At 50.8% G+C, this 252,500-nt stretch overlaps 3 protein-coding genes across 4 annotated transcripts; 2 read left to right on the forward strand and 1 right to left on the reverse strand.

The window, feature by feature from the left end:
• Positions 1 to 25,365: 25,365 nt before the first annotated feature.
• On the reverse strand, positions 25,366 to 100,249 carry TFAM (transcription factor A, mitochondrial). 2 transcript variants are annotated; one of them, XM_075348712.1, is made up of 7 exons: positions 100,116 to 100,249; positions 94,780 to 94,937; positions 93,888 to 93,958; positions 79,810 to 79,959; positions 46,543 to 46,638; positions 44,837 to 44,893; positions 25,366 to 25,953 (listed from the first exon to the last, which is right to left on the reverse strand). In XM_075348712.1, the coding sequence occupies exons 1-7, from the start codon at positions 100,190 to 100,192 to the stop codon at positions 25,705 to 25,707; spliced, it is 858 nt and encodes a 285-aa protein (XP_075204827.1). In that variant the 5' UTR covers positions 100,193 to 100,249; the 3' UTR covers positions 25,366 to 25,704. The 2 variants fall into 2 exon arrangements, with proteins under 2 accessions (XP_075204827.1, XP_075204828.1); XM_075348713.1 differs by lacking the exon at positions 46,543 to 46,638.
• A 98-nt stretch (positions 100,250 to 100,347) lies between these two features.
• DNTTIP2 (deoxynucleotidyltransferase terminal interacting protein 2) lies at positions 100,348 to 179,898 on the forward strand. Its single transcript, XM_075348711.1, has 7 exons — positions 100,348 to 100,612; positions 104,322 to 106,342; positions 119,029 to 119,167; positions 119,429 to 119,524; positions 122,866 to 123,030; positions 169,477 to 169,586; positions 177,058 to 179,898. Exons 1-7 carry the CDS (start codon positions 100,544 to 100,546, stop codon positions 177,149 to 177,151), a joined length of 2,694 nt encoding a protein of 897 aa, XP_075204826.1. The 5' UTR covers positions 100,348 to 100,543; the 3' UTR covers positions 177,152 to 179,898.
• A 16,745-nt stretch (positions 179,899 to 196,643) lies between these two features.
• UBE2D1 (ubiquitin conjugating enzyme E2 D1) lies at positions 196,644 to 244,987 on the forward strand. Its single transcript, XM_075348714.1, has 7 exons — positions 196,644 to 196,849; positions 219,591 to 219,654; positions 219,754 to 219,785; positions 221,634 to 221,711; positions 238,901 to 239,006; positions 240,918 to 241,011; positions 242,568 to 244,987. Exons 1-7 carry the CDS (start codon positions 196,826 to 196,828, stop codon positions 242,614 to 242,616), a joined length of 447 nt encoding a protein of 148 aa, XP_075204829.1. The 5' UTR covers positions 196,644 to 196,825; the 3' UTR covers positions 242,617 to 244,987.
• The last annotated feature ends 7,513 nt before the right edge of the window (positions 244,988 to 252,500 follow it).

Consider the following 252,500-nt stretch of genomic DNA (forward strand, 5'->3'; position numbering starts at 1 on the left):
TACTGCGCACTCCCCATCGTGCTGCATCCCCCATGCTGCGCACTCCCAAACGTGCTCCATCCGCCATGCTGCGCACTCCCCATCGTGCTCTATCCGCCATGCTGCACACTCCCAAACGTGCTCCATCCGCCATGCTGCGCACTCCCAAACGTGCTCCATCCGCCATACTGCGCACTCCCCATCGTGCTCTATCCGCCATGCTGCACACTCCCAAACGTGCTCCATCCGCCATGCTGCGCACTCCCCATCGTGCTCTATCCGCCATGCTGCACACTCCCAAAAGTGCTCCATCCGTCATGCTGCGCACTCCCAAACGTGCTCCATCCGCCATGCTGCGCACTCCCAAACGTGCTCCATCCGCCATGCTGCGCACCCCCCATCGTGCTCCGCATGCCGGATGGAGCACGTTTGGGAGTGCGCAGCATGGCGGATGGACCACGTTTGGGAGTGCGCAGCATGACGGATGGAGCACGTTTGGGAGTGCGCAGCATGACGGATGGAGCACGTTTGGGAGTGCGCAGCATGCCGGATGGTGCACGATGGGGAGTGCGCAGTATGGCGGATGGAGCACGTTTGGGAGTGCGCAGTATGGCGGATGGAGCACGTTTGGGAGTGCGCAGCATGGCGGATGGAGCACGTTTGGGAGTGCGCAGCATGGCGGATGGACCACGTTTGGGAGTGCGCAGCATGGCGGATGGAGCACGTTTGGGAGTGCGCAGCATGGCGGATGGAGCACGTTTGGGAGTGCGCAGCATGGCGGATGGAGCACGTTTGGGAGTGCGCAGCATGGCGGATGGAGCACGTTTGGGAGTGCGCAGCATGCCGGATGGAGCACGTTTGGGAGTGCGCAGCATGGCGGATGGACCACGTTTGGGAGTGCGCAGCATGGCGGATGGAGCACGTTTGGGAGTGCGCAGCATGGGGGATGCAGCACGATGGGGGGTGCGCAGCATGGGGGATGGAGCACGATGGGAGGTGCACACCTCCCCCCAACACAAACACACACGCGCACTGCACAACACACACACACTAGGAATCACAAACAACGCCCTACACAGACACCCACACACACAGACAACGCTGCACACACAAATATACGCACATGCTGCACAACACACACATTGCTCAAAACATACCTCCCCCCAAAACACACCACACACACACAAACCGCACAACACACACAGACACACAGCGCTCCACAAACAACGCAACACACGCAACACACATACAACACCGCTCTCACCCCCCGCGACACTCAGAACATGTACAGCGCCCTACACAAACACTTGGTAACTACACACAACAACATATATATATATATATATATATATATAACAAAAATCATACATGAACTACACAATACGTAAATTCTAGAATACCCGATGCGTAGAATCGGGCCACCTTCTAGTACACTATATAAGAGCCCAGGCCACTGTGTAGAACGTAAAAGTCACTTTATAAGGGTATGTGCGCACGTTGCTTTTTACCTGCTTTTTACCTGCTTTTTTGCTGCTTCTTCTTCTGCGCTGTTTAATGCCAAAATGGATGTGTTCTTCTATTCAAGCAAAGTCTATGGGAATTTGGGTTTCTTGTTCACACTATGTTGTTCAAAATGCTGCCTTTTTGTGGCAGAACTTTGGTCAAAAACTCAGCTTTTCAAAGAAGCAACATGTCAATTGTTTTTGCCATTTGGGTTTTGCACTGCAAAGCTGAGTTTTTGACCAAAGTTCTGCCACAAAAAGGCAGCATTTTGAACAACATAGTGTGAACAAGAAACCCAAATTCCCATAGACTTTGCTTGAATAGAAGAACACATCCATTTTGGCATTAAACAGCGCAGAAGAAAAAGCAGCAAAAAAGCAGGTAAAAAGCAGGTAAAAAGCAACGTGCGCACATACCCTAATACTTACCCATCCGACCAGTCTGCACTGCACCGTCTGTTTAGATGTCTCCGTTCTCTGGGTCCAGCGCCTCCTCTTTCGGCCATCTTTGTCCTTCTGAAGCCAGGGTGCATGAGGCGACCTACGTCATTCACACTAGCTGACATGGAGGTCATACGCAGGCGCACTACAATACTTTGATCCCCTGATGGAGATTTCTCAATGCAATTGGCTCTTATTCTAATATTTGGAGGTCATAAAGATTTTTCCGGGAAGCAATCTTCAATTATTTAACAAACTTTAATTAAGGTTCAAACCTCTGTAGCTTTTAGCAATGCAAAATTTAATAGGAGCGCACCAATAGTCTGAAATATAGGAGAACAATGAAAAGGGGGGGGGTGCTACCTGGTGCGGTAGAGTAGGTAAGCACAACAAGGAAGAAAAAAGCAACCGCACATGTATCAGATGCACACCAAAATATAGAATAAAAAATTGCCTTTATTGTATACCAATATTAAAAACATTTAAAAAAAAACAATTGAACAAGCCACCAGGGGTGGAGGCAAGAATACCCTGGGCAGAGATGATCACAGTAACAATAATAATCACATACATAAATGCAACAATCAAAGGAGAATTATTGCTGTGAGGGAAGTGTGCCAATATGTAGTGCTAAATGCCTAACGATATTGAATCAAAACCACCAGGGGTATAAAAGTAACCATTATATGCAGTATTCAAGGGGAGCAGGAATGAATATAATGATTCAAACAACAGGGTCACAGAGGCATGAATTACATAAATGATGAGAAGATGCAATAATCCAAGATATTCATCATAAATACATCAAAAAGGATATTAGCCTGAATGGAAAATTACCATGTCAAGTAACCAGGTTAAACTCCCTTGACCTGTATATAAGGGTACAGTGCATATAGCCTGTGTATGTACCAAAGGATAGTGCTGACAAGGGACTGCACCGAAGTCTAGTCAGAAGATACAATACCCCAAATGGTTAACAGACAAGGCACAGGATGGCAAAAAAGGATGCCCAGGGCAGGCAGGCCGACGCGTGTCGCCGCCAAAGCGGCTTCCTCTGGGCAAGTGCGGCGGTATACACAGAATCGGCGTGTTAAATGCATGTAATCATTAGTGAAAAATACACAAACCTGTGAGGTCCGGAGCTCAGGAGCTGTGTGAGCGAGCAGCGCCATATTGGCGCATGCGCGGTGAAGTGCTACGGTGGAGCAGAGGGGACAATTATGTTGGAACAGCAAACGCTGTGATCGCAGGCTAGTATCCATAGTAACGATGACAGAGCATGATTACACCGGCACCAGAGGGAGAGAGGACTAGGCAGTGCATCGCGATCTTATATAGAAAGAGATGATACATAAAAAGAGGTAAGGTGTATCAAATATCAATCTAGAATAAACGGCCACAAATAGAAGCAGTTTAAATATTGTATTATAAACACAGAATCCTATGCCAGAGTGAGTAGGAGCCAATTTTATACATAGACCTCAATAGTAACATAAAATGCATATATAACAATGCATATATGTAGATCCAAAGAACATGCGCGTGCGTGCATGTGTGCACCCATGCACGCAAACGCATGTATGGTCTGATCATTAGGCGCAATTATGTTCACAGCGGTCGAGTCCTCTCTCCCTCTGGTGCCGGTGTAATCATGCTCTGTCATCGTTACTATGGATACTAGCCTGCGATCACAGCGTTTGCTGTTCCAACATAATTGTCCCCTCTGCTCCACCGTAGCACTTCACCGCGCATGCGCCAATATGGCGCTGCTCGCTCACACAGCTCCTGAGCTCCGGACCTCACAGGTTTGTGTATTTTTCACTAATGATTACATGCATTTAACACGCCGATTCTGTGTATACTGCCGCACTTGCCCTGAGGAAGCCGCTTTGGCGGCGACACGCGTCGGCCTGCCTGCCCTGGGCATCCTTTTGTGCCATCCTGTGCCTTGTCTGTTAACCATTTGGGGTATTGTATCTTCTGACTAGACTTCGGTGCAGTCCCTTGTCAGCACTATCCTTTGGTACATACACAGGCTATATGCACTGTACCCTTATATACAGGTCTAGGGAGTTTAACCTGGTTACTTGACATGGTAATTTTCCATTCAGGCTAATATCCTTTTTGATGTATTTATGATGAATATCTTGGATTATTGCATCTTCTCATCATTTATGTAATTCATGCCTCTGTGACCCTGTTGTTTGAATCATTATATTCATTCCTGCTCCCCTTGAATACTGCATATAATGGTTACTTTTATACCCCTGGTGGTTTTGATTCAATATCGTTAGGCATTTAGCACTACATATTGGCACACTTCCCTCACAGCAATAATTCTCCTTTGATTGTTGCATTTATGTATGTGATTATTATTGTTACTGTGATCATCTCTGCCCAGGATATTCTTGCCTCCACCCCTGGTGGCTTGTTCAATTGGTTTTTTTAAATGTTTTTAATATTGGTATACAATAAAGGCAATTTTTTATTCTATATTTTGGTGTGCATCTGATACATGTGCGGTTGCTTTTTTCTTCCTTGTTGTACCTCTGTAGCTTTTACTCTCGTTTCTTAAGTTATATCTCAATCCATAACGATAGATGGGCACTGCTTAGATACTTACTTTCTACAGCTAGAAGATTTGTACCTAGATAATGGGAGCAATGGATCTCACCTATGTGTGGCACAACTAAATAATACCTTCAGGATGGAAGAACCTATGACCCAAGTTTGTAGTAACGTAGAAAAAGGCTTTCATACACGGGTGCCTTGCATTACGCACTGCGACTCTCAGGAGTTAGATACTTGGCTGATGTGTATTTCAGGCATCCTAAATCAAATATTTACCATTTGAGGGAATACTTTCCTTATTCATGTCTATTTCTTTCTTCTTCCTTTTTTCCATTTGTTATCTCTTCTTTAAAGGGAAGGTGTTGCGGTTTTTAATTCTTGTATTAATAATAGTGATTATGGAATCAATTATTTTTAATACAAAATTAAATTCACTGTTTATTTAGTTTTTTTTTTTTTATTCTATTTTTACTCGGGGCTGCCATCTTGCATTTGCAGTGTGTAACAGTTACTCACTTCAAATACGACAGTCCCTGTGCATGAGAGATAGGGTCGGAGGCTGACCCTATCTCTTACACTGTAGCTGCTCCCTGCTAGGACATGAACACGCCCCCTTGGCTGTCCAGATCGCAGCTCTGGGGGGAGACAGAGTCTAATGTGTGCTCTACTTCCCCCCCGAGCACACTGGTGGTGATCTGCGGCGGATAATGTTGCTGTGGAAGTTGGGCTGCGATCAACGCACCCCCACTTCCCCCGCGTGTCCTCATCTCGGGCTTTCGTTCCCCCCCCCCCCCCCGGATGTGCTCGCCTCGGGCCTCTGCTCCAGACAGTTCCTCATCACTGCTCTGTGCTCTGATCGCTGATAGGAGCAGCAGAGAAACCAGGCTGACAGGAGAGGCTGTCAGGGGCGGAGGTCTGATGTGAGTGTAGGCGGCTGGGAGCAGTAATCACAGCGTGACCCCTGTAGTGCAGTGCTGGGCTCAGGCTGCAGATCACCCCTCCTCACCACGCCATCTCAGACCTCTGCTCCTGGCAGCTTCTCTTGTCAGCCTGGTGTCTCGGCACTTCCTCCTTTCAGAGCACAGTATATGGGGGCACAAAAATATCAGGACATAGAAATATGGGGGTATAACAATATCAGGGTACAGTATACAGTGAAGGACTGTGCCAGCTGTCCTTGGTGACACTTTAAACATATTAGGATCACTTTGCAGTCACCAACAAAATGGCTCCGCACTGTGATCCTAAACTTCATCTTCCCTTATCCTTTTGGAAACACCCAGATTGGGAGGAGGAGGTGACATCACACACAGGAGAGCAGATTCTGCCCACTTTTACTGCAGTTGTAATCCAGGCTAGTTGTTTAGTCATGGCCAAAAGTTTTGAGAATGACACCAAAATTATATTTTCACATGATCTGTTGCCCTCTGGTTTTTAGTTGTGTTTGTTTGATATTTATTTTTTTTTTTAAATTCTTTATTTAACAATAAACATAGAATCGCACCAATCTGAGTCAATTACGATACAATTCACAACCAATGCATGACAATGTATAACAGAGTAGCTGTTCAACAATGAGACCTTTCCATGTTTACCAAAGGTTTTATATAACGGGAATACCAGTTTGAGAAGAGAAGAAAGTAGAAACAAAAAAGAGGAAAAGCAAGGCAAGAGAGAAAAAAGAAGCGAGTCAGACAAGAAAGGTTTAGCGAGAAATGGGAGGGAAAGGGGGAACATAGGGGGAACGAGGTAGGGAAGGGGAATACACTGGGACACGAACAAACACAAAGCAGGGATCCACCCTCTCAGAGCAACTTCTTCCCACGGCGTCCACGGGCCCCCCCTTCAATCTGGGGGGATCCATGTGCCGTATTCGTTAGAGTATTTAAACTCGATCCATGGGAACCAAGTCTTGTAAAAAGCCTCCTGTCTATCGTGGACAGACGCTGTCAGGTCCTCCATATACAGCAGTTCGTTTACCCTACTTGCCCACATCGATAATGTCGGCGGGGAGGGGGATCTCCATCTCAGAGGAATGCACGTCCTAGCAGCCATCACCAGAAAGCTTAACAGAGACCCTTTGTATGCATGGACAGAGGACTCAGATAGTTGGAGCAGGAAGAGTTCCGGGCCCAGGGTCTGCGTGTATCCAGTCATATGCCTGATCACTCCCCGTACCCCCTCCCAAAACTGCTGTAGCCCCGGGCATTCCCAGAAAGTGTGTAGGAAGTTTCCCTCCCCTGTGCCACATCTCCAACACCCCGGATCTACCGCGGGGAACATTCTGTGTAGTTTTGTTGGGACCCTATACCATCTGGAAATGCATTTATAATTGGCTTCTTGGAGTTTTGAACTGATGGAAGCTTTGTGAGTAATGGACAGAACCTTGTTCCTCTGCGTGGCCGAAAGTGTAAGGCCCAGGTCAGAGTCCCACTGCAGGAGGAATCTAGGAGGTGACAGATCCGCGGAGTTGACCAGCATGGAGTGTGAGATGGAGAGTGAGTGTCTAAGGGTCCCCCCCTCCATGCATAGCTTCTCGAAATCCGTAAGGGGTCAACCAAACTGACTGTAGTCCGGTAGAGAGCACAGAAAATGTCGAAGCTGCATGGAACGCCATGGGCCCAGCGGTCCGGGAACCCGGAAATTCCGGAGTTCCTCAGCCGTTGGCCAGTGCCCCTCGACCCCAATTTGGCAAGCTCGAAATCTATTTCTGGAGATCCATAGGCGAAACACCGGATCAGAAAGACCCGGGGAGAAATCTGGGTTGCCAACGATCGGAGAAAGGGGGGAGGGTAAAGGAATCAGAGATCTCCGGACCCCCTCCTGCGAGCAGCAGGAAAGCGTAGCACCAATCGTGGGGTGAGTCCTAAGTCCTGTACCAAGTGGGGAATTCACCCATGGGAGCGCCGCTAATGGAATATCAGTGAAGCTCTGCTCCACCGACACCCAGGGTTTGGCCTTGGAGTGCCTACACCAGTCCACCACTCTGGCTAAATGTGTGGCTACATAGTAAGATTTGAGATCCGGTAGGCCCAGCCCACCCTGGATTCTAGGTCTGCACAACAGCGACCGTGCCAACCTCGCCGGCTTGTTTGCCCACAGAAACTTCGTTTGCATAGACGAAACTTCTCTAAAGAAAGACTTGGGTATCCCGATTGGCAGGGTCTGAAGGAGGTACAGCAATCTTGGGAAGATATTCATTTTCAGAATCGCTGACCGTCCAAACCATGTGAACGTGCCCCTTGACCAGGTTTTACAATCTTCTTTTATGTTTTGGAGGAGAGGGGTAAAGTTCAACTTGAATAAGGAGCTCACATCTGCTGACAATTTGAGTCCCAGGTATCGCAGGTACTGCGGGGCCCATTGAAAGTCAAAGGCTCCCCGCAGCTGCGAGACTACTCCCATGGGGAGGTTAACGCTCAGTGCCTCCGATTTAGACAAGTTGATCTTGAAGTTCGAGAGTGTGGAGTATCGTTTAAATTCCTGCATTAGCGCTGGGAGCGATGTGGTTGGGTCTGTGATGAAAAATAATAGGTCGTCTGCAAAGGCCGCTATTTTATGGGTCACGCTACCTATCTTGGGGCCTTTGATGCTTGAGTTTGTCCGAATATGTCGCAGCAGGGGTTCTAGTGTAAGTATGAAGATTAATGGGGAGAGAGGACAGCCCTGCCGCGTGCCATTGGCTATTGGGAATCTGTCTGACAGCACCCCGTTAACCCGTATGCAGGCCGACGGTGAATTATAGAGAGATCCTATCCATCTGAGCATGTTGCGCCCCAGTCCCAGAGAGGCAAGGACCCCATTCAAAAACATCCAGCCGACCCGGTCAAACGCCTTTTCGGCATCTGTAGACAACAGCAAAAGCGATCCACCCCCCGACCTAGCCCTGTGGATCAAGTTGATGGCCCTCGTGGTGTTATCTCTAGCCTCCCTGCCCAACATGAAACCCGCCTGATCTGCATGGACTATACCCCCTAACATAGGGGACAGCCGGTCGGCTAGGATCTTAGCAAACAACTTTAAGTCCACGTTGAGCAGGGAGATCGGGCGATAATTGGCACAACAGGTGGGGTCCCTCCCCTCCTTGGGAATGACCACGATGTTAGCCGCAAGGGAGTCCCTGGGTAATGGAGAGGATGTGCACGCTGAGATGTTATTGAATGCTGCCAAAAAATGAGGAGATAGAATAGGACTTAACCTCTTATAGTAAGACAGCGGAAGTCCATCCGGACCCGGTGCCTTACCCGTGGGGGATGCTTTGAGGACCGAAGCGAATTCTGTTTCTGTAATCGGAGCCTCCAGTATCTCTATGTCGTCTGGTCTAAACCTCGGGAGGCCTGAGGATCTTATGTATTCCTGGATGCGATCCCTAGCTGTCTTCCTATCGTCCTCCGTCAGGGTGTCATCAATGGAGTACAGGGCAATGTAGTAGTCCCTAAATGCTGAGGCTATGTCACCCGGAAGTGAGACCCTCCCCCCCGATTGCTTCTGTATATGGGGGGACATATCCCCTCAGCCTCTGGGTCCGCAATGCCCTGGCCAAGGTCCTACTGTTTTTGTTACTGAATTCGTAAAAATGCCTCCGGCAGCGCGCTAGCGAGGCCTTGGCTTTATTAGAGAGTAACGATTCAGCTTTTCTCTTTTTTGAATGAGAAGGGTTTTGGCACCGTCGTCCAACCGGTCTTTGTGGATCCTCTCCAGGGCGTGAATGTCGACTAGTAAAGATTCCATCTCCGCATTCCTCTCCCGCTTCATACGGGCTCCATGTTTTATAAACAGTCCTCTGACTACGCATTTGTGAGCTTCCCACGTTACGGCGGGTGTGGTGTCACCCCCCGCGCAGAGGTCAAAATATTCTTTCACCGCAGTCTGTACCTCCTGCATAGTCATCTGGTCGGCCAGGAGCGAAGTATTCAATATCCACTGGACCTGTTTGATGATCGGGCACGTCAGGGAAACACTAAGGATTATCAAGGCGTGGTCAGCAAACACTATTTCGTCTATTTCAGCGTCCAGCATACAGTGTAGGTCTCTGTGTCTAACAAAGAAGTGGTCTAGCCTTGAGTAAGAGTCATGAACCGCAGAGTAAAATGAGTAGTCCCTGTCTGCCGGATGCAGCGACCTCCATTTATCTACTAACTGGTGTTCGTGTAAACCCCGCCTGATCCGACTGTGAACGGCCCTGGGCAAGCTAGAAATCTCCCTGGAAGTATCCACCTCTGGGTCCATAACAAAGTTAAAGTCCCCTCCCATTATCAATGTGCCCTCTGAAAACTCGTCCAGGGTGTTCAGGAATCTCAACAGGGCGCCACACTGTCCCGTGTTGGGTAGGTAGAGGGCCGCAAAAGTGAAGACCTGGGACTGGATCCGCCCCTTTATTAGGATCTGTCTCCCCTCTTTGTCCGTGCTGACCTCTATCAGCTCCCATGGCAGAGAGCTCGCAATTAAGATGCTGGTCCCCCTGGACCGCGAGTCAGGAGATGGGGAATGGTAGACCGTAGAATATCTCCGGTCTGGAAGCTTGTAAGGTTTGTCTAAACAGTAATGCGTTTCCTGTAGAAAGATTACCTGAAGTCGCCTTCTCCACAACAGATTCATGAGGATTGAACGTTTCTCTGGGCTGTGAAGGCCCTTGACGTTTAGGGATCCCACTCTTAGGTCAGGTCTGGATGACTGCTTCATGTCGGTGATGAGGGCCTACGAATAGACAAGGGAAAGACAGACACACACCACCAGGAAGGACTCTGAGGGAGGAGGGAAGAGGGGGAAGGAAGAAAGCTGGAGACTGTGAGAGGAAGCGGGAGTAGGGAGCGAGGAAAAGAGGGTAAGTTAGAAACGAAAGGAAAAAAGAAAAGGGGAGAACAAAGAAGCAAAAAGAAAGAGGAAAAAGAATAGACAGCTCACGAGGAGCTCGCAGACCTATGGACCAGCCCTAGGCCTACTAGGGTACTATCGGCGAGGTCGAGTAAGAACACTCATATGTTACCCCCCCCACCCACCACCCTTAAGTTATCTGACTACCGCCCCCCTGCAAATGCTAGAGGCGAAACAAATATTAAACTCTGACGGCCTCTCCTCCGTCACCCCCCAAACCATGCACCGCCCAAAGACCCCCCCACCAGCGAGGCGAAGAGGGGTGCAACAACACATGACCCTCCCAAAATGATAGGCCACAGGCCCTTTCCAACATAAATGGGCACCGTTTAACCTCTCCTGCAACTAGACACAGTGCCAGGTTGACTTTTCAGCCCTATCCCCCTGATGTCGACGGTGTTGAATCCTTTTCTCTCCTCCGTGTCGGGGGGCCCATGGACTCCCAGGATAGCCAATCAAGGATGTTAAAGACAGGCAGTTCCAAAAACTTGAACAGTCCCGGCAACTCCGCAGGGCGTCTCAGCAAGAATGTAGATGGGCCCTTCCGGACAATGAGGTGGAACGGGTGCCCCCAGCGATACGAGGCGTTCACCTCTTTGATTTTTGCCAGTAACGGATGAAGCTGACGCCTCATGTAGAGCGTGCGACTGGAAACGTCCGGGAAGAGTTTGATAGTCGCCCCCTCCATCTTCACCGGTCCGAACTCCCAGGCCTTCCTCAGGATCTGTTCTTTGTCCGTATAATAATGTAAGCGGCAAAGGACATCTCTTGCAATGGAGGGATTGGCTCCTTGGAAGGATCTAGCAACTCTGTGGACTCTGTCACATAGGTACGTAGCATCCGTTGGTCTGGCGGTGACTATATTAAATATTTCTTGCACTTTATGGCGGAGAGTCTCTGCCGGCCAGTCCTCTGGGACACCCTTTAATCTTATATTGTTTCGGCGACTTCTGTTCTCTTGGTCGTCTAACAGTAATGCCATATCCCTGCATCGGGTATTATATGTCTCACAGTCCTTTTCCAGGCGAGATACTCTGCTTTCCAAGGACTCCTGATCTTGCTTTGGGTCGCCTCACCTTCCTCCATGTGGAGCCGCACCTCCCCCATCAATGACCTAAGTGCCACGCTGCAGGCCTGCTCTCTGCCGCCTTCCTTATCTGTCTGCGAGGACCCAGACACCGCTCCGGCTCCTGGCTCCACTTCCTCCTGCCATCTCGCTCCTGTGGCTGCTGACTGCTCCCGGGCCGCTGCTCCTGGGGATTCCCCTCCTGGAGGACGCTTTGTGGGGGACGGCGCCATCTTGCTGCCGCTGCTCGCCGCTCGCTTCAGGGCAGGAGAGGGCCCGCTGAGGAACCGCTCCATCCTCCCTCCTGCTTTCTGGATCGCCGGATCGGGCCCCGCGGTGAGTACTGCCTGGGGCTTCCTTTTGGGAGGCATTAGTCGGCGGAGAGGCCAAGATATATCAGAATTTAGGCGGTGGGTGTAGGAGCTCTGCAAGGAAACGTCCTCACACCATCATGTCCAGGCCACGCCCCCCGTTTGTTTGATATTTACATCACATACAGAAATATAATTGCAATCATATTATGAGTACCAAAAGGTTATATTGACAGTTAGAATGAGTTAATGCAGCAAGTCAATATTTGCAGTGTTGACCCTTCTTCTTCAGGACCTCTGCAATTCTCCCTGGCAAGCTCTCAATCAACTTCTGGACCAAATCCTGACTGATAGCTGTCCATTCTTGCATAAGCAATGCTTGCATTTTGCCAGAATTTGTTGGTTTTTGTTTGTCCACTCGTCTCTTGATGATTGCCCACAAGTTCTCAATGGGATTAAGATCTGGGGAGTTTCCAGGCCATGGACCCAAAATCTCAATGTTTTGTTCCAGGAGCCATTTAGTGATCACCTTTGCTTTATGGCAAGGTGCTACATCATGCTGGAAAAGGCATTGTTGGGCGCCAAACTGCTCTTGGACAGTTGAGAGAAGTTGCTCTTGGGAGGACATTCTGGTACAATTCTTTATTCATGGCTGTGTTTTTAGGCAAGACTGTGAGTGAGCCGATTACCTTGGCTGAGAAGCAACCCCACACATGAATCGCTTCAGGATGCTTAACAGTTGGCATGAGACAAGACTGGTGGTAGCGCTCACCTCTTCTTCTCATAATAAGCTGTTTTCCAAATGTCCCAAACAATCGAAAAGGGGATTCATCTGAGAAGAAGGGAATTTTGTTTACTTACCGTAAATTCCTTTTCTTCTAGCTCCTATTGGGAGACCCAGACAATTGGGTGTATAGCTTCTGCCTCCGGAGGCCACACAAAGTATTACACTTTAAAAAGTGTAACCCCTCCCCTCTGCCTATACACCCTCCTGTGGATCACGGGCTCCTTAGTTTTGGTGCAAAAGCAGGAAGGAGTAAACTTATCAATTGGTCTAGGGTAAATTCAATCCGAAGGATGTTCGGAGAACTGAACCATGAACCAAAAGAACAATTCAACATGGACAACATGTGTACACAAAAGAACAACCAGCCCGAAGGGAACAGGGGCGGGTGCTGGGTCTCCCAATAGGAGCTAGAAGAAAAGGAATTTACGGTAAGTAAACAAAATTCCCTTCTTCTTTGTCGCTCCATTGGGAGACCCAGACAATTGGGACGTCCAAAAGCAGTCCCTGGGTGGGTAAAAGAATACCTCAATAAAAAGAGCCGAACGGCCCTCCTCTTACAGGTGGGCAACCGCCGCCTGAAGGACTCGCCTACCTAGACTGGCGTCTGCCGAAGCATAGGTATGCACTTGATAGTGCTTCGTGAAAGTGTGCAGACTAGACCAGGTCGCTGCCTGACACACCTGCTGAGCCGTAGCCCGGTGCCGCAATGCCCAGGACGCACCCACGGCTCTGGTAGAATGGGCTTTCAGCCCTGAAGGAAGCGGAAGCCCAGAAGAACGGTAGGCTTCAAGAATCGGTTCCTTGATCCACCGAGCCAAGGTTGACTTGGAAGCCTGCGAACCCTTACGCTGGCCAGCGACAAGGACAAACAGCGCATCTGAACGACGCAGAGGCGCCGTGCGAGACACGTAGAGCCGGAGTGCTCTCACCAGATCCAAAGAGTGCAAATCCTTTTCACATTGGTGAATTGGATTAGGGCAAAATGAAGGTAAGGAGATATCCTGATTGAGATGAAAAGTAGATACCACCTTAGGGAGAAATTCCGGAACCGGACGCAGAACCACCTTATCCTGGTGAAACACCAGGAAGGGGGCTTTGCATGACAGCGCTGCAAGCTCAGACACTCTCCGGAGTGATGTAATTGCCACTAGAAAGGCCACCTTTTGCGAAAGACGTGATAAAGAGACATCCCGCAGCGGCTCGAAAGGTGGTTTCTGAAGAGCCGTTAGCACCCTGTTAAGATCCCAGGGTTCCAGCGGACGCTTGTAAGGTGGGACTATGTGGCAAACTCCCTGCAGGAACGTGCGGAGCTGCGGAAGCCTGGCTAGACGCTTTAGAAAAAATACGGAGAGCTCCGATACTTGGCCCTTGAGAGAGCCGAGTGACAAACCCTTGTCCATTCCGGATTGGAGGAATGAAAGAAAAGTGGGTAAGGCAAACGACCATGGAGAGAAACCGTTATCAGAGCACCAGGATAAGAAGATTTGCCAAGACCTGTAATAGATCTTGGCGGACGTTGGCTTCCTGGCTTGTCTCATGGTGGCAATGACATCCTGAGATAACCCTGAAGACGCTAGGAGCCAGGACTCAATGGCCACACAGTCAGGTTGAGGGCCACAGAATTCAGATGGAAAAATGGCCCTTGTGACAGCAAGTCTGGGCGGTCTGGAAGCGCCCACGGCTGACCCACCATGAGATGCCACAGATCCGGATACCACGACCGCCTCGGCCAGTCTGGAGCGACGAGAATGGCGCGACGGCAGTCGGACCTGATCTTGCGTAACACTCTGGGCAGCATCGCCAGAGGAAGAAACACATAAGGCAGTCGGAACTGCGACCAGTCCTGAACTAACGTGTCCGCCGCCAGAGTTCTGTGATCCTGAGACCGTGCCATGAATGCCGGGACTTTGTTGTTGTGCCGTGACGCCATGAGATCGACGTCAGACGTTCCCCAGCGGCGACAGATCTCTCGAAACACTTCTGGGTGCAGAGACCATTCCCAATTGTTCTGAAGAAACGAGCCGCAGGACGGGAGCTGAACTCTATCCTGTAACCGTGAGACAGAATGTCTCTCACCCATCGGTCTTGAACATGTGGCCACCAGGCGTCGCCAAAGCGGGAGAGCCTGCCACCGACCGAGGATGCGGTTAGGGGATGCCGAGAGTCATGAGGAGGCCGCCTTGGAGGCAGTGCCTCCTGCGGCCTTTTGGGGGCGTGACTTGGACCTCCACACATAGGAGTTCCTCTGGCCTTTCTCCTGCCTGCTGGACGAAGAGGATTGGGGCTTGGCGGAGGGACGAAAGGACCGAAACCTCGATTGTATTTTCCGTTGTTGAGGTCTCTTAGGTCTGCACTGGGGTAAGGAGGAGTCCTTTCCCTTGGATTCCTTAATAATTTCATCCAATCGTTCGCCAAACAAGCGTTCGCCAGAAAACGGCAAACCGGTTAAGAACCTCTTGGAGGCCGAGTCTGCCTTCCATTCGCGCAGCCACATGGCCCTGCGGACTGCCACAGAGTTAGCGGATGCCACAGCTGTACGGCTAGCCAAGTCTAGGACTGCATTCATGGCGTAGGAAGAAAAAGCTGACGCTTGAGAAGTCAAAGACGCAACTTGCGGAGTAGAATTACGTGTGACAGCATTAATCTCAGTCAGACAAGCAGAGATAGCTTGGAGTGCCCACACGGCTGCAAAGGCCGGGGCAAAAGACGCGCCCGTGGCCTCAAAGATGGACTTCACCAGGAGCTCTATCTGCCTGTCAGTGGCATCCTTTAACGATGAGCCATCAGCCACCGATACCACAGATCTAGCCGCCAATCTAGAGATTGGAGGATCCACCTTGGGACATTGAGCCCACCCCTTAACGACTTCAGCGGGGAAGGGGTAACGCGTGTCAGTGAGGCGCTTAGTAAAGCGCTTGTCCGGAACCGCTCTGGGCTTCTGGACAGCGTCTCTGAAGTTAGAGTGATCGAAGAACGCACTACGTGTACGTTTGGGGAACCGAAACTGGTGTTTCTCCTGCTGAGACGCCGACTCCTCCACAGTAGGAGGCGGGGGAGAGAGATCCAACACCTGGTTGATGGACGAGATAAGATCATTCACTAATGCGTCCCCCTCAGGTGTATCAAGGTTAAGGGCGACGTCAGGGTCAGAACCCTGAGCGCCTCGTCCTCCAGAGAGTCCTCAAGCTGGGAACCCGAGCAGCGTGAAGAAGTCGGGGAAGATTCCCAGCGAGCCCGCTTAGCCTGTCTAGGACTGTGGTCCTGGCAGGAGTCCTCCGCGTGGGACCTAGGGCCCAACCTGGGAGCGCGCTGCGGCTCAGACCGAGAGGGGCCTGGAGGTGACGATCCAACAGGGGCCGGGGCCTGTGTAAGGACCGGTCTGGACTGCAAAGCTTCTAGCAGCTTGGCAGACCATTTGTCCATAGACTGAGCCATGGATTGTGAAAGTGACTCAGAGAGTTTCTCAGCAAAAGAGGAGAACTCTGTCCCTGCCGCCTGGACAGGGGGAGCAGGGGGGTCTACATGAGCCGAGGGGTGCACTAGTGACCGAGGCTCCGACTGAGCAAGTGAAACAGGGGTCGAGCATTGCTCACAGTGAGGGTAGGTGGAACCCGCAGGTAACATAGCCCCACAAGAGGTACAGGCCGCAAAAAACCTCTGTGCTTTAACAGCTTTGCTCCTTGTGGACGACATGCTGTTGTCTCCTAGGAGAATGATCACTGAGGGTATATGGGCAAAGAAGGGAATTTTGTTACTTACCGTAAATTCCTTTTCTTCTAGCTCTTATTGGGAGACCCAGCCGATTGGGGTATAGCTACTGCCCTCTGGAGGCCACACAAAGCACTACATTAAAAGTGCAAGGCCCCTCCCCCTCTGGCTATACCCCCCCCGTGGTATCACGGGTTCTCCAGTTTTAGTGCCAAAGCAAGAAGGAGGAAGCCAATAACTGGTTTAAACAAATTAACTCCGAATAACATCGGAGAACTGAAAAACCGTTCAACATGAACAACATGTGTACCCGCAAACAACAAAAAAACATCCCGAAGGACAACAGGGCGGGTGCTGGGTCTCCCAATAAGAGCTAGAAGAAAAGGAATTTACGGTAAGTAACAAAATTCCCTTCTTCTTCAGCGCTCTATTGGGAGACCCAGACGATTGGGACGTCCAAAAGCTGTCCCTGGGTGGGTAAAGAAATACCTCATGTTAGAGCTGCAAAACAGCCCTCCCCTACGGGGGTGTCACTGCCGCCTGCAGGACTCTTCTACCTAAGCTGGCATCCGCCGAAGCATAGGTATGCACCTGATAATGCTTGGTGAAAGTGTGCAGACTGGACCAGGTAGCTGCCTGGCACACCTGTTGAGCCGAAGCCTGGTGACGTAATGCCCAGGACGCACCCACGGCTCTGGTTGAGTGGGCTTTTAGCCCTGAAGGAACCGGAAGCCCCGCAGACCGGTAGGCCTCTAGAATTGGTTCTTTGATCCATCGAGCCAGGGTGGCTTTAGAAGCCTGCAACCCCTTGCGCGGACCAGCGACAAGGACAAAAAAGTGCATCGGCACGGCGCATGGGCGCCATGCGGGAAATGTAGATTCTGAGTGCTCTCACCAGATCTAGCAAACGTAAGTCCTTTTCATACCGGTGAACCGGATGAGGACAAAACGAAGGCAAGGATATATCCTGATTAAGATGAAAAGAGGATACGACCTTAGGGAGAAACTCCGGAATAGGGCGCAGCACTACCTTGTCCTGGTGGAACACCAGGAAGGGAGCCTTGGATGACAGAGCTGCCAGCTCAGACACTCGCCGAAGCGATGTGATCGCAACAAGAAACGCCACTTTCTGTGACAGCCGAGAAAAGGAAACTTCCTTCAGAGGCTCGAAGGGCGGCTTCTGGAGAGCAACTAGTACCCTGTTCAGATCCCATGGATCTAACGGCCGCTTGTACGGGGGCACAATATGACAGACCCCCTGCAGGAACGTGCGCACCTTAGAAAGACGTGCTAGACGCTTCTGAAAAAACACGGATAGTGCCGAAACTTGCCCTTTAAGGGAGCTGAGCGACAAGCCCTTTTCTAACCCCGATTGCAGGAAGGAAAGAAACTTGGGCAATGCAAATGGCCAGGGAGACACTCCCTGAGCAGAGCACCAGGATAAGAAAATCTTCCACGTCCTGTGGTAGATCTTAGCCGAATTCGACTTTCTAGCTTGTCTCATTGTGGCAACGACTCCTTGAGATAATCCTGCAGATGCTAGGATCCAGGACTCAATGGCCACACAGTCAGGTTCAGGGCCGCAGAATTCTGATGGAAAAACGGCCCTTGGGACAGTAAGTCTGGTCGGTCTGGCAGTGACCACGGTCGACCGATCGTGAGATGCCACAGATCCGGATACCACGACCTCCTCGGCCAGTCTGGAGCGACGAGTATGATGCGGCTGCACTCGGATCTGATCTTGCGTAGCACTCTGGGCAAGAGCGCCAGAGGCGGAAACACGTATGGGAGTGAAACTGCGACCAATCTTGAACCAAGGCGTCTGCCGCCAGAGCTCTTTGATCGCGCGACCTCGCCATGAATGCCGGGACCTTGTTGTTGTGCCGGGATGCCATTAGGTCGGCGTCCGGCACTCCCCAGCGGCGACAGATTTCCTGAAACACGTCCGGGTGAAGGGACCATTCCCCTGCGTCCATGCCCTGGCGACTGAGGAAGTCTGCTTCCCAGTTTTCTACGCCTGGGATGTGAACCGCGGATATGGTGGATGCTCTGTCCTCCACCCACATTAGAATGCGCCGGACTTCTTGGAAGGCTTGCCGACTGCGCGTCCCTCCTTGGTGGTTGATGTATGCCACCGCTGTGGAGTTGTCCGATTGGATTCGGATCTGCTTTCCTTCCAGCCACTGTTGGAAGGCCAGTAGAGCAAGATACACTGCTCTGATCTCCAGAACATTGATCTGAAGGGTGGACTCCTGCGGAGTCCACGTCCCCTGAGCCCTGTGGTGGAGAAATACTGCTCCCCACCCTGACAGACTCGCATCTGTCGTGACTACTGCCCAGGATGGGGGCAGGAAGGATCTTCCCTGAGACAATGAGGTGGGAAGGAGCCACCATTGTAGGGAGTCCTTGGCCGTCTGGGAAAGCGAGACTTTCCTGTCCAGGGACGTTGACTTCCCGTCCCATTGGCGGAGAATGTCCCATTGAAGTGGGCGCAGATGAAACTGCGCAAAGGGAACTGCTTCCATGGCTGCCACCAACTTCCCTAGGAAATGCATGAGGCGCCGCAAGGGATGCAACTGGCCCTGCAGAAGAGAGTGCACCCCTGTCTGTAGTGACCGCTGCTTGTTCAGCGGGAGCTTCACTATCGCTGCTAGAGTATGAAACTCCATGCCAAGATACGTTAGTGATTGAGTCGGTGATAGGATCGACTTTGGAAAGTTGATGATCCATCCGAAAGACTGTAGGGTCTCCAGCGTAGCATTCAGGCTGTGCTGACATGCCTCTTGAGAGGGAGCTTTGACCAATAAATCGTCTAGGTAAGGGATCACCGAGTGTCCCTGAGAGTGCAAGACTGCTACCACCGCCGCCATGACCTTGGTGAAGACCCGTGGGGCTGTTGCCAGACCAAATGGCAGAGCTACGAACTGAAAATGGTCGTCTCCTATCACAAAACGTAGAAAACGTTGATGTTCTGTAGCAATTGGCACGTGGAGATAAGCATCTTTGATGTCTATTGAGGCAAGGAAGTCTCCTCTGGACATTGAGGCAATGACAGAACGCAGGGTTTCCATCCGGAACTTCCTGGCGTGCACATGTTTGTTGAGCCGTTTTAGGTCCAGAACAGGACGGAACGAGCCGTCCTTTTTTGGAACCACAAAGAGATTGGAGTAAAACCCTTGCCCTTGTTCCTGAGGAGGGACTGGGATCACCACTCCTTCCGCTCTTAGGGAGCCCACCGCCTGCAGCAGAGCATCTGCTCGGTCTGGATGTGGGGAGGTTCTGAAGAACCGAGCTGGAGGACGAGAATTGAACTCGATTCTGTCCCCGCGAGACAAAATGTCCGTCACCCACCGGACTTTGACCTGTGACATCCAAATGCCGGAAAAGCGGGAGAGCCTGCCCCCGACCGGCGATGCGGAGGGAGGGGGCTGGAAGTCATGAGGTAGCCGCTTTGGAAGCGGTACCTCCATTTGCTTTCTTGGGGCGCGTGTGAGCCCGCCACGAATCTGAGTTTCTTTGCGTCCTCTGAGTCCCTTTGGACGAGGTAAATGGTGTCTTGCCCGAACCTCGAAAGGACTGAAACCTCTGCTGCCACTTTTTCTGCTGAGGTTTGGTTGTTCTGGGTTGTGGTAAAGAGGAGTCTTTACCCTTAGACTGCTTAATGATATCAGCCAATGGCTCGCCAAACAGTCTATCTCTAGATAAAGGCAAACTGGTTAAACATTTTTTGGAACCAGCATCTGCTTTCCAGTCCTTTAACCACAAGGCTCTGCGCAAAACTACCGAATTGGCGGACGCCATTGAGGTGCGACTGGTAGATTCTAGGACCGCATTGATAGCGTAAGACGCAAACGCCGACATCTGCGTGGTAAGGTGCGCCACTTGCGGCACTGCTGGATGTATGATAGCATCCACTTTTGCTAAGCCAGCTGAAATAGCCTGGAGTGCCCATACGGCTGCGAATGCCGGAGCAAACGACGCGCCGATAGCTTCATAGACAGATTTTAACCAAAGGTCCATCTGTCTGTCATTGGCATCTTTAAGTGAAGCGCCATCCTCCACTGCAACTATGGACCTAGCTGCGAGTTTGGAAATCGGGGGGTCTACCTTTGGACACTGTGTCCAGCGCTTGACCACCTCAGGGGGGAAAGGGAAACGCGTATCTTTAGATCGTTTAGAGAAACGCCTTTCTGGGTGAGCGTCGTGCTTCTGGATTGATTCTCTGAAATCAGCGTGATCCAACAAAGCACTCAATTTACGCTTGGGATAAAGGAAACGAAACTTCTCCTGCTCCGCAGCCGCCTCTTCTGCTGAAGGGGCTGGGGGAGAAATATCCAACAGCCTATTGATGGCTGAGATAAGGTCGTTTACCATGGCATCCCCATCAGGGTATCCAGGTTGAGATGGGTTCCAGGAATGGATTCCTGATCACTCTCATCAGACACATCACAGGGAGACTGATTGCGCTGAGACCCTGAGCAGTGTGATGACGTCGAGGGTCTTTCCCAGCGAGCTCGCTTAGGGTGGCTGGGGCTATCATCTGAGTCATAATCCTCGGCCTGTGAAGCCGGGGACCCCCCTGTGGGCTGGATTAATTCCAAGTGAGGGGGACCTGAGGACAGAGGCCTCGCCGTGCCCAAAGACTGAGCCCCATGCATAGATTGCAAGGTTTCAAGGATTTTTGCCATAGAGACAGACATATTATCAGCAAAAACTGCAAAGTCTGTCCCTGTCACCGGGGCAGGACTTACAGGCGTCTCAGCCTGGGTCACTCTCCCTCCTGACTCCGGCTGGCGAAGCAGCACCGGGTCGGAGCATTGCACACAATGGGGGTCATCGGAGCCTGCTGGTAGATTAGCCCCACATGCAGCACCCGCAGTATACACAGCCCTAGCCTTGGCAGCCTTGCGTTTTGAGGATGGCATGTTGTTGCTTCCACAGAGTGATCTGGGAGATGCAGCCAGAAGCGACCTCACAGTGCAAGAAATACAATATCTCTATATCCTACACAGTACACCGATACACCGTGAGGCACTAGAGGGACCAGCACAGAAAAATCGCTTACCGCCCGCTTAAAAAGCGGGTGTGTGGTCGCCAGATAGCCCCTAGTCCAGGTCTCCCAGAGCCTTGCGTCCTTCCTCCAGCCAGACTGCATGTAATGGCTGCCGGCGTCCTGAGAGAGAAGGGGGGCGGGCCCTGGGCGTTCCTGGCTAAGAGCGGGAAGCCTGCTTCCCTCTGTGCCTAGTGTGAGGGCTGGAGCATGTAAATCAGGCTCCAGCCCTCGTCGCTGCTAGCGAACAGCGTCTCTCCCCTACCCTGAATGACAGGGTGGGGGCGGGGAACGAATCGGAGCTGCCGGCGTCCTAGGCCCAAAAAGCCGGGGACTCAATTTATAACCGCCGCCGCCGTAAAAGCGCGGACGGCGGATCCCCGGCGCACCACAAGTCACAGCAGCGCCGCCCGGTCCAGAGGGGGTCGGCGCTGCGTTCCCATACACAAACAATCCCCCAGTAATCTGTAGGGACACTAACTCCAACGTTGCGGTCCCCGGCGCACTACAACACCCAGCCAGCCCGGAGTGTGTCTGTGCCTGCCGGGGACACAGAGTACCTGTATGATGCAGGGCCTGTCCCTGATCGTACTCCTGCTCCGTCTCCATCAGGTTCTAATGGGTCTGTGGATGGAGCCCGGCGTCAGAGCTGAGAGGCCGGCAGGATCCCACTTCCACAGAGCCCTACCAGGGGATGTGGAAGGAAAACAGCATGTCAGGCTCCAGCCCTGTACCAGCAATAGGTACCTCAACCTTACAACACCATCCAGGGGTGAGAAGGGAGCATGCTGGGGACACTATGTGTGTCCTCTTTTCTTCCATCCGAAATAGTCAGCAGCTACTGCTGACTAAAATCTGTGGAGCTATGCATGGAATGTCTGACCTCCTTCGCACACAAAGCTAAAACTGGAGAACCCGTGATACCACGGGGGGGGTATAGCCAGAGGGGGAGGGGCCTTGCACTTTTAATGTAGTGCTTTGTGTGGCCTCCAGAGGGCAGTAGCTATACCCCAATCGGCTGGGTCTCCCAATAGAGCGCTGAAGAAAACAGGGTATACAGCCCAACCGAACAGAAACATATATATATATATATATATATATATATATATATATATATATAAATACGTATCTATTCCGGCACCCTGGGGGGGACCAGCACCGGGTGACCGGTGTGGCTTACCGACCGCTAACAAGCTGAGTGTGTGCCTCCAGATTCCCAGCTTTAGGTCCCCTGGAGCTGCAGAGCTGTTCCTGAGAATCCTCCACCGGCAGAATGCCCAAAAAATGGCTGCCGGAGATCTCAGGGGAGGAGAGGAGCTGTGGGCGGCGCCAGGAAAGTGCGGGAATCTGGGGTCCCCACAGTGATCAGTGAGGGGGGAGGAAACATGCAGGATGCTCCAGCCCTCACATCCGACGTCAGGTCGGCAGTCCCGCCCTTACCCCTGACAGGCAGGCCCGGGGGCGGGATTTTTGCGACTAGGCCGCGATGAAGCCGGGGACTAAATTTGAGACCGCGCCCGACAAGCAGGCACGGTCGGCGCGGAAGTCCGCCGGTCTTCTCAATTCAGCAGCTGCCGCAGCGTCCGGGAGGAAGGTGCGCTCCTGCATATTCCCCAATGGGGACACAGGTTACCTTAGAGTTGCAGGGCCCGGTCCCTGAGGTTGAATAGACTCCGGTCCGGCAGATTCCCACAGGGGCTGCGGAGGGAGCACGGTCCCAGCAAATGGCTGACCGTTCAGGATCCCACTTCTCCCAGAGCCGCTAAGGGATGGTGAAGGAGACGGCATAAGGCTCCGGCCTTTGTACCCGCAATGGGTACCTCAACCTTAACAACACCGTCGACATAGTGGGGTGAGAAGGGAACATGCCGGGGGCCCCGTGGGGGCCCTCTTTTCTTCCAACCGACATAACTAATATGAGAATGCATGAGTGGATGTGTGCCTCCTTCCACACAAAGCATAAAACTGGGGAGCCCGTGATCCACGGGAGGGTGTATAGGCAGAGGGGAGGGGGTTACACTTTTTAAAGTGTAATACTTTGTGTGGCCTCCGGAGGCAGAAGCTATACACCCAATTGTCTGGGTCTCCCAATGGAGCGACAAAGAAAATAACTTTACTCCAGTCCTCAGCAGTCCACTCCCTGTACTTTTTGCAGAAACAGTCGGTCCCTGATGTTTTTTCTGGAGAGAAGTGGCTTCTTTGCAGCCCTCCCTGAAACCAGGCCTTGCTCAAGCAGTCTCCGCCTCACAGTGCGTGCAGAAGCACTCATACCAGCCTCCTGCCATTGCTGAGCTAGCTCGGCACTGCTGGTAGTCCGATCCCGCAGCTGAAAAAGTTTTAAGATACGGTCCTGGCGTTTGCTGGTCCTTCTTGGGCGCCCTGGAGCCTTTTTGGCAACAATGGAAGCTGTCTCCTTGAAGTTCTTGATGATGCGATAGATTGTTGACTGAGGTGCAATCTTTGTAACTGCGATACTCTTCCCTGTTAGGCCATTTTTGTGCAGAGCAATGATGGCTGCACATGTTTCTTTAGAGATAACCATGGTTAACTGAAGAGAAACAATAATACCAAGCACCAGCCTCCTTTTAAAGTGTCCAGTGGTGTCATTCTTACTTAATCATGACTGATTGATCGCCAGCCCTGTCCTGATCAACACCCACACCTGTGTTAATGGAACAATCACTAAAACAATGTTAGCTGCTCCTTTTAAGGCAGGAATGCAATGATGTTGAAATGTGTTTTGGGGGTTGAAGTTCATTTTCTTAGCCAATATTGACTTTGCAAGTAATTGCTGTTAAGCTGATCACTCTTTATGACATTCTGGAGTATATGCAAATTGCCATTAGAAAAACTTAAGCAGTAGACTTTGTAAAAAATAATATTTGTAGCATTCTCAAAACTTTTGGCCATGACTGTACACTAGGATTTCAGCAGCTGCTCCCTCTAGAGTTTAGGAGTGGAAAATATCAAACCTTTTTTTTTTTATAACTTTTCTCAATTAAAAAAATATGTAAAGCATTAATACCTTACATTTTTTCAGTTATTGAATTTTTTTTTACAACACCTTCCCTTTAATCGCACTTACCTTCCTTCCTACTATTTTCTCTTTTTTGATTGACTAATATGAAGTTTTATTTGGAGATATTTCAAGTTATGGAATACATATGTCTGTCCTCTCTGTCACCAGTAGACATGCATACAATGAATCTCCTAGTTTACTATTCTGCTCTGTTAACCCAATGTGAAAACTGAGTAAACTTTCTGATTTACTCTTAAGGCTAGGTGCCCACGGGAGAAAGTAACTGTGGATTTTGCTGCGGAAAACCCGCAGATTTTCCAGATAAATCCGCGGGATTACGCAAGTAGACACTCCCCATGCTATCCTATGGGATTTGGGGAGTGCTGCGGTATGTGCGGCTGCGGAAAATGCTGCGGGTTTCCCGCAACCGCAAAGAAATACATGTCAATTATTCATGCGGAATTATCTGTGGAATTCCTGCCTATGCACTATGGAGATACAAGGCAGGAATTCCACATGAAGTCCGCACGAAGTCTACACGGTTTCCACAGGTTTACCGCAACAATTCCACAGAAAAACCGCAGCAATGGATAGCTGCAGATTCCGGGGAGTTGCTGCATGAACCTGCAGAAATAACTGGAGAAAAGTCCGCAGTTACATTCTCCCCTGAGCACATAGCCTTAGACCTCAGTCACACATCAGTATTTGCTAAAACCAGGAGTGTCTCCAAAACCCAGAACAGATAATCTTTCATTCATAGTTTTTCTCTGTAAGTTCCACACCTGACTTTGGCGTACAAACACGGATACAAAAATACTGATGCAAAAATACTGATGTGTGAATGAGACTTCCACATTAGTAAGTCCAGGTTTGCATTTTTAGTTAGGAGGCGATCACACGTAGAAGAATAATTATTCTCCATTAATTGGAATGAATGATTCAGAAAGGCCATAGATCCTCATGTGATCCCCTCATTCTCATGAACAATTTGGGTTCAGCTATATTCCCACCAGTCGTACTTCTCTGAAGGGCTTAAAATGGAAAAAAAAATAATCTGTTCAAAGATTTATCATACATTTATTTTTCTCTCCATATAAAAAAATGAAATATATCCAGTGAAATATGTCAGATTAATAATAACAAGGAGAAGCAAAAATTTTACATTATTCAATAGGCTGACAAAGTTGTTGAAATGGATGGAGTCCAATATCCGTGGACAACTGGACAGTCCTGTGTGGTGTGGACTGAATCTGAAAATCCAAAATGTCCATAAAGATACTGGCCACTGCCTTGGTTGCTCGGAGAGGTCATGTCACTGCCATCATAAAGCAACCCCAGGGCATAGAACGATACTTTACTGCATGGCATGGATACAGCGCTGGCTGCGGCCCCAGCGCTACTCTTCATTCTTCCATTTGTCAGCTCTTTTCCCTTCTCTGGCAGGATTAATTAGATCCTTGACACTCTTTTTGCGCAGCTCCCTCCTAGATTTTGCTTTGTGCATCACTGCTGAATCTTTAACAAGCCACTTTCTAGACTTCTGTCGTATAAGATCTTCTCTCCCAATTTCCAGCATCTGCTCCTCCCAAGCCTTCATCTCATTTTCATACCTGATCTTGTCATCTTGAGCCAACTGTACGTACATCTGTAAGAACGCATGGGAAAGAATAATGTCACGCGACGCTGTGTATGTGAAAAGAAGGGAATTTTGTTTACTTACCGTAAATTCCTTTTCTTCTAGCTCCTATTGGGAGACCCAGACAATTGGGTGTATAGCTTATGCCTCCGGAGGCCACACAAAGTATTACACTTTAAAAAGTGTAACCCCTCCCCTCTGCCTATACACCCTCCCGTGGACCACGGGCTCCTCAGTTTTGGTGCAAAAGCAGGAAGGAGTAAACTTATCAATTGGTCTAGGGTAATTTCAATCCGAAGGATGTTCGGAGAACTGAAGACCATGAACCAAAAGAACAATTCAACATGAACATGTGTACACAAAAGAACAACTAGCCCAAAGGGCACAGGGGCGGGTGCTGGGTCTCCCAATAGGAGCTAGAAGAAAAGGAATTTACGGTAAGTAAACAAAATTCCCTTCTTCTTTGTCGCTCCATTGGGAGACCCAGACAATTGGGACGTCCAAGAGCAGTCCCTGGGTGGGTAAAAGAATACCTCAATAAAAAAAAACGAAAACGGCCCCCTCTTACAGGTGGGCAACCGCCGCCTGAAGGACTCGCCTACCTAGACTGGCGTCTGCCGAAGCATAGGTATGCACTTGATAGTGTTTCGTGAAAGTGTGCAGACTAGACCAGGTCGCTGCCTGACACACCTGCTGAGCCGTAGCCCGGTGCCGCAATGCCCAGGACGCACCTACGGCTCTGGTAGAGTGGGCTTTCAGCCCTGAAGGGAGCGGAAGCCCCGAAGAACGGTAGGCCTCGAGAATCGGTTCCTTGATCCACCTAGCCAAGGTTGACTTGGAGGCCTGAGAGCCCTTACGCTGGCCAGCGACAAGGACAAAGAGCGCATCTGAACGGCGCAGGGGCGCCGTGCGAGACACGTAGAGCCGGAGTGCTCTCACTAGATCCAAAGAGTGCAAATCCTTTTCACACTGGTGAATTGGATTAGGGCAAAAGGAAGGCAAGGAGATATCCTGATTTAGATGAAAAGGGGATACCCACCTTAGGGAGAAATTCCGGGACAGGACGCAGAACCACCTTATCCTGGTGGAAAACCAGGAAAGGAGCTTTGCATGACAGCGCTGCAAGCTCAGACACTCTCCGAAGTGACGTGACTGCCACCAGGAAGGCCACCTTCTGAGAAAGACGGGAGAGAGAGACATCCCGCAGCGGCTCAAAAGGCGGATTTTGAAGAGCCGTCAGGACCCTGTTAAGATCCCAGGGTTCCAACGGACGTTTGTAAGGTGGAACCATGTGGCAGACCCCCTGCAGGAACGTGCGGACCTGCGGAAGCCTGGCTAGACGCTTTTGAAAAAACACGGAGAGCGCAGATACTTGGCCCTTGAGAGAGCCGAGGGACAAACCCTTGTCCATTCCAGATTGAAGGAATGAAAGAAAAGTGGGTAAGGCAAACGGCCATGGAGAAAAACCGTTATCAGAGCACCAGGCTAGGAAGATTTGCCAAGACCTGTAATAGATCTTGGCGGACGTTGGCTTCCTGGCTTGTCTCATGGTGGCAATGACATCCTGAGATAACCCTGAAGACGCTAGGATCCAGGACTCAATGGCCACACAGTCAGGTTGAGGGCCACAGAATTCAGATGGAAAAACGGGCCTTGTGACAGCAAGTCTGGGCGGTCTGGAAGTGCCCACGGTTGACCCACCGTGAGATGCCACAGATCCGGATACCACGACCGCCTCGGCCAGTCTGGAGCGACGAGAATGGCGCGACGGCAGTCGGACCTGATCTTGCGTAGTACTCTGGGCAGCATCGCCAGAGGGGGAAACTGCGACCAATCCTGGACTAACGCGTCCGCCACCAGAGCTCTGTGATCCTGAGACCGTGCCATGAAGGCCGGGACCTTGTTGTTGTGCCGTGACGCCATGAGATCGACGTCCGGCGTTCCCCAGCGGCGACAGATCTCTCGAAACACGTCTGGGTGCAGAGACCATTCCCCCGCGTCCATGCCCTGACGACTGAGAAAATCTGCTTCCCAGTTTTCTACGCCCGGGATGTGAACTGCGGAGATGGTGGAGCCTGTGTCTTCCACCCACTGCAGAATCCGCCGGACTTCCTGGAAGGCTTGACGACTGCGAGTGCCGCCTTGGTGGTTGATGTAGGCGACGGCAGTGGCGTTGTCCGACTGGATACGGATCTGCCTGCCCTCCAGCCACCGATGGAAAGCCAATAGGGCTAGATATATTGCCCTTATCTCCAGGATATTGATCTGAAGGGACGATTCTATCGGAGTCCAGGTTCCTTGAGCCCTGTGGTGGAGAAAAACCGCTCCCCAACCTGACAGGCTCGCGTCCGTGGTGACCACAGCCCAGGTTGGGGGTAGGAAGGATTTTCCCCGCGACAGAGATGTGGGTAGGAGCCACCACTGAAGTGATGTTTTGGTTGCAAGAGAAAGAGAGATGTTCTTGTCGAGGGAAGCCACACTCTTGTCCCATTTGCGGAGAATGTCTCATTGGAGTGGCCGTAGATGAAATTGCGCGAACGGCACTGCCTCCATAGCTGCCACCATCTTCCCCAGGAAGTGCATGAGGCGCCTTAAGGGGTGTGATTGACTCCGAAGAAGTGATTGCACCCCTGCCTGCAGAGAAAGCGGTTTGTCCCGCGGTAGCTTGACTACCGCTGGCTGTGTATGAAACTCCATCCCGAGGTAAGTCAGTGATTGGGTCGGTGTCAACTTGGATTTCGGGAAGTTGATGATCCACCCGAACTGCTGGAGAGTCGCCAGAGCGACGGTAAGGCTTTGTTGACACGCCACCTGAGAAGGTGCCCTGACTAGGAGATCGTCCAAGTAAGGGATCACGGAGTGTCCCTGAGAGTGCAGGACCGCCACGACGGATGCCATGACTTTGGTGAAAACCCGTGGGGCTGTCGCCAGGCCGAAAGGCAATGCCACGAACTGAAGGTGTTCGTCCCCGATGGCGAAACGCAGGAAACGTTGATGTTCGGGTGTGATCGGCACATGGAGATAAGCATCCTTGATGTCGATCGATGCTAGGAAGTCTCCTTGTGACATCGAGGCGATGACCGAGCGGAGAGATTCCATCCGAAACCGTCTGGTTCTCACATGTCTGTTGAGTAGCCTGAGGTCCAGAACGGGACGGAATGACCCGTCCTTTTTTGGCACCACGAACAAGTTGGAGTAAAAGCCGCGACCACGTTCCTGAAGGGGAACGGGGATCACAACTCCGTCTTTAGAGCATCCACTGCCTGAAAAAGTGCGTCGGCCTGAGAGATTCTGAAGAAACGAGCCGCAGGACGAGAGCTGAACTCTATCCTGTAACCGTGAGACAGAATGTCTCTCACCCATCGGTCTTGAACATGTGGCCACCAGGCGTCGCCAAAGCGGGAGAGCCTGCCACCGACCGAGGATGCGGCTAGGGGAGGCAGAGAGTCATGAGGAGGCCGTCTTGGAGGCAGTGCCTCCTGCGGCCTTTTGGGGGCGTGACTTGGACCGCCACGCATAGGAGTTCCTCTGGCCTTTCTCCGGCCTGTTGGACGAAGAGGATTGGGGCTTGGCGGAGGGACGAAAGGACCGAAACCTCGATTGTATTTTTCGTTGCTGAGGTTTCTTAGGTTTGGACTGGGGTAAGGAGGATTCCTTTCCCTTGGATTCCTTAATAATCTCATCCAATCGTTCGCCAAATAAACGGTCGCCAGAAAAGGGCAAACCAGTTAAGAACCTTTTGGAAGCCGAGTCAGCTTTCCATTCGCGCAGCCACATGGCCCTGCGGACTGCCACGGAGTTAGCAGATGCTACAGCCGTACGGCTAGTGGAGTCCAGGACGGCGTTCATGGCGTAGGACGAAAAAGCTGATGCCTGAGAGGTCAAAGACGAAACATGCGGAGCAGAATTCCGTGTGACAGCATTAATCTCAGCCAGACAAGCCGAGATTGCTTGGAGAGCCCACACGGCTGCAAAGGCCGGGGCGAAAGACGCGCCCGTGGCCTCATAGATGGACTTCACCAAGAGCTCTGTCAGTGGCATCCTTCAGGGATGAACCATCTGCAACAGACACAACGGACCTAGCAGCAAATCTGGAGACTGGAGGATCCACCTTGGGAGAGTGAGCCCAACCCTTAACGACTTCAGATGGAAAGGGATAACGCGTGTCAGTATGCCGTTTAGCAAAGCGCTTGTCCGGGACCGCTCTGGGCTTCTGGACAGCATCCCTGAAGTGAGAGTGATCAAAAAACGTATTGCACGTACGTTTGGGGAACCGAAACTGGTGTTTCTCCTGCTGAGAAGCCGACTCCTCTACGGGAGGAGGCGGGGGAGAGAGATCCAACACCTGGTTGATGGACGAGATAAGATCATTTACTAAGGCGTCCCCCTCAGGTGTATCAAGGTTAAGGGCGAAGTCAGAGCCCTGAGCTCCCACGTCCGCCTCGTCTTCCTGGGAGTCCTCAAGCTGGGATCCCGAGAAATGTGAGGAAGTCGGGGAAGAGTCCCAGCGAGACCGCTTAGCCGGTCGGGGGCTGCGGTCCGGGCAGGAGTCCTCCGCCTGAGACCTAGGGGCCAACCTGGGAGTGCGCTGCGGCGCGGACCGAGAGGGGCCTGGAGGAGACAAGCTAACAGGGGCCGGGGCCTGTGAAAGGTCCGGTCTGGACTGCAATGCCTCAAGGAGCTTAGAAGACCATTTGTCCATAGACTGTGCAATGGATTGAGAAAGAGACAGAGAGTTTCTCAGCGAAAGAGGCCAACAGCGGTGACTCTGTCCCTGCAGCCTGCTCAGGGGGAGCAGGGGGGTCTACCTGAGCCGAAGGGCCCACCGAGGCTCCGGCTGAGCAAGCGTGGCAGGAATAGAGCATTGCTCACAGTGGGGGTACGTGGATCCCGCAGGCAACATAGCCCCACAAGAGGTACAGGCAGCGAAAAAAACCCTGTGCCTTAGTAGCTTTGCTCCTTGTGGACGACATGCTGTTGTCTCCTAGGAGAGTGACCACTGAGAGTATATGGGGAAAGGGTATACGGACTGACCGAACAGATATATATATCTATTATATATGTATATATGTATCTATTACGGCACCCTAGGGGGGCCAGCACCGGGTGACCGGTGTGGCTTACCGACCGCTAACGAGCGGAGTGTGTCCTCCAGATTCCCTGTCTTGGATCCCCCGGAGCTGCTGAGCTGCGTTCAATGAGAAGCATCCACCGGCAGAATGCCAGAAAATGGCCGCCGGAGCTCTCAGGGGAGGAGTGGAGCCGAGGGCGGCGCCAGCAAAGAGCGGGAATCTGGGGTCCCCACAGTGGTCAGTGAGGGGGGAGGAAGACATGCAGGATGCTCCAGCCCTGACATCCGACGTCATGTCGGTAATCCCGCCCTTACCCCTGACAGGCAGGCCCGGGGGCGGGATTTTCGCGACTAGGCCGATGAAGCCGGGGACTAAATTTGAGGCCGCACCCGACAAGCAGGCACGGTCGGAGCGGAAGTCCACCGGCCTCCTCAGTTTTACAACTACCGCGTTTTCCGGGAAGAAGGTGCGCTCTCTGTACAATCCCCGATGGGGACACAAAGTACCTTTAAGTAGCAGGGCCCGGTCCCTGGGGTTGAAGAGGCTCCGGACCGGCAGGTTCCACCAGGGGCTGCGGATGGAGCACGGTCCCAGCAAATGGATGACCGCTCAGGATCCCACTTCTCCCAGAGCCGCATAAGGGATGGTGAAGGAGACGGCATGTGGCTCCAGCCTCCGTACCCGCAATGGGTACCTCAACCTTAACAACACCGCCGACATAGTGGGGTGAGAAGGGAGCATGCCGGGGACCCCATAGGGGTCCTCTTTTCTTCCATCCGTCATGACTATGTATGAGAATGCATGAGTGGATGTGTGCCTCCTTCCACACAAAGCATAAAACTGAGGAGCCCGTGGTCCACGGGAGGGTGTATAGGCAGGGGGGAGGGGTTACACTTTTTAAAGTGTAATACTTTGTGTGGCCTCCGGAGGCAGAAGCTATACACCCAATTGTCTGGGTCTCCCAATGGAGCGACAAAGAAAGAGTGAAGTTGTAAAAAAAATTCCTGATCTGTCTGGTCATTAGTCTTAAGGGTGCTTTACACGCTGCGACATCGCTAACGATATATCGTCGGAGTCACGGTGTTTGTGACGCACATCCGGCGTCGTTAGCGACATCGCAGCGTGTGACAGCTAGGAGCAACGATCAACAATCGCAAAAACGTCAAAAATCGTTGACACGTCGCTCCTTTTCATAATATCGTTGGTTGTTCATGCCGCTGGTTGTTGTTAGTCGTTCCTGCGGTAGCACACATCGCTGTGTGTGACACCGCAGGAACGACGAACATCTCCTTACCTGCCTCCACAGACAATGCGGAAGTAAGGAGGTGGGCGGCATGTTCCGGGCGCTCATCTCCGCCCCTCCTCTTCTATTGGGCGGCCTTTTAGTGACGTCGCTGTGACGCCAAACGCACCTCCCCCTTGAAGGAGGGATTGTTCGGCAGTCACAGTGACGTCGCTGCACAGGTATGTGCGTGTGACGCTGCCGTAGCGATATTGTTCGCTACGGCCGCGATCACCAAATGTCGCACGAATGACAGGGGCGTTTGCTATCGCTCGCAACATCGCTAGCGATGTCGCAGCGTGTAAAGCACCCTATAGTTACTAAAAAGAAGGGAATTTTGTTACTTACCGTAAATTCCTTTTCTTCTAGCTCCTATTGGGAGACCCAGACGATTGGGTGTATAGCACTGCCTCCGGAGGCCACACAAAGCAATTACACTAAAAAGTGTAAGGCCCCTCCCCTTCTGGCTATACACCCCCAGTGGGATCACTGGCTCACCAGTTTTAGTGCAAAAGCAAGAAGGAGGAAAGCCAATAACTGGTTTAAACAAATTCACTCCGAAGTAACATCGGAGAACTGAAAACCATGCAACATGAACAACATGTGTACCCGAAAACAACCAAAAATCCCGAAGGACAACAGGGCGGGTGCTGGGTCTCCCAATAGGAGCTAGAAGAAAAGGAATTTACGGTAACAAAATTCCCTTCTTCTTCGGCGCTCCATTGGGAGACCCAGACGATTGGGACGTCCAAAAGCTGTCCCTGGGTGGGTAAAGAAATACCTCATGTTAGAGCTGCAAAGACAGCCCTCCCCTACGGGGAGGCAACTGCCGCCTGCAGGACTCTTCTACCTAGGCTGGCGTCCGCCGAAGCATAGGTATGCACCTGATAATGTTTGGTGAAAGTGTGCAGACTCGACCAGGTAGCTGCCTGGCACACCTGTTGAGCCGTAGCCTGGTGTCGTAATGCCCAGGACGCACCCACGGCTCTGGTAGAATGGGCCTTCAGCCCTGATGGAACCGGAAGCCCAGCAGAACGGTAAGCTTCAAGAATTGGTTCTTTGATCCATCGAGCCAGGGTGGCTTTGGAAGCCTGCGACCCTTTGCGCTTACCAGCGACAAGGACAAAGAGTGCATCTGAACGGCGCAGGGGCGCCGTGCGGGAAATGTAGATTCTGAGTGCTCTCACCAGATCTAACAAATGTAAATCCTTCTCATAGCGATGAACTGCATGAGGACAAAAAGAAGGCAAAGAGATATCCTGATTAAGATGAAAAGAGGATACCACCTTCGGGAGAAACTCCTGAATGGGTCGCAGCACTACCTTGTCCTGGTGGAAGACCAGGAAGGGAGCCTTGGATGACAGCGCTGCTAGCTCAGACACTCTCCGAAGAGATGCGATCGCTACCAGAAAAGCCACTTTCTGTGATAGTCTGGAAAGTGGAACCTCCCTCAGAGGCTCGAAGGGCGGCTTCTGGAGGGCAACCAGTACCCTGTTCAGATCCCATGGATCTAACGGCCGCTTGTACGGGGGTACGATATGACAAACCCCCTGCAGGAACGTGCGTACTTTAGAAAGTCGTGCTAGACGCTTCTGAAAAAAGACGGATAGCGCCGAGACTTGCCCTTTAAGGGAGCCGAGCGACAAACCTTTTTCTAACCCAGATTGCAGGAAAGAAAGAAATGTAGGCAATGCAAATGGCCAGGGAGGCACTCCCTGAGCAGAGCACCAGGATAAGAATATCCTCCACGTTCTGTGGTAGATCTTAGCGGACGTGGGCTTCCTAGCCTGTCTCATGGTGGCAACGACCCCATGTGATAATCCTGAAGACGCTAGGATCCAGGACTCAATGGCCACACAGTCAGGTTCAGGGCCGCAGAATTCCGATGGAAAAACGGCCCTTGGGACAGCAAGTCTGGTCGGTCTGGTAGTGCCCACGGTTGGCCGACCGTGAGATGCCACAGATCCGGATACCACGCCCTCCTCGGCCAGTCTGGGGCGACGAGTATGACGCGGCTGCAGTCGGATCTGATCTTGCGTAGCACCCTGGGCAAGAGTGCCAGAGGTGGAAACACATAAGGGAGCCGGAACTGCGACCAATCTTGCACTAAGGCGTCTGCCGCCAGAGCTCTGTGATCGCGAGACCGTGCCATGAAGGTTGGGACCTTGTTGTTGTGCCGGGACGCCCTTAAGTCGACGTCCGGCCTTCCCCAGCGGCGACAGATTTCCTGAAACACGTCCGGGTGAAGGGACCATTCCCCTGCGTCCATGCCCTGGCGACTGAGGAAGTCTGCCTCCCAGTTTTCTACGCCGGGGATGTGAACTGCGGATATGGTGGAGGCCGTGGCTTCCACCCACATCAGGATCCGCCGGACTTCCTGGAAGGCTTGCCGACTGCGTGTCCCCCCTTGGTGGTTGATGTATGCCACCGCTGTGGAGTTGTCCGACTGAATTCGGATCTGCCTTCCTTCCAGCCACTGCTGGAAGGCTAGTAGGGCAAGATACACTGCTCTGATTTCCAGAACATTGATCTGAAGGGTGGACTCCTGCTGGGTCCACGTACCCTGAGCCCTGTGGTGGAGAAAAACTGCTCCCCACCCTGACAGACTCGCGTCTGTCGTGACCACCGCCCAGGACGGTGGTAGGAAGGATCTTCCCTGTGATAATGAGGTGGGAAGAAGCCACCACTGCAGAGAGTCCTTGGCCGTCTGGGAAAGGGAGACTTTCCTGTCCAGGGATGTTGACTTCCCGTCCCATTGGCGGAGAATGTCCCATTGAAGAGGGCGCAGATGAAACTGCGCAAACGGAACCGCCTCCATTGCCGCCACCATCTTCCCGAGGAAGTGCATGAGGCGTCTTAAGGAGTGCGACTGACTTTGAAGGAGAGCCTGCACCCCAGTCTGTAGTGACCGCTGCTTGTCCAGCGGAAGCTTCACTATCGCTGAGAGAGTATGAAACTCCATGCCAAGATACGTCAGTGATTGGGTCGGTAACAGAGTTGACTTTGAGAAGTTGATGATCCACCCGAACGTCTGGAGAGTCTCCAGTGCAACGTTCAGGCTGAGTTGGCATGCCTCCTGAGAGGGTGCCTTGACAAGTAGATCGTCCAAGTAAGGGATCACAGAGTGTCCCTGAGAGTGCAAAACTGCTACCACTGCCGCCATGACCTTGGTGAACACCCGTGGGGCTGTCGCCAGACCAAATGGCAGAGCTACGAACTGAAGATGGTCGTCTCCTATCACGAAGCGTAGAAAGCGTTGGTGCTCTGTAGCAATCGGCACGTGGAGATAAGCATCTTTGATGTCTATTGATGCTAGGAAATCTCCTTGAGACATTGAGGCAATGACTGAGCGGAGGGATTCCATCCGGAACCGCCTGGCGTTCACATGCCTGTTGAGCAGTTTTAGGTCCAGAACAGGACGGAATGAGCCGTCCTTTTTTGGCACCACAAAGAGATTGGAGTAAAAACCTTGTCCCTGTTCCCGAAGAGGAACAGGGACCACCACTCCTTCTGCTCTTAGAGAATGCACCGCCTGCAGAAGGGCATCTGCTCGGTCGGGATGTGGGGAGGTTCTGAAGAACCGAGGCGGAGGACGAGAACTGAACTCTATCCTGTACCCGTGAGACAAAATGTCTGTTACCCACCGGTCTTTGACCTGTGGCAGCCAAATGTCGCAAAAGCGGGAGAGCCTGCCACCGACCGAGGATGCGGAGGGAGGCGGCCGAAAGTCATGAGGCAGCCGCCTTGGAAGCGGTACCTCCGGTTGCTTTCTTGGGGCGTGAGTGAGCCCGCCAGGAATCAGAGCTCCTTTGCTCTTTCTGAGTCCCTTTGGACGAGGAGAATTGGGGCTTGCCCGAGCCTCGAAAGGACCGAAACTTTGATTGCCACTTCCTCTGTTGAGGTTTGCCTGATCTGGGCTGGGGTAAGGAAGAGTCCTTACCCTTGGACTGTTTAATGATTTCCGCCAATTGCTCACCAAACAGTCTGTCTCCAGATAATGGCAAGCCGGTTAAACATTTTTTAGAAGCAGAATCTGCTTTCCATTCTTTTAACCACAAGGCTCTGCGCAAAACTACAGAGTTGGCGGAGGCCATTGAGGTACGGCTCGTAGAGTCTAGTACCGCATTGATAGCGTAGGTCGCAAACGCAGTCATTTGCGTAGTTAAGGACGCCACTTGCGGCACTGCTGGACTTAAGAAAGAGTCCACCTGTGCCAGACCAGCTGAAATAGCTTGGAGCGCCCACACGGCCGCGAATGCTGGAGCAAACGACGCGCCAATAGCTTCATAGACAGATTTCAACCAAAGGTCCATCTGTCTGTCATTAGCATCTTTAAGTGAAGCCCCATCCTCCACTGCAACTATGGATCTAGCTGCAAGCCTGGATATTGGAGGGTCCACTTTTGGACACTGGGTCCAGCGTTTGACCACGTCAGGTGGAAAGGGATAACGTGTATCCTTCAGACGTTTGGAAAAACGCTTGTCCGGATAAGCATGGTGTTTCTGGATTGATTCTCTGAAGTCAGAGTGGTCCAGAAAAGTACTCAATTTCCGCTTGGGATATAGGAAATGGAATTTCTCCTGCTGGGCAGCTGCCTCCTCTGCTGAAGGGGCTGGGGGAGAAATATCCAACAGCCTATTGATGGCCGCTATAAGGTCATTTACCATGGCGTCACCATCTGGCGTATCCAGATTGAGTGCGGTGTCAGGACCAGACTCCTGATCACCCACCTCTGTCTCATCATATAGAGACCCTTCTCGCAGAGACCCTGACCCGCGTGACGACGTGGAGGGTCTCTCCCAGCGAGCTCGCTTAGGCGGCCTGGGACTGTCATCAGAGTCAGAGTCCTCAGCCTGTGATGCCTGGGACCCCCTTGAAGTACGGATTAGTTCCAACTGAGGGGGACCGGGGAACATAGACACAGCAGTGTCCATGGTCTGAGCAACTGGCCTGGACTGCAAGGTCTCCAGGATTTTTGTCATAGTCACAGACATTTTATCAGCAAAGACTGCAAATTCTGTCCCCGTCACCGGGGCAGGGTTCACAGGCGTCTCTGCCTGGGCCACTACTACCATAGACTCTGGCTGACGAAGTGCCACTGGGACTGAACATTGCACACAATGAGAGTCGTTGGAGCCTGCTGGTAGATTAGCCCCACATGCTGTACAAGCAGTGTATACAGCCCGTGCCTTGGCACCCTTGCGTTTTGTGGATGACATGTTGCTGTCTCCTCAGAGCAATATAGGGGTATACAGCCAAGAAGCGACCGTACAGTGCAGTATATATATATATATATATATATCTGGTACAGGAAAAAGTACACCAATACACACTGTGGCACTAGTGGGGCCAGCACTAATGTGCTGCTTACCGCCCGCTAAACGCGGGTGTGTGGTCGCCAGAAATCCCTAGTCTGGGTCTCCCAGAGCCTGTGTCCGTCCTCCAGCCAGACTGCATGCAGGAATGGCTGCCGGCGTCCTGTGGAGGGGGGGGCGGGCCCTGGGCGTGCTCAGACCAAAAGCGGGAAACCTGCGTCCCACTGTGCCTAGTGAGAGGGCTGGAGCATGTAAATAAGGCTCCAGCCCTCGGCGCTGACGATTGCACAGCGTCTGTCCCATTCCCTGATTGACAGGGAGGGGGCGGGAACGAAGCGGAGCTAGGCCGCAAAAGCCGGGGACTAAATTTATAAGCGCCGCCGCCGTAAAAGCGCGGTCGGCGCAAAGTCCCCGGCGCACTACAAGTCCCAGCCGCGCCGCCGCTCCGAGAGTGGCCGGCGCGGTAGTTCCCAGCACATGAATCCACACAGCTAAGCTGCTGTGACTCAAACCCCAGCGTGGAGCGCTACTGTCCCCGGCGCACTAACACACCCAGCAAGTCTGGCGTGTGCGTGCCTGTCTGTACGGGGACACAGAGTACCTGAAAGTTGCAGGGCCTTGTCCCTGAACGGTACCCCGGCTCCTTATCCAGCAGGTTCAATGGGTCTGTGGACGGAGCCCGGCCTCATGGCTTGGAGGCCGGTAAGATCCCACTTCCTCAGAGCCCCTCAGGGGGATGGGGAAGGAAAACAGCATGTGGGCTCCAGCCTCCGTACCCGCAATGGGTACCTCAACCTTACAAACCACAAGTGGGGTAAGAAGGGAGCATGCTGGGGGCCCCATATGGGCCCTCTTTTCTTCCATCCGACATAGTCAGCAGCTACTGCTGACTAAACAGTGGAGCTATGCGTGGATGTCTGACCTCCTTCGCACAAAGCAGAAAACTGGTGAGCCAGTGATCCCACTGGGGGTGTATAGCCAGAAGGGGAGGGGCCTTACACTTTTTAGTGTAATTGCTTTGTGTGGCCTCCGGAGGCAGTGCTATACACCCAATCGTCTGGGTCTCCCAATGGAGCGCCGAAGAAAAGGGGGTTTCCACTTTCAAAAAAAAAAAAAAATGGCCATAAATGTTTAGAAACACATAAAATAGCAAAAACAGCAGGTATGCACCTTCCCCGAGTCCAGGGCCGGCTCTGCTTTGCTGTTCCAGTCCCCATTTACTGGCTACAGCATTGAGTACAGTGCACATCAGTGACGCTGGACCGAGAAAAGCAAGTGCCTGCTGTGTTATTTTATATATACACAACCATATTGGGTCAAGTTTTCTGGCAGGTGGTAAACCCTTTTACACTTAAAGTGAACCTGTCAGGTGCAATATGCACAGAGAATCACGAGCAGTTCTGGGTGTATAGTGCTAATCCCTGCATCTAGTAGCACTGATAAAGAGAGGTTTAAAAAATGTATTTCTGAAGAGCCTTTATGATATGCTAATGATGCCAGGAACTAGTTACAAGGGCATTATTTCCCCCCGACTAGCCGGCCTCTTAGCACTCCCACAGGGGCGTGCTAACATGCTATTCAATGCCCATTGCCCAGCCTCATCATCAGCGTTGACACGTGTACCTGACCACTGTGACCGCTTCAGAACACCAGATTTAGGGTCAGTGCGCATGATCAGAAGTCCCCGCATTTTTGCATTGCACTCGGACCAATGTTACTCAATGAGGCAGCGCACTTAAGGCTGCTTTACCCGCAGCGACATCGCTAGCAATGTTGCTGGTGAAAGCACCCGCCCCGGTCGTTTGTGCATCACAGGCAAATCGCTGCCCGTGGCGCACAATACCGCTAGGCCCCGTCACACATACTTACCTTCCCAGCGACGTTGCTGTGGGCGGCGAACCATCTCTTTTCTAAGGGGGGGCGGTTGATAATGCAGTTGCTCTCCACCCCTCCACTTCTATTGGACGCCTGCCGTGTGCCAGCGATGTCACACAGCAGGCATCCAATAGAAGCGGAGGGGCGGAGAGCAGCTGCATTATCAACACGCCCACCTCGTTGCCGGAGGACGCAGGTAAGGTGTTGTTCATCGTTCCCGGGGTGTCACACGTAGCGATGTGTGCTGCCTCAGGAACGACGAACAAACTGTGTCCTCAACAACCAACGAGATTTTGAAAATGAACGACGTGTCAGCGATAAGGTGAGTATTTTTGATCGTTCAGAGTTGTTACCCGCAACGACACCGGATGATCGTTAGATATGTCGTTGCGTGTAAAGCCCTTTTTAGTCAGCTTTTTTCTCATCTAGATTCTGGTTGAGCGAAAAGTCGGAACATGGTGCGTTTTGTTGCCGAAATCGTGCAAGTCTCATCAATATAAGTCAATGGGTGAGAGAAAGAAAACAGAATAACACAGACCATCCTAGTCACATCCGTTTTTATGGATACAATCCTATCATGTAGTAGAGAGCACTGAAAATTATCCTGTAAATAACTGTAAATGACTAATAGCTGCTGAGAAAAGAAGGGAATTTTGTTTACTTACCGTAAATTCCTTTTCTTCTAGCTCCTATTGGGAGACCCAGACAATTGGGTGTATAGCTTCTGCCTCCGGAGGCCACACAAAGTATTACACTTTAAAAAGTGTAACCCCTCCCCTCTGCCTATACACCCTCCCGTGCATCACGGGCTCCTCAGTTTCGGTGCAAAAGCAGGAAGGAGGAAACTTATCAATTGGTCTAAGGTAAATTCAATCCGAAGGATGTTCGGAGAACTGAAAACCATGAACCAAAAGAACAATTCAACATGAACAACATGTGTACACAAAAGAACAACAGCCCGAAGGGAACAGGGGCGGGTGCTGGGTCTCCCAATAGGAGCTAGAAGAAAAGGAATTTACGGTAAGTAAACAAATTTCCCTTCTTCTTTGTCGCTCCATTGGGAGACCCAGACAATTGGGACGTCCAAAAGCAGTCCCTGGGTGGGTAAAAGAATACCTCGAGAAAAAGAGCCGAAAAACGACCCCCTCTTACAGGTGGGCAACAGCCGCCTGAAGGACTCGCCTACCTAGACTGGCGTCTGCCGAAGCATAAGTATGCACCTGATAGTGTTTCGTGAAAGTGTGCAGACTAGACCAGGTGGCTGCCTGACACACCTGCTGAGCCGTAGCCTGGTGCCGCAGTGCCCAGGACGCACCCACGGCTCTGGTAGAATGGGCTTTCAGCCCTGAAGGAATCGGAAGCCCAGAAGAACGGTAGGCTTCAAGAATCGGTTCCTTGATCCACCGAGCCAAGGTTGACTTGGACGCCTGCGACCCCTTACGCTGGCCAGCGACAAGGACAAAGAGCGCATCAGAACGGCGCAGGGGCACCGTGCGAGACACGTAGAGCCGGAGTGCTCTCACTAGATCTAACAAGTGCAAATCCTTTTCACATTGGTGAACTGGATGAGGGCAAAATGAAGGTAAGGAGATATCCTGATTGAGATGAAAAGGGGATACCAACTTAGGGAGAAATTCCGGGACCGGACGCAGAACCACCTTATCCTGGTGAAAAACCAGGAAGGGGGCTTTGCATGACAACGCTGCTAGCTCCGACACTCTACGGAGCGATGTAACTGCCACTAGAAAAGCCACCTTCTGCGAAAGACGTGATAAAGAAACATCACGCAGCGGCTCGAAAGGTGGTTTCTGAAGAGCCCTTAGGACCCTGTTAAGATCCCAGGGTTCCAGTGGCCGCTTGTAAGGTGGGACTATGTGGCAAACTCCCTGCAGGAATGTGCGGACCTGCGGAAGCCTGGCTAGACGCTTTTGAAAAAACACGGAAAGCGCCGATACTTGTCCCTTGAGAGAGCCGAGAGACAAACCCTTGTCCATTCCGGATTGAAGGAAGGAAAGAAACGTGGGTAAGGCAAACGGCCAGGGGGTAAAACCCTTATCAGAGCACCAGGATAAGAAGATCCTCCAAGCCCTGTGATAGATCTTGGCGGACGTTGGTTTCCTGGCCTGTCTCATAGTGGCAATGACATCTTGAGATAACCCTGAGGACGCTAGGAGCCAGGACTCAATGGCCACACAGTCAGGTTGAGGGCCGCAGAATTCAGATGGAAAAATGGCCCTTGAGACAGCAAGTCTGGACGGTCTGGGATTGCCCACGGTTGACCCACCGTGAGGTGCCACAGATCCGGGTACCACGACCTCCTCGGCCAGTCTGGAGCGACGAGGATGGCGCGGCGGCAGTCGGACCTGATCTTGCGTAACACTCTGAGCAGCATCGCCAGAGGAGGAAACACATAGGGAAGTCGAAACTGCGACCAATCCTGAACTAATGCGTCCGCCGCCAGAGCTCTGTGATCTTGAGACCGTGCCATGAATGCCGGGACTTTGTTGTTGTGCCGAGACGCCATGAGATCGACGTCCGGCGATCCCCAGCGGCAACAGATCTCTCGAAACACGTCCGGGTGAAGAGACCATTCCCCTGCGTCCATGCCCTGGCGACTGAGGAAGTCTGCTTCCCAGTTTTCTACGCCCGGGATGTGAACTGCGGAGATGGTGGAGGCTGTGGCCTCCGCCCACAGCAGAATCCGCCGAACTTCCTGGAAGGCTTGACGGCTGCGCGTGCCGCCCTGATGGTTGATGTACGCGACCGCCGTGGCGTTGTCCGACTGTATGCGGATCTGCCTGCCCTCCAGCCACCGATGGAACGCCTTTAGGGCTAGATACACTGCCCTTATCTCCAGAACATTGATCTGAAGGGAGGACTCTGTCGGAGTCCAGGTTCCCTGAGCCCTGTGGTGGAGAAAAACCGCTCCCCACCCTGACAGACTCGCGTCCGTCATGACCACAGCTCAGGATGGGGGCAGGAAGGATTTTCCCTTCGACAGAGAAGTGGGAAGAAGCCACCACTGAAGAGAGGTTTTGGCTGCCAGGGAAAGAGAGACGTTCCTGTCTAGGGACGTCGACCTCCTGTCCCATTTGCGGAGAATGTCCCATTGGAGTGGACGCAGAGGAAACTGCGCAAAGGGGACTGCTTCCATTGCTGCCACCATCTTCCCCAGGAAGTGCATGAGGCGCCTCAAGGGGTGAGACTGGCCCCGAAGAAGAGAATGCACCCCTGTCTGCAGCGAAAGCTGTTTGTCCAGCGGTAGCTTGACTATTGCTGAGAGAGTATGAGACTCCATCCCGAGGTAAGTCAGTGATTGGGTCGGTGTCAATTTTGACTTTGAGAAATTGATGATCCACCCGAACCTCTGGAGAGTCTCCAGAGCGACGGTCAGGCTGTGTTGACATGCCACCCGGGAGGGTGCCTTGACTAGGAGATCGTCTAAGTAAGGGATCACCGAGTGGCCCTGAGAGTGTAGGACCGCCACAACTGATGCCATGACCTTGGTGAAGACCCGTGGGGCTGTCGCCAGGCCGAAAGGCAGTGCCACAAACTGAAGGTGTTCGTCCCCGATGGCGAAACGCAGGAAGCGTTGATGCTCTGGTGCGATCGGCACATGGAGATAAGCATCCCTGAAGTCGATTGATGCTACGAAGTCTCCTTGGGACATCGAAGCGATGACTGAGCGGAGAGATTCCATCCGAAACCGTCTGGTTCTCACGTGTCTGTTGAGCAGTTTGAGGTCCAGAACGGGACGGAATGATCCGTCCTTTTTTTGGCACCACGAACAAATTGGAGTAAAACCCGCGACCACGTTCCTGAAGGGGGACGGGGATCACGACTCCTTCTGTCTTCAGAGTGTTCACCGCCTGAAAAAGTGCATCGGCTCGCTCGGGGGGCGGAGATGTTCTGAAGAAACGAGTCGGAGGACGAGAGCTGAACTCTATCCTGTAACCGTGAGACAGAATGTCTCTCACCCATCGGTCTTGGACATGTGGCCACCAGGCGTCGCCAAAGCGGGAGAGCCTGCCACCGACCGAGGATGCGGTTTGGGGAGGCCGAAAGTCATGAGGAGGCCGCCTTGGAGACAGTGCCTCCGGCGGTCTCTGGCGGACGTGACTTAGACCGCCATGCATAAGAGTTCCTCTGGCCCTTCTGTGGCCTGTTGGACGAGGAGGATTGGGCTCTGGCTGAGGGCCGAAAGGACCGAAACCTCGATTGAATTTTCCGTTGCTGAGGTCTGTTTGGTTTGGACTGGGGTAAGGACGAGTCCTTTCCCTTGGATTGCTTAATAATTTCATCCAATCGCTCGCCTCCTTCAACACAAAGCATAAAACTGAGGAGCCCGTGATGCACGGGAGGGTGTATAGGCAGAGGGGAGGGGTTACACTTTTTAAAGTGTAATACTTTGTGTGGCCTCCGGAGGCAGAAGCTATACACCCAATTGTCTGGGTCTCCCAATGGAGCGACAAAGAAAAAACAGATTGCACACAGCCAACACAGCCAACATACTAACAGCACATGGATGACAAGTGAGAAAAAGATTGTCCCACTCTCCTGGATGAGAATGGGACTGTTTTTTCATACGTTCGTGTGACTCTAGCCTTAGGCAGATATTAGCACTATGCATCCAGAACTGCTTGTGGTTCTTGGTGCATATTGCACTTGAGAGGCTCATTTTAAATACATATTTTCCCCTAATAATGTGTTATGTTAAAACTTAATACAATGCAGTTATTCTGTAAAGCTGTAAATTAGGATGACCAAAGAAATATATTAAATGAGATGTCATGCTGAATTTCAATGATTTTATGAGAGAGATTCTGTTTGTCAAAAAAGCGATTTAGTTTGAGAGCTGTTCTGGCGACCACGTAAAAGCCGCGTGCTGCTCTGACCACGTTATTCAAAGACACCAAAAATGCAGTGAGGCACCTTCTACAGGCTGTGCCCATACTGTTTCTGCCTTTTCCCATCCATTTCAGCCTTTTCTTCAGTCACCACAGCTCGCCGTTAGGTCCATCATGAAATTATTTGAGTTTCCCATAGACTAAAGGGTGCTTTACACGCTGCGACATCGCTAGCGATGTAATACGCCAGATCGCAGATATGATTTGCAGAGATCGCACATGTGACCGGCGCTACAAAAATTGACCTATGTGCGATCTCAGCAAATCTTATCTGCGATCTGGCGTGTCACATCGCTAACGAGATCGCTAGCGATGTCGCAGCGTGTAAAGCACCCTTTACATTGCGCATCGAATATTCATGAATAGTCGAATAGTGCCGACCCATTCACCGGATATTAGCGAAGGCGAATATTTAGGTATTCAATCATCTCTAATCATTACCTGTTTTTGTGAATGAGGAAGTTTATTCCAGTCCTCATGGAGAGTTTTCATCTTTCCCTGTATAAAAGAAAAAAAAAAAAAAACAACAACTCACCCTTAAATACAAAAAAATAGAATCCGAACCCATGTGAGACCAGCGCCAACCCCCAATCATAAAAGAATGCAGGAAGAACTTGTCAAAGAAAAGGGATCGAAACGTGAAAGGGAAAGACGTCAGCTATACGGCTACAAGGCTCCTGAACCGAGGGCATCGTAGCAATTCTAATAAACGTCTGCAGACCAGGGAATTTGTGACACTGGAGAGCCACCTGCTTCACTGGTCTCCCAAGTGAGAATACCTGGGCAACTGAGCGTACTGATAAAAGGATAGATGTAAAGACCGTGTCCACGTCCTTAGCTGAACGTATCCATGGTACGTTTCCCAGATTAATTATTACTGTTTCCATATGCATTGATTTCCCAAACAGGGACCACAAATGTGCTCTATTGGGCTCTGCTTAACTGTAAAAGGAAGCCTTGCAGACCACAAACTGCTACACAAAGGGCAGCTGCTAAATAATAATTAAAAAAAAAAAAAAAATTATATACAGTGGAACCTCGCTTAACGAGTAACCCAGTTAGCGAGTATTTTGCTTAACAAGCACAGCTTTCTGTAAATTTGTAACTCAGTTTACGAGCAAGCTTTGCTGTACAAGTAAAATACTCGCCGCACACTCTTCCGGTTCCGTACATCCACCGCGCTCTAACCCGTTCGTGCAGTCCACACAAACACACACAAGCACGCATATTATGCTCACCTTACCTTCCGTTACAACTGGTACAGGATGTGTACCGGGTCGCGATGTACCGGCGAACTACAAGAACCATGAGGCCGGCGATGGAATGGAAGGTACACATATTATGCTCACTTTACCTTCCATTCCATCACCAGCCTCATGGTTTTTGTAGTTCGCTGCTACTAGATGTGTATCGGCGACAAGGGAGGAACTTCCGCTATCAGCCGCTACTCAAAGGCAGCGCGCTGGCCAATCAGAGGCAAGCGGCTCCTGCCTTTGACATCAGCACTCTGGCACCGGAAGTTCCTCCCTCGTCGCGATGGTTACCCCGATACAGAGCCTGTACTGAACTGCAAGTTCCAGGAGGCCAGCAATAGAACGGAAGGTAAGGTGAGCATAATATGTGTGTGTGTGTGTTTGTGCACGTGTGGAATGGCACAATAGGGGACCAAGATGGGACATTTAACAAGTTGTGGAGGGAATTATCTGCATTGCAATGATTTCCTATGGGAAAGCTTGCTTTGCTGAACGAGTAACTTGGTCAACAAGCACACTCCCAGAACGGATTGTTCTCGTTAACCAAGGTTCCACTGTATATATTTTAGCAGCTGCCCTATATGCTTGTATATAGGGCAGCTGCTAAAAATATATTTATATATGTATATATATATTATACATATACTCACACACATATATACATACACCTTGCAGTATACTTTTTTTGGAATTCATCCAGACTCAGGCTGCTGTCTGGCGTATACCTCCTTCCTGATCGTGTACACCCGACAGTAGCCATGAGAACAGAAAGGATGAAGTGTGCATGTACCTACAGATTTAAAGGGGATGTCTAGAATTAACAGTCTGCAGGCAAAGCAATAATTCCCGAATTACTACAATATACCAACTGCCATATACAATGCAAGTACATACTGTTAAGGAACCGCCCCGAGCTTCGTGAAAATGTTCAGACATAAAGATATTGTATGCAGTCCGGGGTCCTTTGGGTTTTCCAAGTAATGTCAACTCCTGTAAGAGATAAAAAGAAGGGAATTTTGTTACTTACCGTAAATTCCTTTTCTTCTAGCTCCAATTGGGAGACCCAGACAATTGGGGTGTATAGCTATGCCTCCGGAGGCCACACAAAGTATTACACAAAGTGTAAAGCCCCTCCCCTTCTGCCTATACACCCCCCGTGCTCACGGGCTCCTCAGTTTTGGTGCAAAAGCAAGAAGGAGGAAAAAATTATAAATTGGTTTAAAGTAAATTCAATCCGAAGGAATATCGGAGAACTGAAACCATTCAACATGAACAACATGTGTACACAAAAAACAGGGGCGGGTGCTGGGTCTCCCAATTGGAGCTAGAAGAAAAGGAATTTACGGTAAGTAAACAAAATTCCCTTCTTCTTTGTCGCTCCATTGGGAGACCCAGACAATTGGGACGTCCAAAAGCAGTCCCTGGGCGGGTAAATAATACCTCATAATAGAGCCGCAACCGGCTCCGTCCTACAGGTGGGCAACCGCCGCCTGAAGAACTCGCCTACCTAGGCTGGCATCTGCCGAAGCATAGGTATGCACCTGATAGTGTTTCGTGAAAGTGTGCAGGCTCGACTAGGTAGCCGCCTGACACACCTGCTGAGCCGTAGCCTGGTGCCGCAAAGCCCAGGACGCTCCCACGGCTCTGGTAGAATGGGCCTTCAGCCCTGAGGGAACCGGAAGCCACGAGGAACGATAAGCCTCGAGAATTGGTTCCTTGATCCACCGAGCCAGGGTTGATCTGGAAGCTTGTGTCCCTTTACGCTGGCCAGCGACAAGGACAAAGAGTGTATCCGAGCGGCGCAGAGGCGCCGTACGAGAAATGTAGAATCTGAGTGCTCTCACCAGATCTAACAAGTGCAAATCCTTTTCACATTGGTGAACTGGATGAGGACAAAAAGAGGGTAAGGAGATATCCTGATTGAGATGAAAGGGGGATACCACCTTAGGGAGAAAGTCCGGAACCGGACGCAGAACCACCTTGTCCTGGTGAAACACCAGGAAGGGGGCTTTGCATGACAGCGCTGCTAGCTCAGACACTCTCCGAAGTGAAGTGACTGCTACTAGGAAAACCACCTTCTGCGAAAGGCGTGAGAGAGAGATATCCCTCATCGGCTCGAACGGTGGTTTCTGAAGAACCATCAGCACCCTGTTCAGATCCCAGGGTTCTAACGGACGCTTGTAAGGGGGGACGATGTGACAAACCCCCTGCAGGAACGTGCGTACCTGTGGAAGCCTGGCTAGGTGCTTCTGAAAAAAGACAGAAAGCGCAGAGACTTGTCCCTTAAGGGAGCCGAGCGACAAACCCTTTTCCAATCCGGATTGAAGGAAGTGGGCAAGGCAAATGGCCAGGGAGAAAAACCCTGATCAGAGCACCAAGATAAGAATATCCTCCACGTCCTGTGGTAGATCTTGGCTGACGTTGGTTTCCTAGCCTGTCTCATAGTGGCAATGACCTCTTGAGATAATCCTGAAGACGCTAGGATCCAGGACTCAATGGCCACACAGTCAGGTTGAGGGCCGCAGAATTCAGATGGAAAAACGGCCCTTGAGACAGCAAGTCTGGTCGGTCTGGTAGTGCCCACGGTTGGCCGACCGTGAGATGCCACAGATCCGGGTACCACGACCTCCTCGGCCAGTCTGGAGCGACGAGGATGGCGCGGCGGCAGTAGGCCCTGATCTTGCGTAACACTCTGGGCAACAGTGCCAGAGGAGGGAACACATAAGGGAGTTGAAACTGCGACCAATCCTGAACTAAGGCGTCTGCCGCCAAAGCTCTATGATCTTGAGACCGTGCCATGAATGCCGGGACCTTGTTGTTGTGCCGGGACGCCATTAGGTCGACGTCCGGCATTCCCCAGCGGCAACAGATCTCCTGAAACACGTCCGAGTAAAGGGACCATTCCCCTGCGTCCATGCCCTGGCGACTGAGAAAGTCTGCTTCCCAGTTTTCTACGCCCGGGATGTGAACTGCGGATATGGTGGAGGCTGTGGCTTCCACCCACAGCAGAATCCGCCGAACTTCCTGGAAGGCTTGCTGACTGCGTGTCCCGCCTTGGTGGTTGATGTATGCCACCGCTGTGGAGTTGTCCGACTGAATTCGGATCTGCTTGCCTTGCAGCCACGGCTGGAACGCCTTTAGGGCAAGATACACTGCCCTTATCTCTAGAACATTGATCTGAAGGGAGGACTCTGTCTGAGTCCAAGTCCCCTGAGCCCTGTGGTGGAGAAAGACCGCTCCCCACCCTGACAGGCTCGCGTCCGTCGTGACCACCGCCCAGGATGGGGGCAGGAAGGATTTCCCCTTCGACAGAGAAGTGGGGATGAGCCACCACTGAAGGGAAGCTTTGGCTGCCCGAGAAAGGGAGACGTTCCTGTCGAGGGACGTCGACTTTTTGTCCCATTTGCGGAGAATGTCCCATTGAAGTGGGCGCAGATGAAACTGCGCAAAAGGAACTGCCTCCATTGCTGCCACCATCTTCCCTAGGAAGTGCATGAGGCGCCTCAGGGGGTGTGACTGACCATGAAGGAGAGATTGCACCCCTGTCTGTAGTGAACGCTGTTTGTTCAGCGGAAGCTTCACTATCGCTGAGAGAGTATGAAACTCCATGCCAAGATATGTCAGTGATTGGGCCGGTGTCAGATTTGACTTTGGAAAATTGATGATCCACCCGAAACTCTGGAGAGTTTCCAGAGCAATGTTCAGGCTGTGTTGGCATGCCCCTTGAGAGGGTGCCTTGACAAGTAGATCGTCTAAGTAAGGGATCACCGAGTGTCCCTGAGAGTGGAGGATTGCCACAACTGTTGCCATGACCTTGGTGAAGACCCGTGGGGCTGTCGCCAGGCCAAAAGGCAGTGCCACGAACTGAAGGTGTTCGTCCCCTATGGCGAAGCGCTGATGCTCTGGTGCAATCGGTACGTGGAGATAAGCATCTTTGATGTCTATTGATGCCAGGAAATCTCCTTGGGACATTGAGGCGATGACGGAGCGGAGCGATTCCATCCGGAACCGCCTGGTTTTCACATGCTTGTTGAGCAGTTTTAGGTCCAGAACGGGACGGAAGGATCCGTCCTTTTTTGGCACCACGAACAAGTTGGAGTAAAAACCGTGACCCCGTTGCTGAAGAGGAACAGGGATCACCACTCCTTCCGCCTTCAGGGTGCCCACCGCCTGCATAAGAGCCTCGGCTCTGTCGGGGGGCGGAGATGTTCTGAAGAAACGTATCGGAGGACGAGAGCTGAACTCTATCCTGTAACCGTGAGAAAGAATGTCTCTCACCCATCGGTCTTTTACTTGTGGCAGCCAGGTGTCGCAAAAGCGGGAGAGCCTGCCACCGACCGAGGATGCGGTTTGAGGAGGCCGAAAGTCATGAGGAGGCCGCTTTGGGAGCGGTTCCTCCGGCGGTCTTTTTAGGACGTGACTTAGACCGCCATGCATCGGAGTTCCTCTGACCTTTCTGAGTCCTTTTGGACGAGGAAAATTGAGACCTGCCCGCGGTCCGAAAGGACCGAAACCTCGATTGTACCTTCCGTGGTTGAGGTCTGTTTGGTTTGGACTGGGGTAAGGATGAATCCTTTCCCTTGGATTGTTTAATGATTTCATCTAAATCGCTCACCAAACAAGCGGTCGCCAGACAATGGCAAGCCGGTTAAGAACTTTTTGGAAGCAGAGTCTGCCTTCCATTCACGTAGCCACATGGCCCTGCGGAGTACCACCGAAGTGGCGGATGCCACCGCCGTACGGCTCGCCGAGTCCAGGATAGCATTAATGGCGTAGGACGCAAACGCCGACGCCTGATTGGTTAAGGACACCACTTGCGGGGCAGATGTACGTGTTACTGCATTAATCTGCGCCTGACAAGCTGAGATAGCTTGGAGCGCCCATACGGCTGCGAATGCTGGAGCAAAAGACGCGCCTATAGCTTCATAGATGGATTTCAACCATAGTTCCATCTGTCTGTCCGTGGCATCTTTGAGTGAAGCCCCATCTTCCACTGCAACGATGGATCTAGCCGCCAGTCTGGAGATTGGAGGATCCACCTTAGGACACTGAGTCCAGCCCTTAACAACCTCGGGGGGGAAGGGATAACGTGTGTCCTTAAGGCGCTTGGAAAAACGCTTGTCTGGACAGTCTCGGTTTTTCTGGATTGCCTCTCTGAAGTCAGAGTGATCCAGAAACCTATTTAATGTACGCTTTGGAAACCTGAAACGGAATTTCTCCTGAGAAGCAGACTCCTCAATTGGGGGAGCTGGTGGAGAAATATCCAACACCTGATTGATGGTCGCTATAAGGTCATTCACTACTGCGTCACCTTCAGGTGTATCTAGGTTGAGAGCGGCTTCAGGATCAGAATCCTGATCTGATACCTCCGCTTCATCCTCCAGAGTCCCCCTGCTGGGACCCTGAACAGTGTGATGAAGTGGAGGGAATTTCCCAGCGACCCCGCCTGTGTCCTATGGGTTACCCCAGGGGCATTTTGCTGTTCCAAATGAGGGGGACCAGGGGTCAAGGATTGGACAGTGCCCGGGGCCTGAATCACCGGTCTGGACTGCAATACTTCCAGTATTTTAGCAGACCATTTATCCATACTCTCAGACAGTTTGTCAGCAAAGGCTGCAAACTCCGTCCCTGTCACCTGGACAGTGGTAGCAGGTGGTTCCAATGACATGTTGTCTCCTGTGAGAACAACCAGGAGGGTATATAGCCAAAAATCAACAGAGCGACCGTACAGTGCAAATGTATAGCCTATAAGCCTATATATATATATATACACACTTCGGTACTCAGTGGGGCCAGCACCAGAGGTGCTGCTTACCGACCGCTGAGAGCGGTTGTGTGATCACCAGATTCCCTGCCTGGGTCTCCCTGTGTTGTCTCTCCTCTCCAGCGTCTGAATCGCTGACAGGAATGGCTGCCGGCGTTCTGTGGGGAGGAGGGGACCGTGGGCGTGCCCAAGAAAAGTGCGGGAATCCAGTGCCCCACTGTACTGAGTGAGGAGGGAGGAGGATACTAATGTATGCTCCAGCCCTCGGCGCTGACGATCTGTGCAGCGTCCCACCCTTCCCCTGACTGGCAGGCCTGTGGGCGGGAAGAAACGACACTAGGCCGCAGAAGCCGGGGACTAAAGTTATAAGCGCGGCCGGCAATAAGCGCGGCCGCGCGGTAGTCCCCCGGCGCACTGACACCTCCAGCAGTGCTGGAAAGTGTCTGGCACAAGCGCTCCATGTCCGGCGCACTAACACACCCAGCAGCGCTGGAAAGTGTCTGGCCCAAGCGCTCCATGCCCGGCGCACTAACACACCCAGCAGTGCTGGAAAGTGTCTGGCCCAAGCGCTCCATGCCCGGCGCACTAACACACCCAGCAGTGCTGGAAAGTGTATGGCACAAGCGCTCCATGAGCGATAGTCCCCGGCGCACTAACACACCCAGCAGAGCTGCAATGTGTGTGGCACCAGCGCTCCATGCGCTGTCCGCACGGGGACACAGAGTACCTCACAGTAGCAGGGCCTTGTCCCTGACGATACCCGGCTCCTATCCAGCAGATTCCCAGGGGCTGCGGAGGGAGCACGGTCCCAGTGCCTGGAGACCGATCCAGATCCCACTTCACCCAGAGCCCATTAAGGGATGGGGAAGGAAAACAGCATGTGGCTCCTGCCTGTGTACCCGCAATGGGTACCTCAACCTTAACAACACCGCCGACAAAGTGGGGTGAGAAGGGAGCATGCTGGGGGCCCTGTTATGGGCCCTCTTTTCTTCCATCCGACCTAGTCAGCAGCTGCTGCTGACTAAGCTGTGGAGCTATGCGTGCATGTCTGCCTCCTTCGCACAAAGCATAAAAACTGAGGAGCCCGTGAGCACGGGGGGTGTATAGGCAGAAGGGGAGGGGCTTTACACTTTTAGTGTAATACTTTGTGTGGCCTCCGGAGGCATAGCTATACACCCCAATTGTCTGGGTCTCCCAATGGAGCGACAAAGAAAAAAAAATTACCACCAAGTTATATGCTGTAATTAACAAAAAAAGAGAATTTTATTACTTACCGTAAATTCTTTTTCTTATAGTTCCGTATTGGGAGACCTAGACCACGGGTGTTTAGCTTCTGCCTCCGGAGGACACACAAAGTACTACACTTAAAAGTGTAGCTCCTCCCTCTGAGCTTATACACCCCCTGGTAGCTAGTCCTAGCCAGTTTAGTGCAAAAGCTGAAGGAGAATAGCCACCCACAAGTAGAACCGAGTAAGAACCGGAACAACCAGAGACTCTGTCCACGATAACAGCCGGTGATAACACACGGAACAAGAAAATTGCCAACAGGCAACAGGGAGGGAGCTGGGTCTCCCAATACGGAACTATAAGAAAAAGAATTTACGGTAAGTAACAAAATTCTCTTTTTCTTTATCGTTCCTTTGGGAGACCCAGACCATGGGACGTTCCAAAGCTGTCCCTGGGTGGGAATAAACAGAAAAAACTAAGAAGTAGGCGGAGCCTAACTTCACAAGTGGGCGACAGCCGCCTGAAGGATGCGTCTGCCCAAGGTCGCATCTGCCGAAGCATGAGCATGCACTTGGTAGTGCTTCGAAAAGGTATGCAGGCTAGTCCAAGTGGCAGCCTGACAGACTTGTTGAGCCGTAGCCTGGTGCCTAAAAGCCCAAGAGGCACCGACAGCTCTGGTCGAGTGTGCTTTGATCCCCGGCGGGGGAGGCACCCGAGTACTCTGGTAGGCGTCCGAAATGGTCGATCTAATCCAACGGGCCAAGGTCGGCTTAGAAGCAGAGAGACCCTTGCGCCGCCCTGTGGTTAGCACAAAAAGAGAGGTGCACCGCCTAAGCGCAGCGGTGCGAGACACATAAATCCGGAGAGCACGCACCAGATCTAGAGTATGCAGCGCTTTCTCAAAGCGATGAACAGGGGCCGGACAGAAGGAAGGCAAGGAAATATCCTGGTTAAGGTGGAAGGGAGAGACCACCTTAGGAAGAAAGTCCGGGGTCGGACGGAGAACTACCTTGTCTTGGCGAAAAACCAAAGGTGACTCAGAGGAGAGCGCAGCCAAATCAGAGAATCTCCTGAGAGAAGTTATGGCAACTAGAAAGGCCACCTTTTGAGAAAGACGATACAAAGAAACCTCCCTAAGGGGCTCGTAAGGGGGTTTCTGCAATACCGTGAGGACCAAGTTAAGGTCCCAGGGATCCAAGGGCCGCCGATAAGGCGGAATGATGCGAGACGCACCTTGCATGAAGGTGCGGACCTGAGCCAGCCTTGCGAGACGCCGCTGGAACAGCAATGACAGAGCTGAGACTTGTCCCTTGAGAGAGTTGAGGGACAGTCCTAGCTGCAGACCGGACTGTAAAAAAGACAGAAGGGGCGGCAACGAGAATGGCCAAGGAGAATGGCCGGAAGAGCGACACCAGGACAGGAACATTTTCCAAGTCCTGTGATAGATCTTGACGGAGGAAGACTTACGGGCCCGAGTCATAGTGGAGATGACTTCAGGAGGAATACCAGAAGCCGTCAAAATCCAGGACTCAAGAGCCACGCCGTCAATTTGAGTGCCGCAGAATTCGGGCGGAAAAACGGACCTTGCGAGAGCAGGTCTGGACGGTCAGGAAGATGCCACGGCATCTCCACGGACAGTTGGAGCAGGTCCGGATACCAAGCTCGCCTGGGCCAGTCCGGTGCAATGAGGATGACTCGACGACCCTCCATTCTGATCTTGCGCAGGACTTTGGGCAAGAGAGCTAGAGGGGGAAACACGTAGGACAGACGAAACTGGGACCAGTCTTCAACCAGAGCGTCCGCGGCGAAGGCCTGAGGATCGTGGGAGCGAGCCACATAAACCGGAACCTTGTTGTTGTGACGGGATGCCATTAGGTCCACGTCCGGAGTGCCCCACTTGCGGCAGATTGACTGAAACACTGCCGGGTGCAGGGACCACTCGCCACCGTCCACGGATTAACGGCTGAGATAATCTGCCTCCCAGTTTTCTACGCCAGGGATGTGGACTGCGGATATGGTGGATTTGGAGTCCTCCGCCCATTGAAGAATGCGTTGGACCTCCAACATTGCCAGGCGGCTGCGTGTCCCGCCTTGGTGATTGATGTAGGCAACCGCTGTCGCGTTGTCTGACTCGACTCGAATGTGCCTGCCCGCCAACAGGTGGTGAAAGGCTAGGAGAGCTAGAAGCACAGCTCTGGTTTCCAGCACATTGATTGAAAGGGCTGACTCTGACAGAGTCCAAGTGCCCTGTGCTCTGTGGTGGAGATGTACCGCTCCCCAGCCGGATAGGCTGGCATCCGTGGTGAGAATCACCCAGGACGGAGTCAGGAAGGAGCGCCCTTGGGACAGGGAGAGGGGTCGAAGCCACCACTGAAGAGAGCTCCTGGTCCGTGGCGACAGAGCCACTAACCTCTGTAAGGAGGAAGGCCGCTTGTCCCAACAGCGGAGAATGTCCAGCTGCAGAGGACGCAGATGGAACTGGGCAAAGGGAACCGCCACCATTTGACCCAGCACCTGCATCAGGCGCCTGAGGGAATAACGGTGGGGCCTCAGGAGAGAGCGCACCGCTAGCTGGAGAGACTGCTGTTTGATTAAGGGCAACTTCACAAGTGCCGGCAAAGTCTGGAACTGCATCCCTAGGTACGTGAGACTCTGGGTCGGAGTCAGGGTGGATTTGGGAAGATTGACAATCCACCCGAATTTGGCTAGGGTGGCGAGAGTGAGCGAAACACTCCGCTGACAGTCTGCGCTGGATGGACTCTTGACCAGAAGGTCGTCCAGATAAGGAAGCACTGCTAACCCCTGGAGGTGCAGGACCGCAATCACTGCCGCCATGACCTTGGTGAATACCTGAGGGGCCGTGGCTAACCCGAAGAGGAGAGCCACGAATTGGAAATGATCCTCTCCTATCGCAAAACGTAACCAACGCTGATGTGACACTGCGATTGGCACATGTAGATAGGCATCTCTGATGTCGATGGACGCCAGGAAATCCCCTTGGGTCATAGAGGCAATGACTGATCGCAGAGACTCCATGCGAAAATGCCGCACCCGGACATGCTTGTTGAGAAGCTTGAGATCTAGGATGGGCCGGAAGGTACCGTCCTTTTTTGGAACTAGGAAGAGATTTGAGTAAAAACCTCTGAACCGTTCCTGAGCGGGAAATGGGCCAATTACTCCATTTGCCTGCAAGGACGCCACGGCCTGCGAGAAGGCGGCGGCCTTGGAGCAGGGGGGAGTTGAGAGAAAAAATCTGTTTGGCGGGCTGGAAGAGAATTCTATCCTGTAGCCGTGAGATATGATGTCTCTCACCCACTGATCGGAGACTTGCTTTAACCAAGCGTCGCCAAAGTGGGAGAGCCTGCCACCGACTAAGGACGTGGCTGGAGCGGGCCGAGAGTCATGAGGAAGCTGCCTTAGTGGCAGAACCTCCTGCGGTCTTCTGCGGACGCGCTTTGGGGCGCCAGTTGGATTTCTGATCCTTGGCTGAGTTAGCGGATGAGGCGGAAGGCTTAGAGGATGACCAGTTGGAGGAATGAAAGGAACGAAACCTCGATTGATTCCTACCATGGGCGGGTTTCCTGGTCTTGGTTTGTGGCATGGAAGTACTCTTCCCGCCAGTAGCTTCTTTAATGATTTCATCCAGCTGTTCACCAAACAGCCGTGAACCAGCAAAAGGGAGCCCAGCAAGAAACTTCTTGGAAGAAGCATCTGCCTTCCACTCTCGAAGCCACAAAATCCTGCGGATAACAAGAGAATTAGCTGAAGCCACTGCAGTGCGGTGAGCAGCCTCTAGCATGGCAGACATGGCATAAGATGAAAAAGCTGAAGCCTGAGAGGTTAAGGTAACCATCTCAAGCATAGATTCCTTGGTGAGGGAATGCATCTCCTCTAGAGAAGCAGAGATGGCTTTGAGAGCCCACACTGCTGCAAAAGTCGGGGAAAACGTGGCCCCCGCAGCTTCATACACAGATTTGGTCAGAAGGTCAATCTGACGGTCAGTGGAATCCTTAAGTGAGGTGCCGTCAGCCACCGACACAACGGTCCGGGCTGAGAGCCTAGACACCGGAGGGTCTACCTTTGGGGAGTGAGACCACTCCTTGACCACCTCAGGTGGAAATGGAAACCGGTCATCAGAACCACGCTTTGGGAAGCGTTTGTCAGGACAGGCCCTGGGTTTGGTCACAGCGGTTTGAAAACTGGAGTGGTTAAAGAACACACTCTTTACTCTCTTAAGCGAGGTAAACTGATGTTTTTCTGCCAGAGAGGGTTGCTCCTCTGACACTGGCGGATTGAGATCCAGCACAGAATTAATAGAAGCCAATCAAATCACTAAGATCTGAGTCACCCTCAGAGAAATCGAAGGGATACATAGCCTCCGAGCCCCCAGTGAGGGCATCCTCCTCATCTTGAGAGTCAGCTCTTGAGACAGAGCCGTGGGAGGGGGAGGAAAACCCTGCGCCTTCTCTTAGGACGGGGTCTGAGATCAGATGATGAATCCTCCGTGAGCTCCGATGGACGGAGGTCAGAGGATAGGAATCCACTGTCAAGAGTATTAGAGGCACCCTGTGAGGGGGGCTGATGCATATTCATCAAAGTCCTGGACAAAAGTCCCATGGACTCAGCAAATGACTGGGATATGGACCTAGAAAAGGACTCTACCCAGGCCGGGGGTTCAGTCACAGGTGCAGCAGCAGCCTGAGAGACCACTGGGGGTGAGACTCCAGGCTGTGGCACCGCCAAGTTAGAGCAACCATCACAGTGTGGATAAATGCTCGGCTCAGGCAGCAGGAGCTTACATGCAGTGCATGCAGAATAAAGCTTTGGAGCCTTGCTCCTTGTGTGAGACATGCTGCTGGAGTGGGGGCTTTGCAGAGAATGAACCCCAGGGAGAATATACAGAGGTCCACAACCGGAGACCGGCTGTGGCTTACCAGACCGCTGAGCGCGGTGTTGTGTGCCCTCCAGATCCCGAAGCCCTGTCCCCCAGTGCACAGCACCTCAGCAGGGATGCAGAATGCAGGATGTCCCAGAGCAGAGTGAACTCTGCCTGAGAAACTAGGGGGCGTTCCTATAAAAGAGCGGGAACTGGAGGGCTATAGAGACCTGCAGGGAAGGAGGGACGCCCCAGGAGTGGCGAGTGTCCCTCTTCAGTGTAGAACGGCCGCCGGGAGGAGCCAAACCTGTCCCTCTGCATGAGTGACATGCGAGGGCAGGAAAATGAAACTAGGCCTCCGGCGAAGCCGGGGCCTAAATTTAAGCGGCGAGGCCGACAAGCAGGCACCATCGGCGCAGTTCTCAGGCAAAAGCTAGAGAACCCACCGGAAAAGTTAAAAACAATCACATACAGCATACTCTCCCCTTACAATAAAGAACCGGGACCCCCAACATAAACGTCTCAGGTACTTAGCTGCTGAGACGCAGGGCCATGTCCCTGGGGATGAGTGCTCCTGTCCAACAGAATCCTCAAGGGGCTGTGGATGGAGACCGGACTCCTGCCAGGCATGGAGACCGTGCTGGCTCCCACTTCAAGCCAGAGCCCAGAAGGGATGGTGAAGGAGCGCGGCATGTAAGGCTGCATCCTTGTAAATCAACCTTAACAACACCGCCGACACAGTGGGGTGAGAAGGGACATGCCGGGAGTCCAGACATGGACCCGCTTTTCTTCAAACTCTTTCGAAAAGTCAAACAAATCAGATGAGAATGCATGTGTGGATGTATGCCTCCTGACACAAAGCAATAAAACTGGCTAGGACTGGCTACCAGGGGGTGTATAAGCTCAGAGGGAGGAGCTACACTTTTAGGTGTAGTACTTTGTGTGTCCTCCGGAGGCAGAAGCTAAACACCCATGGTCTGGGTCTCCCAAAGGAACGATAAAGAAATAAACGTGAATACCAACGATGAATTAAAACTACGGATATGACTGACCACACTAAATACTAAGGGGGAGAAGATAAAGGAGGCAGACAGGGAAACATCACAGCGTACAAGTGTTTCTGGATGGTGATACATCTTTTCACATTCAGGCAGTGCTGTGTATTCAGTATAGCAGTGCAATGAAAGAACCATCACTGTGGTCTGTGGTAATTGATCAAAGTGACCTTGTGACGTTATATCACTGTGGATGGAAAGAATCTGAGGTTTCATCCATAAACAGATCCCTCAGAATAAGGGAAAACTTTTCTTGGGAAGGATAGTTTAATATTTGTTCTATTATTTTCAAAGTTTTCTCCTTTTTTTGGGATAGAGACAGTCGAATGTTTGAAATTAGACAATGGCGGCAGACGTGTGCTTCTATACAACAGCGTTTCAGCCTTAAACCTTAATGCAGAAAATACGGCTTCCTAAAAGGGAATTAACTCAACTAGAGTTGAGCGGATTGCTAATAATCCGGCGGATCATTGGCGGGTTGACAAGGAAGTCTGAGATCCGATCCGGAATCCGGGCCAATATATGTCAATGAGGAGCGGAATCCGGGAAGCGAAAGACAGAGCGAGCGAAAGACAGAGCGAGCGAAAGAGGAAAAAAAAAAAACCCCCAAAAAAACGGATCCGGATCGTGCACCCGGAATCCCGCGTCTGGGTCGGACTCGGATCTACCGCTGAAACCGCGCGGATTCGGATTTTTCCAGTCCGGGTCCGCTCAACACTAAACTCAACTCCTCTTGGAGGATATGTTTACTTCTCAGGCGACTCACTCTTTAAGCCCTTCCCGACCACGGACGGATATATCCGTCATGGAGCGTGTCCCGTTAAGCCCCGCCTCCTGCCGCGGGGGTCGGCACACATATCAGCTGTTTTCAACAGCCGACATGTGTGCCTGCTAGCCGCGGGTGGAATCGCTTCCACCCGCGGCCATTAACCCCTTAAATCTTGCTGCCAAAGTCTGGCAGCAAGATCTAAAGGCGCGCGGCCATGTTTTTTACTTACCGCCGCCCCCACCGGAAGTCACGTGCGTGATCACGTGACTATCGGTGGTTGCCATCGTAGCACAGGGTCAATGTGATGAGGCCTGCAGCTATGATGTTTCACTTTCGTTTTCCCTCGGCACGGAACAGAGGGAAAAAGAAAGTGACTGTTTCTGCTGTTTACAGCTGTATAGCTGTGATCAGCAGATAGATAATAGCGATCGGATTGCTGATCGCTATAGCCCCCTAGGGGGACTAGTAAAATAAAAAAAAATGTAAAAAAAAAGTTTAAAAAAACCCGAAAACCTAAAAGTTCAAATCACACTCCTTTCCCCCCCATTGAAAATTGAAGGGTTAAAAAAATAAAATAAATATACACATATTTGGTATCACCGCGTTCAGAAATGCCCGATCTATCAAAATATAAGATCAATTAATCTGATTGGTAAACGGCGTAGTGGCAAAAAAAATTCCAAACGCCAAAATTACGTTTTTTGGTTGCGGCAAGTTTCACGCAAAATGCAATAACAGGCAATCAAAACGTAGCATCTGCGCAAAAATGGTACCATTAGAAACGACAGCTCAAGACGCAAAAAATAAGCCGTCACTGAGCAATAGATCCCAAAAAATAAGAACGCTACGCGTTTTGGAAAATGGCGCAAAACGTGCGCCACTTTTATTGGACAAACTTGTTAATTTTTTTTAACCCCTTAGATACAAGTAAACCTATACATGTTTGGTGTCTACAAACTCGCACGGACCTCAGGCATCATACCCACACATCAGTTTTACCATATAGTGAACACTGAATAAAACATCCCAAAAAGAAGGATTTTTGTGTACTCACCGTAAAATCTCTAAGTCTTGATTGGGGGACACAGGACCATGGGTGTATGCTGCTGTGACTAGGAGGCTGACACTAAGTGAACAAAAAGAGTTAGCTCCTCCCTGGCAGTGTACACCCTGAGCCGGAGGCGGTACTATGCCAGTTTTGTGCAAAAGCAGTAGTAGGAGAGCCTTGAACAACCATAACTAAACAATGTAAAACAAGAGAAAAATGTGTGTTGAAAAAAACACAGTGCCTTATGGGCACGTAAATATACAGTAGCCGGATGGAAACAAAGGTGACCCGCAAACAACATCGGGAAACATCCGGTAAAGGAAGACCTCACAATCCAAACAGGGTGGGTGCTGTGTCCCCCAATGAAGACTCAGAGAAAGAGATTTTACGGTGAGTACACAAAAACCCTTCTTTCTCTATCGCCTTCATTGGGGGACACAGGACCATAGGACTTCCAAAAGCAGTCCCTGGGTGGGTACATAAGCCGTCCTACAGAACCAATGCAAACAACAAATTCTGTGGGAACGCTCTGTACATATGTTTACTACCTTTTTAGAGGTGTGCGACGGCCGTCTGCAACACCTTTCTCCCAAGGCAGGCATCTGCTGATGCCTGGGTGTGGACCCTGTAAAACCTGGTGAAGGTATGAAGACTGGACCACGTTGCGGCTTTGCAGACTTGCTCGGCTGAAGCCTGGTGTCTGATTGCCCAAGACGCCCCAACTGCCCGGGTGCAATGGGCTCTTACTCCCCTCGGAGGGGACTTGTCCCTGACTCGGTAGGACTCCGCAATGGCTGATCTGATCCATCTGGCAATGGTAGCCTTGGACGCCGGCATGCCCTTCTTGGAACCAGCAGGCAGGACGAACAGGTTGTCTGATTTGCGGAAAGGCGCAGTTCTCGAGACGTAAGTCCTGAGCGCTCGTACTAAGTCCAGAGTGTGTAGTGACCTTTCCAAGGTGTGAGTGGGTGCCGGACAAAAAAAATGGAAGCACGATCTCCTCATTCAGGTGAAAAGGAGACACCACCTTCGGCAGGAACTCCGGAGACGGGCGCAGGACAACCTTGTCCTGGTGAAAAACCATAAAAGGTGAGCGGCACGACAGAGCTGCCAGTTCGGACGTTCTCCTGATTGAAGTGACCGCCACCAAAAAGACCACTTTCCAGGATAAGTGTGAGAATGAAAATTCTCTGAGTGGTTCAAAGGGAGCCAGTTAGAGGGATCCTAAAACTAGATTAAGAACCCATGGTTCTAGCGGAGCCCGATAGGGCGGATTCAGATGAGCGACTCCTTGGATGAACGTCTTGACCTGCGGACGTGATGCTAGGTTTCTTTGGAAAAGAACAGACAAAGCCGAAAGCTGCCCCTTGATGGTTGCCAGCGAGAGACCCGCTTGCAACCCTGCCTGAAGGAACGCTAGAAGCGTCGGTAGTGAAAAAACTAGCGGGGAGAGATTGCCGTTGACCTCGCACCACTGAAAAAATGCCTTCCAGGTCCGGTAGTAGATCTTCGACGATGAGGGCTTTCGAGCCCTAATCATAGTCTGAATCACTTCTGGAGCGAACCCTGACTGGGCTAACAGCCAGGATTCAAGAGCCATGCCGTCAAATTGAGAACCCCTGAATTTTGATGGAAGAGCGGCCCCTGAGACAGCAGGTCCGGCCGATCTGGAAGCCGCCATGGGCTGTCTGCGACGAGCTGTGCGAGTTCTGCGAACCATGCTCGCCTGGGCCATTCTGGAGCGATGAGAATCACCGGAATGCCCTCTGCCTTGATTTTCTTGAGGACTCTTGGAATCAGTGGCAACGGCGGAAAGATGAACGGTAGTCTGAACTGTTTCCACGGAAGAATGAGGGCGTCGACTCCTAGCGCCTGCTGGTCGTGGTAGCGGGATATGAACTGTGGAACTTGATTGTTGAACCGCGAGGCCATCAGGCCCACATCCGGAGTCCCCCACCTGTGGCAAATCTGCTCGAAAACCTGTTTAGAGACCATTCGCCCAACGCCAGACCCTGTCTGCTGAGGTAGTCGGCCGCCCAATTTTCCGCGCCGGGGATATGTACCGCGGAGATCCTGGCGTTGTGAGGCTCTGTCCACTGTATGATCCTCTTCACCTCTCTCATCGCCATGACGCTCCTCGTGCCGCCCTGATGATTGATGTATGCCACCGCCGTGGCGTTCCAATTAGAAAACAAGAAAACAGTCTGGGTTTCTTTGGTGCTCACACTTGCTTCCCTGTCTTTTCTGTGATGATCCACATTGTTCTTTGTCGGTGCAATCCGTATACTATTCTCTAATCCCTTAGTCTGATATAACTCTCGATAAAGGTCCCATCGAGACCGAAACGTTGAGACAGACTTTTTTCATTCTCTTTATTTACAATAAAAAAGCACCAAAGAAACCCAGACTGTTTTCTTGTTTTCTAATTGGAGTGCCGGAGATTCGTTTTGGACTGCAGTTGTTTGTTTTCTCCAGAGCACCCTGTCAAATTCAGTGAGCCAGGTCTACTCTATACACCGCCGTGGCGTTGTCCGATTGTATCCTGATTGGAGACCCTTGGAGAAGGTGTTGAAAATCTTGCAAAGCTCGTAGGACTGCTCTGATCTCCAAAACATTGATCGGGAGCCGGCTTTCCTGGTAGGACCACTGACCGTGAGCCGTGTGGTGCTGGAAGACCGCTCCCCAGCCCAGAAGGCTGGCATCGGTGGTGACCGTCTTCCAGTGCACTGGTAAGAACGACGTTCCTTTGGCGAGATTCTGCCTGTTGGTCCACCAGCGCAGCGAGTGGCGGACTTTCGGGGACAAACGTATCTTGCGATCCAAGGTGAATAGAGACTTGTCCCAATTGTGCAGCAGGAATAGCTGAAGAGGGCGAAAATGGAAGCGGGCAAACGGAACCGCCTCTATTGCCGCCACCATCCGACCTAGTGCCCTCATACCAAATCGTATGGACACCGCCCTGGAGTGGAGGAGGGTCTGGACGTCTTTCCGGAGGGAGACCATCTTTTCCCGTTGAAGGAACACGCGTCCTTGGATGGTATTGAACTCCATGCCTAGGAAGGTAATCCGGTGAGCCGGGGTCAACGAGGACTTCTTCTGATTGATGAGCCAACCGAGACGGGAAAGAGTGTCGATGGTGATCTGGACACTTAGACGACAGTCGTTGAAAGAGGACCCCTTGATCAGTAAGTCGTCCAGGTATGGAATTACCAAAACACCTCTGGAGTGCAGGATCGACATGGCAGCGGCCATGACTTTCGTGAACACTCGAGGCGCGGAAGCAAGACCAAACGGTAGGGCAGTGAACTGATAATGATCGTGAGCTACGGCAAAGCGTAGGAATCTTTGGTGCAGGTGTGCAATTGGGATATGCAGATATGCGTCCTGTATGTCCAGAGAGGCGAGGAATTCGCCGACCTCCATGGAGGCAATCACCGATCGGAGGGATTCTATGCGAAATCTTCGGGTTCTGACGTACCTGTTGAGGATCTTGAGGTCGAGAACAGGGCGCACAGTGCCATCCTTCTTGGGGACAACGAAGAGGTTGGAGTAAACTCCTCTGAACCGCTCCGAATCTGGAACCGGAATCACGACCCCTGAGCGGTGCAGAGATTTGATGGCGCGAAAGAAGGGAATTTTGTTTACTTACCGTAAATTCCTTTTCTTCTAGCTCCTATTGGGAGACCCAGACAATTGGGTGTATAGCTTCTGCCTCCGGAGGCCACACAAAGTATTACACTTTAAAAAGTGTAACCCCTCCCCTCTGCCTATACACCCTCCCGTGGATCACGGGCTCCTCAGTTTTGGTGCAAAAGCAGGAAGGAGAAGACTTATGAATTGGTATAGGGTAAATTCAATCCGAAGGATGTTCGGCAAACTGAACCATGAACCAAAAGAACAATTCAACATGAACAACATGTGTACACAAAAGAACAACCAGCCCGAAGGGAACAGGGGCGGGTGCTGGGTCTCCCAATAGGAGCTAGAAGAAAAGGAATTTACGGTAAGTAAACAAAATTCCCTTCTTCTTTGTCGCTCCATTGGGAGACCCAGACAATTGGGACGTCCAAAAGCAGTCCCTGGGTGGGTAAAAGAATACCTCAATAAAAAAAGCCGAACGGCCCTCCTCTTACAGGTGGGCAACCGCCGCCTGAAGGACTCGCCTACCTAGACTGGCGTCTGCCGAAGCATAGGTGTGCACTTGATAGTGTTTCGTGAAAGTGTGCAGACTAGACCACGTCGCTGCCTGACACACCTGCTGAGCCGTAGCCCTGTGCCGCAATGCCCAGGACACACCCACGGCTCTGGTAGAATGGGCTTTCAGCCCTGAAGGAAGCGGAAGCCCAGAAGAACGGTAGGCTTCAAGAATCGGTTCCTTGATCGACCGAGCCAAGGTTGACTTGGAAGCCTGCGAACCCTTACGCTGGCCAGCGACAAGGACAAAGAGCGCATCTGAACGACGCAGGGGCGCCGTGCGAGACACGTAGAGCCGGAGTGCTCTCACCAGATCCAAAGAGAGCAAATCCTTTTCACATTGGTGAATTGGATTAGGGCAAAATGAAGGTAAGGAGATATCCTGATTGAGATGAAAAGTAGATACCACCTTAGGGAGAAATTCCGGAACCGGACGCAGAACCACCTTATCCTGGTGAAACACCAGGAAGGGGGCTTTGCATGATAGCGCTGCAAGCTCAGACACTCTCCGGAGTGATGTAATTGCCACTAGAAAGGCCACCTTTTGCGAAAGACGTGATAAAGAGACATCCCGCAGCGGCTCGAAAGATGGTTTCTGAAGAGCCGTTAGCACCCTGTTAAGATCCCAGGGTTCCAGCGGACGCTTGTAAGGTGGGACTATGTGGCAAACTCCCTGCAGGAACGTGCGGACCTGCAGAAGCCTGGCTAGACGCTTTTGAAAAAATACGGAGAGCGCCGATACTTGGCCCTTTAGAGAGCCGAGTGACAAACCCTTGTCCATTCCGGATTGGAGGAATGAAAGAAAAGTGGGTAAGGCAAACGGCCATGGAGAGAAACCGTTATCAGAGCACCAGGATAAGAAGATTTGCCAAGACCTGTAATAGATCTTGGCGGACTTTGGCTTCCTGGCTTGTCTCATGGTGGCAATGACATCCTGAGATAACCCTGAAGACGCTAGGAGCCAGGACTCAATGGCCACACAGTCAGGTTGAGGGCCACAGAATTCAGATGGAAAAATGGCCCTTGTGACAGCAAGTCTGGGCGGTCTGGAAGCGCCCACGGCTGACCCACCGTGAGATGCCACAGATCCGGGTACTACGACCGCCTCGGCCAGTCTGGAGCGACGAGAATGGCGCGACGGCAGTCGGACCTGATCTTGCGTAACACTCTGGGCAGCATCGCCAGAGGAAGAAACACATAAGGCAGTCGGAACTGCGACCAGTCCTGAACTAACGCGTCCGCCGCCAGAGCTCTGTGATCCTGAGACCGTGCCATGAATGCCGGGACCTTGTTGTTGTGCCGTGACGCCATGAGATCGACCTCCGGCGTTCCCCAGCGGCGACAGATCTCTCGAAACACGTCTGGGTGCAGAGACCATTCCCCCGCATCCATGCCCTGACGACTGAGAAAATCTGCTTCCCAGTTTTTTACGCCCGGGATGTGAACTGCGGAGATGGTGGAGGCTGTGGCTTCCACCCACTGCAGAATCCGCCGGACTTCCTGGAAGGCTTGACGACTGCGAGTGCCGCCTTGGTGGTTGATGTAGGCGACGGCAGTGGCGTTGTCCGACTGGATACGGATCTGCCTGCCCTCCAGCCACCGCTGAAAAGCCAATAGGGCTAGATACACTGCCCTTATTTCCAGAACATTGATCTGAAGGGAAGACTATCGGAGTCCAGGTTCCCTGAGCCCTGTGGTGGAGAAAAACCGCTCCCCACCCTGACAGGCTCGCGTCCGTGGTGACCACAGCCCAGGTTGGGGGTAGGAAGGATTTTCCCTGCGATAGAGAGTTGGGAAGGAGCCACCACTGAAGTGATGTCTTGGTTGCAAGGGAAAGAGAGACGTTCCTGTCGAGGGAAGCCGACCTCCTGTCCCATTTGCGGAGAATGTCCCATTGGAGCTGCCGTAGATGGAATTGCGCGAACGGCACTGCCTCCATCGCTGCCACCATCTTCCCCAGGAAGTGCATGAGGCGCCTTAAGGGGTGTAACTGACTCCGAAGAAGTGATTGCACCCCTGCCTGCAGAGAAAGCTGTTTGTCTCGCGGTAGCTTGACTACTGCTGACTGTGTATGAAACTCCATCCCGAGGTAAGTCAGTGATTGGGTCGGTGTCAACTAGGATTTTGGGAAGTTGATGATCCACCCGAACTGCTGGAGAGTCGTCAGAGCGACTGTAAGGCTGTGTTGACACGCCACCCGAGAAGGGGCCCTGACTAGGAGATCGTCTAGGTAGGGAATCACCGAGTGGCCCTGAGAGTGTAGGACCGCCACCACGGATGCCATGACTTTGGTGAAAACCCGTGGGGCTGTCGCCAGGCCGAAAGGCAATGCCACGAACTGAAGGTGTTCGTCCCTGATGGCGAAACGCAAGAAGCGTTGATGTTCGGGTGCGATCGGCACGTGGAGATAAGCATCTTTGATGTCGATCGATGCTAGGAAGTCTCCTTGTGACATCGAGGCGATGACCGAGCGGAGAGATTCCATCCGAAAACGTCTGGTTCTCACGTGTCTGTTGAGCAGTTTGAGGTCCAGCACAGGACGGAATGATCCGTCCTTTTTTGGCACCACGAACAAGTTGGAGTAAAAGCCGCGACCACGTTCCTGAAGGGGAACGGGGGTCACAACTCCTTCTGTCTTCAGAGCGTCCACCGCCTGAAAAAGTGCGTCGGCCTGAGCGGGGGGCGGAGTGGTTCTGAAGAAACGAGCCGCAGGACGGGAGCTGATATCTATCAGGATAACTCTATCCTGTAACCGTGAGACAGAATGTCTCTCACCCATCGGTCTTGAACATGTGGCCACCAGGTGTGACCAAAGCGGGAGAGCCTGCCACCGACCGAGGATGCGGTTAGGGGATGCCGAGAGTCATGAGGAGGCCGCCTTGGAGGCAGTCCCTCCTGCGGCCTTTTGGGGGCGTGACTTGGACCGCCACGCATAGGAGTTCCTCTGGCCTTTCTCCCGCCTGCTGGACGAAGAGGATTGGGGCTTGGCGGAGGGACGAAAGGACCGAAACCTCGATTGTATTTTCCGTTGTTGAGGTCTCTTAGGTCTGGACTGGGGTAAGGAGGAGTCCTTTCCCTTGGATTCCTTAATAATCTCATCCAATCGTTCGCCAAACAATCGGTCGCCAGAAAACGGCAAACCGGTTAAGAACCTCTTGGAGGCCGAGTCTGCCTTCCATTTGCGCAGCCACATGGCCCTGCGGACTGCCACAGAGTTAGCGGATGCCACAGCTGTACGGCTAGCCGAGTCTAGGACTGCATTCATGGCGTAGGAAGAAAAAGCTGACGCTTGAGAAGTCAAAGACGCAACTTGCGGAGTAGAATTACGTGTGACAGCATTAATCTCAGTCACACAAGCCGAGATAGCTTGGAGTGCCCACACGGCTGCAAAGGCCGGGGCAAAAGATGGACTTCACCAGGAGCTCTATCTGCCTGTCAGTGGCATCCTTTAGCGATGAGCCATCAGCCACCGATACCACAGATCTAGCCGCCAATCTAGACTGGGGGATCCACCTTGGGACATTGAGCCCACCCCTTAACGACTTCAGCGGGGAAGGGGTAACGCGTGTCAGTGAGGCGCTTAGTAAAGCGCTTGTCCGGAACCGCTCTGGGCTTCTGGACAGCGTCTCTGAAGTTAGAGTGATCGAAGAACGCACTACGTGTACGTTTGGGGAACCGAAACTGGTGTTTCTCCTGCTGAGACGCCGACTCCTCCACAGTAGGAGGCGGGGGAGAGAGATCCAACACCTGGTTGATGGACGAGATAAGATCATTCACTAATGCGTCCCCCTCAGGTGTATCAAGGTTAAGGGCGACGTCAGGGTCAGAACCCTGAGCTGCGACGTCCGCCTCGTCCTCCAGAGAGTCCTCAAGCTGGGAACCCGAGCAGCGTGAAGAAGTCGGGGAAGATTCCCAGGGAGCCCGCTTAGCCTGTCTAGGACTGTGGTCCTGGCAGGAGTCCTCCGCTTGGGACCTAGGGCCCAACCTGGGAGCGCGCTGCGGCTCAGACCGAGAGGGGCCTGGAGGTGACGATCCAACAGGGGCCGGGGCCTGTGTAAGGACCGGTCTGGACTGCAAAGCTTCTAGCAGCTTGGCAGACCATTTGTCCATAGACTGAGCCATGGATTGTGAAAGTGACTCAGAGAGTTTCTCAGCAAAAGAGGAGAACTCTGTCCCTGCCGCCTGGACAGGGGGAGCAGGGGGGTCTACATGAGCCGAGGGGTGCACTAGTGACCGAGGCTCCGGCTGAGCAAGTGAAACAGGGGTCGAGCATAGCTCACAGTGAGGGTAGGTGGAACCCGCAGGTAACATAGCCCCACAAGAGGTACAGGCCGCAAAAAACCCCTGTGCCTTAACAGCTTTGCTCCTTGTGGACGACATGCTGTTGTCTCCTAGGAGAATGAGCACTGAGGGTATATGGGCAAAAACAGGATATACAGCCCGACCGAACAGAAATATATATAAATACGTATCTATTCCGGCACCCTAGGGGGACCAGCACCGGGTGACCGGTGTGGCTTACCGACCGCTAACAAGCGGAGTGTGTGCCTCCAGATTCCCAGCTTTAGGTCCCCTGGAGCTGCAGAGCTGTTCCTGAGAATCCTCCACCGGCAGAATGCCCAAAAAATGGCTGCCGGAGATCTCAGGGGAGGAGTGGAGCCGTGGGCGGCGCCAGGAAAGTGCGGGAATCTGGGGTCCCCACAGTGATCAGTGAGGGGGGAGGAAACATGCAGGATGTTCCAGCCCTCACATCCGACATCAGGTCGGCAGTCCCGCCCTTACCCCTGACAGGCAGGCCCGGGGGCGGGATTTTTGCGACTAGGCCGCGATGAAGCCGGGGACTAAATTTGAGACCGCGCCCGACAAGCAGGCACGGTCGGCGCGGAAGTCCGTCGGTCTTCTCAATTCAGCAGCTGCCGCAGCGTCCGGGAAGAAGGTGCGCTCCTGCATATTCCCCAATGGGGACACAGAGTACCTTAGAGTTGCAGGGCCCGGTCCCTGAGGTTGAATAGACTCCGGTCCGGCAGATTCCCACAGGGGCTGCGGAGGGAGCACGGTCCCAGAAAATGGCTGACCGTTCAGGATCCCACTTCTCCCAGAGCCGCTAAGGGATGGTGAAGGAGACGGCATAAGGCTCCGGCCTTTGTACCCGCAATGGGTACCTCAACCTTAACAACACCGCCGACGTAGTGGGGTGAGAAGGGAACATGCCGGGGGCCCCGTGGGGGCCCTCTTTTCTTCCAACCGACATAACTAATATGAGAATGCATGAGTGGATGTGTGCCTCCTTCCACACAAAGCATAAAACTGAGGAGCCCGTGATCCACGGGAGGGTGTATAGGCAGAGGGGAGGGGTTACACTTTTTAAAGTGTAATACTTTGTGTGGCCTCCGGAGGCAGAAGCTATACACCCAATTGTCTGGGTCTCCCAATGGAGCGACAAAGAAAAAGGGGCGAGCTCGCGCGTCCGACTCGGGAGGATGGGAAAGAAAGGAACGGCTTGGAGGAATTGACGTAAATTCTGTCTTGTAACCCGAGACTAGGATTTCTCTGACCCAAGCGTCTGTGATCAAAGGGAGCCAGACATGTTGGAACAGAGAAAGGCGCCCCCCCACCTGGTCTGCGCTGACGCGCGAAGACCAGGAGTCATTTGGAGGAGTATCGTTGAGATCTAGATGCTGGTTTGGCAGGCTGGCGTGGTCTGGAACGCCAGGAGGGATTTGTTTTGAAAGACGGGTTCTTCCTGCTTCTCTGCGGGGATCTGTTCCTCCTAGGCTGTGCCGGGGAACTGAAGCTGCGAAAGGGGCGAAAACCTGAGGTCGGCTGGCGGCGTGGGAAACGCCTGGGTCTCAGCTGTGGAAGGGAGGTGCTCTTTCCTCCCGTAGCCTCGGCGATAATCTGATCGAGCCTGTCCCCAAACAGTCGGCCTCCTGCAAAACAGGAGGGCAGTAAGTGATTTCTTTGAAGCCGCGTCTGCATTCCAGGCTCTGAGCCAGACTGCCCGGCGGATTGCCACCGTGTTGCTGGCCGCTTGTGCTGCGCAATTGGCTGTAGACAGAGATGCATTAATGATGTACTCACCCGCCAGGGCAATCTGTGCAGCCATGTTGACAAGCTCGGGATCGCCCGACTGCGAGCGAAGCCCTCTGCGGAGGGTGTCGGCCCAGGTCACCATGGCCTTAGCTACCCAGACGGCGGCGAAGGCCGGAGACAGTGCCGCGCCTGCCGCCTCAAAAGCCGAACGGGCGAATCTCTCGATGTTACGGTCCGTGGCATCACGGAGCGATGTTCCCTGCGGCAGAGATAGAACTGTATGCGAGGCCAGACGGGAGACCGGAGGGTCAACCACCGGTGAGCCCGCCCATTCCTTCCTGAGATCTTCGGGGAAGGGATAGTGTAAATCAATCGACTTACCGTTGTTGAACGTCTTGTCCGGTTGCTGTCTGTGCTTGCGTAAGATTTCAGCGAACTCCGGATGATCGCAGAAGAAGGGAATTTTGTTACTTACCGTAAATTCCTTTTCTTCTAGCTCTTATTGGGAGATCCAGACGATTGGGTGTATAGCACTGCCTCCAGAGGCCACACAAAGCAATTACACTAAAAAGTGTAAGGCCCCTCCCCTTCTGGCTATACACCCCCAGTGGGATCACTGGCTCACCAGTTTTAGTGCAAAACCAAGAAGGAGGAAAGCCAATAACTGGTTTAAACAAATTCTCTCCGAGTAACATCGGAGAACTGAAAACCGTTCAACATGAACAACATGTGTACCCGCAAACAAACCAAAAATCCCGAAGGACAACAGGGCGGGTGCTGGGTCTCCCAATAAGAGCTAGAAGAAAAGGAATTTACGGTAAGTAACAAAATTCCCTTCTTCTTCAGCGCTCTATTGGGAGACCCAGACGATTGGGACGTCCAAAAGCTGTCCCTGGGTGGGTAAAGAAATACCTCATGTTAGAGCTGCAAGACAGCCCTCCCCTACGGGGAGGCAACTGCCGCCTGCAGGACTCTTCTACCTAGGCTGGCGTCCGCCGAAGCATAGGTATGCACCTGATAATGTTTGGTGAAAGTGTGCAGACTCGACCAGGTAGCTGCCTGGCACACCTGTTGAGCCGTAGCCTGGTGTCGTAATGCCCAGGATGCACCCACGGCTCTGGTAGAATGGGCCTTCAGCCCTGATGGAACCGGAAGCCCAGCAGAACGGTAGGCTTCAAGAATTGGTTCTTTGATCCATCGAGCCAGGGTGGCCTTAGAAGCCTGCGACCCTTTGCGCTGACCAGCGACAAGGACAAAGAGTGCATCCGAACGGCGCAAGGGCGACGTGCGGGAAATGTAGATTCTGAGTGCTCTCACCAGATCTAACAAATGTAAATCCTTCTCATACCGATGAACTGCATGAGGACAAAACGAAGGCAAAGAGATATCCTGATTAAGATGAAAAGAGGATACCACCTTCGGGAGAAACTCCTGAATGGGGCGCAGCACAACCTTGTCCTGGTGGAAGACCAGGAAGGGAGCCTTGGATGATAGTGCTGCCAGCTCAGACACTCTCCGAAGAGATGTGATCGCTACCAGAAAAGCCACTTTCTGTGATAGTCTAGAAAGTGAAACCTCCCTCAGAGGCTCGAAGGGCGGCTTCTGGAGGGCAACTAGTACCCTGTTCAGATCCCATGGATCTAACGGCCGCTTGTACGGGGGTACGATATGGCAAACCCCCTGTAGGAACGTGCGCACCTTAGGAAGGCGTGCCAAACGCCTCTGAAAAAAGACGGATAGCGCCGAGACCTGACCTTTAAGGGAGCCGAGCGACAAACCTTTTTCTAACCCAGATTGCAGGAAAGAAAGAAAGGTAGGCAATGCAAATGGCCAGGGAGACACTCCCTGAGCAGAGGACCAGGATAAGAATATCCTCCACGTTCTGTGGTAGATCTTAGCGGACGTGGGCTTCCTAGCCTGTCTCATGGTGGCAACGACCCCTTGGGACAATCCTGAAGACGCTAGGATCCAGGACTCAATGGCCACACAGTCAGGTTCAGGGCCGCAGAATTCCGATGGAAAAACGGCCCTTGGGACAGTAAGTCTGGTCGGTCTGGGAGTGCCCACGGTTGGCCGACCGTGAGCTGCCACAGATCCGGATACCACGCCCTCCTCGGCCAGTCTGGGGCGACAAGTATGACGCGGCTGCAATCGGATCTGATCTTGCGTAGCACTCTGGGCAAGAGTGCCAGAGGTGGAAACACATAAGGGAGCCGGAACTGCGACCAATCTTGCACTAGGGCGTCTGCCGCCAGCGCTCTTTTTCACGCGAGACCGTGCCATGAAGGTTGGGACCTTGTTGTTGTGCCGTGACGCCATTAGGTCGACGTCCGGCACCCCCCAGCGGCGACAGATTTCCTGAAACACGTCTGGGTGAAGGGACCATTCCCCTGCGTCCATGCCCTGGCGACTGAGGAAGTCTGCTTCCCAGTTTTCTACGCCGGGGATGTGAACTGCGGATATGGTGGAGGCTGTGGCTTCCACCCACATCAGAATCCGCCGGACTTCCTGGAAGGCTTGCCGACTGCGTGTCCCCCCTTGGTGGTTGATGTATGCCACCGCTGTGGAGTTGTCCGACTGAATTCGGATCTGCCTTCCTTCCAGCCACTGCTGGAAGGCTAGTAGGGCAAGATACACTGCTCTGATTTCCAGAACATTGATCTGAAGGGTGGACTCCTGCCGAGTCCACGTACCCTGAGCCCTGTGGTGGAGAAAGACTGCTCCCCACCCTGACAGACTCGCGTCTGTCGTGACCACCGCCCAAGACGGTGGTAGGAAGGATCTTCCCTGTGATAATGAGGTGGGAAGAAGCCACCACTGCAGAGAGTCTTTGGCCGTCTGGGAAAGGGAGACTTTCCTGTCCAGGGATGTTGACTTCCCGTCCCATTGGCGGAGAATGTCCCATTGAAGTGGACGCAGATGAAACTGCGCAAACGGAACCGCCTCTATTGCCGCCACCATCTTCCCGAGGAAGTGCATGAGGCGTCTTAAGGAGTGCGACTGACTTTGAAGGAGAGCCTGCACCCCAGTCTGTAGAGACCGCTGCTTGTCCAGCGGAAGCTTCACTATCGCTGAGAGAGTATGAAACTCCATGCCAAGATACGTTAGTGATTGGGTCGGTGACAGATTTGACTTTGGGAAGTTGATGATCCACCCGAACGCCTGGAGAGTCTCCAGTGCAACATTCAGGCTGAGTTGGCATGCCTCTTGAGAGGGTGCCTTGACCAGTAGATCGTCCAAGTAAGGGATCACAGAGTGTCCGTGAGAGTGCAAGACTGCTACCACTGCCGCCATGATCTTGGTGAACACCCGAGGGGCTGTCGCCAGACCAAATGGTAGAGCTACGAACTGAAGATGGTCGTCTCCTATCACGAAGCGTAGAAAGCGTTGGTGCTCTGTAGCAATCGGCACGTGGAGATAAGCATCTTTGATGTCTATTGATGCTATGAAATCTCCTTGAGACATTGAGGCAATGACTGAGCGGAGGGATTCCATCCGGAACCGCCTGGCGTTCACATGCTTGTTGAGCAGTTTTAGGTCCAGAACAGGACGGAAGGAGCCGTCCTTTTTTGGAACCACAAAGAGATTGGAGTAAAATCCTCGCCCCCGTTCCTGAGGGGGGACAGGGATCACGACTCCTTTTGCTCTTAGAGAGTCCACCGCCTGCAGCAGGGCATCTGCTCGGTTGGGGTGAGGGGAGGTTCTGAAGAACCGAAGTGGAGGTCGAGAACTGAACTCGATTCTGTACCCGCGAGACAAAATGTCTGTTACCCACCGGTCTTTGACCTGTGACAGCCAAATGTCGCAAAAGCGGGAGAGCCTGCCACCGACCGAGGATGCGGAGGGAGGAGGCCGAAAGTCATGAGGTAGCCGCTTTGGAAGCGGTTCCTCCATTTGCTTTCCTGGGGCGTGAGTGAGCCCGCCAGGAATCTGAGCTCCCTTGTTCTTTCTGAGTCCTTTTGGACGAGGAGAATTGGGCCTTGCCCGAGCCTCGAAAGGACCGAAACCTCGACTGCCACTTTTTCTGTTGAGGTTTACTTGCTCTGGGCTGTGGTAAGGAAGAGTCCTTACCCTTGGACTGTTTTATGATTTCAGCCAATGGCTCACCAAACAGTCTGTCTCTAGATAATGGCAAGCTGGTTAAGCATTTTTTGGAACCAGCATCTGCTTTCCAGTCCTTTAACCACAAGGCTCTGCGCAAAACCACAGAATTGGCGGACGCCATAGCGGTACGGCTCGTAGATTCTAGGACAGCATTGATAGCATAGGTCGCAAACGCAGACATTTGCGAAGTTAGGGACGCCACCTGCGGCACTGCTGGATGTATGATAGCATCCACCTGTGCTAAACCAGCTGAAATAGCTTGGAGTGCCCACACGGCCGCGAATGCTGGAGCAAACGACGCGCCGATAGCTTCATAGACAGATTTCAACCAAAGGTCCATCTGTCTGTCGTTGGCATCTTTAAGTGAAGCGCCATCCTCTACTGCGACTATGGATCTAGCCGCAAGCTTGGAAATTGGGGGATCCACCTTTGGACACTGGGTCCAGCGTTTGGCCACCTCAGAGGGAAAAGGATAACGGGTATCCTTAGAACGTTTAGAGAAACGCTTGTCTGGATGAGCGTCGTGTTTCTGGATCGATTCTCTGAAGTCAGAGTGGTCCAAAAAAGCACTTAATTTACGCTTGGGATACAGGAAATGGAACTTCTCCTGCTGTGCAGCTGCCTCCTCTGCAGAAGGGGCTGGGGGAGAAATATCCAACAGTCTATTAATTGCCGATATAAGGTCATTAACCATGGCGTCACCATCAGGGGCATCCAGATTGAAAGGAGCCTCAGGATTAGAATCCTGATCACCGTCCTCAGTCTCATCACAGAGAGACTCTTCTCGCTGAGACCCTGAGCAGTGTGATGACGTGGAGGGTCTTTCCCAGCGAGCTCGCTTAGGCTGCCTGGGACTGTCATCTGAGTCAGAGACTTCAGCCTGTGATGCTTGAGACCCCCTTGAAGTACGGATTAGTTCCAACTGAGGGGGACCGGAGAGCATAGACACAGCAGTGTCCATGGTCTGAGTAACTGGCCTGGACTGCAAGGTCTCCAGGATTTTTGACATAGTCACAGACATTTTATCAGCAAAAACTGCAAAGTCTGTCCCCGTCACCGGGGCAGGGTTCACAGGCGTCTCTGCCTGGGCCACTACCACCATAGGCTCTGGCTGACGAAGTGCCACTGGGACTGAACATTGCACACAATGTGAGTCTTTGGAGCCTGCCGGTAGATCAGCCCCACATGCAGTACAAACAGTGTACACAGCCTGTGCCTTGGCACCCTTGCGTTTTGCGGATGACATGTTGCTGCCTCCTCAGAGCAGTACAGGGTGTCCAGCCAAGAAGCGACCTTACAGTGCAACTATATATATATATATATGGTACTAAGAAAAAAGTACACTAATATAACACTGAGGCACTAGTGGGGCCAGCACTAAAGTGCAGCTTACCGCCCGCTTAGGAGCGGGTGTGTGGTCGCCGAAATCCCTTTAGTCTGGGTCTCCCAGAGCCTGCTGCCTTTCCCCAGCCAGACCGCATGTGTAATGGCTGCCGGCGTCCTTGTGGAGAGGGGGGGCGGGCCCTGGGCGTATACAGACGAAGAGCGGGAAGCCTGCTTCCCACTGTGCCTAGTGAGAGGGCTGGAGCATGTAAATAAAGCTCCAGCCCTCGGCGCTGCCAATTGAGCAGCGTCTCTCCCCTACCCTGATTGACAGGGTGGGGGCGGGAACGAAGCGGCGCTAGGCCGCAGAAGCCGGGGGCTAAAGTTAGAAGCGCCGCCGCCGTAAAAGCGCGGTCGGCGCAAAGTCCCCGGCGCACCACAAGTCGCAGCTGCGCCGCCGCTCCAGTAGCGGTCGGCGCAGTAGTTCCCAACATGTAACGTCACTCAGCAAAGCTGCAGTGACCTAACCCCAGCGCACAGCGCTACTGTCCCCGGCGCACTATAACGCTCAGCAAGCCTTGAGAGTGTCCGTGCCTGCCGGGGACACAGAGTACCTGAAAGTTGCAGGGCCTTGTCCCTGAACGGCACTCCCGCTCCAAATCCAGCAGGTTCTCTGGGTCTGTGGATGGAGCCCGGCCTCAGGGCTTGGAGGCCGGTAAGATCCCACTTCCACAGAGCCCTCCAGGGGATGTGGAAGGAAAACAGCATGTGGGCTCCAGCCTCTGTACCAGCAATAGGTACCTCAACCTTACAAGCACCACCGCGGGTGAGAAGGGAGCATGCTGGGGGCCCCATATGGGCCCTCTTTTCTTCCATCCGATATAGCCAGCAGCTACTGCTGACTACAAACAGTGGAGCTATGCGTGGATGTCTGACCTCCTTCGCACAAAGCAGAAAACTGGTGAGCCAGTGATCCCACTGGGGGTGTATAGCCAGAAGGGGAGGGGCCTTACACTTTTTAGTGTAATTGCTTTGTGTGGCCTCCGGAGGCAGTGCTATACACCCAATCGTCTGGGTCTCCCAATAGAGCGCTGAAGAAATACCTGTGAACACGCTTAAGTCGTTTGAAAGATACCTGTGAGCTCTGGGTGGTGGCAGAGTCAGGCTGTAGCTTCAGCGTCGTATTCACCGCGTCGACCAGGCTGTCCACCATACGCCTGACGTCGGCTGCCTGATCCGAGTCTATAAGGGAGGCTGCATCCGACTCTTCCCCTGAATCATCACACGGTCTCGGAGACGAGTGGCTCTCGGGCCTTGGAGGGGAGAGAGACCTCTGTGAGGAATTGGAAGACGAGACCGTGCGGGTCCGCTTCCGCGCTCCCGTAGTCGGTTCTGGGTCAGACCGACTGTCACCCTGCGATGGCTGGACCTGCGGGGCATGGCTGAGCGTAGGGAGTGACTGCAAAGCCTGCGCGATGGTCTGAGACGCCCTCGACAGGGAATCCACCGACTGGGAGAGAGAAGTCAGCCACTACGGAGGAGGGAGCGCATTGGGGCTCGGTGCATCCTGTACTGCTGCAGTAGCGAGAGGGATGGGGGTGTCGGCGGCGTCTGGGGCAATCTGCGTGGGCTGTGGGTCAGGGACGCAAGCTGCGCAGAGGGGGGTAGCCTGGCCTTGGGAGAATTTTTCGTTGCAGGACGAGCACGCAAAATGCATTATGAACGGGACCTGTTTGGGTCGGGAGGACTTAGAGTTAGGCATGGCTGCTCAGGGCTCCTACTAGGGACACTAGGGAGGAGATAGGAGGAAAAAAGTGAGAAGAAAAAATGTAATAAAAGTTGCTGGTCCTAATCAGAACCAGCACTCACCCAGGCCTGTGTCCTCCCCGGGTCAGCAGGAGGCTCAGAGTAGCAGGGGGAGCCACCGCAAGAGAGATGCTGCTGCTCAGTGGTCTGCCTGTGCTGTGGTGGGCCGTTTGCAAGAAAACGCGCTCTTTTGCCTCTTTTTTTTTTTTTTTTTTACTGAGGGGGCGTGCTAGGGATGCTGTCTGCTGTTGCTGGGCAGAAAAAGCGGGAGGCGGGCCCGAAAGGCGCGCGCGCGCAAACAGGGGGGCGGAGAGCTCCGGCCTAATGTAGGCCCGAAGCCGGGGACTAAATTTGAGAGCGGCGGCCGCCGGGAGCGCAGCGCTGCGCGCGGAGCAGGGCTTACCCTGCGTGGTGTCCAGGTCCCTGGGTCCCATCCTGGCTGCTGAAGGCCCCCGCTGAGTGCAGGCTTGTGCTGGCAAGTGCCAGGGGAGGCTGCTGGGGGGCTGTGGGGGAGACTGCAGAGCGCTCCTGCGCTGCAGTGTGTGCTCCTTTGCCTGGGCCCAGTGAAACAGGGGAGAACGCTGGGGGAGGCCTGATGCTGTGAGCGCTCCTGCGCTTGCGATGTTTCCTCGCCGTCTCCATCCGAAACACCCCTTGGGACGGTACCATAGGGGTCGACGGGGAGTAAGCCCATAAAACGTAAATGAGTGTGACCCCAATCAGCCCCTGGGGTGGTACCATGGGGCTGAAGGGGGATAAGGGCTGTGTCTCGAGTGGGGACGATACCCTGGCATTCCAGGCTCTGTATGGACAGACCAGGCGAGGATACTCTCTGATGCTGGATCTTTAATCCTGCAGAAGAGATAAAAAACGTAAAAGGGATGAGAACGCTGAGCGGCGCCGTATAGTTGAAAAAAACGGAAAAAAAACAAATAAATAGCCTAGGCTGAGGTTGGCCCAGAGAGATATGGGCCCACATCAGCCTCCTACGACACTAAGCAAAAAACTGGCATAGTACCGCCTCCGGCTCAGGGTGTACACTGCCAGAGAGGAGCTAACTCTTTTTATGTTCACTTAGTGTCATCCTCCTAGTCACAGCAGCATACACCCATGGTCCTGTGTCCCATGGTCCTGTGTCCCCCAATGAAGGCGATAGAGAAACTATTGTGCCATCACACTTTTTTTTGCAATTTTTCTGCATTTGGAATTTTTTTGCTGTTTTCCAGTACACCATATGGTAAAACGTATGGTTTCATTTAAAAGTACAACTTGTCCCGCAAAAAACAAGCACTCATATGGCAAGATTGACGGAAAAATAAAAAAGTTATGGCTCTCGAAAGAAGGGGAGCAAAAAACAAAAACGGAAAGTGCCCCGGGGCTGAAGGGGTTAATAACACAAGGCAGGACTTGTCTACTCAAGCTCTGCACCAACAGATTTCATTTGGATAATAGCACAGAGCAAACTTTATGTTAGAGACTATAGGGTACAACCTCATAAAAGCTGTAATCATCATTATATTGCTAGCAACCACCCTGACTCCACCCTGAACTACACCAAGACTATGTACAGCCACATATACAATAGATGAAATATCGCTGAATTGGATGAACTCAGCGGGCTTGGATGACCACCCTTGTGTATGGGGTCACGCAACTGTCCCAACAAATAATGTCAAGGATTGGGGGACATTTCCATTACCCAATCTTTTATTTTCAGGGAAGAAGAGCAACACTGTGCTCTCCTCTCTTCCCATTAAAAATGTATTGACGTTTGGGCGACACAGACAATTATCTCTTGTGTATGGCCGGCTTACCACTGTGTTTGTAACAGAAAGGCAGCATTACAACCTTTCTGCTATGTGATCTGCTGTACGTTATTACTCAGATAAAAAATGAATGAAAGAAAATAAAAAAAATTTAGGCTATCCTATAAGAGCCCAGAATGTTCTCATCATGCCGTACCCTCCGATGTTTTATGTGCTTCCTCTTCCCCAGTCTTCGCTTTCTTTTCTCCTTCAGGAGCTCCAGCTCGAGGGGACTCAGCTTCTCTTTATATCTTCGTACTTCATCCTTGTATTTTAGTTGCTCTTCGTTAGCTGCATCCACGAATGGCTAAAATGAAGCAGAATAACAACTCTCAGGTGAAGCTACATGAATGTAGAAGACTGCTGGAAAAATAATTAAAATACTAATATGGGATCAGCGACCTCGAAGGTAAATTTGTACTGAAAGGTGTCTTCCACTACTTAGACGACCCCTTCTAAATCCCCTTGTTCACCCCGTAAAAATAAAAGATAAGCCTATACTCACCTCCGTTGCGTTCACGGTTCCAGCAATGTGGGAAGCAGTTTTCTCAGGACCCACTTGACATTGTTATGACACTCAAGCCCCACAACCAATCAGCGCTGGCTTCCTTTACCCCCAAATTCACACATTTGAGCAGGAAGTCACCGCAGCGCTCACATCCTACTCAAATGTCCGAAGGCGGGGAGACAGATGTCAGGCGCGCATTGGTCGCAGGGCTCACGTGTCCTAATGTAGCATGGGCCCTGGGAAAACTGATTCCAACATCACTGGAACCGTGACCGCAACGGAGGTGAGTAAAGATTTATTTATTTCACACCTGCTGGGAGCACCCGCCAAAGATCGCAGCAGGACCCGGGGGGGGCCCAAACTTCTGGGGTCTGGTGAATATTATTTCCCTGGGAAGAGGGGGGGGGCTACTTTTTTTGGGCTGAAACTTACCCCAACCATGTCTCCCTGAGGATCAGCTCTACCCTAAAAAGAAGCTCTAGACCACTTTTCAGTGCAAAGAAGGGAATTTTGTTACTTACCGTAAATTCCTTTTCTTCTAGCTCTTATTGGGAGACCCAGACGATTGGGTGTATAGCACTGCCTCCGGAGGCCACACAAAGCAATTACACTAAAAAGTGTAAGGCCCCTCCCCTTCTGGCTATACACCCCCAGTGGGATCACTGGCTCACCAGTTTTAGTGCAAAAGCAAGAAGGAGGAAAGCCAATAACTGGTTTAAACAAATTCACTCCGAGTAACATCGGAGAACTGAAAACCGTTCAACATGAACAACATGTGTACCCGCAAACAAACCAAAAATCCCGAAGGACAACAGGGCGGGTGCTGGGTCTCCCAATAAGAGCTAGAAGAAAAGGAATTTACGGTAAGTAACAAAATTCCCTTCTTCTTCGGCGCTCTATTGGGAGACCCAGACGATTGGGACGTCCAAAAGCTGTCCCTGGGTGGGTAAAGAAATACCTCATGTTAGAGCTGCAAGACAGCCCTCCCCTACGGGGAGGCAACTGCCGCCTGCAGGACTCTTCTACCTAGGCTGGCGTCCGCCGAAGCATAGGTATGCACCTGATAATGTTTGGTGAAAGTGTGCAGACTCGACCAGGTAGCTGCCTGGCACACCTGTTGAGCCGTAGCCTGGTGTCGTAATGCCCAGGATGCACCCACGGCTCTGGTAGAATGGGCCTTCAGCCCTGATGGAACCGGAAGCCCAGCAGAACGGTAGGCTTCAAGAATTGGTTCTTTGATCCATCGAGCCAGGGTGGCCTTAGAAGCCTGCGACCCTTTGCGCTTACCAGCGACAAGGACAAAGAGTGCATCCGAACGGCGCAAGGGCGCCGTGCGGGAAATGTAGATTCTGAGTGCTCTCACCAGATCTAACAAATGTAAATCCTTCTCATACCGATGAACTGCATGAGGACAAAACGAAGGCAAAGAGATATCCTGATTAAGATGAAAAGAGGATACCACCTTCGGGAGAAACTCCTGAATGGGGCGCAGCACCACCTTGTCCTGGTGGAAGACCAGGAAGGGAGCCTTGCATGATAGCGCTGCCAGCTCAGACACTCTCCGAAGAGATGTGATCGCTACCAGAAAAACCACTTTCTGTGATAGTCTAGAAAGTGAAACCTCCCTCAGAGGCTCGAAGGGCGGCTTCTGGAGGGCAACTAGTACCCTGTTCAGATCCCAGGGATCTAACGGCCGCTTGTACGGGGGTACGATATGGCAAACCCCCTGTAGGAACGTGCGCACCTTAGGAAGGCGTGCCAAACGCCTCTGAAAAAAGACGGATAGCGCCGAGACCTGACCTTTAAGGGAGCCGAGCGACAAACCTTTTTCTAACCCAGATTGCAGGAAAGAAAGAAAGGTAGGCAATGCAAATGGCCAGGGAGACACTCCCTGAGCAGAGCACCAGGATAAGAATATCCTCCACGTTCTGTGGTAGATCTTAGCGGACGTGGGCTTCCTAGCCTGTCTCATGGTGGCAACGACCCCTTGGGACAATCCTGAAGACGCTAGGATCCAGGACTCAATGGCCACACAGTCAGGTTCAGGGCCGCAGAATTCCGATGGAAAAACGGCCCTTGGGACAGTAAGTCTGGTCGGTCTGGTAGTGCCCACGGTTGGCCGACCGTGAGCTGCCACAGATCCGGGTACCACGCCCTCCTCGGCCAGTCTGGGGCGACAAGTATGACGCGGCTGCAATCGGATCTGATCTTGCGTAGCACTCTGGGCAAGAGTGCCAGAGGTGGAAACACATAAGGGAGCCGGAACTGCGACCAATCTTGCACTAGGGCGTCTGCCGCCAGCGCTCTTTGATCGCGAGACCGTGCCATGAAGGTTGGGACCTTGTTGTTGTGCCGTGACGCCATTAGGTCGACGTCCGGCACCCCCCAGCAGTGACAGATTTCCTGAAACACGTCTGGGTGAAGGGACCATTCCCCTGCGCCCATGCCCTGGCGACTGAGGAAGTCTGCTTCCCAGTTTTCTACGCCGGGGATGTGAACTGCGGATATGGTGGAGGCTGTGGCTTCCACCCACATCAGAATCCGCCGGACTTCCTGGAAGGCTTGCCGACTGCGTGTCCCCCCTTGGTGGTTGATGTATGCCACCGCTGTGGAGTTGTCCGACTGAATTCGGATCTGCCTTCCTTCCAGCCACTGCTGGAAGGCTAGTAGGGCAAGATACACTGCTCTGATTTCCAGAACATTGATCTGAAGGGTGGACTCCTGCTGGGTCCACGTACCCTGAGCCCTGTGGTGGAGAAAAACTGCTCCCCACCCTGACAGACTCGCGTCTGTCGTGACCACCGCCCAGGATGGGGGTAGGAAGGATCTTCCCTGTGATAATGAGGTGGGAAGAAGCCACCACTGCAGAGAGTCCTTGGCCGTCTGGGAAAGGGAGACTTTCCGGTCCAGGGATGTTGACTTCCCGTCCCATTGGCGGAGAATGTCCCATTGAAGTGGGCGCAGATGAAACTGCGCAAACGGAACCGCTTCCATTGCCGCCACCATCTTCCCGAGGAAGTGCATGAGGCGTCTTAAGGAGTGCGACTGACTCTGAAGGAGAGCCTGCACCCCAGTCTGTAGTGACCTCTGCTTGTCCAGCGGAAGCTTCACTATCGCTGAGAGAGTATGAAACTCCATGCCAAGATACGTTAGTGATTGGGTCGGTGACAGATTTGACTTTGAGAAGTTGATGATCCACCCGAACGTCTGGAGAGTCTCCAGTGCAACAGCCAAGCTGAGTTGGCATGCCTCTTGAGAGGGTGCCTTGACCAGTAGATCGTCCAAGTAAGGGATCACCGAGTGTCCCTGAGAGTGCAAGACTGCTACCACTGCCGCCATGATCTTGGTGAACACCCGTGGGGCTGTCGCTAGACCAAATGGCAGAGCTACGAACTGAAGATGGTCGTCTCCTATCACGAAGCGTAGAAAGCGTTGGTGCTCTGTAGCAATCGGCACGTGGAGATAAGCATCCTTGATGTCTATTGATGCTAGGAAATCTCCTTGAGACATTGAGGCAATGACTGAGCGGAGGGATTCCATCCGGAACCGCCTGGCGTTCACATGCTTGTTGAGCAGTTTTAGGTCCAGAACAGGACGGAATGAGCCGTCCTTTTTTGGCACCACAAAGAGATTGGAGTAAAAACCTTGACCTCGTTCCTGAAGAGGAACAGGGACCACCACTCCTTCTGCTCTTAGAGAATGCACCGCCTGCAGAAGGGCATCTGCTCGGTCGGGATGTGGGGAAGTTCTGAAGAACCGAGGCGGAGGACGAGAACTGAACTCTATCCTGTACCCGTGAGACAAAATGTCTGTTACCCACCGGTCTTTGACCTGTGGCAGCCAAATGTCGCAAAAGCGGGAGAGCCTGCCACCGACCGAAGATGCGGAGGGAGGCGGCCGAAAGTCATGAGGCAGCCGCCTTGGAAGCGGTACCTCCGGTTGCTTTCTTGGGGCGTGAGTGAGCCCGCCAGGAATCAGAGCTCCTTTGCTCTTTCTGAGTCCCTTTGGACGAGGAGAATTGGGGCTTGCCCGAGCCTCGAAAGGACCGAAACTTTGACTGCCACTTCCTCTGTGGAGGTTTGCTTGATCTGGGCTGGGGTAAGGAGGAGTCCTTACCTTTGGACTGTTTGATGATTTCCGCCAATTGCTCACCAAACAGTCTGTCTCCAGATAATGGCAAGCTGGTTAAACATTTTTTAGAAGCAGAATCTGCTTTCCATTCCTTTAACCACAAGGCTCTGCGCAAAACTACAGAGTTGGCAGATGCCATTGAGGTACGGCTCGTAGAGTCCAGTACCGCATTGATAGCGTAGGTCGCAAACGCAGACATTTGCGTAGTTAGGGACGCCACTTGCGGCACTGCCGGACGTATGAGAGAGTCCACCTGTGCCAGACCAGCTGAAATAGCTTGAAGCGCCCACACGGCCGCGAATGCTGGAGCAAACGACGCGCCGATAGCTTCATAGACAGATTTCAACCAAAGGTCCATCTGTCTGTCATTGGCATCTTTAAGTGAAGCCCCATCCTCCACTGCAACTATGGATCTAGCTGCAAGCCTGGATATTGGAGGGTCCACTTTTGGACACTGGGTCCAGCGTTTGACCACGTCAGGGGGAAAAGGATACCGTGTATCCTTAAGGCGTTTAGAAAAACGCTTGTCCGGATAAGTATTATGTTTCTGGATGGATTCTCTGAAGTCAGAGTGGTCCAGAAAAGTACTCAATTTCCGCTTGGGATACAGGAAACGGAATTTCTCCTGCTGTGCAGCTGCCTCCTCTGCAGAAGGGGCTGGGGGAGAAATATCCAACAGCCTATTGATGGCCGCTATAAGGTCATTTACCATGGCGTCACCATCTGGCGTATCCAAATTGAGTGCGGCGTCAGGACAAGAATCCTGATCACCCACCTCTGAACCCTCATATAGGGACCCTTCTCGCTGAGACCCTGATCCACGTGATGACGTGGAGGGTCTCTCCCAGCGAGCTCGCTTAGGCGGACTGGGACTGTCATCGGAGTCAGAGCCCTCAGCCTGTGATGCCTGGGACCCCCTTGAAGTACGGATTAGTTCCAACTGAGGGGGACCGGGGAACATAGACACAGCAGTGTCTATGGTCTGAGCAACTGGCCTGGACTGCAAGGTTTCCAGGATTTTTGTCATAGTCACAGACATTTTATCAGCAAATACTGCAAATTCTGTCCCCGTCACCGGGGCAGGGTTCACAGGCGTCTCTGCCTGGGCTACCACCACAGTAGGCTCTGGCTGACGAAGTGCCACTGGGACTGAACATTGCACACAATGAGAGTCGTTGGAGCCTGCTGGTAGATTAGCCCCACATGCTGTACAAGCAGTGAGGACAGCCCGTGCCTTGGCACCCTTGCGTTTTGCGGATGACATGCTGTTGTCTCCTCAAAGCAATCTAGGGTGTACAGCCAAGAAGCGACCTTACAGTGCAGTATTAAATATATCTAGACACAGCAGTGTCTATGTACAGCGAAAAATATAACACTGTGGCACTAGTGGGGCTGCACGTATGTGCTGCTTACCGCCCGCTGAGCGCGGGTGTGTGGTCGCCAGAAACCCGTAGCCTGGGTCCCCCAGAGCCTGCGTGCGTTCTCCAGCCAGACTGCATGTGTATAATGGCTGCCGGCGTCCTGGGGAGCTGCAAGGCTGGGGGCGGGCCTAGGGCGTGCACAGAGAAAAAAGCGCGAAGCCTGTGTCCTACTGTGCTCAGTGAGAGGGCTGGAGCATGTAAATCGTGCCCCAGCCCTCGGCGCTGCCGATTGAATAACGCCTCTCCCCTACCCTGATTGACAGGGTGGGGGGCGTTAACGAAGCGGAGCTAGGCCGCAGAAAGCCGGGGACTAAAGTAGAAGCGCCGCCGCCGTAAAAGCGCGGTCGGCGCGACCCCGGCGCACTACAAGTCGCAGCTGCGCCATCGCTCCAGGGGCGGTCGGCGCGGCGATCCACACACATAAAGTCCCCCAGTAATCTGCGGGGACTATAAGCCCAGCGCACAGCGCTACAGTCCCCGGCGCACTAGCACACCCAGCAAGCCTGGGGTGCGCGTGGCCTGCCATACGGGGACACAGAGTACCTGAAAGTTGCAGGGCCTTGTCCCTGAACGGCACTCCCGCTCCACATCCAGCAGGTTCTATGGGTCTGTGGATGGAGCCCGGCCTCAGGACTTGGTGGCCGGTAAGATCCCACTTCCACAGAGCCCCTCAGGGGGATGGGGAAGGAAAGCAGCATGTGGGCTCCAGCCTCCGTACCCGCAATGGGTACCTCAACCTTACAAACCACAAGTGGGGTGAGAAGGGAGCATGCTGGGGGTCCTAGTATGGGCCCTCTTTTCTTCCATCCGACATAGTCAGCAGCTACTGCTGACTAAACAGTGGAGCTATGCGTGGATGTCTGACCTCCTTCGCACAAAGCAGAAAACTGGTGAGCCAGTGATCCCACTGGGGGTGTATAGCCAGAAGGGGAGGGGCCTTACACTTTTTAGTGTAATTGCTTTGTGTGGCCTCCGGAGGCAGTGCTATACACCCAATCGTCTGGGTCTCCCAATAGAGCGCCGAAGAAAAAGAATATAATCCAGTGTCTTATTTTCGGGGAAACACGGTAGTTACATACCCTGCATCTGTCCCCAAGCTCATGGACATCAGCGCCAAGCAGATGGCACAAAAGGCTGGACGACCATGTTACCTTGGCTTATATAGGATTTAAAAAGGCATAAAACAAGCTCAATAGACATAAGTAGATTTTGGGTACTCACCGTAAAATCTCTTTCTTGGAGCCTTCATTGGGGGGACACAGAGACCATGGGTTGTATGCTGCTGCCACTAGGAGGCGACACTAAGCAAAAAACAAGGAAACTCCTCCTATGCAGTATACACCCACCAACTGGCAATTGTACCTCAGTTAGTGAGAAAGCAATAGGAGACAACAGTAGAACAAAACGCTCAATCATACAGAAGTGGACATTAAACTCAACAGCCAACAGAAACATTGAACAGTAACATATGTCCAACACAAGGGCGGGTGCTGTGTCCCCCAATGAAGGCTCCAAGAAAGAGATTTTACGGTGAGTACCCAAAATCTACTTTTCTTTATCGCTTCATTGGGGGACACAGAGACCATGGGATGTCCTAAAGCAGTCCCACGGGTGGGTCTAATGTTACTCTCAGGGCTGACCTCGGTCCACTGCAGCCTGCAGGACTCGTCTACCGAGGCTCGCATCGGAGGATGCGAAAGTGTGGACCCTGTAGAATTTAGTGAAAGTGTGGAGCGAAGACCAGGTGGCCGCTTTGCAGAGCTGCGACGCTGGAGCGTGGTGACGGACCGCCCACGAGGCTCCCACCGCCCTGGTGGAATGGGCCGTAATCCTGAGTGGGCGCGTTCTCTCTCTTACCCGGTAGGCTTCCAGTACGGCAGAGCGAATCCATCGCGAAATGGAGGACTTGGAGGCAGGTAGGCCTCTGCGCGGGCCAGACGGAAGTACAAAAAGGGAATCCGACCGTCTGAATTGAGAGGTCCTGGAAATGTACAAACGGAGAGCTCTGACCAAGTTCAGCTTGTGGAGAAGAATCTCACGAGGGTGTGAAGGATTCGGACAAAAGGAGGGGAGAACAATGTCCTCGTTAAGATGGAAGGAGGAAACCACCTTGGGCAGAAAGGAAGGAACCGGACGGAGGACTACCTTATCCTGGTGGAAGACAAGATATGGAGAGCGGCAGGAAAGCGCCGCTAGCTCAGATACCCGCCTGATTGACGTGATGGCAACTAAGAAGGCGACCTTCCAAGAGAGGAACATGAGGGACGTCTCCTGCATAGGTTCGAAGGGAGAATGCTGGAGAACAGACAGAACCAGGTTAAGGTCCCAGGGCTCCACCGGAGGTTGAACGGGGGGCGCCGCATGCGCGGCTCCCTGAATGAATGTGCGAACCTGTGACCGAGAGGCAATCCTCCTTTGAAAGAGAATGGAAAGAGCAGACACCTGACCCTTGAGGGAGCTGAGTGCTAATCCAGCCTCCAGACCAGATTGTAGGAATGACAACAGAACTGGTAAGGAGAAGGTCATGGCTGTGACCTGGTTAGCTTCACACCAGCGGAAATAGGCCTTCCACGTCCGGTGGTAAATGCGGGAAGAAGAAGGCTTCCGAGCTTTGATCATTGTCTGGACGACCTGTTCTGAGAATCCCGCGGAAGTTAGTACTGCGGCTTCAACAGCCATGCCGTTAAATTGAGCGACTGTGAATTCTGGTGAAGAAAAGGCCCTTGAGTGAGAAGATCCTGGACGTCTGGAAGTCTCCACGGAACGTCGTCGAGAAGGTGCACGAGCTCTGCGTACCACGGGCGCCGAGGCCAATCTGGGGCCACGAGAATTACCGGAACTCCCTCCGCCTTGATCTTCTTGACTAGCTTGGGTATAAGCGGAAGTGGAGGGAAGAGGAACGGCAGAAAGAACTGCGACCAGGGGATCGCTAGGGCGTCCGTTGCGAGCGCTAGTGGGTCTCTTGCCCTGGAGACGAACTGGGGAACCTTGTGATTCCACCTGGAGGCCAGGAGATCCACGTCGCGGGGTCCCCCACCTGGCACAGATCTGTTGGAAGATTCTGGGATTGAGGGACCATTTTCCGGCGTCGAGGCCCTCTCGGCTGAGGAAGTCGGCGGCCCAATTGTCCACGCCCGGGATGTGGACCGCCGAAATCGCTGGGATGTTCTGTTCGGCCCAGTCGAGGATTTGAGATACCTCTCTCATTGCCGCACGGCTGCGTGTTCCGCCTTGATGGTTTATGTAGGCCACAGTGGTTGCATTGTCGGACTGCACCCGAACTGGGTGTCCGCGAAGCAGAGCCTTCCAATGAAATAGAGCTAGGCGAACTGATCTGAGTTCCAAGATGTTGATGGGAAGTTTGGTTTCCGGCTCGGTCCAGCGACCCTGAACTGTGAGGTCCTGGAAAGTGGCTCCCCATCCTAGCAGGCTGGCGTCTGTCGTGACGACCCTCCATCGAAGGGGAAGAAATGATCTCCCTTGGAGGGTGAGGGGAGAGCATCTCCACCATTCCAATGATTGTCTGACTCGAGGAGGGATCGCAATTGGTCGATCCAGGGAGTGAGGGGACTTGTCCCATGCTGCGAGGAGAAGACCTTGAAGGGGGCGAGTGTGGAATTGACTGTAGGGCACCGCTTCCATTGACGCCACCATCTTCCCGAGAATGCTCATGCAGTATCGAAGGGAGCAGCGAGGTGCGCGTTGGAGCTTCCAAATCCCCCTGAGAATAGCTGTGAGTTTGTCCTTGGGCAGAAGAACCTTCGCTTGCGAGGTATTGAAGATCATGCCGAGGAATGAGATGCGTTGAGACGGGATCAGAGATGACTTTGGTCTGTTGATCAACCAGCCGAGACGGGATAGAGTATCCAGAGTGATGTTGAGACTGTCGCGGCACTCCGCCGCCGAGGGAGCCTTGATCAAAATGTCGTCCAGATACGGGATGGCTAGAATTCCCCGGGTTCGAAGAATAGCCATGACAGTAGCCATCACCTTGGTGAAGACTCTGGGGGCTGTCGAGAGCCCGAATGGGAGGGCAGTGAACTGGAAGTGTTGCCCCTGAACCATGAAGCGTAGGAATCTCTGATGAGCTGGAAAGATCGGGATGTGGAGATAGGCGTCCTGGATGTCCACCGAGCAGAGGAACTCCCCTGGTTCCATGGACGCTATCACTGAGCGCAGAGACTCCATGCGGAATCGCCGGAGGCGGACCCGCCTGTTGAGACGCTTGAGATCCAGGATGGGGCGGACTGCGCCATTCTTCTTCGGTACCACAAAGAGGTTTGAATAAAAACCCCGGAATCTGTCTTGAGGGGGTACGGAGATGATGACCCCAGAGTCTCGCATGGCTTGAATGGCTGCGAAGAAGCCCTTTGTGAGGGAGAGATCCTTGGGGGGCTTGGACTGGACGAAGCGTGAGCGTGGGAGCGAAGAAAACTCTATCTTGTAGCCGTGAGAGACGACGTCTCGAACCCAGGCGTCGTCTATCACGGAAAGCCACGTGCTTCTGAATCTGCGGAGACGACCGCCGACCCTGGATGGGGACCCGGTGACGGGAGCCCAGTCATGCGGAGGAAAATCTGTGGGATCTGGACCTGGAGGACTTGGACTGCTGGCCACGGGAACGCCGGGAACGCCAGGAACGCCAGTGGGGTGCTGCCTTAAAGGAGGGCTTCCGTCTCTCCTGACGCGCCGGGGACCGCTCCCGACGTGAGTTGGCGTTGGTGGAGAATTGACGAAAGGTGCGAAAGGGAAAAAGCCGCCGCTTTGGAGGAGCACGAGGGGTCCTCTGTTGGGGGAGGAAGGTACTCTTGCCTCCCGTAGCCTCAGAGATGATCTTGTCCAGCTTTTCTCCGAATAGCCTGGTACCGACAAAGGGGAGACTGGTGAGAGACTTCTTGGATGCGGAGTCTGCGTTCCACGCCTTAAGCCACAGGGCTCTGCGGATTGCAGTAATGTTGCCGGCTGCCAGGGCAGCGGAAGCAGCAGAGTCAAGGGACGCAGCGACTAGATATTTTCCGGCGTGAGTGATCTGATCTGCCAGATCTGCCAGCTCTGGTCTGGGAGCATCAGCCAGGATACCACGGCGAATGATCTTTCCCCAGGCGGAGACAGCCTTGGAAACCCAGGTGGTCGCAAAGGCTGGAGTGATGGCCGAGCCGGAGGCCTCAAAGGCTGACCTGGCTAAGGATTCTATGGTCCTGTCCGAGGGATCCTTCAGGGAGGCTCCATCGGACAGCGGCAGGGTGGTGCTGGACGAGAGTCGGGAGATCGGAGGATCCACTGAAGGAGCCACTGACCACTTCTGGAGAAGTTCCGGTGGGAAGGGATAAAGGACCTGAGCCCGCTTGCGTTTCTGGAAGCGCTTGTCGGGATGTTCCCACTGTCTGGAAAAAATATCCTCAAATTCCCTGTGGTTGCCAAAGCTTTTTGGCAGCTTCTTGGCTCTTTTGAAAGGGACTGATTGACAGGTAGGCGCTGGGTCAATGTCCTGTACCTCTAGGGTCTGATTGACAGCAATGACCAGACTGTCCATCATACCGGTCAGCTTGGATATATGTTCAGAGTCCAGATCGGAGTCAGAAGCAGAGTCCTGGTCCGAATCTGGAGCTGCCGCAGAAGAGACAGGAGACAGCGAGCGTGATGCTCTGGCGGCCCTAGCAGGGCTAGGGGAGCTGGAGGAAGACCCAGAGAGGGACCGCTTCCTAGACCTCCTTTGTGTTCTGCCTTGCCGGGCTGGAGGCGCTGCGGGCTCAGACTCGCTCTGGGTCGCCGGAGGGACTCCAGAGGAGGAGGCGGACAGCCGGTCTATGGCCGATGCTAAGGACTGAGACATGTCAGTTAGCTTGTCCACGGACTGGGAGAGAGCTGAGGCCCACCCAGGCATGGGGGCCGAGTCCTCGTTACGGGCGGGGGGGGCTCCGTAGTAGTCATGTTAGGGGTGCTACAGGCTACACAGATGGGGGAGGACTGCCCTGAGGGAAACTTCTTTAGGCAAGAGGAGCAGGCGAAGTGAAGCACTATAGCCTGTGGTTGAGAGCGGGTCACTCTTGTGCTGGACATGGGACAGAAGAGAGGAAATGAGGCAAGGGAAGAGAGACAGGAGGATGCCAGGTGGGTGAGGTACTGGGGAAGGAGCTGCCTCCCAGTGGCAGAGCTTACCCAGATTCTGTCGTTCTGTGTTTGAGCTGTCTCTGTAAGCAGGCGCTTCCTATCCAGCTATGCAGGCTGAGGGAGCAGAGGTGGGGGCTCCGAGGAGCTGCAGGGACGTGAGGCCGGTGGCTGCACGTGTAGCGTGTCTGCCGCACAGGAGATCGCAGGGCAGTGACTGCTGCTGAGAGCCCAGGCCGGAGGAGGAGCCGAAAAAAGAGCGCGAAAAAACGGCGCGCAGACTGCAGGTATCGGCCGGGAGAGAGAGAGAGAGAGGAGGCCCGTGGTTGGCTGGGAAAGGGCGCGCAGAGGCCTCCCCTGACTGGCTGCTGGAGCGGGCGGGCCTGCTAGAAGTGAGGGCACACGCGATAGGCTGGCCGGGAGGGGGCGTGGCCGGACGGGAGCTAGGCCGGAGAGAAGCCGGGGACTAGATTTTTAGGTGAGGCCGCAGGGGGAGCCGAGGACGGGGTCGGAGCTGAGTGGGGGAGCCGAGCGTACTGCCTGGAGGGGAGCTGACCCGGGTAAGAACGAAGCCTGATAGATAATGATTTAAAGCGATTTTTTTTTTTTTTTTTTTTTTTTGGAACGGAGCCCCCCATGACCCGGGACAAGGGATGGGTACCTGTCCCGGTGGCTGATAGTCCTCTTTGCTTGATCCTGTCCTCCTTGGCTTGATCCCTGGGAAGGACATAGGGAGACGGGGTTCTTCCAATGATTTTTTCGTCTCCCCTCCCTGATCAGGCCGGCTGTGGAGAGCGGGCGTGCAGGGGGAGGGGGGCCTGTCCCTCTGTGCGGATGCCCCCCAAACAGTCTTGAGAGTATTAGGGGGGTAGGGTCCTGCCAGACAGGCACGGAAGTCAACGGAAGTGGCGGACAGACCCCACTTCTGTGCGACCGGCCTCTAGGGGGGAGAGCAGGGTGAGCAATTACACCCTGTCGCCCGACGAGCTGTGTCTGAAAAGAAAAAGGGGAAAAGATTAAAAATACAAACCTGAAGGGCTGGAGCAGCCCCAAGTGTGTCCACCTCCTATGGACACTAAGCTTAAACTGAGGTACAATTGCCAGTTGGTGGGTGTATACTGCATAGGAGGAGTTTCCTTGTTTTTTGCTTAGTGTCGCCTCCTAGTGGCAGCAGCATACAACCCATGGTCTCTGTGTCCCCCAATGAAGCGATAAAGAAAATAGATTTTTCTTTCCTTTGCAGCACCTCATGGATGGCACTGCAATATCTTGGTTCAAAAATTAATTAGAATTTTGCTTAGTAAATTTTCTTTAGGCTATGTGCGCATGTTGCGTAATTGCATGCAGTTACGCTGCGATCTGCACCACAGGGTACTGCATGCGTCCTGCGTCCCCAGCATAATCTATGGAGATTATGCAGGAGACGTGCGCACGTGGCGTATTAGAGCGCAGCGCTTCGGCTTCTGCCTGAAGCGTGCGTTCTACGTAGTGACATGTCTCTTCTTTCGTGTGCTCTGCATGCAGTCCCTGCTCTGTCTATTGGAGGGGCTGGGAGGGGCTACATGCAGAGCGCATGAAATCGGCTTTTGTTTCTGCAGCGATTTGAAGCGCACGTGTGCTGTTCAAATCGCTGGAGAAATTTCTGCAGGGACAGAACGCAACGTGCGCACATAGCCTTAGTGTAATAACCTCATTCAGATTAAGGGGAGACCCAGAATACCATTGAATCACCCTCTATAAATGTAAGTGACTGCCACAGACTCCACTTAGACAATGCCTCCAAGCTGGGATAGAATACGGGAAAAAACTCAAAAGCCAAATTGTCGGCACTGAGAAAAGACAAATCTGCCCTTCCCAGCCTGTGACTTTTGAGATAAAAATATAGACATTATCTGGTATTAAAGCCATGAGTAAACCATATTGTGTAATCCACAAGAACCCGCAATCACCGATATTCTATTGTACAGTGCTGCAGAATATGTCGGCGCTATATAAAGAAATTGTATTTATTTTTACTGCTGAACATCAATACAAATCAGCCCGAGTGCTGCGGCTTATCTGCATTACTTTTCTTGCAGATTCTGAGAGTCCTTTCCATTCCAGTGCAAGCATTTTAGAAATTTCCGGCAGCTTTGCCTCTGTGGAAAAGAAAACATCAATAAATAGACAAATACGGCAACATAATGAAATTAAAGTATAACACGTTTGGAAATATATTCATGTATCCAGATGGGGGGGGGGTGCGCAGATTATTGCTGTACCACACACACACACACGCTGTTCCATTTACATGCACTTGTGACTTCTTTTCTATTCAATTAACTTGCCATCACTAGGCTCAGTGGTTAGCAGTGCAGTCTTGCAGCGCTGGGGTTCCGGGTTCAAATCCCATTAACACTAGAACAACTGAGGTAGTCATTTTGACTACTTTGCATCATGTATTTCTATATAGGTGTCACGAGTCCAGTAGTTCTAGTGTTAAGGACACCATCTGCAAGGAGTTTGTATGTTCTCCCCGTGTTTGTGTGGGTTTCCTCCGGGTTCTCCGGTTTCCTCCCACTCTAAAAACATACTGATAGAGAATTTAGATTGTGAGCCCCAATGGGGACAGTGTTGCCAATGTATGTAAAGCGCTGTGGAATTAATAGCGCTATATAAATGAATAAATATTATTATTATCACTAATCCTGTCCCACCAAAAAGGTCTCCAAGTTGAAAAATAGCCTTAAAGATATTTAAAACATGTCAGACTATGCTGTAAGGCCGCGTTCACACGCGGGGGTCGCACGATCATGCAATTAAAACCGCTGATTCTCTGTAAACTTCTGTTATTTTTCACGGAAACAGTGAGAAAAAAAAGCAGCGATACAGCAGTACTATAGATTCCAGCTGCCAGTGTGAACGCAGCCAAGTGAATGGGGAGGTGTGGACCCAGCTCCCCAGAAGATAGATCACTCACGAGGATAGTCTTTCACCAATTTTGGACGCTGCTGAATCACAAAGCGGAAATAGGAGGTCAGAGGACGCTTTGGCAAGTCATCCAGAGAGTGCTGCTTAGAGAACCACCTTGCTGTAGAGCCCTGTAAGGCGGGCAGCGCCCCCGGGAGGCTGCTGCATCTGGAAAGGAGAGAAACGGTAACCGTTAATGTCACTTTACGTCAGTAGTTAACTGCAACTTCACATAGATTCTGAATATCTACTTACACGAAAATTGTACTACTAAAAGGAAAGACGTGGGGCTTGGAGATTAGAGGAATTACTAAATTTGCTTTTCTCAAGTGAGTGCAGGAAATCACAATGATAAAACGTGTGAACGTATTAATCCGAATAACAAAAAACGTGTTTGATAACCGTGATTATGAAGTCGTCAGGCTAAGAAAATACACCAAGAAAATCCAGGGGCCATAAAATGCTGGCTCTAAGGGGCACTTTGCACACTACGACATCACAGGTGCGATGTCGGTGGGGTCAAATCGAAAATGTGACTCACATCCGGCGTCGCTGTCGATATCGTAGTGTGTAAAGCCTTTTTAATACAATTAACGAGCGCAAAAGCGTCATAATCGTATCATCGGTGTAGCGTCAGTCATTTCCATAATTTGGAAATGACCGATGTTACAATGTTGTTCCTCGTTCCTGCGGCAGCGCACATCGCTGTGTGGGAAGCCGCAGGAGCGAGGAACCTCACCTTACCTGCGTCCTGTGGCTCACATCAGCTATACAGAAGGAAGGAGGTGGACAGGATGTTTACATCCCACTCATCTCCGCTTCTATTGGCTGCCTGCCGTGTGACGTCGCTGTGACGCCGCACGACCCTCACCCTTAATAAGGAGGCGGATGGCCGGCCAGAGCGACGTCGCAGGGCAGGTGAGTCCACGTGAAGCTGCTGTAGCGATAATGTTCGCTACTGCAGCAATCACAAGATATCGCAGCTGTGCCGGGGCTGGGGACTATCGCGCTCGGCATCGCAGCATCGGCTTGCGATGTCGTAGTGTGCAAAGTACCCCTAAGTGTAGCCCTGGGCTCAGTCATCCTTTATGATAAAAACAGTTTCTACCCTGGAAATAAAAAAAAAAAAAACAACCTGTAAATGTGAAAAGTTACATTTTTCGGAGGGGTCAAACTCCTTTAGGCTGCTGGCTCCGGGTCATAATCCGAACAAACAGGTAATTTGTGTGGGAAAAGCCACAACCAGCCAAGCATTGTGTAGGCAGAGAAAGTTTGTTAAATGGCCATCATTCTGGTGAAATGCTGCCATGTAATACAATGATAGCATAATGGGGTATTCCCATCTCCAAGATCCTATCCCAATAAGGAGAAGGTATAAGAATATTAGCAAATACCTCCATTTAGAAATGTAGTATAGTTCTCCTGATTAGCCATGTCTCTTACCTTATGTGCAGGGCATTGCACGACCACGAGCAACTGTCACTATATGAGTGGCTGTAACCATGGATACCTAAGCTGCAATGCCCTGCACATGAGGTAAGACACATGACTAATCAGGAGAACTATACTACATTTCTAAGTGGAGGTATTAGGTAATATTATTATTACACCTACTACATATTGGGATAGGATTTTGGAGATGGGAATACCCCTTTAAGTCTACCAGAACAGGGGTTACTGCTACAGATGGGATTTCCACTATGGCTCAAAGAGGGGTATTCTGAATGGGGGATCCACCGTCTATAATGTCCATATGCTCGAATATGGACCGGGCTGTCTTCAGAACAAAATCTCTTTAGGCCAAAGCCATGAGTTAGGCTAAATGCAAACTACATTAGTGCACTTAGGCTGCTTTCACACTACGTCTTTTTAACATGCGTCCTGAACGTTTTTTTGCTGCAAAAGCGGATCCTGCTTTTACAGCAAAAAATGCTGCTTACTTTGCAGGATCCTGTCACTGGATGTTTAGGGGCGGGCATTGGAGTCATGTGATCGGGAGTGAGGGGAACTAAACGTGCCAGACTGGGAGCCGGCATCTGACAGCTGCGAGGCTCGTAACCAAGGTAAACATCGGGTATACTTGCTTGGATACCCGATATTTACTTTGGTTACAAGCGTCTGCAGCTGCTAGGAGCCGGGCTCCCTGCACACGTTACCAACGTAAACATCGGGTAACTAAGATAAGTGGTTACCCGATATTTACCTTGGTTACGAGTGTCTGCAGCTCTCAGGTGGGGGAGAGACAGGGGAGAGAGGGAGGAGAGAGACAGAGAGGTAGGAGAGAGATAGACTGATCACGGAGACTGGTTCTGTGCATGCTCAGTAGAGCAAGCAGGATCCTGCCTATCAGCATGCCAGCGTTCACATGCGTTTGCGTGCTGTTTAGTCAGGATCCAGCAATTTGCAGAAGTTGGACGCAGCTCAAAAACGCTACAAGTAGCGTTTTTGAAAGATGTTAAAAAACTGCAAGTCGCTGGATCCTCACTATAACGCACGCAAACGCAGGTGAACGCATGTTAACGCGAGTCCATTGCAAATGCATTGAAATGAAAACACATTTGCACTGGATCCGTTTCTGCGTTAAAAAAACGTTCAGGACGCATGTTAAAAAGACGTAGTGTGAAAGCAGCCTTAGTTGTAAGTGTAGGTTCCCTTCGGCTAGGATTCACCAGACTGAGGTCAAAGCTTGTTCTTTTGGCCTCCAGCAATCTGTTGAGTCTACAAAGCATTTAACTGTATGAGAAAGTGGAGAAGTATGATAAGACGGCACTGTCCTATCAGAGATGCACCACAATAACCTATACTCCATAGTATACTTTTTTGCAATGGCTCTCTGGTCCGTTCAGACTGTGGCAGCTCTTGGGCACATACGTCCTGATTATTTGTTTCCACTCGGCAACCTCTTGACGGGTGAACGCACCAATTTTGGCAAAACTTGTCAGACTGTACTTGGCTGTCTCTTGATTCTCATTGGCAAACTTGAGGAAAGATTTCTGGATTATATCCTAACCCTCCCCATCTTTTTTTCCCCCTGGGGGGGGCAGTTGGCAGGAAAAAGTATCTAATATGCAGATTTGTCTTCTAAGGCTTTCTTTTTTTCCATAAAGCTGAAATCAGACATCCACTTTGCACAGCCTGTATAATGACCATGAAACATGATGTCTGGATTCAGACGACGCCTGGAAAACCCTCTAACCCATTAGGCGACTCATCTGATTAAGCAAATTACTTTTAGATGTATTCCCCAGATTACATGTAATCGCATAACCACAGTATAGGTGGTTGTCCAAGCGATGGGACCCACACTGATCCCAAAAAATGTGGAGCATTATCTAAAAAGAAAAAAAAAAAAAAAAGAACTCCGGCACTCATAGAACCCCAATAAGAAAAACAAGGAATGGATATTCTTCTAGATTCTTTATTCAGTGAGATAGGTGTAAAACAGTCCGTAAACAGTTTTTGACATTTTGGCCCCAGGCCATTATCAAAATCGGACCATCGGATGGATTAACACAGAGAATATGTGGGATAATTCACAGGGAATTATCATTGCTGAACGACCTGTAAAGAGGTTAGGTGGTGTAATATGATAGGTAGGTGTTTTAGTAGGTACACAGGTAATGGGTGTCGCTATAGTAACCAACAGCCTGTAGAGGCTTAATGACATGAATGCGAGTCCAGAATATGGACGACAGGGTCCTAATATTAATATCAAGGAATGGATTAATAGTGCCCCGGGTATATCAGGGATCCAGTGTTGCCTGGATAATGACCTAAACCTAATAGGTGCCACCTTGTAGGTATAGAGAAGGGGGAGTTTAAACGTAGGAATCAGGGCACACGGCAGGAGATGCCAGGACAGTTACACTATAACATGAGACCTCTTCACAATACAAGGCGATAACTCCCCTCCAGCCATTACATGCTCCAGCTCCAATAGAACTTGACCTTATCCTGATTCCTACGTTTAAACTCCCCCCTACTCTATACCTACAAGGTGGCACCTATTAGGTTTAGGTCATTATCCAGGCAATACTGGATCCCCGATATACCCGGGACACTATTAACCCATTCCTTGATATTATTAGGATCCTACCTATCATATACACCACCTAACCTCTTTACAGGTCGTTCAGCGATAATAATTCCCTGTGAATTAACCCACATATTCTCTGTGTTAATCCATCTGATGGTCCGATTTTGATAAAGGCCTGGGGCCGAAACGTCAAAAACTGTTTACGGACTGATGTACACCTATCTCACTGAATAAAGAAGCTATAAGAATATCCATTCCTTGTTTTTCTTATTGGGGTTCTATGAGTGCCGGAGTTCTTTTTTTTTTTTTTTTATAATTTTCTCCTGAGCACCTACTTAGTGATGTGGGGTCTCTCCAAATTTTTTTTTATCTAAAACGGACCAGTGATGAATCGGGGTTCTGAAATTCCTAAGTCAGAATGGAGCAGTGGTACTGCTGGCGATGGTGGAGCACAGTGCCCGGCTTTCCTCTGCAGTTCCATAGACAATGAATGGAGCAGCAGAACTGCTGGTGATACTGGAGCATAGTACCTGGCAGTCCTCTGCAGTTCAGTAGACAATGAATGGAGCGACAGTCCTGCTGGCAATAGCAGAGCACAGCGCCTGGCTTTAATCTGCCTGCAGTTCTATAGACAATGAATGGAGCAGCGGAACCGCTGGCGATGGTGGAGCACAGTGCCCGGCTTTTCTCTGCAGTTCCATATACAATGAATGGAGGGGGCTTTGCATACACATCTAATGGGGCATTGGGATCCCAGTGATGAATCCACCACCAGTCCACAGTCCTGGAAATAACCGTATAATTGGGGTGATCCCTGGAGGGAGGTCCTGGGCACCGTATGTCTCCGCGCTGCAGAGCAGTTCCCCCCACGGCTGGATTCACCGGCGAGGCGGACAGACACGGCCAGCCCCCGGGACACCGGGGTCCATTCATCACACTGACGGAGACAATACCAATTATTATTAGTGTGGGGACATAGCTGTGCGCAGCAGCCAATCAGGATGTGATGTTTATTTCTAATGTCACAAAGTCCCTGTAGTAAGATAATTAAAGGGGTCGCTCAGGATTAGGTTACACACAGCAGAAATTATCACAATTAGCGACTAAGCTCCATTCACTTCAATAGAGCACAGTGACAGTGCCAGACACGACCACCCTCAGGGGGCGCTGTGTCTGAAGAGCGGCCAGGTTTGCTGCTCCTGGATGACCCCAGTGGCAGACACCATATATACAGGAGCCGATAACAGTCTGCACACACAGCAGGCCCGGCGCCATGGAGGCCCAATACCACCCGCCCCGCCTGCGGACACCTGGTAGTCTGGGTGCAGCTGAGCCCGGCCAAGGACTTAACCAGGAGACCGACACCTCTGGACAGGACGGACACCATGACTGACGGACAAACACGATCCTGGAGTCCCGCTCAGCCGCACTGCATGCCGGGACGTGTGCGGCACGGACGTCACTTCCGCTTGCCGTATAAGGGCAATACATAGAATATAAGAGCAGAATATGTACAGTAATAGGCAGGGCCGGCAATGTACGGGCAGAACATTCGGGCTGGATAACATTTGTCTTATTAAATTGCTTTATTATACTTAGGTTGAATTTGTGAATTCACACGGAACGTTCTTGGAAAGGAAGTGTTTCCGGTCGGGGTGCGCTCAGGGATGCACAAGTTATAATAGGGGGTCCGGAAAGGAGCCGTGCGCATACGTGGGTGTCTTCCTAGGTAGGAAAGATGGTGGCGACCAGAAGAGGCACGCGTGTGCAGCAGCCGGAGGATGAAGAAGGGGGCCCGGAGGAGCAGGTACGGTCACGGCTGAGGCGGGGAGTGTGGCAGGATACTGCGGAGGTTTATGTGCCGCTGGGGCCGGCCATGCTGAGCTCTACGTGTCTCTCAGTGCGGCCATACCGTCCGTCATTGCACAGAAGGCACCGCTGCATGTGGGGTGTAGGGAGGACGTGAGCTTCATGGGCCTGTCTGCAGCTAGTAGTGATCCCTCAGCAGAAAACTGACCAGCAGCTTCCACAAATGTGACCAGCGCCAACTGAAAAAGCAACAGAACTACAAAAGCATATCCAATGGCACTCAGTGATATAAGGCTACATTGGCATTTACTGCTAAAAGAATATTAGAGAAAAATACAAATCTAATGTGAAAAATGAGTAAAAAGACCGTGGGGCGACGCGGGCGGCAGTTTCCCCGGGTAATAGTTCGGGCTCCATTGGAGCTTTTACATTGGGACCCATGAGCTCCAGGTTACAGCTGTGAGTGGAGTGCAACGCTTGAATCTTCCTGGCCATCCCGCAGACTGAGTGGGTCTCACATGCTGGTGGGGATCACACTGGTGATCCCCACCAGCATGTACTTATAGCTGCCTTTCAGCTCAGCGCCATATAAAATTATTGTAAAATTGCAAACTTAACTTTTTTTATTTTTATTATTATTATTATTGTAATTTAAAACCCAACAGAAAAAGGCCTGAAGTGAGCAAAAATTGTGGCTGCATACATTGACGTGGGTGGCTTCGTTTGTGTTAGGCACCTTGATCTGGCTGCCTGAGGCTATGTGCCCACGTGTGCGTATTGCATGCAGTGTAACTGCATGGGTCCTGCGTCCCCTGCATAATCTATGAAGATTGTGCATAATCCATGCCCCGTGGCGTTTTAGAACACAGTGATTTTCATGCTGCCAAATCGCTGCGTTCTAAAAAGCAACATGTGACTTCTTTGGTGCGCTCTGCATGCTGTCTCCATTCTGTCTATAGGGAGAGGCAGCATCCAGAGCGCACAAATTCTGCAGTCACCAAAGTTTCAGAATGGAGCTTTTCAGCTGCGCTCTGAAGCGGACATGCAGAGACTTTACGCTGCGGTGGAGAGCGCACACATGTGGGCACATATCCTAGAGGTGTGGGGGAAAGGAAGTGACTGCTGTGTGGCTGAGCATTTATCCATCAGTCTGACAAATTGACACCAATTGCAGGAATAGTGTCCCGCTATGGATAAGAATTTGTGTGGATGAGTTTACAGTTTATATTTACACTTTGATGTGTGTTTTTCTTTCACTTGTTTTTGTTCTGTCCTTAATTAAAACATAAATATTTGGAACATTGTTTCTCGTCTCAATAATTTCCTTGCACTAGTGCAAAAGAAGAAAAAGGGCAGATGGCCGAGGCAGTTTGCCTTGGATTTGCCATCAGAATAGAACAAAAACAAGACACAGAAATAGCACCAGCCTGTATGTGTAGAAATCAACATGATTTTTACTCTACGGAAAAATAATTTCATTATGCATTTAAAAACATATCAAAGCACACTGGCTCCAATAAACTGCTGCGGAATATTGAAATGACATATGAATGGAGACGAAGTGTAATTTAATAGGACTCATATTGCGGCACCCTAAAAGAAATGTGTGTTGTTTGGTTCCAGTGTTTAAAGGGACTCTTGTCAGCAGGTTTTTGCTATGTAATCTGAGGACAGCATGTGGTAGGTGCTGAGACACTGATTTCAGGGATGTCACTTATTGGGCCTTCTTCACATGTCTGTGCAAAACACAATTATTTTGTACGGGCTGTGGTGAAGGTGCGTCTGTGTGTGCTTATTGTGTGCTGTCCCTGTGCTATCCGTTTGCTATTCGTTGGACATGAGCTGGTATACTTACCTTTTTACAGCGCTGCAGTTACTTCCGGGTCCGCGGACAGTGCAGTGACTATGAATGAGCATAATGAGCGGGCCTGGAAGCGACAGCAGTGCTGAAGACAGGTAAGTATAAAAATTCTTTAATTTTATGTCATCTGTGTTTTCTCTGGTACATGTCACACGGCTTACATCAGTGTGTGGTCCATGTGACACCCAAAAACTGACATGTCGCCATGTGGAGTACATGGATACGCGTGTCCTCCACACGGACACACAGTCTGTGTGACAACACGGACATGTGCGCAAACCCATTGATTTTAATGGGTCTACTTGTGTCCGTCTCTCTGTTACTTGTGAAAACGGATGTCACACGTACCAGAGACACGGATGTGTAAAGGAGGCCCTAGGCTGTGTGCTGTTGTTTCCAAACAATGAGTGTTTTACCAGCAGGAAATTCACTGTCCAGACTAGGTGTCTGCATGAGATCTCGTCTGATGATGCTCCCAGCATTGATAAACAGCTTGCTGTCAATATACATTGTAGGATGGGGAGTGGAATATCGGGGTTTCAGTGCTGGATTCCAGTAACCAGTCCAAGTGATAAGAACATTTTCAGATCCCGATCAGGAACCTGTAAGATCTGACAAAGTCAGTAGAGTTTGAAATGCGTAGAGAATAAGTCACCTTGAATCATCTTGTCTCATGGACTGGTTACTGAAGTCGCCAGCAGCGCAGATATCCTGCTACTAACAGTTGGTGGGCCGGCAGCAGCTGGTGGAAAGGCCAATATAATGGTTGTCTTATACAGCCCTATAATGTGAGCAATTCCTACATCCTATTTACTCACCCTACCTGGATAAGACTCTATTAAGCCTCATGTTTTCTCTCCAGCACACTCCCAATAGACAATGTACACAAAGAGCTATTATGTGGGCGGGGTTAGCTTTTTGAGCTCTGTTGTATGTTACATCTAAAAACTCTGATAGTATCACAACTGCTGCACCCAGTAAACTAAGTGATACATCATTGGAATTAGTCTCTTTTCATACGTTATGCTGCTCTCGGATGAGAAAAGGAAGCCCAATTATATAAAACACATGTTTATTAAGTAATCTAATTAAACCACAATTGCAGATTAGTAATATAAAATTGCAAGTACAGGGAAAAAGGCAAAGGCACCTGTTACAATTTGTTAAATCACTGGACTAAAAGTAGGGCCTGGGTATGTGTATATAAAAAATGTATACCCTTTATATACTCTATTGCTCACTTACCTGTCACACATAAGCTACCAGAAAAAAAAAACTTACAAAAATACTTAGATTGGAAAATATATTATAAGGATTCTATGTTTTAATTCACTTCACTAAATCTAATGCTTCTGAAAATCGTATGGAAGATAATCCCGTAATAGAGAAATCTGAAAATCACTTGAGGGTTGGTCACATGGACCGACCGGCGGAAGGATATGACCACCGATGGGTGAGCTTTTATCATGGTCATTTACTGTAAATGTCTGTTTACACAGGCAGTCCAAAATGAACAGTGTGCACAGAGTGATCTATATTAGGCTGACATAGTTTCCCTCTGGTGTACTTCTGAGTAAGCCAGTATTTTGGCGAAACATGCAACTTGTGACACCATAAAAAAAATCCCAAAAATCGTTTAACAGAAAAAAAGACCATTTTTGTTTACTTTGAGCCAAATTCATGAATCGCATAAACCATTTTGAAGACTTTGGCTCTTAAAGTCCCAACTAATACTACAAGATGAAAGGAAAGGGGCATACAAATCCACAAATGATGAATGAGGCATGTAGTCTTTATCAAAGTATTTATTTTGTTGGTAAGAATGGTTTCTTCTTTTTATTTACAGAAACCAGAAGATCTTTCACCAACTTCCCCAATTCGGACCCGAAGATCCGTTAGGAAAGATGGACGGACTGGTGAATATAGCACAGATGAGAGTATGTCCAGTAAGAGCCTCTCAAAATGCGAAACCGTTACACACAGTACACAGATCACCACCAGACGTAGGCGCAGAAGTGGGCAGTCAGATGCTGAGGTCTCTGAAGCTGGGTCTAATGCCTCCAATACTTCCACAACAAGATCTCGGAGTAGACAAAGCCTTGGACAGCTAACAGAGTCCACCAGAAAGCTGAGAAGTCAGAGGTCTGCATTGATCACTGAACCGATTTTTGAATCCAAGGAAAATCTGGATTCTTCTGAAGACGAATCAGATTGCTCATCTGTTTCTACCACGCGCAGAAGACAAACTAGAAGCGCCTCACATTCAGTCTCTACAAGAAGTCGTAAGTTACCTTTCTATTTGGAACCTTCATCTGATGTTTCAGATGCAGAATCAGATTCTTCTGCGTCAGAAGTGAAAATCATTGAAACCCGTTCTACAAGGAACACTAGAGCAAGACGCCCGTCTCAAAAGGAGCAAATCTCCGATACTGAATCCTGTAGTTCTGGATTTTCTCTACGGCCACTTGCTACACGTTCATCCAGTCGGAATAAACCAAATGTACAGATAGATGAGCTGGAGTTCAACAGTGAAAATCCCGAAGATGATTCTCGAGATCAGGAAATGTTGATGAAACAGAGTCCCAAGAAAAAAGCCGTAAAATCACATCTCCAGTCTTCTGTAGAAAACCAAAATGTTTTATCCTCTCCTCGCAGGAGTTCACGATATCAGCCAACCATACAGGAAGAGGAGGACGAGGATGTCAGTGAAGCTAATAGAGATAGGGCTCAAGATAAGTTAAAGCAACAGAGTCCCAAGACACAGACTGTAAAACCAGCTGCCCAGTCTCCTGTGGGAGAACAAAGTGTTTTATCCTCCGTGCGTAGGAGTTCACGAATTCGACCACCATTGCCGGGAGATGAGGTTCTGACTGTTTCTAGTAATGATCATACTCAAAGTTACGATACCTTGAATCGTGTTTTGGATGTAGACCAACCAGAAGTGGGGGAAAGCTCCAAAATAAAAGAAGACTTGTGTATGGAAACCGATCCCGTATCCTCAGTGCAATCCAATGAACCTTGTCCAGAAGAAAATATTCTTTCACCTCTAGTCCTTCAACTCTCAGATAATTCAGTAGATGATGAGCTGGCCAATGAAGAAACCCAGGTTGTGAAGTCAAAGGATGCAACTTTAGAAGCAAATAAACCCTCTGAAGACTTGAAGAAAAGTGGAAATATGGCTGAAAGTCTGAATGTATGCTTGATCATTGACAGCGATGAAAGCGAGAAGTCGGAGCACAGTGATGATGATGATGTTGATGATGAGGAGGAGGAGGAGGAGGAGGAGGGAGAAGCGCATAGTATGGAGGAAGAGGAGGACATTGAACAAGTCATAGATGTACAAAAATCAAAAAAATCAACACAGCAGCCACAAGATGTAATGGGAGACTGGGTATTTGTAGAAGCAAATAAACCCTCTCAAGACTTGAAGGAAAGTTCAAATACGGCTGAAAGTATGAAGGAATGCTTGACCATTGATAGCGATGAAAGCGAGATGTCTCAGCACAGTGTTGAGGTTATTGATGATGAGGATGAGGAGGCAGAAGAGGAGCACAGTATGGAGGAAGATGAGGACATTGAACAAGTCATAGATGTCCAAAAATCCAAAAAAGCATCAACACAGCAACCACAAGATGTAATGGGAGACGGGTTATTTGTAATAGACACCGCTCCTGGGATGGACACAAGTAAGAAGTATTACATGGAAGACGAGCAAGAGGAGGATGAACAAGAGGAGCATGAGCCAGAGGAAATCCCTGGGCCAGAAGAGGAGGAGGAGGTGGAGGATGATGAAGATTTTATTGATAAAGAGGAGGAAGAAGATGAGGATGAAGAGCAAATGTTACTAAACAGACCGAAAAGTGGATTGTAAGTTGTTTTATAATTTTCTTTATTTCTTGATATCCATGTTTAACGTGAAGCTGAAGTTCACAAATGTTTCTTGCTAGTCACCATTCATTTCCAATTTCGGGAAACTACTATTGGCGAGTTTTTTGGAAACTGTCTTGATGGTCAGGTCTCAGTTTCCAGATATGCCTGTACCAATCCTGAATATGCGTTAGGCCGGGTTCACATGTCCTGTAATCATCCGTTATCATGGATCCATTTTCAAAAAGGCTGTGCAAACAATTTTTTTTTGTCCGTTGTTAAATAACAGATGTCAGCCGGATCCATTTTTAATGTGGAGTCTATGGACAACGGATCCGTTAGCAGACTGCTAGTTACCGTCCATTTGTAACGGATCCATTAAAAAAAACAACGGATCCGTTACAAATGCAAGCTCCGTGGATGGCTAAATAGCAATCTGTTAACGGATCCGTTGTCCTTAAACTCCCATGTTAAAAAAAAAAACAAACGGAAATCTGTTTCCCAATGGATCGATTCTAACAGATGACATCAGGACATGTGAACATAGCCTTATACTGCCTGCTTCTATAAAGTGTATACTGTGACCATGGTTCATTAATAGAGCATTAAACAATATGTAAATCTTATTTCTTTATCGTTCCTATGGGAGACCCAGACCATGGGTGTTTAGCTTCTGCCTCCGAAGGACACACAAAGTACTACACTCAAAAGTGTAGCTCCTCCCTCTGAGCTTATACACCCCCTGGAGAACCAGATCTAGCCAGTTTATCGCTTTGTGTTCAGGAGGCATACATCCACACATGCATTCTCATCTGATTTGTTTGATTTTTGGAAAGAGTTTGAAGAAAAACGGGTCCAAGTCTGGACTCCCGGCATGTCCCTTCTCACCCCACTGTGTCGGCGGTGTTGTTAAGGTTGATTTCCAAGGCTGGAGCCTTACATGCCGCGCTCCTTTACCATCCCTCCTGGGCTCTGGCTTGAAGTGGGAGCCAGCACGGTTTCCATGCCTGGCAGGAGTCCGGTCTCCATCCACAGCCCCTTGAGGATCCTGTTGGACCGGAGCACTCATCCCCAGGGACCTGGCCCTACGTCTCAGCAGCTAAGTACCTGAGACGTTTATGTGTTGGGGGTCCCGGTTCTTTATTGTATGGGGAGAGTATGCTGTATATGATTTCTTTGTCGCTCCATTGGGAGACCCTGACAATTGGGTGTATAGCTTCTGCCTCTGGAGGGCACACAAAGTATTACACTTTAAAAAAGTTTAACTCCTCCCCTCTGCCTATACACCCTCCCGTGGACCACGGGCTCCTCAGTTTTATGCTTTGTGGAAGGAGGCACACATCCACTCATGCATTCTCATACATAGTTATGACGGATGGAAGAAAAGAGGACCCCTATGGGGTCCCCGGCATGCTCCCTTCTCACCCCACTATGTCGGCGGTGTTGTTAAGGTTGAGGTACCCATTGCGGGTACAGAGGCTGGAGCCACGTGCCGTCTCCTTCACCATCCCTTATGTGGCTCTGGGAGAAGTGGGAGCCTTAATGGTCGTCCACGTGCTGGGACCGTGCTCCATCCGCAGCCCCTGGTGGAACCTGCCGGACCGGAGCTTCTTCATCCCCAGGGACCGGGCCCTGCAACTTTAAGGTACTCTGTGTCCCCATGTGGGGACTGTACAGGGAGGGGGGTCGCACCTTCTCCCCGGATGTCCCGCGGTAGGTCCGTCCGTTGTTTTTTCGGCGGACTTCAGCGCCCACCGTACCTGCTTGTCGGACACGGTCTTAAATTTAGTCCCTGGCTTTGCCGCGGCCTAGTCGCGAAAAATCCCGCCCCCGGGCCTGCCTGTCAGGGGTAAGGGCTGGATTACCAACATGACGTCGGTTTTGAGGGCTGGAGCATCTTTGCATGTCTCCCTCCCCCCACATTGACCACTTTGGGGCCTCCAGATTCCCGCTTTTTGCCGGCGCCGCCCGCGGCTCCTCGCCCCCCCTGAGAGCTCCGGCGGCCATTTTTGGCATTCTGCCGGTGCTTGCTACTTAGCTGCAAAGCTCTACAGCTCCGGGGGATCCACGACAGGGAATCTGGAGGACACACCGCTCGTTAGCGGTTGGTAAGTCACACCGGTCACCCGGTGCTAGTTCCCCTAGGGTGCCGGGATATATATTCATATATATATTAGGAAAGGCTGTATACCCTTTTTTCCCATATACCATCAGTGGTCACTCTCCTGAGCGACACCGATTGCTTACAGCATGTCGTCCACAAGGAGCAAAGCTCCTAAGGCACAGACTTTTTTCGCGGCATGTACCTCTTGTAGGGCTATGTTGCCTGCGGGATCCAGCTACCCTCACTGTGATCAATGCAAGCCGGAGCCTCGGGCACTTGTGGGCCCCTCGGCTCATGTAGATCCCCCTGCTCCCCCTGAGCAGTCAGCAGGGACAGAGACACCGTCGTTGGCCTCTTTCACTGAGACACTCTCCCAGTCACTGTCTCAATCCATTGCACAATCTATGGACAAATGGTCATCTAAGCTCCTTGAGGCATTGCAGTCCAGACCGGGCCCTTCACAGGCCCCGGCCTCTGTTCGTTTGTCTCCTCCAGGCCCTTCTCGGTCTGCGCGGCATCGCGCTCCCAGGATAGCCACTAGGTCCCAGGCGGAGGACTCCTGCCCTGTTCGCTGCCCCAGGCCGGCTAAGCGGCCACGCTGGGACTCTTCCCCGGCCTCCTCACACTGCTCTGGATCCCAGCTTGAGGACTCTCAGGAAGACGAGGCGGACGTGGGAGCTCAGGGCTCTGACCCTGACTTCACCCTTAACCTGGATGCCCCTGAAGGGGACGCCTTAGTAAATGATCTTATCTCGTCCATCAACGAGGTGTTGGATCTCTCCCTCCCACCTCCTCCTGCAGAGGAGCTGGCTTCTCGGCAGGAGAAACACCAATTTCGATTTCCCAAACGTACTCGCAATACGTTTTTTGATCACTCTAACTTCAGGGACGCTGTCCAGAAGCCCGGAGCGGTTCCGGACAAGCGCTTTGCTAAACGGCACACTGACACGCGTTATCCCTTTCCACCTGAAGTCGTTAAGGGCTGGGCACACTCCCCCAAGGTGGATCCTCCAGTCTGTAGACTGGCCGCTAGGTCCGTTGTGTCTGTTGCCGATGGCTCATCCCTGAAGGATGCCACTGACAGACAGATAGAGCTCTTGGTGAAGTCTATTTATGAGGCTACGGGAGCGTCTTTGGCCCCGGCCTTTGCGGCCGTGTGGGCTCTCCAAGCAATCTCGGTATGTCTGACTGAGATTAATGCCGTCACGCGGAATTCTGCCCCGCAGGTTTCATCCTTGACCTCTCAGGCATCAGGATTTTCGTCCTACGCCATGAACGCCGTCTTGGACTCCGCTAGCCGTATGGCCATGGCATCCGCTAACTCCGTGGCAGTCCGCAGGGCCATGTGGCGGCGCAAATGGAAATCAGACTCTGCTTCCAAAAGGTTCTTAGCTGGTTTGCCTTTTTCTGGCGACCGTTTGTTTGGAGAACGGTTAGATGAGGTATTCAGGAATCCTCGGGAAAGGACTCCTCCTTACCCCAGTCCAAGCCTAAGAAACCTCAACAGAGGAAGATCCATTCGAGGTTTCGGTCCTTTCGTCCCTCCGCCAAGCACAGGACTCAAGGAACCTGGACGCCAATAGAATCATCCCTTCAGGTCAAATTCCTGGAGATAAGGGCAGTATTCTAGCCCTATTGGCTTTCCATCGGTGGCTGGAGGGCAGGCAGATCCGAATCCAGTCGGACAACGCCACTGCCGTCTACATTAACCACCAAGGCGGCACTCGCAGTCGTCAAGCCTTCCAGGAAGTCCGGCGGATTCTGCAGTGGGTAGAAAACATAGACTCCACCAGCTCCGCAGTTCGCATCCCGGGCGTAGAGAACTGGGGAGCAGATTTTCTCAGTCGTCAGGGCATGGACGTGGGGGAATGGTCTCTTCACCCAGACGTGTTTCGAGAGATCTGCCGCCGCTGGGGAACGCCGGACGTCGATCTCATGGCGTCACAACACAACAACAAGGTCCCGGCCTTCATGGCACGGTCTCAGGATCACAGAGCTCAGGCCGCGGACGCTTTGGTCCAGGATTGGTCGCAGTTTCGACTGCCATATGTGTTTCCCCCTCTGGCGACGCTGCCCAGGGTACTACGCAAAATCCGGTCCGACTGCTGTTGCGCCATCCTCGTCGCTCCAGACTGGCCGAGGCGGTCGTGGTATCCGGATCTGTGGCATCTCACGGTGGGTCAACCGTGGGCACTTCCAGACCGCCCAGACTTGCTGTCCCAAGGCCCGTTTTTCCATCTGAATTCTGTGGCCCTCAACCTGACTGTGTGGCCATTGAGTCCTGGCTCCTAGCGTCTTCAGGGTTATCTCAAGATGTAATTGCCACTATGAGACAAGCCAGGAAACCAACGTCCGCCAAGATCTATCACAGGACTTGGCAAATCTTCTTATCCTGGTTCTCTGATAACGGTTTTTTTCCATGGCCGTTTGCCTTACTCACATTTCTTTCATTCCTACAATTTGGAATGGATATGGGTTTGTCCCTCGGCTCTCTCAAGGGCCAAGTGTCGGAGCTCTCCTGGTTTTTTCAAACGCGACTAGCCAGACTTCCGCAGGTCCGCACGTTCCTGCAGGGGGTTGGCCAAATGGTCCCACCTTACAAACGTCCGGTGGAACCTTGGGATCTTAACAGGGTACTGACGGCTCTTCAAAAGCCGCCTTTTGAGCCGTGGCGGGATGTCTCTCATTCCCGTCTTTCTCAGAAGCTGGCCTTCCTGGTTGCAGTCACATCACTTCGATGACTGTTTGAGCTTGCAGTGCTGTCAGGCAAATCTCCTTTCCTGGTTTTCCACCAGGATAAGGTGGTTCTGCGTCCTGTCCCGGAATTCCTCCCTAAGGTGGTATCCTCTTTTCATCTAATTCAGGATTTCTCATTGCCTTCCTTTTGCTCTAATCCAATTCACCAGTGTGAGAAGGATTTGCACTCTTTGGATCTAGTGAGAGCACTCCGGATCTACGTGTCTCGCACGGCGCCCCGGCGCCGTTCAGACGCGCTCTTGTCCTTGTCGCTGGCCAGCGTAAGGACTCTCAGGCCTCCAAGTCCACCTTGGCTAGGTGGATCAAGGAACCGATTCTCGAGGCCTACCGTAATTCTGGGCTTCCGCCCCCTTCAGGGTTGAAAGCCCATTCTACCAGAGCCGTAGGTGCGTCCTGGGCATTGCGGCACAGGGCGCCTGCTCAGGAGGTGTGTCAGGCGGCTACGTGGTCTAGCCTGCACACTTTCACGAAGCACTATCAAGTGCATACCTATGCCTCGGCAGACGCCAGTCTCAGTAGGCGAGTCCTCCAGGCGGCGGTTGCCCACCTGTAAGAGGGGGCTGTTTCCAGCCCTTTCTATTGGGGTATTGGTTTACCCACCCAGGGACTGCTCTTGGACGTCCCAATTGTCTGGGTCTCCCAATGGAGCGACAAAGAAAAGGGGAATTTTGTTTACTTGCCGTAAATTCCTTTTCTTCTAGCTCCTATTGGGAGACCCAGCACCCGCCCCTGTGCCCTTCGGGCTGGTTGTTCTTTCATGGTCTTCAGTTCTCCGAACATCCTTCGGATTGAATTTGCTCTAGACCATTTATAAGTTTTCTCCTTCCTGCTTTTGCACCAAACTGAGGAGCCCGTGGTCCACGGGAGGCTGTATAGGCAGAGGGGAGGAGTTACACTTTTTAAAGTATAATACTTTGTGTGGCCTCCAGAGGCAGAAGCTATACACCCAATTGTCTGGGTCTCCCAATAGGAGCTAGAAAAAAAGGAATTTACGGCAAGTAAACAAAATTCCCCTTTTGCCTTTTCCGGCGGGTTCTCTAGCTTTTGCCTGAGAACCGCGCCGATGGTGCCTGCTTGTCGGCCTCGCTGCTTAAATTTAGGCCCCGGCTTTGCCGGAGGCCTAGTTTCGTTTTCCTGCCCTCGCATGTCACTCATGCAGAGGGACAGGCTCGGCTCCTCCCGGCGGCCGTTCTACACAGGGGAGGGACACTCCCCACTGCTGGGGCGTCCCTCCTCCCCTGCAGGTCTCTATAGCCCTCCAGTTCCTGCTCTCCTATAGGAACGCCCCCTAGTCCCGCCCCCTCTCCTCGCTCCGGCGGCCATTTCTCACGCAGAGTTCACTCTGCTCTGGGACATTCTGCACTCTGCATCTCTGCTGAGGTGCTGTGCACTGGGGGACCGGGCTTCGGGATCTGGAGGGCACACAACACCGCGCCCAGCGGTCTGGTAAGCCACAGCCGGTCTCCGGTTGTGGACCTCTGTATATTCTCCCTGGGGTTCATTCTCTGCAAAGCCCCCACTCCAGCAGCATGTCTCACACAAGGAGCAAGGCTCCAAAGCTTTATTCTGTATGCACTGCATGTAAGATCCTGCTGCCTGAGCCGAGCATTTATCCACACTGTGATGGTTGCTCTAACTTGGCGGTGCCACAGCCTGGAGTCTCACCCCCCAGTGGTCTCTCAGGCTGCTGCTGCACCTGTGGCTGAACCCCCGGCCTGGGTAGAGTCCTTTTCTAGGTCCATATCCCAGTCATTTGCTGAGTCCATGGGACTTTTGTCCAGGACTTTGATGAATATGCATCAGCCCTCCTCACAGGGTGCCTTTAATACTCTTGACAGAGGATTCCTATCCTCTGACCTCCGTCCATCAGAGCTCACAGAGGATTCATCATCAGGTCCCAGACCCCGTCCTTCTAAGAGAAGGCGCAGGGTTTCCTCCCCCTCCTCATCCCACGGCTCTGTCTCAAGAGCTGACTCGCAAGATGAGGAGGATGCCCTCACGGGTGGCTCAGAGGCTATGTATCCCATCGATTTCTCTGAGGGTGACTCAGATCTTAGTGACTTGATTGCTTCTATTAATTCTGTGCCGGATCTCAATCCGCCAGTCTCAGAGGAGCAACCCTCTTTGGCAGAAAAACATCAGTTTACCTCGCCTAAGAGAGTGAAGAGTGTGTTCTTTAACCACTCCAGTTTTCAGACCGCTGTGACCAAGCCCAGGGCCTGCCCTGACAAACGCTTTCCAAAGCGTGGTTCTGATGATCGGTTTCCATTTCCACCTGAGGTGGTGGAGTGGTCTCACTCCCCAAAGGTAGACCCTCCGGTGTCTAGGCTCTCAGCCCGGACCGTTGTGTCGGTGGCTGACTGCACCTCACTTAAGGATTCCACTGACCGTCAGATTGACCTTCTGGCCAAATCTGTGTATGAAGCTGCGGGGGCCGCGTTTTCCCCGACTTTTGCAGCAGTGTGGGCTCTCAAAGTCATCTCTGCTTCTCTAGAGGAGATGCATTCCCTCACCAAGGAATCTATGCCTGAGATGGTTACCTTAACCTCTCAGGCTTCAGCTTTTTCATCTTATGCCATGTCTGCAATGCTAGAGGCTGCTCACCGCACTGCGGTGGCTTCAGCTAATTCTCTTGTTATCCGCAGGATTTTGTGGCTTCGAGAGTGGAAGGCAGATGCTTCTTCCAAGAAGTTTCTTGCTGGGCTCCCTTTTGCTGGTTCACGGCTGTGTTAGTGAACAGCTGGATGAAATCGTTAAGGAAGCTACTGGCGGGAAGAGTACTTCCATGCCACAAACCAAGACCAGGAAACCCGCCCAGGGTAGGAATCAATCGAGGTTTCGTTCCTTTCGTTCCTCCAACTGGTCATCCTCTAAGCCTTCCGCCTCGTCCGCTAACTCAGCTAAGGATCAGAAATCCAACTGGCGCACAAAAGCGCGTCCGCAGGAGGTTCTGCCACTAAGGCAGCCTCCTCATGACTCTCGGCCCGCTCCAGCCACGTCCTCAGCCGGTGGCAGGCTCTCCCACTTTGGCGACGCTTGGTTAAAGCAAGTCTCCGATCAGTGGGTGAGAGACATCATATCTCATGGCTACAGGATAGAGTTCCCTTCCAGCCCGCCAAACAGATTTTTTTCTCTCAACTCCCCCCTGCTCCAAGGTCGCCGCCTTCTCACAGGCCGTGGCATCCTTGCAGGCAAATGGTGTGATTGTACCAGTTCCTGCTCGAGAACGGTTCAGAGGTTTTTACTCAAACCTCTTCCTAGTTCCAAAAAAGGACGGTACCTTCCGGCCCATCCTGGATCTCAAGCTTCTCAACAAGCATGTCCGGGTGCGGCATTTTCGCATGGAGTCTCTGCGATCAGTCATTGCCTCTATGACCCAAGGGGATTTTCTGGCGTCCTTTGACATCAGAGATGCCTATCTACATGTGCCAATCGCAGTGTCACACCAGCGTTGGTTATGTTTTGCGATAGGAGAGGATCATTTCCAATTCGTGGCTCTCCCCTTCGGGTTAGCCACGGTGTTACGAACTGGCGCCGCCATAGCCGCAAGCAGCCTGCTGCGGTTCCTGTTGCGCCCAGGCACCGGCTGCCATTCTTGGCCGTGCCTCGGGTCGTCCAGTTGGCTGTTCCTTCCACCACGTCTAAGTGTGGAGAGGCGGCTAGTGCGCATGCGTGCGCCGATTTACCCCAGCCAGAGTTTAAGCCCGGTGTTTTGCATAGTGAGCATGCTCAGCCTGTTTGTGTTATGTCTGAGACTAAGTCCTCAGTTCAGGCTACTGAGCATTCTCAGGCACTTAGTGCATCAGAGCCTAGGTCCGGTAAGGACCTCACTGAGCATGTCCTTGAGGTGGTGGGTCCTGATAGGGCAGAGGGTGTCAGGTGTCCTGATGACGTGGCAACTCCGGACTGGCTCGCAGAGGCCCGCCCCTATGATCTGGCACCTCAGTATTGGTCGTCAGACGATGACTGGTGAAGTGTTTGGGGCGTGGCTGCCATGAGGTCATCAATGACGTGGCGGTTCCGGATAGGTCGCATGTGACGTCACTGATGACATGGCACTCTGCTATTGGACCTTGGTGGTTCCACCCTGGGTTTGGGGCGGACCCAGGTTATAAAAGGGGCTGGAGACAACATGGAAGTGCGCAGTCTTCACTTTTGCTCAGTCAGAGCACACCTCCATGTTGGAGCCTAATTGCGGCATAAGCCTATGTTGGGGAGCGGTAGGTAGGGTTAGGCGAACGGTGCCTGTCACGCCAAGATTCGTGGCTCGGCACATCAGGGTCAGGCGCCGTGCTTCCCTCCTGCCGTTCCAGTCTTGCTTTAGCAGCCCAGTGGCGTTAACTGGGTTGCGGCTGCTGTGCTTCCTGTCCGATTGTGCCCCCTACGCACACGGACAACGCACCTGCTGCGCCACCTATCCGATTGTGCCCCCTACGCACACGGACAACGCACCTGCTGCACCACCTGTCCGATTGTGCCCCCTACGCACACGGACAACGCACTTGCTGCGCCACCTGTCCGGTTGTGCCCCCTACGCGCACGGACAGCGTACCCCAGGACCCCTGTGGAGTTAACAGGGTGTTCCTTATCCTCCTCGGCTTCCCGGTCAACGCTACTGGTGTACCCATCTGGCCTGACGTGTCCTACACACACGTGGCCAGTCGAGAGGTGGCCAGAAACGCTAATCGGAGGACTGCTCGGCCTGACGTGTCCTACACACGTGGCCGACAGGGCGCTTTCGTGGCGGTCTTCCGGTCAACGCTACCTGGTTACCACCCGGCCTGGCGTGTTTCCTGCACACGTGGTTGGTGTAGCGCTAGGTGCACCAAAACGCTAATCGGGTTGTCGTCCAGTCTGACGTGTCCCAACACACGTGACCGGTTCCCAGAGTTCCTTTGTTATCTCAGAGCCATCCAGCTCTATAGTCTCCGTCTAACCCTCAGGTGCCAGGAGCTCCTTTGTCATCTGGAGCACGGTGGGCCCCGACTGGCTATTAGGATATATACCCCCTGGTCCTAATCTGCCGGTCCCCCCTTAACACACGGCCCCTCGGGTATTCACCAAGGTCATGGCGGCAGTGATTGCGGTCCTGCACCTCCAGGGGTTGGCAGTGCTTCCTTATCTGGACGACCTTCTGGTCAAGGCTCCATCCAGCGCAGACTGTCAGCGGAGTGTCTCGCTCACTCTCGCCACTCTAGCCCAATTCGGGTGGCTTGTCAATCTTCCCAAGTCCACCCTGACTCCGACCCAGAGTCTCACGTACCTAGGGATGCAGTTTGAGACTTTGCCGGCACTTGTGAAGTTGCCCTTAGTCAAACAGCAGTCTCTCCGGCTAGCGGTGCGCTCTCTGCTGCGGCCCCGCCGTTATACCCTCAGGCGCCTGATGCAGGTGCTGGGTCAAATGGTGGCGTCCATGGAGGCGGTTCCCTTTGCCCAGTTCCATCTGCGCCCCCTGCAGCTGGACATTCTCCGCTGTTGGGGCAAGCGGCCTTCCTCCTTACACAGGTTAGTGGCTCTGTCGCCACGGACCAGGAGCTCTCTTCAGTGGTGGCTTCGACCCCTTTCCCTGTCCCAAGGGCGCTCCTTTCTGACTCCGTCCTGGGTGATTCTCACCACGAATGCCAGCCTATCCGGCTGGGGAGCGGTACATCTCCACCACAGAGCACAGGGCACTTGGACACCGTCCGAGTCAGCCCTTTCAATCAATGTGCTGGAAACCAGAGCTGTGCTTCTAGCTCTCCTAGCCTTTCACCACCTGTTGGCGGGCAGGCACATTCGAGTCCAGTCAGACAACGCGACAGCGGTTGCCTACATCAATCACCAAGGCGGGACACGCAGCCACCTGGCAATGTTGGAGGTCCAACGCATTCTTCAATGGGCGGAGGACTCCAAGTCCACCGTATCCGCAGTCCACATCCCAGGCGTAGAAAACTGGGAGGCAGATTATCTCAGCCGTCAATCCGTGGACGGTGGCGAGTGGTCCCTGCACCCGGCAGTGTTTGTCAATCTGCCGCAAGTGGGGCACTCCGGACGTGGACCTAATGGCATCCCGTCTCAACAACAAGATTACAGTTTACGTGGCTCGCTCCCACGATCCTCAGGCCTTCGCCGCGGACGCTCTGGTTCAGGATTGGTCCCAGTTTCGTCCGTCCTACGTGTTTCCCCCTCTAGCTCTCTTGCCCAGAGTCCTGCGCAAGATCAGAATGGAGGGCCGTCGAGTCATCCTCATTGCACCGGACTGGCCCAGGCGAGCTTGGTATCCGGACCTGCTCCAACTGTCCGTAGAGATGCCGTGGCATCTTCCGGATCGTCCAGACCTACTCTCGCAAGGTCCGTTTTTCCGCCCGAATTCTGCGGCACTCAATTTGACGGCGTGGCTCTTGAGTCCTGGATTTTGACGGCTTCTGGTATTCCTCCTGAAGTCCGCTCCACTAGGACTCTGGCCCGTAAGTCTTCCTCCGTCAAGATCTATCACAGGACTTGGAAAATTTTCCTGTCCTGGTGTCGCTCTTCCGGCCATCCTCCTTGGCCATTCTCGTTGCCGACCCTTCTGTCTTTTTTACAGTCCGGTCTGCAGCTAGGACTGTCCCTCAACTCTCTCAAGGGACAAGTCTCAGCTCTGTCAGTGCTGTTCCAGCGGCGTCTCGCCCGGCTATCTCAGGTCCGCACCTTCATGCAAGGCGCGTCTCACATCATTCCGCCTTATCGGCGTCCCTTGGATCCCTGGGACCTTAACTTGGTCCTCACGGTATTGCAGAAACCCCCTTTTGAGCCCCTTAGGGAGGTTTCTTTGTATCGTCTTTCTCAAAAGGTGGCCTTTCTAGTTGCCATAACTTCTCTCAGGAGAGTCTCTGATTTGGCTGCGCTCTCCTCGGAGTCACCTTTTTTGGTTTTTCACCAAGACAAGGTAGTTCTCCGTCCGACTCCGGACTTTCTTCCTAAGGTGGTCTCTCCCTTCCACCTTAACCAGGACATTTCCTTGCCTTCCATCTGTCCGGCCCCTGTTCATTGCTTTGAGAAAGCGCTGCATTCTCTGGATCTGGTGCGTGCTCTCCGGATTTATGTGTCTCGCACCGCTGCGCTTAGGCGGTGCACCTCTCAAGCTTTTCAAAGCACACTCGACCAGAGCTGTCGGTGCCTCTTGGGCTTTTAGGCACCAGGCTACGGCTCAACAAGTCTGTCAGGCTGCCACTTGGACTAGCCTGCATACCTTTTCGAAGCACTACCAAGTGCATGCTCATGCTTCGGCAGATGCGAGCTTGGGCAGACGCATCCTTCAGGCGGCTGTCGCCCACTTGTGAAGTTAGGCTCCGCCTACTTCTTATTTTTTTCTGTTTATTCCCACCCAGGGACAGCTTTGGAACGTCCCATGGTCTGGGTCTCCCATAGGAACGATAAAGAAAAAGAGAATTTTGTTTACTTACCGTAAATTCTTTTTCTTATAGTTCCGTATTGGGAGACCCAGCTCCCTCCCTGTTGCCTGTTTGCAATTTTCTTGTTCCGTCTGTTATCACCGGCTGTTGTCGTGGACAGAGTCTCCGGTTCTTGCTCGGTTCTACTTGTGGGTGGCTATTCTCCTTCAGCTTTTGCACTAAACTGGCTAGATCTGGTTCTCCAGGGGCTGTATAAGCTCAGAGGGAGGAGCTACACTTTTAGGTGTAGTACTTTGTGTGTCCTCCGGAGGCAGAAGCTAAACACCCATGGTCTGGGTCTCCCAATACGGAACTATAAGAAAAAGAATTTATGGTAAGTAAACAAAATTCTCTTTTTCCAGTGTTTTATATTCTTCCCTTTTGTGTTAATTTGTTTTTCGTCCTTTGTGCAGCTCGTTATCAACCAGTATAGATACCGGAATCAACATTAAAAAAATGGGAGGCCTGTATATCAACTTTGACGCACATAAGCCAAATCCCGGTCCAAGTTTACCGAGCAAAATGAAGAAAGGAGATAAAAAGACAGAAGAGGTAATGTTATACGTTTTTATGACTTAAAAACATGCATCGCAAAAGAGACACATGGAGGGTAAAAAAACCCTAAAATGATTTATCAGTCTACTTAATCTGTAGGACGAACACATGATTGTCACTTATTTTGTGCAGTGTTTACTTATATACTGTACATCGATAATATAATATATTGTAACTGATTTTTACTCCATGTGAACTGAACAGATTATATATACTGTATATATTGAAAACCTAAATTCAGTCTTTTTATCTGTTCAGAGCCTTCAGAAAAGTGTCATTACGCCTGACTTTGAGAAAAAAGATAGTGTCCCTCCATATAAAGAGTCTCGCTTCAAGCTGAAAAAAATGCGCAAGGTGAGTAACGCCCAACGGCCAGAACTAAACGATTGCCTTTATTACAGCACAGCGGCCGTCCCTAGTATATATCCACATTTATCATCACTTTCATTAATAGTTAATACCAAATGCGAACATCTCAGCAGTCTTCAGCAAATCCTCAGGACGACTCTGAAGCTCTCGTCCATTTTTTTTAGTTAGGGCATGTTGTCAGAAGAGATGACATAGCTTTATATAGATGACGACCAGGCCAACAACCATGTTTTTCTTTGTTTATAACCCAAAAAAACCAGTTGCATTGATAAATTGGCCTTTGTGTGAGTCAATGCTCTCCAGTAAACCACGTGTCCTGATATCTCTTACAGATCATCAAATCAGATGTGTAGCACAGTATATGCAGATGTAGTTGTTTTGTATAAAAAAAAATTGTATTTTTACAATATACTGTGTGTGTGTGTGTGTGTGTGTGTGTGTGTATATAGGTATAGATATATATGGATATTTTTTATTATGAGGAACAATTTAAAATGTTTGGGTACATTTATTTCAATGGTGTATTCTTTGGGTAAGTCATCAATATAAGATTGGTAGGGACCTGACACCCAATATTCCTTGTCAATAAGTTTTATTGGCTGAACAGTGAATGGAGCTGAACAGCACAGCTTTGTTTAGTAACTATTAATGGCTACTGTAGCTCAGTAGCATTTCACTTCTAGCTAAGGCCCCTTTCACACATCAGTTTTTTGCTGTCCGTCACAATCCGTTTTCTTGACTGATCCGTCGCAGATTGTGGCTAAACTGATGTGATGGATCAGTTTTTTGAGGCATCCAACTAACTGGGGGCTAAATAATAAATTGGAGCATGCTCAGTTAAAAAAAAAAACAGAATTCGTCGCTGGATTCAGTCATTTGACGGATCCTGCGCCCATAGGCTTCCGTTCTACCAAACAACGGACGGTGACGGATCAGTCGCTGTTACTTTTTTTGACGTACACAAAAAACGTTACTTTGGCCGTCATCTCTGTCTGACGGACACACATTTTTCGCAGATCCTTCAATGATGAAACGTGAGGCTATCCGTCGCTAATACAAGTTGATGAGAAAAAACCCGATCCAGCGGCATCAGTCGCTGGATCCGTTTTTTTCCAAATTCGGAGGATTGTTACTGATGATAAAAAACTGTGTGAAAGGGGCCTAAGCTGCAGCACCCAAGGACGGCCACTGCGATGTTAACAGAGCCGTGCTGTTTTGTCTCCATCCACTGTTACCATCTGTAATCCACGAGAGCTGATAATAGCTATTCAGTGGGGTTTTAAACAATAGCTTAAAGAGGTTGACCAATACCCAGACAACACCTTCTCAATCACTATATTTCCCAATGTATAATAACAACTTTACACTCTCCTTCGATTTGGGTGTTTTTCCCACAGCAATGGCTCTGGCTCTCCTGGGGTTCACATGACCTAACAATCGACACCCGCTTTACTCACACTTCTTTGGATGAAACGGACACCTGGAAGATGAGCGCTGCTGCTGCTCTCAAACATCCTCCTGGATGTCCGTCATGTCCAGAGAAGTGAGAATAAATCAGCTGCTGATTGTAATGTGATCCCTGAAACCAATGTCACACGAGCCCCAGGAGAGCCAGTGCCATCATCGCTGGAACAGCGACCACATTGGAGGTGAATACAGCTGTTGTTTTACATGGTAGAAACATGGTAGAAATAGTGATCGAGGAGGGGTTGTCTGAGTAGTGGACAAACCCTTTAACCCTTTCACGACCGGCCGATTTTTCGCTTTCCGGTTTTTTTTTTCGCCATTCTTTTTCTGAGAGACGTAACTTTTTTATTTTTCAGTCAATATGGTCATGTGAGGGCTCATTTTTTGCGGAACGAGCTGTACTTTTAAATGAAACCATCAGTTTTACCATATTGTGTACTAGAAAATGGCAAAAAAATTCCAAATGCTGAAAAATTGCAAAAAAAGTGCGATAGCACTATGGTTTTTGAGATATTTTATTCACTGTGATCACTATATGGTAAAACTGATGTGTGGGTGTGATGCCTCAGGTCAGTGCGAGTTCGTAGACACCAAACCTGTATAGGTTTACTTTTATATAAGGGGTTAAAAAAAAATCGGAAGTTTGTCCGAAAAAAGTGGCGCACGTTTTACGCCATATTCAGTGACCCGTAGCGTTCTCATTTTTCGGGATCTTAGGCTCAATGACGGCTTATTTTTTGCGTCTCGAGCTGACGTTTTTAACGGTACCATTTTTGCGCAGATGCTACGTTTTGATCGCCTCTTATTGCATTTTGCGCAAAAGTTGTGGCGACAAAAAAACGTCGTTTTGGCGTTTGGAATTTTTTTGCCGCTACGCCGTTTACTGATCAGATTAATTGATTTTATATTTTGATAGATCGGGCGTTTCTGAACGCGGCGATACCAAATGTGTGTATATTTTTTATTTTTTTAACCCTTTAATTTTCAATGGGGCGAATGGGGGGTGATTTGAACTTTTAGGTTTTTTTGTTTTTTTTTTTAATTTTTTAAAACTTATTTTTTTACTTTTTTTTTTTATTTTACTAGTCCCCCTAGGGGGCTATTGCGATCAGCATTCCGATCGCTCTGCAGTATCTGCTGATCACAGCTGGAAGGCTGTAAACAGCAGATACGCTGTCTTTCTCTTTTGCTGTGCCCCGGGCACAGCGAAAGTGAAACCAATTCATGTGTAGTACAGGAGTCATCACATGACCCTGTGCTACCATGACAACTATCGGGAGTCACGTGATCGCGTCACGTGACTTCCGGTTTCGGCGGTAAGTAAAACTTTACCGCGATCGCGCTTATAATGGCGCTGTCATGTATTGACAGCGCCATATAAGGGGTTAAGCAGATAACGATTCTGCTCGTGCCTAGCAGGCACACATCTCAGCTGTGAAAATCAGCTGAGATGTGTGCCGATCGCGGCATGCTGCCGCCGGAGGACCGCGGGCAGTAAGATTATGTCATTTAGGACGTAATTTTACGGCCCGCGGTCGTTAAGGGGTTAACTGTATATAAATGGATTAGGGCTGGTGTCACGCAATCTTCTAGTTCACAGTTGTGAAAAGTGGACACATCAGAAATCCTCACTTAAAAAATCGCTATACAGTTCTCGCAAAGTAGTAATTAATATATCATATGCTGTATATTGCCCATCATTTACTTAAACTCAGTCTTTAATAATGTTTTTTCTTGAATAAGCTGCACGTGTATAAGGATTCCCATTAGTTATAATATTCTCTGCGGGGAATATTATGGGTACAACAAAAATGGTTTCCACATTTGCCTGCGAATTTTTACTGTATGTTCACTTGTAGGAGGAACGGGACAAAACAACTGGAAGGGGATGGTTTGACATGAAAGCTCCAGAATTGACAGACGAGCTAAAGAACGACCTCAAGGCTCTGAAAATGAGATCCGCGATGGACTCTAAACGTTTCTACAAAAAGAACGATCGCGATGGATTTCCAAAGTATTTTGAGGTATGGAAAAATAGGACGTCTCTGGTCAGTCACATAAAATATCCCAAATGATCAAATCCTTTGCATTGTGTCCTCAGATACTTTTATTACTGGTGATTAACACAATTGTCATTCTTTGGATAGAAAACTCTTTACATTAATTGAAATCCTCCCTGGGAAAATATACCAAGGTGTGTGGAGCCCTGTCCCTCATGTGTGTGATTACTAGAAAATTCTGCAGTACAAGCAATTCTGAAGTATACGGCCAGCTTTCCATGTGCGGAGGGAGACCCCCCCCGCTGCACCTGTGCAGCAAATCCTTAAAGGGAAGGTGTTGTGTTGTTTATTTTTGCATTAATAATACAGATTATGAAATCAAGTATTTTTAATACAAAATTAAACTCACTGTTTTATTTAGTTTTTATTTAATTCTAGTTTTACTGAAGCACTGGGGGCTGCCATCTTGGATTTGCTGTATGTAACCTCCTTTATGGCAGCCCCCTGTGTGAATACCGGTGCCCCTCCCCCCCGCTGCTACCATCTCCAATGACACCCCCACCCCTCGACCTGTGTGAGTACTGGAGTCTAATCCCGCCCGCCCCCCCTCCCTCGCCGCTGCTTCCACCGTCTCCAATGACACCCTGACGCCGCAGCTGCTACTGTCTCCAATGACAACACCCCCCCCCCCTCCCCCGCACTCCTTGCTCTGCGGGCATGCATACAGAGCATTGCGGACGGGCAGCAGAGCATTGAGGGCGGGCGTGCGGCAGAGCATTGCGGGCGTGCAGCAGAACATTGCTGGACCAGGGGCGTGCAGAGCACTATGCAAGGAGCACTATGCAGCTGTCCTTGGTAACACATATTTGTGGTCACCAACAGAATGGCTCCATACTGTGTCCCTAAACTTCATCTTACCTTTTTTTTTTTTTCTTTGTCGCTCCATTGGGAGACCCAGACAATTGGGGTGTATAGCTTCTGCCTCCGGAGGCCACACAAAGTATTACACTTTAAAAAGTGTAACCCCTCCCCTCTGCCTATACACCCTCCCGTGGATCACGGGCTCCTCAGTTTTATGCTTTGTGTGGAAGGAGGCACACATCCACTCATGCATTCTCATATTAGTTATGTCGGTTGGAAGAAAAGAGGGCCCCCGGCATGTTCCCTTCTCACCCCACTATGTCGGCGGTGTTGTTAAGGTTGAGGTACCCATTGCGGGTACAAAGGCCGGAGCCTCATGTCGTCTCCTTCACCATCCCTTAGCGGCTCTGGGAGAAGTGGGATCCTGAACCGTCAGCCATTTGCTGGGACCGTGCTCCCTCCGCAGCCCTTGTGGGAATCTGCCGGACCGGAGTCTACTCAACCTCAGGGACCGGGCCCTGCAACTCTAAGGTACTCTGTGTCCCCATTGGGGAATATGCAGGAGCGCACCTTCTTCCCGGACGCTGCGGCAGCTGCTGAATTGAGAAGACCGGCAGACTTCCGCGCCGACCGTGCCTGCTTGTCGGGCGCGGTCTCAAATTTAGTCCCCGGCTTCATCGTGGCCTAGTTGCAAAAAATCCCGCCCCCGGGCCTGCCTGTCAGGGATTAGGGCGGGACTGCCGACCTGACGTTGGATGTGAGGGCTGGAGCATCCTGCATGTTTCCTCCCCCCTCACTGATCACTGTGGGGACCCCAGATTCCCGCACTTTCCTGGCGCCGCCCACGGCTCCACTCCTCCCCTGAGATCTCCGGCAGCCATTTTTTGGGCATTTTGCCGGTGGAGGATTCTCAGGAACAGCTCTGCAGCTCCAGGGGACCTAAAGCTGGGAATCTGGAGGCACACACTCCGCTTGTTAGCGGTCGGTAAGCCACACCGGTCACCCGGTGCTGGTCCCCCCAGGGTGCCGGAATAGATACTTATTCTATATATATATATTTCTGTTCGGTCGGGCTGTATACCCTTTCCCATATACCCTCAGTGATCACTCTCCTAGGAGACAACAGCATGTCGTCCACAAGGAGCAAAGCTGTTAAGGCACAGGGGTTTTTTGCGGCCTGTATCTCTTGTGGGGCTATGTTACCTGCGGGTTCCACCTACCCTCACTGTGAGCAATGCTCGACCCCTGTTTCACTTGCTCAGCCGGAGCCTCGGTCACTAGTGAACCCCTCGGCTCATGTAGACCCCCCTGCTCCCCCTGTCCAGGCGGCAGGGACAGAGTTCTCCTCTTTTGCTGAGAAACTCTGAGTCACTTTCACAATCCATGGCTCAGTCTATGGACAAATGGTCTGCCAAGCTGCTAGAAGCTTTGCAGTCCAGACTGGTCCTTACACAGGCCCCGGCCCCTGTTGGATCGTCACCTCCAGGCCCCTCTCGGTCTGAGCCGCAGCGTGCTCCCAGGTTGGGCCCTAGGTCCCACGCGGAGGACTCCTGCCAGGACCACAGTCCTAGACAGGCTAAGCGGGCTCGCTGGGAATCTTCCCCGACTTCTTCCCGCTGCTCGGGTTCCCAGCTTGAGGACTCTGGAGGACGAGGCGGACGTCGCAGCTCAGGGTTCTGACCCTGACGTCGCCCTTAACCTTGATACACCTGAGGGGAACGCATTAGTGAATGATCTTATCTCGTCCATCAACCAGGTGTTGGATGTCTCTCCCCCGCCTCCTACTGTGGAGGAGTCGGCGTCTCAGCAGGAGAAACGCCAGTTTCGGTTCCCCAAACGTACACGTAGTGCGTTCTTCGATCACTCTAACTTCAGAGACGCTGTCCAGAAGCCCAGAGCGGTTCCGGACAAGCGCTTTACTAAGCGCCTCACTGACACGCGTTACCCTTTCCCCGCTGAAGTTAAGGGGTGGGCTCAATGTCCCAAGGTGGATCCTCCAGTCTCTAGATTGGCGGCTAGATCTGTGGTATCGGTGGCAGATGGCTCATCGCTAAAGGATGCCACGGACAGGCAGATAGAGCTCCTGGTGAAGTCCATCTTTGAGGCCACGGGCGCGTCTTTTGCCCCGGCCTTTGCAGCCGTGTGGGCACTCCAAGCTATCTCTGCTTGTCTGACTGAGATTAATGCTGTCACACGTAATTCTGCTCCGCATGTTGCGTCTTTGACTTCTCAAGCGTCAGCTTTTTCTTCCTACGCCATGAACGCAGTCCTAGACTCGGCTAGCCGTACAGCTGTGGCATCCGCTAACTCTGTGGCAGTCCGAAGGGGCATGTGGCTGCGCGAATGGAAGGCAGACTTGGCCTCCAAGAGGTTCTTAACCGGTTTGCCGTTTTCTGGCGAACGCTTGTTTGGCGAACGATTGGATGAAATTATTAAGGAATCCAAGGGAAAGGACTCCTCCTTACCCCAGTCCAGACCTAAGGGACCTCAACAACAAAAAATACAATCGAGGTTTCGGTCCTTTCGTCCCTCCGCCAAGCCCCAATCCTCTTCGTCCAGCAGGCAGGAGAAAGGCCAGAGGAACTCCTATGCGTGGCGGTCCAAGTCACGCCCCCAAAAGGCCGCAGGAGGGACTGCCTCCAAGGCGGCCTCCTCATGACTCTCGGCATCCCCTAACCGCATCCTCGGTCGGTGGCAGGCTCTCCCGCTTTGGCGACGCCTGGTGGCCACATGTTCAAGACCGATGGGTGAGAGACGTTCTGTCTCACGGTTACAGGATAGAGTTCATCTCCCGTCCTGCGGCTCGTTTCTTCAGAACCTCTCCGCCCCCCGCTCAGGCCGACGCACTTTTTCAGGCGGTGGACGCTCTGAAGACAGAAGGAGTTGTGACCCCCGTTCCCCTTCAGGAACGTGGTCGCGGCTTTTACTCCAACTTGTTCGTGGTGCCAAAAAAGGCCGGATCATTCCGTCCCGTTCTGGACCTCAAACTGCTCAACAGACACGTGAGAACCAGACGGTTTCGGATGGAATCTCTCCGCTCGGTCATCGCCTCGATGTCACAAGGAGACTTCCTAGCATCGATCGACATCAAAGATGCTTATCTCCACGTGCCGATCGCACCCGAACATCAACGCTTCTTGCGTTTCGCCATCAGGGACGAACACCTTCAGTTCGTGGCATTGCCTTTCGGCCTGGCGACAGCCCCACGGGTTTTCACCAAAGTCATGGCATCCGTCGTGGCGGTCTTACACTCTCAGTGCCACTCGGTGATTCCCTACAGTTAGGTCCAGAAATATTTGGACAGTGACACAAGTTTTGTTATTTTAGCTATTTAGAAAAACATGTTCAGAAATACAATTACCGTATATGCCGGCGTATAAGACGACTGGGCGTATAAGACGACCCCCAACTTCTGCCCTAAAAATATAGAATTTGGGATATACTGACTGTATAAGACTACCCCGCTCCCAAATGAAAAAAAGTCTGCTTTGATTGCAACATGTTAATTTTAATTCCGCGAGAGCCGTACAATATGTTTTTAAAGGGCCATTGACAGATCAATCGCACCAATGTTCACTTAGTACAGCAAGGAATGCTCCTCCCTGCTGTATAAAGCCACAACTGGACTGAAACAATGGTACTACACTCTGCTACAAACAGACAAACACACACAACTCTGCTACAAACAGACAAACACACACAACTCTGCTACATGCAAACAAACACACACAACTCTGCTACATACAGACAAACACATACAACTCTGCTACATACAGACAAACACATACAACTCTGCTACATACAGACAAACACGTACAACTCTGCTACATACAGACAAACACATACAACTCTGCTACATACAAACAAACACATACAACTCTGCTACATACAAACAAACACATACAACTCTGCTACATACAGGCAAACACATACAACTCTGTTACATACAAACAAACACATACAACTCTGCTACATACAGACAAACACATACAACTCTGCTACATACAGACAAATACACACAACTCTGCTGCTCTGTGGGGCCTGCACCCGCGGCTCGGCGGGTACAGCACCCGCAGCATCGGCGGGGGGGGATTGGCAGGGCATACATCTGGGGGGTTAGAAGCAGCTCACCGGGGCCCATAATGGGCACAAGTCCCCCTGTGTTAGATATCTCCCCCATAGTGCTGCCCATGGCCCCTATATAGATCGCACAAGTCCCCCTGTGTCAGATATCGCCCCCATAGTGCTGCCCATGGCCCCTATAGATCGCACAAGTCCCCCTGTGTAAGATATGGCCCCTAGGCTGCTGCCCAAAGTAAAATAAAACCCTCTTTCCTTACCTCCTCCAGCGCTGAGCTCCCTCCTGTCTGGCTCCGTGCTTCTGTTCTTCCACTTCCTGGTTCTCAGTGCGGTCATGTGATCGGCACAGCAGCCTGAGATCTCTGTGTGCCTGATCACAGTGGAAGCAGGGACACAGGGAGAAACGCTGCAGGGGTAAGTAAAGCTTTTTTATTTTAGAAGGAGCAGCAGCCTGGGGGCCAAATCTAACACATGGGGGACATGTGCGATCACACTGGGACGCAGGCTCATAGAATATGCACCGCTGCTCCAGCCCCTCACTGCGTGCGATTTCAGCACCATTGGAGATGGACAGCGGCTGTGCATATTATATGAGCGGGTGCAGGAGATCAAAGGATGCAGGCCGCAGCGTTCCCCTGTGCTCCAGAGCTGCTGCCCCCACCTCCCCTGGACGCTGCAGTGTACATACACACCCCCCCCCTCCCCCCCGTATATCCATCGTATAAGACGACCCCCCACTGTAGCCATTATTTTAAGGGGGTAAAAAGTCGTCTTATACGCCAGTATATACGGTATATATATAATATGGGCTGAAAGTGCATACTCCCAGCTGCAATATGAGAGTTTTCACATCCAAATCGGAGAAAGGGTTTAGGAATCATAGCTCTGTAATGCATAGCCTCCTCTTTTTCAAGGGACCAAAAGTAATTGGACAAGGGACTCTAAGGGCTGCAATTAACTCTGAAGGCGTCTCCCTCGTTAACCTGTAATCAATGAAGTAGTTAAAAGGTCTGTGGTTGATTACAGGTGTGTGGTTTTGCATTTGGAAGCTGTTGCTGTGACCAGACAACATGCGGTCTAAGGAACTCTCAATTGAGGTGAAGCAGAACATCCTGAGGCTGAAAAAAAAGAAAAAATCCATCAGAGAGATAGCAGACATGCTTGGAGTAGCAAAATCAACAGTCGGGTACATTCTGAGAAAAAAGGAATTGACTGGTGAGCTTGGGAACTCAAAAAGGCCTGGGCGTCCACGGATGACAACAGTGGTGGATGATCGCCGCATACTTTCTTTGGTGAAGAAGAACCCATTCACAACATCAACTGAAGTCCAGAACACTCTCAGTGAAGTAGGTGTATCTGTCTCTAAGTCAACAGTAAAGAGAAGACTCCATGAAAGTAAATACAAAGGGTTCACATCTAGATGCAAACCATTCATCAATTCCAAAAATAGACAGGCCAGAGTTAAATTTGCTGAAAAACACCTCATGAAGCCAGCTCAGTTCTGGAAAAGTATTCTATGGACAGATGAGACAAAGATCAACCTGTACCAGAATGATGGGAAGAAAAAAGTTTGGAGAAGAAAGGGAACGGCACATGATCCAAGGCACACCACATCCTCTGTAAAACATGGTGGAGGCAACGTGATGGCATGGGCATGCATGGCTTTCAATGGCACTGGGTCACTTGTGTTTATTGATGACATAACAGCAGACAAGAGTAGCCGGATGAATTCTGAAGTGTACCGGGATATACTTTCAGCCCAGATTCAGCCAAATGCCGCAAAGTTGATCGGCCGGCGCTTCATAGTACAGATGGACAATGACCCCAAGCATACAGCCAAAGCTACCCAGGAGTTCATGAGTGCAAAAAAGCGGAACATTCTGCAATGGCCAAGTCAATCACCAGATCTTAACCCAATTGAGCATGCATTTCACTTGCTCAAATCCAGACTTAAGACGGAAAGACCCACAAACAAGCAAGACCTGAAGGCTGCGGCTGTAAAGGCCTGGCAAAGCATTAAGAAGGAGGAAACCCAGCGTTTGGTGATGTCCATGGGTTCCAGACTTAAGGCAGTGATTGCCTCCAAAGGATTCACAACAAAATATTGAAAATAAAAATTTTTTTTTTTGGTTTGGTTTATTTGTCCAATTACTTTTGACCTCCTAAAATGTGGAGTGTTTGTAAAGAAATGTGTACAATTCCTACAATTTCTATCAGATATTTTTGTTCAAACCTTCAAATTAAACGTTACAATCTGCACTTGAATTCTGTTGTAGAGGTTTCATTTAAAATCCAATGTGGTGGCATGCAGAGCCCAACTCGCGAAAATTGTGTCACTGTCCAAATATTTCTGGACCTAACTGTACCTAGACGATCTCCTAGTCAGGGCCCCTTCTCGGGTGGCGTGTCAACACAGCCTTACAGTCGCTCTGACGACTCTCCAGCAGTTCGGGTGGATCATCAACTTCCCAAAATCCAAGTTGACACCGACCCAATCACTGACTTACCTCGGGATGGAGTTTCATACACAGTCAGCGGTAGTCAAGCTACCGCGAGACAAACAGCTTTCTCTGCAGGCAGGGGTGCAATCACTTCTTCGGAGTCAGTCACACCCCTTAAGGCGCCTCATGCACTTCCTAGGGAAGATGGTGGCAGCGATGGAGGCAATGCCGTTCGCGCAATTCCATCTACGGCAGCTCCAATGGGACATTCTCCGCAAATGGGACAGGAGGTCGGCTTCCCTCGACAGGAACGTCTCTCTTTCCCTTGCAACCAAGACGTCACTTTAGTGGTGGCTCCTTCCCAACTCTCTATCGCAGGGAAAATCCTTCCTACCCCCAACCTGGGCTGTGGTCACCACGGACGCGAGCCTGTCAGGGTGGGGAGCGGTTTTTCTCCACCACAGGGCTCAGGGAACCTGGACTCCGGTAGAGTCTTCCCTTCAGATCAATGTTCTGGAAATAAGGGCAGTGTATCTAGCCCTATTGGCTTTTCAGCGGTGGCTGGAGGGCAGGCAGATCCGTATCCAGTCGGACAACGCCACTGCCGTCGCATACATCAACCACCAAGGCGGCACTCGCAGTCGTCAAGCCTTCCAGGAAGTCCGGCGGATTCTGCAGTGGGTGGAAGCCACAGCCTCCACCATCTCCGCAGTTCACATCCTGGGCGTAGAAAACTGGGAAGCAGATTTTCTCAGTCGTCAGGGCATGGATGCGGGGGAATGGTCTCTGCACCCAGAAGTGTTTCGAGAGATCTGTCGCCGCTGGGGAACGCCGGACGTCGATCTCATGGCGTCACGGCACAACAACAAAGTCCCGGCATTCATGGCACGGTCTCAGGATCACAGAGCTCTGGCGGCGGACGCGTTAGTTCAGGACTGGTCGCAGTTCCGACTGCCTTATGTGTTTCCTCCTCTGGCGATGTTGCCCAGAGTGTTACGCAAGATCAGGTCCGACTGCCGTCGCGCCATTCTCGTCGCTCCAGACTGGCCGAGGCGGTCGTGGTACCCGGATCTGTGGCATCTCACGGTGGGTCAGCCGTGGGCGCTTCCAGACCGCCCAGACTTACTGTCACAAGGGCCATTTTTCCATCTGAATTCTGTGGCCCTCAACCTGACTGTGTGGCCATTGAGTCCTGGCTCCTAGCGTCTTCAGGGTTATCTCAGGATGTCATTGCCACCATGAGACAAGCCAGGAAGCCAACGTCCGCCAAGATCTATTACAGGTCTTGGCAAATCTTCTTATCCTGGTGCTCTGATAACGGTTTCTCTCCATGGCCGTTTGCCTTACCCACTTTTCTTTCATTCCTCCAATCCGGAATGGACAAGGGTTTGTCACTCGGCTCTCTCAAGGGCAAAGTATCGGCGCTCTCCGTATTTTTTCAAAAGCGTCTAGCCAGGCTTCCGCAGGTCCGCACGTTCCTGCAGGGAGTTTGCCACATAGTCCCACCTTACAAGCGTCCGCTGGAACCCTGGGATCTTAACAGGGTGCTAACGGCTCTTCAGAAACCACCTTTCGAGCCGCTGCGGGATGTCTCTTTATCACGTCTTTCGCAAAAGGTGGCCTTTCTAGTGGCAATTACATCACTCCGGAGAGTGTCTGAGCTTGCAGCGCTGTCATGCAAAGCACCCTTCCTGGTGTTTCACCAGGATAAGGTGGTTCTGCGTCCGGTTCCGGAATTTCTCCCTAAGGTGGTATCTACTTTTCATCTCAATCAGGATATCTCCTTACCTTCATTTTGCCCTAATCCAATTCACCAATGTGAAAAGGATTTGCACTCTTTGGATCTGGTGAGAGCACTCCGGCTCTACGTGTCTCGCACGGCGCCTCTGCGTCGTTCAGATGCGCTCTTTGTCCTTGTCGCTGGCCAGCGTAAGGGTTCACAGGCTTCCAAGGCAACCTTGGCTCGGTGGATCAAGGAACCGATTCTTGAAGCCTACCGTTCTTCTGGGCTTCCGCTTCCTTCAGGGCTGAAAGCCCATTCTACCAGAGCCGTGGGTGCGTCCTGGGCATTGCGGCACAGGGCTACGGCTCAGCAGGTGTGTCAGGCAGCGACGTGGTCTAGTCTGCACACTTTCACGAAGCACTATCAAGTGCATACCTATGCTTCGGCAGACGCCAGTCTAGGTAGCCGAGTCCTTCAGGCGGCGGTTGCCCACCTGTAAGAGGAGGGCCGTTTCGGCTCTTGTTATTGAGGTATTCTTTTACCCACCCAGGGACTGCTTTTGGACGTCCCAATTGTCTGGGTCTCCCAATGGAGCGACAAAGAAGAAGGGAATTTTGTTTACTTACCGTAAATTCCTTTTCTTCTAGCTCCTATTGGGAGACCCAGCACCCGCCCCTGTTCCCTTCGGGCTGGTTGTTCTTTTGTGTACACATGTTGTTCATGTTGAATTGTTCTTTTGGTTCATGGTTCAGTTCTCCGAACATCCTTCGGATTGAATTTACCCTAGACCAATTGATAAGTTTACTCCTTCCTGCTTTTGCACCAAAACTGAGGAGCCCGTGATCCACGGGAGGGATAGGCAGAGGGGAGGGGTTACACTTTTTAAAGTGTAATACTTTGTGTGGCCTCCGGAGGCAGAAGCTATACACCCCAATTGTCTGGGTCTCCCAATAGGAGCTAGAAGAAAAGGAATTTCTTTTTCGCTCCTAATTGGGAGACCCAGACAATTGGGTGTATAGCTATTGCCTCTGGAGGCCACACAAAGTATTACACTTAAAAGTGTAAGGCCCCTCCCCTTCTGGCTATACACCCCCAGTGGGATCACTGGCTCACCAGTTTTGTGCTTTGTGCGAAGGAGGCAACACATCCACGCATAGCTCCACTGTTTAGTCAGCAGCAGCTGCTGACTATGTCGGATGGAAGAAAAGAGGGCCCATACAGGGCTCCCAGCATGCTCCCTTCTCACCCCACTTCATGTCGGTGGTGCTTGTTAAGGTTGAGGTACCCATTGCGGGTACGGAGGCTGGAGCCCACATGCTGCTTCCTTCCCCATCCCTTTTTACAGGGCTCTGGGTGAAGTGGGATTCTATCGGTCTCCAGGCACTGAGACCGTGCTCCATCCACAGCCCCTGGTATCTGCTGGACATGGAGCGGAGTATCTTCAGGGACATGGCCCTGCTACATGGAGGTACTCTGTGTCCCTGTGGGGACCGCGCAGACACACGGCAGCACTGCTGGGTGTGTTAGTGCGCCAGGGACAGCGGCGCTGTCCGCACTAGTGCCATCGCACACCACAGCGTTGCTGGGTGTGTTAGTGTATTGGGTGACTACTGCGCTAACCGCCGCTGCCATTTTTATTTAAGGCGCCGCTGGGATTTGTGGTGCGCCGGGGACTTCCGCGCCGGCCAGCACTGATATGCCGGCCGCGCTTATTAACTCGAGTCCCCGGCTTCTGGGCCTAGTCTCCCTTCGTTACCGCCCACAGGCCTGACAGTCAGGGTAGGGGCGTGACGCTGCATAGCACAGCAGCGCTGAGAGCTGGAGTATGTTTTGCATACTCCACCCCTCTCACTGTGTGCACTGTGAAACCGGATTCCCGCACTTTCTCAGGCACGCCCACGGCTTCCTTCTCTACAAGGACGCCGGCAGCCATTAGTTTCAGTTTCTGTACGTTACAGAGACAAGTGTGGAAGACCCTGGCATTCTGATAGTCACACAATCGCTGCAACAGGCGTTAAGCAGCACCTGTGGTGCTAACCCCACTAGTGCAGAAGTGCACTTATAGATATGCTTGTACTATATACATTGCACTGTTTGGTCGCACGTTGTATATACCCTCCTGGATTGTGCGGAGGAGTTATCAGCATATTCTCTGTGTAAAACAAAGGTGCAGAACCACATGTTTTTCTATGCAGCCGGTACAGCATGTACGGCTATACGGCCGGCAGGTTACATAGACCCCCATTATATCCAACTCAGCCGGAGTCTCTGCTAATGGCCAGAGGATGAGGACGGTGTCTGCAGTATTTACTGACAGATTTTCTGAGACTATGGCTATGATACTAGAAGCCTAGCAGTCCGGACATGTCTCTCACAACATGGGCACTGTTGAATCATTGATCCATGGCCCCCCTCAGTGTGAACAACTAACAGCTCCGGGAATGTCACATGCATCCCAGAGTCACGGCTCTGCACAGACGTCAGTCCCAGACAGCCTAAGCGGGCTCACTATGAGCGGCCCTCGGTTTCATCAGGGTCCTAGCAGAAGGACTCTCTGTGTAATGAGGCGGAAGTAGCGGCTCAGGATTCTGATCCTGAGACCGCTCTCAATCTGGATACACCTAATGGTGACGCCATAGTGAATAATCTTATAGCGTCCATCAATAGAATGTTGGTTATTTCTCACCCAGCTCCTTCAGTGGAGGAGTCAGCTTCACGTATTTTTCTGGACCACTCTGCCTTCAGAGAGGCAGTCCAGGAACACCACACTTATCCAGATATGCGCTTCTCCAAACGGCTTAGGATACACGTTATCCCTGCCCCCTGACGTGGTCAAGGACTGGACCCAGTGTCCCAAGCGGCATCCTCCAATCTCCAGGCTTGTAGCTAGATCCATAGTTGCAGTGGGAGATGGAGCTGCACTTAAAGATGCCACTGACAGACAGATGGATCTCTGGTCTAAATCCATCTATGAGACTGTCGGCGCACCGTTGGCTCCAGCATTCTCACCCTTGGGGCACTCCAAGCTATTTCAGCTTGTCTTACACAGATTGACACGGTTACACGTACATCTGTGCCGCAGGTGGCATCCTTAACCTCTCAAATGTCTGCATTTGTTTCTTACGCGATTCAGGTTGCTCTAGACTCTGCGAACCGTACGGCAGTAGCCTCCGCTGCTCCGTGTTTTTAAGCAGAGCCTGGTCTGCTCGTTAAGTGAATGGAAGGCAGATTCTGCTTCCAAAAAAGGTTGCTTAACCAGTTGCCTTTTTCTGCTGACCGACTGTTTGGTGAGCGTTTGGATGTAACCATTAAACAGTCCAGGGGTAAGGATTCATCCTTTCCTCAGCCCGGACACGACAAACCCCAACAGAGCAGGAGGCAGTCGTGGTTTCGGTCTTTTCGAGGCTCGGGCAGGTCCCATTTCTTCAGCGCTCTATTGGGAGACCCAGACGATTGGGGTATAGCTACTGCCCTCTGGAGGCCACACAAAGCACTACATCAAAAGTGCAAGGCCCCTCCCCCTCTGGCTATACCCCCCCCGTGATATCACGGGTTCTCCAGTTTTAGCTTTGTGTGCGAAGGAGGTCAGACATTCCATGCATAGCTCCACAGATTTTAGTCAGCAGTAGCTGCTGACTATTTCGGATGGAAGAAAAGAGGACACATATAGTGTCCCCAGCATGCTCCCTTCTCACCCCTGGATGGTGTTGTAAGGTTGAGGTACCTATTGCTGGTACAGGGCTGGAGCCTGACATGCTGTTTTCCTTCCACATCCCCTGGTAGGGCTCTGTGGAAGTGGGATCCTGCCGGCCTCTCAGCTCTGACGCCGGGCTCCATCCACAGACCCATTAGAACCTGATGGATTCGGAGCAGGAGTACGATCAGGGACAGGCCCTGCATCATACAGGTACTCTGTGTCCCCGGCAGGCACAGACACACTCCGGGCTGGCTGGGTGTTGTAGTGCGCCGGGGACCGCAACGTTGGAGTTAGTGTCCCTACAGATTACTGGGGGATTGTTTGTGTATGGGAACGCAGCGCCGACCCCCTCTGGACCGGGCGGCGCTGCTGTGACTTGTGGTGCGCCGGGGATCCGCCGTCCGCGCTTTTACGGCGGCGGCGGTTATAAATTGAGTCCCCGGCTTTTTGGGCCTAGGACGCCGGCAGCTCCGATTCGTTCCCGCCCCCACCCTGTCATTCAGGGTAGGGGAGAGACGCTGTTCGCTAGCAGCGACGAGGGCTGGAGCCTGATTTACATGCTCCAGCCCTCACACTAGGCACAGAGGGAAGCAGGCTTCCCGCTCTTGGCCAGGAACGCCCAGGGCCCGCCCCCCTTCCTCTCAGGACGCCGGCAGCCATTACATGCAGTCTGGCTGGAGGAAGGACGCAAGGCTCTGGGAGACCTGGACTAGGGGCTATCTGGCGACCACACACCCGCTTTTTAAGCGGGCGGTAAGCGATTTTTCTGTGCTGGTCCCTCTAGTGCCTCACGGTGTATCGGTGTACTGTGTACAGATATATAGATATTGTTTTTCTTGCACTGTGAGGTCGCTTCTGGCTGCTCTCCCAGATCACTCTGTGGAAGCAGCAACATGCCATCCTCAAAACGCAAGGCTGCCAAGGCCAGGGCTGTGTGTACTGCGTGTGCTGCATGTGGGGCTGATCTACCAGCAGGCTCCCATTGTGTGCAATGCTCCGACCCGGTGCTGCTTCGCCAGCCGGAGTCAGGAGAGGTAGTGACCCAGGCTGAGACGCTTGTAAGTTCTGCCCCGGTGACAGGGACAGACTTTGCAGTTTTTGCTGATAATATGTCTCTGTCTATGGCAAAAATCCTTGAAACCTTGCAATCTATGCATGGGGCTCAGTCTTTGGGCACGGCGAGGCCTCTGTCCTCAGGTCCCCCTCACTTGGAATTAATCCAGCCCACAGGGGGGTCCCCGGCTTCACAGGCCGAGGATTATGACTCAGATGATAGCCCCAGCCACCCTAAGCGAGCTCGCTGGGAAAGACCCTCGACGTCATCACACTGCTCAGGGTCTCAGCGCAATCAGTCTCCCTGTGATGGGTCTGATGAGAGTGATCAGGAATCCATTCCTGGAACCCCTCTCAACCTGGATACCCCTGATGGGGATGCCATGGTAAACGACCTTATCTCAGCCATCAATAGGCTGTTGGATATTTCTCCCCCAGCCCCTTCAGCAGAAGAGGCAGCGGCAGAGCAGGAGAAGTTTCGTTTCCTTTATCCCAAGCGTAAATTGAGTGCTTTCTTGGATCACTCTGACTTCAGAGAATCAATCCAGAAGCACGACGCTCACCCAGAAAGGCGTTTCTCTAAACGATCTAAAGATACGCGTTTCCCTTTCCCCCCTGAGGTGGTCAAGCGCTGGACACAGTGTCCAAAGGTAGACCCCCCGATTTCCAAACTCGCAGCTAGGTCCATAGTTGCAGTGGAGGATGGCGCTTCACTTAAAGATGCCAATGACAGACAGATGGACCTTTGGTTAAAATCTGTCTATGAAGCTATCGGCGCGTCGTTTGCTCCGGCATTCGCAGCCGTATGGGCACTCCAGGCTATTTCAGCTGGCTTAGCAAAAGTGGATGCTATCATACATCCAGCAGTGCCGCAAGTGGCGCATCTTACCACGCAGATGTCGGCGTTTGCGTCTTACGCTATCAATGCGGTCCTAGAATCTACCAGTCGCACCTCAATGGCGTCCGCCAATTCGGTAGTTTTGCGCAGAGCCTTGTGGTTAAAGGACTGGAAAGCAGATGCTGGTTCCAAAAAATGTTTAACCAGTTTGCCTTTATCTAGAGATAGACTGTTTGGCGAGCCATTGGCTGATATCATTAAGCAGTCCAAGGGTAAAGACTCCTCTTTACCACAACCCAGAACAACCAAACCTCAGCAGAAAAAGTGGCAGCAGAGGTTTCAGTCCTTTCGAGGTTCGGGCAAGACACCGTTTACCTCGTCCAAAGGGACTCAGAGGACGCAAAGAAACTCAGATTCGTGGCGGGCACACACGCGCCCCAAGAAAGCAAATGGAGGTACCGCTTCCAAAGCGGCTACCTCATGACTTCCAGCCCCCTCCCTCCGCATCGCCGGTCGGGGGCAGGCTCTCCCTCTTTTCCGGCATTTGGATGTCACAGGTCAAAGACCGGTGGGTGACGGACATTTTGTCTCGCGGGTACAGAATCGAGTTCAATTCTCGTCCTCCAGCTCGGTTCTTCAGAACCTCCCCACATCCAGACCGAGCAGATGCTCTGCTGCAGGCGGTGGACTCCCTAAGAGCGGAAGGAGTGGTGATCCCAGTCCCTCCTCAGGAACAAGGGCAAGGGTTTTACTCCAATCTCTTTGTGGTTCCAAAAAAGGACGGCTCGTTCCGTCCTGTTCTGGACCTAAAACGGCTCAACAAACATGTGCACGCCAGGAAGTTCCGGATGGAAACCCTGCGTTCTGTCATTGCCTCAATGTCCAGAGGAGACTTCCTTGCCTCAATAGACATCAAAGATGCTTATCTCCACGTGCCAATTGCTACAGAACATCAACGTTTTCTACGTTTTGTGATAGGAGACGACCATTTTCAGTTCGTAGCTCTGCCATTTGGTCTGGCGACAGCCCCACGGGTCTTCACCAAGGTCATGGCGGCGGTGGTAGCAGTCTTGCACTCTCAGGGACACTCGGTGATCCCTTACCTAGACGATTTATTGGTCAAAGCTCCCTCTCAAGAGGCATGTCAGCACAGCCTGAATGCTACGCTGGAGACCCTACAGTCTTTCGGATGGATCATCAACTTTCCAAAGTCGATCCTATCACCGACTCAATCACTAACGTATCTTGGCATGGAGTTTCATACTCTAGCAGCGATAGTGAAGCTTCCGCTGAACAAGCAGCGGTCACTACAGACAGGGGTGCAATCTCTTCTGCAGGGCCAGTTGCATCCCTTGCGGCGCCTCATGCATTTCCTAGGGAAGATGGTGGCAGCCATGGAAGCAGTTCCCTTTGCGCAATTTCATCTGCGCCCACTTCAATGGGACATTCTCCGCCAATGGGACGGGAAGTCAACGTCACTGGACAGGAAAGTCTCGCTTTCCCAGACGGCCAAGGACTCCCTACAATGGTGGCTCCTTCCCACCTCATTGTCTCAGGGAAGATCCTTCCTGCCCCCATCCTGGGCAGTAGTCACGACAGATGCGAGTCTGTCAGGGTGGGGAGCGGTATTTCTCCACCACAGGGCTCAGGGGACGTGGACTCCGCAGGAGTCCACCCTTCAGATCAATGTTCTGGAGATCAGAGCAGTGTATCTTGCTCTACTGGCCTTCCAACAGTGGCTGGAAGGGAAGCAGATCCGAATCCAATCGGACAACTCCACAGCGGTGGCATACATCAACCACCAAGGAGGGACGCGCAGTCGGCAAGCCTTCCAAGAAGTCCGGCGCATTCTAATGTGGGTGGAGGACAGAGCATCCACCATATCCGCGGTTCACATCCCAGGCGTAGAAAACTGGGAAGCAGACTTCCTCAGTCGCCAGGGCATGGACGCAGGGGAATGGTCCCTTCACCCGGACGTGTTTCAGGAAATCTGTCGCCGCTGGGGAGTGCCGGACGTCGACCTAATGGCATCCCGGCACAACAACAAGGTCCCGGCATTCATGGCGAGGTCGCGCGATCAAAGAGCTCTGGCGGCAGACGCCTTGGTTCAAGATTGGTCGCAGTTTCAGCTCCCATACGTGTTTCCGCCTCTGGCGCTCTTGCCCAGAGTGCTACGCAAGATCAGATCCGAGTGCAGCCGCATCATACTCGTCGCTCCAGACTGGCCGAGGAGGTCGTGGTATCCGGATCTGTGGCATCTCACGATCGGTCGACCGTGGTCACTGCCAGACCGACCAGACTTACTGTCCCAAGGGCCGTTTTTCCATCAGAATTCTGCGGCCCTGAACCTGACTGTGTGGCCATTGAGTCCTGGATCCTAGCATCTGCAGGATTATCTCAAGGAGTCGTGGCCACAATGAGACAAGCTAGAAAGTCGAATTCGGCTAAGATCTACCACAGAACGTGGAAGATTTTCTTATCCTGGTGCTCTGCTCAGGGAGTGTCTCCCTGGCCATTTGCATTGCCCAAGTTTCTTTCCTTCCTGCAATCGGGGTTAGAAAAGGGCTTGTCGCTCAGCTCCCTTAAAGGGCAAGTTTCGGCACTATCCGTGTTTTTTCAGAAGCGTCTAGCACGTCTTTCTAAGGTGCGCACGTTCCTGCAGGGGGTCTGTCATATTGTGCCCCCGTACAAGCGGCCGTTAGATCCATGGGATCTGAACAGGGTACTAGTTGCTCTCCAGAAGCCGCCCTTCGAGCCTCTGAAGGAAGTTTCCTTTTCTCGGCTGTCACAGAAAGTGGCGTTTCTTGTTGCGATCACATCGCTTCGGCGAGTGTCTGAGCTGGCAGCTCTGTCATCCAAGGCTCCCTTCCTGGTGTTCCACCAGGACAAGGTAGTGCTGCGCCCTATTCCGGAGTTTCTCCCTAAGGTCGTATCCTCTTTTCATCTTAATCAGGATATATCCTTGCCTTCTTTTTGTCCTCATCCGGTTCACCGGTATGAAAAGGACTTACGTTTGCTAGATCTGGTGAGAGCACTCAGAATCTACATTTCCCGCACGGCGCCCATGCGCCGTGCCGATGCACTTTTTGTCCTTGTCGCTGGTCCGCGCAAGGGGTTGCAGGCTTCTAAAGCCACCCTGGCTCGATGGATCAAAGAACCAATTCTAGAGGCCTACCGTTCTGCGGGGCTTCCGGTTCCTTCAGGGCTAAAAGCCCACTCAACCAGAGCCGTGGGTGCGTCCTGGGCATTTCGTCACCAGGCTTCGGCTCAACAGGTGTGCCAGGCAGCTACCTGGTCCAGTCTGCACACTTTCACCAAGCATTATCAGGTGCATACCTATGCTTCGGCGGATGCCAGCTTAGGTAGAAGAGTCCTGCAGGCGGCAGTGACACCCCCGTAGGGGAGGGCTGTTTTGCAGCTCTAACATGAGGTATTTCTTTACCCACCCAGGGACAGCTTTTGGACGTCCCAATCGTCTGGGTCTCCCAATAGAGCGCTGAAGAAGAAGGGAATTTTGTTACTTACCGTAAATTCCTTTTCTTCTAGCTTTTATTGGGAGACCCAGCACCCGCCCTGTTGTCCTTCGGGATGTTTTTTTGTTGTTTGCGGGTACACATGTTGTTCATGTTGAACGGTTTTTCAGTTCTCCGATGTTATTCGGAGTTAATTTGTTTAAACCAGTTATTGGCTTCCTCCTTCTTGCTTTGGCACTAAAACTGGAGAACCCGTGATATCACGGGGGGGGGTATAGCCAGAGGGGGAGGGGCCTTGCACTTTTGATGTAGTGCTTTGTGTGGCCTCCAGAGGGCAGTAGCTATACCCCAATCGTCTGGGTCTCCCAATAAGAGCTAGAAGAAAAGGAATTTACGGTAAGTAACAAAATTCCCTTCTTTTCCTCGTCCAATGTGGACTCAAAAGGATCAGAGGAGCTCAGATTCTTGGCGGGCTCAGTCACGCCCAAAAAAGAGACAGTCTGAAAACCCGCTTCCAAGGCGGCTTCCTCATGACTTGCGGCCTCCTCTCTCCGCATCCTCGGTCGGTAGCAGGCTCACCCGCCTTGGCGATATTTAGCTGCCATAGGTCAATGACCGTTGGGTGTGAGACATTCTGTCTCACGGGTACAGGATAGAGCTCACTTCTCGTCCTCCAACTCGATTCTTCAGAACTTCTCCACCTCCCGGCCGAGCCGCTGCTCTTCTGCAAACAGGGCGCACTCTATAGGCAGAAAGAGTGATGACCCCCGTTCCTCTTCAGGAACAAGGTCACGGTTTTTACCCCAAATTATTTGCGGTGCCTATAAGAACGGGCCGTTCCGTCCCGTTCTGGATCTAAAACTGCTCAGCAAGCTCGTGGACACCAGGCGGTTCCGGATGGAATCCCTCCGCCATGTCATCGCCTCAATGTCCCAAGGAGATTTCCTAGCATCATTAGGCATCAAGGATACTTATCCACACGTGCCGATTGATCCACAGCACTAGCGTTTCTACGCTTCGTTATAGGAGACGAACACCTTCTGTTCGTAGCTCTACCTTCCGGCTAGCGACAGTCCCACTGGTCTTCGCCAAGGTCAGGGCAGCAGTAGTCACAGTCCTGCACTCTCAGGGTCACTCTGTGATCCCATATTTAGACGATCTACTTGTCAAGGCACTCTCTTAGGAAACATGCCGACACTGCCCGAACGTTGCGCTGGAGACTCTCTAGAGTTTTGGGTGGATCATCAACTTTTTGAAGTCAGATCCGACCCCGATCCTATCGCTAACATATCTAGGCATGGAGTTTCATACTCTCTCAGCGATAGTGAAGCTTCCGCTAGACAAACAGCATTCACTACGGGCTGCAATCTCTTCTTTAAGAACCAGTCGCACACATTGAGACGCCTCATGCACTTCCTACGTAAGATGGTAGCAATGGAGGCAGTTCTTTTCGCGCAGTTTCATCTGCGTCCACTACAATGTGACATTCTCCGCCAATGGGACGGGGAGTCGACCTCCCTCAACAGAGTCGTCTTTCTTTCTCAGGCGGCCAAGGAATCTCTACGGTGGTGGCTTCTTCCCACCTCATGGTCAAAAAGAAGGTCCTTCCTATCCCCATCCTGGGCGATAGTTACGACAGACGCGAGTCTATCAGGGTGGGGAGCAGTTTTTCTCCACCACAGCGCTCAGGGTACGTGGACTCAGCAAGAGTCCACCCTTCAGATCAATGTTCTTGAACACAGAGCAGTGTATCTTGCCCTACAAACCTTCCAACAGCAGCTGGACAGCAAGCAAATCCGACTTCAGTCGGACAACTCCACAGCGGTGGCATACATCAACCACCAAGGAAGAACGCGCAACCGGCAAGCCTTCCAGGAAGTCCGGCAGGTTCTGATGTGGGTGGAAGACACGGCATCCACCATATCCACAGTTCACATCCCAGGCGTGGAAAACTAGGAAGCTGACTTCCTAAGTCGCCGGGGTGTGGCCGAAAGGGTATGGTCTCTTCACCCGGACGGGTTTCAGGAGATCTGGCGCCGCTGACAGAGGCCGGACGTCGATCTAATGGCGTCACGGCACAACAACAATGTGCCAGCTTCATGGCACGGTTTCACAATCATCGGGCTCTGGCGGCAGACGCCTTAGTTCAGCATTGGTCGCAGTTCCAGCTACCTTATGTGCCACCTCTGGCATTGTTGCCCAGAGTGCTGCGCTAGATCAGGACCGACTGCGGCCGCGCCATCCTCGTCGCTACAGATTGGCCGAGGATGTTGTGGTTCCCGGTTCTGTGGTGCCTCACGGTAGGCTAACCGGGGGCACTACCAGACCAATCAGACTGGCTGTCTCAAGGGCCATTCTTCCATTTGAATTCTACGGCCCTCAACCTGATGGTGTGGCATTGAGTCCTGGAACCTAGTGTCGTCAGGATTACCTCAGGACGTGGTTGCCACCATGAGACAGGCTAGCATACCAACGTCCGCCAAGATTGACCACAGGACGTGGAAGATATTCTTATCTCGGTGCTCGGCGCAGGGTGTTTCTCCCTGGCCGGTTGCATCGTCTATGTTTCCTTCCTTCCTGCAATCTAGGTTGGAAAAAGGGTTGTCGCTCAATTCCCTTTAGGGACAAGTCTCAGCGCTATCTGTATTTTTTCAGAAACGACTTCCTCAGGTACGCACGTTCCTACGGGGAGTTTGTCGTCTCAGCACTCCGTACAGGCGGCCGTTAGAGCCCTGGGATCTGAACAAGGTTCTAATTGCTCTCCAGATGCCGCCTTTCAAGCCTTTGAAAGAGGTCTCCCTTCCCGCTTTTCTCGGGAAGTGGCCTTCTAGTAACGGTCTCGTCTCTTAGGAGAGTTTCCGAGCTAGCAACGCTCTCATACAAATCTCCCTTCCTGGTCCTTCACCAGGACAGGGTAGTTCTGCGTCCGATTCCGGAATTTCTCCCTAAGGTGGTATCCCGCTTTCATATCAATCAGGATATCACCTCACCTTCTTTGTGTCCTCGTCCAGTCCATCAATTTCAGAAGGATTTGCATCTGTTGGTTCTGGTGAGAGCACTCAGGTTCTACTTCCCGCATGGCGCTCCTGCGCCACCCGGATGCACTCTTTGTCCTTGTCGCTGGTCGGCGTAAACAGTCGCAAGCTTCTGAATCCACCCTGGCTCGGGGGATCGAGGAACCAATTCTTGAAACCTACAGTTCTACTGGGCTTCTGGTTCTCTCAAGGCTGAAGGCCCATTCTACCAGAGCCGTGGGTGCATCCTGGGCATTACGGCACCAGGCTACGGCTCAGCAGGTGTGTCAGGCACCTACCTGATTGAGTCTGCATACTTTTACCAAGCATTTTCAGGTGCATACCTACGCTTCGGCAGACGCCAGCCTAGGTAGATAAGTCCTTCAGGCGGCGATTGCCCACCTGTAGGAAAGGGCTGTTTGACGGCCCTATCACGAGGTATTCTTTTACCCACCCAGGGACTGCTTTTGGACGTCCCAATTGTCTGGGTCTCCCAATTAGGAGCGAAAAAGAAGGGAATTTTGTTTACTTACCGTAAATTCCTTTTCTTCTAGCTCCAATTGGGAGACCCAGCACCCGCCCTGTTTTCTCGGGGTTTTTCTGTTTTTTCGGGTACACATGTTGTTCATGTGGTATGGTTCAGTTCTCCGATGTTTCCTCGGATTGAATTGGTCTTTAAACCAGTTATTGGCTTTCCTCCTTCTTGCTTTGGCACTAAAACTGGTGAGCCAGTGATCCCACTGGGGGTGTATAGCCAGAAGGGGAGGGGCCTTACACTTTTAAGTGTAATACTTTGTGTGGCCTCCAGAGGCAATAGCTATACACCCAATTGTCTGGGTCTCCCAATTGGAGCTAGAAGAAAAGGAATTTACGGTAAGTAAACAAAATTCCCTTCTTACGGTAAGTAAACAAAATTCCCTTCTTTTTTTTTTTTTTTTTAAACACCCAGATTGGGAGGGGGAGGTGACATCACACACAGGAGAGCAGATTCTGCCCACTTTACTGCAGCTGTAGTGTGAGCAAGTTCTACAGCAGGATTTCAGCAGCTGCTCCCCCTAGGGCTTAACAGTGGAAAATATCAAACTTTTTTTAATTATTTTTTTTTATATTTTGCTCAATTAAAAGCAAATATAATTTAAACATTAATACTTTACATTTTTTCAGTTTATTGAATTTTTTTCTTTATCGTTCCTTTGGGAGACCCAGACCTTGGGTGTTTAGCTTCTGCCTCCGGAGGACACACAAAGTACTACACTAAAAAGTGTAGCTCCTCCCTCTGAGCTTATACACCCCCTGGTGAGCAGACTTAGCCAGTTTATAGCTTTGTGTTCAGGAGGCATACATCCACACATGCACTATCATATGATTATTCCTTTTGGAACGAGATTGAAGAGTGGGGTCCACGTCTGAACCCCCGGCATGTGCCTTCTCACCCCACTGTGTCGGCGGTGTTGTAAGGTTGATTCCTAGGCTGGAGCCTTACATGCCGTGCTCCTTCACCATCCCTCCTGGGCTCTGGCTTGAAGTGGGAGCCAGCACGGTCTCCATGCTTGGCAGGAGACCGGTCTCCATCCGCAGCCCTTCAGGACCCTGCTGGACCGGAGCACTCATCCCCAGGGACTTGGCCCTGCGTCTCAGCAAGCTAAGTACCGGAGACGTTTAGTTTTCAGGGTCCCTGTACTTTATTGTTGTGGGAGAGTGTGCTTATTGTGTTTTCTGACATTTTCGGCGGGTTCTCTAGCTGTCGCCTGAGAACCGCGCCGATGGTGCCTGCGCGTCGGCCTCGCCGCTCAAATTTAGGCCCCGGCTTCGCCGGAGGCCTACTTTCTGTTTCACTGCCCTCGCATGTCACTCATGCAGAGGGACAGGCTCTGCTCCGCCCGGCGACCGTTCTGTACAGGGGAGGGACACTCCCCACTGCAGTGTGTGTCCCCTCCCCTGTAGGTCTCTATGGCCCTCCAGATCCCGCTCCTCAAGCAGTCCCGCCCCCTCTCTTCGCTCCGGCGGCCATTTTCTCAGCGTTCTCTCTGCGATCAGTCATTGCAGCGCTGGTCTGCAGCATCTCTGCTGAGGTGCTGTGCTTGGGGCTCCGGGCTTCGGGATCTGGAGGGCACACAACACAGCTCCAGCGGTCTGGTAAGCCACAACCGGTCTCCGGTTGTGGACCTCTGTATATACTGTCTGGGGTTCATTCTCTGGCAGAGCCCCCACTCCAGCAGCATGTCTCACACGAGGAGAAAGGCTCCAAAGCTTTATTCAGTATGCACTGCATGTAAGCTCCTGCTGCCTGAACCGAGCATCTTCCCACATTGTGATGCCTGCTCTAACCTGGCGGTGCCTCAGCCTGGAGTCTCACCCCCAGTGGTCTCTCAGGCTGCTCCTGCTCCTGTGGCTGAACCCCCAGCTTGGGTAGAATCCTTTTCTAGGTCTATCTCCCAGTCTTTTACCGACTCCATGGGACTTCTGTCCAGGACTTTGCTGAACATGCATCAGCCCCCTTCACAGGGTGCCTCTGCTGCTAGGGGTCTCTCAGGATCGGAGCTCACAGAGGATTCATCATCTGGTCCCAGACCCCATCCTCCTGAGAAGAGACGCAGGGTTCCCTCTCCTTCCTTGTCCCGCGGCCCTGATTCAGGAGCTGACTCGCAGGATGAGGAGGATGCCTTTACAGGGGGCTCGGAGGCTAACTCCATGTACCCCATTGATCTGTCCGAAAGTGACTCAGATGTTAGTGACTTGATTGCTTCCATTAATTCTGTACTGGATCTCAATCCGCCATTCTCAGAGGAGAAACCCTCTCTGGCAGAAAAGCACCAGTTTACCTCGCCTAAGAGAGCAAAGAGTGTGTTCTTTAACCACTCCAGTTTTCAGGCCGCTGTGACCAAACCCAGGGCCTGTCCTGACAAACGCTTCCCAAAGTGTGGTTCTTATGACCGCTTCCCCTTTCCACCTAAGGTGGTCAAGGAGTGGGCTCATTCCCCAAAGGTAGACCCCTGGCTGATGGCACCTCCCTTAAGGATTCCACTGACCGCCAGATTGACCTTCTGGCCAAATCCGTATATGAAGCGGCGGGGGCCTCGTTCTCCCCGACTTTTGCAGCAGTGTGGGCTCTCAAAGCCATCTCTGCTTCTCTAGAGGACATGCATTCCCTCGCCAGGGAATCTATGCCCGAATTGGTCGTCTTAACTTCCCAAGTTTCAGCTTTTTCATCCTATGCCATGTCTGCCATGCTGGAGGCTTCTCACCGCACTGCGGTGGCTTTGGCTAATTCCCTCGCTATCCGCAGGATCTTGTGGCTGCGAGAGTGGAAGGCAGATGCTTCTTCAAAGAAGTACCTTGCTGGGCTCCCTTTTGCTGGGTCCCGGCTGTTCGGTTAACAGCTGGATGAAATTATTAAGGAAGCTACTGGCGGGAAGAGTACTTCCATGCCACAAACCAAAACCAGGAAACCTGTCCAGGGTAGGAATCAGTCGAGGTTTCGTTCCTTTCGTTCCTCCAACTGGTCGTCCTCTAAGCCCTCGGCCTCGTCCACTAACTCAGCCAAGGACCAGAAATCCAACTGGCGCCCAAAAGCGCGTCCACAGAAGACCGCAGGAGGTGCTGCCACTAAGGCAGCCTCCTTGTGACTATCTGTCCGCTCCAGCCACGTCCTTAGTCGGTAGCAGGCTCTCCCACTTTGGCGACGCGTGGTTTCAACACGTCTCCGATCAGTGGGTGCGGGATATCATCTCCCACGGCTACAGGATAGAATTCTCTTCCAGCCCGCCAAACAGATTTTTTTCTCTCAACTCCCCCCTGCTCCAAGGCCGCCGCCTTCTCTCAGGCCGTGGCATCCTTGCAGGCCAACGGAGTAATTGTACCGGTTCCCGCATGGGAACGGTTCAGAGGTTTCTACTCAAATCTCTTCCTAGTTCCCAAAAACGACGGTTCCTTCCGGCCCATCCTGGATCTCAAGCTTCTCAACAAGCATGTTCAGGTGCTGCACTTTCGCATGGAGTCTCTGCGATCAGTCATTGCCTCAATGACCCAAGGAGATTTCTTTGTCGCTCCATTTGATGTTCTCTTGCCAATGTCCTGATGAAGGGAGCTGTGTCTCCAGAAACGCGTAGACTTGTGCATGTTATTAAAGAAGCATCAATCTCTTCCTGGATCCATTGAGTCCTTGGCGCGGAATTAAGACCCTTCTTCTATCGCTCTCTGTTATCAGCCAACTTTGGGACTGCTGCCTGGACCTGGATCTTATATATGCCTTGATAGTGGTTGTGACTGGCACAACCATTGTAGGTGAGTGTGTTTTTGTTACATGTCTTCCTCCCTTTTTGGGGTGGGACCCTATTGCGCTTTTCTTTCCACAGTTTCTCATCTTTGTCGCTCCATTGGGAGACCCAGACAATTGGGTGTATAGCTTCTGCCTCCGGAGGCCACACAAAGTATTACACTTTAAAAAGTGTAACCCCTCCCCTCTGCCTATACACCCTCCCGTGGATCACGGGCTCCTCAGTTTTATGCTTTGTGTGGAAGGAGGCACACATCCACTCATGCATTCTCATACATAGTTATGACGGATGGAAGAAAAAAGGACCCCTATGGGGTCCCCGGCATGCTCCCTTCTCACCCCACTATGTCGGCGGTGTTGTTAAGGTTGAGGTACCCATTGCGGGTACAGAGGCTGGAGCCACGTGCCGTCTCCTTCACCAACCCTTATGCGGCTCTGGGAGAAGTGGGAGCCTAAACGGTCATCCACGTGCTGGGACCGTGCTCCATCCGCAGCCCCTGGTGGAATCTGCCGGACCGGAGCTTCTTCACCCCCAGGGACCGGGCCCTGCATCTTTCAGGTACTCTGTCCCCATGTGGGGACTGTACAGGGAGGGGGGTCGCACCTTCTCCCCGGAAATCCAGCGGTAGTTCCGTCCGTTGTGTTTTGTTTTTTTTTTTTGTTTTTTTTCGGCGGACTTCCGTGCCGACCGTGCCTGCTTGTCGGGCACGGTCTTAAATTTAGTCCCCGGCTTTACCGCGGCCTAGTCGCGAAAAATCCCGTCCCCGGGCCTGTCTGTCAGGGGTAAGGGCGGGATTACCGACATGACGTCGGCTTTGAGGGCTGGAGCATATTTGCATGTCTCCACCCCCCCCATTGACCACTTTGAGGCCTCCAGATTCCCCCTTTTCTTTGTCGCTCCTAATTGGGAGACCCAGACAATTGGGTGTATAGCTACTGCCTCCGGAGGCCACACAAAGTACTACACTTAAAAGTGTAAGGCCCCTCCCCTTCTGGCTATACACCCCCCCCCCCCCGTGGGATCACGGGCTCCTCAGTTTTATGCTTTGTGCGAAGGAGGCCAGACATCCACGCATAGCTCCACTGTTTAGTCAGCAGCAGCTGCTGACTATGTCGGATGGAAGAAAAGAGGGCCCATACGAGGGCCCCCAGCATGCTCCCTTCTCACCCCACTTTCTGTCGGCGGTGTTTGTTAAGGTTGAGGTACCCATTGCGGGTACGGAGGCTGGAGCCCACATGCTGATTCCTTCCCCATCCCCATTAGGGCTCTGGGTGAAGTGGGACTTTACCGGTCTCCGGGCACTGAGGCCGTGCTCCATCCACAGCCCCTGGAGGATCTGCTGGATACGGAGCGGAGTTTCCTCAGGGACAGGACCCTGCTCCATCAAGGTACTCCGTGTCCCCGTGCTTATCGCACGCACACTGCAGCATTGCTGGGTGTGTTAGTGCGCCGGGGTAAACAGCGCTGCTGCGCTTGTGCCGTTACTCACTACAGCTCTGCTGAGTGAGGTGACTTAGTACGATCGGCCGATCCGGCCGCGGGGGTCAGTTTTTACTGCGTCGCGGCTGGGATTTGTGGTGCGCCGGGGACTTCCGCGCTGGCCGTGCATATATGACGGCCACGCTAGATTACTACAGTCCCCGGCTTTTGCGGCCTAGTTCGTATCGTTCCCGCCCCCAGACCTGCCAGTCAGGAGGAGGGCGGGACGCTGTACAGACCAGCAGCGCTAAGAGCTGGAGTCTGTTTTACATACTCCAGCCCTCACACTAGGCACAGTGGGACGCAGTTTCCCGCACTTTTGTTTGTGACGCCCACGGTCCGCCCCTCTTCACAACGCCGGCAGCCATTCCTGCCTGCACGCTGAGCTGCAGAGGGGAGACGGGGAGACTCAGACAAGGGATTCTACGACCTCACACCCGCTTTTCAGCGGGCGGTAAGCAGCCCTCAAGGGCTCTCCCCCACTTGTGCCATAGTGTACTTTGTATTTTGTGCTGGCAATACTTTGCACTGTACAGTCGCTGGTGATTTTCTGCTATATACCCTCCTTAGATTTCTCAAGGAGACAACAGCATGTCGTCCGCAAAAAGCAAAAGTGCCAAGGCACAGACTTTATATGCTGCTTGTACCGCATGTGGGGCTACTCTACCGGCAGGTTCCACTGACCCCCATTGTGTGCAGTGCTCGGCCCCTGTGGCAATTGCTCAGCCGGGGCCGCTGCTAGAGGTGACCCAGGGAGAACCACCTGTAAATGCTGTCCAGGTGACAGGGACGGAGTTTGCAGCTTTTGCTGACAAATTGTCTATGACTATGTCTAAAATTCTTGAAACATTGCAGTCTAGACCAGTAACTCAGACCATGGGCACTGTTGATCCATTGCCCCCTGGTCCCCCTCAGCTGGACCACTTCCTAGCTCCGGGGGTGTCACATGCACCCCAGGGTGACGGCTCTGACTCGGACGACAGTCCCAGACAACCTAAGCGGGCTCGCTATGAGCGACCCTCAACTTCATCACACTGGTCAGGGTCCCAGCGGGACGACTCTGTGTGATGAGGCGGATGTAACTGATCAGGAGTCTGATGCTGGGGCCGCTCTCAATCTAGATACCCCGGATGGTGACGCCATAGTGAATGATCTTATAGCGTCCATCAATAAGATGTTAGATATTTCTCCACCAGCCCCTCCTGCGGAGGAGGCAGCTTCACAGCAGGAGAAATTCCATTTCAGGTATCCCAAGCGTAAATTAAGCACTTTTCTGGACCACTCTGACTTTAGAGACGCAATCCAGAAACACCACGCTTATCCAGATAAGCGTTTTTTTCCAAACGGCTTAAAGATACACGCTATCCTTTTCCCCCTGACGTGGTCAAGGGCTGGACACAGTGTCCCAAGGTGGACCCTCCAATCTCCAGGCTTGCAGCCAGATCTCTAGTTGCAGTGGAAGATGGGGCGGCACTTAAAGATGCCACTGACAGACAGATGGAGCTCTGGTTAAAATCCATCTATGAAGCGATTGGAGCGTCGTTGGCGCCAGCATTCGCAGCCGTATGGGCACTCCAAGCTATTTCAGCTGGGCTTACACAGGTCGACACGGTCACACGTACATCTGCTCCGCAGGTGGCACCCTTGACCTCTCAAATGTCTGCATTCGCGTCTTACGCGATTAATGCTGTCCTAGACTCTACGAGCCGTACGGCGGTGGCGTCAGCCAACTCTGTGGTTTTACGCAGAGCCCTGTGGTTGAGAGAATGGAAGGCAGATTCTTCTTCCAAGAAGTGCTTAACCAGTTTGCCTTTTTCTCGTGACCGATTGTTTGGTGAGCGTTTGGATGAAATCATTAAACACTCCAAGGGTAAGGATTCATCCTTACCTCAGCCCAGACAAAACAAACCCCAACAAAGGAGGGGACAGTCTGGTTTTCGGTCCTTTCGAGGCTCAGGCAGGTCCCAATTCTACTCGTCCAAAAGGACTCAAAAGGATCAGAGGGGCTCAGATTCTTGGCGGACTCAATCACGCCCAAAAAAGCCAGCCGGAAGAACCGTTACCAAGACGGCTTCCTCATGACTCTCAGCCTCCTCTCTCCGCATCCTTGGTCGGTGGCAGGCTCTCCCGCTTTGGCGACATTTGGCTGTCACAGGTCAAAGACCGTTGGGTGAGAGACATTCTGTCTCACGGGTACAGGATAGAGTTCAGCTCTCGTCCTCCAACTCGCTTCTCCAGAACTTCCCCACCGCCCGACCGAGCCGATGCTCTGCTGCAAGCGGTGTCCGCTCTAAAGGCGGAAGGAGTGGTGACTTCTGTTCCTCTTCAGGAACAAGGTCACGGTTTTTACTCCAATTTGTTTGTGGTGCCAAAGAAAGACGGGTCGTTCCGTCCCGTCCTGGATCTAAAGCTGCTCAACAAACACGTAAAAACCAGGAGGTTCCGGATGGAATCTCTCCGCTCCGTTATCGCCTCAATGTCTCAAGGAGATTTCCTAGCATCAATAGACATCAAGGATGCTTATCTCCACGTGCCAATTGCGCCAGAGCATCAGCGTTTTCTACGCTTCGTTATAGGAAGCGAACACCTGCAGTTCGTAGCTCTACCTTTCGGGCTGGCGACAGCCCCTCGGGTCTTCACCAAGGTCATGGCAGCAGTAGTAGCAGTCCTGCACTCGCAAGGTCACTCCGTGATCCCGTATTTGGACGATCTACTTATCAAGGCACCCTCTCAAGAGGCATGCCAACACAGCCTGAACGTGGCACTGAAGACTCTCCAGAGTTTCGGGTGGATTATCAACTTTTCAAAGTCAAATCTAACCCCGACCCAATCACTAACATATCTTGGCATGGAGTTTCATACTCTCTCAGCGATAGTGAAACTTCCACTGGACAAACAGTGTTCACTACAGACAGGGGTGCAATCTCTCCTTCAGGGCCAGTCGCACCCCTTGAGGCGCCTCATGCACTTCCTAGGGAAGATGGTAGCAGCAATGGAAGCAGTTCCTTTTGCGCAGTTTCATCTGCGTCCACTACAATGGGACATTCTCCGCCAATGGGACGGGAAGTCGACGTCCCTCGACAGGGAGGTCTCCCTCTCTCAGGCAGCCAAGGAATCTCTCCGGTGGTGGCTTCTTCCCACCTCATTGTCAAAAGGAAAGTCGTTCCTACCCCCATCCTGGGCGGTGGTCACGACAGATGCGAGTCTATCAGGGTGGGGAGCAGTGTTTCTCCACCACAGGGCTCAAGGTACGTGGACTCGGAAAGAGTCCACCCTTCAGATCAATGTTCTGGAGATCAGAGCAGTCTATCTTGCCCTACAAGCCTTCCAACAGTGGCTGGAAGGCAAGCAGATCCGAATTCAGTCGGACAACTCCACAGCGGTGGCATACATCAACCACAAAGGGGGAACACGCAGTCGGCAAGCCTTCCAGGAAGTCCGGCGGATTCTGACGTGGGTGGAAGACACGGCATCCACCATATCCGCAGTTCACATCCCAGGCGTAGAAAACTGGGAAGCAGACTTTCTCAGTCGCCAGGGCATGGACGCAGGGGAATGGTCTCTTCACCCGGACGTGTTTCAGGAGATCTGTCGCCGCTGGGGGATGCCGGACGTCGACCTGATGGCGTCACGGCACAACAACAAGGTCCCGGTTTTCATGGCACGGTCTCACGATCACCGAGCTCTGGCGGCAGACGCCTTAGTTCAAGATTGGTCGCAGTTCCGGCTACCGTATGTGTTCCCACCTCTGGCATTGTTGCCCAGAGTGCTCCGCAAAATCAGGTCCGACTGCCGCCGCGCCATTCTCGTCGTTCCAGACTGGCCAAGGAGGTCGTGGTACCCGGATCTGTGGCACCTCACGGTAGGCCATCCGTGGGCACTACCAGACCGTCCAGACTTGCTGTCTCAAGGGCCGTTTTTCCATCTGAATTCTGCGGCCCTGAACCTGACTGTGTGGCCATTGAGTCCTGGATCCTAGCGGCCTCAGGTTTATCTCATGAAGTGGTTGCCACCATGAGACAGGCTAGGAAGCCATCCTCCGCCAAGATCTACCAACAGGACGTGGAGGATATTCCTATCTTGGTGCTCTGCTCAGGGAGTTTCTCCCTGGCCTTTTGCATTGCCTACTTTTCTTTCCTTCCTGCAGTCTGGGTTGGAAAAAGGTTTGTCGCTTGGCTCCCTTAAGGGTCAAGTCTCCGCGCTATCCGTATTTTTTCAGAAACGCCTGGCGCGACTTCCTCAGGTACGCACGTTCCTACAAGGGGTTTGTCATATCGTCCCCCCTTACAAGCGGCCGTTGGAGCCCTGGGACCTGAACAAGGTTCTAATTGCTCTCCAAAAGCCGCCTTTCGAGCCTATGAAGGAGGTTTCCCTTTCTCGTCTTTCACAGAAAGTGGCCTTTCTAGTGGCGGTCACGTCTCTTCGGAGAGTGTCCGAGCTGGCGGCGTTATCATGCAGATCTCCATTCCTGGTGTTTCACCAGGACAAGGTAGTTCTGCGTCCAATTCCAGAATTTCTTCCCAAGGTGGTATCTTCCTTTCATCTCAATCAAGATATCACTTTACCGTCTTTGTGTCCGCATCCAGTTCACCAATTTGAAAAAGGTTTGCATTTATTGGATCTGGTGAGAGCACTCAGGATCTACATTTCCCGCACGGCGCCTCTGCGCCGCTCGGATGCACTCTTTGTCCTTGTCGCTGGTCAGCGTAAAGGGTCGCAAGCTTCCAAATCCACCCTTGCGCGTTGGATCAAGGAACCAATTCTTCACACCTACCGTTCTGCTGGGCTTCCGATTCCATCAGGACTGAAGGCCCATTCTACCAGAGCCGTGGGTGCGTCCTGGGCATTACGGCACCAGGCTACGGCTCAGCAGGTGTGCCAGGCGGCTACCTGGTCGAGTCTGCACACTTTTACCAAGCATTATCAGGTGCATACCTACGCTTCGGCGGATGCCGGCCTAGGTAGACAAGTCCTTCAGGCGGCGGTGGCTCACCTGTAGGAAAGGGCTGTTTGACGGCCCTATCACGAGGTATTCTTTTACCCACCCAGGGACTGCTTTTGGACGTCCCAATTGTCTGGGTCTCCCAATTAGGAGCGACAAAGAAGGGAATTTTGTTTACTTACCGTAAATTCCTTTTCTTCTAGCTCCAATTGGGAGACCCAGCACCCGCCCTGTTTTTCTTAGGAAGTTTGTTTTTTTCGGGTGCACATGTTGTTCATGTTGAACAGTTCAGTTCTCCGAGGTTGTTTCTCGGGTTGAATTTGTATTTAAAACAGTTATTGGCTTTCCTCCTTCTTGCTTTTGCACTAAAACTGAGGAGCCCGTGATCCCACGGGGGGGTGTATAGCCAGAAGGGGAGGGGCCTTACACTTTTAAGTGTAGTACTTTGTGTGGCCTCCGGAGGCAGTAGCTATACACCCAATTGTCTGGGTCTCCCAATTGGAGCTAGAAGAAAAGGAATTTTTGGTAATTAAACAAAATTCCCTTCTTTGCTGGCGCCGCCGCGGTTCCACGCTCCCCCCTGAGAGCTCCGGCGGCCATTTTTGGCATTCTGCCGGTGGGTACTACTCAGCTGCAAAGCTCCACAGCTCCGGGGGATCCAACCCGGTGCTGGTTCCCCTAGGGTGCTGGGACTCCTGCCCGGATCGCAGCCCCAGGCCGGCTAAGCGGCCTCGCTGGGACTCTTCCCCGGCCTCCTCACACTGTTCTGGATCCCAGCTTGAGGACTCTCAGGATGACGAGGCGGACGTGGGAGCTCAGGGCTCTGACCCTGACTTCACCCTTAACCTTGATGCCCCCGATGGGGACGCCTTAGTAAATGATCTTATCTCGTCCATCAACGAGGTGTTGGATCTCTCTACCCCACCTCCTCCTGCAGAGGAGCCGGCTTCTCGGCAGGAGAAACACCAATTTCGATTTCCCAAACGTACTCGCAATACGTTTTTTGATCACTCTAACTTCAGTGACGCTATCCAGAAGCCCAGAGCGGTTCTGGACAAGCGCTTTGCTAAACGACACACTGACACGCGTTATCCCTTTCCACCTGAAGTCGTTAAGGGCTGGGCACACTCCTCCAAGGTGGATCCTCCAGTCTCTAGATTGGCCGCTAGGTCCGTTGTGTCTGTTGCCGATGGCTCATCCCTGAAGGATGCCACTGACAGACAGATAGAGCTCTTGGTGAAGTCTATTTATGAGGGTACGGGCGCGTCTTTCGCCCCGGCCTTTGCGGCCGTGTGGGCTCTCCAAGCAATCTCGGCATGTCTGACTGAGATTAATGCCGTCACGCGGAATTCTGCCCCGCATGTTTCATCCTTGACCTCTCAGGCATCAGCATTTTCGTCCTACGCCATGAACGCCGTCTTGGACTCCGCTAGCCGTACGGCCGTGGCATCCGCTAACTCCGTGGCAGTCCGCAGAGCCATGTGGCTGCGCGAATGGAAAGCGGACTCTACTTCCAAAAGGTTCTTAACTGGTTTGCCTTTTTCTGGCGACCGTTTGTTTGGCGAACGGTTGGATGAGATTATTAAGGAATCCTCGGGAAAGGACTCCTCCTTACCCCAGTCCAAGCCTAAGAAGCCTCAGCAGAGGAAGATCCAATCGAGGTTTCGGTCCTTTCGTGCCGCCGCCAAGACTCAATCCTCTTCGTCCAACCGACCGGAGAAAGGCCAGAGGAACTCCTATGCGTGGCGGTCCAAGTCACGACCCCAAAAGGCCGCGGGAGGCACTGCCTCCAAAACTGCCTCCTCATGACTCTCGTCCTCATCCAGCCACATTCTCGGTCGGTGGCAGGCTCTCCCACTTTGGCGACGCCTGGTGGCCACACGTTCAAGACCGTTGTGTGAGAGACATTCTGTCTCATGGTTACAGGATAGAGTTCAGCTCTCGACCTCCGGCTCATTTCTTCAGAACCTCCCCACCCCCTACACAGGCCGACGCACTTTTTCAGGCAGTGGACGCTCTGAAGATGGAAGGAGTTGTGATCCCCGTTCCCCTTCAGGAACGTGGTCGCGGTTTTTACTCCAACTTGTTCGTGGTGCCAAAAAAGGACGGGTCATTCCGTCCCGTTCTGGACCTCAAACTGCTCAACAGACATGTGAGAATCAGACGGTTTCGGATGGAATCTCTCCGCTCGGTCATCGCCTCGATGTCACAGGGAGACTTCCTAGCATCGATCGACATCAAAGATGCTTATCTCCATGTGCCGATCGCACCCGAACACCAACGTTTCCTACGTTTCGCCATCGGGGACGAACACCTCCAGTTCGTGGCACTGCCTTTCGGCCTGGCGACAGCCCCACGGGTTTTCACCAAAGTCAAGGCATCCGTCGTGGCGGTCCTGCACTCTCAGGGACACTCGGTGATCCCTTACTTGGACGATCTCCTATTCAGGGCTCCTTCTCTGGTGGCTTGTCAACGGAGTCTTACTGTCACTCTGGTGACCCTCCAACAGTTCGGGTGGATCATCAATTTCCCGAAATCCAAGTTGACGCCGACCCAATCACTGACTTACCTCGGGATGGAGTTCCATACCCAGCCAGCGTTAGTCAAGCTACCGCGGGACAAACAGCTTTCTCTGCAGGCGGGGGTGCAGTCCCTTCTTCGGGGTCAGTCACACTCCTTAAGGCGCCTCATGCACTTCCTCGGGAAGATGGTTGCAGTTATGGAGGCAATGCCGTTCGCGCAATTCCATCTACGGCCACTACAATGGGACATTCTTCGCAAATGGGACAAGAGTTCGGCTTCCCTCGACAAGAACATCTCTCTCTCCCTCGCAACCAAAACATCACTTCGGTGGTGGCTCCTCCCCACATCTCTGTCCCGGGGAAAATCCTTCCTACCCCCAACCTGGGCTGTGGTCACCACGGACGCGAGTCTGTCAGGTTGGGGAGCGGTCTTTCTCCACCACAGGGCTCAAGGAACCTGGACTCCAATAGAATCATCCCTTCAGATCAATATCCTGGCGATAAGGGCAGTATATCTAGCCCTCTTGGCTTTCCATCGGTGGCTGGAGGGCAGGCAGATCCGAATCCAGTCGGACAACGCCACTGCCGTCGCCTACATCAACCACCAAGGTGGCACTCGCAGTCGTCAAGCCTTCCAGGAAGTCCGGCGGATTCTGCAGTGGGTGGAAAACACAGACTCCACCATCTCCGCAGTTCACATCCCAGGCGTAGAAAACTGGGAAGCAGATTTTCTCAGTCGTCAGGGCATGGACGCGGGGGAATGGTCTCTTCACCCAGACGTGTTTCGAGAGATCTGCCGCCGCTGGGGAACGCCGGACGTCGATCTCATGGCGTCACGGCACAACAACAAGGTCCCGGCCTTCATGGCACGGTCTCAGGATCACAGAGCTCTGGCCGCGGACGCTTTGGTCCAGGATTGGTCGCAGTTTCGACTGCCATATGTGTTTCCCCCTCTGGCGATGCTGCCCAGGGTACTACGCAAAATCCGGTCCGACTGCCGTCGCGCCATTCTCGTCGCTCCAGACTGGCCGAGGCGGTCGTGGTATCCGGATTTGTGGCATCTCACGGTGGGTCAACCGTGGCCACTTCCAGACCGCCCAGACTTGCTGTCCCAAGGCCCCTTTTTCCATCTGAATTCTGTGGCCCTCAACCTGACTGTGTGGCCATTGAGTCCTGGCTCCTAGCGTCTTCAGGGTTATCTCAGGATGTAATTTCCACCATGAGACAAGCCAGGAAACCAACGTCCGCCAAGATCTATCACAGGACTTGGCAAATCTTCTTATCCTGGTGCTCTGATAACGGTTTTTCTCCATGGCCGTTTGCCTTACCCACATTTCTTTCATTCCTACAATTTGGAATGGATATGGGTTTGTCCCTCGGCTCGCTCAAGGGCCAAGTGTCGGCGCTCTCTGTGTTTTTTTCAAACGCGAATAGCCAGACTTCCGCAGGTCCGCACGTTCCTGCAGGGGGTTTGCCACATGGTCCCACCGTACAAACGTCCGTTGGAACCTTGGGATCTTAACAGGGTCCTGACGGCTCTTCAAAAGCCGCCTTTTGAGCCGTTGCGGGATGTCTCTCTCTCCCTTCTTTCTCAGAAGGTGGCCTTCCTGGTTGCAGTCACATCACTTCGGAGAGTGTCTGAGCTTGCAGCGCTGTCATGCAAATCTCCTTTCCTGGTTTTCCACCAGGATAAGGTGGTTCTGCGTCCTGTCCCGGAATTCCTCCCTAAGGTGGTATCCCCTTTTCATCTAAATCAGGATATCTCCTTGCCTTCCTTTTGCCCTAATCCAATTCACCAGTGTGAGAAGGATTTGCACTCTTTGGATCTAGTGAGAGCACTCCGGATCTACGTGTCTCGCACGGCGCCCCTGCACCGTTCAGACGCGCTCTTTGTCCTTGTCGCTGGCCAGCGTAAGGGTTCTCAGGCCTCCAAGTCCACCTTGGCTAGGTGGATCAAGGAACCGATTCTCGAGGCCTACCATACTTCTGGGCTTCCGCCCCCTTCAGGGTTGAAGGCCCATTCTACCAGAGCCGTAGGTGCGTCCTGGGCATTGCGGCACCGGGGCGACGGCTCAGCAGGTGTCAGGTGGCTACGTGGTCTAGCCTGCACACTTTCACGAAGCACTATCAAGTGCATACCTATGCCTCGGTAGACGCCAGTCTAGGTAGGCGAGTCCTCCAGGCGGCGGTTGCACACCTGTAAGAGGGGGCAGTTTCCGGCTCTTTCTATTGGGGTATTGGTTTACCCACCCAGGGACTGCTCTTGGACGTCCCAATTGTCTGGGTCTCCCAATGGAGCGACAAAGAAAAGGGGAATTTTGTTTACTTACCGTAAATTCCTTTTCTTCTAGCTCCTATTGGGAGACTCAGCATCCGCCCCTGTGCCCTTCGGGCTAGTTGTTCTTTTGTGTACACATGTTGTTGATGTTGAATTTTTCTTTTGGTTCATGGTCTTCAGTTCTCCGAACATCCTTCGGATTGAATTTGTTCTAGACCATTTATAAATTTCTCCTTCCTGCTCTTGCACCAAACTGAGGAGCCCGTGGTCCACGGGAGGGTGTAGAGGCAGAGGGGAGGGTTTACACTTTTTAAAGTGTAATACTTTGTGTGGCCTCCGGAGGCAGAAGCTATACACCCAATTGTCTGGGTCTCCCAATAGGAGCTAGAAGAAAAGGAATTTACGGTAAGTAAACAAAATTCCCCTTTTCCTGGCGTCCATCGACATCAGAGATGCCTATCTGCATGTGCCAGTTGCAGTTTCACACCAGCGTTGGCTACGTTTTGCAATCGGAGAAGATCATTTCCAATTCGTGGCTCTTCCTTTCGGGTTGGCCACAGCTCCTCTGGTATTCACCAAGGTCATGGCAGCAGTGATTGCGGTCCTGCACCTACAGGGGTTGGCAGTGATTCCTTACCTGGACGACCTTCTAGTCAAGGCGTCATCCAGCGTGGACTGTCAGCGGAGTGTTTCGCTCACTCTCGCCACTCTAGCCCAGTTCGGGTGGCTTGTCAATCTTCCCAAATCCACTCTGTCTCCGACCCAGAGTCTCACATACCTAGGGATGCAGTTCGAGTCTTTGCCAGCACTTGTGAAGTTGCAATTAGTCAAGCAGCAGTCCCTCCAACTGGCGGTGCGCTCTCTGCTGAGGCCCCGCCGTTATTCCCTCAGGCGCCTGATGCAGGTGCTGGGTCAAATGGTGGCGTCAATGGAGGCGGTTCCCTTTGCCCAGTTCCATCTGCGTCCCCTGCAGCTGGACATTCTCCGCTGTTGGGACAAGCGGCCTTCCTCCTTACACAGGTTAGTGGCTCTGTCGCCACAGACCAGGAGTTCTCTTCAGTAGTAGCTTCGGCCCCTCTCTCTGTCCCAGGGGCGCTCCTTCCTGGCCCCGTCCTGGGTGATTCTCACCACGATGCCAGCCTATCCGGCTGGGGAGCGGTACATCTCCACCACAGAGCACAGGGCACTTGGACACCGTCCGAGTCAGCCCTTTCAATCAATGTGCTGGAAACCAGAGCTGTGCTTCTAGCTCTCCTAGCCTTTCACCACCTGTTGGCGGGCAGGCACATTCGAGTCCAGTCAGACAACGCGACAGCGGTTGCCTACATCAATCACCAAGGCGGGACACGCAGCCACCTGGCAATGTTGGAGGTCAATGGGCGGAGGACTCCAAGTCCACCATATCCGCAGTCCACATCCCAGGCGTAGAAAACTGGGAGGCAGATTATCTCAGCCGTCAATCCTTGGACGGTGGCGAGTGGTCCCTGCAACCGGCAGTGTTTCAGTCAATCTGCCGCAAGTGGGGCACTCCGGACGTGGACCTAATGGCATCCCGTCACAACAACAAGGTTCCGGTTTACGTGGCTCGCTCCCACGATCCTCAGGCCTTCGCCGCGGACGCTCTGGTTCGACTGGTCCCAGTTTCGTCTGTCCTACGTGTTTCCCCCTCTAGCTCTCTTGCCCAGAGTCCTGCGCAAGATCAGAATGGAGGGCCGTCGAGTCATCCTCATTGCACCGGACTGGCCCAGGCGAGCTTGGTACCCAGACCTGCTCCATCTGTCCGTAGAGGTGCCGTGGCATCTCCCGGACCGTCCAGACCTTCTCTCGCAAGGTCCGTTTTTCCACCTGAGTTCTGCGGCTCTCAAATTGACGGCGTGGCTCTTGAATCCTGGATCTTGACGGCTTCTGGTATTCCTCCTGAAGTCATCTCCACTATGACTCGGGCCCGTAAGTCTTCCTCCGCCAAGATCTATCACAGGACTTGTAAAATGTTCCTGTCCTGGTGTCGCTCTTCCGGCCATCCTCCTTGGCCATTCTCCTTGCCGACCCTTCTGTCCTTTCTACAGTCCGGTCTGCAGCTAGGACTGTCCCTCAACTCTCTCAAGGGACAAGTCTCAGCTCTGTCATTGCTGTTCCAGCGGCGTCTCGCTCGGCTGGCTCAGGTCCGCACCTTCATGCAGGGCGCGTCTCACATCATTCCGCCTTACCGGCGGCCCTTAGATCCCTGGGACCTTAATTTGGTTCTCACGGTTTTGCAGAAACCCCCCTTTGAGCCCCTTAGGGAGGTTTCTTTGTTTCGTCTTTCACAGAAAGTGGCCTTTCTGGTGGCCATAACTTCCCTCAGGAGAGTCTGTGATTTGGCTGCGCTCTCTTCGGAGTCACCTTTTTTTGGTTTTTCATCAAGACAAGGTGGTTCTCCGTCCGACTCCGGACTTTCTTCCTAAGGTGGTCTCTCCTTTCCACCTTAACCAGGACATTACCCTACCTTCCTTTTGTCCGGCTCCTGTTCATCGCTTTGAAAAAGCGTTGCATACTCTGGATCTGGTGCGTGCTCTCCGGATCTATGTGTCTCGCACCGCTGCTCTTAGGCGGTGCACTTCTCTTTTTGTGCTAACCACAGGCCGGCGCAAGGGCCTCTCTGCTTCTAAGCCGACCTTAGCCCGTTGGATTAGGTCGACCATTTCGGACGCCTACCAGTGTACTCAGGTGCCTCCACCGCCGGGGATCAAGGCACACTCGACCAGAGCTGTCGGTGCCTCTTGGGCTTTCAGGCACCAGGCTACGGCTCAACAAGTCTGTCAGGCTGCCACTTGGACTAGCCTGCATACCTTCTCGAAGCACTACCAAGTGCATGCTCATGCTTCGGCAGATGCGAGCTTGGGCAGACGCATCCTTCAGGCGGCTGTCGCCCATTTGTGAAGTTAGGTTCTGCCTACTTCTTAGTTTTTCTGTTTATTTCCCACCCATGGACTGCTTTGAGACGTCCCATGGTCTGGGTCTCCCATAGGAACGATAAAGAAAAAGAGAATTTCTTTGTCGCTCCATTGGGAGACCCAGACAATTGGGTGTATAGCTTCTGCCTCCGGAGGCCACACAAAGTATTACACTTAAAAGTGTAAAGCCCCTCCCCTTCTGCCTATACACCCTCCCGTGCATCACGGGCTCCTCAGTTCTAATGCTTTGTGCGAAGGAGGCACACATGCACGCATAGCTCCACTGTTTAGTCAGCAGCAGCTGCTGACTATGTCGGATGGAAGAAAAGAGGGCCCATACTAAAGGGCCCCCAGCATGCTCCCTTCTCACCCCACTCTTGTCGGCGGTGTTGTTAAGGTTGAGGTACCCATTGCGGGTACGGAGGCTGGAGCCCACATGCTGTTTTCCTTCCCCATCCCCCTTAGGGCTCTGGGTGAAGTGGGATCCTAATCGGTCTCCAGGCACTGAGACCGTGCTCCATCCACAGCCCCTGGGGATTCTGCTGGACAAGGAGCCGAGTATCGTCAGGGACAAGGCCCTGCTACTTTGAGGTACTCTGTGTCCCCGTGGGGACCGCGCACAGACACACTGCAGCACTGCTGGGTGTGTTAGTGCACCGGGGACGGCGGCGCTGACCGCCCTTGTGCCATTACACACTGCAGCGTAGCTGGGTGTGTTAGTTTATTGGGGACTGCCGCGCTGACCGCCGCTGCCATTTTTACACTGCGGCGCGGCTGGGACTGTTAGTGCGCCGGGGACTTCCGCGCCGACCGCGCTTATACGCCGGCCGCGCTTATCACTTTAGTCCCCGGCTTTTGCGGCCTAGTCTCACTGTTTCCCGCCCACAGGCCTGCCAGTCAGGGGAAGGGCGTGACGCTGCACAAGACATCAGCGCTGAGAGCTGGAGCATGCTTTGCATACTCCACCCCTCTCACTGAGCACAGTGGGGACGCCGGATTCCCGCACTTTCTGGGGCACGCCCACGGCTCCCTCCTCTCCACAGGACGCCGGCAGCCATTCCTGTCAGCTTTTCTGTTGCTGGAGAGGGGAGACAAGCTCGGGGGGTCCCAGACAGGGATTCTGGTGATCACATAAGCAGCACCTGAGGTGCTGACCCCACTAGTGCCGAAGTGTACATATATATTTATATGCTTGTATGCTATACATTGCACTGTACGGTCGCACTATTGATTTTTGGCTACATACCCTCCTGGATTGCTCAGAGGAGATAACACCATGTTGTCCCCGAAAAGCAAGGGTGCCAAAGCACAGGTTTACTATGCTGCCTGTACCGCATGTACGACTATACTACCGGCAGGTTCCACAGACCCTCATTGTGTGCAATGCACGGCCCCTGTAGCACTTACTAAGCCGGAGCCTCTGCTAATGGTGGCCCAGGGAGACCACCTGTTAACACTGTCCAGGTGACGGGGACGGAGTTGGCAGTTTTTGCTGATAGACTTTCTGAGACTATGGCTGGGATGCTCGAAACCTTGCAGTCCAGACCGGTATCTCAGACCATGGGCACTGTTGAATCTTGCACCCTGGTCCCCCCCGTTGGACCGACAATGTGCTCCCGGGGTGTCTCATAGGTCCCAGGGTGAAGGCTCTGACACGGACCGCAGTCCCAGACCTCCTAAGCGAGCTCGCTGGGAGCTTCCCTGGACATCATCACATTGTTCAGGGTCTCAGCAACTCTCTGTATGATGAAGCGGAGGTAGCTGATCAGGATTCTGATCCTGAGGCCGCTCTCAACCTAGATACACCTGATGGTGACGCCATAGTGAATGATCTTATAGCGTCCATTAATCAAATGTTGGATATTTCTCCATCAGCCCCAACGGCTGAGGAGTCAGCTTTTCAGCAGGAGAGTTTCCGTTTCAGGTACCCCAAGCGTACATTGAGTACGTTTCTGGACCACTCTGACTTCAGGGAGGCAGTCCAGAAACACCGAGCTTGTCCATAAGCGTTTTTCCAAGCGCCTTAAGGATACACGTTACCCTTCCCCTCTGACGTTGTCAGGGGCTGGGCTCAGTGTCCCAAGGTGGATCCCCCAATCTCCAGACTGGCGGCTAGATCCATAGTTGCAGTGGAAGATGGGGCTTCACTCAAAGATGCCACTGTCAGACAGATGGAGCTCCGGTTGAAATCCATCTATGAAGCTATCGGCGCGTCTTTTGCTTCAGCATTCGCAGCCGTATGGGCACTCCAAGCGATCTCAGCGGGTCAAGCGCAAATTGACGCAGTCACACGTACGTCTGCGCCGCAAGTGGCGTCTTTAACCTCTCAGACGTCGGCATTTGCGTCCTACGCCATTAATGCTGTCCTGGACTCTGCGAGCCGGACGGCGGTTGCGTCCGCCACTTCGGTGGCAATACGCAGGGCCTTGTGGCTGCGGGAATGGAAGGCAGATTCTGCTTCCAAAAAGTGCTTGACCAGTTTGCCATTTTCTGGCGACCGCTTGGTTTGGTGAGCGATTGGATGACATCATCAAACAATCCAAGGGAAAGGACACATCCTTACCCCAGGCTAAACCGAACATACCCCAACAGAGGAGGGGACAGTCGAGGTTTCGGTCCTTTCGGGGCGCGGGCAGGTCCCAATTCTCCTCGTCCAAAAGACCTCAGAACCGCTACCAAGGCGGCTTCCTCATGACTTTCGGCCTCCTCACGCCGCATCCTCGGTCGGTGGCAGGCTCTCCCGCTTTTGCGACTCCTGGCTGCCACAGGTAAACGACCGTTGGGTGAGAAACATTCTGTCTCACGGTTACAGGATAGAGTTCAGCTCTCGTCCTCCGATTAGATTCTTCAAAACATCCCCGCCTCCCGAGCGAGCCGATGCTCTCATGCAGGCGGCGGGCACTCTAAAGGCAGAAGGAGTGGTGGTTCCGGTTCCTTTTCAGCAACCGGGTCACGGTTTTTACTCCAACTTGTTTGTGGTTCCAAAGAAGGACGAGCCTTTCCGTCCGGTCCTGGACCTAAAACTGCTCAACAAACATGTAAAAAACAGGCGGTTCCGGATGGAATTCCTCCGCTCCGTCATCGCCTCAATGTCCCAAGGGGATTTCCTGGCATCGATCGATATCAAAGATGCTTATCTCCACGTGCAGATTGCACCAGAGCATCAGCGCTTCCTGCGTTTCGCCATAGGGGACGAACACCTTCAGTTCGTGGCACTGCCTTTTGGCCTGGCGACAGCCCCACGGGTTTTCACCAAGGTCATGGCAACGGTAGTAGCGGTCCTCCACTCTCAGGGACACTCGGTGATCCCTTACTTAGACGATCTGTTTGTCAAGGCACCCTCTCAGGAGGCATGCCAACACAGCCTCAACGCTACTCTGGAGACTCTCCAGTGTTTCGGGTGGATCATCAATTTTCCAAAGTCAAATCTGACACCGGCCCAATCGCTGACATATCTTGGCATGGAGTTTCATACCCTCTCAGCGATGGTGATGCTTCAGCTGAACAAACAGCGGTCACTGCAGACAGGGTTGCAATCTCTCCTTCAAGGTCAGTCACACACCCTGAAGCGCCGCATGCACTTCCTGGGGAAGATGGTGGCAGCAATGGAGGCAGTCCCTTTCGCGCAGTTTCACCTGCGTCCTCTTCAATAGGACATCCTACGCAAATGGGACAGGAAGTCGACGTCCCTCGACAGGAACGTCTCCCTCTCTCAGGCAGCCAAAGATTCCCTTCGGTGGTGGCTTCTTCCCACTTCATTGTCGAAGGGGAAATCCTTCCTACTCCCATCCTGGGCGGGGGTCACGACGGACGCGAGTCTGTCAGAGTGGGGAGCAGTTTGTCTCCACCACAGGGCTCAGGGTACGTGGACTCAGCAAGAGTCCTCCCTTCAGATCAATGTTCTGGAGATCAGGGCAGTGTATCTTGCCCTAAAAGCTTTCCAGCAGTGGCTGGAAGGCAAGCAAGATCCGAATTCATTCGGACAACTCCACAGCGGTGGCTTACATCAACCACCAAGGCGGAACACGCAATCGGCAAGCCTTCCAGGAAGTCCGGCGGATTTTGATGTGGGTGGAAGCCACGGCCTCCACCATATCCGCAGTCCACATCCCGGGTCTTTCTCAGTCGCCAGGGCATGGACGCAGGGGAATGGTCCTTTCACCCGGACGTGTTTCAGGAGATCTGTTGCTGCTGGGGGGAGGCCGGACGTCGACCTAATGGCGTCCCGGCACAACAACAAGGTCCCGGCATTCTTGGCACGGTCTCACGAGCACAGAACTCTGGCGGCAGTCGCCTTAGTTCAGGATTGGTCGCAGTTTTAACTTCCTTATGTGTTCCCACCTCTGGCACTGTTGCCCAGAGTGTTACGCAAGATCAGGTCAGATGCCACCGCGCCATTCTCGTCGCTCCAGAATGGCCGAGGAGGTCGTGGTACCCGGATCTGTGGCATCTCACGGTGGGCCAACCGTGGGCACTACCAGACCGACCAGACTTACTGTCCCAAGGGCCGTTTTTTCCATCTGAATTCTGCGGCCCTCAACCTGACTGTGTGGCCATTGAGTCCTGGATCCTAGCGTCCTCAGGGTTATCTCAAGAGGCCATTGCCACTATGAGACAGGCCAGGAAACCAACGTCTGCCAAGATCTACCACAGGGCGTGGAAGTTATTCTTGTATTGGTGCTCTGCTCAGGGAGTTTCTCCCTGGCCATTTGCCTTGCCCTCTTTTCTTTCCTTCCTTCAATCCGGATTGGAAAAAGGTTTGTCGCTCGGCTCCCTTAAGGGACAAGTCTCAGCGCTCTCTGTGTTCTTTCAGAAGCGCCTAGCCAGGCTTCCTCAGGTACGCACGTTCCTGCAGGGGGTTTGCCACATAGTCCCTCCTTACAGGCGGCCGTTAGAACCGCGGGATCTAATCAGGGTTCTGATGGCCCTTCAGAAGCCACCTTTCGAACCTTTGAAGGATATCTCTCTTTCTCGCCTTTCGCAGAAAGTGGTCTTCCTAGTTGCGGTCACATCACTTCGGAGAGTGTCTGAGCTAGCAGCGCTATCATGCAAGGCTCCTTTCCTGGTGGTTCACCAGGACAAGGTGGTACTGCGCCCGGTTCAGGAATTTTTTTCCGAAGGTGGTATCCACCTTTCATCTCAATCGGGATATCTCCTTACCTTCTTTTTGTCCTCATCCAGTTCATCAATGTGAAAGGGATTTGCATTTGTTAGATCTGGTGAGAGCTCTCAGAATCTACATTTCCCGTACGGCGCCCCTGCGCCGCTCGGATGCACTCTTTGTCCTTGTCGCTGGGCAGCGTAAGGGATCACAGGCTTCCAAATCCACCCTGGCTCGGTGGATCAAAGAAACAATTCTCGAAGCCTACCGTTCTTCTGGTCTTCCGGTTCCCTCAGGGCTGAAGGCCCATTCTACCAGAGCCGTGGGTGCGTCCTGGGCTTTGCGGCACCAGGATACGGCTCAGCAGGTGTGCCAGGCGGCTACCTGGTCGAGCCTGCACACTTTCACCAAACACTATCAGGTGCATACCTATGCTTCGGCGGATGCCAGCCTAGGTAGACGAGTCCTTCAGGCGGCGGTTGCCCACCTGTAGGAAAGGGCCGTTTTATGGCTCTATTACGAGGTATTATTTTACCCACCCAGGGACTGCTTTTGGACGTCCCAATTGTCTGGGTCTCCCAATGGAGCGACAAAGAAGAAGGGAATTTTGTTTACTTACCGTAAATTCCTTTTCTTCTAGCTCCAATTGGGAGACCCAGCACCCGCCCTGTTCCCTTCGGGCTGTTGTTTTTTCGTGTACACATGTTGTTCATGTTGAATGGTTTCAGTTCTCCGATAATTCTTCGGATTGAATTTACTTTAACCAGTTTATTAGCTTTCCTCCTTCTTGCTGTTGCACTAAAACTGAGGAGCCCGTGATGCACGGGAGGGTGTATAGGCAGAAGGGGAGGGGCTTTACACTTTTAAGTGTAATACTTTGTGTGGCCTCCGGAGGCAGAAGCTATACACCCAATTGTCTGGGTCTCCCAATTGGAGCTAGAAGAAAAGGAATTTACGGTAAGTAAACAAAATTCCCTTCTTTGTTTACTTACCGTAAATTTTTTCTTATAGTTCCGTATTGGGAGACCCAGCTCCCTCCCTGTTGCCTGTTGGCAATTTCTTGTTCCGCGTGTTTTTCACCGGCTGTTGTCGTTAACAGAGTCTCCGGTTGTTCCGGCTTTTGCTCTGTTTTACTTGTGGGTGGCTATTCTCCTTCAGCTTTTGCACTAAACTGGCGAAGTCTGCTCACCAGGGGGTGTATAAGCTCAGAGGGAGGAGCTACACTTTTAAGTGTAGTACTTTGTGTGTCCTCCAGCGGTAGAAGCTAAACACCCATGGTCTTGGTTTCCCAATACGGAACTATAAGAAAAAGAATTTACGGTAAGTAAACAAAATTCTCTTTTTTTTTTTTTTTTTTTAGATGGCACCTTCCCTTTAGTCTTTCATCACTTCAGCATTTGTGTGCCAAAACTGACGTATAAAGGGATTGGGCAACCCCTCCTTAAATGCCCTTGTCCCTGTATAAAATGGGAAGGAAAATTAATATATATTTTCCCTCCCGAACTGTTCCTGGAATGGTTTTTGTTCGGGAGAGTATTATAAGGTTGTTTTTTTTTTTTTGGTTTTTTTTTTGTTTTTGTTTTTTTATTTTTATTTTACATAAGGGACTACAGAGTTTGATGCATATGTTCAATTGAGTAGTAACTTTACTTTTATTTTACATGGAGACTTGTAGTAATCCGAACAGTATTAAGTAACATGGCTGAAGTAATAATGGTTTGTAGAGCTTTTCACATCTTTTGTCCCTTTTCTTAATAGGTTGGTACTGTTGTGGACAACCCCCTAGATTTCTATCATTCCCGAATTCCCAAGAAGGATCGGAAGAGGACAATGGTGGAAGAACTTCTTGCAGATTCCGAGTTTAGGAGGTATTTATTTATTTTCTTGCCAGAAGAAGCGTTCATGTATTTGTGCTTATATCTCTATATCGGAAACGTATGTGTTCAATCTGTGCTGCTGTGAAAAATGATCCGTGAAAAAGAAGTCAAGGACACAGCTGAAGAAACTGCATTTTATTCAATGCGTTTTCAAGCTATCCAACTTTTGCAGGAGAAAACACAATACCTGGTGATGTGGATTGTCCTAAAGAAGCTGGATAGCTTTAAAAGGCGCTGAATAAACCATGTTCTTCACCTGTGTTTTGGACTTCTTTTACATGGATCATATCTCGCACCAGCACAGATATTGCACACTTTTTTCAGGTATAATTCTTCATCTCCACGTGTGTCTGCAGCCACTGATTGTTCACTCCCATACAGTGTTGTGTATCATGTAACCCTATTAGTTGAGCACACCACTGTCCATTTTACCCTGGTTTTAACCAGTTAAGACCCTACTGCGCTTTTGCTCCCCCATTGTCTTTACATCTCTATATGTTACATTATAATGCTCTTGACTAAAATACTCCTTTCACGGTGTATAAAATGACGGAACAGGGGCCCCTAGGCTGGCCCTCAGACTCCAGATCCTATGCTGTCCCTTATCTCAGAGGTAGGATTGATGGTAGCCAGGTCCGAGACCCCCAGCGTTACCTTGTCTTTTGTCCGAGCCATGATTTTACTCCCCCTCTCCTCCACCCTTGAGGCGGGCCGGACACACGGTAACAAAACCCCCCACAGACAAGGGAGAAGGCAAACTCATACACACTGTACTCAAACACAAAGTAGAGACAATATGCGTACTGGGTAACAGGGGAACGTCCACACCACTCGAAATCACAACCCAGATCACCATAAACAGGATCACCACTAAGACCGGAATCGCTGGAGCTTATGCTGAAGCTATTATCGGCGCAAACTTGAAGAAATTCATACCTTCAATAGGAAAGAGGCAGCTGTACATAGCAATTGGCAACCTGAGCTACTAGTTCCTGCTCACCAGTCTGCAGGAAGTAACTCCTGCAGGGCTGAAGAAAAGTGAACCTGAATCAGCCAACTCCCAGCTCTGGCTGAACAATTCTGAAGCCTCAGCTTGTTTCTCAGACTATGTATTGTGAGTCTAACGCCGCTGTTCCACCAAGTGCATGCAGAGCGAACGTCGCATGGCAACTGCTTTTAAGGATGGATCACATAAATCACAGGATCTTTATTATATGCAACAGTATTTGTGTGATTCATTGGTTAACATTGCTGGCAATAACAGAAGACCTTGCATTGTCACATTGGCCGTATGTGCAGCCTTGACTGAAAGGAGAGAAACACAAACTTTGGTAGGGAAACAGGTAGTATATATCTGTAAAAAGGGTTAAAAGGACAAACCAAAATGCCACTGTGTTGTAAAATGTTCATATTTTATCCACTTTGGTTATGATAGAGCCTTTTGTTGACCATTATGCCGTTCATGCTGATTTTGATGGGGAGATGGGGCTAGAGCCAGACTTTCCTGATTCATGAAGAAAGAAACCTAAACCTCTTGATGAATACCTCTGCCATCGCCTCGTCACAAGTCCTGCTCCATTCCCTGCTGTAATTTGACAAGCAGCTTTGCTGTGCCTTGCTAACATTAAGGGTACGTGCCCGCTATCAGTGTTTGCAGCAATTTGGATGCAGCGTGTTTTCGCTGTGTTCAAAATTCTACGTTGTACAGTACAAGCGCAGTGAATGGGATTTCTAGAAATCCCGTGCCCACTGTGCATGTACTGCCCACAGCAAACACTGACCTGCGGTGCGGCTTTTCGAGCCACAGCAAGTCGGTTGTTTGCTGCGAAGTGTCAAGCGTCCTCTGTAGGGAGACCGCAGCGCCCCAAACCCTGATTGTGGGCACAAGCAGCTGCGGTCTCCTGCGAAGGAGAATCATGGCCCCGCAGGTCAGGACCTTCCGCGTCCAGGACACAGCAGGTCCTGATCGTGTGCACATACCCTATCAAACTTGGGAAAAAATAAAAGGTTGAGAATGCTAAAAGTTGTAAAACTTAAGTGTAGTCTCGTACAGTCTCCAGTTCTGCTAAAACGATGCGACTTTTCAAAGCTGGTTACAGCAGATCACTGCCATAAAGGCTTTGGTAAATCTCATTCTATGGTCTTATTCACACGTCACTATTTGGTCAGTATTTCTTTATCGTTCCTTTGGGAGACCCAGACCTTAGGTGTTTAGCTTCTGCCTCCGGAGGACACACAAAGTACTACACTTAAAAGTGTAGCTCCTCCCTCTGAGCTTATACACCCCCTGGTGAGCCAGTCCCAGCTAGTTTATCGCTTTGTGTTCAGGAGGCATACATCCACACATGCATTCTCATATGATTTTTTGTTTTTTTGGAAAGTGCGGGTCCACGTCTGGACTCCCGGCATGTCCCTTCTCACCCCACTGTGTCGGTGGTGTTGTAAGGTTGATTTCCAAGGCTGGAGCCTTACATGCCGTGCTCCTTCACCATCCCTCCTGGGCTCTGGATTGAAGTGGGAGCCAGCGCGGTCTCCATACCTGGCAGGAGACCGGTCTCCGTCCACAGCCCCTTCAGGACTCTGCTGGACTGGAGCACTCATCCCCAGGGACCTGGCCCTGCGTCTCAGCAGCTAAGTACCTGAGACGTTCATATGTTGGGGGTCCCTGTCCTTTATTGTATGGGGAGAGTGTGTTTGCTGTACTTGTTTTTGGCATTTCCGGCGGGTTCTCTGGCTTTCGCCCGAGAACCGCGCCGATGGTGCCTGCGCGTCGGCCTCGCTGCTCAAATTTAGGCCCCGGCTTCGCCGGAGGCCTAGTTTCTGTTTCCTGCCCTCGCATGTCACTCATGCAGAGGGACAGGCACGGCTCCTCCCGGCGGCCGTCCTGCACAGGGGAAGGACACTCCCCACTGCTTGTGCGTGACTCCTCCCCTGCAGGTCTCTATGGCCCTCCAGATCACAGGGACGCCCCCTGTCCCGCCCCCTCTCTTCGCTCCGGCGGCCATTTTCTTGCACAGGGTTCACTCTGCGCTGGGCTGTTCTGCACTCTGCATCCCTGCTGAGGTGCTGTGCATTGGGGGTCCGGGCTTCGGGATCTGGAGGGCACACAACACCGCTTCCAGTGGTCTGGTAAGCCACAGCCGGTCTCTCGTTGTGGACCTCTGTATATACTCCCTGGGGTTCATTCTCTTGTAGAAGTTGTCCCCACTCCAGCAGCATGTCTTACACGAGGAGCAAGGCTCCAAAGATTTATACTGTATGCGCTGCATGTAAGCTCCTGCTGCCTGAACCGAGCACCTATCCACATTGTGATGTCTGCTCTAACTTGGAGGTGCCACAGCCTGGAGTCTCACCCCCAGTGGTCTCTCAGGCTGCTTCTGCACCTGTGGCTGAACCCCCAGCCTGGGTAGAGTCCTTCTCTAGGTCTATCTCACAGTCATTTGCTGAGTCCATGGGACTTCTGTCCAGGACTTTGATGAATATGCATCAGCCCCCTTCACAGGGCGCCTCTAATGCTCTTGCTAAGGGTCCTTTAGGATCTCTATCATCTGATCTCCGTCCACTGGAGCTCATAGAGGATTCATCATCAGGGCACAGACCCCGTCCTCCTAAGAGGCGCCGCAGGGTTTCCCCTCCCTCCTCATCCCGCGGTTCTGATTCAAGAGCTGACTCGCAAGATGAGGAGGATGCCTTTACAGGGGGCTCGGAGGCTAACTCCATGTGCCCCATTGACCTTTCCGAGGGTGACTCAGAACTTAGTGACTTGATTGCTTCCATTAATTCTGTACTGGATCTCAAACTGCCAGTATCAGAGGAGCAACCCTCTCTGGCAGAAAAGCACCAGTTTACCTCGCCTAAGAGAGTAAAGAGTGTGTTCTTTAACCACTCCAGTTTTCAGACCGCTGTGTCAAACCCAGGGCCTGTCCTGACAAACGCTTCCCAAAGCGTGGTTCTGATGATCGTTTTCCCTTTCCACCTGAGGTGGTCAAGGAGTGGGCTCACTCCCCAAAGGTAGACCTCCGGTGTCTAGGCTCTCAGCCCGGACCGTTGTGTCAGTGGCTGATGGCACTTCCCTTAGGGATGCCACTGACCGTCAGATTGACCTTCTGGCCAAATCAGTGTATGAAGCGGCGGGGGCCGCGTTTTCCCCAACTTTTGCAGCAGTGTGGGCTCTCAAAACCATCTCTGCTTCTCTAGAGGAGATGCATTCCCTCACCAGGGAATCTATGCCTGAGATGGTTGCCTTAACTTCTCAAGCTTCAGCTTTTTCATCTTATGCCATGTCTGCCATGCTAGAGGCTTCTCACCGCACTGCGGTGGCTTCGGCTAATTCCCTCGTTATCCGCAGGATCTTGTGGCTTCGAGAGTGGAAGGCAGATGCTTCTTCAAAGAAGTACCTTGCTGGGCTCCCTTTTGCTGGTTCCCGGCTGTTCGGTGAACAGCTGGATGAAATTATTAAAGAAGCTACTGGCGGTAAGAGTACTTCCATGCCACAAACCAAGACCAGGAAACCCGCCCAGGGTAGGAATCAATCAAGGTTTCGCTCCTTTCGTTCCTCCAACTGGTCGTCCTCTAAGCCCTCCGCCTCGTCCGCTAAGTCAGCTAAGGACCAGAAATCCAACTGGCGCCCCAAAGCGCGTCCACAGAAGACCGCAGGAGGTCCTGCCACTAAGGCAGCCTCCTCGTGACTCTCGGCCCGCTCCAGCAACGTCCTTAGTCGGTGGCAGGCTCTCCCACTTTTTGGCGACGCTTGGTTTCAACATGTCTCCGATCAGTGGGTGAGAGATATCATCTCACGGCTACAGGATAGAATTCTCTTCCAGCCCGCCAAACAGATTTTTTTCTCTCAACTCCCCCCTGCTCCAAGGCCGCCGCCTTCTCACAGGCCGTGGCAGCCTTGCGGGCAAACGGAGTAATTGTCCCATTCCCGCCTGGGAACGGTTCAGAGGTTTTTACTCAAACCTCTTCCTAGTTCCCAAAAAGGACGGTACCTTCTGGCCCATCCTGGATCTCAAGCTTCTCAACAAGCATGTTCGGGTGCGGCACTTTCGCATGGAGTCTCTGCGATCAGTCATTGCCTCAATGACCCAAGGGGATTTCCTGGCGTCCATCGACATCAAAGATGCCTATCTGCATGTGCCAATCGCAGTTTCACACCAGCGTTGGCTACGCTTTGCAATAGGAGAAGATCATTTCCAATTCGTGGCTCTCCCCTTCGGGTTAGCCACGGCCCCGCGGGTATTCACCAAGTTCATGGCCGCAGTGATTGCGGTTCTGCACCTCCAGGGGTTGGCAGTGCTCCCTTACCTGGACGACCTTCTAGTCAAGGCTCCGTCCAGCGCAGACTGTCAGCGGAGTGTTTCGCTCACTCTCGCCACTCTAGCCCAATTCGGGTGGCTTGTCAATCTTCCCAAATCCACTCTGTCTCCGACCCAGAGTATCACGTACCTAGGCATGCAGTTCGAGACTTTGCCGGCACTTGTGAAGTTGCCCTTAAACAAACAGCTGTCACTCCAGTTGGCGGTGCACTCTCTCCTGAGGCCCCGCCGTTATACCCTCAGGCGTCTGATGCAGGTGCTGGGTCTAATGGTGGCGTCCATGGAGGTTGTTCCCTTTGCCCAGTTCCATCTGCGCCCCCTGCAGCTGGACATTCTCCGCTGTTGGGACAAGCGGCCTTCCTCCTTACACAAGTTAGTGGCTCTGTCGCCACGGACCAGGAGCTCTCTTCAGTGGTGGCTTCGGCCCCTCTCCCTGTCCCAAGGGCGCTCCTTCCTGGCCCCGTCCTGGGTGATTCTCACCACGGATGCCAGTCTATCCGGCTGGGGAGCGGTATGTCTCTAACACAGAGCACAGGGCACTTGGACTCTGTCCGAGTCAGCCCTTTCAATCAATGTGCTGGAAACCAGAGCCGTGCTTCTAGCTCTCCTAGCATTTCGCCACCTGCTGGCGGGCAGGCACATTCGAGTCCAGTCAGACAACGCGACAGCAGTTGCCTACATCAACCATCAAGGCGGGACACGCAGCCGCCTGGCGATGATGGAGGTACAACGCATTCTTCAATGGGCGGAAGACTCCAGGTCCACCATATCCGCAGTCCACATCCCAGGCGTGGACAACTCGGAGGCAGATTAGCTCAGCCGTCAAAGCGTGGACGGTGGCGAGTGGTCCCTGCACCCGGCAGTATTTCAGTCGATCTACCGCAAATGGGGCACTCCGGACGTGGACCTAATGGCATCCCGTCACAACAACAAAGTTCCTGTTTACGTGGCTCGCTCCCACGAACCTCAGGATCGTGCTTTCCGGATCTATGTGTCTCGCACCGCTGCGCTTAGGCGGTGCACCTCTTTTTTTTGTGCTAACTACAGGTCGGCGCAAGGGCCTCCCTGTTTCTAAGCCGACCTTAGCCCGTTGGATTAGATCGACCATTTCGGACGCCTACCAGAGTACACAGGCGCCTCCCCTGCCGGGGATCAAAGCACGCTCGACCAGAGCTGTCGGTGCCTCTTGGGCTTTTAGGCACCAGGCTACGGCTCAACAAGTCTGTCAGGCTGCCACTTGGACTAGCCTGCATACCTTCTCAAAGCACTACCAAGTGCATGCTAATGTTTCGGCAGATGCGAGCTTGGGCAGACGCATCCTTCAGGCGGCGGTCGCCCATTTGTGAAGTTAGATTCTGCCTACTTCTTAGTTTTTCTGTTTATTTCCCACCCAGGGACTGCTTTGGAACGTCCCAAGGTCTAGGTCTGCCAAAGGAACGATAAAGAAAGAGAATTTTGTTTACTTACCGTAAATTCTTTTTCTTATAGTTCCGTCTTGGGAGACCCAGCACCCTCCCTGTTGCCTGTTGGCAATTTCCTTGTTCCGCTTGTTTTCACCGGCTGTTGTCATGGGACAGAGTCTCCGGTTGTTCCGGCGCTTGCTCTGTTCTACTTGTGGGTGGCTATTCTCCTTCAGCTTTTGCACTAAACTGGCTGGGACTGGCTCACCAGGGGGTGTATAAGCTCAGAGGGAGGAGCTACACTTTTAGGTGTAGTACTTTGTGTGTCCTCCGGAGGCAGAAGCTAAACACCCAAGGTCTGGGTCTCCCAAGACTGAACTATAAGAAAAAGAATTTACGGTAAGTAAACAAAATTCTCTTTTTTGCAACAGTGTTTGTATGGCAAAATGAGGAGTGGAACCATACAGAGAAAATACGTCATTGAAAGATTGACACCGGTCTGGTTTTAGGAGACAATCCTGGTTTAGGCATAAAAATACTGATGTATGGACAAAGCCTGAGTCTGAAAGACGTTTTGTGGTGTGTGATTCTGTATATGTAATATGTATTTTTTATTATTCAGGAACTAAACTACTCTTGAGGGTGTAAATTATTATTTATTTATTATATGATTAATAAAAAAGCTGATCTGGCCTGGTTGTCTGCCAATGTATTTAACAATTTCTTTTTTTTTTTTTCTTCTAGAAATAATAAAAAGAAGTACATGGAGATCATGGCAGAAAAGGCCGCCCGCGCAGAAGGCAAAAAGTTTCGCAAGAAGAAAAAGTTCCGGACATAATTTCCTTCCTTCTTTCTGTCCGGGTCACGCATTGCCCTGTCATGGACGGCTAGTTGTGTATATACCGCACTTGTAACTAAACCAAAAGACTGCGAGAAGAAATCTCTACTTTACACCCATTGTGAAAAAGTTATATTGGACCTAATTTTTGTTAGGTTTGCTATAAATATGAGAAAACCCTATTTTTATATAACAGATCAAATAAGTAAAATTTAAATCTAGCAATTGACTAAGAATCCGTTCCATGTCCCTCAACTTCAATAAACCACTCCTTTTCAGTGTGGTTATAGAAAAAATGCCTGGGTTTTAGTCTTCACAATAATTGAGACCTATATAAACATTTTCCCTTTCGCTCATGACAGCACCACCTGAGAGAGAGGTTGTGCTGTCATGGGCTCCTGAAAATCCCATTACCAGTAAGTAATTAAGATTTTTTTAATAATGAGGGTCTGTGAGCTGAGACCCTGTGATCTTGAAATAATCTTCGCACAGAGTTGTCAGAAATATAAGCAGAATTATGTGAATCCTGGAGTCTTACAAGACGCTGGATCAGAATTATATTAAGAAAATAGACCGGAGGATCCTGCCCTGATCAGACGCGTGCACAGGAAGGATACAGTCGCATTCAGGCGCTCACTGTTGCTCGGCTTATTTGTCCAGAATCCATGACTGCACCCTTACATTGTCGTGGTGCCGTCATGGGTTCAGAAAAAACACATTACCGGTAAGTAATTAAGTATCTTTCCAGCACCCTGGACGGCACCACGACAATGTTAGGGTGCCGTTATGGATGCTGGACAAATAAGCCGAGCAACAGCGAGCGCCTGAATGCGACTGTATCCTGCCTGTGCGCATTGGTTCAGAAAAAACACCTTACCAGTAACTACATATTTTTCCAGCACCCATGACTGCACCACGACAATGTAAGGGTGCCGTCATGGGTTCAGTAAAAACACATTATCGGTAAGTAATTACGTATCTTTCCAGCACCCTGGACGGCACCACGACAATGTAAGGGTGCCGTCATGGATGCTGGACAAATAAGCCGAGCAACAGCGAGCGCCTGAATGCGACTGTGTCCTTCCTGTGCTCATGGGTTCAGACCCAATGTAAGGGTGCATGAGTTCAGTAAAAACACATTACCGGTAAGTAATTACGTATTTTTGTTTGTTTGTTGTTTTTTTAAGATATACATCCCCAGGCACAGAGGCCACATAACCAAGTGGGATGATTGTTATTGGACTCTAGTAACTAAATATTTCTAATTTTAAAGAACAGTCCACTAAAGTCACCTGCAAAAATTGTAGCCTTGTATCATGTATATTTCTTAAGGGGCTGATTAGATTGGCATCTAAAAATAAGGCTTTTGATTCCGTGTTTATTGTGGCTTTGAGATATGGATGAAGGCCCCCTGTGAGGCAAACCGCACGACGCTTCATATATTTCTATAAGGCTGTGACGTTCGGGCGACACCGCAGCCTGTCCGTTAACTAAGATGCAAGAGCTGATCGGCTCTCCATCAGAGTTGTGGTGCACATGGATAAAGTCCAAAATCAAGAAAAAAAAAATCCCAGCACTCACTTGTTGCAGTAAATTGAAGGCTTTATTGCAGCATAATCACCTGGACGTTTCAGCCCTCCCAAGGCTTGCAACAGCTGGAACATCCAAGTGCTTATGCTGCAATAAAGCCTTCAATTTACTGCAACATGTCAGTGCTGGATCAGACCGATGTGGACAGACATGCGAATGAGCCCCATTTGACATCTTGAGGAGGAGAGACATTGTCAGGGAAGATCTAGGGTCACACCACCGTATAAATCAGACAAGTGCTATCTGATAGTATTTATCATAGAGACCAATGTTATTCAATGGGGCAGTGCTGATGACCGATTTTTCTCTTTTCTTTTAGGCATAAGACACACTGCATGAAAATCGGATGTGCCAGCACCCACGAGTGATTATTTTCTCAGCCCTAATCAGACCGAGAAAATAGTCGCAGCATGCTGCAGTTGTGCAATGCGATCCTTGTTTCTATCGCACCCATTCAAGTGTATGGGGCGAGAGAAAAATTGCACTGCACTCGCAATACACTAGTGTACTGCGAGTGCAGAGTGAGAATGGCAATAGCCGGCTACGGAGGAGAGAGGGAGATAAATCCCTCGCCTTTGCAGCGCCGGACCTCCCCTCCTCAGTGCCGGCCCGCTCTCCGCAGCTCTGGTCTGATCGCAGGATGGTACCTCAGTTGTAGTGACACTTGCATGATACTCTGCTCCTGCTGTGCTGCCAGCGTGAGCAGAGTGTCCTGTGAGGATCGCAGTAGTGCCCCGTTTGGCCCCGGCCTTACTGACAGAATCTGTCAGTGAACAAAATCACAGCAATTTAGATGCCACTCGCCCATTCATCATCGTCATTTAAATAATGTGCTCGATTCTTGTAGAATCTTTGGCCATCTGACGCAGTCTTAGTGTGATCAATGGGTTTCTGAGCACTGCTTTAAGACATGGTGAACAGTACGGGACAACGGGTTTGTGACGTGTCAACAATTTGTGGCTTCTGATCCTATGGGATAAGTATACAGTGGAGATCTATGAGCACGGTACTTGATTAGATGGTTGGGCTCCCCCATGTTTGCCTGTATTGGTCTGTGCACCTTCCATGCTGTCATATCTCTTATTAAGTCACATCACGAGTATATTTATGTAATAAATTGTACAATTGTCATCCAAAATAAATAAAAAAAATCCTATTCCAGAGTTGTCCTTGTCTATCAAGATTATCAAGCAGCTTTTCTCGACTCCTGAATGGCCGCTCTGCCATTATTATTAGTTACAGAGTATTAGAATGTATCTGTATGGTGTCATGCATAATGTGTCTTGTTAAGAGCTTGTAATGGACAAGGTGGATGGAGAAAAATTTCCAAAAGCACTAATTTCGAGAAAACTTTGATTGCTGGGACTTTTGATGTGAATTCTATTTGTAAGCCATTGTGGCTTGTTTAAAGGAGAATATGTAGGTAAAATTATACAACCACTTTAGGTATATAGAAAGCCCTTGTGTGATATGCTTGGTAACTAACCACTGAGGCATAAGGCTGTTTTAAGGGGAATCTATCACGAGGTTTTTCTTCGGCGCTCTATTGGGAGACCCAGACGATTGGGTGTATAGCACTGCCTCCGGAGGCCACACAAAGCAATTACACTTAAAAGTGTAAGGCCCCTCCCCTTCTGGCTATACACCCCCAGTGGGATCACTGGCTCACCAGTTTTCGGCTTTGTGCGAAGGAGGTCAGACATCCACGCATAGCTCCACTGTTTAGTCAGCAGTAGCTGCTGACTATATCGGATGGAAGAAAAGAGGGCCCATATGGGGCCCCCAGCATGCTCCCTTCTCACCCCACCGGTGGTTTGTAAGGTTGAGGTACCTATTGCTGGTACGGCGGCTGGAGCCCACATGCTGTTTTCCTTCCCCATCCCCCTGAGGGGCTCTGAGGAAGTGGGATCTTACCGGCCCCAAAGCCCTGAGGCCGGGCTCCATCCACAGACCCATTGAACCTGCTGGATGTGGAGCGGGAGTGCCGTTCAGGGACATGGCCCTGCACCATTCAGGTACTCTGTGTCCCCGTACACACAGGCACAGCACACTCCAGACTTGCTGGGTGTGCTAGTGCGCCGGGGACAGTAAAGGGTTACAGTCACTGCAGCCTAGCTGAGTGACTTTATTTATTGGGAACTACCGCGCCGGACGCTCCGTGAGCGGCGGCGCGGCTGGGACTTGTAGTGCGCCGGGGACTTAGCGCCGACCGCGCTTTTACGGCGGCGGCGCTCATAAATCCAGTCCCCGGATTTTGCGGCCTAACTCAGCTTCGTTCCCGCCCCCACCCTGTCAATCAGGGTAGGGGAGAGACGCTGTACACTCAGCAGCGCCGAGGGCTGGAGCCTTATTTACATGCTCCAGCCCTCTCACTAGACACTGTGGGACGCCAGGTTTCCCGCTCTGACTCGGGGCACGCCCACGGCCCGCCCCTACTCACACGAGCTGGGGAAGGACGCCGGCAGCCATTCCTGCAGCCCGAGCTGGGAGAACGGACTCTGGGCAACCAACAGGAATGGGGCGACCACACACCCGCTTATAGGCGGGCGGTAAGCGGCACCTGGGGTGCTGACACTAAATACCGCAGTTTTGTCTATTTGTATTTAAGTACACTGCATAGGTCGCTATTTCGGGCTATATGCCCTCTTAGATGGCGACACATCAGCAGCAGGAAAGCATGAGTGCTACGGCACAGGCTTTCTATGCTGCTTGTATTGCACGTACTGAAGTGTTCAGGTGTATTTATGCTTGTATGCTGTACACTGCACTGTACGGTCACTAGTCTTGGCTATATTCGCCATAGAATGGCTAGACTACAGCAGCAGAAAAGCAAGGGTGCTGAGGCACAGGTTTTTTTCTATGCTGCTTGTATTGCAGGTGTTGCAGTGTTCATTTGTACTTATGCTTGTATGCTATACATTGCACTGTATGGTCGCTATTCTGGGCTCTATTCCCCTAGATGGCTAGTCTACAGCAGCAGAAAAGCAGGCTTTCTATGCTGCTTGTATTGCATGTGCTGCAGTGTTCATTTGTACTTTATGCTTGTATGATATACATTGCACTGTACGGTCGCCATTCTTGGCTCTATAAGTCGGCAGCAGCATATAAGCAACACAGGCTTTCGATGCTGTTTTTGCTGCATGTGATACTGTTCCACGGCACTGCTCCCCATTGGGTGCAATGCTCCCCTGTAGCACTTGGTCAGCCGGGGTCTCTACTTGACGTGGCCAAAAGAACCACCTCTCAACCCTGTCCAAGGACAGGGACGGAGTTGCAATGGGATAGAGACTTGCAGTCCGGACAGGCCATGGGCAATCTGGATCATTGCTCCCTGGCCACCCTCACTTAGATTAAAAATCGGTGCTCCGGGGGGGTCCCAGGAGGCTCTCTGTATGATGAGGTAGACGTAGCTCATCAGGACTTTGATCCTGACACCGCTCTCACTCCGGATACACCGGATGGTGACGCCATAAGGAATGATCCTATAGCGTCCATCAATGGAATGTTGGATCTTTTCTCCCTCAGCTCCCCCAGCGGAGGAGTCAGCTTCACAGCAGGAGAAGTCCCATTTCAAACTCAAACGTATATTGAGTAGTGTTCTGGCCACGCTGACTTCAGAGAAGCAGTCCAGAAACACCACGCTTACCAGATAAGCGTTTTCTCCAAACGTATTAAGGATACACGTTATCACTTTCCCCCTGACGTGGTCAGGCGTTGGACCCAGGGTCCAAAGGTGGATTCTCCAATCTCCAGGCTTGCGGCTAGAGCCACAGTTGCAGTGGAGATGGGACTTCACTTACAGATGCCATTGACAGACAGATGGACTCTGGTTGAAATCTGTCTGTGAGGCTATCGGCGTGTCGGTTGCTCCGGCATTCACAGCCGTATGGGCACCCTAAGCTTTTCAGCTGTTCTTGTGCAGCTGGTCTTGAGCACAAGTACATCTGTGCCGCAGGGGCGTCCGTAACCTCGCAATGTCTGCATTGCGACTTACCCTATTAATGCTGTCCTGGAAGGACAGCCGAGGTTTCGGTCCTTCCCAGGCTCGGGCAGGTCCCAATTGTCCTCGTCCAAAAGGGCTGAAAAGCCTCAGAGGGACTCAGCTGCCGGCCGGGCTCAATCACGCCCAAGGAAGGCAGCCGGAGGAACCGCTACCAAGGCGGTCTCCTCATGACTCTCAGCTCTCTCATCTTTCCGCATCCGCGGTTGATGGCAGACTCGCTCGCCTTTGGCGACATTTAGCTGCCACAGGTCACAGACCGGTGGGTGAGGGACAGTGTGCCCACGTGCACAGGACAGAGTTCTGTTCTCGTCCTCCGACTCGATTCTTCAGAACGTCCCCACATCCCCACCGAGCAGATGCTCTTCTGCAGGCAGAAGGAGTGGTAATCCCGGTTCCTCTTTAGGAACAAGACACGGTTTTCCTCCAATCTGGTTGTGGTGCCAAACAACGATGGCTCTTTCCGTTCCGTTCTGGACCTAAAACTGCTCAACAAGCACGTGGAGGCCAGGCGGTTCCGGATGATACCCTCCGCTCCGTCATTGCCTCAATGTCTCAAGGAAATTTCCTAGCATCAATAGACATCTAAGATGCTTATCTCCACGTGCCGATTGCTACAGAGCACCAATGTTTTTCTACATTTCGTGATAGGAAACGACCAGCTTCAGTTCGTAGCTCTGCCATTCGGGCTGGCGACAGCCCCACGGGTGTTCGCCAAGGTCATGACGGCAGTGGTAGCAGTCTTGCACTCACAGGGACACTCTGTGATCCCTTACTTGGACGATATACTTGTCAAGGCACCCTCTCAACAGGCATGCCAACTCAGCCTGAATGTTGCGCTGGAGACTCTCCAGACATTCGGGTGGATCATCAACTTCTCAAAGTCAAACCTGTCACGACCCAATCACTAACGTATCTTGGCATGGAGTTTCATACCCTCTCAGCGGTAGTGAAGCTTCCGCTGGACAAGCAGCGGTCACTACAGACTGGGGTGCAGACTCTCCTTAAAGGTCAGTCGCACTTCTTAAGACGCCTCATGCACTTCCTCGGGAAGATAGTGGCGGCAATGGAGGCGGTTCCGTTTGCGCAGTTTCATCTGCGTTCACTTCAATGGGACATTCTCCGCCGATAAGACGGGAAGTCAACATCCCTGTACAGGAAAGTATCCCTTTCACAGTCGGCAAGGACTCTCTGCAATGGTGGCTTCTTCCCACCTCATTATCACAGGGAAGATCCTTCCTACCACCGTCTTGGGCGGTGGTCACGACAGACGCGAGTCTGTCAGGGTGGGGAGCGTTTTTCTCCACCACAGGGCTCAGGGTCCGTGGACTCAGCAGGAGTCCACCCTTCAGATCAATGTTCTGGTAATCAGAGCAGTGTATCTTGCCCTACTAGCCTTCCAGCAGTGGCTGGAAAGAAAGCAGATCCGAATTCAATCGGACAAGTCCACAGCTGTGGCATACATCAATCACCAAGGGGGGACACGCAGTCGGCAAGCCTTCCAGGAAGTCCGGCGGATTCTGATGTGGGTGGAAGCCACGGCCTCCACCATATCCGCAGTTCACATCCCCGGCGTAGAAAACTGGGAGGCAGACTTCCTCAGTCGCCAGGGCATGGACGCAGGGGAATGGTCCCTTCACCCGGACGTGTTTCAGGAAATCTGTCGCCGCTGGGGAAGGCCGGACGTCGACCTAATGGCGCCCCGGCACAACAACAAGGTCCCAACCTTCATGGCACGGTCTCGCGATCAAAGAGCGCTGGCGGCAGACGCCCTAGCGCAAGATTGGTCGCAGTTCCGGCTCCCTTATGTGTTTCCACCTCTGGCACCCTTGCCTAGAGTGCTACGCAAGATCAGATCCGATTGCAGCCGCGTCATACTCGTCGCCCCAGACTGGCCGAGGAGGGCGTGGTATCCGGATCTGTGGCAGCTCACGGTCGGCCAACCGTGGGCACTACCAGACCGACCAGACTTACTGTCCCAAGGGCCGTTTTTTCCATCGGAATTCCGCGGCCCTGAATCTGACTGTGTGGCCATTGAGTCCTGGATCCTGGCGTCTTCAGGATTATTCCACGGGGTCGTTGCCACCATGAGACAGGCTAGGAAGCCCACGTCCGCTAAGAACCACAGAACGTGGAGGATATTCTTATCCTGGTGCTCTGCTCAGGGAGTGTCTCCCTGGCCATTTGCATTGCCTACCTTTCTTTCTTTCCTGCTATCTGGGTTAGAAAAAGGTTTGGCGCTCGGCTCCCTTAAAGGTCAGGTATCGGCGCTATTCGTCTTTTTTCAAGAGGCGTTTGGCACGCCTTCCTCTGGTGCGCACGTTCCTACAGGGGGTTTGCCATATCGTTCCCCCGTGCAAGCGGCCGTTAGATCCATGGGATCTGAACAGGGTACTATGCCCTCCAGAAGCCGCCCTTCGAGCCTCTGAGGTAGGTTTCACTTTCTAGACTATCCCAGAACGTGGCTTTTCTGGTAGCGATCACATCTCTTCGGAGAGTGTCTGAGCTGGCAGCGCTGTCATCCAAGACTCCCTTCCTGGTCTTCCACCAGGACAAGGTAGTGCTGCGCCCCATTCAGGAGTTTCTCCCGAAGGTGGTATCCTCTTTTCATCTTAATCAGGATATCTCTTTGCCTTCGTTTTGTCCTCATGCAGTTCATCGGTATGAGAAGGATTTACATTTGTTAGATCTGGTGAGAGCACTCAGAATCTACATTTCCCGCACGGCGCCCTTGCGCCGTTCGGATGCACTCTTTGTCCTTGTCGCTGGTAAGCGCAAAGGGTCGCAGGCTTCTAAGGCCACCCTGGCTCGATGGATCAAGGAACCAATTCTTGAAGCCTACCGTTCTGCTGGGCTTCCGGTTCCATCAGGGCTGAAGGCCCATTCTACCAGAGCCGTGGGTGCATCCTGGGCATTACGACACCAGGCTACGGCTCAACAGGTGTGCCAGGCAGCTACCTGGTCGAGTCTGCACACTTTCACCAAACATTATCAGGTGCATACCTATGCTTCGGCGGACGCCAGCCTAGGTAGAAGAGTCCTGCAGGCGGCAGTTGCCTCCCCGTAGGGGAGGGCTGTCTTGCAGCTCTAACATGAGGTATTTCTTTACCCACCCAGGGACAGCTTTTGGACGTCCCAATCGTCTGGGTCTCCCAATAGAGCGCCGAAGAAGAAGGGAATTTTGTTACTTACCGTAAATTCCTTTTCTTCTAGCTCTTATTGGGAGACCCAGCACCCGCCCTGTTGTCCTTCGGGATTTTTGGTTTGTTTGCGGGTACACATGTTGTTCATGTTGAACGGTTTTCAGTTCTCCGATGTTACTCGGAGTGAATTTGTTTAAACCAGTTATTGGCTTTCCTCCTTCTTGCTTTTGCACTAAAACTGGTGAGCCAGTGATCCCACTGGGGGTGTATAGCCAGAAGGGGAGGGGCCTTACACTTTTAAGTGTAATTGCTTTGTGTGGCCTCCGGAGGCAGTGCTATACACCCAATCGTCTGGGTCTCCCAATAAGAGCTAGAAGAAAAGGAATTTACGGTAAGTAACAAAATTCCCTTCTTTGAAAAATAAAATGAAGACATGCACATATTTGGTATCACCGCGTTCAGAAATGCCCTATCATTATATAAAGTAAATTAATCTGATCGGTTAAAGGTAATGTATCGCTTTTTTTTATTTTTGTATTAAAAATAGTGATTATGAAATTAAGTATTTTTAATTCAAAATGAAAATCGCAGCTTATTTAGTTTTTATTTAATTCTTATTTTACTGAAGGCACTGGGGGCTGTCATGCTGGATTTGCTGTGTGTGTAACGACAGTAACTCATTCCTTTATGGCAGCCCCTGTGCATAGAGAACAGTGGTCGGGATCCGACCCCATCATTTACGTTACAGTGGGCGTCTGCTGTGACCTGGATGCACCCCCTGGGCTGTCCAGATCACAGCAGAGGGAGGAGATCAGTACCATCATTGTGGAGCTCACAGCGTATGCGGTTTGCTCCACTTTACCCCTGTCAACCGCCAGGATGTGTGAGTACGGGCCGCCTCCCCTCCCCCCCCCCCCCCGTTACCGTCTCCGATGACACTCCATCCCTCCGCTCTCCCCAGCCCCCGCTACCGCCGCCCCCCCCCCCCCCGCCGTTACTGTCTCCGATGACACCCACTCCCTCCACTCTCCCCAGCCACCGCTCTGCCCGCCGCTGCTGTGTGTGTGTGTGTGCGCCACTGCATGTGAGTACCGCTGCTGCTACCGCTGATACTGTCTGCACGGCTGTGTATCTAATCCTATCCTGTGTGATACTGTCTGCACGGCTGTGTATCTAATCCTATCCTGTGTGATACTGTCTTCACGGCTGTGTATCTAATCCTTTCCTGTGTGATACTGTCTTCACGGCTGTGTATCTAATCCTTTCCTGTGTGATACTGTCTGCTGTCCTTGGTGACACTTTAGACATTTCTGGTCACCAACAAAATGGCTGTGCATTGTGTCCGTACATGTCATTCTCTGTTATCTGTTGTAAACACTCAGATTGGGAGGGGGAGGCGTGCCACCACACACAGGAGAGCAGACTCCGCCCACTTTACTGCAGCTGTAATGTGAGCTTTTTATACAGTGGAATTTCTGTAGGATTTCAGAAGCTGCTCCCCCTAGTGTTTAACAATGGAAACAGTGAAAAATGTTAAACTTTTTTTAATTTTTTTTTATATTTTGCTCAATTAAAAAAAAATATTTAAACAAAACATTAAAATATTACTTTACATTTTTTCAATTATTGAATTTTTTTTTTTTTTCTGACGATACATTCCCTTTTAAGTGCGTAGTGATATAAAAAAAAAAAGCCAAATGTATTTTAGTCACCACAACACTGCATTAAAATGTCGCATCTACCCCAAAATGATATTTAAAATGCCAGCTCAAGACGCAAAAAAATAAGCCGTAATTGAGCCCCAGATCCCAGATTTATTTTTTCCACCACTTAAATAAAAGTAAAACTGTAGATGTTTGGTATCTATAAATTTGTACTGATCTGGGAATCTTACTGCCAGGTCAGTTTTACCATAACTTGGCAAATAAAAGCGCCTCCCCAAAACAATCGTATCAATTGTACATTTTTTTTTTGCACATTTTTCCAGTACAACATGGGGTAGAATGAATTGTGTCATTCAAAAGTACAACTTGTTCCGCAAGAAAAAAAGCCCTCATACGGCTGTATTGACGGAAAACTAAAAATGGTATGGCTCATGGAAGAAGGGGAGGAAAAAAAGGAAAATCGCCAGATGGTAAAGGGGCTAAAGGAGAACAAGCAATGTAATGATACATTGTACCTGCAGCATATGCACTGCTCGTGATCTGAAGGTGCATATCTAGCTGATTTGCTATGGTTTTCCACAAAGAAATCTGTATATATCTGTTAGGCCTCGGTTCCACTCGTGCATAGCTTCTGATGCGAGAGCATTGGAAGTGATATGCTAATGACCAATCCAAAAATAGCAGGAACACTGGGAACTATTTTTTTTTTTGTGTTATAAGATGAAGAATATAATTCAAACCGCCACTCAACGGGTAAATTGTTAAACCACTATTGTGTATCACCTGTGTGAACATTTAGCGTGAAGCCTGAGCTTGGGTCTGCTGAAGGGGTGCATTTTAAAGTTATAGAATCATGAAAAATCCAGTATTTGAGAAAAAAGAAAGCACTCACCAGTTTGCAGAAAAATAATAATAATTTATTTAGTTATATAGCGCTATTAATTCCATAGCACTTTACATACATTGGCAACACTGTCCCCATTGGGGCTCACAATCTAAGGTCCCTAACTGTATGTTTTTGGAGTGTGGGAGGAAACCGGAGTACCCAGAGGAAACCCACACAAACATGCAGAGAACATACAAACTCCTTGCAGATGGTGTCCCTGGTGGGCATTGAACCCAGGACCTCAGCGCTGCAAGACTGTAGTGCTAACCACTGATCCACCGTGCTGCCCTAAAATCAGATGTTACCTTTATTCAGGCATTGGGGGAGGGTGTAGGGATGACATGCACAGAGACTACAGCCGTTTCGCACAGATTGCCGATGCTTTTACGGGTCTCATAGGGACCCATAGAAGCATCGGCAATCTGTGCGGAACGGCCGTAGTCGCTGCGCATGTCATCCCTACACCCTCCCCCAATGCCTGAATAAAGGTACCATCTGATTTTTCTGCAAACTGGTGAGTGCTTTCTTTTTTTTCCTCAAATACTGGATGATATGCTAATGACCCTCTGCTCTTAGGGTACCGTCACACTTTAGCGACGCTCCAGCGATCCAACCAGTGATCTGACCTGGTCAGGATCGCTGGTGCGTCGCTACATAGTCGCTGGTGAGCGGTCAATCAGGCAGATCTCCCCAGGGACCAGTGACCAGCCCCCAGCGACGCGTGGAAGCGATGCTGTGCTTGGTAACTAAGGTAAATATCGGGTAACCAAGTGCTTGGTTACCCGATATTTACCTTGGTTACCAGCGCACACCGCTTAGCGCTGGCTGCCTGCACTCGTAGCCAGAGTACACATCGGGTTAATATGCAAACCGCTTTGCTTATTTACCTGATGTGTACTCCGGCTACGTGCGCAGGGAGCCGGCACTGGCAGACTATGAGCGGCGGACGCTAGTAACCAAGGTAAATATCGGGTAACCAAGCAAAGGGCTTCCGTTGGTTACCCGATATTTACCTTGGTTACAGCTTACCGCAGGCTGCCAGAAGCCGGCTACCTGCACATTCAGATCGTTGCTCTCTCGCTGTCAAACACAACGATGTGTGCTTCACAGCAGGAGAGCAACGTCCAAAAAATGAACCAGCACTGTGTGTAACGAGCAGCGATTTCACAGCAGGGGACAGATCGCTGCTCAGTGTCACTCACAGCGAGATCGCTAATGAGGTCACTGGTGCGTCACAAAAACCGTGACTCAGCAGCGATCTCAATAGCGATCTCGCTATTTGAGAAGTACCCCTTAGTGTCAGCCAAGGGTCATGCAACTGTGATCCGATCCTGCGATTGGGTCACAGCTGTAGAGAAGAGGGGGGAAGTAGCACTTTCTCACTCTCCTCCACTGCCTTTCTCTGCGTACATTGCACTGCGGTTGGATGATGTGCATAGATTGCACTGCGGTTGGATGACATGTGAGTGCAGTGCGATGTTTCACACACTCCCATAGACTTGTATAGGTGCATGTGAGAGAGTCGCTGCCAAATGCAGCATGCTATGATTCATTTCTTATGCTGATATACTATGCGAAATCAATCGCAGATGGACACTGGTGCAAGTGCAGTGCGATGTTTTATCAGATTGCACTCATCTGTGCAAAATGCCAGTGGAACCGAGGCCTTACAAGTTGTTCTTTACCATATGTACCACAAAGGGTAAAGTCTGCAAAAAAAACCCAAAAAACCTTAACTTGTGGTTTTTATAAATCATACCATTGGTTATAATTTTAATTCATTTTTTTGTGTGCAAAAAGTTTTTATAGGTTAGATTTTAGAATCATCTGTTATGTTCAAACTGTATTATCATGCTGTGGATATCCAGAGCAAATAAGATACGGGAGCAGATTTACCTACTTCTGCCAGTACATGTCACATCTTTATACATAACGCTGGCGGACACCGGCACACTGCTGGTTCGGCCTCGTAGACTTTAGAAATGGAAAAAATCCCAGCTGCTTCTGAAACCTGGAAAGCAATGATTCTGGAACGTTACATGCACATGATGCTGGTATCACTGGTGGACATAGACAGAAAAGGGCCCCTGTGCAAGAACAATATGTGGGGCCTTTGCAGCCCAAGAGATCATCAAAATGCACAATCCATCGACTTTGGAGGTAGTAATGGCCCCCCCCTTACTTTCTGGGCCCCTGTCCGACCGCATAGGCTGCATCAATGATATGTCTGTCCTGGCTGGGATGCTCTAAGTAGGAGCGCATATGTGGGAAGTGGGGGGCTAGCTTGAAAAAAATTGGGTCATTACTCAAGGAACATATTTTAGCAACATGTGAAGCGTGCCCCGGAAGGGCATCCCGAAAAGTATAATCTCAGACAGATCGGAATAAGAGAGAATCCGAGACTTGTTTTCATGAAGTAACCATATGGGAGGGATGTTTAGTCTTTCCCTATTTATTTACAAGTGCATCTGAAATTAGAATCTAAAAAGTTAATTCATTTCAGTAATTCATTACAAAAGGGAAACACATATTATATATAGTCATTACACACAGAGGGATCCATTTCAAGTGTTTATTTCTGTTAATGTTGATGCTTATGGCTTGCAGCCAATAATAACCTAAAAGTGATTATCTTAGAAAATGAGAATATTTACCACAAAACACCTGCAAAGGCTTCCTAAGCATTATAAAATGGTCCCATAGTCTGGTTCAGTAGGCTACACAATCATGGAGAAGAGTGCTGACTTGACAGATGTCAGTAGGCAGTCATTGACACACTCCACAGGGAGGGTAAAGCTGGTGTCACACATAACGACAACGACGTCGCTGCTACGTCACCATATTCTGTGACGTTGCAGCGACCTCAACAGCGACGTCGCTATGTGTGACACATAACAACGATCAGACCCCTGCTGCGAAATCGCTGCTCGCTCCTGAATGCTCCAGGTCATTTTTTGAACGCTGCTATCCCACTGCGCCATGCTGATAAGCTGATAATCCTTTTGTTTGACACCGCAGCAGGGACGCTACGCTACGTCTGAAACCACACAACGACCGTCGACGTCGCTATGATCGCTGCTCCGTCGCTGCTTTTTATAACATGTTTGACAGCTTACTAACGATCATCTATGGTCGCTGCTACGTCACAGAATATGGTGACGTTGCAGCGACGTCGTTGTCGTTATGTGTGACCCCAGCTTAAGCTACAAAAGGTCATTGCTAAAGAAGCTGGCTGTTCACAGAGTGTTGTATCCAAGAATATTAATGGAAAGTTGAATGGAAGGAAAAAGTGTGGTAGAAAAAGGTGCAGAAGCGACAGGGATAACCGCAGCCTTGATAGGATTGTTATGAAAAGGCCATGCAAACATTTGGTGAGATTCACAAGGAGTGGACTGCTGCTGGACTCAGTGCTTCAAGAGCCACCACACACAGACGTATCCAGGATATGGGCTACAAGTGTCACATTCCTTGTGTCAAGCCACTCATGACCAATAGACAACGCCAGAAGCGTCTTACCTGGACCAAGGAGAAAAAGAATTGGACTGTTGCTCAGTGGTTCAAGGTGTTGTTTTCAGATGAAAGTAAATTTTGCATTTCATTTGGAAATCAAAGGTCCCAGAGTCTGGAGGAAGAGTGGAGAGGCCACAATCCAAGCTGCTTGAGGTCTAGTGTGAAGTTTCCACAATCAGTGATGGTTTGCGGAGCCAGGTCATCTGCTGGTGTAGACCACTGTGTTTTATCAAGACCAAAGTCAGCGCAGCCGTCTACCAGGAAATTTTAGAGCACTTCATGCTTCCCTCTGCTGACAAGCTTTTTAGAGATGGAAATTTCATTTTCTAGCAGGACTTGGCACCTGTCTACACTGCCAAAAGTACCAATACCTGGTTTAATAACCAAGTATCACTGTGTTGAATTGGCCAGAAACCTCGCCTGACCTAAACCCCATAGAGAATCTATGGGTTATTGTCAAGAGGAAGATGAGACACCAGACCCAACAATGCAGATGAGCTAAAGGCTGCTATCAAAACAACCTGGGCTTCCATAACACCTCAGCGGTGCCACAGGCTGATCGCCTCCATGCCACGCCGCATTGATGCAGTAATTTATGCAAAAGGAGCCCAGACCAAGTATTGAGGCATTTACTGTCTAGACTTTTCAGTAGGCGCCAACATTTCTGAGTTTAAAATCATTTTTTCAGTTGGTCTTATATAATAAATAAGGAATAACATTTGGAACTCCATTCTATGTCTGAACTGGGTGCAAAAACCTAAAAAAAAACATAACTATATGGAGATAAGGTATGCACACCAGTGACTATGTAAGGGGAATACATGTAATAGCAGAAACTGCTGTGTGAATACTGACATGAAAAATCCAATAGCTATATGTAAGAATGAAAATGGAACCTGCATTACTGCCATGAACATATGAATCAAGAGAAATTTAGCTACTGAATTGATCAATGCAATAGAGCCCCAACACTACGCCAAAGTATTTCTCTACGTTGGGGTCCCTAGCTTGTGTGTGTCCTCTCATGCAGTTAAAAAACTTACCGTGTATGGGAAGCTGAGACCCAGGCTATATATACGTATCATGTGGATTGGCAATCGGTGTGAGTGGGGAGGGTTCACAAACGAAAAACTACTAACAAATAAGGAATAACGTTTGGAACACCATTCTATGTCTGAACTGGGTGCAAAAACCTAAAAAAATCATATATTCATGGCAGTAATGCAGGTTCCATTTTTCACATTTCATTCTTACATATAGCTATTGAATTTTTCATGTCAGTATTCACACAGCAGTTTCTGCTATTACATGTATTCCCCTTGCATAGTCACTGGTGTGCATACCTTATCTCCATATAATGGTCTTATATAATATTCTAATTTTCTGAGATAATGACTTTTGGGTTTTCATTGGCTGTAAGCCATAATCCTCAACATTAACAGAAATAAACACTTATAATATAATATTTATTCATTTATATAGCGCTGTTAATTCCACAGTGCTTTACATACAATGGCAACTCTGTCCCCATTGGGGCTCACAATCTAGGTTCCCTATTATTATGTCTTTGGAGTATGGTAGGAAACCCACGCAAACACAGGGAGAACATACAAACTCCTGGCAGATGGTGTCCTTGGTGGTATTTGAACCCAGGACCCCAGCGCTGCAAGACTGCAGTGCTAACCACTGAGCAACCCACTTGATATTGATCACTTTATAATATATAGAGGATAGATCTTTCTGTGTGTAATGACTCTATATAATATATAGGAATAGATCCCTCTGTGTGTAATGACTCTATATAATATACTGTATGTGTTTCCCTTTTTGTATTGAACTACTGAAATTTTTTTTTAACTTTTTGATGATATTCTAATTTGAGATGCACCTGTATGTTGAACTGATGAGTCGTGGGTCATTATCATCCCCCTTTATGACAAAACAACCAGGCCAGGCCTGCGTCCTATGTATCCTGATTTGTCATGTTTGTGAATCTAGAGTTGAGCATGCAGTTCAGTGATAGAATGTGTTATATGCAAACGACTGGATCTTCACTGCGAGTGCAATAACAAGGGCTTAAGCTAGGTTCACACTTCCGTTAAATTGTATCAGTCACAATCCGCTGCTCTGGTAAACAACGGAATCCGTTTAGCGGATTCCGTTGTTCCCATAGACCTGTATGAGCGGAGGATTGTGATTGATGATGCTTTGTTGCACCCTCCGCCCGACTGATCAGTCGTGGAACGACTGACCGAGGGGCGGAAGGAACGCAGCCTGTAACATTTTTTTGAGCAGCGCAATCCGTTGGATTCCGCTGCGCATGCTCTTTCTGGCTCCCTGCACCCGTAACCAGGATACACATCGGGATACCAAACAATGCGCTTTGGTTAGTTACCCGATATTTACACTGGATACGTGTGCAGGGAGTCAGCGCTAAGCGGTGTACGCTGGTAACCAGTGTAAATATCGGGTAACCAAGCAAAAAGTGCTTTGCTTTTAGTTACCCGATATTTACCCTGGATACGTGTGCAGGGAGCCCGACACTTCCCCGCTCGGCTCCGCCCCCTCCCGCACTCCACATGTGTACACACACACACACTCACCTGTCCCCAGCCCTGCAGTCCCCGCGGCACTGACGTCCTCAGCGCTACGGCCCTGCTTGGCTCCACCCACTTCGAACTCCGCCCCCCGCACACAACGAAGTCCGACAATGAATTCTGTTCTTTGTTATCCGTTGTACAACGCATCAGTCACATGCGTTAAGCAACGCATGTGACTGATGCAAAACAACGGAAATGTGAACCTAGCCTTACTTGTGGGACAGGGCCAGTCTGAGGCTGTTTCATATGCTGGGGCACAAACCTGTGAGTGAGGGGCCATATGACGGATGTAGACCTAAGCCTAGGGGGAAGACAGGAGCCCAGTAGGGACCCTGAGACCAAGTGATAGGTGATGGTCTAGTAGGACTGTGCGGTGAGGCAAGGTCTGAGTGTAAGAATGCCAGAAAGTATGAGTGCGGCCATAAGCACACATTCAGTGTTTGTAAGTCAAAACCAGGAGTGGGTGATAAATACAGAAGTGGTGCCCGTGTTTCTATTATACTTTTCCTCTAATTGTCCCACTCCTGGTTTTGGCTACAAATACTGAGGTAAAAATGTGATGAAATACTCAGTGTGCACGTGGCCTTACATAACTGATTATTCTGAGAACACGGTGGTCGGTAACACTCCTTTCACACATCAGTTTTTTGCCATCAGTCACAATCCGTTTTTCAACAAATCCGACAAGCTGGGGGCTAAATAATACTTGGAGCATGCTCAGTTAAAAAAAAACGGAATCTGTCACCGGATTCCGTCATTTGACGGATGACGACGGATCCTGCGCCCTTAGGCTTCCATTATACCAAACGACGGATGACGACGGATCCATCGCTGTCCGTTTTTTCGACGTCCACAAAAAACATTACTTTGACCGTCGTCGCCGTCTGACGGACAAACATTTTTCGACGGATCCGTCTAACGACAGATGAAACATGAGGCCATCCATCGCAATCCGTCGCTAATACAAGTCATGGAGAAAAAAACGGATCCAGTGGCATTAGTCGCTGGATTCGTTTTTTTCAAAATTCAATGGATTGTGACTGATGGCAAAAAACTGATTTGTGAAAGGGGCCTAACCTTAGCAACACTTTTGAGGACAGGGAGGATTTTTAGTAAATTGCAAAGTTGCTTAGGCTACTTTCACACATCCGGTTTGAGCCGTGCAGCTCAATCCGGCTGTGAAACCTATGCAACGGATGCGGTGAAGACACCACATCCTTTGCATAAGTTTTTACATGCGGCAGGTCCGTTTTTTTCCGGTTGCGGCACGCTACTGAGCATGCGCAGTGGAAGAAACCGCATGCGGCGGCTGGATGCGGTTTTTTCCACATTGCGCAGCATCCGGCGTCCATAGGCATGCATTGAAAAATGCGCCGCATCGGCCGAATGCAGCGCGATGCGTTTTTTTTGCCGGAGCAAAAAACGTTGCAGGCAACGTTCCATCCGGCCGCGGCATCGGCTAAATCTGCCGCATGCGGCAAAACCCGGACCGAACGCAAGCCCATGCGGCACAATACGCCACTAATGTAAGTCTATGCAAAAAAACCCGCAACCGGCGGCAAAAAAAACGGTTGCGGTTTTTCTGCAGAGCGCCGTATTGTGCTGCAGAGCAAAAACCGGATCTGTGAAAGTAGCCTTAGTCTTACAAACACTTTGCACTTGTAGCCATTTGAGCACTTAAAGGCAAACAGAAATGCATTTCTTTCCTCAGAGACACCTCTCCGTGTCCCAGAGGAACCGGAGGGACCAACCTGCGGAAAAAACGCGTCAAAATCGCATGCGTTTTTCCCACGGTTTTGGTGCGTTTTTTTTTTACCGCAGGTGCGGTAATCTTCAACTCCCAGAAGTTTCTCAAGAAATTTTCTTAAGAAAAATCACTTTTCTAGTGCGCACATAGCCTTATTTACACTTTCATCAGCTGACAAAAGTCAGCCTTTGTGTTTTTGTTTCTTTGTCGTATTTCAATAAAGTTTAGTTATTGAAAAAAAAAAGAGAAAAAAAATCCAAAACAAACAGCTGCAAACTACAATTCCCGAGACGCCGCCTCTGACGTCATCTATTAAAAGCGGAAAGAAAAAAGGCGACGTGAAAAACCCCGCCCCCGGCGCTAAGCTCCGCCCACAGTGAATCAGGATACGCGCCGGCAGTTATCGTAAGTGACTCGCTTCCTCTCGGTAGAGAAGAGCCGCAGTGACAGGCCCGCGTCCTCCCGGTCACCAGCGCTCCAGCACCACCAGCCCGGCGACCTGCCCTACCCGGCGTGCTCCAGCCAGACTGCTCCATGGCACTGAAGAGGATACAGAAAGTAAGTGTGACTGGGGGAAACAATGGAGGCCGCCTGTTCTGGTGCTCTGTCATCTCCGTCCATCTCCAGTGCAGCACCGCGCTGCTGTCGCGCCCCCTTGTGGTGGAGTACTGTAACTGCTACCCTCCACCACGTCATTTGTTTGCTGCTCCGCCATGATGACGTCACTGCTGTGACCAGTATGGCAGCTTCCTATGTATCGCTATCTGATACTAGGAGCCATTTTCTCTGCTGGGTATGAATATTTAAGCCAAAAAATAAAAAAATGAGCCTGCGCGATAGATAGGTGGGTGGGTGTGTGTGTGTGTATATATATATATATATATCTCTATCTGTGTGTGAGCATGTTCACACTGGCCGTCCTACGGACAACACTGGAGAGACACAAACCGCGCATGCTCCCTGTAATAGGTGGCTTTTGCTTTTACGCCTTTTGATCAGTGTGGGGGACTTGGGTGTTTTGACCCAAGTGCCCTCTGTTATTTCCTATTTTACCTCTACTTTATTCTAGGATTTTGAGTTTTCCTCTTGGGGCTGGATATTATCCGTCCTGCCCCTCAGGACCTGATTACGCTCCTCCGTCTATTATATCAGTCTGCTCAGCGCTTCGTACATGACCCGGATGACACAATACAGAGCAGCCATTGTCTATGGAGATCCGGACACACTGAAATGCTTGTTCTTGCCCACAAATATGCATGCTCTCTGTTGCTGAGCGTGCATGTGTTGTCAGAGGGATATGCTATTGCCGGACACCTCTGATGGCAACTTATCTCTGCAGGGAAATAAAAAGATCCAACGTTTAATTCAGTGTTAACTTTTTATCCCCCCAACATTATCGGGGACATTAAGGCAGAGTGCAGCCCGTCCTGCTGAAATCAGTGGCTTTACCTGACATTCCTCTAATGGGCATTAGGGCCTTTAATATTTTAAAGGGGTCTGTCTTATCCATAATGCATTGGTAGGAGGAGGTTGTAATGCCCCCATACACTCCTCCCTGGTGTGTGCTGCTCCTACGTTGCCCCCACGCACTGATGGCATCAACATCTGGTGGTGAAGTGCCCTGACCCGTGACTGCGGTGGCCATGGTGTGTCTATAGCCTTGTCTTTAAAGCACCACTCCATCGGGGTTTTGGTTTTTATTTACCTTTCCCTTCAGTAATGGTGCTTTTGAAGCTAAGTCCTCTATCATCAATCTGATGCTCACCGTCCATTGGCTTCTATTACCACCTCTCCAGTTGGTCTCCTGTGAGTTGTGACTTGCCAGCAGCTCCAGTCTTTCATGGAATGCACCAGAGTTGACAACTCAATACAAGTCTATGAGAGCCTCATTCTTGCTCTCATAGACTTTTATTGGGCACTTGTGACATAACCTTTTGATCATTCAGATGTTACTAGCACAAGATGGTGCCACAGGACCAGAGCGGTGCTGAAAAGGCATCAAAATGCCAGAGGGTGAGTAAAAGACTGAGGCAGGATACTTGGTGCTGAAAAAATCCCGCTGGAGTGGTGCTCTAAGTACCAAGTCTTATTACACCCTTGAAAGACCTGATGCCTCCAAGATCAGTGGATACAAAATGGATACAGCCGCACACTAAATGCCATCAATGTATAAGGGAACTCTGGTACTGCATTACTGCTATATGAAAAAATGAGATTTTTAGTTTATGAATTCGCCAATGCATGTAAGCCCGGAAACCAACGGCAAGGTAAATCTCAATATTCCGGGTCCCTAACTAAAATGCCACTATCTAGGTTAAAAACATCCTTGTCTGGGCAGCTAGCCGTTTGGTTTCCGGGCTTACATGCATTGGCCAATTCATAAACTAAAAATCTAATTTTTTCATATAGCAGTAATGCAGTACCAGAGTTCCCTTATACATTGATGGCATTTAGTGTGCGGCTGTATCCATTTTGTATTTGCTAGGTTTTTCAGCTGGCACCTATACACACTTTTAGGATGTGCACGTCAGTCTTTTGAAATATTTCCAAGATCAGTAGGACTCAGAGCGACACTACAGGTGCGGTGTCATATGAGCTGGTGCTACATGGCGACTTTGTCCGATATGGGGGTCTCAGCCCAAGATCGCCCTATGCCACTGCTACATCATAGTATAGTGAGATGAGTTGGATGTTTTCTCAGAGTACTTTGTGGGTCTCAATAATAAAAGGTCCGTCCACATGGGGCATAAATTGAGAAAAACATTGTGATGATGAACACAATGTGTATTGGTTAGATGCTGATTGTTATGGATTTTGCCGCTGATTTCATGGTTTACATTGCAAATGTAAAAACCTCGTGTGTGTGTGTGTGTGTGTCCATAAGGTATAAACCATGAAGTAATGTGACTATATAGTTCTTATTTATAAATAAGAAATCATGAATGTCAAACCATAGTGATATCTGTAAAAAATAACTGTCCCAGTAGAGAGATGATCAGCACAAGGCATGATGGACCGTCGCGTCACTGCACAGGAGCCTGAATACTAGAGCGATGCGTAACCGGGGTGCAAAGCCACCACCAGCCACTAGTGCGGGTCCACGGACGCTCAGCCTGATCACTCAGGCCGTCCCGCTGCAGATGTCACCGTGCCATCTCACTTGTTCAGTGCCCATAGGATGTCATGGTTCTCGGCTGCACATGAACTGTTTACGCAGGACATTGTGCTGCCGAGAGTGATTTATCTTTTTATGCAGCACTACTTCACTAAACAAACAAATGTTTTACTCTTTCATCGGGTTATCAACAAGAGATGCTCAATCACAATAATTTTGCAGTGTAAATGGACCTTAAAGGGGTTGTTCACTGCTAGGACACCCCTCTTCTTATTCCACATGTTTCCCCAGGTAAAAAAGCCTATACTCCCCTCCTGTTGGGGGCTCTCATGACTCCCCTCGTCCAATCAGTGACTGCTTCTTTCCCCAGCTTCGGACCAAACGTGCAATCAGCAGGAAGTGAGTGCAGCCGCAGTGCCCACTCTGATTGCTCGTTTGGTCCAAACACGAGGAGACAGAAGCCAGCACTAATGGTGCTCGCGTGACACCCAGTGTCCAAATGCGGGGGTATCACTGGAAGGGCACCGGTGCGGGATTTAACATTCGGGAAATGTGAAATCCAAAGGGGGTGTCCTAGCAGTGGACTATTGCTTTAAGGGTTATTACACGCAGTGCTGTTCCAGGGAATGGTGTAGGAAAGTGGATTGCACATAGTGATGTTATCTAGTGGAGATATTGCAGAGATAATGATACAGGGTAATGGCTTATGGTAATGCTATGCATTAGAGTAAAGAATTGCTCTATTACTAAACAAGGCAATGTTAAAGGCATGTTCCCATGTTTGAAACTTGAGTATTCACAGGATAGGGGATAACTTTCCAATTTTTGGGAGTCTTCCTGCCGTGGCTCACACTGGTGTACGTGGCTAAATGGAGCCATGGATGATGTACGCTGCTGCAATGATTGTAATATGGTCATCCTATTGCAGCAATTGGCAATCTCTATTTCTTTATGAAAAATGAATGGTGTGGATGATCCAGCAACTACCACATCTATTAATCAGCGGCTTTTAAAAGGGATTGGTGGGGGCCACGGTGACCGAAGAGTTATTACCTATCCCGTGGGTAGGGGATAACTTCAAACCTTGAGAATAGCTTAAATAGCCCCAGTGTGGTTGAATATCACAAAATCGTAGTCATCTGCCAGACATGCCATTGTGTACATTGTCCCCCGGTCTTGGTTTGACGGGGGCACCACGTCACCTCTGATCGGCGGTAGCTTTGACAATCTGCCCTAGCTTTCTTCTTCCCCTCAGATGGAATATGATGGCTGCAGGGTTTGTGTGTCCCTCTGCCGGATATTGATGTTGGGGGACAGTGCGGAGGAGCAGCGCCCTGTGCCCATTAAAGTTGAATTGCCGAGGACCCTTTTGATGTAGCCATCTAATAGTTCCATACGGCGATATTACGGCATGTTGCCCAATTCAGTAGGCGGCAGTCAAATTGCTGAGTAAAACCTATAACATTAGATGTGGACTGAAGCCAGAAGTAATAACACATTTATCTTATTTCATTGCGTCATAGAAAAATGGTAATAAAATGATTGCAGTAGAAATGGGATGGGACATTAGTCACCATTTCCTACATCAGTGTTTATGGTGCCACAACCAGCAGTGATTCCCATCACCAGTATGATGTGCAGAAGGCATGCCAGCGAAATATACAGCGACGGAGCTATAGATTAAAAAAATCACATTCCACTCAGACCAATATTACTCTATGGGGCATCTCCCATGAGCGATTGTTTGCTCATCCTTAATCGAACCAAGAAAACAGTTGCAGCATGCTGTGGGTGCAATGCGAGCTTGTTTCACTCGCACCCATTTAAGTCTATGGGGCAAGAGAAACATCGCTTTACTCTTGCGTTATACCAGTGTAATGCAAGTGCAGTGCAATTCTTACATCATCTGGCAACTGAGGAGATGGGGAGATAAAGCCGGCCCTCTCCTCCGCAGCGCCGGTCTGATCGCACGATCGGACAACAGTCACACGTCACTTGGCTCCTGCTGTGCTGCGAGCGTGAGCAGAGTGTCATGCGAGCACTCAGTAATGTTTGTGTGGCCTCAGCCTTAGGGGTACTTTGCACGCGGCAACATCGCTAGCCGATGATAGCGATGCCGAGCGCGATAGCCCCTGCCCCCATCGCAAATGCGATATATGTAGTGCGAGCTGCTGTAGCTATTATCGCTACGGCAGCCTCCACGCACTTACCTGCTCGGCGACGTTGCTGTGACTGCCGAAGTATCCCTCCTTCAAGGAGGCGGTGTGTTCGGCGTCACAGCGACATCACTAAGCGGCCGGTCAATAGAAGCGGAGGGGCGGAGATGAGCGGGATGTAAACATCCCGCCCACTTTTTTTCCTTCCGCATTGCCGGTGGACGGCAGGCGCAGGTAAGGAGATGTTTGTCGGTCCTGTGGCTTCACACACAGCGATGTGTAGAGCTGCAGGAACGACAAAGAACATCGTACCTGCGGACGCACCGATATTATGAAAATGAACGACGTGACACAGATCACCGATTTATGACTGTTTCACGCTCGTTCATCTTTTCTCCTAGGCTTTAAACGTTGCGACGTCGTTACCGGCGCCGGATGTGCGTCACTTTCGATTTGACCCTCGACTATATCGCAGTAGCAATGTTGCAATGTGCAAAGTACCCCTAAGGCTATGTGCCCACAGGGAATGTGTCCTGCGGATATATCCGCAGGAGCTCCCAGAAAACCGCAGCACAACTTTGTCTGTTTCCATGCTGCGGTTTTATTGCGGAATGTCCTGCGGATATGCTGAGGTCATTCTGCATTGAGGATACAGTACCATGGCTCTGGCACTGCATCCTCAATTCAGAACAAGTGCTGCAGTGATCGGCTCGTTCATACTTACCCCCATCACGCAGCACTTCACTTTCCGGCCGTGTCTGTCTTTCCACTCTGCAGGAGAAGGTGGGCGGGCCTGAACTAGCTCTGGTTGTCACATGACCTGAGCTCGTGCTGGCCCCGCCTACCTCCTGGCTCCACCGCGCTCCTCGGCACCGAAGGAAGTGACTCCGGTGTCTTCTATCAAGGCATGTAAGTATGGGACTCTGCGGAGAAATCCGCAGGAATAATTCACATGCTGCGGATTTCCCTGCGGAAAAATCTGCAGCATTATTTACGCTGTGGGGAAAAAAACGCAGCATGGGGCACAGCACTCCTCAAATGCCATAGAAATAGCTGGGGACTCGCTGTACTGCGAATTTTTGAGAAATCTGCGGAATTTCAGCGAGAAAAATCACAGCAAATTCCGCAAATTTTCCGCAGCGTGTGCACATAGCGTTAGAGTTGAGGAGCTGTTTCCCTGCAGCTGAATAGTTCTGGCCACTGGTGGCGGCACCAGGAACAACTAATTGGCTGAAGTGCTGGATGCTGTACTCCCACCAATCAGACATCAATGACCCAACCTGAGGATAGACTATCAATGGTAGTCAAAAACAATGTGGCTATGCCATTACATTGCACCCCCCCTCCACCCCTTTTTAAGTATGGGTTTGCTCAGAGGTTTGTTTTTGTTTTACATGGACATTGTATCCGATGTACAATAGCATCTACACTCGAACTGCTTTAAATTGAATGACTCCTGATTATTTTAACAGGGCAAATATTGTTTCCCCCACAACAAGGAAACCATGTGGCAGATGTTGCACGTCGCTTCTTTGAGGATTCAGTGTGGAATCTGTATCAAACTTGACATTAAAGTCAAAAAGCTGCAAATAAAAACAAGTTGTTAAAATAAATAAAAAAAATGCTTCAGAACAGAAGCATTCTGTACCCTTAAAAGGAATCTGTCACCGGGTTTTTTGCCACTTAATCTGAGAGCAGCATAACATAGGGGCAAAGATCCTGATTCCAATGGTGTCACTTACTGGGCTGCTTAGTGTAGTTCTCATTAAAATTCACTGTTTAATCAGCAGTAGATTATCATTACAGGACTACTTGGTGTGCTGCAATGTAGTCTAGTATATTCATGAGCTCTGTGTAACCCCTCCTCCACCATTTATTGGCATTTTTCTGTGTATTCTGTATATGGGAAAAAAAATCTGCCACAGTGTGAGCTCCACAATCAACTGCTAGATCTGTAGAAGAGAAGACATTGATTTTACCAAAATGACAGCAAACAGCTCAGTAAGTGACAGATCGCTGGAATCAGGGTCTCTGTCTCTACATTATGCTGCTCTTGGATAGCAAAAACCTGGTGACAGATTCCCTTTAGCCACACAGTGCAGTTTTTCTGCTACAGATTTTATATTGTGTGATGTTTTTGTGGCGATTTGGCTCTGGATTTACGTGTGGATTGTCCTTGGATATCAATCATAGACTGAAACCTGCAGTGAGATTTTGCTGCATTTATGATTATTTGATAAATCACAGGACACGGGTGTTTTCCAGAATCCCATCCACACATATTGTACTAATACAGTGCAGAATCTGCATTCGAATCTGTCCCATCTGAACTTGTACAGAGTAGTTTCTTCTTTATGGCTGACGTTGTCTGTATAGTATATATGGTTTTCTACATCTGACCACTCCATTCTCTGCATGTGGTTCACTGTCATGAGTAACCCCTGAGTGACCATGAATCTGCCTCGATTCATCACTCTGTAGATATGCCGCTATTACGTTGGATCATCACTGCCCTGGAAAGAGGAGGCCGTTTCTTGGTTGAAAGGTTTTCAGAAACTTATTGAACAGCTTGTGAGTCAATGAGCCGTCGGTAGGTGAGGGCTCTCAAAACTTGCCCGTTTTGGAAACCGCAGATACAGTATTTTCCCTAGGTATATATATGGTAACATATAGCAGGTCTGACCGTATCTGGGAATGTGGACACAACAGTAATGTAACTCCTTGCTGTACACATCCACAGGGGCCTGTGTGCACACCTTAAATATTTGCTGTATTTTAGCACACCCCCCCCCCCCCTGCAGTTTTCTCACAAATACAGAAGTATTTCCTAGTACCAGCAAAGTAAATAAGATTCCTGTAGTCTCGTGCACATGCTTCTTATTTTTCCTTGTACAATTTTTTATTTTTTTTTTGTGTTGCTTAGAACTGGACACAGTATTCAGATGAGGTCTCACCAAAGCAGTAGAGGGGATAATTACTTCAGGTGGGCTAAATTGTATGCTTCACCTAATACATCCCAGAACTGTTTGCCTCTTTACTGCTGCATCACACTGCTGACTCATGTGCTGTCTGTGATCTATTAGTATACTCATCTTTTTCATATGCGCTGTTTAGTTATATTCCTCTCATTCTGAAATGTTTTGTTTTGTTTTTGTCTGGCCCAGATGTAGAATTTTGCAAGGCACTCTAAAGGGTTAATTTTCATATAATTTATTCCAAAATAGTTTTAAACATGTGACATTTCAGCCACTGGGTGGCTTTCATCAGACAACTGGTATAATAAACTGGCCAAAATTGGAGTGTCAAGGCAATGGTATCCACCGTTATGCGGTGGATACCGTTGCCTAGACACTCCAATTTTGGCCAGTTTGTGATACCAGTTGTCTGAAGGCCACCTAGTGGCTGAAACGTCACATGTTTAAAACTATTTTGGAATAAATTATATGAAAATTAACGAGTGCCTTGTACCTAATTTGACTTGCGGTTTGGAAACCAACAAGTGCACCTCAATATACCTCCACTATATTGGCTGAGCCTTATCCTTTTACAAGTAGAATTTTGCATATCTACCTGTTAAATACCAATACAGTTCCCTTATGTAGATCATTTATAAAAATGTTAAACACTGGGGCCAAGAGAGCCTTGTGGTATCCCACTTTAAACACTCATACAATTGGATGTGCAACCATTTATTACCACTCATTAAGTATGATCATGGAGTCTATTACTCCACCTAACCATACCTTTATCCATCTCATACTTGGTCATATTTTTAATAAGGATAGTATGAGATGCTTTGCTGAAGTCATGATATACTATATCCACTGCATTTCCCTGATCTACCCTGTCGGTGATTTCATGATGTAAGGAAATTAAATTAGTCAGGCATGACTTTGCTACAAACCCATGCTGGCTCTTGTTAATTACTGTATTCTTATCCAAATACTTGCATACATGCTATTTTAATTTATACCAGGAAATATATTTCAACAAAAGTAAGGCTCACTGGCCTGTAATTTTCTGGCTCTATCTTATCATTTTTTTTTTTTTTTTTTTTTTTTTTTAAGGACATTTTCCTTTCAATGTTTTGGGACTTCTGTTCTCCAGGATATTCAAAGATTCTTACTAGAGGTTCTGCAATTTCCTCTTATAGTACAGTAGGATGTAATTTATCTGGACCAGGAGATTTAAATTATTTTAAAAGGTTCTCCACTACTTTTACATTGATGGCCTATTCTTGAGATAGGTCATCAATGTCTAAACGGCTAGGGTCCAACACCCGGCACCCCCACCAATTAGTAGTTTTCGTTGGCGGTGATGGCAGCAGGTGAGCAGTAATGCTCAGTTCTGGAGTTGCTCCATCTTCTGAAAGCAGCTGCTCCCAGGTACTGCATATCGGCCTTCCATTCAAATCAATAGATTGCGGATGTGCAGTACCCAGCTGCGGCCACTAGGCGAAGACTAAGCAGTTCTGGAATTAAGCATTTCCGGTTAGTCTACCGCCGTTAGCACAGAGAACAACTGATTGTGGGGGGTGATGGGTGTTGAACACCAGCCGATCAGACATTAATGGCCTATTCATTCCACAATGGCCAACCCATCCAATCCACACAGGCAAAGAAATTATGCCATAGCTGTCCATAAATTAAGTGTAAGGGTATGTGCGCACGTTGCGTACTAGCCCAGCACCGAAAAGGTGCGCTTCAGAGCGCAGCTGAAAAGCTCCCTTCTGAAGCGCATGGTGCCGGCGAGAACGTGCGCTCTGCCTGCAGCTCCTGCCATAGACAGAGCAGGAGCTGCCGGCAAAGCGCACGGAGGAAGTGACATGTCACTTCTTTTTGCGCAGCGCTTCGGCAGTAGCCGAAGCGCTGCGCTCTGAGACGCCACATGCGCACGGCCCCTGCACAATCTCCATAGACTGTGCAGGGGACGCAGGACGCATGCAGTTACGCTGCGCTGCAAAGCGCAGCGTAACTGCATGAATTTACACAACGTGCGCACATAGCCTAATAATGATAAATGACACAGGGAAAAAGTATTGAACACATGCAGAAAAAGCAATGTAACTAGCGGAAATCTGTCAGTAGTTAAGCAATCTTGTTCCTTTATTGAAAAATATACTTCAACTGATGGTCTATAAAAAGATGTCTCATTACAAGGTGCCACACAAGAAACTGCTCATAATGGGAAAAAACAGTGAGTTGTCTCCAGACCTTTCCATCTAAAAGTTGCAAAAGGTGGTAATATCATGGTGTAGGGCCGTTCAGCATACGTCACTGGCAAGCTTCATATAATTGAATTATGAATAGAGAAATATTACAAGACATTTTTGATTAAAAATAAAACAAACGATCTACCAGGATGATGATGAAATAAGGGTGGACATTTCAGCAATACAATTACGCCAAACACACAGACAAGAAAACTCTCAATTGGATTCAGAGAAAGGAAAATAAATGGCTCAGCCAATCACTTGACCTGAATCCAATAGAAAATTTAAGTAAAGAACTAAAGCTCAAAGTTCATACGAGCCCACAGAAGCTTCAGGGTTTGAAGTTTGTGTGGAAGAATGGTCTAAAATCACACCTGAGCAGTGCATGCGACTAAATTTTCCATACTGGAGGCATCTCGAAGCGGTCACCACTAACAAAGGCTTTTGTACAAAGGGTCAAATTTCATTGTGTTCAATACTTTTTCCCTGTCATGTCTCATTACTGATCACTAAAATGTTTGGACATCTATGGTTTCAATTCTTTGACTATGGTTTGGATGGATTGTTAACATCTAGGAAGAAATTCTTGTCAATAGCGCCTTTTTGTAAATTTACTTTCAATATCGGTTCTCTTCTCTAGTCCTTCTAACAATAATTTATATAATATATATTCGTGCCTTGCGAAAGTATTTGCTCCTTTGAATTTTTCAATCTTTTCCCACATTTCAGGCTTCAAACATAAAGATAAAAATGTTAATGTTACGTTGAATCAACAACAAGTGGGACACAATTGTGAAGTTGAACAAAATGTATTGCTTATTTTAAATTTTTGTAAAATATAAAAACTGAAAATTGGGGTGTGCAATATTATTCATCCCCTTAAGTTAATACTTTTGTAGTGCCACCTTTTCCTACGATTACAGCACAATTCGCTTCGGGTATGTCTCTACCAGTTTTACACATCGAGAGACTGAAATTCTTGCCCATTCTTCCTTTGCAAACAGCTGGAGCTGAGTGAGGTTGGATGGAGAGCGTTTGTGAACAGCAGTTTTCAGCTTTCCACAGATTCTCGATTGGATTCAGGTCTGGACTTTGACGTGACCATTCTAACACCTGGATACGTATAATTGTGAAACATTGCATTGTAGATTTTGCTTTGTTTGGGATCATTGTCTTGTTGGAAGACAAATCTCTGTCCCAGTCTCAGGTCTTTTGCAGACTCCAATAGGTTTTCTTCAAGAATGGTCCTGGTATTTGGCTCAATCCATCTTCCCATCAATTTTAACAATCTTCTCTGTCCCTGCTGAAGAAAAGCAGGCCCAAACCATGATGCTGCCAGCCTGCCACCACCATGTTTGACACTGGGGATGGCGTGCTCAGGGTAATGAGCTGTTGCTTTTACGCCAAACATATCATTTGGCATTGTACCCAAAAAGTTTGCTTTTGGTTTCATCTGACCAGAGCACCTTCTTCCACATGTTTGGTGTCTCCCAGGTGGCTTGTGGCAAAGTTTAAATTACACTTTTTATGGATATCTTTGAGAAATGGCTTTCTTCTTGCCACTCTTCTATAAAGGCCAGATTTGTGCAGTGTATTGTTGTCCTATGGACAGACTCTCCCATCTCAGCTGTAGATCTCTGCAGTTAATTCAGTGATCATGGGCCTCTTGGCTGCATCTCTGATCAGTCTTCTCCTTGTTTGAGATGAAAGTTTGGATGGACGGCCGGGTCTTGGTAGATTTGCAGTGGTATGATACTCCTTCCATTTAAATATTATCGCTTGCACAGTGCTCCTGGGGATGTTTTTACAGTTGTGAAACTTTTTTTTTTTTTTTGTAACCAAATCCGGCTTTAAACTTCTCCAACAGTATCACGGACCTGCCTGTTGTGTTCCTTGGTCTTCATGATACTATCTGCACTTTACACAGAACACTGAGACTATCACAGAGCAGGTGCATTTATACGGAGACTTCATTACACACAGGGGGATTATATTTATCATCAGTCATTTAGGACAACATTGGATCATTCAGAGATCCTCAATGAACTTCTGGAGTCAGTTTGCTGCACTGAAAGGAAAGGGGATGAATATTGCACGCACCCATTTTCAGTTTATTCCTATTTAAAAAAGTTTAAAATAAACAATAAATTTCATTTAACTTCACAATTGTGTCCCACTTCTTGTTTGTTCTTCAGCAGAACATTAACATTTTCATCTTTGTTTGAAGCCTGAAATGTAAGAAAAGGTTGAAAACTTCAAGGAGGCTGAATACCTTTGCAAGGCTCTGTATATATATTTAATTATGATATAGGTGTGTGTATGTGTATTTTATTTTTTTCCTTCTGTACACGCTCCGGTTACATCAGGGATAACCGACTGTTTAAATGATATTTGCTTGACCTAAAACTGGGTGTAACAAGTACATAAATGCCTGGACGCGCAGATTTAAGTCTGGGCACTCGGCCCATTTATCCAGTCCATTTGCTAGATGCTTGTTTAGTTAGAACATGCACTGTTTGTAGCAAAACAATAACTTTTTTTTTTTTTCTTGGCCGCTGGTTTATAGAGAATCTTTTTGGATTTGGGGTCTTGCTGTAATTGTAAATGAAATATCTGGTCTTTCGTTCTGTATATTGACTGACATCTATCCATCTTACATATTTATTGGGTCAAGTCCACATCTGCCTGACTTGAAAACAGCCACAAGATCCCTGTCAATGCTCACAGATCAGGACAAATTCCGGATGGATCATCCATTATGCGTTACTGGAGAGCTGGACTTTGGGGAACTTTTGTTATTTTGTTTTGTGGTCTCTGTAATATGTTACTAGAGGATTCACAAAAGGTTATTATACAGCTGATTGCGTTTGAGTCCATTCTGACCACAGATGTAACAAGTTAAAGGAGTGTTCCACCCCACTTTGATATCCGTGACTTCTTTTAGGATAGGTCGTCATTATTAGATCATTGGGGGTCTAATACTTGGCACCCACCCCCACTGATCAGGTGTTTCCAGAGGGTGGATGTGAAAGGTGTACGGAGCAGCCCAGTGTTGACCACCTCTGGTTCTGATGGTCCCATCCTCGGGATAGATCATCAGCAAAGTGTTGGAAATCCCTTTTAATGACAACTCCTGTCACTTCTGTGTATTTCTGGCATTGCTGTAAGGTTAGGGCAGGGGATGTTTTCCCTTCATAGTTTTGTACACTTAGGTCTTATCTTCCAATTGAAAATTTCCAATTCAGCTATGAACATAAACTGGTTATGTGACATTTTTCTTGTCTTATGATTAATTCTCTGCACTTATTTTGCTCTGGATTATAAAGGAGTGGTCTGTGTGTTATAAGAAATGACTGTTGGTGAATAAGCCCCACTAGGCCGGTATTTGCCGCAACTGCATTTGTTTTCTAGTCTTTTACTTTATGACTATTGATGCTTTCTTACTATTAATGATGAGCAAGCACTAAGGTGCTCGTTACTCAGATCGAGCAGGTCAGACACTGGGACGGGTTCCACTGGAGTAACGAGTATAATGGAAGCCAATTATTGATGGGCAGTCCATGTCTCCCCACGTACAGCCAGCCAAAAACAGCATTAGAGCATTTACACTGAAGGGAGGATGGGCATGTTTTTTTTAATTTTTATTAGTCCCCTTAGAGAACTCTAAGGATCAGCAATCTGATCGCTTGTTCCTCTCTCACGATCAGAGCAGCACTGCTCAGACCAGGGGAAATAATCTCCAGGAAGCTGCAGTACTCGACTGCTTCTTACAGGATTTTAGTCATGTGAGCTAAAAGAGTCATCACATGACCATGTGCTACCATGACAACCACCAGATCCATGTGAACACGTCACGTGACTTCCTGTATAGGTTGGTGAGTAAAATTTTAGTGCCGATCACTATTATAATGGCGCTGTCACATATTGACAGTTTTTTTTTTTTTTTTTAAGGGTTAAAGGTACAGGTACAGGTGGATAGCGATTCCACTTGTACCTTCTAGGCACGCATGTCGACTGTGTAAATCAGCTGACGTGCGCGGATCCTCGCTTACAGCCCGCAGAAGCAGGTGGGGATTAGCACTGGTCGCTAGGACATAACTATACTGCTCAGTTTAAAGAGCAGAATTGCATTGTCCCTTTCATTGTTTGAGGTGCAGCTCTGTACATATAGCAGAAACTATGACTAACATTACAGATTACTATTGATTTGTCCCATTCAAGTAATCATGACTTAGCTGGAGTACAAGGTACTGTCACTACCAAAAGTACAGGGCTGTGCCTGCCAAACGGATGAGGGTATATTGCGTTCCCTCCAGAGAGCTGATTGACGAGCAGAGCTGAGACTGAACTCAGACCCTCACCCATGTAATCCTCATGGTCTTGCCCCCAGATAACTTTAAGGTTATGTGCGCACTAGAAAATAAAATTTTCTTAAGAAAATTCCGGACCCTCTGAAAGATTCCCGCAGAAATACGCATGCAAATTCTGCATTCGGTTTAACCGCGGAATTGATGCGGATTTTCTGGGGTTTTCACTAATAATGGCAAAACCGCAGGTACCTGCAGAAAAGTGACATGCGTATTAATTCCACAGCGGAAATTCCACGAGTAAATCCGTAGGTATAAAAAAACGCAGTGTGCGCACAGCTTTTTTTTTTTTTTTTTTTTTTTTTTTTTTTATCCCCCATAGATTTTGCTTAGGAATGACTGCAGAAATGTTAAACATTTTCTGCAGCGACATCCACGGCAACTCCGCAGCGTGCGCACAGGTTCTGATGCATGTTTCTCAAACTTTTATAAAACAGTCCTGTGCTTTTTTTTTTTTTTTTTTTTTTTTTAATCCCCCTTGCATATGCAATGTATAGGTGTAGTAAATATTTTTTACTTTCATGTATCAGCTTCCTCTTCCCTCCTATGATCTTATCAGCCTCAATGTAGATTTCCTGATTTCAACCCTCACTTATTCCGCTATGCTTAGAAATAATCACGATCTCTGCTGTAGTGATGCTAGAATTGGCTCCCCTTCTACATTCTCCTTTACAGTGAACCTGTCATGTGTAATATACACCAAGAACCACGAGCGGTTCTGGGTGCATATTGCTAATCCCTGTCTAACTGGCCTTGTATCTAGTAGAATACATAGATCTTTAGAAAATATTTCTAAAGATTCTTTATGGTAGGCTAATAAACGCAGGGACTAGTCACAAGGGCGTTAATTCCTGTGCTCATTCCACCCTCTGTGCATGCTGGTACGCCCACAAGAGTGTGCTAACATGCTATTCAATGCAGCGTCATCAGCGGTGACATGTGTACCTGTGTCCACTGTCACCACTGATCAGAAGTCCCAGCACTTCTGATCATGCGCACTAGACCTCTTTGAAGCCAGGACGCGTACACTCTGCTTCATACTGCGCACGACTGGACCCGCCTGGCATTCAGATCAGCGGTGACAGTTTACACAGGTACGCATGTCATAGCTGGTGATGCTGCATTGAATACCATGGTAGCTTTTCCCTGTGGGCATGCTGCCATGCTAAGAGGGAGGGATAACCGCAGGAACTAACAACCTTGCGAATTGTCCCCCTAAGCTCATTAGCATATCATAAAGGATCTTTACAAATACTTTTTATAAAGATCTCTTTATTGATGCTAGTGTATACAGGGACAGTTAGGCAGGGATTAGGAATATTCACCCAGAACTGCGTGTAGTTCTGGTTGCATAGGTGACCTGACAGGTTCCCTTTTAAGAAGTTAGAAGTATTCCATGAGGGAGGCTGAACTGTGATCTGCTACCTTATACAGCGGGTGACATAAGTATTGAACCTGTCACCAATTTTCTAATTAAATATATTCCTAAAGGTGCTATTGACATGTAATTCTCACCAGATGTCTGCATAACTAATCGTATTCTAAATGTTTGCTAGTCAAATTTATGTATGAGCGAGCCAAGATTGCCTATAAAATGAAGGTATGCTCTCTCAAAGCTGTAGTGGCTGGTGCGATGTTGAGACTGAAAGCCAAAAGTTCAAAACATTTACCCTTTTGCTCATCGGCATATTAAACACGTCTCCAAGTTTCTAAGTATATTTCTAAAGGTGCTATTGACATGAGATTCTCACCAGATGTCAGTAACACCCCATCCAGTTTAACTGGGCAAAAAAATCAAACCAATGTGTAATAATGAGAAATGGCACAGGAGACATATTAAAGTTGTCATAGCCAACAAAGGCTCTTGTACAAAGTATTAATTTTCAGTAAGCGTGTTTAATACTCCACCCCCCCCCCCACCCCCATAACAGCACCTCTCCAAAGGGGGAGATCCGCCCCACAAGGAAGGAAACGTCCTGAAGAAAGGGCAGCACCTCTCCTTCACATTAGTTTGTTTCCTTAAATCTGTCATAAAGGCGTAGATTAAATATTTCATTAAGGCCTTAGACCATCAGAAGAGGGATGGGGGAGAAGGCGTGGTCCAGGGTGGTGTCTTCTGAGTCTAGCGAGTCAGAAGTCTGCGGGAGAATGTGAGTTGGATACTTTCTGCTAGTCAGCCTCTGATGATGCAGTGGGTATGCCTTACTTCCCTTTTGACCACAAGTCAAGGCTGTGAGGGCCACCATGGGCATCCCAGAGGTTACAACGCTGAGATCTGTGTAGATGTGGCAGTGGCTAAGTCCTCCAAAAAATATTTGGATGCTCTAAAAATATGGGACTTCGGAAGGATCCCCGTTTAGATGGTAAATCCTGAGGAAGACCTTAAACATACCTGGGAGTCCTCAGCAAGACTCTGAATTCAGCTATCCTCCAAACTGCATGAAGAGGTCGATGATCTGTATAAACCAGCTGGAAAGCCAACTAAGGAGTAATGTGCCATTGGCTAAGATCCTGCCCTTCCTCCCTCTTCTGTGAGAAACCGCTCTTTTGGTGGATGTTTCTACAAACTTTTACTACCAGGTCAGCGGGCTTGTCCAATGCAGCCTTTAGGCTATGTGCGCACTTGCGGGATTTTGCCGCGGATTTGCTGCATGTTTCGATGCAGAAAATGTTCATAACATCTCTGCAGTGAATTACCAGCAAATCCTATGGAGAAAAAAAATCCTGTGCGCACTAGGTAGAATTTGACAGCTGCATGTTTTGCTGTGGAAATCCCGCAGCAAAAACAAGTGCATGTCACTTCTTTTCCGCAGGTAGCTGCGGGTTTTCCCTAATCTAATGTAAAAATCACGCAGGGAACAGCTTGCAGAAAAACCGCACCAAATCCGCAACAAAACGCGACAATCCGCGTGCGGATTTGATGCGGATTTTTTTCCGCAGGTGATAAGATCTTTGAGAGCCTGCGGAATTTACGCAAGGAAATTTCATTTCCCAGTGCGTACATAGCCTTAGGGTGCTGTGGCTCAAGTTTTGGCTGGTGGATGTTCAATTGAAGGCCAAATTATACTTCATTCCATGTGATGGCGAGTACTTGTTTGGTTCCATTCTGGATGACATTTTGAACAGGGCAGAGGATAGAAGGGATTTCCTAACCTGCCTATCTGGGAATATGAGAGCCTTCTGGATAAGATTACAGCCGAAGGAGAACTCGCAGGGATCAGAAGTTGCATGACGAGAAGTAAGAACAATGATCTCATGTTTGGTCAATCCTTTCCTTGGGAGGAACAAGGTAGTCCCAGTGCACTGTTCCCTGGATAGGAGGAACACTCTCTTCTTCCCAGCCTGGGCAGAGATCTCATCCAGCGGTTGGATCCTGGATATAGTGAAGTCAGTCCTGTAGCTGGAATTCTGAATGTCTCCAAAAATGTTTGTTTAAAAGAACAGAGTCCTCAGTGGTTGATACCTTTTTAATGGCTAACTGAAAAGATGGTAATAATTGCAAGCTTTCGAGACAACTCGGGTCCCTTCATCAGGCATGGTATAACACAAAATCTGAAGAGTCACATATTTATACACAACAGGACTTAGAATAGTGCAGTAAAAAAAATAAAAAAAAGTTATGTGAAGCAGAACTATCACTATGGCAAGGGGGCAAACTGTTGTGGCCATAAATATTGTTGTAGTTCATAGATAAGCAGTGTGAAACTTTTATTGTCCTCTGATTGGGGGTCTGGTCCGGGCTGTGATGCCCCCGGATGGTCTGAGGAACACATTTCTTAATTGATGTAAAAAGACATAAATCCATGTGACACCTTCATTCCTGCTCTGAATGTGTCAAAGGTCATCATAAATGGTAATACCGAAAATGGTGAATAATTCCAGACATTTGTTTTAACAACCCTTAGAAGAACGGACGGCAGGCCTGGAGACTAAAGGCCTAGTCACACTAAACAACTTACCAGCAATCCCAACAACGATGCAACCTGATAGGGATCGCTGGTAAGTTGCTAGGAGGTGGCTGGTGAGATGTCACACTAAGGCTGCTTTCACACATCCGGCTTGAGCTGTGCGGCTCAATCCGGCTGTGCAAGCTATGCAACGGATGCAGTGAAAACACCGCATCCTTTGCATAAGTTTTTCCCATGCGGCCCGTCCGGTTTTTGCCGCTTCCGGCATGCTACTGAGCATGCGCAGTGGCAAAAACCGCATGCGGCGGCCAGATGCGGTGTTTGCCGCATCTGGCCGCCATAGGCATGCATTGAAAAATGCGCCGCATCGGCAGGATGCGTCGCGATGCGGGTTTTTTTTGCCGCACGAAAAAAACGTGCCAGGCAACGTTCCATCCGGCCGCCGCATCGGCTAAATCTGCCGCATGCGGCAAAAACCGGATGGAACGCAAGGCCATTCGGCAGTAATTAAAGTCTATGCAGGAAAAACGCAACCGGCAGCAAAAAAAAAACGGTTGCGATTTTCCTGCAAAGTGCCGGATTGTGCCGCATTGCAGAAACCGGAGGTGTGAAAGCAGCCTAAGCGACACTCCAGCGATCCCACCAGCAACCTGACCTGGCAGGGATCGCTGGAGCGTCGCTACACTGGTTGCTGGTGAGCTGTCACACAGGCAGATCTCACCAGCAACCAGTGACCAGCCCCCAGCCAGCAGCAGCACGTGGAAACTATGCTGCGCTTGGTAACTAAGGTAAATATCGGGTAACAAACCCGATATTTACCTTGGTTACCAGCGCACACCACTTAGCGCTGGCTCCCTGCACACCTAGCCACAGTACACATCGGGATAATTACCCGATGTGTACTCCGGCTACATGTGCAGGGAGCAGGAGCCGTGCACTGACAGCGTGAGAGCGGCGGACGCTGGTAACGAAGGTAAACATTAGGTAACCAAGGTAAGGGCTTCTTGGTTACCCGATGTTTACATTGGTTACCAGCGTCCGAAGAAGCCGGCTCCTGCTCCTGCTCACTGCACATTTAGTTGTTGCTCTGTCGCTGTCACACACAGCGATGTGTGGTTCACAGCGGGACAGCAACAACTAAAAAATGGTCCAGGACATTCAGCAACAACCAACGACCTCACAGCAGGGGCCAGGTTGTTGCTGGATGTCACACACAGCAACATCACTAGCAACATCGCTGCTACGTCATAAAAGTCGTGCCTCAGCAGCGATGTTGCTTAGTGTGATGTGGCCCTAAAGTCTGGGATCTGATATGGGAGCAGGTGCTCAGATACTGGGGGAAGAAGGAAGGGAATTTGAATCTCCCCTTTGTTCTGAATGAGTCTGGTTTCCTCATTATACAATCAATTTAAAGAGATTGAACAGGTTCCTGATATGTTGACCTTCCAAAATGGAATTAGGAAAATCTGCTAATATACTCCTGTTTCTGAATGGAAAAGTCGAACCGGTAATGCCATTTCCCCCCCCCCTTCTACTTTCACTTATCACTGGTTTGTTTATGCACCAACCCTATTCTGGATGTGTAATTCATGGGAACATTTTTGGTGACGGTGTATGTGTGTGGGGTGGATCCCTCCCATGTGTTGCTGTCGTGGGCTCTAGAAAATACCATTACCGGTAAGTAGTTTAGCCTTTCCATGTGGCATTTATTACACTTAGTGTATGATAACTTATAGTTTGTATTCTTTTCCTGTGTGGATTGGACGGGTTGTTACTGACCAATTGATGAGAAATTCAGATCACCTGTAGAAATATTTACTTAAAAAATTGTTTGTGTTAAATACATATTACACCCCCCCCACTCACGCAAACAGGGCACTTTTCTACTCTGCAAATTGAAGCAGTAGGACCCATGTTCCGCTTCCGCTCCACTCCTTCCCTCTTCTCTGCTCGGCAGCCCATCAATGATGGACAGAACAGCTCCATTCAAGGGGATTAAAGTGCCAAGTCAGGGATGAGAAAAATTCCCCATTCTGCTGATCAGTAGAGGTAAGACCCCCCCCCCACCCCTCCTCCGCTCAGCAGGATATCACCTATTCTATAGATATATAGGTGATCACTAGAAGAGACAATCCCTTTTAGATATCTTTCTCACATAACAGTTCCAGGGGAAATCCATACTGCTATTTCTGTGTTTGTGTGAATTTCCCCTTCTAAATGTCTGAACGCCGGCTTTCCTTAAGAAGTATTACATGGTTTCTTTGTAGTCCTGAAGGAACACTGTGCCAGGTAGAGCTGTTTTCATAAAGCCTTCTATGAGAAGATTGCCGCCTTTGGTTTCTCCCTTTCCCTGATGTGAATCTTTACAATCTGGAGGAGTTCTGCGCTGCATATATTTTCGGCTTCATATGTCTGGTGTAAAGTGTGAGGCTGCTAATAGCTTTTCTTTTTTTTCTCCCACCTCGCTGCGTAGAGATGTGAGATGTCACGCAGAGTCGTTTGGTTACATTTTCCTCTCTTAGATGTATTACACTATCGGAGCTGGAAAAGAAAAAAACAAAACTCCGCAGCCTCAAAGATCTTGCAGATTTTTATTTCTTAAAGAAAACTTCACAATAAATCTCCTTACTGTATCTAGAAACGCTTCATTCCCTGTGACGACCGTTTCTTGTAGAGTCTGACAAGCCTTTTGGACACAATCCCTGATTTCATAAAGACTGGTGATCTTCACGCCGGTCCTGATGAGGGGGGGGGGGGGATGGAGTGCAAGGTTCCTATTGAATCGGCGAGGCAGCGTGCCTCTGTGCGTGTTTTTTTTTTTTTTTTGTTTTTTTTTCCACACAGCATTTGCCAAACCCTGTGGCCGTAAGGTTTTTGGCGCAAGTATGCCTCAGCTTGTCATTTAAATTTTACAGCTGGCAGTAGCCACACCCCGGTTTTCTCCAGTTTGTCGGTTCCGGTCGAAATCCACAGAAGAACATCATTAAGTCACTAACTTTTAGCGCAGCCTCGAGTTTCTCCAAAATGTGGCAACTTCACAAACCTTTTTCTTCAGAATTGTGATAGTTTTGATGAATTGGTACATCAAACCTTGATTCATTATTTGCAGGGTTTTGTTTTGTTTTTTTTTGTTTTTTGTCTTTAAAATGATGCATGACGTTCATGATTTTTAACTGAAAATAAGTGTTTTTGTTTGTTTAACTTATTTTAAAGTTACATTCTGCTAAGATGATGCAACATTTGTACAAAAGTCAGATGTACAAACAGTCATTCTGGGGTTGGGGGTACTGACATGCCTTTTCTACTTTTTAAAATCACAATTGATGAATCGGCAGAAAAAAAATCTGAAATCCTAAATTCTGCCCACAATGGTAAAGATAATAAAAATAAAAATATATTTAATAAAGAGAAAAATCACAAATTCAACAATGGCCCAAACTCTTGTAGTCATGGGAAAATCTTCTTCCATTTGGATTTGACTCTTAAATAACCTGTAGCTCATATGCTTCTGTAAGATAACCCACAAATGCTCCTGGCCAAGTAGTAGTTAATTTTGCAAACCACTTATTGAGGTGTTATTGAAGTCATTCCCCCAATCTGATGGTGCTTAGTGTTCCTGATTGTATGGCTCCCTTTTCCTTGTATGTAAATCCACTCTTTAGTCAACTGATGTGTTCCTCAAGGAGTTAACAATGGCAGAATGTCAATTCTTCCAGCATTGTTTTTCACCATTTTAAGGCCCCCTTCACACATCCATGTCTCCGGTACGTATGATGTTTTCTCGTGCACTGGAGACACGGGCACACATAGACCCGTTAAAATCAATGGGGCTGCACACACGTGCGTGTTTTCTCATGGACAGTGTGCTCCACAAGTAGACGTGTACGTTTTTCTCCGACAGCACTGGTGTCACACGGACCTCACACTGATGTGATCCGTGTGACACGTACTGGAGAAAACCACGTTTCTGTGAATTAAAATAAATTTCTACTTTCCTTCTCCAGCACTGCTGACTTCGGCCCTGCTGTCACTTGCTTCCAACCCCTGCTCATTAATATTCACTGAATCGATGACCGGAAGCAGCAGCAGCTGCGAGGAGTCAGCAGGGCTGGAGACCGCTGAGCGGAAGACATCAGCACTATGGACAGCAGCGATCTAGACAGGTGAGCAGAAAGGTCCTGCTCTGTGTGTTATCCCTGATACCACATGGAGAACATTCGTGTGCCAAAATCATGGCACACAGAGGGCCATGCGCACCTGTCACACGTCCATGCAAAATGTTTTTTTTTGTTTTTTGTTTTTTTTTTCACGGATGTGTGAAAAAGGCCCAACAGCTGCGTTTTTTACTGCTTTTGTGGTGATTAAAACTAACTTTTATTAATTATGTATTGTAGAAAAATAACAAAAACACAGCAAAATTTGATTTTTGGAAATTTTTTTTTGCTTGTGTGCTGAGAGCAGTTTTTGCTGCAGCGTGTGAACATAGCCGAATGGCTTGTTAAGTTTTCCTGTAGTTTTGATGACACTTTATTTGTATTTAGGAGTTAACCGACTTGCAGCGTGACCCTCCGGCCCAGTGCTCGGCAGGACCTGTCGGAGATGACTGTGAGTTTAATAACCCTTTCTTAGAAGAAAATATCACCTTATTCTCAATGTTATACTGGAATTTTTTTATAACTTTATTATTTTTTTTTTCTTTTGCAGTGTTTCACTGGCAGGCAACAATTATGGGACCTGTAAGTATATTGTCATTCACCTATTATCTCCTTTTTTTTTTGGCTTTTTGGAATAAGAGCTTATACATAGAGATAAATAGCGGTGCGTGGGCCACACAGGTGGTCTGTGTATTGTCATATTTTGATGCCAGTGTGAGGCCTGATCTGTTTCCCGAGGAGCAATGCTTTTAAAGTGCAGTTCTGGAGTTCTGGGTGCATACTAGTAATCCCTGGCTAACTGTCCCTGTGTACACTAGCATAGATAAAGGGATCCTTAGGGGTGCTTCACACACAGCGAGCTCGCTGCCGAGATCGCTGCTGAGTCACGCTTTTTGTGACGCAGCAGTGACCTCATTAGCGATCTCGCTGTGTGTGACACTGAGCAGCGATCTGGCCCCTGCTGCGAGATCGCTGCTCGTTACACACAGCCCTGGTTCGTTTTCTTCAAAGCCGCTCTCCTGCTGTGACACACAGATCGCTGTGTGTGACAGCGAGAGAGCGACAAATGAAGCGAGCAGAGAGCAGGAGCCGGCGTCTGACAGCTGAGGTAAGCTTGTAACCAAGATAAACATCGGGTAACCAAGGTGGTTACCCGATATTTACCTTAGTTACCAGCCTCTGCAGCTCTCACGCTGCCTGTGCCTCCGGCTCTCTGCACATGTAGCTGCTGTACACATCGGGTTAATTAACCCGATGTGTACAGCAGCTAGGAGAGCAAGGAGCCAGCACTAAGCAGTGTGCGCGGCTCCCTGCTCTCTGCACATGTAGCTGCATTACACATCGGGTTCATTAACCCGATGTGTACTGTAGCTAGGAGAGCAAGGAGCCAGCACTCAGTGTGCGCGGCTCCCTGCTCCCTGCACACACAGCTAAGCGGTGTGCACTGGTAACTAATGTAAACATCGGGTAACCATACTCGATGTTTACCTTAGTTACCAGTCTCCGCAGCTTCCAGACGGCGGCTCCGTGCAAGCGTAGCGTCGCTTGCACGTCGCTGCTGGCTGGGGGCTGTTCACTGGTCGCTGGTGAGATCTGCCTGTTTGACAGCTCACCAGCGACCAGGTAGCGATGCAGCAGCGATCCTGACCAGGTCAGATCGCTGGTCTGATCGCTGCTGCATCGCTAAGTGTGAAGGTACCCTTAGAAAAAGTATTTCTAAAGATCCCATATGATATGCTAATGAGCATAGGAACTAGTCGCAATGGCGTTATATCCCCCGACTAGTCCGTGCTCTTAGCATGGCAGCACGCCCACTGGGACATACTAACATGCTATTCTACTCAGCATCACCAGCGGTGCCTCTCGTACCTGTGGTCGCTGTGACCGCTCTTCTGAATGCTGGGCACTTCCAGTCATTTGCAGTAGACCTCTCTGAAGCCGGGACGCCTACACTCGGCTTCATGCTGCGCATGACCGGTAGTGTCGGGCATTCAGAAGAGCGGTCACAGCGAACACAAGTACACGCGTTACCGCTGGTGATGCTGAATAGAATGTTAGTACACCCCCGTGGGCATGCAAACATGCTAAGAGGACGGACTAGTCGGGGGATATAACACTCTTGGGACTAGTCCATGCACGCATAAGATAAAGATCTTTAAAAAAAGTATTTCTAAAGATTTTATCTATGCTAGTGTATATAGGGACAGTTAGGCAGGGATTAGCAATATGCACCCAGCACTGCTCGTGATTCTGGGTGCATATTACACCTGACTGGTTCCCTTTAAGGTGGAATATTTGATAACTTTGTTTTTTTTTACATTTTTTTTAATTTTTCACTATACATGGTGTCTGTTATAAATACCACTGTAACTTGTGTGTCTTGGACTGAAATATATGTGAATAATTCTTTTCTCCCCCACCCCCCCACAGTCTGACAGTCCTTATCAGGGTGGTGTCTTCTATCTCACAATCCAGTTCCCTACAGATTATCCGTTCAAGCCACCAAAGGTACGAGTATACATTGTATATTGGGCATTCATGTATTCAACACCACAATGTGTGTTGTGACATATGGTTGTACAAACAGAATATTCTATACAGGACGGTCCTTGGCCCTTTTACACTGGGTTGCCACAAGAGTTTGTGTTAATCAATTTTTCACAACCCAGTCCATTGGTCACAACTGTAATTTCTGGTTGCTGGTCACACAAGCCATGAGACCTGCCTCATTTGTGGCTTGTCTTTTGATAAAATGGCATGACGTCACATGTAGATCAAAGTGTCAATGAGGACGTCGAGCTAGGACAGCTAGTCAAAAGAAGAATCGCGGATGCGGTCACTGAAGAGATGGCTCTCATGACTCTCCTCCAGCGGCCACAGATTACTGATGTGGCTGGGGCACCAATTCATGAGAATTGATGCCCACCAATTTTAGTTGCCAATATAACCTGTTTTCTTAAAGTCTGCTAACAAATGGCAGAGCTGGTCCTTGTATCAATAGGTTATTACAACCTCTGTGCAGAGTATGCCACATCTCCTGGATTTCTTATTAAAGGGGTAATTTTGGCTCCACTCACTTCCAGAGGTGAATGTGGCAGCGACCTCACATCTACTGCTGACTGACAAATGTGGGTGGCAGATATCAATTCTATGTCCTACTCTAATTAGAGTTGAGCGACTACCTAACTATTCGTACTCACTATATTCATAACGAGTACTGTCTAACACTCACGTATTCATTCTGAATAGCGTGTGCAATGCAAGTCAATGGGGAAAACTCGCAATATAGCGAGTACCCGGAATTCCGCACATTCGGGTTACTCGTTACATTGCGAGTTTTTCCCAGCTAAGGCCGGCCTCTCACTTGCGATTAACTCGCACGAGTGCAATTCGAGAAATTCTCGCATTGCACTCGGACACATGTTGATCAATGAGGCAGCTCCCATCTGCTATTTTTTTTACTCCGTCCAAATCGGACTGAGAAAAAAAAATCGCAGCATGCTGCGTTTTGGTGAGTTTCACGTGCGAGTCACTCCATTTAAACTCTATGGGTGCGTGGAAAACAACGGATGTCACACGGACTGCACACACACACCATCCTAGTGACATGCGGTTTTCTAAATACACTTATCGCATGTTGCAGAAAACACTGGAAATGATTGAGGTCTGTCGATGTCGGTCAATTTCTATCTGTCGTCGGTCTCTATCTCTTTGTCTGTCTATCCCTATTCCCCCAACCCTCCCTCCCCCTTCTCTTACTCACCGAGCATCGGCAAAGCGCTGTACGGCTGTCACACTGCTCCGGCGGCTTTCCCTCTTTTGAAAAAGCCGGACGCTCATTATTCCATCTAGTATTCACTGCTTTCCCAGCCCACCAGCACCTATGATTGGTTGCAGTTAGACACGTCCCCACGTTGAGTGACTGTCTCTCTGCAACCAATCACATCCGCCGGTGGGCGGGTCTATATCGTGCAGTAAATTAAATAATTAAAAAAAGGCGTGCTGTTCCCCCAATTTTCATACCAGCCAGGGTAAAGCCATACAGCTGGAGGTTGGCATTGTCAGGGAGCCACCTACCCTAAAAATTTCAGCCAGCAGCCACCCGGCATTGCCGCATTTATTAGATGCGACAGTCCCGGGACTGTACCCGGCTCATCCCGAATTGCCCTGGTGCGGTGGCAGTCTGGGTAATAAGGAGTTAATGGCAGCAGCCCATAGCTGCCACTATGTCCTACGTTATTCATGCCAGGCGTCTCCCCGAGACCTTCCATGATTAACCTGTAAGTTAAAGAAAATAAAGACATGCACCCAAAAATCCTTTATTTGAAATAAATGACAAAAAAAACCCATTCCCTTTCACCACTTTATTCCAACCCCCAAATACCCCTCCAGATCCGACGTAATCCACAGAGGTCCCACGACTCTTTCAGCTCTGCTACATCAGAAGCTGACAGAGCGGTCACAGACCATGACCGCTCTGTGAGCTCCCCGCAGCGACTGAAGTGAGTCGCGCTATCAGCTGTGCTGTCACTCAGGTTACCTGCGGCCACAGATCTCAACGGGAGGACTTCTGTTGTGGCCACGGGTAACCTCAGTGACTGCACCGCTAATGGCGCCGATCACTTAAGTCACTCAGGGGATTTGCGGTCACCGGTGAGACCTTCACCGGTGACCGAAAATCAGGCCATGACAGACAGAGCCGCGGGATGACAATGAAGTCAGGTGACGTTCATCAGACTTCATTCTGATTGTGCTGCTCTGTCTGCTGTCAGCGGCCATTCAGCTCTGCTACATGGCTCTGTCTGTGTCTGCTGTCAGCGGCCATATAGCAGAGCTGAATGACAGATGACATAGCTGCTGAGAATAAAAACTGATAACATACACATCAAACACGGATTGCACACGGACTACAATCAATTGAAAATTCACAGGATCGCATTACTGTTGCATTGCACACTGTTCATAACATGAACAGAGCTCATGCTACTTTCTAGCATGAGACTCGGACCGATTTTTACACGCACAAGTGTAATTCCAGCCTTACTCATGCTTGCGGAGACTTGAGTGTTATCCAAAGGGAGAACGCAGCAAAATTCCATGGCACCCAGAACCCTGATCGTGGGCACAAACCACTATGTTCTCCACTAGCAGTAATTGACATGCTGTAGCTCGGAAATTATGACCCTTTGTCTTGGACTATTGTCTACAGATCGTGTGCACTCACCCTTAGGCCCCCTTCACACGTCAGTGATTCTGGTACATTTGTGCTTTTTTTTTTTTTTTTTTTTTTTATACGTACCAGAATCACTGACATACGCTGACCCATTATAATCAATGAGTCTGCTCACACATCAGTAATTTTTCACTGAACGTGTCTCTGTGCAGCGTACACGCGTGTCCGTGATTCTGCACGGAGACAAGTCCGTGTTTTTTTTTTTATTTTTTTTTTGTTTTTTTTTGTTTTCTTTGTCGCTCCATTGGGAGACCCAAACAATTGGGTGTATAGCTTCTGCCTCCGGAGGCCACACAAAGTATTACACTTTAAAAAGTGTAACCCCTCCCCTCTGCCTATACACCCTCCCGTGGATCACGGGCTCCTCAGTTTTATGCTTTGTGTGGAAGGAGGCACACATCCACTCATGCATTCTGTCACAAACCACCGGGGGGGTCACTCAGAAATCCCCCGCGCTGGCTACCAGTACGTCACAATCGGGGGGTAACAAGTGGGGGTCACCCCTCCTTTATACCTCCCGACCGACAGAGCACGTGATGCGCTCTCTAGCGCCCCTCTTATAGTCAGGCCAATTATGGAATTGCCCGACAATAAGCAAGGAGGCCGCTATACTACTTATGCCGATTATTGAAGGGTCCCCGGTGAGAGTAGGGTATATATTCCCCCGACCTCCGCGGGCGGAATATATAAAACCTCCCCGAATCTCACTGGCCTCCCCACAATAATCCTTGGCACAAACTCGCTGCCACCAACCGCTTCACGGTAACTATTAGCCGAACACACAGACGTGGGATTCAAGATCGAGATAACAGAACAGCCCAAGATTAATTATATAATTTAATCAGCCTAAAGCACACTAGAAACTACAATATATACAATAGGGAATCTACAGAATATACATATGTCAGAGTACAGTTACAGATAAAGCATGGTTTACAAACAGGTATGCAATTCAATCAGTTACCTTGTGCGTCTGGCCACAGGGGGGCGCTGTAGACCAGGTTTCTAGGAACTCCCACAGATGTTTCCTGCACGTGACCCCCAGCGAAAGAACACTGGAAAATGGCCGAAGTAGGGTTATCAACCTGGGCAAATCCAGGTCCCCTCCTACCTTCGTGACCTCAGAGGGAGCACTGCTCCACCCCTGGCTGGAGTTATGGACAAAATCCACAACATGGAATATGGCCATAACTTGGCCTGGGAGCGTCGTAGGCGGACGCCAATGCTCTCATTGTGACAGTTATGAATTTAGCTACAGAATGAGAGGTTTCATGACTTGTCTACTAGTTCCACATTGGCTGATATCACGCCTGGGGTATTTCCCAAGCTCCCGCTCCCATAAAAAAGGGTGTGCCAGCATCGTCCGCATGCGAAAACACCATTTTTATGGTTGCCGTATTTATCGGAAATATGGCTTGCGAGATATGAACCATTTTTTACTGGAGTCGTTCTGTCTGGCTAGTTCCAGAGCCTTATAATGAGATACAACTCTTGTTACAGGGTGACGGCAGGGAGTCATCCTGTGTCCTTTGTTCCCACATCACCTAATTTCCATATCACAGGAGATGGCCATGGGATGGGTTGCTAAACAAGTTGTGTGAAGGAAAGGGGGGGTGACACCAGGAGAGGGCTTCCTGACATAACTTGAATATCATGATTTATCGTCATATCTCCGGATTTACCTCACACCTCCCCCCTTTTGAGGGCGCTAGGGGGCAGCACACTCCGGTGTTCCCCCGTGCGCCCGTCCGCGACCTCTCCTTGTCGGGACAGCCCGTCTGCGTTACCGTGGTCACGGCCCCTTTTGTGGCGAATGGTGAAGTTGTATTGCTGGAGCGCAAGGCTCCATCGCAACAGTCGCCCATTCGTCCCAGAGACGGTGTGCAACCAGCTGAGGGGGTTGTGGTCCGTCTCCACGATGAAGTGGCGCCCGTATAGATAGGGTTGCAGACGCTGCAGGGCCCACACTATGGCCAGGCACTCCTTCTTCTCCATTGTGGAATAGGCCACTTCCCTCGGTAACAGCTTCCTGCTCAGGTACAAGACTGGGTGCTCTTGGCTCGCAGAGTCCACCTGGCTGAGCACCGCACCGAGGCCGAAGTCACTGGCGTCGGTCTGTACCTCAAACGGCCGCGTGAAGTCGGCTGCCTGTAGCACGGGCGGGCTGGACAGGGCGTCCTTTAGGGCCCGGAAGGCTGTCTCGCAGTCCATTGTCCAATCGACTGCAGAGGGCAGCTTCTTCTTGGTGAGGTCCGTCAGGGGCTTTGCCAGGCTACTATAGCATGGAACAAACCTCCTATAGTACCCAGCGGTCCCCAAGAAGGACATCACCTGCTTCTTGGTCCTGGGGGTGGGCCAGGATGCGATGGCCTCCACTTTCTCAGGCTCGGGCTTCAGTGTTCTCCCGCCTACCCGGTGACCGAGGTACTGGACCTCGCTCATGGCCAGCTGACACTTTCCCGGCTTGATGGTCAAACCTGCCCGGTGGATCCGCCTGAGCACCTGTGCTAGATGCTCTAGGTGGTCCTCCCAGGTGGGACTGAAGACGGCAATGTCATCTAGGTACGCGGCCGCGTACCCTTCAAGTCCCTTGAGCAGGGTGTTGACCATCCGCTGGAAAGTGGCAGGGGCATTCCTCATCCCGAATGGCATCACCGTGGACTCGTATAGTCCAAATGGGGTAATAAAGGCAGAGCGTTCCCTGGCCTTGCCAGTCAGGGGGATCTGCCAATATCCCCGGCTCAGGTCCATGATGGTCAGGTACTGAGCCCCGGCCAACTGATCGAGCAGGTCATCGATGCGTGGCATTGGGTACGCATCGGCGACCGTGACAGCATTGAGCCCCCTGTAGTCCACGCAGAACCGAGTGGTTCGGTCCTTCTTAGGGACGAGGACTACAGGCGAGGCCCAAGCGCTGTTGGATGCCTGGATCACCCCCAGCTTCATCATCTCGTCAATCTCCTGGCGCATGTGTTGCTGCACCTCCAGGGAGACCCGATATGCTGAACGCCGGATCGGGGGATGATCCCCAGTGTCCACGTGATGGACAGCCAAGTCAGTCCTTCCGGGCTGGTTGGTAAACAACCCCCGGAAGGGGAGGAGGGTGGCCCACAGCTGGGACCGTTGGTCCTCCAAGAGCTGGTGGCCAACCTCCACATCCTCAATGGATCCGCCGGCCCTAACCTGGGCTAGCATATCCAAGAGGGTTTCCGCTTCTCCCTCCTCGGGCAGGTTGCACACGGGGAGCGCACACGCCTCCCGCTCATGATGTGCCTTCATCATGTTCACATGGAAGGGCTTCCGCCTTCCACGGGCAGGGTCCAGGGTGACCAGGTGCGTCACAGGGTTGAGCTGCTGGTACACGAGGTATGGGCCTTCCCAGGCTGCCTGAAGCTTGTCCTGTGGTACGGGGACCAGTACCCACACCTTTTGACCCACTTGGTAGGTCCTCTCACAAGCGTTCTGGTCGTACCAACGCTTCTGATCGGCCTGGGCTTGAGCCATATTGTCGTGTACCAGTTGCGTCAAGGCCTGCATTTTGTCCCGGAAGCGCATGACATACTCGATAACCGACACTCCAGGGGTGGCCAAATCCCCTTCCCAAGCCTCTTTCACCAGAGCCAGGGGGCCCCGCACACGTCGCCCGTACAGGAGCTCAAACGGTGAGAATCCTGTTGAGGCCTGTGGAACCTCCCGGTAAGCAAATAACAGGTGTGGGAGATACCGCTCCCAGTCACGCCCATGGGAGTCGACCAACATCTTAAGCATCTGCTTTAAGGTGCCATTGAACCGCTCGCACAGGCCATTAGTCTGTGGATGGTACGGGCTGGCCACCAGATGTCGCACCTGGACTTGCTTACAGAGGGCCTCCATCAGCTGGGACATGAATTGGGTCCCCCGGTCAGTGAGCATTTCCTGGGGAAAACCCACTCGGGAGAAAATCTCCAGCAATGCGGTGGCCACCTTGTCAGCCCGAATGGACGACAAGGCCACTGCTTCTGGGTACCGAGTGGCATAGTCCACTACCGTCAGTATGAAGCGTTTCCCGGAGCTGCTGGGGATGGCCAGCGGGCCGACCAGATCCACAGCCACCCTCCTGAAAGGCTCATCGATGATTGGCAGAGATACTAGTGGGGCTTTGGGGTGTGGCCCCGCCTTCCCCACTCTCTGACAGGTTTCACACGAACGGCAGTAGGCAGCCACATCGGCCCCCATTTTTGGCCAGTAGAAATGCTGGTTTAACCTGGCCTTGGTCTTAGCGATCCCTAGGTGTCCGGCCATCGGAATCTCATGTGCGATCCGCAACAACTCCGTCCGGAACGGATAGGGTACCACCAGCTGTCGGTCCCTGGGCCACGCCTCCGGTGAACCCTGCTGGACCGTGGCCCGGTACAGCCGTCCTTGGTCCCAGACCACTCGCTCCGGGTCCGAGTCCGAGGGAGGCTGGGCCGCCTGCTCCTTAAGAGCTTTCAGGCTGTCGTCAGCTTCTAACGCTGCCTGAAACCCCTGACTAGATGTGGCCAGAATCGACGAGACTGTCACATCTTCGGTCAGTACCCCGGGACCTGTGTCCTGGCCTCCACCTGACTCGGCTGCCACTTGGTCAGAAGGGGAAGAGCTATCGGACCTCCGGGAGGCCCCTTGGCTTCCAGCACTCCCACTGCGGGTGACAGCGGCCACAGCCGCTGCGACCGTGGGTCGTGCCTGCTCCTCCTCCGTTCCTGACCAAGTCGCCGGTTCAGGCAGACCTACCTGGCTTCCTGACACCCCGGTTGTGGGGGAACCATGCACCGAGATCTTACCTGGGAGCACTTCCGCTCCTGGACCGGCCCCAATCTCACCTGCCTGTTCCCCTCCTGCAGCAACAGAACCCCGCTGTGAAATCTCTGGGGACCCCACATTTGCTGTGGTAGCCCCCACCCCACACACTGGTCCTCCCCCTGCAGCACCCTGCTCTCTGCTTATCCCTGCAGAGGGCAACAGATCCCAGCTCACAGGCTGATTACTTGTAGAGGCATTGTCACACCTTTCTCTGACCCCCTCCCCTGTCACAGCTGCAGCTGTGTGTGTGTCTATGGTGTCTATGCAAGCAGAAATATCAGAGTTCACTCCCTCCTCCCTTACATCATTCATAGATAAATCTGTCCCAAGTAGCACGTTTGCAGGGATCCGATCAGTTACCCCCACCTCCCTCACCCCTCGCCCTGCGCCCCAGTCCACATAAATGTCAGCAACAGGCAGCGCCGGGTCAGTGCCTCCAATCCCGGAGACAGCGAGGGTTTTTCCAGGGATCAAGTCTTGGGGGGACACCATCTCAGGCCGCACCAGAGTCACCTCCGAGGCGCTGTCTCGCAGTCCTATGGTCACAGACCGGCCGACGGTGACAGGTTGGAAGCTGTCCAGGGACCTACCACCACCCCCACCCACACAATACACCTTGGGCGGCCCTTGGGACGGGGACGGAGCCGGGGCCTTGGGACGCTGAGGGCACATGGCCTTGAAGTGTCCAGGTAGGTTGCACTGGTGGCACCGTCTTGGTTCTGCCACGGGCCTGGAGAGGGGAGTTGAGGGGGACACCCCCTGCAGTCTAGGGGCAGGTGGGGCAGTCGCAGAATTCATCTTACCCCCTCTCCAGGTGCTGCTGGTGGCTGCTCTCCTGGCTTCAGGAGCCCGATTGTTGGTGTAGTCATCGGCCAGGGCAGCTGTAGCCGTGGACCCCTTTGGCTTCTGGTCTCGGATGAACTGGCGGAGATCCTCAGGGCAGTTCCACAAGAGTTGCTCCGTGATGAACAAGTCCAGGATCTCCGGTCCGGTGGAAAGCTGCAGGCCTTGGGTCCAGTGGTCGGCAGCTCGGGCAAGTGCCCGCCTGTGGTCAGCCCAGGAGTCCTTTGGTCCCTTCTGTAGGCTCCGGAACTTCTTGCGGTAGGACTCTGGGGTGAGGTTGTACTGTTGGATCAGGGCCCGCTTGATGGTGTCGTAGCCCTGATCTGCCTCAGCAGGCAAGTCCCCAAGGATATCCAGGGCCTTACCCCTTAAACGGGGGGTCAGGTATTTGGCCCACTGCTCCTTGTCCAGATGGTGCTGCAAGCAAGTCCGTTCAAAAGCAGTCAAGAAAGAGTCCAAGTCTCCATCCTTCTCCAGCACTGGGAAGTCCTCAACACGGACCTTTGGAAGTTTGGTGTCTTGAAGGTCACGTGTGGCTGATGAGGGCCGGAGCTGAGCTAACTGCAGCTGGTGGTCACGGTCTGCCTGTTGCCGTCGCTCCGCAGCCTCACGCTCTGCCTGGCGCTCTTCACGCGCTGCCTGCCGCTCTGCCCTGCGCTCTGCGAGGAGTTCCTTGTAGCCCTCCTGGTCTCCAGCCTGGAGAAGGGCCATAGCCATTTGAAGAAGGCTATCCGAGCCTCCCAGGCTCGGTGGAATGGCACGTGGTGATCTGCGGCCCGCTGCGGAGCCTGGTGATTCACTGTCCATTGCAGAGCGGAGGGCTGGCATCTGGCTCGTTGAGGACCCCTGGGCGAGCTCCTCCTCATTTTGTCCAGCAGTGCCAGGTTGTGCGATGTCCTCTGCAGAGCTGTTCTCTGGCGTCGGGCTCTTGGAGGGCTCGTGGACAACCTCCTCATCGTCTCTGGCCTGAGCATCGGCCATTCCTTTGGCTTTGCTCCTGGTGCTCTCAGCCATTCTTGCAGACTTTGGTCACTGACACAGAACTGACACCTGATGCCTCCACACACCTTACAGTATCTGCACTCTGACACTCTAGTGTTGAGCTAGTCTGAAGACCCCAGCAGCCACAGCTGCTGCAGGCAGTCTTTAGTGTCTGGGAGTATGGGTCTCACACTCACACACACTATTATCTCGATCCCACCGCTTGCCACCAATATGTCACAAACCACCGGGGGGGTCACTCAGAAATCCCCCGCGCTGGTTACCAGTACGTCACAATCGGGGGGTAACAAGTGGGGGTCACCCCTCCTTTATACCTCCCGACCGACAGAGCACGTGACGCGCTCTCTAGCGCCCCTCTTATAGTCAGGCCAATTATGGAATTGCCCGACAATAAGCAAGGAGGCCGCTATACTACTTATGCCGATTATTGAAGGGTCCCCGGTGAGAGTAGGGTATATATTCCCCCGACCTCCGCGGGCGGAATATATAAAACCTCCCCGAATCTCACTGGCCTCCCCACAATAATCCTTGGCACAAACTCGCTGCCACCAACCGCTTCACGGTAACTATTAGCCGAACACACAGACGTGGGATTCAAGATCGAGATAACAGAACAGCCCAAGATTAATTATATAATTTAATCAGCCTAAAGCACACTAGAAACTACAATATATACAATAGGGAATCTACAGAATATACATATGTCAGAGTACAGTTACAGATAAAGCATGGTTTACAAACAGGTATGCAATTCAATCAGTTACCTTGTGCGTCTGGCCACAGGGGGGCGCTGTAGACCAGGTTTCTAGGAGCTCCCACAGATGTTTCCTGCACGTGACCCCCAGCGAAAGAACACTGGAAAATGGCCGAAGTAGGGTTATCAACCTGGGCAAATCCAGGTCCCCTCCTACCTTCGTGACCTCAGAGGGAGCACTGCTCCACCCCTGGCTGGAGTTATGGACAAAATCCACAACATGGAATATGGCCATAACTTGGCCTGGGAGCGTCGTAGGCGGACGCCAATGCTCTCATTGTGACAGTTATGAATTTAGCTACAGAATGAGAGGTTTCATGACTAATTTCCATATCACAGGAGATGGCCATGGGATGGGTTGCTAAACAAGTTGTGTGAAGGAAAGGGGGGGTGACACCAGGAGAGGGCTTCCTGACATAACTTGAATTTCATGATTTATCGTCATATCTCCGGATTTACCTCACACATTCTCATATTAGTTATGTCGGTTGGAAGAAAAGAGGGCCACCACGGGGCCCCCGGCATGTTCCCTTCTCACCCCACTACGTCGGCGGTGTTGTTAAGGTTGAGGTACCTATTGCGGGTACAAAGGCCGGAGCCTCATGCCATCTCCTTCACCATCCCTCAGCGGCTCTGGGAGAAGTGGGATCCTGAACGGTCATCCATTTGCTGGGACCGTGCTCCCTCCGCAGCCCCTGTGGGAATCTGCCGGACCGGAGTCTATTCAACCTCAGGGACCGGGCCCTGCAACTCTAAGGTACTCTGTGTCCCCATTGGGGACTGTGCAGGAGCGCACCTTCTTCCCGGACGCTGCGGCAGCTGCTGAATTGAGAAGACCGGCGGACTTCCGCGCCGACCGTGCCTGCTTGTCGGGCGCGGTCTCAAATTTAGTCCCCGGCTTCATCGCGGCCTAGTCGCAAAAATCCCGCCCCCGGGCCTGCCTGTCAGGGGTAAGGGCGGGACTGCCGACCTGACGTCGGATGTGAGGGCTGGAGCATCCTGCATGTTTCCTCCCCCCTCACTGATCACTGTGGGGACCCCAGATTCCTGCACTTTCCTGGCGCCGCCCACGGCTCCACTCCTCCCCTGAGATCTCCGGCAGCCATTTTTTGGGCATTCTGCCGGTGGAGGATTCTCAGGAACAGCTCTGCAGCTCCGGGGGACCTAAGGCTGGGAATCTGGAGGCACACACTCCGCTTGTTAGCGGTCGGTAAGCCACACCGGTCACCCGATGCTGGTCCCCCCTAGGGTGCTGGAATAGATACGTACGTATATATATATTTATATTTTATATTTATATTTCTGTTCGGTCGGGCTGTATACCCTATACCCTCAGTGATCATTCTCCTAGGAGACAACAGCATGTCGTCCACAAGGAGCAAAGCTGTTAAGGCACAGGGTTTTTTTGCGGCCTGTACCTCTTGTGGGGCTATGTTACCTGCAGGTTCCACCTAACCTCACTGTGAGCAATGCTCGACCCCTGTTTCACTTGCTCAACCGGAGCCTTGGTCACTAGTGGACCCCTCGGCTCATGTAGACCCCCCTGCTCCCCCTGTCCAGGCGGCAGGGACAGAGTTCTCCTCTTTTGCTGAGAAACTCTCTGAGTCACTTTCACAATCCATGGCTCAGTCTATGGACAAATGGTCTGCCAAGCTGCTAGAAGCTTTGCAGTCCAGACCGGTCCTTACACAGGCCCCGGCCCCTGTTGGATCGTCACCTCCAGGCCCCTCTCTGTCCGAGCCGCAGCGCGCTCCCAGGTTGGGCCCTAGCTCCCACGCGGAGGACTCCTGCCAGGACCACAGTCCTAGACAGGCTAAGCGGGCTCGCTGGGAATCTTCCCCGACTTCTTCACGCTGCTCGGGTTCCCAGCTTGAGGACTCTCTGGAGGACGAGGCGGACGTCGCAGCTCAGGGTTCTCACCCTGACGTCGCCCTTAACCTTCATACACCTGAGGGGGACGCATTAGTGAATGATCTTATCTCGTCCATCAACCAGGTGTTGGATCTCTCTGCCCCGCCTCCTACTGTGGAGGAGTTGGCGTCTCAGCAGGAGAAACACCAGTTTCGGTTCCCCAAACGTACACAGTGCGTTCTTCGATCACTCTAACTTTAGAGACTCTGTCCAGAAGGCCAGAGCGGTTCCAGACAAGCGCTTTACTAAGCGCCTCACTGACACGCGTTACCCCTTCCCCGCTGAAGTCGTTAAGGGGTGGGCTCAATGTCCCAAGGTGGATCCTCCAGTCTCTAGATTGGCGGCTAGATCTGTGGTATCGGTGGCAGATGGCTCATCGCTAAAGGATGCCACTGACAGGCAGAGCTCCTGGTGAAGTCCATCTATGAGGCCACGGGCGCGTCTTTTGCCCCGGCCTTTGCAGCCGTGTGGGCACTCCAAGCTATCTCAGCTTGTCTGACTGAGATTAATGCTGTCACACGTAATTCTGCTCCGCAAGTTGCGTCTTTGACTTCTCAAGCGTCAGCTTTTTCTTCCTACGCCATGAACGCAGTCCTAGACTCGGCTAGCCGTACAGCTGTGGCATCCGCTAACTCTGTGGCAGTCGACAGGGCCATGTGGCTGCGCGAATGGAAGGCAGACTCTGCCTCCAAGAGGTTCTTAACTGGTTTGCCGTTTTCTGGCGAACGCTTGTTTGGCGAACGATTGGATGAGATTATTAAGGAATTCAAGGGAAAGGACTCCTCCTTACCCCAGTCCAAACCTAAGAGACCTCAACAACGGAAAATACAATCCAGGTTTCGGTCCTTTCGTCCCTCCGCCAAGCCCCAATCCTCTTCATCCAGCAGGCAGGAGAAAGGCCAGAGGAACTCCTATGCACGGCGGTCCAAGTCACGCCCCCAAAAGGCCGCAGGAGGCACTGCCTCCAAGGCGGCCTCCTCATGGCTCTCGGCATCCCCTAACCACATCCTCGGTCGGTGGCAGGCTCTCCCGCTTTTGCGACGCCTGGTGGCCACATGTTCAAGACCGATGGGTGAGAGACATTCTGTCTCACGGTTACAGGATAGAGTTCAGCTCCCGTCCTGCGGCTCGTTTCTTCAGAACCTCTCCGCCCCCCGCTCAGGCGTCACTTCAGTGGTGGCTCCTTCCCAACTCTCTATCGCAGGGAAAATCCTTCCTACCCCCAAGCTGGGCTGTGGTCACCACGGACGCGAGCCTGTCAGGGTGGGGAGCGTTTTTTCTCCACCACAGGGCTCAGGGAACCTGGACTCCGATAGAGTCTTCCCTTCAGATCAATGTTCTGGAAATAAGGGCAGTGTATCTAGCCCTATTGGCTTTTCAGCGGTGGCTGGAGGGCAGGCAGATCCGTATCCAGTCGGACAACGCCACTGCCGCCGCATATATCAACCACCAAGGCGGCACTCGCAGTCGTCAAGCCTTCCAGGAAGTCTGGCGGATTCTGCAGTGGGTGGAAGCCACAGCCTCCACCATCTCCGCAGTTCACATCCCGGGCGTAGAAAACTGGGAAGCAGATTTTCTCAGTCGTCAGGGCATGGATGCGGGGGAATGGTCTCTGCACCCAGAAGTGTTTCGAGAGATCTGTCGCCGCTGGGGAACGCCGGACGTCGATCTCATGGCGTCACGGCACAACAACAAAGTCCCGGCATTCATGGCACGGTCTCAGGATCACAGAGCTCTGGCGGCGGACGCGTTAGTTCAGGACTGGTCGCAGTTCCGACTGCCTTATGTGTTTCCTCCTCTGGCGATGCTGCCCAGAGTGTTACACAAGATCAGGTTCGACTGCCGTCGCGCCATTCTCGTCGCTCCAGACTGGCCGAGGCGGTCGTGGTACCCGGATCTGTGGCATCTCACGGTGGGTCAGCCGTGGGCGCTTCCAGACCGCCCAGACTTGCTGTCACAAGGGCCATTTTTCCATCTGAATTATGTGGCCCTCAACCTGACTGTGTGGCCATTGAGTCCTGGCTCCTAGCGTCTTCAGGGTTATCTCAGGATGTCATTGCCACCATGAGACAGGCCAGGAAGCCAACGTCCGCCAAGATCTATTACAGGTCTTGGCAAATCTTCTTATCCTGGTGCTCTGATAACGGTTTCTCTCCATGGCCGTTTGCCTTACCCACTTTTCTTTCATTCCTTCAATCCGGAATGGACAAGGGTTTGTCACTCGGCTCTCTCAAGGGCAAAGTATCGGCGCTCTCCGTATTTTTTCAAAAGCGTCTAGCCAGGCTTCCGCAGGTCCGCATGTTCCTGCAGGGAGTTTGCCACATAGTCCTGCCTTACAAGTGTCCGCTGGAGCCCTGGGATCTTAACAGGGTGCTAACGGCTCTTCAGAAACCACCTTTCGAGCCGCTGCGGGATGTCTCTTTATCACGTCTTTCGCAAAAGGTGGCCTTTCTAGTGGCAATTACATCACTCCGGAGAGTGTCTGAGCTTGCAGCGCTATCATGCAAAGCCCCCTTCCTGGTGTTTCACCAGGATAAGGTGGTTCTGCGTCCGGTTCCGGAATTTCTCCCTAAGGTGGTATCTCCTTTTCATCTCAATCAGGATATCTCCTTGCCTTCATTTTGCCCTAATCCAATTCACCAATGTGAAAAGGATTTGCACTCTTTGGATCTGGTGAGAGCACTCCGGTTCTACGTGTCTCGCACGGCGCCACTGCGTCGTTCAGATGCGCTCTTTGTCCTTGTCGCTGGCCAGCGTAAGGGTTCGCAGGCTTCCAAGTCAACCTTGGCTCGGTGGATCAAGGAACCGATTCTCGAAGCCTACCGTTCTTCTGGGCTTCAGCTTCCTTCAGGGCTGAAAGCCCATTCTACCAGAGCCGTGGGTCCGTCCTGGGCATTGCGGCACCGGGCTACGGCTCAGCAGGTGTGTCAGGCAGCGACATGGTCTAGTCTGCACACTTTCACGAAACACTATCAAGTGCATACCTATGCTTCGGCAGACGCCAGTCTAGGTAGGCGAGTCCTTCAGGCGGCGGTTGCCCACCTGTAAGAGGAGGGCCGTTTCGGCTCTTTTTATTGAGGTATTCTTTTACCCACCCAGGGACTGCTTTTGGACGTCCCAATTGTCTGGGTCTCCCAATGGAGCGACAAAGGGAATTTTGTTTACTTACCGTAAATTCCTTTTCTTCTAGCTCCTATTGGGAGACCCAGCACCCGCCCCTGTTCCCTTCGGGCTGGTTGTTCTTTTGTGTACACATGTTGTTCATGTTGAATTGTTCTTTTGGTTCATGGTTCAGTTCTCCGAACATCCTTCGGATTGAATTTACCCTAGACCAATTGATAAGTTTACTCCTTCCTGCTTTTGCACCAAAACTGAGGAGCCCGTGATCCACGGGAGGGTGTATAGGCAGAGGGGAGGCGTTACACTTTTTAAAGTGTAATACTTTGTGTGGCCTCCGGAGGCAGAAGCTATACACCCAATTGTCTGGGTCTCCCAATAGGAGCTAGAAGAAAAGGAATTTACGGTAAGTAAACAAAATTCCCTTCTTTTTTCCCTCTGGCATCACTGATGTCCCACGGACCACACTATGGTGTGATCAGTGAAACACGTACCAGAAAAACACGGACATACAAAATAATAAACCTTTTCCACTCACTTTTCCAGCGACGCTCTGTGCAGCCTCCGCCCTCTGCAGCTCCTTCCTGGCTCATGAATATTCATGAAAGCAGGAACAGCCGACTTGGAAGTAGCTGCTGAGAGCCGTGGGCGGATGCTGCAGAGCCGAGGAGTTCAGCACCAGACAGCAGGAGCGAAGGCAGGTGAGCAATGTCCATATGCAATCACAGATTGCACATGGACAACCCACGTGTGCTGTGAATCACGGAACACGGAGGGACCTGTGCGTGTTTTACACGTCATTGAAGAACGTCAGTGTTTTTCACTGACGTGTGAAATGGGCCTTAGGGAGCCAAAATGTTTTCACTTAGATCTTAGGATTTGGTCCTTGCAACGCAACAGAATGAAGCCAGTTGTGTTCAGGACAGTGGAGTCGGTAAGCCAAACTCTGACTCCTCAATTTCTCTAACTCCCTTGGAGGAGCTTCAGTACTGAGCATGTACACGAAGTGCAGCACAGATTCATCTCAACTGAAGCCCTACATCCTTAGATCAGGAATAAGATGGACCATTTATAGGACATCATAACCTTCCCACATTTTGAAAAAAGATTCAGCACATTCTGTATTGAATTGCTGTACCCAATTTTTTTAAAAAAAATTGTGTGTGTGTGTATTTACACTGATTGTATTAGCAAATATCTGTTACTTCTATGGAATCTGTCACTAATTTTGCTATGTTATGAGAGCATGATGTAGGGGAGGAGACCCTGATTCCAGCTATATCACTTGCTTGTCTGCATGCTGTCATTTTGATACAATTGCTGCTTTCTTTGGTAAATATGTAGCCAAGGTCAGAATACTAAGCTGTGTATAACCTCACCGACCACACTGATTGGCAGCTTTCTGTGTACTATGTACATTGGCAACTTTATCAATCAGTGGTGGAGGCAGGGTCATGGGGTCATGGAGCAGTTGAGTAGGAAGCACAAGACACCTAGTCCTGTAGTGATAATCTGCTGCTGATAAAATACTGTATTGAAACCACAAAACACAGCCTAGTAAGTAATAAATTGTAATCAGGCTTGCACCCCATACATTGTGCTGCTCTCAGATTACATAGCAAAAACACGACACTCTGCCTCCAAAGGCTATGTCCATGTTTGCACAGATGTTTGGGATCGGGCTGCAAACTGCATCATGGTCCAAGAATGAAGAGCAGTGCAATTTTATCAACTAAAGATAACCAATAGTGTGTGTGTGTGTGTGTGTGTGTGTGTGTCTTGTTTTTTCAAGTGAAAATTATCGCTTTTGTGCTTTATATGTTCATTTTACTCCAAATGTCAAACTTGAGTGAGGAATTGACAACTTTATTTACTTGTCGGCTACATTCCGTAGAGCCAACTAAAAAGCTGTTTTTTCACTCCAGTGCCCATACTGCAGGTCTGTCGTCTTACCAGTGGCTTTGTTTTATTCTCTATTTTGCTCTATTGATTTTTTTTTTTTTTTGCTTTTTCCAGGTGGCATTCACAACAAAAATCTACCATCCAAATATAAACAGCAATGGAAGCATTTGTCTTGATATTTTGCGGTCACAGTGGTCCCCAGCCCTGACTATATCAAAAGGTAAATGACACCAAGTGAGATCGGCAGATTCATTCTGCTGGCCCATAGGGAGGAAGCCAAGCAGATCCGTGGCTACAAGCAACGTCTCAATGTAGTCACATTATATATTCACATAATAGAAGTGTTACCACAGCAGAGACATGATGTGAAGGGGCACCCAAGAGTTTCTCTGAGCTCATTATATCGGAGGCAGTAGATATAATCAAATGAAGGTATCGAGCAGTTTAGTTATAAAACTAGTCCAGTTTATTAGTACAGCTTTAAAAGGATCCACGTACATTACAAATATTGCATAAAGACAAAATCTGACGCGTTTCAGACAGAGCATGGAAATACCATTACACAGGTCTTTAAAACGTGTTGGTTTTTGCCTTAATGCAATATTTTTGGGCCATACTAATTGCTGAAGCTTTATATGCGGGTGGCAGGATACCTTCATTTGCATTGTCTGTACCTCAAACCTGACGGGCTTTCTTTTTCCTGAAATTTCACTGCAAATATACGGGAGCGGGTGAACTTTTTTTTTACTTTTTTAGATGTAATCTGTTGGTCTGAGATGTGTTATCCAAAATCTAGTTCCTGAGCTATATAGGATGAGTGCTGCTGCTCAGCGAGTGCATGTCCCAGAGGTTAGATTGGGCTTGTGAGCACTCTTAGGCTATGTGCCCATGGGACTCCGTACCCGCAGATATATCCGCAGGTATGTCCGCAGGTTTCTCGCAGCTGCGTGATTCCAGTGAAATAGATTTCAGCGAAATAGCTGCGGTTAACCTGCGGACATTCACACGACTTACCTGCGGAAATCCCGGCCCTCGACTATTGAGATAGAGGCCAGGACTTCCGCATAGCCATAGTTGAGGGACAGGATTTCCGCAGGAATAATTGACATGCAGTTGCGTGCGGCTGCGGGACATCCACAGAATGTTCCGTAGCTGGACATACCGCAGCATGGACACACTCCCCATGTTATCCTATGGGACATGGGAAGTGTCAGTACTTGCTAGAACCTGCGGCTTTATCTAGGAAATCCAGATAAATCCGCGGGTTTTTCACGGCAAAATCCATGGGTACAGAGTCCCGTGGGCACATAGCCTTACCTGGCGGTTGTGTCTTATGGTGAACTAGAGTGGGTAGATCAATACAATATTGTTATATTTAAAGTGGTTTCCGTTTAAGTGTTTTCTTGGCCACTGATCAGAGGCCATGGCGAGCCACAATTCCATACGTTTGATTGTAGCGGTGCCTGTTTTTGAAGCTCATTTAATTTTAATCTGGTTAAGCTGGAAAACTACAGTGCTGGTACACAATGTGCAGGAGTGAAAGAGTTGGCACTCCCCAGAGGAGTCGGCTGATCTGTGCGGGCACCAAAAGTGAGACCTAAAGGTGCCCCACAACTTTGGTTTTGGATTCCTTTCCAATTGTGAAAGAAATGTAAGGGTTCAGACATGCTCACCCATGGTAAAACGTGCGGCAAATCGCCATTGTGTTGGGCATAGTTTGGGCTGCATTGTCTGGTTCTGCGTGAAGTAGAATTTTTCTTTGCCATTCAAACAATTAGACTTCCCAGTGAGGCTTCAGGCGAAGGGATACCATGCTTGACATCTTGCTGAAAAAGACCTTTGTGTTTGGTAAGTAAGGTGTCTTTTTGTCTTTTTGTTTTTGTGTTTGGGCAGGAGGGTTTTGGTTTTCTCCTCATAGCCAATCAGTATTGCTGAGACCATCATTCACTGTGATGTTGATTGGCTGAAATCCCCTCATAATACTTTCTCTGTCCATTTCAGCTGAATTCCAGGCGGTGTACACAGTATGGGGCTGGCACAGTGTAGTGCAGCTCATGTAGCCAGAATTGGATTTATTAGGTTTAAATTGACATCAAAACTAACACTTGAACTTTTTTTTTTTTTTCTCTAGTTTTGTTATCCATATGCTCCCTACTGTGTGATCCCAACCCAGATGATCCTTTAGTACCAGACATTGCACAGATCTACAAGACAGACAAGGAAAAGTAAGTTTTCATCCCAATATTTTTTTTGTTTTTATCTTGGGTTTTTTAAGAAGGTGAATTTGCACATAAGGCCTCTTTAAGGTGGATCCACATGAAATCTGCCTGAAAAAATGCTCTGAAAACACTTAACAAATACAGATGTTCATTCGTTAAAACAACCCCAAAACAAACATTCTGCATATCCGGCTTCTGAGCACCTTTTTATAAAGAAGTGAGCAGATCATTCTTCCAGTGTCTTCTGCTCAGATATGCCTCTATACTGCACAATACAAGTTTGTCGGAAGATTCAGAAGCTGCGCGGTTGTCCTCTTTGAGGCTTCTCCCAGAGTTTTCTCTATTGGATCCACCAGCGGTTTATTCATTGTTGAATGGGCAACAACAGATTACTTAAGCACCAGAGGGGGGAAAATAATGACCCAGAAAGGCTGAAAAAATGCATGTAAAAATTCAGAAAATTACCAAAAAAGATGCTTAAAGAAATTGTCCACTACACTGATGGCATAGCCTTTTTAGGATGGGTCCTCAATGCATGATTGGCGAAGGTCTGACACTCTCATCCCTACTGATCACCTGTTCTCACTGCCAGCAGCGGCAGGTGGCCAAAAAGAATGCTCTGTTCTAGAGCTGCCCCATCTTCTGATAGTGGCCGGGTACTGCACATCTGCCTCCTATTGATCTGAATAAGAGGCGGATGTGCAGTGGAGCATTCCGGATTGCCTTCTGCAGCCATCACAGAGAACAGCTGATTGTCGATGGTGCGAGGTGTCAGACCCCAACTGATCAGACATTGATGACCTATCCTAAGGATTGGCAATCGGTGTAAAATTTGCAGATAACCCTTTAACAAAAAGCATTGATTATGTCCTGATGCCTTCTCCTCTAGGAAAACTTAGTCCGTCTGGGGTGAAAATATGGTGTGGACATATCCGAGGAGAGTTGACTCCGGTTTTGTCTTTGGGCTGTCAACTTTTTATCCTTAAGTCCAAAACACTGACCTAATCAACACCATTCTTGGGGTCCTCTTACACTGGCGTATAAAGCAGACAAGTACAATGTGGGGGGGAGGGAATCTCATTTCACTTAGCCGAATGTTAGTCAATGAGGCAGCGCAGATCTGTGAGTCTTCCTCAGCTCAAACTGGAGGAAAAAATTGCGGCAAGCATCAATTACACTATCGGACACAACTTATCAATGCAAGTAAATTGGAGATCTGGCGAATTGGAGGCTTCATTGCCTTGTATATGGAATGGTAGTGAGTGGAGCAGTAGTTGCACATGCTCACTACATCTCCTTTGGAAACAGGGACTTTTGGGCTTCTTTTTATGACCACTGGAGATCTCCACAACAGAAACCCCACCAATCATGCATCTCTCACGGGGTTAGGTAAAATACGTTGCTTATAGAACAAACCCTTTTAAGAGCAATTCCAGAAATATCCCCTTAAGAGCTGTTTTCTAGTATTTTGGCATCTGAATTGTTGTCTTTATATTGAAAATGTTGTAAATTTTACATTTCAAACTGTTTAATCTTTTTTTTTTTTTTTTTTTTTATTTCAGATACAACAGAATAGCAAAAGACTGGACTCAGAGATACGCAGGCGTGTGAAGCGGTCATCTCCTGTAGTCCGGTGTACTGTACATTCTAGGTTTTTCAAGATTGGGGGTGCAGTTTACGGTTTCAGAGGCCGAAACACAAATTTATTTTTGAGTTTTAGATCTACGAGTACTTCTCCAGAAGTTCCAAAAATCTGTATGAATATCAATTAAGTGGGAATCTCACTTTTTGCATTAGGGTCCAATAAACTGGCAACACAAAGTGTTAAGAATTTCATGTTGAGCAGCAGCATAAATGATTTGGCGTATTTTCCTCATATGTTTTAGGCAGGTTCTTTAGTGCACAGTATTGTCTTCGACTCTTCTTGTCACAGTCTGTACAGATCCTATACCCCTGAATAACACCTCTGCAAAATAGAGGAGCTCTGCTCTGTAAAAATGGAGCAATGTGGCCTTTATCATGTATAGTCGAGAAATACTCTAAATGATTGAAGCTGCTAGATAAAATCCACTGATGGTCACTGGTCACCCTTCAAAAATCCAAAAACTGAAGATTTTATGTCCGGGACTGAGGACGCACCAGTATCTGGCTACGAAGACAAGCTGCTGACATTCCCCTCACTATGCAGCTTTTTTGGAGCTATGTACATGGCTTTTGCCGCTGCTGCATCTTTGTGATGGTGTTTTTTTTTGTTTTGTTTTTTTCTCTTTAAGTCCAGTTTTGAAGGCCTGGCCTTATTGTTGGAAGTTTTAGCACTTCAGGTGCCAATTCTAATACCCCCTAATTGATAAATGTGAAATTTCAGGTTTAGGTTCCCGTTTCAAAGTGCCGATCATTTATATCTTTACTAGAGAAATGGATGTATTTTTCACTTCTTAATGTACTGTCCTAGGTGTTTTCATCTGATCCCACTCCCAAATAAAGCTTGTTCTTCATACTCGAAGCCATTGTTCATATTGCCATTAGCAGAGTGGTTAGGGGATTTAATCCTAGGACAATACATGAAAGGGTATGTTCACTTTCGCAACCAATTATTTTTTAGCCCCACATTTAACATTTCCAGCTTCTATGTGGACCTATATGCTTTCTTCCTTATAAAATACAATCAAACCACATATGGTCTGAGCCATACTCCCATTTGTCCATACTTTTCCCTAAAATATTTGCTAGGTGAATCAGAGTAGAGGACAGATGAGATTGCAGGATCCGACTACACGGGGTTTGTTTGTAGTCTGTTACTATGGAGACACATAGAAGCTAGGGACAGGAACATAGCCAATTATTTTCAATTAAAACTACTTGGAAAGTTCCTTATTTTTTTTTTCTCTGTGCAATATAAAGAGGTGCTAAGGTGGACATAGCCTTTAGAGATAATCTGCCAAGGTTTGTTGCTGTGCCATCTAAGAGCAGCATAAAGTAGTGGCAGGGACGCGTGCTGCTGTCATTTACTCTGCTCCTTACTGTAGTTTTGATAAAACGCTCTTCTCTCAAGTATGTACTCCTGCTATGTAGCTTCATAAGCCCCAGCTATCTTACCAACAATTGGCCACTTGGTGCCTATGCACAGTGTAGGCATGAAGTAGTCAATGATAGATATGATTTTGGGTGGGGTTAGCAGGAACGTCTCACGGAGGACTAAACTGCAGAGGGAAAAATGTATCAAAACTTCAGCAAAAAGCCCAGTGTTGGAATTGCGGTCTCTGCCCCTATTTTATGCCGTCCTCTGATTTTGTAAGCATAAACCTGGTTTTTGATTCCCTTAAACGTGAACGATCCGTTCTATTTCTCTAGTAAAATATCAAACCATTGGGTACTTAAAACATTTTCTGTACTTTGCAAAAGACATTTAATGCTGTTTTTAAGACACCTGTATCCCTGCATCTCCTAATGATACAAGCTTTGTCTGACCACGTCTGGGTTGAGATTTGGTTCTGGTAGCTCACTATTTAATTTGTATTTTTTACTGTATAGTCTTGATAATTTAATTTAACTTTAAGGAAACTCATTCTAGATTTGTTGTTGTTTTTTTTTTTGTTTTTTGTTTTTTTTTTTTTAAGCACTTCATTGTCAAGGTGAAATTGTGTAAAAAGTTTAGACTCCACTGAAATGATTACAGATTTCTTAAAAACTTCAAATGATCTTTGCACTTATAATTCCTGATCCCCCTGATTACAGGGGAGAGTTTTTCATTAGGATTTTTTTTGTCATTCTGTTGCATACTTGACTAGTATAATGCAATGTGAACACAAGTTGCACTGCTGAGAAGAAAACATGTATCTGTTTTTCTGTTTCTAGCTCTTTTTGCATTTTTATTTTTATTTTTCTAGTTTGATTTTCATATGGACGGTATATTACAAATCACAAATCTTTTACAAATCTTACTGTCGCTTTTTCCATACAAATAAAGGTGCATTTTCTACTATTTCTACTTGTGTTTTTTTTTCCTAATTTATATGATAAAAATGACTGTTTTATGTGAAAAATAACAAATTGCTTAAATACCATGACTTTTTGGTACATATAGTGTGTTGCAAAACTAATTTTTCATTACAAGATGTTTAAACTTTATTTGATAAAGATGACCCTTTAAAGGGAGTGAGGGCGCCGGCTGTCTTTCCGGTGAGGGCGCCGGCTGTCTTTCCGGTGAGGGCGCCGGCTGTCTTTCCGGTGAGGGCGCCGGCTGTCTTTCCGGTGAGGGCGCCGGCTGTCTTTCCGGTGAGGGCGCCGGCTGTCTTTCCGGTGAGGGCGCCGGCTGTCTTTCCGGTGAGGGCGCCGGCTGTCTTTCCGGTGAGGGCGCCGGCTGTCTTTCCGGTGAGGGCGCCGGCTGTCTTTCCACTCACGGCTGTACGGCTGAAAGCTGGCTGCTGCCAGGAGAAATAATGTACATTTACTCCCAAATTCCGTGCATTCAGCGCCAAAACACAATTAAGCTACAGGTTAGTAGTAATGATGAGCGAGTTTTGAAATACTCGGATTCGCGATGCTCGTAACGAGTACAGTCTAATGCTCGCGTATGCATTCTGAATAGTGAGTTTTTCCCCATTGACTTGCATTGCACAATGTAACGAGTAACATGAATGCCTTACTATTCGCTACTTGCATGAATAGTAAGGCATTTGGGTTACTCGTTACATTGAGTATTTTGAAGCTCATAATTAGTAGCTTTGTTTGACATGACAGGTTCCCTTTATGCATATCCCTGATTGACATTTTCTTATGTGCACTACAAAATTGGAAGGGGACTGGGGAAAAAATATATCAGTCACGACATCCGCTTGTGCAAATAAATAATTGGCTTTGTAATCTACGCGCATTTCAGGTCAAGATGTAGCCCAAAAGGTTTCCAAATACTGTATATAAAAAAAGATAAACAGTTTCTATATAAAAATAGGAGAATAACCTTAAATATTACTCTAAACATATCCCTCCCCCTTCATTCCTTAACATGCAATTTACATATAATTTCTTTGTCGCTCCATTGGGAGACCCAGACAATTGGGTGTATAGCTTCTGCCTCCGGAGGCCACACAAAGTATTACACTGAAAAGTGTAACCCCTCCCCTCTGCCTATACACCCTCCCGTGCATCATGGGCTCCTCAGTTTTATGCTTTGTGTGGAAGGAGGCACACATCCACTCATGCATTCCCATTTTAGTCAGCAGCAGCTGCTGATTTTATCGGATGGAAGAAAAGAGGGCCCCCACAGGGCCCCCGGCATGCTCCCTTCTCACCCCACTACGTCGGCGGTGCTGTTAAGGTTGAGGTACCCATTGCGGGTACAGAGGCTGGAGCCACATGCCGTTTTCCTTCACCATCCCTTAGAGGCTCTGGGAGAAGTGGGATCCTGACCGGTCATCCATTCACTGGGACCGGGCTCCCTCCGCAGCCCCTGTGGGAATCTGCCGGACAGGAGTCTATGTATCCTCAGGGACAGGGCCCTGCATCTAAAGGTACTCTGTGTCCCCATGGGGACTGTGCATGGAGCGCTTGTTTTACAGACGCTGCAGCAGCTGCTGGTTTGTGAAGACCGGGACTTCCGCGCCGACCGAGCCTGTTTGTCGGCCGCGGTATTAAATTTAGTCCCCGGCTTCATTGCGGCCTAGTACCATAACTCCCGCCCCCGGGCCTGCCAGTCAGGGGTAAGGGTGGGACGGTCGACCTGACGTCAGCAGTGAGGGCTGGAGCATACTTTAGGTTTCCTCCCCCCCCCTCACTGATCACTGTGGGGCCCAAGATTCCCGCACTTTACTAGTCGCCGCCCACGGCTCCCTCCTCCCCTGAGAGCTCCGGCAGCCATTTTTACACACATTCTGCCGGTGGAGGATTTCAGAACGAGCTCTGCAGCTCTGGGAGACCTAAGGCAGGGAATCTGGTGGACACACACTCCGCTTTGAGCGGTCGGTAAGCCACACCGGTCACCCGGTGCTGGTCCCCCTAAGGTGCCGGAGTGTGTATATATATATATATATATATATATTACACTGTGAGGCAAATCCCGGGATATGAAGATGAATTATGACTCCAGTCATAGTCCCTCATCACTCCCTGGCAGTGCCCCCTCCCTTCTTGTTCTCAGTGTTCCACTTACACCTCCATGGCCATGTCCTGTGATATGGAGATGAGGTGGTGTGGGAACAATGGACACAGGATGACTCCCTGCCGTCACCCTGTAACAAGAGTTGTATCTCATTAGCAAGGCTATGGAAATAGCCAGACAGAACGACTCCAGTAAAAAATGGTTCATATCTCGCAAGCCATATTTCCGATAAATATGGCAACCATAAAAATGGTGTCTCCGCCTGTGGACGATGCCGGCACACCCTTTTTATGGGAGCAGGACATTGGGAAATGCCCCAGGCGTGATATCAGCCAATGGGGAACTGGCAGACAGGTCATGAGTCCCCTCGTTCTGTAGCTAAATTCATAACTGTCACAATGAGAGCATTGGCGTCCGCCTACGACGCTCCCAGGCAAAGTTATGGCCCATATTCCATGTTGGGATATTGTCCATAACTCAAGCCAGGGGTGGAGCAGTGCTCCCTGTGAGGTCACTAAGGTAGGAGGGGACCTGGATTGGCCCAGGTTGATAACCCTACTTCGGCCATTTTCCAGTGTTTTCGCTGGGGGCACGTGTAGGAAACATCTGTGGGAAGGATCCTAGAAACCTGGGTACAGCGCCCCCCTGTGGCCAGACGCAACAAGGTAACTGCTGGAACTGTGTATGCCTGTTTGTAACCCATGCTTTGATTGTAACTGTACTCTGACATATGTATATTCTGTAGATTCCCTATTGTATATATTGTAGTTCTAGTGTGCTTTAGGCTGATTAAATTATATAATTAATCTTGGGCTGTTCTGTTATCTCGATCTTGAATCCCACGTCTGTGTGTTCGGCTAATAGTTACCGTAAATCGGTTGGTGGCAGCGAATTGTGCCAAGGATTATTGTGGGGAGGCCAGTGAGATTCGGGGAGATTTTATATATTCCGCCCGCGGAGGTCGGGGGAATATATACCTTACTCTCACCGGGGACCCTTCAATAATCGGCATAAGTAGTATAGCGGCCTCCTTGCTTATGGTCGGGCAATTCCATAATTGGCCTGACTATAAGAGGGGCGCTAGAGAGCGCGTCACGTGCTCTGTCTGTCGGTCGGGAGGTATAAAGGAGGGGTGACCCCCACTTGTTACCCCCCGATTGTGACGTACTGGTAGCCAGCGCGGGGGATTTCTGAGTGACCCCCCCCGGTGGTTTGTGACATATTGGTGGCATAGCGGTGGGATCGAGATAATAGTGTGTGTGAGTGTGAGACCCATACTCCCAGACACTAAAGACTGCCTGCAGCAGCTGTGGCTGCTGGGGTCTTCAGACCAGCTCAACACTAGAGTGTCAGAGTGCAGATACTGTAAGGTGTGTGGAGGCATCAGGTGTCAGTTCTGTGTCAGTGACCAAAAGTCTGCAAGAATGGCTGATGGCACCAGGAGCAGAGCTATGCAACTGGCCAATGCTAAGGCAGGAGCCGAAGAGAGGGAGGACGGTGCTGTGGACAGCAATGAGGAGGTTGCCCACGAGTCCTCCAGGAGCTCGACGCCAGAAAACCGTTCTGCCGAGGACATTGCGCAACCTGGCACTGCTGGACAAGATGAGGAGGAGCTCACCCAAGGTTCCTCAACGAGCCAGATGCCAGCCCTCCGCTCTGAAAGGGACAGTGAATCGCCTAGCTCTGCAGCGTGCCGCAGATCACCACGTGCCATTCCACCGAGCCTGGGAGGCTCGGATAGCCTTCTTCAAATGGCTATGGCCCTTCTCCAGGCTGGAGACCAGAAGGGCTACAAGGAACTCCTGGCAGAGCGCAGGGCAGAGCGGCACGCAGAGCGTGAGGCTGCGGAGCGAGAGCGGCAGGCAGCGCGTGAAGAGCGAGAGCGACAGGCAGACCGTGACTACCAGCTGCAGCTAGCTCAGCTCCGGCCCTCATCAGCCACATGTGACCTTCGAGACACCAAACTTCCAAAGGTCCGTGTTGAGGACTTCCCAGTGCTGGAGAAGGATGGAGACTTGGACTCTTTCTTGACTGCTTTTGAACGGACTTGCTTGCAGCACCATCTGGACAAGGACCAGTGGGCCAAATACCTGACCCCCCGTTTAAGGGGTAAGGCCCTGGATATCCTTGGGGACTTGCCTGCTGAGGCAGATCAGGGCTACGACACCATCAAGCGGGCCCTGATCCAACAGTACAACCTCACTCCAGAGTCCTACCGCAAGAAGTTCCGGAGCCTACAGAAGGGACCAAAGGACTCCTGGGCTGACCACCGGCGGGCACTTGCCCGAGCTGCCGACCACTGGACCCAAGGCCTGCAGCTTTCCACCGGACCGGAGATCCTGGACTTGTTCATCACGGAGCAACTCTTGTGGAACTGCCCTGAGGATCTCCGCCAGTTCATCCGAGACCAGAAGCCAAAGGGGTCCACGGCTACAGCTGCCCTTGCCGATGACTACACCAACAACCGGGCCCCTGAGGCCAGGAGAGCGGCCACCAGCAGCACCTGGAGAGGGGGTAAGATGAATTCTGCGACTGCCCCACCTGCCCCTAGACTGTAGGGGGTGTCCCCCTCAACTCCCCTCTCCAGGCCCGTGGCAGAACCAAGACGGTGCCACCAGTGCAACCTACCTGGACACTTCAAGGCCATGTGCCCTCAGCGTCCCAAGGCCCCGGCTCCGTCCCCGTCCCAAGGGCCGCCCAAGGTGTATTGTGTGGGTGGGGGTGGTGGTAGGTCCCTGGACAGCTTCCAACCTGTCACCGTCGGCCGGTCTGTGACCATAGGACTGCGAGACAGCGCCTCAGAGGTGACTCTGGTGCGGCCTGAGATGGTGTCCCCCCAAGACTTGATCCCTGGAAAAACCCTCGCTGTCTCCGGGATTGGAGGCACTGACCCGGCGCTGCCTGTTGCTGACATTTATGTGGACTGGGGCGCAGGGCGAGGGGTGAGGGAGGTGGGGGTAACTGATCGGATCCCTGCAAACGTGCTACTTGGGACAGATTTGGGGCAGATAACCTCCCAGTTTGGGCCCCAACCAAGGGCTGAACCTTCAGCCCGTACTGACATGCCTCCGGACAATGTTAATGTGTTATCTATGAATGATGTAAGGGAGGAGGGAGTGAACTCTGATATTTCTGCTTGCATAGACACCATAGACACACACACAGCTGCAGCTGTGACAGGGGAGGGGGTCAGAGAAAGGTGTGACAATGCCTCTACAAGTAATCAGCCTGTCAGCTGGGATCTGTTGCCCTCTGAAGGGATAAGCAGAGAGCAGGGTGCTGCAGGGGGAGGACCAGTGTGTGGGGTGGGGGCTACCACAGCAAATGTGGGGTCCCCAGAGATTTCACAGCGGGGTTCTGTTGCTGCAGGAGGGGAACAGGCAGGTGAGATTGGGGCCGGTCCAGGAGCGGAAGTGCTCCCAGGTAAGATCTCGGTGCATGGTTCCCCCACAACCGGGGTGTCAGGAAGCCAGGTAGGTCTGCCTGAACCGGCGACTTGGTCAGGAACGGAGGAGGAGCAGGCACGACCCACGGTCGCAGCGGCTGTGGCCGCTGTCACCCGCAGTGGGAGTGCTGGAAGCCAAGGGGCCTCCCGGAGGTCCGATAGCTCTTCCCCTTCTGACCAAGTGGCAGCCGAGTCAGGTGGAGGCCAGGACACAGGTCCCGGGGTACTGACTGAAGATGTGACAGTCTCGTCGATTCTGGCCACATCTAGTCAGGGGTTTCAGGCAGCGTTAGAAGCTGACGACAGCCTGAAAGCTCTTAAGGAGCAGGCGGCACAGCCTCCCTCGGACTCGGACCCGGAGCGAGTGGTCTGGGACCAAGGACGGCTGTACCGGGCCACGGTCCAGCAGGGTTCACCGGAGGCGTGGCCCAGGGACCGACAGTTGGTGGTACCCTATCCGTTCCGGACGGAGTTGTTGCGGATCGCACATGAGATTCCGATGGCCGGACACCTAGGGATCGCTAAGACCAAGGCCAGGTTAAACCAGCATTTCTACTGGCCAAAAATGGGGGCCGATGTGGCTGCCTACTGCCGTTCGTGTGAAACCTGTCAGAGAGTGGGGAAGGCGGGGCCACGCCCCAAAGCCCCACTGGTATCTCTGCCAATCATCGATGAGCCTTTCAGGAGGGTGGCTGTGGATCTGGTCGGCCCGCTGGCCATCCCCAGCAGCTCCGGGAAACGCTTCATACTGACGGTAGTGGACTATGCCACCCGGTACCCAGAAGCAGTGGCCTTGTCGTCCATTCGGGCTGACAAGGTGGCCACCGCATTGCTGGAGATTTTCTCCCGAGTGGGTTTTCCCCAGGAAATGCTCACTGACCGGGGGACCCAATTCATGTCCCAGCTGATGGAGGCCCTCTGTAAGCAAGTCCAGGTGCGACATCTGGTGGCCAGCCCGTACCATCCACAGACTAATGGCCTGTGCGAGCGGTTCAATGGCACCTTAAAGCAGATGCTTAAGATGTTGGTCGACTCCCATGGGCGTGACTGGGAGCGGTATCTCCCACACCTGTTATTTGCTTACCGGGAGGTTCCACAGGCCTCAACAGGATTCTCACCGTTTGAGCTCCTGTACGGGCGACGTGTGCGGGGCCCCCTGGCTCTGGTGAAAGAGGCTTGGGAAGGGGATTTGGCCACCCCTGGAGTGTCGGTTATCGAGTATGTCATGCGCTTCCGGGACAAAATGCAGGCCTTGACGCAACTGGTACACGACAATATGGCTCAAGCCCAGGCCGATCAGAAGCGTTGGTACGACCAGAACGCTTGTGAGAGGACCTACCAAGTGGGTCAAAAGGTGTGGGTACTGGTCCCCGTACCACAGGACAAGCTTCAGGCAGCCTGGGAAGGCCCATACCTCGTGTACCAGCAGCTCAACCCTGTAACGTACCTGGTCACCCTGGACCCTGCCCGTGGAAGGCGGAAGCCCTTCCATGTGAACATGATGAAGGCACATCATGAGCGGGAGGCATGTGCGCTCCCCGTGTGCAACCTGCCCGAGGAGGGAGAAGCGGAAACCCTCTTGGATATGCTAGCCCAGGTTAGGGCAGGCGGATCCATTGAGGATGTGGAGGTTGGCCACCAGCTCTTGGAAGACCAACGGTCCCAGCTGTGGGCCACCCTCCTCCCCTTCCGGGGGTTGTTTACCAACCAGCCCGGAAGGACTGACTTGGCTGTCCATCACGTGGACACTGGGGATCATCCCCCGATCCGGCGTTCAGCATATCGGGTCTCCCTGGAGGTGCAGCAACACATGCGCCAGGAGATTGACGAGATGCTGAAGCTGGGGGTGATCCAGGCATCCAACAGCGCTTGGGCCTCGCCTGTAGTCCTCGTACCTAAGAAGGACCGAACCACTCGGTTCTGCGTGGACTACAGGGGGCTCAATGCGGTCAC

This window comes from Anomaloglossus baeobatrachus, chromosome 5 (genome assembly GCF_048569485.1).
Source record: "Anomaloglossus baeobatrachus isolate aAnoBae1 chromosome 5, aAnoBae1.hap1, whole genome shotgun sequence".
NCBI lineage: Eukaryota > Metazoa > Chordata > Amphibia > Anura > Aromobatidae > Anomaloglossus > Anomaloglossus baeobatrachus.

Excerpts from the sequence above, each read along its gene's own strand:
- TFAM (XM_075348712.1), bottom strand. The coding sequence starts at position 100,192 with ATGGTGTCCGTCCTGTCCAGAGGTGTCGGTCTCCTGGTTAAGTCCTTG. Across the intron at positions 79,960-93,887 it reads TCTCAGAATCTGCAAGAAAA|CCATTCGTGGATGCAGCTAA; the intron begins GTAATGCAGATA and ends GCTTCATTTTAG. Across the intron at positions 44,894-46,542 it reads CTCGGGGCGGTTCCTTAACA|GGAAAGATGAAAACTCTCCA; the intron begins GTATGTACTTGC and ends TCTTTTATACAG.
- DNTTIP2 (XM_075348711.1), top strand. The coding sequence starts at position 100,544 with ATGGTGGCGACCAGAAGAGGCACGCGTGTGCAGCAGCCGGAGGATGAA. Across the intron at positions 119,168-119,428 it reads GAGATAAAAAGACAGAAGAG|AGCCTTCAGAAAAGTGTCAT; the intron begins GTAATGTTATAC and ends TTATCTGTTCAG. Across the intron at positions 169,587-177,057 it reads GCAGATTCCGAGTTTAGGAG|AAATAATAAAAAGAAGTACA; the intron begins GTATTTATTTAT and ends TTTTTCTTCTAG.
- UBE2D1 (XM_075348714.1), top strand. The coding sequence starts at position 196,826 with ATGGCACTGAAGAGGATACAGAAA. Across the intron at positions 219,655-219,753 it reads AGGACCTGTCGGAGATGACT|TGTTTCACTGGCAGGCAACA; the intron begins GTGAGTTTAATA and ends TTTCTTTTGCAG. Across the intron at positions 239,007-240,917 it reads AGCCCTGACTATATCAAAAG|TTTTGTTATCCATATGCTCC; the intron begins GTAAATGACACC and ends TTTTTTCTCTAG.